This window comes from Scleropages formosus, chromosome 20 (genome assembly GCF_900964775.1).
Source record: "Scleropages formosus chromosome 20, fSclFor1.1, whole genome shotgun sequence".
NCBI lineage: Eukaryota > Metazoa > Chordata > Actinopteri > Osteoglossiformes > Osteoglossidae > Scleropages > Scleropages formosus.
The window spans coordinates 13,689,401-13,932,903 of record NC_041825.1 but is presented as its reverse complement, the minus strand read 5'-3'; the positions used below and the strand labels follow the sequence as shown (position 1 = coordinate 13,932,903).

Below are 243,503 nucleotides of genomic sequence, written 5' to 3'. Positions count from 1 at the left end.
TTTCCTCTCCACTGTTGTAAGCTGTCTTATCCAAATGGTAATCTATTTCTGTCACCTTAACTGGATATACGTGTTGCACCATTTCCATCTCTGTTACACCACTTGAACTATGTTCAGCACCCTGCATCACTCTGGTGAGAAGACCCATCTGTGAAAATGAATTGAATTCCAGCATGAGACATTCTCACCCAGTCAACCAAACCAGGGATGATCAGATCCCTGCTTTTGCCCAAGCAGCGCTACCTTGAGTGCACAGCTCACGTCTCCTGATCCACAGCCTCAGGAACTACTTTTATGGCCCTCATCCCTCCTCTGGCTGCCTGTGACACCCAACATGCTACAAGCCCTTTACAAAGACTTCCCTACAAAGCCCCAGCAGCTTGCGTTGATAAGCACAGACCTTGCTTAAAATAGTCATGTGCACATTTACAATGCGTAGCAATACGTCAGTGTTCAAACTTAAAAATGTGTAGGCTTGCATGCAAAAAGAATAACGGTGTAAACAGAATCCACTAATTAAATTTATTCTAAAAGTATATGCATAGAAAACAATCATCACTATTCTCTTTTTTGGAGTGAAAATGCATAAATATTGCCAAGTGATTTAAATATGTGTCAAATTCCTGCTTTGTAGTGCAATGTAGCAATTCTTTTTACAAGCCGATCACTGAACAAGTGAAAGAAATTGCATTTTGTTTTGAAATATCAAGTGGTGTGGTGGTTCAAAGGTTGCAAATTCCAGTCTTATCCTAGGTTGTCTGGTTTGTGTAACAATTAGTAATATGATCGTTATTGTCCTTAAGCTATTGTAGACCATAAATGCTTGATCACTGGGGATAACAATTCACTAAAATGAGTGTCACAAAATGTCAAATGATTTATTTAATATAGGCACTGAGTATTTAAACATGAGGTTAAGTCAAGAAGGAATCTGTAATAAATCTTTTAATTTTGTTATATTTATTCCCAATACTTTTTTGCTTAGCCTCATATATATATTTAAGCATATTGCTATTTTGATGGTGTAAAGTGAAATTACAGACTTATTGCTCTTTTGTCAGTTGGTTATCAACAAAAGTAATTATAGAAACTAGGGTGGCCTGCAAATAGTGATGCTGTTTTCCAACACTTGGGCTTCTTGGGCACAAGTCTAAACCCAGCCCAGTCTGTGTTGAGTTTGCATATTCTTAGCCTGTTCATGGGTTTCCTCCTACTATCCGAAGACATGCACTTCAGGTGAATTTGGGCAGCATGGTGTCACAGCGAGTAGCGCTTCTGTCTCACAGTATTTGGCTGGTGCAAGAGGATGTGGGTTTCCTCCCACAGTGTGAAGACATGCTGTTCAGATTCACCCATAGTGTGTGAGTGACAGAGAGAGTTTGTGTGTTCCACTGATGTATGGATGAGTGACCCAGTGTAAGTAGTGTATCTAGCAGTGTAAGTCACCTCGGTGAATAAGGTGTGTGGGCTGATAACACTACATACAGTTCATTGGAAGTCATTTTGGAGAAAAGCGTCTGCTAAATAAATAAATGTAAATCTGTGATTTTAAAGTGCCTGTAGTATTCTGTGTGTGACTACCCTGCAGTGGATTGGCATCCTGATTGGAATTGGCTCCACACTACTACAACCCTGACATGGGCAAGCAGTTATTGACAGTGAGCGGTACAAATTCAACAAGACTCACGTTTCTAAGTGTTTAAACACCGGATTTACAGTATTTTGGAAGATATTTACTACTGCTTGATCACTTAATTCAGGAATCATTCTCACGAGTAGGCTACACAATCTGTTGCTCTTGAATGATTTGGGTTCAAATTCAGCTCCTACTGTAATATCCTTGATTAAGGTAGTTACCATGAATTGATACAGTAAAAATCACTCAGCTGTATAAATGGGTTAAGTATATAAACGGTATAATGAGCTTGCTTAGTATACAAATATTGAAAGTTGTCTTGTGCAAAAGTGTCAGCTGAATAATCATTGGTAAAGTATTTTAAATTGTCTAACAATCTTCTGTTTGCTTCGTTTTTGTTTAGTGTCTGCTAATAAAACTGAAGCAATAAGACTTTTTGGGTGTATAAAATTTCCTTTAACCCCTTTTGGGTGTGTGTCATTTTACTGAAAAAAGGCTAATTTTCAGGGTCAGGATATGTGTGTAATATTCTTCATAGCTTTTCCTTTCATGGAGCATTGATTCCCTTGTACGTATTATGAACTATGTCTGTAATATATACATATTAAAATAACTGGTGTTCTAAATTCTTTGGTAAGGCTTCTGTGAATAAAAGGATCAGAAAAAAAAAAAAAAAACTACAAACTGGTTAGTTTGGGAGGCCAGTGAACTACTCTTGCTGTGACGTTGGATGTACCAATGTCTGTGGCGTAACATCTTGTCAGGTATTGTTGGGACCAACAAACAACTGTACTCAATGGAATTATGAAAAAATACCAGGGAGCACTTTAGGCTTGTTTGAATATACCTGTGTTATGCCTACTGCATATATCATTCTGCGAAAAGCAGGCTACAGGGTTGTAAGTCAATGGTGACGACACCGATAAGGTTCTGTCATCTGCTTTGTAGGCATCACATGATCTTCACCCAGAGCCACACTTTAGTCTTTCACCAAAATAAGATTCAACTGGGTTGCTGATTTTTGTCATTAGAAGACCAGTGGCATGTTTTCAAAGGTGTGTTGCACCACTGCAGAGTTGGAGAACAGGCTGTGACTTTGAAATATTAAGCAAAGCAGCTGCCTCACAGCCCTGGGGCTGTGCGATCGGACCTCCGTTCGATCCCCAATCAGCCTGCGTGCAGTCTGCACGTTCTCCGTGTTCATGTGGGTTTCTTCTGGGTGCTCCAGCTTCCTCCCAGTGTCCAGAGACATGTGCTTCAGGTGAACAGGTTGAACTTTTCAATGTACTACATAAACAGGTGATCGATTGCAACTAGTTTTGTATATTGAGGGAAGTCTTCTTGGAAAAAGGCATCAGCTAAATACTAGTTAACAGAACAGCGATTACTGTATGTGAGATCTGAGAGAGGCCTGGAAGGTGTACTTGGACCTGAGGAGCCTCAGCCAGCTCTGTGAAGTTGCCCTGCCTACAAACAGCACAAATGAAGAAAACCTTATGATTCGTTAGTGCTACATTTGTGCCGTAAAAATTAGAATTTGTGCCGTTGCACTTTTTGAGATATTAACATTTATTTATTTTGGAAGTGACGTCACTCCAGCCCCCCTACAATGCTGCAGAAACTCAAACTCGGGCTTATTCGTTTGTGCTACATTTGTGCCGATTTGTGCCATTCAAACCACACTTCTACTATATCTTTTGTTTTGGAGGTATTAAAGTTTGTTTACATGGCACGTGACGTCACTAGCCCCCCTACAACGCTGCGCACACTCGAATTGGGACTCATTCATTAGTGCTACATTTGTGCTGTTTAAACCGCGGTCCAATCTCTTTTACTTCTTTAAAAAAGGATAGTATTTCACGTGACGTCACCTGGGACCGTGAAGTTGCCCCCCCCACAAACGCACAAAGAAATACATTATTTGTTAGTGCGACGTAACATTTGTGCCAAGCCGTTTGCGGTCCTATCTTTTTAACTTTTTCATATATGAAGGATAATATTTCACATATCATCACCCGCATCCATCAAGTTGTCCCCCCCCCACCTACCTCTTTTACTTTTGGAGACAATGGAGGTTGTTTACGCTGGAAGTGACGTCACCAACCCCCCTACAATGCTCCAGACGCTCGAATTCAAGCTCATTCATTAGTGCTACGTTTGTGCCAATTTCTGCCATTCAAACTGCGGTTCCATCTCTTTTAAATTTTACTTTTTTTTGAACGGCACAAACGTAGCACTAAAGAAAAACATATATTTCTTTATTTGTGCCATTTCTAGGGAGGGGGGCAGCGTTACGGTTCTGAGTGACGTCACACGAAATACTATCCTTTACATCTGAAAAAGTAAGAGATATAGGGTGGCGGTTCGAACGGCAAAAATCGGCACGAAAAATATGCATTTCTTTTGTGCCGTTTGTTGGCGGGCCAACTTCACTGTTTCGAGTGACGTCACATTAAATATTATCCTTTATATTTAAAAAAGTAAAAGAGATAGAACCGCGGTTTAAACGGCACAAATATAGCACTAATCAATCAATGAGCCCCAATTTAAGTGTCTGCGGCGTTGTAGGGGGGCTGGAGTGACGTCACTTCCTAAAAAATAAACGTTAATATCTCAAAAACTGTAACTGCACAAATTCTAATTTTTACAGCACAAAACGGCACAAATTTAGCACTAACGAATCATAAGGTTTTCTTCATTTGTGCTGTTTGCAGGGGGGCCAATTTCACGGAACTGCCACAGCCATGATGTAATAAACTACGATTCAGCTAAACAAAGAAATTAAATAGTCTCAGACATATAAGTATAATATTTTTTCAGTAAGGAACTTTAAGGTTGAATAATGGAATAAAGAACATTTTGTTTGTTTGTTTAAAAAAAATCTAAGATATGGGGATCTTCTATATTTCGCAAATTTCCTTTCCAATGTGCTCACACTCCGATCTCGCCCGAGCGCGTCGACAAGAACAATGTTACGTGTAGTGCAACACTTCACTGTCAGGCCTCCCTGATTGGTGTCTTTTATTGTGACGTTCTCTCCCCTCGCGTTTCCCATGATGCCTCGCTCCGGCTACCAGCTGACTAGTGCTTGTTCTTGAAGTGCTGCTCGCGCTCCGGCAACGCAGAGAGTCCGTTGAGAGAAGGAGAAAAAAAAAAAAAAAAAAAAAGAAGTGCGGCGTTTTCGCTTCCTCCTCCGAGTCCCTGGCGCGAGCGAAGCGCTCCGCGCGCACCCGGGTCTCGTCGCGTGGGCTGCCAGGAACGTGCGGGATCTCAAACGAAATGCGGGGGGGCGCCGGTTCCCGTTTAAATTCTACGTTTTAGAGCCCACCCCCCCTCCTTCTCCACCCTTGTCATTTCGGTAAGTTTCCAGCCCGTGCGATGCACTCACTCTACTGCTTCTTTTGTTTCAGCCGAGAAAGGCCTAGCGTGCGGGATCCGCGAGCGGGGCAGGCGGCTGACGAGGCGTGGAGGAGGGGGGGGGTGGAGAGCACAGCCGTTTGATCTGTCAGCTCACCTTCCGCCGCGTGGGGTGATTCCCCTTCCCTGTGTTCCGTATCGGCACCGTGGGTCAGAACCGGTCCCATGATTGAGCTGCTGGGGAACGTAGCGCTTCAGACGAGTGTCAGAGCCGTAGCCATTTGTCAGCAGCAGCAGCAGTCAAGTGAGGAGGAACACGACTCTGCGCAGCGGACTAAAAACGCCCCGAATGACTGCGTGACCATGCCGTGGTTACACTGGACGCTCGTTGGGGGCTCCGGCTTTACGCAAACAATGGGAATTGAAAGTAAATAACACGCCAATTGAAGTGAACAAATGGAGGTTGGCTGCGTATTCTATTCGGCAGGCTGTTGTTCTGTGTGTTTCAAACACAGGCTGTTGAATTTATTATTCCCTCTGGTTTTCCCACCGCTACTGTAACCTACCGTCCTACGACCTTCTGTGTGTAACTTATTACTGTACCGCGCTGGATAAACTAGCGAAAATCCAAGTAAATCCGCGCATTCCGGGGGAAAAAAAGTGACTCGCGAGCCGGTGGAATGATGAAGGGGAGCCGGAGCGCGCGCGGCGGCGCCGTCGTCGGGCGTGCAGTTCAGGAAGAGCTGCTTTCCTCCTGTGCTCCTCCGACCCTTCAGTGCAGCGCTTTGTCTCTCTCTCGCTGCTCTTTAGTTTATTTCATTTGCTACATCTGTTGTCGTTCAGGTGATAAACTAACGTAGTTACTCTTTAACCGCGCTGGGTAATAAAGCAGGACTCACTTAGGAAATAATCATCATGATCATGTCCGTTTGTATCCTTCACAGCTGAGCTAGCAAGATATACATAACCGCGGAAATTCTTCGGGTTTGTAAATAATTTAGTAAATATGAAATTCGAGTGAGCCGCAATGTGCTAGTCTAATAGTTAACCCTTTGTGTCTATAGCTCGCTGCGTTCTCTCTGTATCTTGCTTAAACTTGTTGCGCAATAGAACAAAAAAAGTGACGTAAAATGACTTCGTGAAGTCTGGCCGTCACCCACGCGCTGCGTTTAATATGCGTGTGTGTGTCGGAGTACACGGACGGATTTCGCTGCATAATACTTTTGGGACATTTTAGGTTTAGGAGGATCAGGCCAACCATATCAGCCAAACCTGTAGAACTTGCCCTCAAAAATGTTGGATGTCTGGTTCAATAAAAGGCTGCTTCCTACATTCGTGCTAGAAAGTGTGTGTGATGGTGATGCTCAGTACAGTAGTGTGCGGGTTTCAAGTGGCACACAGAGGTGTGTTTTTGCCAACCGGGTAAGTGGTAAGGGGCTGTGCCCCCCCCCCCCATGTAGTCTATTGTAGCTGAAAGCTCCTGTACAAGGACTGAAGTCCTGATATTTACACTTTTTTGCAGATTTGGGTGCAGTTGGTGAATTTGTACAGTATACAACTGAATACTGCTATAATAACCATGATCAAATGTATAAATCATTCTTAGTCATTTTGGGTGAAAGTGTCAGCCAACTAACAATCAGATTGTTGGATGTGGTGAGTGAATGACACATTTTGCTACAATACTAAATGTCTTTGAATGCATGAATCAACAAGGACCACAGTAGAGGTAATGCATACATAAATGTTAAGTAAACGTTTCAGTATTTCATTTTTATCACTCAATTACAACACTTGGACCACATTTCCCATCAGTAAGGACCTAAACATGGAAATGTGACGATTGTTGTTTGTATGCTATATACTTGGTCATTATCAATTAACTTTAACAGATCGGTCAGCTTTTTTTAATCCAAATGATCTGTTTGTTTACATTTATTCATTTGTCAGAGGCTTTTCTCCAAAGTAGGGGTTGCACAGACTAGTCAATTTGTCAACTTTACTACTCCGTGATGACGTTTTAAGCTTGACGTTGACTAGTCACTGATCACGTGATTGACAGTAACAACATGGACACTTCAGAGAAGACAACAGGTGAGGAGCCTGGTGGGTCACTGCAGTAAACTAGCAGCGGTTCGTCAAGTGTGTGGAAATACTTCATTAAAGATGAAGCCTGTGCTACCGTCACTTGCCAAATATGCAGGTCCGTCCTGAAGTACAACAAAAGTACAAGTGCAATGCACACTCATCTAAAAAGGCATCCTCTAACACTAGCAAGGAACTGCCACAGCCATGATGTAATAAACTACGATGTATGTAGTTTATTGTAAAGGAACGATCCAAATCGGTCCGTGTATGTTGCATTCATTCGTTTGAGTTGAAATTGAAAAACAAAATGCGAATTGCAATGCCTTCATTCATTTTTTGATTCTAAATTGAAAAACAAATTATGAATTAACTAGCAGAAAAATGAGGAAAAACAGCTTTTTATTGCTTCTGAGCACACACAGAAAAGAAAAGTACTTATTCATTTTTCTCTTTCTGTTTAATCATACAGAGTGTAGAAATCAAAATCTCACAATACCAAAAATGATCAATGCCATAAAGTGTGCAATATTTCCAATCTGGTGGCACAGCAAATAACACTGGTCTCAGCACCTGGGTGGTGTCAGAGGACGTGGGTTCGATCCACACTCAGTTTGTGTGGACTTTGCGTGTTCTCCCTGTGTCTGTGTGTTTCTCCTCCCACAGTTCAAAGACATACTGTTCAGGTTCACCCATATTGTGTGAGTGACAGTGAGTGTGTGTGTCCCACTGATGTGTGGATGAGTGACCCATTGTAAGTAGTGTATCTAGCAGTGTAAGTCACCTTGGTGAATAAGGTGTGTGGGCTGCGAACACTATATAGAGTTCCCTGGAAGTCGCTTTGGAGAAAAGCACCTGAAAAAAAAAAAAAGTAAACGTCTAACAAGTAGCCTAACGTGGACGTAAGTGAGCTTCATTGGCGGTCTTTCCTTTGGAAAAAATGTCCACTCTGAGGCCATTTGTGCAAATGATAAATAATAATACAGACTAGAGCAACATATTCAAAGATCAGACAATCTAGTACAACATGGTGCTGCGTGGGGTTGTTCTACAATGAGTGTCTGAAGATTTTGTGTGCGACGCAACATTGTAAGACGACACTCTTGCTGCTTTTGAAAAGCACCTAGTGATCCATGTTAACTTATGATCAATAACTCAGTGCAAAGCCACTGATGGATTATGCATGGTTTCAGTTAGTTTACATGCGGGTTGTTCAAGAATACCACAAAAGGAAGTAACTCAGTCAAAAAAAACAGCAAGAAACTATAAATGAAGCATATTTTAAATATTTTACATTTTGAGCAAAAATTGGTTTTTAAATGGTTATTTCATGATTTTTTTTTTTCATTTTTAAAACAAAAAATGAAAAACTGCATTTTTTTAAAACCCGGCTGCGATGTCCCATCTTATATATACTTAGCCTATGAGCTATCTGTTATCAGCATATGCATTCAGTTTGAGAATACAGATTGTCGGTTGTCACAAAGCATTCCCTTCCCGTCTTTTTATTCATGATGTCATCAGTGATTAGTCAACGTTGACTCGACTTTCATCGCATAACTTTAGACTTTAGATTTTTTTTTTTTTTTTTTTTTTTTTTTTTTTTTAAGTCGTACAACCCCTCCTCCAAAGTGATGTACATCTCAGTGAAAAATACAATGCTGAATATTATTAAAGGTATTCTTTGGAAGTATCAGAATTCCAGTGAAAGTAGGCAGCAGGCAGCATGGTTAGAACTGATACCTTCAAACTTATAGGTTCCATGTTTGAATTCTGCCTTTTGCTGTAGTGCCCTTGATTGAATATCATGAATTAAAAAAGGTAAAAAAAAATTACACAGCTCTTTAAAAATGAGAATATCAATGTAAGTAGCTTAACGTTGTAAGTTGCTTTGGAGAAAATCATCAGCTTATTTGTAAATGGGTGATTTAAAAAGTGAGGTGCTCTGAAGGATGGAGGGACTTTAGAAGTCTGGCAAGAAATGCAGTGTGCTTTGAGATTTAGCAATGTAGTATGTCAGGACCAGGTGTTCAGAATATATACAGGCTTTAGGTGGTAACAAAAGTTTTTAAAAACTCATCAGATTTAAAAACAAAAAAAACCCTCATATCGAAGGGGTGCACTGCTCTAGTCCTTGAGGGCCATGTGCCGTTTTCTTTTTTTGTTTAGCCTCAGCTCTTAATTCATTTTTTGTTACCTGCCATTTGAGGTGTTTAAATTAAAATTTAAAACCTGCAGGATTCTGACTGTCAGGAACACGAGTTATGTGATATTAACGATCACACTGGCACTATAGATTTGCGAGGTTCATGAGGATATGAAGGAATATTCATGCATTTTGAGCAGTGAAAGATGGATACTGTCATGACGCGTTGCAGAGTCATCTGGTCAAGCGGCTACCGTGTTTCTCACTGTAGGCATTACAAACTGCTTGAATATGACTTCACAGTGGCTGTTTGATTCCTGAATGACTCAGTTTCCAGCTTTATTCTTAGAGCAGCACACTAGTGAGGCACTAAATACAATAAATAATTCTGAAGGTGTGTTTGAGAATAGCATAATCAGTGGATAACCAAATAATTACAATAACCAAGAGAATGTGTTTTAGAAGACTGTCATCAGTAAGTCATGGCTTTTTTAAAATCTAAATATCCAATATTTAAATAACTTCAGTATTTTTAATACCCTCCCAGATTATTATGGTACAGCCACTGAGGAACTATACATTAGTCTACATGAATTACAGTAGGCATCATTCAGGTAGTCAGTACTGTCAAAAGCTGTGGTTAAAAGAATGCAAAAATTTGAGAATTATTGACGGTGTGTTTAGAACAATCTGATACTTTCTTGCTCATACTTCTGTGTCAGTTATGTTTTTTTAGTCTTTCTTTGATTTAATGAAAAATGTTACATCAGATTTTCTCCTGAGTAATACAGATACCTTGCAATGCACTGGCATCTGGTCTAGAATGTTCCAGAAATTCAGATTATTTTATTATTAATTAGCAATTATCTTTAGCTATTTCTCAACTTGGACTTGACCTGAAGAGCATTAGGTAGCAGATGGTCACACGTGGTACAGCAGACCTGACTGTATTTACTGTCTCCTGCTCAGTAGCTCTGTCTGAGGTTGGTAAATGTGGCTGCATTTTAAGTAAGCACCAGTCAAGTTAAATAAGAAGGCTAACTGCATCATCTTAACCTTTTTTAAACATGTTAGTTGCTGAAAACTTTTTTGTAGTAAACTGTTTTGATTATGATTCTGCAAAGAATTCAGTACCAAACTTATTTTACTTTTCATAATTCATATTTGTTAGTTGTGCTTTTACATGGAGAATTAAAAAAGTATAACCAATAAGTCAAGTTTTTATAGTTTTTGTTAAAAGTAAAGTTGAATAGGAGAGTGCCGAATATACTGGAATTGATCTTTTCATGACAAAAAGTTTTTCCTTTTCAAAGTATAAAATACCTGGACGAAAAGCCATCGTACTCCACTTGCATATCAGTTTTTCCTCCTTGACAAAAATGTGGCTTGATGGCATCTAAACTTTTCTTTGTGAATTTTTTTTCATATCTTGGCACAGTCACAGTGAAATTTTTCATTGCCAATGTGGAAGTATAACTACATTTCAAGGCTGTTACTGGGTATTAATAAGGCGCCTTTATTTTTTCAGACATATTTTTTGTGTATTTCACAGTTGATATGGAACCTCTATCTCCCAGTAAGTCAGATGGTTTACTGCCTCAAGACCTTTCCAAGAGCAGCCTCCCCTCTGCATTGAACCTGACAAGGAAGAGTGACGACATCCTGCTGAAAAGCAACTCCATGGAGGCCCTGCGCATGGTGAAGACGCCCAGCTGGTACAGCATTGGTCCTGGGAGCAGCAAGGGCCTTGGCTTTCCAGAGAGCGACTCTGATCACATGCCTCAATCCAGTCAGCAGGTGCAACCAGACAATGCCTTTTCCAATGCCACTGTCACCCTTTCCTATGTTAGCAGGTCTCGAGTCTTCTCGTCCCATAACCCCTCTATCTGTGGGCTTCCGTCCATACATAGAAAATTATCCCGGCACTCTCCTACGCATGAAGCAGATATGTTAGCCAATGAAGCGGGACAAGGGGCACTTCATGTGGACATTGACCAATGCATCTTGCAGCATGCTGCTAAGCCTGTTGGGTTGACGTCACAGTCTGAGCTGTTTGAGACAAGTACACAGGCGCACTTAATGGAGAGCATAGCAGGGACCTGTTTTGTGCAGCAGGCTCTTGAGATGAATGGGAACAAAGATGGCCATCCACTGGGGGTGGAAAAACTTGAACCTAAACTTGGAGACAATGCCTCAGAATGCACGCATTCTCAGGAAAGTGATGGAAGTGGCTGCCAACATAATTGTACTGGCAACAGCTTCTCAGAAGTCAAGGAAATATCCACAAAAAGCCTCCTTACCAACACAGGGGGAGAGGGGAAAAAGTGTGATTCTGAAGTGTTTTTCTTTATTTCCCGAACTGAGGAGCCAGTGATTTTTCTGGATAATGTTGATTCTCGGAACTTGTGTAATTCTTTAAATGGGGAATATATTAGTCCTTTAGAAGACCCCTTATCCCCTCCTGCTACCTCATTGGATGAAACGGAAGTTGTTTTCGTTCTGCCACAAACACTAAGCTCTCCTACTGGAGATAATTCTATAGACGATGTTTCTAATGTCACAGGACAGGAGGAACCAGTAGATCTTTCTGTTACGGAGCCTCAAGCAGCACCTCCGGAAGTAGGATATTCTCTTGAGAGCAGCCTTGGCAGTAACATTGTGGAAGTGCCCATCGTCAGCAATGGATTACGGAAACTGCCAGCTGATATACCGGAAACTTGCCGGCCGCCATCGCGGTCTAGCAATGACCTGTTGGACAGCAAGGGCATATCGCCTGAGGGCCAAAAAGCAAAGTCTCCAGTATACGATGATCCCATTCTCAATGGGAGCATACTTGCGCACAAGAGAGCTTTTCAAAGAAAGAAGCTTCCTCCTCGCTCCAGGAGGGGGAAAAGGTTGGAGGCCATCGTCCAGAATATCTCACCTTCCAGATCTAAGTCAAGTAATGTCCATTCCATAAATAAATGCACCAGTCCTAAATCTCAGACCAACTTCTCCCACCCTGTAAGAGAAGTCCTCCAGTGCCAAGATTCACTAGAGGATGCATCTGGTCCTGAAAGGGAGTCCAGTTTAAAGACAACACTCTTACAGAAGGTAAATGCTGATAACACTGACACGGAAAGTCACAGAAGCAAAAACTCTACCTCAGATTGTGAATACATAAGCACCTTCAAGTCTTCATACAGCAACGCATCTCCAGAACCATTAACCCCCAAGAAAACAACAGAAAATGGGCAACTTGGCAGTTCTCTTAAACGTTCTCCAAGGGTTAGGGGAAAGAGAACATCACTGCTGCCAAAAGCCTGTCAAAAAAGTCCCACAAAGCAGCACACTACTTCGGGGGCCAGCAAGGCTATGCCTACATCAAAGAAAGCCCACATTACAAAAAGAAAGCGAAAAAAGCGCAAAGCTGGTCAATCCTCCCTGTTTTCTCCACAGGAGCCTGAAATCAAGCTTAAGTATGTGAATTACAAGGAGGAGAAAAGGGATATGAAAGCAGACACCTTTTCCCCATTCATCCGTATGGAGGTTAAGGAGTACTCTACCTGCACGGTTGTCAACTATGCTGAAGAGGAAAATACACGGTTAAAGAAAGGACAGCAGCAGGCACCCTCTGGGTTTGTGTCTGGCATTATTCCTACAACCTCCTGTCTGCAGCTGGGTCGTGTCAGCACAGAAAGTAAGTGCCAGAATTCTCTTGTCTGCTGCTTATGCAGCAGGTCAGCTAATGCTGTTGACTTGGGGGATCTACACGGACCTTACTATCCCGAGGGCTACAAACCTGCCGCTAAAGCCCAGAGGAGTAAGCAGGGTCTGAAGGAGGAGGAATATAGTGACTCGGACTCATCGTTCAGCGCACGGAGCAGGAGGCGTGCCCAAGCGCACACCAGCTGGCCTCCAAGACCTGCTCACAGATTGAAGCGGGAAGATGTCCTGGGCTCTAGCCACACATTGGCCACTGACAGCGAAGGCCTTGAAAGCCCTTCATCCAAGAGGCCCCGAACAGAGCTGATAACTGACGACTGGTACAGTCCCCCTGTGGTGCCCTTGGACACCAATGAATACTGGGTCCATGAGGACTGTGGCATCTGGTCAGCAGGTGTCTTTCTGGTCAAAGGAAAGCTGTACGGGCTGGAAGAGGCTGTCAGGCTGGCACAAGAGACGGTAAGGTTTAACTTAGATTTTTTTCCCTGCTGGAATCATGGTGCCTGTTTGAAGATTTCACTAATTTGTTGCGCTGTTTGTTTTGCACATTTAATCAGCTGGGCAGCCGTTTGCAAAATTATATCTTCTGTGGGGAAAAGTTTTAGGCAAGAAGTGGTGAATTCTATGATATGCAGGCAAACACATGACATGTTGCCAGGCTTTTTTCCTCTCCTCATTTTCAAAACTCTGTCCTTCTGTTCGTCTCAAGCATAGTCTTTGGTGACACCTTTATCAAACCAGTTTTTTTCTTCAATAGTATTTGAGTAACATTGGTAATCCCCCCCCCCAACTTTCCCCTTGTTTGGTTAGTTATTTGTTTTGAGATATACAGTATATGACACACACACACACACACACACACACACACACACACACACCAACACATATACGGGTAACCTGAATGTTAGAGTTCTAGATGTTTGACACTAAGTCCACCTTGTCGCAGTTACCCATTACCAACATGAATCTCAAAAATACAATGAGTGTATTACATCAACAGAGAGAGAGACTTGGGTGCAGGCATGTGATTCTATAAAATATATGTATAGTTATAAATATTTGTATAATATAGGTATAAATATATACAATTAATAGTATTTAAATATATACATAAATGTGCAGTGAAAGTTGACAGGGTTTAACCCTTGTCATGAGTGGTCCTATGTTATATTGGGTCTATAGTGTAACTGCCTGTATCAACATTGTACAAGCTGGCATTTCAGGTGCCCCCCAGATCTTGCTCCAGTATCCAGATTTTATGTATTTATCTTAATATAATTACTTCCTATAAGTAAATTCAAATTTCTTCATTACATGCTGAAAAGGTCATGTTGCCGAAGTGTTATGAACACTATGCTGTGTCTCTTGGTGACGACTTTGGCCTCGGCCTGTTTCAGGTCTGCTCCACATGCAACAGGGTGGGCGCTACACTGGGATGTTTCTTCAAAGGGTGCCCCAATAAGTACCACTATCCATGCGCCATGCAGTCAGGTAATTTGCAATTTGCAGGCATTTCTTCTCTGGGGCTGGCTTCAGCAGGTATCCTCAGAGGAATGCTGGAAGGTTCACGTTTCCATGGTAAAAGAATGTGTGTTGACACTTTATGTGGTGGATGTCTTGGAACAGCTTTTTGAACTGTTGCCCCTTATACTCATTTCAAGTGGCTGACATGTTTGAGCTTGACACCAGCAGCACACATACAAACATGCCCAGATTATGAGGCTGATACCATAGTGTGGAGTGGTGACTTGTACATTATAGTACTGAGCTAGACTGTACTTCAAGTAGTGTCTCTTTGTTAGCACACTTGAACTGCTTGTCCTGTTAGCGCTGTGCCAAATGTGTGATGTTTGAAGACCCACTGTATTTAGCAGACTTGTTCTGTATGTGGAAGTTAGTCTTGCTGTGCCTGCTGCAGATGGCAGCCAGTGCTCAAACTGCTGCCTGAGTCACTACAGTCCCATCAATTCATAAAATGTTCTTTTTCAGATTGTGTGCTCAATGAAGACAACTTCTCAATGAAATGTACAAAGCACAAGGTAGGTAGCCTCATTTTGACACATCAAGCTATTGGACTACATGTATCTGAAGCGGTGAAAGAGTGGAAATTTATTTATAAAAGATGTTTATAAATATTTGGTTTGTTCATCTCAGTTCTTCTACTCTTACGTATTTAATCAAAAACTAATTTGTATGGTCTTTGTCAATGGCCTTTTCTATATCCCCCTTTTAACATTCCAGAATAAGTCATTCAAAGGATTTTCTGCAAACAGACAGGAAACCAGGTGACGCAGAGAAGAGAAAAGATGCTATGCAAGGTTTGTCTTCAGCTGCGTGTGTATGTTGGGCACTGATGGATTCTTCCTTTATCACACAAATTAAATTAAGCCACAAGACAGATCTTTGCTATTCTGGGTTTCACAAAAGTCACCAATATTGAACCTGACAAAGGCAACATACTGTTTAAAAAAAAAAAAAACTTACTGTTTTTTTTTTTCTTCCCCCCAGCTTTTTTGCATGATTTTTATCTTTTTGTCTGTTCTAGTAGTATATGAATGAAGCCTGAGAGAAAGACACCAGTATGGATTTATGTAATTTCCTTGGGGTAGAAGATAATGAAATGTGAAATCGTAGGTGTTGAAAATACCTTTAATCAGCATAGTTAAGGGGTCAATTAGTGAGCTCTCTGAATCCTATCAGCCCTGGTTTGGGACAGTGCTGTTCAATATAAATTTCAACTACTTAAATACAAATATCAGTTGCCAGTTTTGATAGATGCATTGATTTGCCACGCTAAAAGGAAATTTCTGAAGGCCTATGGCAAAGTTTCTGAAACCTCACTCTAGACAGGGTTACAGTCATTTCTAAGGCTCTGAACCTAAATCAAACCATGGTCAGAGCTTTAACTATGAAATAGAGAAAGTTTTTAATAGTGGTGAATCTGCCTAGGAGAGGCTGTCCTGCCAAACTTGTTCCACACTCCACAAGCGAGGGATAGAAAACTAATAAACTCACAAAGAACCCTGAAGCAACATTCAGGGAACTGCCAGTCTCCTTTGTATCCCTTTTCTTACACTATATTATTATGGTGTAATGTATACTGACATGAGCTGAGGCAAGAGAGGCTTGCAAGTGTAAATCACTTTTTTTACAAAAAAAAAAAAGGCGTCACCAACTTGATGAATCAAAAGTAGAATTTTTGAATGACATGGGCATTGCATAAGGAAAAAAAATGAAATGCAGCTTTTCAGAGTGAAAACCTTCAGTCAGGCATGGTAGTAGCAGTGTGAAGCTCCAGGGATGTTTTATTGGCACAGGCACTGGTCACCTTATTATCACTGAAGGAATTATAGGTCCTCTTTGTATCAAAAAATTCTACAGGAGAATGTCAAACCATTAGTCCATGACTTGAAGTGCAGATAGATAATACAGCAAGACAATGATTCCAAACATACAAGCATGTCAGCTTTAAAATGGTTTTTAAAAAAATATGGAATGGCCAAGTCAAAAGTCCTTACCTGAATTTGAATGTGACAAAACCTGAAATAAGCTGTTTATACTAAGCAAAAGCTGTTCTGTATGGAGGAGTGGGCCACAATTCCTTCACAGAAATGCAAAATCTTGAACAGCTACAGGAATGACTTTAGTTGCAGTGATTGCAGCTAATAGTGGTACAACCAGCTTTTGACTGTTTTCACCCTTATGGTTATGCATTTTGTTATCCTCCATACCAAGGACATTTAAAAAAAAAAAAAAAAAAAAAAAATCTAATGTCAAAAAGCTGGAAAGGGAGCATATATTTTTGCCACAATACTGTCAGTATCAAATTTGATTAAAAAAAAAAAATGGTGTCAAAGAATGTTCCAGTGGCAAAACTTTTCACTGTGATTACATTACCTGACACACTCATGAAGAGTCACTCATGTTGTCATTGGTTTATTTGGATGGATGGGACCTCAATTAAAGAAGTTAAAATATTAAATATAAAAACCTGTAAGCTGAACATGGTTGACAGGCTGCTGCTTTTCTTTCCTGCAGATTGCAGATCTTTCCCTCTCACTTATTTCATCTCTGGCAGTCTGCGGATCTTCTGTTGTGAGTCCAGGAACCTTGATGATACTGGAAAAGAATCAGCAAGAATGTTTTGGTAGCAAGGCTTCAGTTGAATGCAAGCACCAACAAACCTTAATTGTGTGTGTGGGTTTCTTTTTTTAACTGGTTATGTAAAAAGCTTAACAACTGGTTCACCAATGGCACTTTTTACAGTTTTTTGTAGTCAGGGGTACATTGTTTGCTTTTTGGCCCTTCAGCCTTTGGCTGGTAACACCTTTGGTTGGGGATTAGAACTTTGACAGTGGGGTCCACTTTGCTGCTCAAAAGCCCTACAGCAAATGATGTGAATTTTGAGCCCTGATCCAATCAGTTGATGACACCTTAAATATAGACTACAGTTAATGCCATATTAATTTCAACACAACCAGTAAGTGTTGGTGATTGAAGAACAAGTGACTATAGAAGAGAACTTCCCACAATATCACACAGTCCACATTTGTCTCAGCTTGAGAAATATTTTTTACAGTTTTATAAGTGCAGTTTGCAGGGGATTATTTATATTTTTGGCTTCTTTGATCCTCTACTGATTTGTGATTGACCTGATGTTGATCGACCTGTTGCTGTGTGTGGGTGTGCGTGTGTATGATTATTTAAGGAAAGTGAAAACGGCAATATTACCACAGACAACTCTTAAAAAGGAAATGCGTACAAGTTTATTGGGCCTTATTGTCACTCCCTCATTCAGCTTTTTGAGCCTGCAAGACAGCCTATGTTAAAACATTATTGTCCTTTAAAGTTTGTATGAACAGCCTGTTTTAACCTTTCGTCCTCGATCCAAGCACATTTTTGCCACTGTGGTGCGTGTTTAGTGTTCATGTGTTCACCACTCATTTACATTTATTTATTTAGCAGACGCTTTTCTCCAAAGCAACTTCCGATGAACTCTATATAGTGTTATCAGCCCACACACCTTTTTCACCAAAATATACTCCCTGTCCTCACTGCTCATTTGTGATGTTGAAAGGTGGGGAAGGGTGGCTGGAAGCACTTTTAAGAAGCACTTAAAGCATTGATTACAGTATGCGTGTAAATCTCTGCACAGGCTGAAAAACCCTGAACAGATCCCAAGCATTGCCATGGTAGTCTGTAGTTCCCCTTTTCTGATCCCTGTGGTTTTCCAGACTTACAGGACATGCTGCTTCCAGCTTTCACATGTTCTATTCTAATATTTCTTGGTATAAAATCTTAACTTTTTGAGTTTAAGGATATGAAATTGAGAAAAGCATTAAAGCTTTTTGGCCCATGTTAGCCTTTGTTCTGTGTAATATAATGCAAGGCTTAATATTAATATATGCCTGGGGCAACTTATTGACGTTAACATTGGTCCACATGAAATTTACAGTAGTAAAGCAGAATGTTTGCACAAGAAAATATGTAAAACTTTCATTTTTGCTTAAAGTCCATCTTTCCTCATTTTTGTTTTAATACAACTGATGTGGAAATTGAACTGCCTTGGTGATGTTAAGGTGAATGATCTAACTAGTGGAGAAAATAAGGTGTTTCTCAGTCGGCTTCTAAAAATTCTCAATCTGAGAACAAAAGTTTAAACTTTGTCATCTGAAGGGAAAGAGAGAGGAAATACACTATCAAACTGTCTTCAACAGTATAAATGAATCTTCCAAGGTTTTTCCCAGGTAAAGCTACACCTTTAGGTGAGGGGAACAGACAACTGGGTAAATGTTGAGCCTTGCTAAGAATTTTTAAAATGATTGGTAAAACACAACTGAAGTGCAAACGTTGCCCTGCTGGTTTATAGACATAATCTGACATTTATGCTCTTGTTCTGCTATTGAAATTTTCATCTAAGTTTGGATATTTTTCCGGTGTCACCCCATCCCATTTTTTCCACCTGCTTTTAAAATAAAATGTTGAGACAAGGATTCTTATGACCTGTAGTATTATTGTCCAGCTTGCCATGAGGTATTCATCAATGCGTAGGTATATTTATGTATATTTACCTATTTAAGACTTTCTTGTGTATCTAGGATAATACCAAAAAGAGTGTGTGTTATTCCTGAATGAAGTAGAAGTTGAGTTTCAATCTTTAATGTTGTGTTCCTCAAAGGTAAGAGGATAAGTTGCTCATTTTTGTAAAAGGGGTCTGGAGGGGGAAAACACTGCACATGTATATATGTTGCATGATAGTCCTGCCAGGGGGTGATATATCCACAACAAAAAAAATAGGAGGAAAGAGGTTTTCCTTTGATCTTCATTTTCCTAACCATCATTGATTCCCCCCCAAAAAATGCCCCCCCACCTTTTTTTTCCCCCCTTCCCTGTGCTGTTCATTTGGGTTTGTAGCTGCTGTGATGAGAGGTGATGCCAAGGGCAAAAAAAAAAGTTGGCCAAAAGATACATGGGGTAGCAGTTCTGGTGAGTTCCTGTCCAAAAAAGCTTTTAGTTAACAAACTTTACACTTTTTTCCACTTTTTTTTAATCCAGAAAGGTTCCAGTATCAAGGGCTATTATTCTTGCCCAGTTGTCTTTGTTTAGTCTGACCAAAAATAAAATGAATAATTAAGTTATTTGTATTCATTTGTGTGACATTCAATTTTGTTGTTAGTTTTCTATAAAGATGCTTTTGATGTTACTGCCTTTCATAGCCCTCAAAATGTTTGGGGAAATCTACTCTTTACCTTGATATTGCTAAATTGTGCAATTTTTCTTTGCGATGAATAAAGTTTCTAACTATAGTTAGTCCTTGACTTACGACAATCCAGATTTACAATGGCTGACCCATTAACCTTATTTTTGAGTTTTGAATGTTCGGTCATAGTCTGAGAACTGCTGCATATGATGTGTGATAACATTGGTCGGCTGACAAGACACCCATATTATTGACAGTGTTTGTAAGCAACTTTTATTTACAAAAATGGTGTAAATGTTTCTGTAATGGTTAATTTTTATGTAAAATCGCTAGGAAGTGAAAACATGAGCATTTGGTGATGCGGAAAGGAAAAACTGAAAAGAGATTTAGGAATCAAAAGTGAAAAGTGCAGCATACAAGTATACTGTACTGTATATTCTAAATTAGCATTTTGACATGAATAATGTATGAAATTAAATAAAGCCCCGTTAGAAAATGCTGCATTCATGCATGTTGATGTTTATGGATGATATAATGCAGTATAAGGGGTTTGGTGACTTATGACGAAGCTGACCTACAACAAGGTCACTGAACCAGAAATCTGTTGTAAATCAAGGACTCTGTACGGAAAAAGGATCCTTAATGCTCATTGTCATACCCCGTTTGTGTATCTGGTAAATTCTGCATATTACTGTAGAATGGCTACTGGTTAGAATTTAAAAACAATGGAACTCTTCAGGTTTGTTGTGCCCTGACAAAGGGCAGGATGTTTTTATTTTACATTCTATTTGCCCCTTTTATCACCTCTTTAAAGACTTTCCTGCTCAGTAAAACATACTGTTCTGTAATACATTGAAGGATTTCAGGTTTCTTGTAAAAGCTACACATATTACACATTTACATTTAGCAATAGCTGCATCTCCAGCATTGAAAGGTGTTCAGTTACAGGTTTGTTCCATGCAAAAACTGGAAAATCAGAATTCCAGTTTTTTGACAAAGTATAGCAGTATTAAATGTCAAAAGAGATGAGCTGCAAATAGATTGTCAAGTGGTAGATGTGTGAAAAATGAGCTTGGCTCAGCAGCAGTTTTTATTTATCAAATGAAACATTTTTCCCATGCTTTTGTCTTGTCATGTTGTTTTCCTCCCCCTTGAAGTTTGTCACCGTGTTTCATAAACTTTGCCACATAAGTAAAAATGTCCTTAATCTTAACTAGCTAGACAAATGAATTAATTTAGATTTGTCTGCTTTCCGAGATCTTTATTTCCCATGTTGAAGTGGTTTTTGTGCTGTCAGTTGCTTTATCGTAGTCGTAGAGTACACATTCCTAAAATTGTCACCATGATTCTTAATTTGCATACTGTATATGTATATGCTACCGAGCATGGAAGATGTTATTCTAGGACAGGAGAGTTAGTGTTCATGAAAGGTGACAAACTTGCATTTGCATTGTACTGCTGAGAATGTGTGCAAGACAAAAATTGTTTCAATTGTACCCAAAATCAATTTAACAACCCTGCTGGGTACTGAAGTTACTGAGCTGATACCTTTACCTAGAGCTGCTGCATCAAAAGAAAACGGGCTTTACAGTACACACACATACACATTTTCAGAACCGCTTGTCCCATACGGGGTTGCGGGGAACCGGAGCCTACCCGGCAACGCAGGGCGTAAGGCCGGAAGGGGAGGGGACACACCCAGGACGGGACGCCAGTCCGTCGCAAGGCACCCCAAGCGAGACTCGAACCCAAGACCCACCGGAGAGCAGGACTGTGGCACAACCCACTGCACCCCTGGCTTTACAGTAACAAATTTCAATTTGGAATGAGCCCTAGATGCCTTGACCACACCACCAACCCAGCAGTGCATGTGCGCATCCACAAAAAGTAACACTCCCGATAACTCAAGCTAGTTGGCTGAGATGCTGGGAATCCAAAGGAAGGCAAAACCCCACACACACTATTCTAACGCATGCTGTCCTCCTGAAGAAACTGAGGAGCTTTGCAGGGTTTGTCACGTTGTATGAATTAACTTTACACTGACTTGAACTACAGCAAAGTAAAGCCTGCTAAATGTTGTCTAACAGCCCTTTAAGTAAGAGGTTGTCAGCTACACAACAGCAGAAGTTTACTGTTTTCTTTTACAGTAAATGTGAAGTTTGGATACTCGGGAGTTAGGGTTTTGGCAGACAGATGGCAACACACGTAAAGCGTAGCTGGATGTGTAGCCTGCAAAATTGTTTTTTTTTTTTTTTTTTTTTTTTGGTACATTTTCCATCCATGGAAAGGGACAGTGAAAATGACTGGTCTCTCTGTGTACAGAGAACTCTTTATGGTATGTTATATTACTCATATGTTTGGTTATGCATTAATAAAAATGATTCAACAAGAGTACATAATTCTTTTTTCAGAGAGTTGTACTCACGTAAAAGTTAAAAATCAACAACGGTAAAACAAACGCAGCTCTGAATACAAGGAATTGACTGTATGTCTGCAGAACGTCAGCTATAAGTATATTATTTAAAATAACGTGAGTCGCAGGCCCGCACTGGTCTCGTGGCGCTTTCCTGTTCGTAAAGAAGCAGTTTTGTATTTGCACAGCAAGTTTTCTCAGTTTGTAAACCTCTCTGGAAAGTAGAGGTACCACAGGGAAAAACTGGTGTGAACAGATGATCCGGAGAACAACCACGCGAGCAAAATATAAACTGGCGAACTTACCTGAACGTAAGTAAGCGCCGCGCTCGCGCCTTTCCCGCCTTCTCGCCTTTCCCGCCTTGCCGCTCGCGCTCCCAGCATATCGATTGTGGTGGGGACTAGCAGTAGATCCTTTCAATTATCTGTAAGAGGTCCACCTCACACATTTTTTTGGGTTCCCGATGTTTTTGGTGCTCGGCATACTTCGTTTAAAATAGCTTCATAAATGTCTGTGGAGACATCTAGCGTTGGAGCTCTGCATTGCCTCTGAAAGGCTCCTTTGTGCTCTCTATCACTCATTTTCTTTCTTATGTATTTACTATGAAACATGTAGTTAGTACACCATTTTTTTTCACCGTTTCAGTGTAAATGTACAGCAGCTACTGTGGCTGTTAGTACTGCTCTAGTTCCCTGCGCACAAGGGCAAGAGTGCCCGGTGACCAGTGTCACACACCAACAAGCAACATTTCTTTTCAGACCACATGATGAGGATGAAACAGCAGTTGCATGAAAGCTATACCTGACTAGCTTTACTGCGATTTACCTTGTTTTCATCATAAAAATATTTTGCTGCTTTGCAATGCCTGTATAAATATTTTATACTTCTATTTTTATTATTTTATTGCTCATAGTTTGCTTTCCAGTTGTGGTGGATTCCTGAAAGGAATAATGAAATTCTCTTAAAAAGCCTAAAAGGGTGTTCTTCATGTGTCCTTGAGTTTCCCAGTTTCAGCATCGTCCTTTGTGCGACACACATTTTGGATGAAGAATAAAACAAGTAAAACTTCTTCCCTGATCACAGCTTTGAAATAGTGTATGCACATAGAACTGCTAATAACTGAGGCCTAGTGTTGTAAATTTTATTTTAATGATCTTGTGAAAAGTATATGAGCGTTAAGACTTGCATTTATTGTACTGTTTGTTACATGGATTTGCTACACTCAACAGGCCTCTTGTGTGTCTCTTTTCCTGGTAGTACAAGTATAACCTGTATTTGTATACTTCACACATGCAGTACAGTAAAATGACTAAACCTTACCATTTATAAATCGATGTCCCCATAAAGGCTTTTTAGAGTGCTTTTAAATCAGTGGTAAAATATAGGTAGAGTATTTAAAGTGAACACTTCCACTAGGGGCAATTATGTCTTGTTTTTGTTTTGAAGTATGAAGTTCCTGCGGGAGCAAAGCTTTTGGTTATTGATCTCTTGTCTTATTTAAGTCAGGCCAGTTCTTTAATGCTGTCGTGTCAGTTCCGATGCCCTGCTGTGATAGCGCAGCTCCCTGGTCTACTTTAGTCGGGAGATTAAAAGAGGCAGGAAGATGAACGCCCTCATTTGTCTCGTCGGACTGAACGCCTTCAACTCGCAACCTGCTTTCCTTGTTTCCATGCAGACGGCATGTTGTGTGCATCTATTCATCTATTGTGCTGCCGTCTCATTTGTTGCCCTTCCACCACATTTTTTTGTTTTTTTCCGGCATTCACAACTCATCAGGAGCTTAGCAAATAAAATTGGATCTTTCTGTTAAATAACACTTGAAGCCAATGATAAATATGAGAGCAGGTGTCATAGTGGTAATATTGAAATGTAGATGGTGTAAGATTATATTTCAGAAGAAAAACGTATTGCCTGAATTCTTTCATTAAATAACCAGCCTAATAAAGGGATGCGTTCCGGAAGTTTAGGCAAAGGGCTTCAAATAAAGGCTTTGGATTAGTGAAAAAATATGCAACGATAGTTAGAAGCATGCTATAGCATGTGTGGCCTTTAACATAATTGCACAAATGCATCAACATATATATTTTTGTTATATGCAAATGGGGTGTGTGAACATTTCAGTATGTAGATTTCCAGAGAACTAAGCATTAGAAAATGAGGATGTCATGTCTCATTTAACCTCAGGTTATAGAAGAGGAGATTTTCAAAAGGGGGAGAAATGTGGAAAAGTGTTTCCTGGGCAATCCTCGATGTGAACCTATACCTCACTCAGGGCCACAAATGTGAGATGACAGCCTTTTATTCTCGATTAAATCTACACCGTTAAAATGGCTGTCGAGCAAATGCCTTTTGTGTCTGACGTGAGCCATCCCAGAATGCAGCAGGGCATTCGGAGGGGGATTTCTGGAATTGTCTTTCCTCTCATCAGTGCAAACATACTGTACGCGCGCGCGCACACATACACAGGGCCGGGAGTGCCTGCAGTTTTACGGCATTGTGCATGTTCAACCATCAAAGGCGCTCATTAATAAATGAAAAATTCATAAGTCCAGGGAAAACAATTTTGAAGCAAATCAGATGGCCAGAGTCTGGTGTACTTGAGTGCTGCCAGTGCTGCTGTTCAATTCATGCAGTGTCCTGCAGCTTCTCTCACGCGCACACACACGCACGCACACACACACACGCAGGTACTTACCCACTTTCTGTGATGCAGCGTGACCTTGTTCGGTTCTTACGCTCATCGCCGACACACACTGTGTTCCGAGGTGTGTTCAAGGTGACCTTTGAAGAATACATGTGGACGGTTACACGACAAAGACGCACCGAGGGGCAGCGGGTGTCGTAGGGGTTGAAACCGTCACCTCGCAATCCAAAGGACGCAGGTCTAAATACCTCTCTTCCTGTAACACTTATCCTAAACTACTCCGGTCAACAATTACCCAGCCATATAAAGGGGTAAATAAAGGTAAGGAACTTTGGAGAACGGCATCAGCTGAATAGCGTTTCACTTCTTAGATCATGTTCTTCCCCCTCGTGACCCCTGTGAGGTGCACACGCTGGCTGGGGATGCGTGGCCTTTTGGCCGTCATTACGCGTGTGAAATGGAGGATTTGCTGCCTTCGCTTTCGCTCCCTGGATCAGGGGCCGTAATTAAGGACAAGTGTGTCTGGCAGCTGCGCCTCTTCTTGCTCTTCGTTGGGACTGTGAACGGAGTCGCTCGGGCTGGATGTGGGGGTTGGGGTGAGAGTTCTGGTCCACCGCGCCCCCCCCCCTCCCCCAGCAGCTTCTTTGTCCTTTTGTTAACTGATTTGGGAGAGCGAAGGCCCTTCGTTTGAATGTTCGCACTTAGGATTAAGAATAACGCATGAAAGCAAAAAAGTTCATCCTCATATCCTCTGCACTGAAGTCACACTCAAGTGCCAAAGACAGGATCTCTGGTGCTGAGAAAGTAGTTTTTCAACACATGCTCAAGTGCTTATGGGCAGATCTGAATGCGCTCGCTACGGTCCAATATGACGTCATTGCTGCAAACGCGGCGCCGCAGTCGACACCTCTCCCGTGCCTCTCGCGCCTCCACAGAGTGGACACCGGCAACGGCGTGAGTTTCAATTTCATTTTATTTTTGATTAAATCAGAGGGAACAAACAGGAAGACAATTGTATTGCAATGACAGAATTGGACACAAGTTCTAGCGTTGGGTTTGTCTACTAGCTAAAACTCCACTGAAAACATGGTGCATCAAAAAAAAAAAAAAGTCACTTTTACAGGTAGACAAGGGATATTTTCACATTACTGGCAACACTTTACATAATGACAGTTTGCTGAAGTCTGTGTCCAATACATTTATTTATTTATTTTCAGTCAACAACTAGTGAAACTGAGCAACCCGACAGGTGAAGTTGTTTTGCATCAGGAACCTACAGCTGCTGTTAAAAGTTGAAAGTCGGAGCGCCGAGGTCAGTAGTGAACGCGGGCGTCGCAAGGTGCAGTATTCCTCCACCTGAATGCCGTGCAAGCATTTTCTCCTGCTATTCAGTGTGTGACACATGGAGACAGAGGCCCTTTTCACCGAGTGTACAGTAGTCCACAGTGTAGATGGACGCACAGCCACATTTCACACTTGCAGTAGCTGATGTTCAAAGTGCCAGGGAAAAGAATACCACGGCTTGGAACAGCAAAAACATGGTTTTTTTTTCTTTTTTTTTTTTTTTTTGCACAATGTATCCTTAAAACAATTGTAAATCCATGCAGATATGTCTGAAAAATACCAACACATAAATTTCTATCCCAAATTGTCTTTTTTTTTCCTTTTATGTTTTTTTTCTTGCTTTTATAAATGTGACGTACATACTCGCAGCAGCAAATTCGTTCAGTTTTTTTCACTGACGTGAAAAATTGCTTGCTTCAGCTACTCCACCTACATATTCAGCTCTTGGTTATTTGGACTTTTGTCCTAGATGTTAAGTTCCATCAAAAACAAATTGTTAGAAAAACAACATCTTTTTCAACAGTACAACAAAGTTCCTCTGTCTAATGGCCACCCTCAGTCAGCAGCTACTTTCTCCGTGTTCTCCTTCAATTTGGTTTGACAGAAACACAAGAACAACCGCATACAAACACAGCACAGTGAGTAAAAACCAACAGTTAATGTTTTTGTCTTTTTTTTCTTTTTTTTTTTTTTTTCTTTTTTTTTTTAGCCCTAGGTTATTTCAGTAAGTCATGATGGTCATCTCCATTCTGAACACTATGCAAGAAATTGTGCTACAGCAAAAATTTCACAACACTATCCGCATATCTTTTATAAACACAATTAAATTTTCATCGAGATATGCTTTTGTCATAGTGTCTTCATGCAGTTTTCAAAATAAGCTGTCATACATCTTCAATGAGCTTTAATCAAAATGTAGAAAATTATAACTGGCAACAGTGCTTCAATAACCAGCATCACTGTCCTAAAATTAAACAAAAACAATTAAACTAAACAAGAGAACAAGTAAAAAAAAAATGCATTTTTCCTCACAACTTACTTTAAACTTATACTTGTCACCAGACTAGAAAATAAACTGCTGCTGTGTATTTTCACAAAAGGAAAAAAGCATTAACTCTTCAAAAATGTCAGAGTTCTTTGTCAGATGACTGACAACAAGTTTCAGACTAATATGTGAAGATGGGTCTGCTGTTTGGTCTTGGATGAACTGTGCATTATGCTTCTATGAGGACTTCCCACACTTCAGAAATCTCCACATTGCAATAAATGTTATTGCTTTGCGTTCTGCACCAGTGCTTTTCAGTGCTGTGCAAAGATCTTCTTTTAGACAACCTAGAAAGCCTGGTGAACACCGATGTTTCAGCTGAAGATCAGTGTAAGGAGCATGTAGTGAGTATTTTTGGAGGACTTAAAGGTCACAGAAATTAAACGTATCCCCCAAATATTTAGTGCATGACTCAGCGTTAAATGTGTCTTTCTTAAACATCATCTCCAGATAGCCAGGCCACTTTCCTCATTCCCTCCATCCCATCTAAAAATGAAAAATTCTCTGAAATGTATCAGACCAATTTGTGACATACAGTAAGAAAAGGAGCAACAAGGTAACCAGTTATTAATTTTTACACTATTAATCAATCCATATTTAAACTTAAAACTTTATACAACTCAACTGTACTTCAATGCAGCAGATTTTTTTTTTAAATTAATAAGCCTAAAAAAGAGAGCTCGATCTAATAAAAATAGTAATTCTAAAAGTTGCCCTTGGATTTGTGTAAAAGCAACACCCCTGCAGATTTCATAGCATGTACTTAGGGGAACATAGCTGAGAATAACAAGTCAACAGAATCTAATAACATAAACTGACAACTGCACGGAAAAGCTTTCGTTCTTTTTGAAACGTATTATCGACTTGAGATTTAAAAAATAAGAAACCAAAAGAAATGAAAATCATACTTTCATTTTCACACAACTTTTTTTTTTCACAAATTGTGTTCATACAACACAATTTTTCCAGCAGTGAAAAAACAGCTTCTCTGACAAGAACAGAATAAAGTATAAAACTAAGGTGATCTATAAAGACAACATGTAACAGCCCTTAACAACCACAGAACAGAAATGTGTGTGACCAGAGAGTCATGTTCATTTTGATTGTATGCATTTGATTTTCTCCAAATCTGAGGATCAGTTTGACTGTGAGAATGTCAGCTGATGTGAGGATGAAGCTCCTGTCCTCCAGCCCCTGTGAGGGTTACACATTTCGGATACTTACACATTCAGTCGTGTCAGCAGAACTCGCACGCTAACCTGGACACGTCTGGCTGCCAGTGTGTGTGTCTGTCTGCTCACACATCACAGAGGGGACTGGTGATCAGACACACACTTGCACAACAGCACATCAAACCGCTTCTGAGCAGTTGACAGCGGAGGTTAAGTGAGAACAATATCACAATATTTCTAGTGAGACTGAAGGTCCTTCAGAACAACCCCACTGGTTCTGAAAGCATACTACAACTTATAACACAACATAAACATATTTGAGACTCGTCTGTGGGAAGTTGAATCGACAGCAGAGGCTAATATTCAAAGACACACCGCCCTCAGGAGCCACGTTCGCTAATGCACAATGGGCAGGATGGAAATATCCAAAATGTCATGTGCTACAAGGGAAGAAAAACAGAGGCTTGGTGCTGTAGGATGGCTGCACAGCGTTGACTTCTTTTGGCATTGAGGCATTAGCAAACGTACGTATTAAAATAAGTCAAATAAGTCAACATCTAAAGCTACCTTACAAAATCAATAGAAAAAATAGATTTCTGAAAATTTAGGAATCAAATAAATAATGTAAACCCAAAGGCAAGAAAACTTGCTGACCTACCTTGGAAAAAATGTAAAATCTGTAAGTACGGGATATATGGATTTGCACACACACGCACATACACGCACACATGCACGCGCGCACACAAACATTCGCACTTAGTACCACAAATCACATTGCAATTTACAGTAACGGTCACAAATCATGTTTTTTCGTCTTCAAGAAACATTCTACAATGATTTAAGGTGCTGCATCTCCAACAGCTTCCAAAAATGCAAATTAAATAAATTGTTCTGTGAATTCCTTCTGGCATCATCTTATTCTACCCAAAATGATCAAACTCATCTCTCCTAATTCAGATTTCTTTCAGATGCTTTTTCAAGCTTTAATTTTACTCATCTTACTCAGATTGTTTAGCAGGAAAACAATAAATATATTGCTTTAAGAGGTAAAGTTTTGGTCAAGTCCTTCAAAGTAACAATACCAGTGTTTCACCTCACTCAAGGTCCTTCCTCCTCTGTGTGTCCCTGCAGTTTCATCAAAGTCCTTCCTTTGTTCGCTTGTGTTTTCTTCTGTTTTGACCATGTGGTGAAATGCCTGCGGACTGCGACACACCAGCGGGTAGGGTTTTCTCCCCAGAAGAAGCGTGTGTGTCAAGGGTCCCGTGCATCTTCAGGAATGTTCACATGAAGCCCACAGATGACTCCTCCACAAGGCTGCTTCCCCCCCCCCCCATCTTCCGTGGATCAAAACAACAGGCACGGGTTTATTGTTTTACGTTTTCCTAACTCCCACAGAAAGATCCTAAAATTCATACGATTTTTTTCAAGAATATTTGTAAGGTGTTTAAAGGATCGCTGTAGTGTGCGAGACTGAAGGAACAGGCAGCCAGGCAGCCCCACACACAGCCCCTACACGCAGATCTCAATGGGCGTGGCCACCAGGATGCGCCCGCCGGCGGCGTTGTCGCGGGAGACGCGCTCGTAGCTGCTGGGGGAGGACAGGGAACTGTTGGTGGAGACGGAGGAGAAGTGGTGGGCGGTGGGCTCCACAACGACGGCGCTCTTGGGCACGCTGCACACCGGCGACAGCGTCTGCTGCTTCATGCGGTCCACCAGCAGATCCTCTTCGGAGGAGGATGAGGAGCTCACCTGGGAGAGGTTCCCGCTGCCGCCCTCGCTGTCCAGCATCCAGCAGTGGCCGAAGTAGCCAAACACCTCCTTGACAGAGCAGCGACGCTCCTGCTCGACGGAGAGCAGCTTGCGGAACATGCGCAGGGCCTCGTCCGTGAACCGGCGCCACTGCGAGGGTACGGTGCCTGTCCGCCGCCGCTGCCACCGCACGAACTCCTCGTAGAAGGCGTCTGATGGCAGAGCCTTCTCCCAGGGGAAGTTCCCCGTCAGCATGCAGAAGAGGAGCACGCCGAAGGCCCACACGTCGGTGCTGTAGTCCACGCAGAAACCCTCGTGCCGGGAGGTGTCGCACAGCTCCGGTGCCGTGTAGGGGATGGTCCCGCTGACGCGCTTCACCGGGGAGCCCGCGCGCCGCGTCATGCCGAAGTCCGACAGCTTCACTTTGCGGCACTCTTTGTCAAAGATGAGGATGTTCTCCGGTTTGATGTCCCGGTGCACCAGCTTCTTGCAATGCAGGTAATCCAGAGCGATGGCCACCTGGTGCACGCAGCGCTTGGCCACGGCCTCTGGCAGACCCACCTTTCGGGCAGCGGCAGGACATATTTATGGGAGAAATTTATTTTGAACACAGCACAAGGTTACGCAGCTTGATGCAAAAGGAAAATGTAACATTTGGGAATATGTTAAATTATGAGGAAAAAATATAACATGATATCCAACAGTTAATTTTTACATGTATTGTTACTATGTCAACATTTCCAGGTTTTTCAGAAAAAAAATCCAGTGTGAAGTCAACAGACAGTGAGTTACTACAACAGTGTCCCTCTTATGGCCATTTATTAGAAACACTCTTGAGTGTTCAGAAAGGCGGCCAAGAGCAGGACACTGTGTTTATTAGGAAAGACACTAAATTTGAAGCCATTCCCACGGTTCCATCAAAAACAAGAAGTCCAGCACAAAGCAAAATACAACTTTAAATCTGAAGAAAATTAAATTTCTACACATTTTTGTCAGTAGTTTTAAAGGTGTGAGCGGTAGGTCACGTGGAAAAAAGGTCAAAATGCCATCGTAATGGCTGAAACTCACACGATGAGGAAACAATATAGAACTACGTTACCCAGAAGCAAACAGAAGAATATTTTATGCTCGTTTAAAAGCAGGAAACCTTTCCATTCCTTGGGGAATCTCCGACGGCGGTCGAACGCTCTTACCTGGGGGGGGATGATGTCGAAGAGGTCCCCTGCCAGGGCGTACTCCTGGGCGAACACGTAGTACTCGTCTGTCTCGAAGGCGATGCCAAACATGTTGATGATGAAGGGACAGGGGGACAGGTACAGAGAGATGCTGTACTCCCTCAGGAAGCTCTTCAGCTTGGTCGTTTTCTTTCTGAGGAACTTTAGAGCCATCTTTGTGCCTGAATGGGAATGTTTCAGAAAGGATATGTGCAATTTAACACACACACACACACACACACACACACACACACACACACACACACAGAGCGAGGTTTAAAGGGTGAGGTGTGATATGCACGAATGTGTTCCTGTTTTTCAACCAGGTGAATGGCTACACGTCTGTGACCGGCAAAGAACAGCAGACGTCCTTCAGGACTCCTCTTTGTGTGTTTTCTCAAATATGCCTTGTAACGATGCTTATTGCCTACGTTGATCAGCTAATTATGAAAAACGTATTTTTACATTAGAAAAATCTTTGGTTATAATTCAGTTTTCAATTTATCCAGCACCCCAGATGAAAATGGAAATGCATAGGGATTTAATACATGCTAAATAAATGTGTCATGAATATTAAACCAAAAATTAAAATAATTCTCATTTTACATTCATAGTGGCGGTTAAAGCTGCAATTCTCAGTTACAGTCCGGGGTTTGCAAACATTGCACTGTACTCCATCGCGCCGGCAAAGCACCCCACATGTAGCACTTGCAGTGAGACCGAAAACCGCGTCCCATGGCTGCGCTCTGGCCTGCGCTGCTGCGGCACGCAGGCACAAATCAGCGCGAGGCACTTCCGCTCGGACAGCTCACCGCTGTGTTTCCACTGGGTGACTGCGCTACTGTATGTACACGACTGTGAAGGCGGAGGCTGACTAATGCCTGAGAAAGGAAACGTGCAGCTGGGCTACGAGCGAGTCTGCTGAACCCCAGCACTGCAGCCTGCCTAATGGCAGTAAGTGAATTTCGTGTTTCGCTGCGTGACTCTTTGAAGGCGGAGGCTGACTAACAGCTGGGAAAGGCACAAACCCAGCGCTACAGCCTGCCTGATGGCAGTAACTGGGTTAACGGTTTCACTGCTTCCCTGACTGCATTAGTGCAATCAGTGATTTATCACTTCAACATACGAAAACATTTTATTGAATATACTACTTGGGTATTTCATTAAATACACAACATGGTTCACCTTATTCATTTTCTTTACCGGGGCAGTGATCTCCTCCTCCGTGAGTAACTACAGACCATCTGGCTTCCCTTCAAATTCACGTCCCACAGATGAACTTAACGGTCTCAGTCTGCTTTTCAGCCAGTACTTCTCCTGAACACAACCAAAGGTTACTTCTTCTAGCTCAACTGTCTTTAAATGTGGGTCTGAATCTAGCTCACTCAGCGTGAAGTTAACATGTTCTCCCCATGTCTGTGCAGGTTTCCTCCCACAGTCCAAAGTCACATGTTTCTGATCACTCTAAATTATCTGTAGTATGCGGGAATATTGTGTGTGTGAGTTCACTGTGATGGACTGGCATCCCACTGAGAGTGTACCCTGCCTTATGCTCTATGCTTCCAGGATAGACTCCAGACCACTGTGATCCTGCACTAGGACAAGTGGTTATGGATAATGACTGAATATGCCACCAAAATCTATTATAAAAATCCAACAAGCAATATTTAACAGGCATCCAGTTTCTTTTTACGTTTTCATATCTGTCATTTGCCTACCTCTGATCTTATGGATCACGAGGTCCACCTTGCCATAGGTCCCCTTGCCCAGCTCTCGTATGACCTCATAATACTTGTTGACTTCCAGCTTCTCCAGGTTCTGGGCTGCAATGAGCTGCAGCTCCTCCAGGATGTCGACAGACGCCCGGGACATCAGGGGAGAGGAGGAGCTCATATTTCCGGAGGGATGGATTACAATCGCAGGACGATGATCTTACACGCAAAGTTACTAGAAAGGAAGAAAGAAGAACAGTGTTCTAGGAAATCTGTGGCAGTGAAAAACATTTTTGATAAACAGAAGTTCAATGTCATATTTCAAGTTTTTTTAAATGTAAAAAGTTCCATTATTTAGGTTTTCAAACAACATATAATATAAGGTAAAGTCTCCTGTGATCTAGAAATGTCAAGGCAGAACTGACAAAAGCATTGAGATAACATCAAACCTATTCTGTAAACAAACCAGAAAAATGCATTTTCTTCTGTAAAAAAATGAAAATTACGAACTCTCTGTTAGGGGCACTGTATAAACACCATATGTCTTATTCCACTGCTGCAGTTTGATTATTTTTATCCTGGGAATAAAATGTGTTATTTGCAGAGAGATTCTTGCCTGCCCTTAAGTACTGACCTACTCATCCATCTTGCTGTGAGCTTCTGCTTTCTGTGCAGACAGAAGGTGTTACATAATTTAAAGTGGTGAAAAAGTCGGATGGTTCATCTCAATTTAAGCACTGACTTTGATTGATTTCGTCTATAGAGAGGTAGTTCTTTTAATTATGGATCATTATGGCATCTCTTAATTACAAAGAAAGAAGTTTAAGATTTGGATTAAAGGGCTTCCATAAATACATTTAGAAATCTGAAACGGTAAAATAATCAATAAATCACAGTTTGAAAATAAAAGCCATCATGTTAGTAACTAATCTGAAAAGATTTCCAGTTTTTCATTTTTTGCCTTTAATTTCAACACCTGTGATTGGTATGTGTTACTCATAACCTCTCATTAAGCTTGTCTAAGATGAAGACAGTTAAACACAAAAGACTAAATCAATATCCATTTTTCCCTTATTAAAAATAGCATTTAATTAAGGCCTGAAGAAAATATCATGTAGGCATTAATTGTCACGAAACGTCTCAATCAAACCTAACAAAAACGCCGTTCATTTCAAATTTAACTCTTTACAGCTAAAGTCAGAAAACCTTTACATATATATTATAAAATGTACTAGGCAGCTACTCCACTAATACTAGCAACAAATTCATGTCCATATGTTTTTTTAGCAAGATTGTATCACCAGGACCTATTGCAGCGTGTCCTCGTGTTGCAAACATCTGAGATATGAATTTTCCAAGATATAAAAAATTTTTTTAGCTAATTATATTGTCTTCAGTCGACTGAAATTTCGTTGCTGAAGAGCTGGAACATCCTGCATTTTCACTTCCAGCTGTTAGTTGACAGTAAAACACATCCAAAGTCGGAATGTTGAACCAGATTAATTCAACTTGTTTCCACAGTGTTTACAGCTCTTGCCTCGAGTTCCTGAATGTTGGAGATCAGTGACAAAATGACAAATACTCTACGTATTCATAGGATAGACCAGTCAGCTATCAGCGCTAAGTTTGTGAAGATATATTTTTGTTTTCAGATATTTTAAATTGTCATTTCAATGTAGCTTGAGGATAATGAAAAGTGCTTTTTAATTATAGCTATACCTGAAACTTCTACAGAACGTACAGTACCTACTGAATAAATTCTGGCACATCTCTATTATTCCGCTTTTGTAGACTGTACGGGTAATAAAGCACAACTGAAGTGGTCAGACGCTGACAAATGTTTCATCCTTATGTGATCAGTTGGTCAACAACAGGCATAGAATAAGAGGTTACCATCACCAAGTCGATATGCAGCTACTTCTGTAATATATGCTGGTTAAACTGTGATCCTGAACAAACTGACTGTATTGCTCCATGTCTACATCTGTATCGCTCCATCTGCTGATGAAATGCACTTTTGTTTTCACTAATTTGTATGTTGCTTTGGTGAAAAATGCCTGCTTAAAAAATACATGTAAACACTTTGCTCAAAGATATTGTAACAAAGAACAGAACTGACCTGTAACCTCTAAGTCTAGAGGAGGCATCTCAAATCACTACACTACCTGCTGCCTCTGTTATTTTCAGTAGCTTTAAAGGAAATTTAATCTTAACATTTCAAGTGATAAAGAAAATAAAAGACTGATATCCCATCCATGGTGTACCATGCATCATGCCCTATACTCCCGGATAGGCCTCGGAACACAGAGACCCTGCATAGGACATGCGTTAGACAAAAATGTAATAAATAAAATAAAACAAAAGAAAATAAAATCTTACAATACTTTTATTAAAAAATTCATTATAGGGTGACCTGAATTTTTCACAAAACCAAACCTGTGAATAAAGTGAGGAACATCTGTATTCTTAAGCTTTTACTGATAATGACACAGTGGTAGGATTTACAAACAAATCAAAGTTACAAACAGACTTCCTTTCCCATCTGTATCAGTAAGTTGAGGACCCAATATAAACTAAGTGATTTTCTTTTTGCAAACAAAATTTTCAATACAATTAACAAAAAATCCACTGTCTTTTTCAGTGATGGTGAAAAACGCTGCCGTCAAGAGAACACTTTTGGAGCTCGAATTTGAGGCGGGTATTAACTAGGCTATATTATTTAAATAATTGTTTATCTTTTCTGTCAGTATAAAATAGCAAGAAAAGCAACCGCAAGATGCACGTAATTTCACCTTTTCTTTCAAATGAAGTTTACCTTTCAGCTGTCTTTTCGGTTGAATTTCGTTTTTCTTTTTTTTGTGTGTTTTTAGGCTTCTATAAATAGCAAATTAAAATATAAAAGTATAAAGTATAACAATTAGTTCTGCTTAAAAATAGCTGGGACGTACTGTCTCCTCTGTCAGTCAGGACTGACAAAAGCAGATAGTCTTCAGCGTCTTCATTGTACTGGCTGCAGAACATTTAAATCTCAAAAAGAATCTCAAGTCAAAGGGACCAGGAGGCCCCTACAGAGGATCACAAACTCCAAAGACCAGGAACCTCTGCTAAGGCTTAAAACAGTATAAATTGTGGAACGTCAAAACCTTTACAATACGTTCCATCGAAATGCCAGTACTACTGCCTACAGCTGAAAAAGAAACGCATTAATATGCAAAACAAACAAGTAAACTGTAGTTAAACTATCTCCATCTTGACATTAATAAATGGAGGCAATTTATTTATATATTTGTCTTCCCTTATGGCAAGGTTGTTCTACTGCTGTCTCAAAAATAAAACTGCAGCTGAGACTTTTCACCCGAACGGCAGACTCGAGAAATCTTGCACATGGAATATGAGCCTAACTTCCGTCAAACATTCAAGCAACAAGCAAACAATAGCCACTGTGTTCCAGTGTTATATACTATTTTATTTTAGACCAGATGTGCTGTTGGCGCTGAAACGTTAACATGAGACACCACTGGAGTTACAGCAACGGCACCAAGACCTGCATTTACAGACCGATTATCGCCGAAACCCGAAAAATGAGCTCTGTGGGTGGACCGAATCCGCTTAGTCATTGTTTACATAATCTGTGCTTCTCGACTGCAGAAGTAACCTGTTCAGCAGCGTCCACTTGCAGGAAAGTCCGAAAGCCCACAAAGATTAGCGTCTCCAGTCCCCGAGAGCACCTACCGCAGACCATCCTGGCCTGCCGCTCTTACGTAAGTGTGTGTTTATACACCTGGCAATCGCGAAACGCGAGCTTGCTCAAACAAGGCGCAGCTACGCCCGCAGGGCCGCGTCGAGGAGAGCCGTGCGGTAGCAGGAAACGGATGGCGAGCGCAGACGGCTCCGCGCCGGGAACGCCGCTGCTGAGGTAAACACGAGAAACGATTTGTTCCTGCCAAGGATCACAAGGCCTCCGCCGGCAGCACGGGTTACGACGCACGACAGCCACGTTGCTGCCGAGCGGAATCGTCCCGTCTTCGGTTGGAGCGCGTCTCGCTGATGCTCGTGCACGAAATTGATTTTTCTTTTCCCTAAAACACGAAAATAAAAAGAGAGAAAGGGAGGGCTGCGAGAGAAGGCAACAGAGAACGAGAGAGAGAGAGAGAGAGAGAGAGAGAGAGAGAGAGAGAGAGAGGAAAACATACGCAGTTTTCAGCTGGAACATAACAATCCAATAACCTGGAGGTGGATTTATTAAACAGACTTCAAACTGTGTTGGCAGCCATTTCCAACGCTTACAGCTGCTTTCTCTGTGCGAGCGGGCACACGCGCGAGCCCGTAAAAAACAGATGCTTTAAAAACAAATGGCTCATGTGGTCAGGGCTAATCCCAACTCCTGCGCTCGCTGCAGAAGATGCGTGGCACAGAAACACACCCCTGCACACAGTGCCACAAGAGCAGTTTAATTACCTTCGCGAACACGTTTCAAAGGCTCTTCGCCCTCTTGCGTCCCGCTCAGATCACGCGCATCAGGAAACCCTTTCGCTTGCACGTATATTTCAGTCTCATTTGAAAACATATTCATATTATGGGCAGCATCGTGGTGCAGCGGTAGCGCAGGTGCCTTGCTACGCTTCGGCTGCGCAGCTGGATGTGGGTTTGTATCCACGTGCGTCCGTGTGGGGTTGGCAGGTTCTCCCTTTGGTCATGTGATTTTCTTCCAAGTGCAAAACCATGTGTCATAGTTGAACCGGTCACTCTACGTTGCCTGTTGCAAGTGAGTATGTGTGCAGCTTCACAGGGGAGCCCACCTTTGTGGGTTTTATACGATGCGAGAACTTGCTGCGTAACCTTTCGGCAGCAGGAAGGATTCGGAAATGCGTTCTCGGTGTAAATTAAGGTGAAATGCGTGTATCCCATTCATCCTTGTCATCCGGCAACACTTGCAGCAATGCGAAATATCCTTCACCGAGCAACAAGAGCAGACAGATTTCTCAACAAATAAATAGATCATTAACAGCTCTGATGGCTTTATAATTATCATTAATGCAAATTCTCATTAGGGAATGAAAAAAAACAAGTCGAACGAGACAGGAAGTGTGTGACGAATCCCATCTGTTGGTGATTTTTGTCGATGACGATCGCTGAAGGCGCAGGGAGCCGCTAACGTGGCCCGAGGCCTGGTTTCAAGCCCCGTGCCACCCTGCTGAACCAGCTGAGCATGACAAGCACCTCCAAGTAAGACGCTGCGAGGGAGACGCATCCATCGCTCAGCTCCATCAGCATTGCCTCTCACAAGAACGTGGACCTTGGAAGAGGGACATAATCAAAGAATGCAAGGTAATTAACAAGTGGTTCTTCGCTGCACATGCAGCCACATGGGCAGATGGCTTTGTCACTAGAATATTCATGCCAGCGCAGCGGCAGTAGGACTTCTGAGAATACCGAGCCGCGCTCATTATAGACAGAAGCAGCGAACGCATTTGCATCGCAGCTCTGGCAGCGCTCTCGTTATCCATGTGCCTGCACGACCCCACGTGTTTGCAGAACGGAGGCAAATTTACTGGCACAAAGCACATTTCACAGACCTTGCTAAGTGTGCCCCGCTGCGTCCGACCCCGTGCCGCTCCGGGTCATTCCGGAAGCCCTACGCACAAGAGCACGGAGCATGACACAGAGCCCTGCCTTTGCTGAAATCCCACAGGGGACACAAATGAGAAGGCTTCCAGCGTCCCACTCCAGCTGCCTTTAAAGTAATGCCAGCCATGAAGTCTGCAATTCTTTCGGCATACACAGCCACACACTTCTGCCTTTTCATGAAGTCTGTTCCAAGACTTCACATTATATAGAATTCACATTTCAATTTCACTATTATTATTTATATTATTATTATTAACAGTATCTAGAGGGCGTGGTGACGCAGCTGGTTTAGCCGACGCCCACTGTGTGGTGGGTCTGGGGTTCGAGTCCCGCTTGGGGCGTCTTGTGACGGACTGGCGTCCCGTCCTGGGTGTGTCCCCTCCCCCTCCAACCTTGCACCTTATGTTTTGCCGTGTTAGGCTCCGGCTCGCAACCCCCCTCGGAACAAGCGGTGGTCGATGATGAATGGATGGATGGATGGATGGATGGATGGATGGATGGATGGATATTTTTAGCAGCTGATAGTGTAGTGGTTACAGGTAATAATAATAATAATAATAATAATAAACCTTTCAATCCAAAGGTTGCCAGATAAAATTATTATTGCTGTAATAACCCTACTAACCCTAAACTGTTCCATGAAAATTACCCTGCTATATAACTAGGTAAGTAGTTGTCAATAGCTTAACATTGTAAGTTGCTTTAGAGAACAGCATCAGCTAAATTAATAAATGTATTACTATTATTATTATTATTATTATTATTATTATTATTACTACTACAACACTACTGAAACTAAAAGGGGTCCTACAGCCAAATGGCAATCTGGATAATCTTAAATATAATTTATATACCCTTACCAAGAAATTTTCTTGACCTTTTATGCTACATCTTGGCTTTACAGAACATTTTTCAGATTCACCATGTTGCAATTTCATAGGCTTTTTGATGCCATATTGATTTATGTCAGTGCATAATTTAGATATCCATCATGGTCTATTCCTTGTAACAGTTTTATGAAAGCTCTGTGCAGCCGTAATGGTCGAAGAAAGGTCAACAGAGTAAGTCCTCATCTTGACAAGGAATGAAAATCTGTCTGTAAATCAATCTGTTTATAAGTCAGTTTTTTTCTTATAATCTAAAATGCATTAAATGTGTGAGATAATTCAATTCATGTACAAAATAATGAAAAAAAACTGCAGTTTTATAACCCCGTTCAACTTATTATTTCTACTTTCTACAGTTTTCTCTTTAACTGCTCCATGTGTCTTTTCTTATCAGCGCTATCAGCGGTTTTCAGACATAGTGTATTGGGTTAGTAAATACAAAACAGCACAAAAGAAATATGCTGCAGTGATATGACTGCCAAATCAAAACGACGACAGCAGAGCCTTGGCTGGGACCACTCAGAACGCTAGCAGACACAGTTACGCCCGGGACAGTCGTTCAGCGGAGGACACTGGACATACACCCAGGGTGCTTTTATATCACTGCAGGTTCATAACTACTGTATTGCAGAATTTTCCAGCAATTCTGCTGTGTAAGCACTGCTGCTTTCATATAACATTTTACTTGCATGGTGACAGACGTGACAAGGCGTCGACTGAATATTTCCAAGATGGTCACAATTCTACTCCATATTCATGAAAGTGACAACCATGGTTTTAAATAAATAATGATAAAGAATAAAAATGACTCATTCTTATTTATTGATTTAACTGACACTTTTCTTTAAAGCAACTTCATTATTTACATACAGGTGAGCAAGTTCACAGGAGAAATTTCAGGGTAAGCACTTTGCTCAAGAGTACTGGAGCTGGGATTGAAACCTGCAACCACTGAGCCCAAAGGCAGCTACTCTAATCACTACACTACCAGCTGCCTCTACTTTTCCTGCAACATATTGGACATAAATACGGAAATGAAAAACATAACAAGCAAAAATACATTTTACAAAAACGGTCGGTCCACTTTCAATGATCTAGACTGATCATTCTGTTTTTGTCTCTTCCTTTATAATCAGCACAACGCACAGAAAATGTAGTATTACTTCCATGTCAAACAGCTGAAAAGAAAAAAAATCCATGGGTAACTGCAAGTGACTTGACCACGCTTGCAAAGAACCAAAAACTACAGTTTGCTTAATACGCTTCCAGCAGAAAAGGCTGTCTGAGAAGCGGAAAGACTTGCTAGTAAAATTTCAGGATCTGAATATTTGTATGATTTTTTTCAGAAGGTCAAAATATAAAGTATCTAAGGTTAACATAGAAATGTTCCCTTTGCAGTTTAGTTAGAGCAGATGTCACCATGTCAACAAATGTGTGGTAGAGCTGTAAATCAGCCAACAATACTAACTGAATATTTTAATTCTGTGGCTGAACTAGAACTCATATTTCCTACCCCAGAATTAGAGTTCGATCCAAGAACAATTCAATCTATATCATGTGTTGCCTGCACTTATGATTACGAGTTTGATTTTCAAAACTTCAAAATGGCAGAAAATTGGTAGGCTTTTGCAGTCCTTGAGGAGCAGCTATTGTTACAGAACTCCATAAACTGCACAAAAAAAAAAAAAACCCGAAATTATTTTCATTTGTGGTAAGAAAGCTGCGCATGTAAAAATACAACAACTAAATCCATCGTAACACTTTTTCTGTGCTGCCGTGTGTCACCCTGTGATGGACCGGTGTCCTGCCCAGGGTGTTCCTCCCTCAGCCTTGTGCCCAACGCTTCTGGTATAGGCTCCGGTTCACCGGGACTCTGCTTAGGACAAGCTGTTATTGACATTGGAACGATGGATGCCATATATCGCACTCCTTTATAATTCTGCTATTTCACAAAAAATGGGAGAGGTTATGCTTAGCAGTGACAACAACAAAAATAATAAAGAGCATTTACTGTATACGGCACAGGACTATTTCACATTGGGGTGGCAGTGGCGCAGTGGGTTTGGCCTGTGCCTGTTCTCTGGTGGGTCTGGGGTTCGAGTCCTGCTTGGGGTGCCCTGTGGTGGACTGGCGTCCCGTCCTAGGTGTGCCCCCTCCAGCCTTGCGTCCCGCCTCTGTTGCCGGGTTAGGCTCCGGTGTGCTGCGACCCTGCTTGGGACTAGCGCTTTCAGACTCCCCGTGTATGTATGTGTCTTTTTCATTACAGGAGAAAGCATACTGACACTGTACAGCATCTTAGATGTAAACATGAGACTTTAAGCTGTTCTTCAACATATTAAAGCACAATCAATGCACTGCATCGATCCAGAGAAGCAGCGATTGCAAAAGTGGTCAGGAGAGCACCCACGTTCCGTATTTAGTGCTGCTGAAAGCTGCATTAATGTGTTGCATCATGAACACTTAATGATGCAGAATGGCGGTGTGCTTTAACGGTTCCTGTGAGCACTGCAGGAAAAGGCTGAGCGGGGCTGTTCGCCGTCTTGGCCTCCCTCCCTCCCTCTCTGTGAGACGGGTTTAGGACACTCTTCACATTTAATTAAACCCTAATTAGGGATGCTGGAGAGGTGCCGTTGTGACCGAGCAGGAAAACAAGGCTAAGGATGAAACTGCTGAGCTCCAGCAGCCTGTTTCCTGTTTGTTCACAGCCAACTGTGGCCTCCTGACTCGCTCTCCAGCTCATCTCCCAGCTCCCCCAGCTCCTCGAGCCCCTCAGCCACTCCACCCGCCACCAGCCCTCCCTAGCACAAGAAGCATCACCTGAGGCAGCCCAGAAAGTGCACACAGTATTATGAAACCAAGGATGCGCCAAGCAGAACATACAGTATCTCTGCCATACCACATAAGAGGTACTGTATCACCACATGAAAAAACACATCGTTAATAAATCTAATCTGCCTATGGCAGACCCACAAACACTTTTTTGATACACCCATCCACCGTCATTAACGTGTTGCCCGATTCAGGGTCTAGGTGGTGCGGGACCGACAGGGTGCGGGGCAGGGTACACGCTACATAGGATGCCAGCCCACAGCAGGGCGAGTACACACACACACACACACACTATTGGCAATTGAGAGTCATCAATACACCTAAAACACAGGTCTTTGGACCTTTGGAAGGGAACCAGAAGAAACCCACGTGAACATGGGGAGAACATTCAAACGCCACAAAGACTGAGCATCTTCTAGATGCATCTGAACCCACAGCCAGCACTACCCACAGCACCATCACGTCACCCCTTGTTGGGGAAGGTCAATCAAATTATTCACACAAACAGCCATTTTATACCGAGTGCCATTTATATACAGGAAATGATCTTGTACTGCTCATTGTGTTTCAGCTTTCTAGGGTGTTAATCAACAATGTTCAATCATTTTTAATGACATTAGTGTCTTTAGTGTATTTAGGCTTCACACTTATGAACCAAGGTTCTTCTCAAGGGATAATTCAACTTGCTGCACCCAACAAACAGCTCGAAGAGATGATTCCCCGGACCAAGCAGACATGTTATAAATACTGTGCCTGAGCGGAAACTCTGTGCCCGGTGAACAGAAGCCTGTCACTCAACTGCAGCCACGGGAGTTTCTCCTCAGCCACAGATTATAGCCTTCACCAGTGTCATAGTGACACTCTCCCAGCGGCAGCGACCTTGACGAAACAGCTACAGCCTAACAGCACGACATGGCCGCACAACTTGTCAAGAGTGCTGGTTTTAACACAGCACTTTACACACAGTGATCAACACCTTGAATATTGGCATTGTACATATTTAATCGATATTTAATTTTAGCTTCGTGGTTGTGCACATACAACTTAGAAGTACTTTCTACATGTTTTACACAGACCGTGTCGACACGCACGGGTGGCGCAGTGGGTTTAGCCGAGTCCTGCTCTGGGGTTCGAGTCCTGCTCGGGGTGCCTTGCGGTGGACTGGCATCCCATCTGGGGTGTGTCCCCTCCCCCTCCAGCCTTGCGCCCTGTGCTGTTGAGTAAGGCTCCGGTTCGCCGCGACCCCGCTTGGGGCAAGCGGTTTCAGACTGCGTGTGTGTGTAAGACATGATGCTGAAGACTCCTTTTCATTTCCTGCTGCACTGTAAACTGAATCACAAAGCAGATGACAGGCTGAGTTTAGTTTAGAAGATATCCTTACATTGTGTACCATTAAACCGTGAGAGCAGAAGGCAAGGTTCAGGACAGTTAGGGACAGCTGATGAAAGAAGCAGAGAGGAGAGCAGTTTCTAGAGAAACCCCTATACCTCCTGTGATGTTCCTACTGCCATCTTGAGAAAGATGTCACTGCTGTATCTCCATTTTCCAGACACACCAGCCATGTCCACTGTCTAGAATTACTATTTCATTGCACAGTCTGTGTTTTATTTTTAACGAAAGCCACTTACATCCATACTCATTGACATGGCTGGATATTTCACATGAGTAAATGAGCCTTTTTTATTCTAGTATTTCACTTACATTTATTCATCTAGCAGGTGTGTTCCTCCAAAGCAACTCACAATAATTTACCCATTTACACGAGTGGGAAATTTCACTGGAGCAATTTAGGGTAAGTACCTTGCTCAAGGGTATTACAGCTGGAGGTGGGATTGAAAGCTGCAACCTTTGGGCCAAAGGCAGCAGCTCTAACCACTATGAATACCAGCTGTTCTGTCTGGACAGAAGTTTTACTTGGACCCCTCTGGCTGAAAAACTCTTGTATTGGTCAGCATTAAACCTTGAAAAGAGTGCAAATGAGCAAAGGTTAATGAGTGTATTTTGCACACGATCACTTGTCGCCTCTCCCATTGCTCCCTTAAGCAGTCGAGAAAATGGCTTCTGAAGTGGACCCTTAGGGACGCTCTGGAAGTATGTATCCAAGCAGCGGTCGTGAATGAAGTCAGAAGTGAGTACACATTTCTTGTTAGGCAACCACCCTCGACCCAGCACTCAGAACGCAACAGCAAGTCTCACAGAGACTTAGCCACTTCCTCATTTGAAAGACAAAAAAAAAAAAAAAAAAAAAAATCCCCCACCCTGTTACATAATTCCAATTTATTACAGGATTTTAAGCATTTACTACTTAAAAGTACAGACCATTTGGCAAATTACAATTTCTGAAGTGGCTTTCACCCTTAGTGAAAAATTATATAAGACTGCATTAGCGATCACACCTTATCGGTGCGTTTAAGCTCATGTACTGTATTGAGAGAAGAAACCATCGTCTCTCCAAACCTACGGTGTGACCACAGAGGTGGGAAAAGGAACATCAAAAAAATGCACTGTCAGCTCTACTGTCAGTTGTTGTGATATGCAAAGCCCATTTTGCTTTTATGGCTTTAGTTATACTGTGAGCGTGTATCAAGGTGTGTAAAAGCATTTGGCTGGATGAACCGTCCCATCACTCTGCTGCTCTGTTTTTTTGGTCTGTGACCTTCCTCTCACTGCAGGCATAGGCCTGAGACTGGTGGTGACAAGTTTTCAAATGCAAACTTACAGCCCACCATTGCAAAGCTGTTACCATCAAAGCAAACAAAAGATTAAAATCAATGTTGATAAAAATCACACACACACAGTCTGAAACTGCTTGTCCCAAGTGGGCTCGCAGTGAGCCGGAGCCTAACCCAGAAACACAGGGCGTAGAGCTGGAGGGGGAGGGGACACACCCAGGGCGGGACGCCAGTCCATCACAAGGCACCCCAAGCAGGACTTGAACCCCAGACCCACCAGAGAGCAGGACCCAGTCAAGCCCGCTGAAATAAATTACAGAACTGTGGAACATCTTGCATCTCAAATGACTCATATAAAAGCTTCTAAAATACCGATTAAGTGAATCAACTATGAGACCGGTTTTTGAAAACGGATGGATGGATATTTAGTGTTTTCTTTCAACTGGATGGCAGATGGACTCTTTATAAGTCATGTAACAATGGTATATTGGTAAGCACTATAATTCCACAGTGATAAAGGGGACTAAGAAATACAGAGGATGGAGGAATCAATGATTTTCTAATGGCACAAAAATCCATGGAGCTTTTTGACTTACACTTAAAACATTTTCAACGTAGTTCTGCACATGCGGACAGAAATCACATAATGGTCTGTGCTTGGATCCTTGATCTGGTTAGTCTGCAAAAATAATGAGGAAGACATAAGCTTTTCCAAGGCTCCACAGCAACACTTCCACTGCACAATGGGTCTTTGTTTTACTGCATGCTAATGATGTGAAGCCTACACGGACAGTGCAAAGAGGCTTCAGATCTCACTGAATGCAATTCCCGCTAACCACATTCTCTCTCCTGCTTTCGTCAAAATGCTCATATACTGGTGAGTAACTGGGAAAGGGAACGCATTTCCAAAGGACAACACCAATTCTTTTGACAATGTACAGCTCAACTCGTGTCCATTCTAGCTCATTACCGTACGTGCCATAATTCCCTGTCATCAGACTGGTAATCTCACAGCTTTAGATTGCCTGGTCTTTTGTGGCTGCTTCTGAAGAAGTAGTCTAATTGCAAATTGGAAAAAAGTGCCCTCCCAGTGCCTTCGGAAAATGCTTTCCCCTGCCAGACAAGACAGAAAGAGTGAAAGCATTTGTTTAAGAAAATGCTGTGTGGTGGAAAAAAAAACACTCCACCTGAACAAATACTCCTCACCTTACAAACACAACCTGGACATTAAGTCTGCATTATAAGTATGCATTAGCTAGATGTGTAAATACAATGTGACTTTTACCACTAATTCACAGTAAACAAAATCTTGATCCTACACAAGATGCCACAATTCAATCACTTGTTAGGTTCTACAAAAACCACCATACTGTACAACAAATTTTTTTTTTTAAAAAAAAGATTTTTTTTATACTATTTTTGTCAACTTCAAACACCAGTACACACACACACACACACACACACTTTCTGAACCGCTTGTCCCATACGGGGTCACGGGGAACCGGAGCCTAGCTGGGAACTCAGGGCGTAGGGCCGGAGGGGGAGGGGACACACCCAGGACGGGACGCCAGTCCGCCGCAAGGCACCCCAAGCGGGACTCGAACCCCAGACCCACCGGAGAGGAGGACCCCGGTCCAACCCACCGCACCCCCTAACACCAGCACAATTAAAACTAATTTAAAATGACTGAAACAAAAAACACATAATCCCCCACAACAAACTAGACTGCTGATTGAAACATATCCAACATTGCTCAGTTTCTGACAACTTTCAGCTTTCTTTATCCACACACACAGTCTGAAACTGCCTGCTGCGAGCAGGGTCCTGGCAGCACAGGGTGCAAGGCTGGAGGGGGAGGGGACACACTCAGGACGGAACGCCAGTCCGTTGCAAGGCACCCCAAGCGGGACTCGAACCTCAGACCCACTAGAAAGCAGGATCCGGTCACACCCGCTGCGCCACCGCACCCCCCGCCTTTCTTTATCCACTCAAAATCTAAATCTTAATGATAATTAAGATTTATAATTAATAATTAATCCATCTGTTATCTGCTATTTTCCGGTAAGGTTCTGTAAAATGTAAACGCATAAATGTAAAAGTCTTGGATAAGATTTTGAAGACTTGTAAATATTATCATAAATTTAAAGATAAACTAAAATTTGTCTTAATTTTAAATGCCTGAAATAAAAAAACTGCTTTTTTTCCCCCCCACAAAATCCGAATCCGTCCTGATTGTTGTGCGATTCATCTCAAAAGCACATGCAACATTTCTCATCTTGTTATTGATCACCAACACTCAGGGTTAGCAGACACAAGCTATAAACACTGAAAGCGAGTTGAATCCAGTTCTCACACGAACACTGTTTGGGTGTTTTTCATTGCCATCTAACATCTGGGTGTAGAAACATACGCATATGGCATTCGCAGACACAAACTTTAGAAAATAAAATTAAAAACAAACAAGCAAACTTGAAAATGTACCAGTGTTCAAAGGTTTATAGCTTGAACACTCATAACGTGATGAATGAGTGTTTTGTGCTGTCTCATACAGCCTTTCAGCGAGCCCGTGGGAAGACACTGTGACCCTTAAGTTCTGCTTAATTCTTCCCTCTAACAACAAATTCTTTCCTGCTTCAGTGCAGTTTCATTGCATATGGTTTTAGTACAACCTCAATAGTAGTAATTCTTAGTCATTTACAGTAAAACCATCTGTGGTTCTCCATTTTTGCAATACTGTATATTTACATGTAAGTGCTACACATAACTACATTTACGTACTGTACGCGTACCAGTGTTGGGATTCTTGTACTAAGCAACACACACCGCCATCTCTAATTCTGTGGACTATTTTCAGCAAGTCTTAAGTTTAAAAAATAAATAACAGAAGTAAGTAGTTCAAACAAGTTGGCACACTAAATTAATGTCTTTCTTGCATGCTTTAATCATGTTTAGGATAAAGTGCGCTCATAGTCCTAAACACCAGCAGGGATCCTAGCGCTTCTATACAGTTTAAAGGCTGCACTTTAGTTAGCATATTTCGTTACTGTGCAGAACGCTGCTGCAATGTTTCCATGTGACGACCTTTAAAAAAAAAAAGAGATGCTTCAACTAGAAGGCAGTAGAAACCACAAGTTTTGCCTAGTCCTTATAATTATGCATTTCAAAGATTTAACCTCAGCATTCCCAAACACATATACATCATGCACTTTACTTTGCAATACTCAGATATCCTTCATTTAATTTACTGTACATATGAATAATCCAGTGCTCCTACTGTACTTATATGCTATTAGCCTGAAAATTGCTTTCGATTAAAGATTCTACTGCACAAATAAATGTCTACCTTCATCTAAGATCACAGTCTGTCTGGACATAGTAAATACCTGCCTTTTCCAGCCTTCTTTGAGATTTCAAATTTCCTACATTATTAGCTTATTATATTGCCTTGAGCAACAGAAACTGTGTCGACCACAGCTGCAAAGTTCATCTCCAACACAATCAACTGAGTCCATGTGAAAACAGCATATTACAATGCGGCGGGATTTCACAGCCTTTCAGTAGATGTTACAGGCTTCTGCAGCTAACCCCTGGTGTTTCTATGGATTCATGTGTCAGGTGCACTGTATTCCGACACCACTACTCTTTGAATTCTGGACCACATAGGTGGTTTAGGCTTGGATATGTTTCCTTTGCGTTGCACCAGAGCACCAACCTGTGGAAATTTCTGCTCTGCTTGCTTTGGGTACCTTTTTTGAAAATATGTAAGATGGATTAGGCCAAGTCAGTAAAACAAAGCCTTCTGTAAAAATACCTCCCTTTATTCTTATAAATCCAATGCATTTAACCCATTATTGATTTCAAATTAATGAAAATTTAGCAACTGTTTTCACCATGTGCCTTCGCTTTAGTGAATGCAAAAAGTAAACAACATACCGCAAATTTAAATGTCAAGCTTTGGTTCTCATGTTCTTTTATACACCTGCCTTGTAATGATCCTGTTTCCTGGTGCCTGTCATGAAACATGCCCAGGAATGAAATCACGCTACCAGGCAGCATCTGCATCCAGTGTTAATTGGACCGGTTAATGCACTGCGCTGCAGGCCTCTGTCCACTAGAGGAGTCCAATCCTCAGTGGAAGCGACAGGAGCACAAAGCCCTCAGCCTGAGGCTCCGCTCTGCACTTTCTGCCCCTATTTACTGTAGCAGAGCCCACTACGCCTCCCAACATGCAACCCTGGGGTCATGTGGTACATGACCTCTGTACCCTGGCGCGCACCTCTCTCCTGGAAGATGAAGTCACCTGAGCGAGAGGGGCGTGTCTGCAGCGTCAGTCCACAGGGTATCGAGCAGAGTATCACCACAAACGCCAAGACAGTCACTGATTAGGTTGTGCTGAGCATTCAAACAAAAGTGAGAGATCACACAAACACACAGTCAGTAGAAAGTGTGTGCATCAGTAGATGACATGGTGAGTCTACAGGTAAACACATTTGTGTGTGTGTGTGAAACCAAAGGTCTGAGTGGATGTGTGTTCATACAGTACATACGTATTATAATATACATTTGTGAATTCCATTGCAGGAACTATTAAATTACCACCCTTTCCTACCCTATATATATGTGTCTGTGCCTGTCCATATATCTAAGGAACAGGCAGCAATACGGAAAAGGAAAGAGCTGAGCACCTAATAATCTAGTAGACCGGTGGAGGCATTTGTTTGTACATATGGTGTAATGATTGGCTCAGCACCACTTACTATTCATACTATGATGCATTTTTATGGAAATTATGTAGGACGTGTGCATCTCTGCCCACATAAAAAAATGAGGAAAACAAACGAAAGTAAAACGCTCTTGCAGACAACAATACACAACTTTCTTTGCAAATAAGCCCATTCATCCATTGTTCTCACCAGGCAGGACTGGCACTGCTTCCTCTAACCTCATACGGAACGAACGGGCAGCGCAAGAGAGGAGAGGAGAGCAGAGCAGGCTGCTGCGCGTGCAGGTGGAAAAAGAAACGCGCTCCACACACACTGGCCGGCATCAATCCTCAAGTCATCTTTCCGAATGACACTGACAGCGCGTTCGTGTGAAAGCAGCCCGCTGTACGCACACCGACGCGGATGCGGAACGCTGACGGACCCACGAGAAATACGACTAGTCTAGTCTAATGAAATCGCGATTAACGACGCACTGCGATGTTACATTATTTATTATGTAAGTAAGGTGATGCGGGGTACATTCATTCATTGTATTCAATGAAAATTTACAAGTGACACGAAAGAAGGGACCCGATCGCCAACGCAACGACGTGCAAGTGCACGATGTGTCAAAACAACCCCCATGTCCGCGGTTATTTACCAGGCAGGCACTCACCATTCAATCCGACACGCATATGATAGAGGTTTCCACTAATGGTACTAATTCTCCAGGAAATGCATAATACATGAATACAAGTAACGGGAGAGTGCAAGATCAAGGTGTGGTGTTTTGCAGATGTCGCTCCTCCGCGTACCGTACTGTCCAAGCTGGGTGTGAATGGAGGCAGCCGAGCTCCGCTGTGCCTGGCCGCTGTGAGCCGCTGCCGGTCCGGCGTCTCTGCTCCCCTATTGTCTCCGCATCGCTCCCGGACGGACAGGCGAACGAGCGCCGAGACGTCGCCAAAGGTCCCGCCCACCGTAACCGCCGACCAATGGCTCGCGCGCCCAGGAGCGCGCTTCTGTCTCCGTACAGATTACCGAGAGCAGAGCACCCTCTCACGTGCGCGTAACATTTACAGCTTCCGCAAGAAGGGTAGCGACGCCAAGCCTTGTCAACACTACTGAAAACTCGATCTTTATTGCATCTGTAAAAATGCATTTTAAAAGAACGATTTGATAAGGTGTACTGTCGTTATTTGTTGCTTTGGTGGCGCGTTGATAATATCTACTCGATAATTAAATACAGCAGGTAGTCTTTACTTAACTGACGCATGATTATTTCTCTGAAGCAAAGCGATTTACACTGTCTGATATATTGTACCAGGCTACTTACAACGATCTCCCTATCACTTCAGCTAGATAGTTGATGCTGTATGTATTCAGAGTAAGTACCACAGCAGGAGGCGGGATTCCAAAGGGTGACTTTCAGGTTAGCAGAGTCCATGTGAGCTGCCATTGCCCTTAGCGGAGTGAAGGGCTGTCAGTCATTGAACAAGACCACCGCTTTGCCGAGATTGGAGGATCCAGCGAAATTTCCGCACAGGCACCATCAGTCATCATTTGTCCTGTGAAGCGGAGGGCAAACGGCATTCGTTTGTTCCCCAGATGCAGCCTGACAGCCAGGGCTGGTGTGTAAATCGAGCAGAAGACAAGTGATTCCTGACCCCACATGTAATCACCGTGAGCGCATTTTCCGCGCCGCATCCGAAGGCCTCCATGTTCAGCCTGAAGGGCACACTGTATACACACTCACATACCCTTTGTGGAACCGTTAGGGCTCATTTGTGATCGTTATTACAGCCGGGTTTCATCACACTCATCTTCGGCTCCTTGTTGAATGTGTGACCTGCAGCTGTTCCCCCTTCCTCTGTGTGTGTGTGTGTGTGTGTATGTGTGCACACGCACCCGTTGGTGTTCACAGTGACACTACTGGCGCTGTACACACTTACCACTGAGCCTTGCTCTTTCAAGCCATTTACTGTGGCCCACTTGAACACAGCGAATAATCTCGTTCAGCATGAAGTAAAATATTCACTAGTGCACATCCGCACCGTTTTCCTTCAGACACAGTGAGCAGCACAGTACTGCTTCAACACTACTGTTTATTCTGTCATACTTTGAACAGTAACTGAGAATATTATCATACTACTGTAATATTGAAAGGGACTGATTATTCATTTATTTCATACTTTAATCCAAGGCCACTTACAGTGATTTTCACATTTACAAAGCAGGGTATTCTTACTGTATAAATTGAGGGTAAGTACAACACTGAAGGATGGGAATTTGAACTGAAAACCTCTCCTCTGCAAGGTGACAGATCTAACCACTATACCACCTGCTTCTCAAGGTTCATTGATTACAAATAGTTAAGAGGTACACTACAGGTACACTTTAAGTACATTTAATAAAAATGAGAGAAAAGTTAAAATACTGTCAGATACAGCACTGCACGAGTCAAAGTATTTCAATAAAATACCTAAGGAAACGATGCATGGCACTGTGAGTAGCTACTGCGGAAGCCTCAAAAGCATAGGTATGGATCAGGTTCATGGAGTTTGGAGTTTGAATGCTCTCCTTGTGGTTGTAACTCAAAGAGATGAGTGGAAGAAGGAAATGGTAAACAACTTCTGCACCCTCACTTACCATGAAAACTATGAGTGTGGTCAGCATCACTTGAATTTGACTAGACAGCACTGACCCCATCTTAATTACAGCAATTTTATCATTTGCCATTACATAGCCCATACCTTTGTCGAATGTAACTTACAATGTTATCTGTACACTAAGCTATTTACTCATTTACACAACCGAGTAAACCTTACTGGAACAATCTGGGGTAAGTTTCTTCCTCAAGGGCACCACGAGTTCAAACCCAGGTGGCAAATGTAAACCCTACGCTGCCTATTGGCTATATATTGAAAAGTTAGCTCACCAAACATAACCCTATAAAACACCAGTGGTGAAGCAGGTGTGTTAGCAGTAACTGTCTGGAACCTTCCTCCACCTGGGGAAAGATAGAGTCCACAACTGATAAACACTGTGAAAGAACAGGGGATAGTCCAACTTCTGTTTTCTTCCACATGCATGCGTAGGCAAAGAGATTCTGCTTTATTTTTGTTGCTGATCTACATGGAGTGAATACTTCATTTCTATTGTTTACAGACATTCACACCAACATACTAATAGGCTTTTTGTCTGTCACAATATCAGTGTTTACTCCGTCAATTTTGTGTGCCATCATTTCACAGCATTTTGAATGAGCATGTCTTGAGTTGATGGGTCCTATACAACATTTTTTGTTCACTAGCTGACAAGAGCGGGGGATGGAGGGGCACAGAGATGCAAAACATGAGAGAAGATTCTTGCTACAAGGGAGTACACTGGTACAGCGGGTAGTGCTGGTGCCTCACAGCTCCTTGTCAGCAGGTTCACATCTGTGTGTATTTGAATCCAGTTCAGTTTGTGCAGTCTGCATTGTCTCTGGATTAATGAAAGTTTCTTCTGGGTGTTCTGGATCCCTCCCACAGCCGAAAAAGTGTTTTACTTAAAACCGGTGATTAAACCACCCCTTAGTGCCTTTAGGTTTGTAAGTGTGATTGCTCTGTAAAAGACTGGTATCCTGTCCAGGGCATACCTTGCTTTGTCTTTTATGTCTATAAACCACTATGACTGCACAATACTCAATCAGTTATTGATAATGGATACAAGGATTCCTCCTACTCCCATTTCATTGGACAGACAATCACATTATCCATCTGCTTCCACAGAAAAACAGTGGATAAGACAGTAGGAGATGCAGTGTGGTTAATGTCACAGATGTCTTACGTTTGGCAGCTCAAGTCTGAGGAGGGAACCTGCTGCTGCACCTGGTACTTTACCCATTCCAGTAAAATATCAAGCTCTATAAAATATAGTAAGTTGGTTAGATGATTGAGTTAGAAAAGCAATGCAACAGTAGCAACTAAATTTTGCTGATGAGCATTTATGCCAAAATAATTGCACAAGAATCCAGACCTGCTGAGATTGCTTCTGGCTGCTATTGCTCACAATCACTAGTGACCGCTAGCAGTTGATGCTATTGATCATATTGTGAGCAGCATTTTCAAAACTGTGCAAGGCTTGGGAACAATTACTTGAAGTCATTGTAATTATCTACTACTGATGCTACACACCAATCATTTTGAAAGCAGAGCTGTATACCAGGAACACTTGGCTCCCTGGTACATACATATACATTGCTCCAGGAGTGAGTGGCAGCGATCTTCTAGGTATCACCCCAGGTGTATCTACATTTGTTAAAAACACATTAAGATCCTTTATACTGAGTGTTTAACTGCATTGCACTGCTGTAAGTGCACAGAGTGCTTCCTGGGGAAAAAAATACCATAGCAACACCCAGACACTGATTTAGTCAAACCAGCATGACAGTTGTCCTTAGCTGAACATCTACTTTCTCAGTATTTTCTGTTTGATTCAATGCCCAAAAATGTGCTGGGTAAACGCTCTGCAGCCCATGACAACACTTCCAGCCTGGCCACTGATGTTTGTGTAACATCTGTGATCACTGAAATCGAATTCAGTCTGAACTGGGACTGTTATTGCTGTGGTTCCAAAGAAAAGGGCATTTCTTCATATAAATACACACACACACACACATTTTCAGAACCGCTTGTCCCATACGGGGTCACGGGGAACCGGAGCCTACCCGGTAACACAGGGCGTAAGGCCGAAAGGGGAGGGGGACACACCCAGGACGGGACGCCAGTCCGCCACAAGGCACCCCAAGCGGGACTCGAACCCCAGACCCACCAGAAAGCAGGACTGTGGTCCAACCCACTGCACCACCGCGCCCCCTTTCATATAAATAGTATAACATTAAATTAGTAGAAAATAATTTGTCTTAGAATGGAAAAAGTAACCCAATTAACCCAACAGCGGCAATAAGAAATATTTGTAGAAAGTAGTACATATATACATTCTGCTTTACAAAGTTTTATAATAAAAAAAAATGTTTATGAGGTACCAAATTCTTAGAATCTCCCACTGCAAATATATTCTGTGTCTGTGCATGGTGTGATGTAATTTTGCTACAGTTATTTTATTAGCTACAGTATTTAGTACACACTAAGATGTGTGGAGTTTGCATGTTCTCCCTGTGTCTGCGTGGGTTTCTTCCGGGTGCTCCGGTTTCCTCCCACAGTTCAAAGACATTCTGTTTAGGTTCCCCCATCATGTGTGAGTGACAGAGAATGTGTTCCACTGATGTATGGATGAGTGACCCATTGTAAGTAATGTATCTAGTAGTGTAAGTCATCTTGGTAAATAAGGTGTGTGGGCTGATAACACTAGACAGAGTTCATTGGAAGTCACTTTGGACAAAAGTGTTTGCTAAATAAATAAATGTAAATGTAAGATGACGAAAGGCTATTGTATTAGCTTGTGATAATGAATGTTTGTGTGATCATGAATTCACAGCAGACTGCTTTGCAACAAGGTTGTGTTTCCTACAGTTTACAATTTGCCTCATCAATCTTGTTTTTCAGTACAAGTTGAAAGACGTTAAGCAATGAAGCAGAGACCAATGTAAAACCTAATATTTACAGTTTTCAGATGAAAAACATACATGATGAAAACAACTCCTGCATATAGTACACAGAACAGGAACCTCAGGAGGACAGAAAAAATGGGTCAGATAGTTAAAAAGTATGAATATTCAGTAAGAATATTAACATGTAAGAGTATTACTTCCTTAGGTACTAAATATTGTGCTTGGTTACTAACCAAATATTGTTACCTTTTTGCTGAACAACTTAGTTTAATCTTTCTCACAGTGAGACTTATATTTACCCTAAATAAGGAATAATGCACCTCAGTATTGCTCTGTAAGACTGTAAAACTATTTTGGCTCTGAATGCTGAATGCTATTTCAATTACAAGCAATATTACGCTGGTTGAACTCTGTCTATGATTATTTCAGCTATGCGAGTTATCTGTGTTATCGGTGAAAAAGACTTTGTCACAGTTTGACGTCATGTTACATACAATGCTCATTTTATTCGTTATTATGAGCAAAGAGTGCAAACATAGAATTTGTTAAAATTTACTGTAAGTCTAGCCACTATGACCCCACACTTGGCCATTCCTTGAACTGGACTTGTCCTAGTGTGTCACATGGTTATCTTTATAGTGGTGCTTGTATTTCAATTAACTGTGGTCAGAAAGTTCATTTAGAAGAAACACAAGTGCACACACTGCTGCTCATGCCCAATTCCCAGACTAGACATGCTCTTGCATGTTTCAACTACATGTTTTCCAGAGAAAATTCTATCAAGTTACTAATGTATAACAAGGTTATTATGTAAAAATATACTTCAATACACTTCATGCTGGTAAGTTATCTTTTGCAAATAGTCATTCTTATCTGAACATAAAAAAAGTTATTTTAAAAAATGGCATCTGTTAAAACAGTATGTCATCCCTGTACCAAAATGTTACTGTTGCAACAGTACTTGCTTTGTCATACATGAAGTGTTAACCATGTGTTAACCACACTATACCTGTGTGATTAAGTGCCAAAAACATTTCAATAGGCTTTGGTAGATATTCATAGACAAATCAACTGAGAAAATTATTGCATATCTTGTTTCAGATTTTAATCCCATTTGCTTTCAAACATGCAGCACTTGGCTCAACTGCAGTATAACACAAGCTGTGGGCAATGGTGAATCTATTGTTCAACAAAACTGATATCCTTTTTCAAATTTAAATTGACAGAAATAATCATGACTTTCACATGCCAATCAAAATAACTCAAGACTTTTTAAGAGAAGATCTTTCTGAGGAAAAAAGGCAGAATGGACTACATTCCTTGAAAACATTCCTAAATATTCCAGTGTGCCTTAAAATGTCCCATTAAAATTTCTTTTAAATTACTGGAAACAATAATTCTATCAAGAACCTGGCTCTGTGTGTGTGTGCGTACTTCTTGGATTCTTCTAAATGCTACATTGGACAAGACTTCTAAATGCATATCAAATACAACTGGCATTTTATTTACTAAGGATGTATATAAAATAAACAAGTTTTATTAACCACACTATTTATGTAGATTGCTAAGCAATGCTACACAAAATGTTCAGGCTGTGATTTCAGGTTTTAGCTGCATTGTTCACTGATTGTCACTTGGAGTGGCACAGTAGTTGAACATTTTCCAGAGGGAGGGGGAGAGATTAAATTAACAAGAGTAACATGGCTGAGCACTGGACATATGTACCTAGTATATACCTATCCAGGGCCTGTGGGATACCAGTTACCAGAGATACCAGATTCCTGATGGATTTAGCAATGGCAAATGGTAGAATTCAATATTGAGGGAGCCTGATGGGCATAGATTTTTAGTAGTAAAAAGAACTATAAATAAGATGATCTGTATTACATATCACAGGAAGTATATTTATGACATTTCATAATTTTAAAGGATGATTTTAATTAGTTGTTTTTTACAGAACAAAACCCGAACAGTAATTTGAAAACAGTACAAAACTCATTTTGGTGTTTATACGTGGAATGCATAGTTATTAACTATTAACATAAAACACTGGTAAGGTAAACACAGTGCAGTGCTTTTCATTTTTCAGCTATAATGTAGAGAACAGAAATAATGATTCAGACCTTGCTCCATTACTGGGAACCTGCAGATTTTAGGTGTCATTCAAATATATACTGAACAGACTATTGGAAGCATAGTTTGCGGATGATGGGCTGCACACTTCCAACTCCTGGTCTTTATGCCCTGAGTTTGCAAGTCCTTCACAGGTTTTTGTGGGCTGCCTCAGCATTTCTGATGGATTTTCATGTAGTAGACCTTTTACCGTTAGACTTTCAAACAAAAATTAAGGAAGATGCACTGACATGGAATAATCTAAAATATTTTTACATGAAATCTATATAATGCAGCAACATAACCAAAATGCTATCCTATACATGACACTCAGATTTGGAGAGATACTCTACCTACCCATTAATCTCCACTAATATTTTCTTTTTTCTTATGTTTAATCTCTTACAATCCTTATTCCTCATGCAACTTCCATGCAACTATTTCTCACATTACATTTTCAGTGCCCCAACTATTCTTTTTTATTTAACTCACTCGTACGCACTTTAAAATCGGAATATCAATGGTAATACATAAAGAGTAAATTAATAAATGTAAATATAAGAGTGAAACTACAGTGGCTTGTCCAGGATTAAGGCAAAAATTATGTGTACAAAGATAGTTTTTGATGACAATATCATAGGATGTTTCGGTCATGATTGCACATCCATCCTCGTATGTCATTTTGAAGTATGAGACAGCGTGTTTAAATAAAGAAATCCATGCTGGCAGAAAACAAGTGGCTTGGGCTCAAACTGTCCTTAATCTCCACTGTGGCAATGACACTCAGAACTATACTAATTATATCTGTTGTACCTGAAGTGGACTCATCTGCCTCTCATTGCCTCTGCCACAGTCACAAACAGCCACTTCTCTCCAACACTTCAAGATTAAGCGAGTGGAATACTTAATTTCTGTCCCTAGTTCTACATACATAGGGCAGCAGGTAGTGTAAAACAATCATCATGTCAGAAGACGAACTTAAAATGGCATTTACCCAACATGTTACAAAACAAAACAAAAAACCCAGACATGTCTCTTTACCTTACTGACAGCGAGTTAATTAAAATGCCTGATTACATTCTGTTACGCTGGACCAGTGTGTGACGAGAGCTACACTTAGCTGCGTTACGCCACACTAACTGTTCACACAGGCGGTGTGTGTGTGTGTCATGACTCAGCCTCCGGACCCCGCTGCAGCCCCCGCCGTCGCTGCACGTTCGGACGATTGACGGCTGACGTGAGTGACGCACGGAGCCGGCGGCGCTCGAGCGCGTCTCAGTCTGCGGAACGTTGCGTGAGGCGGCGCGCACGAGCCACCACCGTTATTACATGCAATATTTTATGTGGCGCCTGCCCTGCGCACGTTAACATACACACGATAAATGTTGTGAATCAGTGACTATGTTTGGCCAGTCGAGTATGACTACTGCTACCGAAAGGAATGAAAACCTGTTGGGCGGCAGTTCAGTGAAGCTCGCGTTACTTAACGGCCGTTGCATTCGAGCATCCTCCGCTCCGGGACGGGAACGTGAGGCAACTTTTAATTGCTCCCGGGACGACGTCCAGTACAACACGTTTTCAAAACGACTGGCTAAACGATTAAATACTCACAATGACTGTGCTCAGATGCTTCCAAAGCAGTTCATGGTGATGCGCTTCGTGTGTTTCTGCGGTTCAAGTGGCGTTCTGAAGCCGAAGCCCTCGCTGTCCTTCGAACGGCTCGCAGACGCAGTGCGTGCGTCACTGCAGCGCGTTCGTATTCTGCTACTAAGGGCGCGCGGCTCCGCCGCTTCCCGGGACACGTCGCGAACAGCGCGGTGTGCGGCGGCACGCGCAGTCCTCGGTCCTCGGCTCGCGCTTCACATGATTGAAACCGGGAACACGTTCATCCCTCACGTTTTTTCACTCTTGTCACAATACAATGGTCGATGTGAACAACTGAAAAACGAATCAACAGCCACTCATTTTGTGCATTATCAAATATTTAATGAAGAGTCATGACAACAATACAATACATCACCGTGGGAAGAGATTTTGTAATGACGGTGAGACTGCTATTAGGATTTCATTTGTTCATAAGCATCTTCCATATATATATGTATTAAAAAAACTGGCCTAAAATACTTCTGCATTTTCTTATGGTCTTTAGTTGTTCACTGTGCATTAGACACTACATGAAGTAAAATACCTTTAGCTACAACTCTAACAAGGTAAAATCAAACATTCTTCTTATATAAAACAAGTACACTGAAAAACAGGAAATAAAAAATATGAAAGAAAACATTTGGTCCTGCAGTAATTCACTGACAATTTTGAAAAGAACATGTCTACTTAACAATTTCATAACTTCTGAGAGAACCTTTAGAAGTTTGTTTTAAAAAGCTTTCACTTAAACTCCGAATTGTAAAAACAATGCTATGGCGCAATACACTAAACATTTCTACACAAAGAGATAGAGCTCCAGCTCTTTGGAATGCAGATGTTGAGCCAGGTTTTTTATGCGACAAAGACGGACTCTCTCGCAGTTGCCAGCATTATAGACTCGATATATGTGGTACTTCTCCTTTTCCCTCAGGGCCAGGTCCAGCTCGTTCGCGGAAAGATGAATGAAATGCTTCTCCGACCTGATGGTGGACTTGACTTCAACAAAGACCTCGTATTCACCAGCCTCCTCTGTGGCGAATATGACCTTAAAGTCGAATGGTTGCCCACCCTCACCATCACAGTTGTACCAAACAATGTCCCTGGGGGCATCAGGGCCCCCAGTGTCTTTCCAGTGCATGAGGAAGGCGTTGACCAACTGCTCGCCCCACTGCCCGATCTGCACAGTGTCCCCATTGTCCTCGGTGAAAACCACAGTGTTGGGCCGCAAGCAGTCCAACACCAGGTCTTCCATAACGGCATGTGGAGGCAATTCCTTTGACCAGACTGGGCTGTCCAGTGCCATAGGAGCACGCTGAACACTTCCATTCCCCTGGAATGGCCTGGAGAATTGTCTTTGCTCTGCTTGTGACACACCTTTGGACACATTTCTGGGAATAGAGGACAACAGTTAGATGGGAATATTCAGTAAATGCACATATCTGTAGTGTGAGGCTATTCCATGAGGCTAGGTTGTAATGGCAACCCTACAAAAACACTTTAGACTTTTCATTTGTAAATTTCTGAAATACAGAAATGAGAGCAGCACGCAAGATGACTTGGCTTAAGGACTGTTAGAATTTCTTACTCGGAAGAGTGAGGTGTCTCCGTGTCTGGAGCAGCAGTGTCCTGGGTGGGTTTGTTGGACTCAGGGTTTTCCACTTTGGGCTTTGTGTCCACATTGCATCTTGTACTGTCTTCCTCTGACTGACTGTTAGCGGACTGGCCCATTTTTACTCCAGACTCATGACTTTTGTCTAAGGAAAAAGAAAAAACAATGACAAATTCTTCTTTTATACATATTATTCCTGAAGATGCATGTTTTTACAGAAATTAAGGAAATCAATGAATTGCTCAAATTAAAGTCGTTTCAAAAAAAGTAAAACAGTTGGCTCACAGCACCCACGCTGTGCATTTCGATATCATCTTGAATCTAGTTCAAATTGCTCACAGTGTGTATGTGTAACTTAGTTTATTACATTGCTCCACTGTATAGATGGGTGAATGATTGTAGGGAGTTTAATGTATCTAACTTTGTCAGTCACCTTAGATAAAGGTATTAGCTAAATACTAGCCAATCAATGTATTTAGTTTTGGAGAAAAGCACCTGCTGGATGAATACATGTAAGCATTATGTTAAAATACAGTTGTTTGGATTAACCTTAATTTAAAAATGCTGTCTTTTTAGAAGTGCACCTGGCCATACCTGCAGAGTGTGGGGTGTCCAATTTAAACATCTGGTGTTGCTGACTTTGCTCTCTTTGTAAAGGAGGTTCATCTCTGTGGTCTCGGTTTCTGTGGCCCAGTGAGCCATCTCCATCCGTAGAGGGTGGCGGGCCTGGTGGGGGCCACATCTTCATCACCGCCTCTATCACTGGCCCTGTGTCTAGAGGCACACACATACCAACAGGTTTATCAACTCCATACTCCCCCTTTATGCTTTTTATTCAACCCATTTGAACTTCACTATCTGAAGTACAGCTGCTATAATGTTCTGAATCTCTGAATTGCATTATTTAATCTGAAAACTGTCAAATGTCAACCTAGAAGTAATTTCAGCAATGTTGTTTTAACGTTTAATAAATATTCCCCCTACATATCAGCAACACGAGTCAGAAACTCCTTAATAGTACTGAAAACGTGCTCAAGTGGAAAACATATGGTTGAAGTCTGAGGATGTAACTGGGTACATTAAATGCACTGTACATATCAATATTCAGATAAACCTAAAATGTCAGATATATCACATTCACGCAGTAACATGCATTTAAATTATTTTTAGTATACAAAAGTAATTATTAGTTGGAAACAATCCGAGTGTTAGCCGTTGTAAGGTTAGTTACATAATTATGGTAGCTAAGTAACAATTTCCTAGCTAGCTGTACACCTCTACACTAGAAATGTTGTGTGACCATTGCCTAGCAACAAATGCACATTTAAAAGAAAATCACGGTTATTTTATAATCTCCTGAATTCATGTAGCTTGTGATGACTGAAAGAGTTTATAAAGAATCAGATACTGAAGGATTAGTACTAACCTGGATACAGCTCATCAGGCAAAATACTTAATAATCAACAAAACATAGCCCCAAGGGTCTTCCTGCTTTAAGAAATTAATTTTATTAAGTGGTTTTAATATTGTCATCCGTGCTTACGTTACAAAAAGGTGTACGAGGAAAAATGACAACACAAAGAATTACATTTGACTATTTATTTTGCCTCCCCCTCCGGCCTTACGCCCTGTGTTGCCGGGTAGGCTCCGGTTCCCCGCGACCCTGTATGGGACAAGCGGTTCTGACAATGTGTGTGTGTGTGTTTATTTTGCACACACTTTTCTCTAGAGCAAAGTACAGAATAAACAAAAGTGCATTTTGTTTTGGTAGGCAATTACCAGTTCTCAGTTTTGGCTCCAATGTGGAGTCTCTATTCTATAGGCAGTTACTCGCGTAATTTGCGCATACAAGAACGGTGGTATTGGGCAAACTGTGTTTTCATGACTGTGTGTCTGTGGTTTAATATTAACTTTTGTTTACAGAGCAGTTTGTCAGTTTGGAGAAAAGCGTCAGATAAACACACACAGTCTGAAACTGCTCGTCCCAAGCGGGGCATGGTGAACCAGAGCCCAACCCGGCAACAGAGGGTGCAAGGCTGGAGGGGGAGGGGACACACCCAGGACGGGACGCCAGTCCATCGCAAGGCACCCCAAGCATGACTCAAACCCCAGACCCGCCAGAGAGCGGGACCCGGCCAAGCCCGCCGCACCACTGCGCCCTCCGGTCAGATAAATGAATATAAATTAACAAATGAAAGAGTCTATCAGTCTGAAGTCTTACTTTAAATACACAATGCCATCACCACCAAAACAGGGAAATTATCTTTGAATTTAGCCTTGCAGCAGTCATGAACTGCTTCATACTAAGAAGACCGAAATAATTCATTAGAAAATCTTTTGCTAGTTTCACCAGGAATGAGTTTCAGTTCCTTGTGCCTATCCCTGATGTAAAATCCTGTGACGTTACCTGAGCGTGATCCTGGGTTGTTGTAAAGGGAAGCTCTAGGAGGCCAACACTGAAGGGTGCTCTCTCCATTTTCTTGCCCAGCTTTACGTTCCTCCTCCACAACACTGGGTACGCGGCTGAACTTGGGGTCATTAAACACTTTTTGGGGGACAAGCACCAGGAAATAACAGTATCATTATTATTGTTGCAAGTCTGAATGGAGTGCATTGAATTACAGGCTGGAGAGTATACGATTATGCTAGTATTTTGCATATTAGCCAAAAGTGGAATTACACAGAGTTTAAATTGAGGATCTTTCAATCAGGAAAGCCTTGTTCATAAGCATTACATATAATTTCTTCCTGTATTAAACTACCTGGTAGTTCAGGTTTAATCTCCATGGGTTCTGGAACCTCCCATTTCTCCTCCTCAGCAGGCAGCTCTTTAATGTCCTCTCTGTTCAGAAATCTCTTCAAGGAAGCAGCATCCTGTTTACAAAGCACAAGACCTTCCATGGAACTGTTATGGCAATTTCTCGATAAAGGCTCCTTGTTTTTCCCTTTAGCCAAAATGTACCATGTTTCATTTAGAAACAGTCTCTGCAGTCGAGTGACAGCCCGTATCACTGAACTGCAATGATACTTTTATAAAATAAATGTAATTTCTATGTATAATCTCTGATTTACCCGCTACGTGCAGCCAAATTAATTCAACTACGAGAGGCGAGCAACACACTATGGGATGTAAGACACACAACAAATACTTCAGGGCCACTTTGAAAACAAATACTCTAACAATGAGGTGTAATAAAAAGCAAATCTTCTCAAGTTAAAGGACATTTCATTTAATTACAGTGCCACTGGCCTCATTTCCATTCTCTGTTTGAATGCACTGCTTGATCAATTCCTTTGAAAATAAAATAATGAGGTCCCAAGGTTCCTCTCCGAAAGCAAGCAAAGTGGCACAGGAGCAACAGCAGGAGCTGCACGCTTGTGCTTCCCATAAACACTCTTGTGCACCACCACTCCGCCAGCTGCTCGTAGCGGCAACCATCCGTTCAGCATTCAAGTGTGCAGCTCACTGCTCTCCCTTTCACAGGTAAGGAAGACTTTGAAAATCACCAAGATCACTCTGCTGTTCGCTCTCAGCTCCACAGAATCAAAAAAAGCTTTAGTGAAATTGATTATAAGAGATACAGTATAATTCCTATATATACAATATACATTTATTTTACATGCAGACCCCGATGCAGTGGGTAGCGCCAGTGCCTCACAGCTCTTGGGCTGTGCATTCGGATGTGGGCTTGAATCTGGCTCAGGTTCAGTGGAGTCTGCGTGTTCTCCTCGCGTTTGTGTGGGTTTCCTTCCACAGTCCAAAGACGTGTTTCAGGTGAATTGGTCACTGCAGTGTGTGACTGTGTGTCAGTGTGTGGGCCACCTTGCTTCGTTACGTGGACTTGTAAATACTCATAAGCAGCTTAGTACTACAGGGTGCTTAGCGTTCTAAATCATCTTGAAAAAAGGCACCAGTAAAACACAAATAATTAACAACAACCTCAAAGTCAAGTGAATAACAATAAATGATGCAGAATCTCTTTGGTCCAAGGAAGACAGACTGTAAAGAGTAAACAAACATGTTTTTTGTAATATGAAGTCATGGCTGTGCACAGGGCTACATGCAGTAAGTGCAGTTGTCTTTTCCTACCTACGTTAGCAAATGAGGAATTACACGATGGGTTAAAATACAGCATTCGTCAAATATGATTCATTTCAGCTGTACTTCTTTGATGCATCCTGATTTCCACCGTTTCATGACTAATAAACCCATTCAGAGTTTCACCATGTTCACACATGTAATACAGCCTTACAGGTCAGATTCAATCTCAGTCTGAAATACCCCATAAATATAAATGTCGAATATATTAAATGTTAAAAATATTGCTTCAGTATAGAGGGAACTGAAAAAGCTGACATGTTACATCATTCCCATCAAAGCGGTAATAAGTTCCAAGTTGAAACACCCAGTGAGATGGCACACTAATATGAAATTCCAGTCTTATCGGAGAAGTGGGTTCTGTGTAAGACCTGCCCTCAGTTCAGAGCTTGTAGTGGACTGAATCTCAGAGGACCGCTGCACAGAGCAGACCACCACGTGCAAACACCACGATATGATGTGGACAGAACAAACAGAAGTTAAGCAAGAGAGCTGCTCAGAATGTACAGATTGCTCAAGTACTTTTTTCCACTCAAGTACTGCCAAGGTGATAAATACAGTGGATCAAATAAAACAACTTTTTCCCATGTTATCGACTTATTTTGCTATTCAAAGGGTTTTTTTTTTTTTTTTTTTTTTTAAAGAAAATAAAAGATGGACTCTGTTCCAAAGGTGTGACAAAGGTGAACACTCACATCCAGACAGGAGATGAGGCTACGCAGGAAGCGCTCCAGGTCTTTAGAAGCAGTGTTGTTGGTGCTGAAGAGCTTTTCCAGCTCCCTGTAAGCAAGGGCAGTGGTGTCAGACAGGGCACAGCGTTTGCACTACTTCCTAACACTGTCAACAGACATCATTTCACAAACTTGTACAAGAGATCAAGGACTAATCGACGACAATATGAAGAACAGAATTACATTGTAGGCACCTAAAAGGATCTGAAAAGTATCTTCAAAATCAAGGGTAGCACATGTAGTTTACATGATGCTCCCGAACATTAAACTTTCTTCTTGTTAAATGTGCATAATTGTAACTCATCATTTCCAAATTTCCATTAGATATCGGAAAAAAAGGCAAAGTAAGAAACACTCCCAAAGAATTCTGAGGTGTGAATGTAATTCTTTCACAGCTATGCAATTCTACGTAAATCTACGCTGCACCATACATACGAGATGGAATTTCCTTGTTTTGTTTCCTAATGTTTTATTGATACGCTTCTCTCAATGCACTCTCAAATCACGTATACCATAAGCCTGACAGCGTGATGAAAGCCTTCCTGGTCTTTGTTTCCATTTGTTATTCAAATTACATCTTCTTTCTAGCTACTGCACTTAAAACGAAGGATTAATCAGTTACAGCCCCTACCGTCGCTAAAATATGAAAATCTAACACTACATTGAGCATTAAAATATTTGATTGTACAACAATGCTCAGGCCTGATGATAAAAACTAGTGGGGAAAAAAAGGTTCATTTAACAGTGTCAATTTCTGACACTTAAAGCAACAGTTGACACTTAAATGGATGCTGAACTTGTTGGCTTGGAATGATGCTCTGACTGCAGTTCACCACTAAGGCTCTGTTGTCTTGACACCTACAACCTGAATGCTTGCGACTGTATGTGACAGGCACCATTCTGTCAAGGTGCTAGTGACAAGGCTGGTCAGGATATCTTGCCTGGCCTTGCAGTTTTCACCCCTAGCCTTTACACCCTTTCCAAAGGTAAAAACATGTCGAGAGGCTATGATTCTGGTAGGGCACAGTGCGCTAAATCTGTATTTGCATGTGACTGATAAATTCACCTAGATTCTATGGAAGCATGAAGAATGATAATTATCATATTAAAAGAAAGGCCCCAAGGGGAATGTACCCACACATAATGCAGCTCAAACCAAGAAACACTATTATAATCTTTGTTTTCTATTTTCTATTGACTAATCTGTGCTTTGAAAATGTTAGTCATCTGGGAACTAAGCTTGAGTAAAAAAGGAAAATCATAGTTTACAGTGATAGTGGGATCAAAAATTATATACAAAGGATTTGTAAGTGATCAGAAGAGTCAAATACCCATCTTTTCAGAAATGATAAAATATTTAAAAAGTTTTAAATTGTGATTATGACAGAATAAAGTACAATCGAGCTACTCCTTGCAACCCACTGAAGAGGTTGCCACTTTAGCAAAACCCTGAGAGGACGTATTGTACCGTCCTACCTGCAGACCTCGAGTTTATCTGACAGGTGGTCCTTCTGGATGTACAGCTCCCGCCGATCTTTCAGAAGACAGAAGACATCTTCTTTTTCAAAAACGGGATCCTGGTCCGGCAGGTTGAGCTGGTATTGGATGTAGAGTTTTCCAACCTGTTTGGATAAAGGGAAGAAAAAGAAAGAAAAACACGCTGGGGTTTTCATAAATAAATGCTTCCATATTATTAAAAACACTTTATTATTAACCATTATTTAGACGACATCTGTGTCCAAGGCTAAGTACAATGTGGGCTTTGTATACTACGCTACCAACAGTGATTTATTCATTTATACAGCGGCGTATTCTTACTGTATGAATTCAAAATTCACCTAACGGTAGGTGTGGGCATCTTGTACCCTCCGCAAGAAAACTTCCCGTTGTCCCCAGACACACATTACTGCACACATTTTCAATCAACTCTCCCTCTGTCAGCTAGAACGCTGCTACCAACTTTCATGCATGCAAGCGTCCTCTGGAAGGGATGACGCAGGGAACTGTGTGCTGTGTCCACACGGGCTCTTTTATGCACCGGCTGCTGTCACACCCTGATCTCGCGGCTCCAATCTCGGGGCCACAGCGTTTCCACATTTGTACAAGTTCAACCAATTTGAAAGTCAAACTGGGTACATCGGTAGCCTTGTGTAGCCTGGCAGGGCTCTACACAGAACAAACCTTATAGAAAAAGCTGCCAAGTTAAAGGAAGACAATGTTACCTTTCCTTAACCACCCTGCTCCTCTGATTCTTTGCCCAAACTGTCCGGCAGGGAGATGTTTTCTCACGTTTTGTTAAAATACGATTAGGTACTGTTCCTCGTTCAAAGGCCGATTCCAACCGACTCCCAATACTTTGTGTAATTTATATCTTACTTTATTCACCTGCTATATCTGCAAAGACATACCACTTTCAGGAGCTGCATACAACCCAGATGTCAACCAACCTGGATTGCACAACAGAATCGATATTGCATATAAAACCAAATTTGAGCTGAAACAAGGAGCATTTATAGAAGCAGGACCAATAATACTTTTTAGCAGTATTTTCTCAGCTGTCATTAATAGTCTGTACTGTGAACCATTCCTTATTATTCATGGTTAACCACAGAGAGATGAATCACACATATTTCTGACCCGTCCACAGACGCGTGGGATCAGGAGGCTGAAGACATGCTGGACAATGCGCTGGACCGCTGCCCTTCAGCGCCAGGGCCCTGGAGCCCCCTCCTCCGAAACATCAAACGCATGGATAAAAACAAGGCAATTTCACTGAGATTAACACACAGTGTACCCGCGGGCTCGCATCTGATCAGCGTCCGGGGGACAGGGCACTGCAAAAAACAGAAAACTCAGCAAATGTCGCCACAAGGCTTTTCAAGCTGCCAGCACGCCAGCCTGAGCACTAAAAACACCTGGCGCAAGGCCAGTCCACACAGACAGCGCTACCGGTTCCTCTCTGCTTAGACGGAGTGCTAGTTAGAGTTCATGAAGACTGTGACCAACTCCCAGGCGAACGGGAACAATCGGGGAGCCTGGAACACCCGTCTGCTGCTCGCATCTCTGCTCGCTCGCGTCTCCCACCTCGTGTCTAGTCCATTCGCTTGGCTTTCAGTTTGATCCAACAGCAAACTGTTGCCATGATAATTAGCGAGGGGCAGTTGTACAGTTATGCAACTCATGGGAAAAAAAAAAGGAAATTAGTAAAGTCTGTGCATTTATTGACTTTAATAAAACCACTTAATCACTCAAATATAATAACCAAATGCTGAAAAAACAAAGTTCAGTACAATCACTTTGTGCTCCAGTCTGTTCTGTTTTTTTCTGGCAGCTGCAACATCTCCTCAATGTATGAGCACAAATGGCAGCTGAAGTCTGTTCGTAACTCGGCTTGTTTGTAATCCCAAAGTTACTTTCAACACTATTTCGCAATCAAAAAAGCGAAATAATATAGGCATCTCTCGATTTAATGAAACCCCAGATAAAGCAAGGATAAATTTAAGAAAGAGTTGATCCACCTACACAATCAAGCTAAAAGCTAAATGATGCAGATGCCTTCCGAGTTATTAATGCTAATAATAGCTATAATAAAGACGCTCGGCAAGACTTGTCGTTCTCTCCACAAACTTGTATTTAATACCAATTGTTGACCGATTCATCTCTTAAATATGCAATGTTGGTTACTTGCTGCTGATCACCAGCACTCAGGAACATCAAACAGAAGCTATAAACACTGTGGAAGTGAGTTGAATGAAAGCAGTGTTGCACTGATATTCTCTCAGAGTATGTTTTACTGACCTCTACATGTTGGATGCAGAACTACAGTTGGCTTTCACTTCTCATCAGACATTTCAACAATTTTCACAGCTGTCATTGGAACTCAAGCTCTTTCCAAGCACTACTATTCACAGAGGAAAACCTTCTGTACTCTTGAATCATTGTATCCTTACCTGTAGGTTCACTCCTGTTCCGACTGAAATTAACATCCGCACGTTAGAGCTGAAGCTGCATGTTTTGTGAATTTGTTGTTTCAGTCTGTTTCAGAACATGAATCCGAGTGCTTGTGCTAAACTAACAGAAAAGTGGCTCTCTGGCATACCTGTCCAAATGAGAGGCCTTTCACCAGCTGGGAAATGCTGCTGTCCTGCAGCTCCATATAGGTGCTGGGCTCGTGGTAATACAGGAACCTCTGGATGTAGGGGATGAGGCGCCGCACCTGCGCCTGCATGGGGGGGCAGGGCCGGTAGTTCTCAGTCTGGGCCTCGGCGGTGACGCACTGCGAGAGCTTCTTCACCCCGCAGATCTCCAGGAACAGGGCCCTGTCCGTCTCGCTGAACTTCACCGGCCTGTGATGAACTAATGACGAAAGAAACATTCGACTTTCGCTGAGCGCAAGCGAGCGATTCAGAAAACAGAATATAACCAGTCTAACATTCTCGGATGAAAACACTCCAGTCATCTCCAATCTGGGGGAATCAGCCAAGATCAGACAGAACATTACCATGCCCTATTTACTACATCTTCAGAAAAACTAGAGATGGCATCTCCCTGTAAATGGCTCATTATGGGATTACAGCTGCCTGAACTGAGACATACAAACCGACGGGGATAAAGAACGATGGCAGAGATAAAGAGTGATGACAGAGGACTGGGCCATATACAGATACCTTAACTAATTCCTGAGCTAATCCACATCTGGCACAACAGCTAGACCCCCCCAGAATTAGACAAAAGACAACTGCCAGTCGGTCCGGTCTCATCAATGGTACCCATTTAACCAAAGACCCTGGTGTCTGACAGTACCTTGGCTAGCGCTGGTCTTGGAAAGGGGCTTCTTGTCAGCAGCGGGCAGGTTGAGCAGACACACCTGCTCGTGAGATTCAAACACTTTCTCCAGATTCTTAATGTCAGGGATCAGGGGCCCCTGCGCCAATTTAACCCAGCCATTTCGCTTCGTTGGGAACACCTTCTTGTCAGCCAGCATTTCTGAAAATGTTCAACAACGGACTGAATGAAACAGCTGGTTAGCTACACTGACAACTGTACCTTTATTAAAATATTAAGATGTGCAAATAAAACACCAGCTGGTAGCATAGTGGTTACAGCTGCTGCCTTTGGACCCAAAGGTCGCAGGTTCGAGTCTCACCTCCAGCTGTAGTACCCTTGAGCAAAGTACTTACCCTAAATTAATCCAGTAAAAATTACCCAGCTGTATAAATGAGTAAATAAGCGTAAGAACCTCTGGAGAAAAGCATCAGATAAATGAAGTAATGTAATGTAAATAGACCCAGCACCAGGAGACAGTTTTTAAAATTTTCTAGAATACCCGTGATTTATAAACAGATGTTAATTTTACAATGTTCTTATACACGACTATATAAAAACATTCACATACTCAGACTGTGGGTGTGACAAAGCTCAAAACACACACTGCCTAGTATTCTGCTTTATATGCTTTTGTGAAAACACCTTCAAAGAAAGACTGCTTTTTACTAATTATAAGATGATTGTAGTGAGAAAAAGGCAGATACCAAAAGCACAGCATGTTTACTGTATGCTCAAAGATTATGTCCCTGTTTCATAACAGTAAGTGTGAAAATTTATTACTATTCATAACCAAATTCTCACAAACTTCTAATTCTACTGTTTCCTTGATGTTTAGTAATCTTCTTTCTATATACACTACATTTACATTATACCACACACACACACACACACACACGCAGAAGCTCACTATATGTACCCTTAAACCACCTCAGAACTCAAATCTCTAACCTAAAAGCCCAGGATTAAAGCTGGAACAAGAGGTTTAGTTCAGATTTATTTCAGATCGCTCCCTGACTACTCACCCTTTAGGGGTTTGGTGTAATTGTGGTCCACCTGGCGGTCATGTTCCTGCTCTCCACATTGTTGTATTCTGCATTTGTCAGCTAAAAGATCATTTAAAGGACAGATGAATGAGGTCAATGCACAACTGACTCACAGGCTGTTCAACATCGGTTAGCTGAGCACAGGGGTGAGAAGAGCAATACGGGGTGGGGGATGAATGACCGGAGAACACAAGACCCACCTAACTTAGCAAAAATGACGAAGACATCCTGCAGAAGCTCCCCGGTGGGTAACCCTGAGCTACACATGAGTTCAAGAAGGTCCACATACTGCTTCATAGAAGGGTTTGGATCCACATTCAAGGACTGTGAAGCACACATGCATTGGTGTTAGCCACGGTACTGATGATGGGATGCTCCATGCATTTTCATTTCTGTTTTCAGCCTTCCGGTGCAGTCTCCAAAAAATGCTAAGCAAAGTATTTCTTGGCGGGTCTACAACAATCTCCACTGAAAACAATGAAAAATAAGAGTACAGGATGGTGTAGAACATCAACTGCAGATTTAGATGCACCTGATGGAAGAATTCTCTCATGGAGTTTAAGCTGCCGTAGAAGGGGGCCAGCATCTTTGGCTCGGCTTGCTGCGTCTGACGGAGCTGGTCCCTGTACCTCCGGAACATCCCTGTGGGGTCATTCCAGCATACCTCTTTCAACAGGTAGAACTTCCCTGAGCACAATTCATCCATCCTGAGGGAACAACAATGGAAAAAAGATTTTACTTAGGACACCCACAGCTCCTGTAAATGGTTAACACTGATAGAACAATAGAGTGACAACCAGAGATCAAGAATTCAGGTAGTGTTCCCCATGACGCTCCCCACGTGGGTGTTGCATACCGCTTGTACTCAATGAAGACCGCTGGCATCTCCTGGAACAACTTCTTCAGATGGATCCCATTGAGGTGGTCAGACAGGTAAGTGTATACACTGTGCACATGCTCCACCGTGGTCGTGAATTCTGCACCCTCATCCTCTTCACAGTTGTTGTCAGGGCTCCTCATGCACCACTTCTTCAGATGGGAAATGAGATCTTCCACGGACACTGTATGCTTCATACCTACCATTGCAATGGGAACCGTTAAAAAATGTTCAAATTGGGATTTGCATGAATCCATATCTTGTCACAGCTTTCACAACTGTTATGTATTCTACTACCCTTAGCTTGCAGATGACTATTAAATGATTTTCGTTTTGGCTTTCTGAGCCTTTTAATAAGCTGCCATGACCCAGATCTGCTGTATGACTTGTGAAAATATTGCCTACCAACTGAAATGGTGAATTCGCTGGGGCTCACATCGGGTACATAAGTGACATGGTGTCCCAAGAGCCTATACAGGTCATCAGAGTATAGGTGGACAGAACTTGGACACAAGTAGTTTATAGATGGCCCATCAGCCCCCCCTGGGTGATTCTGGAAGGCAGGCACCCAAGGGAGCTGCGTGAGGTAATGGAAGAAGGAGGAATGGGCCTCTCTCAGTTGCTGGCCCTGGCTGTCTACCACCCGTGCTTTTAGGTACTGAGAGTAATTTTCCCTGCAGAAAGAGAGGAAATATCATATAAGAACATGATGTATGTAATTATTAATTAGTTACTCAGATTTATATCAATTACTTTAACAATTTTTATGGGTAAGTGCTTTGATCATGGACACTACAGAGGTAGTGGAAGCTGGGCTTGAATCAGCAACCTTGACGTTACATGTTCATGACTTTAATTGATCACATACATCCCTTTTTTGGTGTGCTACTGCAATAGAAAATTAACAATTATATCCAAAGGCTACTGCATGAAATTATGTACAATAGGAGAATATCAGTGTCAGCGTTCAAACTACTTCCTTAAAAATTAGTTGTTTTGGTGGGAGAAACACTTCATGATATGTGGAGGCTAAGATGTGCACATTGAAAACAGAATGAAATATGTTCAGAAATTGAATTTACATATATATATATATACAGTATGTGTGTGTGTGTATATATATATATATATATATATATAAATAATTATATGTGATTTTGATGAAACTCTACTGTTAACTGAGATCAGTGGTGTTTTCTGAATGCAGAATGTACTTCCAGAGTGGACTATAAGGGCAATAATGCAAATCACAGTTCTGAATCTGTCAGGTCAGTCTGATACACAGATCGGAGCATCTTTTTTTTTTTTTAAACAGTGTCCTTTGAAGGAAAAGCAAAAAGAAAAAAGAAAGGCATGAATGACTAATATGCACTTAGAGATAAGGCGTCCCTTTAAACATGCAAGATTCAGTTGAGATAAGGCTTTAAAATTTGCCTTGGACATGAATGCAAATGTAGCTCATACGAAAGTAGTCCTTGAAGCAATACACTGGTTAGAGGACAAAATCTCTGGATGTGCACATCTCTTTTGAAAATACAAAAATACCAAATGCTAGAATTTTTAATTATGTTTAGTATTTTAAATTGTGATCATATACATAGAGGCAAAATACTGAAAAACGCAACTCAAGGAAATAAACCACTTTGTCTAGTGACTGAACAGAACAAGTTTTATGAGGGTATTTGCACAATGACAGGTGATTTTAGTGTATAATAAATGGATAATAGGGTATCTGTACAGGTGAAGTAGTGTTTAGAATCACTGCCTTATGGTCGCGGGACCCGGGTTTGAAATTCACTCTTATTATAATACAACTGATAAATGTACTTACCCTGGATTAAAGCAGTAAAAATTATCCAGGTGTGAAAATGGGTAAATCATTGTTAGAATGGTAATGTAATATGGTAAGTGGCCTTGGAGGAAGGCATCAGTTAGATTATTAACGTGTATGTGGCAAATAAAACTTGAACTTGAAAAAAGGCTCTGTAAATAATATACTGATGACTAAGAAACTAAATTTGAAGTCAGCTGTTTCATCATTACAGATGATTATGTTGAGTACAATAAAATCCAAGGCAATGCAATGCTGCAGTACATAAATACTTGCGTACCAAGAATGAAAAGTATTTTTAAGCCAGTGATAATACTTCCAAGAAAGTTATATGGTGCATACATTCTGTGCCATAAAAGCTGACAATTTCTCTCTTTTCTTGTACTTATTTTAGAAATCCTATTATCTTTTATATCTGGATATCTGCAACACCCTCACTCCTGCATGTATTAAGAAGCAGGCAGAGCAGAAGGGTGTGTACCTCCAATTCACGCTGCAGTCAAACAATGGATGCGCGTCCCACTGGTGTGCAGAACTGACCACCTGGAAAGTAGCAGGTGCCAAACAAGTCCCTAGGAGCCACTTCCAAGGCATGAGTGGAGGAATTTGTGCTAAGAGAAAAGAGTTACTTCCTACCGCTGCTCAAGTCCTACTTCACAATGTGTAACTGACGTGTGTTGGGCTTTAATCTTGATCCTGAACATTGGACTCAGACTGAGGTTGGAAGGCTGTGCCCCTTAAAAAACAGCTTTTTAAGAAAAGTGGGTTTCAGCAGTTTCGGCTGACACGTGGATGTACGGCAAAATTTGCTCATACACAGAACGACACGAGCGAGCGACAGGCACGCGGACTGATGGCAGCATAAATGGATTTCCGCACCAGCCCGTGGAGTAGGGATTAAAGCCCTGGCTTGTCAGAGGACACGGGTGTTCTTCCCTTTGTGTTCAATTGAAAACGCACGCATTTTCAGTGCAGTCGCCCCACAGGGCTGGTGCTGGGTTAGCATCACGATCTCCGGTGCGAAGCCATCACATGTGAACAACTGACAGCTACTGCCTCTGTGCTTGAACGGCTCTCCCTTATGAACCCACGAGCCCATCATGCTTTTAGAAAGGGCAGCAGCATCATTATAAACTGGTCCCAAGGACAAAGCACAGGTTGGCAAACACCAACCAAGAGTAATGTGTCCTTCTGACCTCTGAGTTTGTTTCACTGGGACTTGAATGGGATTCATCAAAGTCCGTTTGGACTGAAACTGTTTGCTCAGTGTAAATTGAAGACACTGAGATGTAGTGCTATATTTCTCCATGCATAACAGCACTGTTCTTTCCTCCCCAAAAATCAAAGAGACATCTAAAAAGCCAGGACATCACTATTCTGGGTATTTTAAAGCAACCTACCCGGTCACCCAGTTGCTGTTCAACAAGTTCAGCAGCTGCTTCCTCTGCCCCAGTTTCTGCTGCTCGGAGAGCTGGTCAGTCATGAGGAGGGAGCGGAGCTCCTCGCACTGGTAATCCTCTATGACGTAGACGCCACCCCCTTGCTGGGGCCACAGCTTGCTCTCCTGGGCCCATAGGCTGGAGGACTGGAATAGAGACCAGGGAAACGGACAAAATGAGCAAAGCACGGTAGAGCACACCGCTGTAAAGGAATACAGAGGACCCTCACACAATGAATCCTTTCACTGAGGATCACCAAGCTTATGCAGCATTCGTTGTTGTTGGCATGGAGACATATCTTCACGTACAAGTCCATATTCATGTACAGTGAAGCTTGAAAGTATGGGAACCCCTTGCGACCCTTAGTCTTACTACAAAATGGTTATTTAATGAGAATCAGTGTTTCTCATCTGGCATAATAGGTGTGTAATGACCAGTTCCATATGTTGCTTTAGAGGAAATGTGTGCAGCAGAAACATGCAAACAGAGCAGGTGCAAAAACAAGTGAACCCCAAGTTGCATTCATTAAACCAGATAAATAGAAAGAGGTGTGTTAATCACAATAGTTTACTCACGTTAAGTTCATTTTAAGATTTAAGAACTACATTTTATAAGTGTATTTTTAACATTTTATACAACAGTAATGACCATCCCTACAGGGTTCACATACTTTCAAGCAGCAATAAGTGTACTGAGTATGTATAGATGGTGGGCATCTACTGTGACTGTCTTCAAACAGTGCACAGACTGTATTTCAATGTGAATCTAATGATTCTAGTCATTTCTCAGATGTTTTCAGCTGACTAGGATGGGGACAGTAATGCGAAAACAGATTAACAGATTTCAAATCCATTTTCTGATTTTTTTTTTTTCTTCTCCTCCCTCTAGAAAAACCACGCAATCATTTGCAAAACATACCCAGTCGACTAAGCGGTATTTCTGATACACTCTTTTGCCCACTGTTGCTCTGCAGTGAATACTTTTATCAGCTTAGTCTTATCCAGGCTGACAGCACCTCCAAGATGGATCGCTCCCGGTGACATTTAACCAGATTCCGCGACCCGCATCGCTGCAGCGCTTCAGAAACGTGCGCCAGAGCACCAAGTACATCTCTCCTAAAGCCTCAGAGGTTCCCCCTGCCTCCAGAGGAGGAACAGCCTGCGGCGCTCATACAGAGAGCCAGACGACTGCCAAGCGAAGCGCGGATCCCACACACTGGTCACGTACAGTGCACACGGTGTCCTGTTTGCTGCCGCTTTGGTCACACTCTGCAATGCTCTTAGTGTCACGATTTACCGTTTCTATTTGTTCGCTGTGAAAAAAATAGATGTAAAAGGGCTGTATATTTATTATTGCCAAGCAAACGTTCCTGTTCCAACAGCGATATCACTGTTACTGCTGCGTTTGGCAATGACTGAATGAAGAAGTCCGTGCAATATTTTACACTGCACAGCCTTCGTGTTCCTTGCACTCCGTGCTTTATTCAATAGCTGACCTCTATTTCCAAAATGTTAAACAAAAGCGTATGGTTACTCAGTTTTGCTAAGGATTTAAGATGCAATAAAATGTTAATTTTCCACAGGGTTTCCCCCCTGGCCCCAGTGATTTTTGACCATAAGAAGGCTGAAAACATAAAACAGGCGCAGCAAATAACGGCATATTTGCTCTTAAATATTAAATTTCACTCACGAGAACCAATTTTGCCAACTACCACCCTACTGTAGAGATGCCAAAAAAACCATTTATGCATGTGAACAGAAAGGGCCTTCTTACTTCATTGGCCCATATCCCTCTGAATGCTGCATTTGTGAGCAGGGATATGCAGGAGAGGAGGCAAATATCCCCCCTCCAGGCCCCTAGAATAAAAGAAGTTCAGCAAGAGAACTGCCAAGCGTTTGCATGCTTAATTAAGCTGGCAAATTATTCGCAGGGAACAGCACGTGTTTGCATGCTTAATTAAGCAGACACGTTGGCGGCGAGGAGAAGCCCCTTGGCTTGCCGAGCTGACCTGTGGACAGTCTGGGAACACTCTCTACCAGTCTGGTGCGATGCCATCCGTTTATTCTGAACACCAATCTGCTCACCGTTTTGCTCACTTCCCTGGGACTGGGCATCTTAGCCTCCATCTGCTGAGAAATGCATGAGTGGGAGAAGGGGAGCGCGTGTCGCCCTGACTCACCAGATCTTTTGTAGACATTGAAAGCTTCTCCTTTTTGAAGATGAGCAGGTCGCGCACACCCAAGATGCTGAAAAACTCCCTCCAGCCACTGACATCTCTGTCGGACATCAGGTAGCAGGTGTGCAGCATGACCCAATCCACACCTAGAAGAGTGGTGGCAAGTTGAGGACGGCCTGTTCTGCCCTCTGTGCCGAAATGTCATCCAAAGCACACAAGATCTGAGGAGTGAGCACTCTGTCCTGGAGTACCCAGAGCACTTAAGTAGCATCTCATTTAAAAAAAAAAAAAAATACAAATAACCATGGTTGAATTTAGAGACCTTCTTTAAATGTAACTCCAAATTTTAATGGCTGAAATGTTTTGAGATACAAATGTTTCCAAGGCTCTTTTTGTTTCACCAATCGATTTTCTAAAATTTCAGCCTCGAGCAGAACAAACAAGATCCTTATTTACCCAACAAGGACAGAGATGGCAGTAAAATGTACTCAGACAGAACAAGAATGGGTGACGGGATTTAACACCCATCTGGTGTTTCAACTTCAAGTTCATTTTTATTGTCATTCCTCTCGATAGCTTGTATACGGTGAAACGAAATGTCGTTTGTCCGACGACCATGGTGCAACACAGAACAAGAGTATAAGACAATAAATAAATACACAGGACATGGGCTGTGAATTAATTTATTGTCTTGTGGTTTCTTAGTGTCAGCGATCAATGATGACAAATGCTGAGGCAAAGAACGGGAGTCTGCGGGACTTTTATTTTCATCCATCCACTTTCAATAACCGCTTGTCCTGAGAATGGTCGCAGCGAATCGGAGTCACTTTAAATTATTCTAATTTTCATGTAGCTTAAAGTTAATCAAAACAAGAACATCTTCATGTTTATTTATTACAGCTATGTCAAATGTTTTTACAGAAACTAACGTGATTAAATTGGAGGACATCGTCTTTCAAACTATTTCTGACCCTGACTTAGGGGTAAAGTGACTGTGGTGTTACAAACAAAGAAGTTATGTTGCTAAGTTGAGCAGCCAGAGTATATTTTGTGTGACACATGTTGCCAGAGCGGAATAAACTCTATATTTGTTGTCTGATTCATCGGAAGTGTGGGTGGCCGCACTACATAACTATAGAGGGAATATAAATCAATGCACTATAAGCTCATTTCGGGAAAATCTTTTACCGTATCAACATTTGCTTTTTCGAATGCTTGTTTCTCTCTGTGTATCGGCACCTTGTCCTGTTTGCGGCAGCTACGGCACTGAACAAAATGAGCCACATGGACACAGCAGTGGACTGGAGTCCCGTGCAAACAAAGGGAGGGCAGTGTGGCTTGTTTTTTTTTTTTTTTATTACCAGGAAGCTGGGTGCAGAGGTCGATGTTGTCGTATTCCATGGAGAACTGCACCTTGCTCTCCTTAGGGTACAGAAAGCCCTTGTTGGTCATTACAGGAATCATGCCATCCAAGGTCCTGTAGTCCTGGTCTTGGGAATGCTGCTTGATGAACACTATGTAGCTAATGACAATGTCGTCGTGTTTTCTCTGAGGGCAACACATGAAATATGCGGTTCAGGTTTGTTTCTGAAGGCTTCTGCAGGATGATGCAAACAAGCTTGATCAAAGCAGTAATTATACAGTTACGTGTCTTAGCAGAGAATCATATTTCAACATTTTACTGAATAACATTAAAAGCAGACGACCAAAATGGTCACCCAAGTTGTTGTGAGCTCAAGCCCAGTGATTCAACCACTGCTTCATACAAAATCTCCTACATCTGTGGGACAACATAAGAGTGCAGGCAGGGTGTCAGGGTGTGATCCGTTAGTCTCACCTTCCAACCTCCGCTCCGCAGGATGGGGTAGATGTGCTCATTCAGCACTTTCTGAGGCTCAAGCTCATGCACGTCCAGCCTCTTCAGCAGTTCCAAGACCCGCGAGTTCCCCAAGGGGTCCAAGCACTCGAGCAGGCGTGGGGACACGGTGGACAGGTCTTTGCAAAGAGCTTCCAGGCCTGCATGGGGTGCAACTGCCTTACTGTTTTATTTATGACGCTGGTTTAGTTGAGTTTATGCAACATGACAGGGGGTCAAAGGCGAGCTTAAAGGTCACTGTTTGTGAGTGTCCAGTGTTGTTTCCTTTCCCATGTGGTTTGTGCTTGTTGCAATTTTTAGCTGAATGGATCTACTTCAACACAAACATCTACTGAAACATCTACCTGATACCACCCATTGCAGGAGGAGTTTGTGTTTTACTGAAATACAGACAAGCTTTGTTCATACATGTACTGCAGTTTGAACAAGGTGGCTAATTATCAAATGAAAAATTCAGAGAGGAGACTGGCTGGAGAAAAAGAACATTTTCAGTCAAGGACAGAGATTTTTAATTATGAGGACTGGAGATAAACAGCAGACCTACCAGAGTGGGCGTTCTTTTCATCCATGAGGGGGAAAAAGACGCCCTCGCTGTTCAAGGCCACCAAGCGACCATCAGCCAGTGGGATTATGGGAATGTCTCTGAGTGCCTGAAGCACAGCATCTGCCTCATCATAATCTTGCTCCAGGGCACGGAAATTACACACCAAGAGGCTGGCAACTCTCTTCAGGCTGGACTCTGGAGAACAGTTATGTACCTTGTGGAAAACGCATTTCTGAGATAACTTTCAAAGTGCACTGCATTGTAAAGAGCGGGGTTTGTTACCTGACCAGGTGCCGTTTTCCTGGACAAGTTCCTTAGCCATGGCACGTGTGATTGTGGATATGTCAGACCCCTTCAGGCGATGCACACCCAGGGCAGACACCAAAGAGGGGGGCAGGGAAGACTGCACGGTAGGGTGCAGGTAGGACAGATTCAGGTGTCTGTGCAGCAGATCGTCCCTGATCACCTCCTGGATGAGCGGGTCCGGAGAGATGGCGATCTGTGAGGGCAGCTTGAATTCCACCAGGCCGTCTGCAGAGAGGCATGCATGAGCCGTGGACAGCCAGGAGTTGACAGCTTATATAATCATCAGTTCTTCTGTGAAGTGCAGGCGGCAGTGAGAAGAATTGGATCTGACAGGCTCACCTTTGCGCTCCCTGGTCGGCAGACAGGCTTTCCCTTTCAGCAGCTGTATGATCTGACTCGCCACCGGATTAAAGAAATCCAGGATCTCACTGGGAAGAGGGATGAACTGCAGGAAATGACAGAGGCCCTGCAGACCGCTGAATTCTGGGTGCTCCTGAAAGACATTTTATACATTTCTTTGAAAGTAACGCATAAGACCTTGGTGATTTTAACATATTGTGAACACTGCAAAACAACTGAGACAAAACAGCCCAGCATTATTAAATATCTGTCAAAACATGAAAAGCTGACTGTACCAAAAACTTTAAAATGCATCCCAGTTAAAAGAACGTCAGCTGTCCAGACAGAAAATCTGATTTACTTCGCACCATATTTAAATTTCTTCTTTGTTTTGAGAATTATTGTAAATGTCACGGTTGTAGTTATAGCCATGCTAGCCATGGATTTAAAGGTACTTTAACAAGTGCCAAAAGCCTTCGTTAGAGGTTGGTGTATTACCCCGGCGGCTACATCAATGTAGTTTCTACATATGTACTTATTAAAAGCTTATAACAAAACTGAAAGAAAAAACACTAAAGCTGTTAGAAAAGTATGCCTGATGACAAAGCTCTTTTTTTTTTTTTTTTTTCCCTTTTCTTGCTTTCCCACCTGAAATACATCCATGGCGTGAAGGAAGAGCTGAGGGATTTCTGAGCGCAGCCATTGGTTCCAGTGACTGTCGCGGTCCACGTCCTCCCTGGAGGACGGGATGTCGAAGTCCCCTGCAGTGTGGAAACCACATTCATCAGGTCTACATTTCAACCACCTCTCCTGCCCTGTCTTAGATCTCCACCGGGACAAGGAGGCAACACGTAGAGGGTAAGGTATCACTTGTCAAAAAAGGTGAAGACAGGTTTGCCTAACATAGCGTGACACTTCTGATGCCCGGTATGCAAGCAGTGAGGCAGGCACACAGGTGACCACTGGTTACAGGGCAAGGAGGGGAGAGTGTGACCTTTGGGAAGGTACATTGCCATGCCGTCTGTTTGCTCGTTCCCCTCGTCTGTGGCCACCTGCCTGCACCTCCTGTGTTTTGTATACATTTCCAGGCAATGTGTAAAAACAAAGCTCCTGCTATGACGATGGTGGTGGAGGATGCCCTGACCTTGGATGATGAAGCGGAAGCCAAAGCTGCGCAGGGGCAGGAAGGCAAAGACGGGCTGCTTCTCGGGCTGGAACACCCCCTCACAGGCCTCATTGAGTCGGAATGCCAGCGCTAGCTCTGTGGACTCCACTCCGTCTTTGGCCTGCGGATCAACCACTGGTCACCAGTCACATCATCGCTTCTTTTTAACATGGTAGTTTACTCGATTTACAATAATTATAATGCCAGACAACAGCCAGTACAAAACCTTCACAGAAATTAACACTTGTGATGACTGAAGAAGCAGCAGTCTGAACCTCCATACACTGACCATAAATAACCGCTTGTGCAATTCAGGGTGACGGTGGTCTGGAGTCTATCCCCGAAGCATGTGGTCTGAGGCAGGGTACACCGCTAATGACATCACAGTCCATTGTAGGGTAATCATACAAACACTCATTTACTCACACATACACACACTACAGACAATTTAGAGTAACCAGCTGACCTGAAGAACATGTCTTTAGATTGTGGGAGGAAACCAGAGCACCCAGAGAACAACCACATAAACATGGAGCGAACACACAAACACCAGGCAGACTGAACCTGACTTCTTCCCATGTCTGAAAGCCACAGAGCGGGAACTGTGAGGCACCGGCACTATCTGCTGTACCGCCGTGCTGCTGTTTCTCCCCAGTCTAAACATCCTCCTATGAATCTCCAAACCAACTATATTTGAGCAGCACTGCCAAAGACGCACACCAAATGGCTTATCTGGTGTCCCTTTCTGCAATATAATGTGCCTCTTGTGCAAGAGCTGTCAATAACCGGACTCAGCTCTTCCATCTCCCTTGGGTAGGTCTGGTGGAAGACTCTGAACATGTGAAAATGAGAAGAGCAAGGAGTGTTTACTGCTACAGTGACTCCGTTGCCCTGTGTGTAATAGCAGCGCCTGCGTTAGCCCTAAGCGGAGGAAATTAATTCTTCGCACCCTTTTTTAACGAAGCCGCTCCCATGTAGTTTAAATGAGTCTGACGTCAAAAGTGCCTTTGTTCTAATGGGAACAAGCAACCGAAAACTTACATAACACAGACGACGGTCCACAAAAAATACGTAACCATCCGTTTTGAATAAAATATGCACATTCTATATGGATGAATGCACATCCATTTAGAAGACAGGAAGCCTTGGGAGGGAAGAGAGAGTGTTTGCGAAGTGACTCAGAGCACACTTATTACCATGCCTGTTCAAATGAATAATAATAATTAATAATAATTGCTTTGCTGATAGAGAGCGCGGTGGTGCAGTGGGTCGGACCGGGTCCTGCTCTCCGGTGGGTCTGGGGTTCGAGTCCCGCTTGGGGTGCCTTGCGACGGGCTGGCATCCCGTCCCGGGTGTGTCCCCTCCCCCTCCGGCCTTACGCCATGTGTTGTCGGGTTAGGCTCCGGCTCCCCGTGACCTCGTATGGGACAAGCGGTTCAGAAAGTGTGTGCGCTTTGCTGATCACTTGCATGTCCTCAGACAGAATTTGAGGTGAACAGCAGCAATAGGCTTGCGATGGAGATTCTAACTGTCCTGATTTTATGATCCACTACTCAGTACACTGCAAGAAGAAACGCTTCGAAGTGCTCCTCCGCTCAGGTCTCTGTACAGGCACCCCATTGCCGAGTTCCACTGTCATCCCCACCTACCCACTTCAGCTCTGTCTGTGGCCGCACCCTCTCTGTGCCCCTCTGCCCAGATGCACTAAAAGGATTACTCATTCACAAAGCAACAACACCCCCCCCCCCCCCCCCGCAAGCTCTGGAGTGAGCTTCCTCTCAGATTCAGATCTGCAGTCTGTCTTCCAACCTTCTGGCGCCACCTGAAGTCCCAGCTCTTCTCACAGCTCTCTGGAACTGCTTAACATCTGCTCTATTGCATCACTCAGCAGTCTTTACCCAACATGTCTTTCTCACGCATGATAAAAAGTTTTAATTTAAATTAAGTTTGGATGATTTTGCAAAGACTGATTTTGTGCCAATTGTTTCATTTGATCATGTTCAGTAGGTGAAGTTTGTATTAACTACTTCATCATGTGGTTACTACCATGTCCTTTCAAAAATAATATGTGTATTGTTACCAGCCCTGCCATAAGGAGGCATGGCAATTAAACAAAGAATGACAATGAAGGGTGACAGAACAGGCAAGTTTATCTGCGGAAGCATAACCTTTTGACAGCTCACATTCAACTCATCTTTCAAGGGTTTCCTGCAAGATGGAAAACAACTCAGTGCAATGAGGTGGGGCTCTGAATGGTAAAAAGTGTAAGTGAAAAGTGTTTTGCAATTGTGCTGTTTGTTCTGTGGGAAAAAGACGGGTCACTAAGTAATTAAACATGACCATTTGTTGTAATGCACTGTGTACACAAGTAATGGCTAAAAGTAACGTGAAATAATTTAAGACAATGCAGGAGGGCTTTCCCTCAGAAATCCTCTTGTCCTGGTAATAGAGGAGCTTTTCACTGGCAACCCAGTAGTTGACCCTTTTAAATGATGTAACTACAATGACATATTTTACTGGCTTTGTTCGATTTATTTTCCCTCTTTATTTGAAGGTTAACTGCAAGTGTCTTTCACTTTTTTCGTCTGTTGGCCTGATGGAATAATTTTCAGGTTTGGCGAACCATCTGACCTATACAAAGTGTATACCCACACACACACACACACACACACACACACACACACACACACACACACACACACACACACACACTTGCTGAGGCTGCGTGTCCCAAGCGGGGTCGTGGCAAGCCAGAGCCTAACCCGGCAACACAGGGCGCAGAGCTAGAGGGGGAAGGGGAGGGTTCACACCCAGGATGGGACGTCAGTCCACCACAAGGCACCCCAAGCAGGACCTGAACCCCAGACCCACCAGAGAGCAGGACCCGGCCAAACCCGCTGAGCCACTGCTCCCCCAGCGTATACCATATCAGTTTATTTGTCCATATTAAAATTGTTTCCCATCAAGATTTGATCTGAATGAATGACCGAATAATGGCTTATCACTCAATTTTATGGAATCCAGGAGGCCTAACCTCGTATGACTAACGTGTGTAGCCCATGTGTGTAATTTGCTCTCAGGACACCGTTCGGTTCTTGCAATACAATTTGATGTAACACTCCGCTAGGAAGTAAAAGCTGTAAATTCACTTCAAAATGGAAACAATGTATCAACACAGGCTGTGAAATTATGTAAAAAAAAAATGGATTCCAGCAACAGAGCAGAGAGTAGACACTCACCTTCTTTGGGAAGAGCCTCCGCCTGACCACCAGCCAGCGCTCGACACCGTTCGTGTGCCGAACCTCCAACACGTTGTGGCTCAGGTCTCTACGAGCCATTGACACCAAGCGGCCCTCCATCTGGTGTGCCATGTTTCCAGGGAGTGGACACAGAAGGAAAGAAAATGGTCACTATCTAGCAGACTCTACTCCAGTGGCAAAAGGTGTCAGAGGGGATTCTGGTTACCTGGTTAAAAATGGTAATGGAGCGCAGTCGGTGCAGAAACAGCAACAGGGACGGGTCGACATCATGGAAGAGGTTCTTTGCCTGGTAGCTCTCTGACCGAAGAGGCAGGAATATTTTCGTTGTCCAGCTAGATGTAATCAAGAAAGCAAAATATTCACTTCTGCTGATCTTGCTCTGTACGAGTCCATGCAGAAAATTTCTCCTGGCAATCCGACTGTATTGTGCCAACCGGAAGAACATCTGAAACGCCGCAGCTAAATCCCACATGCTTCAAAAGGCTCCAAGGTCACCTCTGTTTCCGCAGCTCTGCCACGTTGGTGTCCAGTGGCTTCTCCTCGTCAACCCAGTGAGGTAAGATGTAACCCATGGGACTGCTGTTTTTATCAAAGCGGATGTGGAAGCCGTTGGAATGAATCTCGGGACAGTCAGTCACCTTGAACACGGACTTGAAACCAATGCCCTTTTGACCTACAGAGAGGAAAAATCGTTTAGATTCCCGGAGTTTCGTTCCGATGGCACAGTGATTTCTACTATCAACACCATGACTTGAACATGTGCAACATAACAGAGTGGCGAGATGAAGATGTGTGAAACAATCATCGATATCAAGGACCACAATCTGTACATTGGGGTAATACCGAGTTAGGAAAGGTGATAGACTCCTAGAAGCAGTATTTATGCACTAGGGCTTAGTACTGAAGTACGGAGGACAGCGCAGACATGCAACAAAGGGATTCGTACCTATATAGCCATACTTGTGCTTCCCCTTGGTGCTGCGGCCCACGTCACAGATAGCACGGATGTTTTTCTCCTCAAAGCCTCTCTCATTGTTGAGAATAGTGATACAGTCCTTTTCCACCACAAATGTCAGGGCCGGCTGGACATCTCCACCAGGGTAACTGTTGTCATCTGCGTTCTGAACTCATCATGGAGACAGCATAGGCTATCAAGAGGTCTACCGTTTCTCTCTGCACACTAAATTGGCTCCAATTAACAACATGTTCAAGAATAAAATGACCCCTTCCAGTGTTGTGCATGGTTAGTCAATCAGCACTGCTTACCTGTATAAGCTCTAACACAAAGTGCGTGTCCTTGCTGTAGAGCTCTGCAGACAGGCGGTCCAAACTGCGGCCCAGCCGTTCCTGGTGGACCTTCATGAGCTGCTGAACCTCTTCATTCAGCTCCACGCCAATGCCAAACTCACTTTTCCTACATAAGCAAGGATGCCAAAAGCAGGAGAATAAAAAAATTACTGAAGTTGACTTGCCAGAAACTCAAGAGTCCTATTGAACACAATGCTAACTGTATTTGACAGGGTTGGTATGGCATGATTTGAATGACTTTTGCATATATCAAGAATAATTATTAACCTTTATTTAACTGACATCTTTGTCCAAACTAATTTATAATGTGAGAGAGGAAACTTTGTAATGATTCATACACCTAGGTATTCTTACTGTATTGATTCAGGGTAAGTACTGTCATCAAGAGTATTACAGCAGGATGGGTTTCTAACTGTGAACCTTCAGACTACAAGGCATCGGTGCTGACAACTTTGCTATGTGCTGCTCCACATAATGCACTGGTTGGACAGCATGGACTTGCCAGCTGCACACTGTAAATAAAAAAGATCCCTGGGTTCATTTCTCACAAACGCTGAAGTGCTGGTCTGAACTGTTCCATTATTCCCTGAGAACATCATTACAGCAGCACTGCAAGCACTGTGTACCACAACTTCTTCAGTACTGGGGCTATGAAATTTTTATCATTGCATCAAATCCCTGAGGACACTGGGTGCCCTATAAATTTAGATGAAACGACGACAAAAAACCCGCTCACGTTGCATCAGCTTCCAGCAAAATGTCAACATCTGCCAGTGTCTTGATGTGAATAGCTGTAAAATCCATTGTCTAAAGCTTGGCGATATTTTCTTATTTGCAATTCTTTTGGAGAATATCTGATTTATGATGGAACTTATACGCAAAAATATAATACTCCCATTCTTGAGCAGACGGGGTTAGCTGGTTCTCAGAAATCATCCAATTAGGTGAATTCCTGCTGTGAGGGGGATCAATTATCATTATTTATTCTGGGAAAAAAAAGACTGGTTCCCAAATGAAAACTATCGGAATTAAAATTAAATAAAAAAATTAAAATAAAAGGTATTTGAAAGAATGACAATGATAAAAATCAATATATTTTATATTTGTAACAAAACAGATCACTTCATGGGTATCGTTTAATGTTATATTTTTAGCATTCATTTATATCAATGACTGCCTCTCCAATGCACGCAGGACATGCTGAGGAAGGCCTGTTTCTGGCAATGGCCAGTACTGGATATTATTCACTGATGTGCTAAGATCAAGGTTGTTTCAGGTAATTAATTAGCTGATTGATAAACAAATAAATGCACACACTGTTACTACCAACCAAAGGAAAGGAAAAAATGTAGGACAATTAAAAACAGATGACATGCAAGAGGAGACAATGTACCTAATGCTTTCAATGACAGCCTTGTACTGGCACAGTTTGCTCTCCTCTTTGTCTTCTGCTGGGTCCGTGCTGTCTTGCCTATTCATCGCTGACTCTTCTGTGTCCACCCCGTGGTCAGTGTCCTCAAGGTTTTCGCTGGAAGAATGTGTCTTTCCGCTGTGCGCAGACGCTAGCTCAAATTTCTCTTCAGTGTCCTCTGTACAATCGTTCAACAGCAAAGCAAAGCATTCCTAAGTCCTGTGTAAAATCTACTGAACAATCCCTTGTCTTCAGAGAGGACCATTTTAAATATGTCCCAGGGACAGAGAGCAATAACAAGAATTTGTGGAGAAGTTAAGCTTGCTTAGATAAATGATGAACAAAAACATGGTCCAAAGATGCAACGACCGAAACTTGTGGTGAAAGTGTAGTAACGGAATCTGAAGCTCACCGTCCTCATCGGATGGGCTCATGGATGAAGACTGGGAAAGAGATTCCAGCTCTTGCCCCGCATCTGGCAGTAACTCGTCATCTTCATTGAAGCTGACAGACGATGACCTGCTGCTCACGGATATGGAGTCAGCCGCTCTGAGCTACGGAAAGGAGACGACCATTATACATTTTTCTTTCTGAAACAGAACGCAACGCACTTAAACACCTGTTTTATGCTGATTATGAAAGTAATTACACATTCCATATTTGATATTCACATGCCTCTGAATAAAGTAATAACCTTTGAAAGAGCAGAAAAAATACCAGTGATCTGCATTAACCCTCAGGGTTCCCCAGTGTCAGAACAAAAGTTAAACTTCAGAAGGCAGTGTGTCCTTTAGGATCAACCGAGGAAATCCAAGAAATTCATGACAATACGTCTTGTGCTCTGAGAAAGTAGCGGAGACGGATCGGTCAAGTTTTTAAAATGGACAAGAGGAGCCCCAAGCACTGATTCCATTTTGAACAGCAGGAGTTGCTGTGCGTCCCTGAGGAGTCAAAGGAGTGACCAGATTTCGGCAGCATTGAACGCAGACCTTCTTGATGAGCGAAGGGATGGGCCGCAGCTGCGGCAGGCTCATCCTGCCATGGAAATCTTTCTGCCATTCAGTCACCCCCAGCAGAAGGCCCACGTGATGGAGCCGGTTCTGATACCGCAGGTCCGACTTGGCTGCTTGCAGAAGAGCAGCCTTGGACTTGGCCTGGCCCAGCACCCTCGCAAGGGGCTCCAAGAACACCTGGGGGAAGAAAAAAGGTAACAACTCTCAATATGAATGTAAAACCAGGCTTCTCGCAATAAAGTGCACTTTTCATAAGAAACTTCTAAACAAAATGCAGCAGGTGACCTCTACTGAGGTCATCAGGGCTTCACATTGCCTTTCTTCAACATGATCAAATTATACATTAAATACAAGTTAATAATTAAAAAAGGTCGTGTTCTTTGCAGCACTGACCTACTAAAAGTAAAAGATTTCTTTCTTAAATAATAGATGTTTGATATACTCCAGTCATAGCGCGAAGACGAACCGCCTGAGTTTACAGGCTTTTTTTTTTTATAAAGCTCTTAGAGATTTATGTAATAACTGGAACTCAAGATTTCAGCACTTTCACAGATCCTCACTAGTCCCCATTGTTCATTCCCGGACATGGTGGGTACTGACACCGAAATGACTTGATAATTTTGCTTTCTGTGTATGAAAAATGTTACCTTCCAACCTGCCGTTGTGAGACAGAAATACTCGTTTTGATTTATCTGTAACTACAATTTAAACATTATCATGTCTCCGTGAAACACCACAGCACTTTACAGAACCACATGATGTTCTTTGGGCCACAGCAGTAGTAGTCACTGTTTCACACCAAACCACAGCGAATCAACACTCATCCATTCATCAAGCATGGGCTGTATGGTAAGGTACACCCTGGATGGGACACCAGTCTATTGCAGGGCAATTCCAGACACTCAATCCTTCTCATTTACACACAGTATGGTAAATTTAGAACCACCAATCACCTGAAACACGTCTTTGGACTGTGGACAGAAACCGAACAAACATATAAAACCTACTGCTCAGGACCTGTGAGGCACCAGTGCTACTCACTGTGTTGCCCTGCAAGCCAACACACAACCTATGAAACAGCTGAGGACATAAACCTGCGCCATATACCTGAGGCAAAAGGGCTTTGCCAATTCTCGTCGGTATTCGCAACATACAGTCAAGGACAAACTTCGCAACGGTCTGGAATGAGTCAGTATCTTCTGCCTGCAGAACACCTAAAAAGGGAGGCAGCCACTTCAGCCTTCTTCTACAAACATATTTCATCAAAGAAAAAACAGTGAAGAAAATTATGCAGTTCAGGGACAGCCTTATATACAAATTACTGACACAGAAAGATATGAATAGTGCAATTAATTCCCTTAGCCACAGTATTAAGTCCATTAAAAGAGCTGTTCATACAGATATGCTAAAACAGACTGTGTACTGCTTTATAAATGATGACTGAAAGTAGAGAATACTGCAACGATGATGAGATGATGAGGATCGGTGCCTGTGTGATTCATTACAAACACACAGATTCCAGCAACAGCTGACCAGGAGCAAGCGCTCTTTAAGGACGGAGGCCACCGGCTTTCCCACCTTCCTGTGTGACGGCCGCAGCCAGAGAGCTCTCCATGTGATTGGCCAGCAGGGCCACGGGGGAGTTGGTTATGCCATCCGCCACCGCAATGGAGACCAGGTGCCCCGCGGTGCTCACGGGGTCCAAGGCTGCGGCGGCCTCTGCAAAGAAGCGGTCACCAGTGGAAGGGGTGATCCTCAGCAACACACCAGGTCTCACCTCCAGTGCTGCTAGCTCCATGTGTGTGGCTGTGATGTGGATTTAAAAAAAAAAAAAAAAAAAAAAAAAAACACAGTCACTCATAGAGGAAAATATTCAGTTGATAAAACCTAATGGGAAGCCAGGACAAATGGACCAAGGTGTTTTCACATACAGCACATAAAAATGGTCATTAAACATGAAAGACCTGCTTTGGAAAAATCATGGTAGATAAACAACAGCCTTAGGCAGAGCAATTATGAAAATCCTCCAAATGAAAGAGCAGGGTAATTATCGAGGATTGTGACACAGCAAACACGCTGAAGCATTTTATTGCCTCTGAAAGATCTGTATACAGACCATTGGGTGCAGCAACTGTGAAGGAAACAAAACATAAGCAGGTGCAAGAAACCCCTGTCCACTCCCTCTGGTTCCAACTCAAGAGCAGAGACTTCCCTTCTCGCCAAAAAAGAGGGCGTTCCTACCAGATTGCTTCTCAATGAAGTGCTTTAGGAGGCCGTGCTGTTCCTGGAAAACCAGCTCCCACTGGGACCACTCTGCCAGGTCCTCCAGCAGGGGTGCCGACAGCAGGCTGGACACGGCCTGCTCCACAGTGACCTGTCCTAGGAGCCCAACTGCTTCCACCAAACCAGCCCTGGACAAAAACAAGAACACATGCTCTGCAACATTGGTCCTATCCTCGCAATATCAGGTAGTGCACAGTTCTTTTTCTGTTATTATTTTTTATTTTCCTTACAAACAGGTTACAGCGAACAATTAAGAAATCATATAAGTGATTCCTTCAAACAAGCCCCTTCCCCATAGGTAGTGGACAGTTCTGATTATAGGGCGGCTATTGAACCTTCAAGGGAACATGTAGTGCAAATCAAGAAAAACACCCAATGGTCCAGTTTAGTTCGATAGAGTATTGGGGCTGCAATTCAATCTGTGTTCACAGCTTTAACTAAAAGCCTGTGCTAAGCACCAAAATGTCACTGCAGAATACACACAGCTTAAATAACTGTGCCAGAACCTGGGTCAGGACTTTTATGAGAGACACGCTTTAACCGGTGTTTATATGGGCCGCTCTGGGCACAGGTTGTCCCTCACTTGGAGTCTCTGACGAAGAGAGCAGACTCGTAGCGGACTGGGCTCCAGTCAGCGTTGTTGCTCAGCCCCTTCTGCCATCGGACCTTGTCGACGAGAGCAGACAGCTGCCCATATCCCAGCTCCCGACTGTCCTGGATCTTGTAGTGACTCCTCAGAGCTTGTTCAACGGACTGGATCTACAAATTCATCAGCATGCGATTTAAGAATCCTTCTCTCATAGATAATGAATTCATAACACTGCAAGAACAAAAATACCTAACAAATATACACTGGCTCCTGATCTTGTGATGACAACTGGGACGAGAAGTTCATAACGTGTTTTGTTTGTAAAATCCAAAGTCACTTTTTCAACTAAATCAGAATCAGTAAAAGCTTAACAATACAGGTATACCTACATTTATTTACGAGCTAGGATTGGTAATAATCTTGAAAACAGCCTATGTGGAGGGCTGGGACTTGGTCACACCCAGTAACCACCCACCCTGGCAGCACGTGAAGTCAACTCATCAAGTCAAAATGAGCACCAGGCATGACCAGTTAAACAAGTGACCAGTTAAACCAACAGACTATTTAAAAGTGAGGGTCCAGAAGAAGCGGGGAGGCTGGAGGTCTGGGGTAGATGGTATGTTACAGCTTGACTTTGTGATCTCCTGAAGACAAGCCCTGTGATTTCAGAAAGGTTTTGAGAGAGTTGGCTTGAATTCGGCTCTGTTGGTCACTGTGCTTCACTTGTGCATTTTTATTCATTCTTGGGAGTTATGGATCTTTTCTTATTTATTGAGTCAAGAGGTTCTTTTTTGATTTCATTTACCATTTGTTTGAGTGACAGCTTTGTTTGATATATTTTTCCCCTCATGATTACAACGTAAAGCATTTGCACAAATCCACTCCCAACCATTCTCCACCTGGTCACTCCCTGAACCCAGCATACCCTTGTGTGTCATAAGCTATAAATCAGTAAAAGTACCTTGTTGGAACTTTTTAAATCTAGGTTTTTTTTTTTTTTTTTTTTGGTCAGCCATGGTCAAAAGTAATTTAGACTGACTGAAAATAAATACTTTCAGTAATAACTGTTGACTGATTTATCCCATAAACATGTAAATCTTGTTACCAATCACTGATGCCTATGAACATTAGACTCAAGCTGTAATCACAATGGAAGGGAGTTGAAATCTATTTACTGCTATTCTATTTACTACAACTGTCTGAGTACATTTTACTGACATCTACTGTGGAGGTGTGTAAACACACATTGCATTCATTCCACAAGAGACAGATAGATTAGAAATAGGTGAAGAAAATGAAATAAGAAAAAAGACAAAATTTCTGTAATTTAAAAAATTTGTAAGACAAGGAGCCAACGTACACAGTACTTATTACAGACACTTAAGGTCAGTGTAACTGATTCAGTTTTGGAATGTGACCCTCGGCTTTGAGAAGAACTGGTATGAAAGGGCTGATGTAATGGCCCTTATTTACCACTCACCCTGTCTTGGTCCTCTGAACCGCACTGTTTGATGAACTCAAATATATCCTGCCTGCTGGGTCTGAAGCCACATGCTGCATTTTCCTGACTGCTGAGGGCAATGCTCCTCCCACCAGCTTCCTGCAAAATCTGTGGATGGAGGATGACGGCTGAGGACACTTACTCCACGCACTTAAGACAACAAACACAGTGAAATACATTTACTAATGTGCTGCCTCCTCAGAGTAGATTCTTTTCACACCAGATACTTTCTTGCAATAACTAACTGCAACTCAGAAAGTATAGAAAGGGCACCATTCAAATAAATCATGAAATTACAGTGAGAATAATTAATGAATAAAAATAAGAACAAAGCATGAATTTGAGATCTTGCCTGATTGTGCTTCACAAGGAACTCTAGGAAGGTACCCTGTTTCATCTGCGTGAACTCTTTGACCTGGAAGTTGTCCACCAGTTTCTTCTCCAGTTTGGACATGATGGGCAAGGTGAGCCCACCAGAGGATGTCTCTAACCTTTCCTGGAAGTACTGCTTTATAGCAGCTACAATAGGAATGAAGCAGGGTAAACAGAAACATACGAGATGAAACACAGCATGGGGGAGGGGAAAGAAAACTGGGACACCTCAACCTTTTCTACATAATTATACCAGTGATTTCAGAATAATTAAATAAACAATGATGCAAAGTAGGGTACTTTTAAATTCTGAATCTACGAGGCATAACTGGAGGGAAACAAACATGAACTCCCTTCACTACCTGTACATACCTTCACTAGGGGGCAGTATGGAGTGTTCCTCCTCGTTCTTTGCCTGCTTTGATGGCTTACAAGGCTTTTCCTTTGCCACCAGGTCCTGGGGGACCTCCAGGGACCCGCAGCAGATGGCCAGCTGGAAAAGGGCTGTAGCTAGCCGGTCACCTGACACCCGCAGAAGGAAATCCTTAACGTGCTAATGATGGAGGTAAAAGGGAAAGAGTCCTTTACTTGTTTAGTGCATCACATTAACACCTAAACTTACAGAGTAGAGAAGACGTTTGCATTAAAGTTGAATAACTGTGAAATACACTGAGAGGGCCAACAAGAACTAATAGGGCAGTCTTGTTAAGCTTTGTCTGATATCAAAAAATATGATGTGTAAAATGTTGCGTTGACGGAAAATGTGGAATATTATTATTCTGTATGTGGAATATATTATTATTTTGCCTACTTTGAAATGGTCACCCTTTTGTTATTCGAGGGCAAGCTTTGCGATTTTTAAAATATGATAAAAAACAGTGCCAGTTACAAACAGTGCAAGGAGAAAAGCAGCACATCTGTGAACATCAATCCTCCGGAGAATTACGAGTACACAAGGGTACCTTTTCCAAAGGGCAGAGAACATAAAGAGAAACTAAAAGGACAACAAAGAACAGATAAGGGAATGTTCCACAATTCTGGTTAATTTTAAACCTCAGCTCCTTTGGGGCTAAACACGGTACCTTGGTCATCCTGGCGTTGAACACTCCCTCGGCGTTGTTGAAGACTGCCAGCACGGCTTCAGCGGCTGTTTGGGAGACGTACTTCTTCCTGAGTTCCAGGCTGCCGGCTGAGGAGAACGGAACGGCAGCGTATGTAGGGTCAAGGAGGGTCTTCTTGATCTTCTTCATTCTGTCCGCAACCTCCTCCTCAATCTCCTTCTGTATGGTGGCTCTGGCTTTGTCCATCATCGAATGCTCAGTGTTTATTGCTTTCTGCAGAGTCTGGGTGGATAAAAAGCAGAAACTGAGCAAGTGAAAAAACAAAATCTGCTGAATGCAGGCACTTCAGATGGGCAGAACTGACATCCTCTACCTTTAAGGTCAGAAAATACAGGGCAACGTGATGCTGCCAGCTAAGCACTCTTTACATACTGAAATGGGAAGTCCGAGGCCCTGGATCCTGATCCCAAGCTCATAGGGCGACTCGCAGTTGTACTGGTCTGCCAGGTATTTCAAGAACTCCGCCAGATCCACTTTTTGTCTTGAGAATCGTTTCCTGAAAACTCTCAGGCTCTGCCAAAAAAGTACTCCAAGTCAGTGAGCCTGCTTAAAGGCTAAGCACCAAGCGGATGTTCGTAGTCTGAGGAGAGTACACTCCTTACCCTTAATATGTCCACGGTCTCGATGGTGCGTATGTCTTCATCCCTCATGGAGCTGTCCACTTTGAACATCCTGTGGATGCGTGGGATTTTGCAGAGTGGGCCGAGGTTGAGCTCCTCGAATCGTTTCTTGTTCTTGAGCCCCGCCAGGGCCAGGCCAAGCTCATAGAGGGTGCAAACGGCGCTCACTGCCTCAAAGGCCTACCACGGTACAGAAGCTTTAACACACACTTGTACACCTCCACGCACAGACACCAATTTGCAAGTCTTCATTACATTTACATTTATTCATTTAGCTGATGCTTTTCTCCAAAGCAACATACAATGTTAAGGTTACAGTGATAAGCTTACAATTATTTGCCCATTTATACAGCTGGGTAATTTTACTGGAGCAGCTTTAGGATAAGTACCTTGCTCAATGGTACTACAGCCAGAGGTGGGAATCGAAACAGCAACCTTTTGATCCAAAGGCAGCAACTCTAACCACTGCGCTACCAGCTGTCCCTTCATCCAACAGTCCCTAAATTCTAGAGCAAGTCTACAGGAGAAACTCTAGAGAAAGACTCAGCTTTTCTTTTTTTTAATTCATTCTATGTGTTTGGATTCAATGTGTTAACCTGTCATGCAACATAAACGCTTTGGGATGAAGTGGAAGCAAGAGTACTCACCGCTAGGAACATGTTGACTTCTCGCATCAAACGCAAAAAATCACTTAAAGCGGGTAGATCCTGCCGCTCATCAATGGGGTTTAGGGACTGAACTTGGTAAAATTCACACAGTTTGGATATTACCTAAGGAGAACAAGACATTTGCCTTTCAAAAACAACTGCAAAAAACATTCAGGTTGGGGCAGCATGGTGGCACAAGTGCCTCACAGCTCCTATGCCGCGAGTTTGGAATTACGTATGAACCCAGTTCGGTGTCTGAGGAATTCGCATCTTATTCCCATAACTGTGCCGGTTTCCTCCCGCAGTAAAAAGACATGCGTTTCGAGTGAATTGTTGACACTGAATTGTCCGTGGCGTAGGCGCAAATGAACGTGTGTGCTTGCGACGTGATGGGATGGTGTCTCTTCCAAGATTTACCCTGCTTCACACCCTGTACTTCTGAATGACGCACCTTTTCACGAGTGACGTGTTCTCCCTGGGCTGCAATGTGCCGGATGAACTCCTCTGCGCGGCTGTTCACCTCCATTACATCGGGCAGCCCCCTCTTCCTCCTGACCCTGTCCTCCCGTGCCTCCACGGCTCGCACATTGGCCGAGTGCACTTCCCTCAGCTGGGCATGGTAGGCGTCCTTAAACACTACACAACTCCTCTCCTCCTTCTGTTTCTTGTTGTCGGCCACCGAAGGCCTCTGTCCCAGATCTGCGTTGACAGAAAACACAAAGTGCCATTATTGTAGCCACTTACTTTGATAACTGACAATTATACTTTGAATGAATACAGAAATATTCCAAATACAAATCAAAGCAGAAGGGCAATAAGTGCAGGCAGCACTTGAAGTTTGCTCAAAAAACACTGCAGAGAGAGCAGGTGACTGGAATTGACATTTACATTTACATTTATTCATTTAGCAGACGCTTTTCTCCAAAGCGACGTACATCTCGGCGAGAATACAATTTGCATTTCATTAGGAGAAAGTGAGACATAGTTGCAGACATGTGATTAAGTAAACCTAGTTTGTTTCTTTCCACACAATCCTCACAATTTAGTGAGCAGGAGGCCCCTTTCTGGCCTGTGACAGTTCCCCATTGACACCTGTGTTCTGTTTCAGTGCAGCTGCGATAAACTGGGCACAATCAAGTGGCCAAAACTGGCAGCTGCAGGTGGCACTCGACTCAGGTAACAGTCACCTCGTATGAAATTGGTAAGAAGTGTCCTGAACTCTCACAGACGCATGACTGATATGTCATCGGAACTTCCTGCAAAACCCACACCTAACCTGATTGCAGGTTGGAAGCCCCCGGGGATTCCGCCGGAGCAGCAATGGTGCCAGCCGCTTGTCCAGTGGCTGCAGGCACTGCCAAAGGATGTCTGACATACAGAGGCACAAGTGGCTGCAGCAGAGGCTGACCCAAAAAGTGGAGGGGAATGGTTTTAAATGAACCTATAGGCATGGAGGTTGGGGCTATATTGGGACAAGTCAATGGAGGGGGTGGGGTGTTACTCAAACATTGCTCCTGCTGGACAGAGGATGATGGGTGGCATACGGGTGACGCCAAGCCAGCACCTGCTCCATCCTTGTTAGCGGACACCCCTTGGACTGGGTGGGTCTTGCACGCCTTGTGAAAGACAACCTCCTTCTGCACATGCAGCTCGTCCTGGAGGGACAGAACGAAACTGGCCATAGAACGAAAGCCAAGGTCCGAGACAGAGAGGTTCCTCTTGTATTTCTTGTTGTAGGCCGCTGCCAGAGCTTTCAGTGGGATGCCGTCTGGACACTCCTTCAAGAGGTCTATAACCTCAGAGCGCACCTTCTCCATCCCTGCGACAAAAGCATAAGCAACATCAAACGACATGGTCGCTCGTCATTTTATCAATGTATCAGCATGAATCAAGCAGGAAAGTTATGCGAGTGAAAAATGTCCCTATCATTGTCACGTTATTGAAGTGCATATGTGACGTAGCTGAACACCGGATACGTGTCACACATTTCCAGTATCTGAATAACAAGATATGGAACCTGCTATCTCTCAGTGATTAGTCCTCGGACTTCATAGGCATCATTAAAGATAGATATTTGTATGTCAGGTTTCACCATACCATCCTGCACATAGTAAAATATAATTGTAACCAAGTAAACATGGTAACTAAATCACAGAGAAACCAGTTTTACAACCCTGTGGGACATTAACAGTGAACACATCACTTTCAATCTTCAAAAATGTTAGTGTTTTCTTTTTAACTATTTTATTAAAGAGCAGAAGGGAGCATGGTGGTTAAGAACAGAATTAAAAGCTTCCAGTAGAAAAGTCCACATGGGATAAACATGTTAGCTTCTAAGTCACCAAACAAACAAAAGCAACAGTAAAGTGTTATATATATATATATATATATATATATATATATATATATCCACTTATCCTTTTGATGGCAGAGAGTGATTGTGCTATAAATGTCTAAAATGCACTGTGCAACCGAAAACAAAAAGAAGCCAACACTAGGTAATTATTCTATTAACTGGAGAAAAAAATTACTCATTACTGAGAACAATAAGACAGACAAAGGCATTCCTGGGACAATAACATACAGTTCCTGGAACATGGAAAAATGGCAGGATCGTAAACTGTACTACAAACTTTTACATAATACCAGCACAAAATAAATAAGTTCAAAAATGTATTTTTTCCAACTTAATTATCAGTTGACTTCTTTTTTTCTCTGACTCCTCTCAGTATTATAACAGCCAATGGCTTTCTTCTTTTTCATCTGTGATTTTTACCAAGACAAATTAAAGTGCCACAGAACATGCAAGAACAAATGAAGCAGGTGAGCAGCTTTCAGCTCATCATTGTAAAACACCTTCTCCAAACGTCTACTGGAATCACAACATTTTACATGTTTACATTTACTTATTTCGCAGACACTTTCCTCCAAAGCAACATCCAACAGATACTACATAGTGTTACCAGCCAACATACCTTAGTCACCACGGTGACTTACACTGCTAGATACACTACTTACAATGGATCACTCATCCATACATCAGTGGAACACACTCTCTCTGTCACTCACACACTGTGGGGGAACCTGAACAGCATGTCTTTGACACGTTTTATTAAAGCCAATAACCAAGACAACACTCTCAGAAATAACAACTGAAATACATGAAAAGAGATATATTAATTGTATCATAACTTACCAACAATATATTAAAATTAGTAATGCAACTGCTAAATAAAAATTAATATCTTTCTTACCAAAGTTCAGCGTTGTCTGTGAAAATAAGTATCTTCCCGATAATAAGTGGCTCTCAGTCCCAAAACTAGACAAGTCTCTAGTAACACACAACCTGCTGTCATTGTATTGAAGAGCTCGACCGGCAATGACTTTCTTTCTCCGCCCCTTTCCTCCACCACCACAGCAGCTGCTGCAACACAAAGCAGAGCACGCGACAGAACAGAAACTGAAAGCGGCCAGCCTAGCTCTCCTTTTCTTCTCCAGCGCTTCGGCGCCCTGTCAAGGGAACTGGACAGAACAAGGCAGACCGGGACTTAACCCTTCGACGGACATACTAGGCCACAGAGTGCACATACTAACAAAAGGTAACCCTCTACCCTGTCAAGTGATGTCGCTCAAAAATTCTTAGGAAACAAAAGTGAAACCAGAAAGGGTTTGGAGACAGTGACATTCACTTGCATGCTGAAAGGCTTTAAGTTTCCTTTTCCCGGGAGCTGGGTGCTCATCAGCTGACTTCATCTGGCTGGTCCAGGATATTTATTAGTCATCTGCCTGCACAGAACCACAAGAGAGTGCCTTCCTCTCTCATTTGGCAATTTGACCAAAGTCCTGTGCATTACATGATAATACCACAGTTCTTCCCCTCTGTTCTACATGGAAAGAATTAGTATATGAACGAGAATGTGTTGCAACTAGTATCAGCATCATGACTCAATATTATTGCACAAAGTTGTTCTAAGTACGTTGCAGCAGTCCCACTCAGTTTTCTTTGGGATTCATAACATTCTCGTCGATCCCACCATCTATCACTCTCCTTCCACCATCCGTTCATTCGCTATCAACAACTCTCTGTCCAATGCAAGCTCACTGTGGTCCAGAGCCTATCCTTGAAGCATAGGCATGAGGCAGGGTACACACACTAAAGGCAATTAAGAGTCACCAGTTCACCCGAAACATCTCTTTGCACAGTGGGATGAAACCAGAGCATCTAGAGGAAACACATGCAAACATGGTGAGAACCATGCACACAATACAGACTGAGCTGGACTTGACCCCATGCCCAAACCCCAGCTCAGCTGTGAAGCACCAGTACTGCCTGCTGCACCACTGTGCCAGCCTTCCTAAACCAAGAAACTAAACCCTAATGAGCCTCATAAAATGGTGAAGCAAGTGCACTTATCCCCCCGCCGAAGTCCGGAGAAAAACAGACAGTACAATTACATATCTTGTCGGTCCTTCTCATGCTATAGTCTGAAGATGGGTTACCTGTATGCTGCCAGTTTCCCTGGTTGGTCACTTTCACCATGTTCTTGTTGTCGACATGCTCCACATACACCAAGTCCCCCAGCGCCTCCAGCAGCTCCTGCAGGCCTTTCAGGCCATATTTAGGAAGGTTTAGCGAGTGGCCATACAGCGCTTTGTACTTTTTGCGCAACTTCCCCAGCTCCAAGCCCTCCGGGTAAGTGCGCAGCATGGCCAGCAGCTCTCCACGCAGCAGCAGCAGCAATGGGGCACCTGTGGATGTGCAGCCGACAGGCCAGACAAAGAAAGAGCACTGGTCGGTAAGGTTCACTACACCCCACTGGTGTTGCTCACAGACTTGACAGCCATCGCAAACAAACTGTGCATCTAAATGCCCTACTGTGTGGGATTAAAGAAAGTGTTTCAGAAAGCAACGACAGTTCATATCCAAAAAACTCTCATCCATAAACGCCAAAAATATGACGGGCTATGCATATATCTGACTGGGCAGAGCGCCGAGCCTTTGAAACTGGAAGAGTTATATAGATTACGGGCGATACTTTAATTTTTAAGACACCTGCCAGAGACCTGGATAAGACCAGCTTCATTCAGAACTGACAGCAGGTGTCACAGTGGTTAAGGAACTGAACCTGGGACTGCGAATGCAGGCTGGAGAGGAAACTGTTAACGAAGCTTTAAAAAAATAAAATAAATAAACTGAAAATGCCTGCCAGTTTGAAGGGTAATAAAGTCTGATGTTATTCTTTTTTCCTCAACTCTCAACTGTTTGGAGTAATTATTTCCACTTTATATGGAGTTCCAGAAGTACAAAGATTAGACTGAATATCACTAAGTAAACTTGCAGGTTCTTTGACCCTAAGTAAATAGAGTATTGTACACTTGATGTACCGCAGTACTGCCAAGTGAAGAGCTTTTAACAGTTCATTAAAAAAAAAAAAAAAACTGGTCATAATTTTAGGATGATTTGTATGGATTAATATTTACAGAATAATGATACCCAAACCTGATAAATTTTGCCTAGATTTCATGTCAGACAAATCTAATACAGGAATAAAAACTTCAATGTAGAAAGACAAGTTCTAAAAATACCGTAAACAAAAACAATAAAGCTCCTGCAGCCATGTGGATTCCAGCATTTGTTATATAGACATTATTGCATTTACTTTTGACACTGCAGACAATACAGTGCCTTAAAAGTCCAGAAATTGACCATGCAATGTCACATTTACTATCTGACTTTTGCATTACCTTTTTCTCCTGGGGAACCTTTGCCCAGAGTGTTTGCAGGGCCAGAGTCAGATGATACATCTGATGAACCTTGTGGTTTCACAGTTTTGATGGGTTTTGCAGTAAAGGCTGTATTCGTGAACTCGTGCGGCATGTTTCTGGACAATCCTGCCACCTCGGGCAGCTCAGTGGGGAACGAGCTCCGGGTTATGTGCGATATTCCACCCCGACAAGCAGCGGTAGCTTAAAGAACTTGCTACGTATGTCTCAGAATGTTCCTCTTCAGCTTCTCCGTGTTCCCTTCCTAGAGAGAAAGGAGAGGAAAAGAAACGAAAGGGAAAGTGATTTACTGTCTACTGTTTCTCGCGAACCGACTATCAGCAAGGCCATGTTTGTAGAATTCCAGAGTGAAACTGTACGGGTACCTCTGAGCACCATTTATTAGCCAAAATGCAGTGAACGGATGAACGGATAATGGATCGCAGAGGTTTTAAACACCAAAACGAGGCGGTGAGGACTATATAAGTTCAATTAGTTTCAGAATTAACAGTAAACACACCATCCATCCTCAGGTCACACACAGAAAGGCAGCCGACATACGCGACTATTTGGTAAGGGCAGAAATGATTGAAAACCCAGAGCTTCTCCATTCAGTGCACCCCTGGGCAATTTGAATGAATGAATGAATGAATGAATGAATGAATTAATTAAACGTTTTTAGTCCGAGGGAAATCCCACTCTGTCGCAGCAGCATGCAATATACAACACACACACGCACAACTTGCATACACAGATACATACAGTGACAAAGCAAAGATAATTACACACACACACACACACACACAGTATCTACAACCGCTTGTCCCAAGTGGGGTCGCGGCAAACCGGAGCCTAACCTGGCAACACAGGGCGAAAGGCTGGAGAGGGAGCGGACAGACCCCAGATGGGACGCCAGTCCGCCGCAAAGCGCCCCAAGCGGGACTCGAACCCCAGACCCACCACACAGCAGGCCCTGGCCAAACCCGCTGCCCCCTCCCCCCCCAAAGATAATTAGATAAATTAAAAAGAAAACAAAAACTAATAAAGCATATTTATACACAAGAGCAGGGTGAAGTGAGCTGCTGGAAAGTGTAGCGAGGAAGCACAGAGCTGCTCAGTACCACCGAGGCATTATCTGCTCGTCTACATGGGGCTCATCGCGCAGTAATGCGTGTTTTCCGCGACGGACCGCGTTTTGTCCAGCGTATGTTTGTGTGTGAGCTCCTGAGACGGGGGTAGCCCAGCGGGTGATGCTACTGCCCCAAACCTCCACTAGAAAAATGTACAACTGTCTAACCTGTGTTGCAATGCTGTGGTGAAAGGAGATACCTAAAGACAAACTCCCTTCAACTGGACTCTCTCCCGGCCAAACACTGAATCGCCTCTCTAGTTCATCTGTTTTTGTGTTCCTCTAGTCTCTACTAGAGTAGGTGGGTGGGAAAAACAAAATGCGTAGTACAAACTTAGGGTTCAAAAACATAAATGTGCCATTAGAAACAAAGACACATAATGCTGTTACAAAGCACTGCAATCATTTTAGGGCACAATGTGGGTTCCTTACATACAATAATCAAATACAGGAGAGCGGTGGTGATAGAGACTAGACACCGAGCTGTTCGGGAAGAGTGGTATATTGTTGACATGTTAAATGTGATAGTCGCTTCTGAAGTGAATAGGGATGCTTCATAAATGTTTCTATAATTAGTACGTTATTTTTTTTTCCTGTCTATTGTTTTTGAATTCAACTATTATGTCTTGTGTGTACTTCCGTCTCTTCATTCGATTTGTGCGGCAATCATGGTGCCATATTGGCACAGGAGTACTCTATTGTACAGCTGACACGGACCAATCGTGTCTCCGGATGATACCTCTTGTCCAATCACGTGTTTTAATGTATAATGATTCCTGCCCAATTATGTTTTTCCTGATATGTGAGGTCACTGAAGTCTCGTAACGCTGTTGTTGCTTATATATTTGCACGTTTGCGTTCAACGAAGCTAAGACTGCTAGATGTGGTCGTGTTATGAATGCCGTCTCTGAGAGCGTCAGTCCACCTATTGTACTCGGAAGCCAACGGCTGCTAATTCAACTCACGGTTACAGGAAGAGGAAGTATCCCAAATTCTACATATTACATAACGCGCGTTTTTGTATAACGTGACGCTAACAGTACGCCGGTACGGACACCCGATACGCTTCACATAGCACTCGTTTCACGGCACACAATCTTGTTTCTCCACAAACCATGCTTAGGACAACACAGCGTAGTTCGCGCACGTTTCATTCAAACACACGACACGTGGGCGGACGGCTCTGCCCCCCCCTCGCTACAGCGATTTGCACAAGAGCGGGCGGGCGGGCGCGCGCACGTCCGAACCGGTCGGCACTTCCCCGGTTTGCTACAGTGCGTGCGCCGCAAACAACACAATAAACTCGTAATAACGGATGGATTAGCCCTAAAGTAACAACACGACAACAGTTCTTTACCTGCCTCCCTCAGAATCGCTCCATTTACTTCGCGGTGCGTGGCGGAAACTCTAGCGCCCCCTGCTGCACCGGAGAGTAACGACGCAAAGATGGAGGAGGGCGCGTTTCATCTTCAGACAAACGTCTCGAGACGCCCGAACTATCATTATACGCTAATGTTGTAATGTTACGGTATTCGGCACACATAAGCTACAGGGACAGAACAGCAGGGACTTATTTTATTTTTTAATATCATATCTAATACCAAATCATGTTCACATCTGCTTGTAGCGGTATAAAATCATCCTGTCAGAATGCCAAGTGATGGACAGAGACATTAATTGAAATGACATATAATGCATGTCCTCCAAAGTGCTTCAGCAGGACTGAAAGAGATGTGAACGCGTACAGCTTTCCTGTGGCATTTCACCTGAACGCACCGTGGAAGAGCCCTCATTTATGCAACTGCTCGTGTGATGTGCACTGCTTCATATGGTGGAATGTGACAAATTAACTGCTCCAGAGTCATGTGTCTGCATCCAAGTCTTGCCTTCTGTTGGCTTAGTTGGTGTAACACCCTTTGTGTTGTTCTCTGAGATGTGCTCGCTTGGGGGAAAAGCATCTGCTAAATGAATAAACGTAAGCTGCCAGTCTGGGTGTGTGACGGCTCAGGATTCCATCCCTTCCCCTATCGCAGGGCCTGGAGAAGTGCGTGTCTGCTTACTCGCTGACTTCAGCTACAGACACCATATAGATACAAAGAAAGCACCACAGACACGCTGTCTGAAACTGCTTGTCCCGAGCAGGGTCGCGGTGAGCAGGAGCCTAACCCAGCGACACAGGGCGTAGGGCTGGAGGGGGAGGGGTCACACCCAGGACGGCATGCCAGTCCATCAGAGGGCACCCCAAATGGGACTTGAACCCAGGACCCACCAGAGAGCAGGACCCAGCAAACCCACTGTGCCACCGTACCCCCCCGAATGCCACTCATTTACATTTATTTGGGTAGCAGATGCTTTTCTCTAAAGCGACTCCCAGCAAACACCATGTAGTAGTGTCAGCCCACCCCTTTTCACCCAAGGTGGTTCACAGTGCTAGATAAACTACTGTCCTCTACATGCTGAAAGTCACTTATTTACAAACCAGTCTATGGGGGTGCGGTGGTGCAGCAGGTTTGGCTGGGTTCCGCTCTCTGGCGGGTCTGGGGTTTGAGTCCTGCTTGGGGTGCCTTGCGATGGACTGGCGTCCCGTCCTGGGTGTGTCCCTTGCGCCCTGTGTTGGGTTAGGCTCCGGTTCACTGCGACCCCACTTGGGACAAGCGGTTTCAGACTGTGTGTGAAACACACTTCTCAAGCTATTTAAAGTTATTGATTCACTTGAAAGCATATGTTTGGACTCTGCGAGGAAATCCACAAAAACTCCCTACACACTGAGTTGGGATTGAACCCCTGTTCTCTTGCACCACCCAGGGACTATGAGACAGCAGTACTACTACCTGCACCATACAGACATTGTTTACATGCCATTCAGACACTACCCTGTCTGACCTTCTGCAAACATCACATTTCACTACAATCTTTTAAAGCAAATAGTATGGTCATGCTGCACATTGAACTCAAAATTGGATTGTAACTGGTATATTGAGGACTGCACTGAAGATTTAAATGTATAGGTTAAGAATATTGGCAATTCTGTTTTCATTTGAAGAAATCCATTGTTACCGGCAAGGCCACTTAGTGTCTGTGGCCTGAACCAAGTCACTCACCTTCATTTGTGTCCACAAAATCAAAGAGAAATGCATTCTTACTATACAAACCATTAGTTAATATGTGAAAATTTGAAATAGAAATGATAGTACTTTGTCATGTTAGTACTAAACCCCTCGAAACACAAGTGCTTTGAATCTACAATACCTGAGTATTAGTTTAATGATATGTAAAATAACTTGTCCCAATCGGATACAAACAGCAACGTGTAGCATGATGTCTCATGAATGAAATAAAACTCCAGTGCACACAACAGACAGTGGGGAAGAGTTTATTCATAAGGCGATGAGAAGTGTTCCTGTTACACTACATGCACACTGCATAAGTTAAATAAGGAAAAAAAATATTGAAAATTTTTATTGCAAAGGCACACAGAGTTATCCAGTTATTCTGCTGTAACATGAATTTTCCATGTAACACACACACACAAACTTGTAAATATAATTGCTTTTGCCAACACCTGGTTGACTAACACTGTTCAACTGGAAGCAACAGAATGTTACATTTTACCACACAAATCTTGCCTTTACACTGTTGATAACATTGGACGATTCTTTAGTATAAGCATTTTATCTACTAAGATTTATTTGTCAAGAGAAATATGAAGAGTATGAAGCTTTATTTCACACTGAAACATCATGTAATATTGAAAGGACTTATGGTGGACTGTAAAATAAGTTATGAACAAGTGGGGAACAAACAGGCTGAAAGTGTGCGAATGACTGTGTTCCACTGATGTAGGGATGAATTACCCAGTGTAAGTAGTGTATCTAGCAGTGTAAATCACCTTGGTGAATAAGGTGTGTGGGCTAGTAACACTACATACTATCCATTGTAAGTCGCTTTGGAGAAAAGCATCTGCTAAGTGAATAAATGTAAATGTAAGTGAGACCTAAATCCAGAAGGAAGATGTAACAATTACTTTTTAGTGGAACAGCATATTAACTTTGTAGAATTTTACAACAGTTATCACAGTATCATTGCCCATTAAAATAATAGAAATTTGCCCAAGGTAATAGAAAACTAGTTGCATTAATCTCTCCAATTTGGTATTCAGCTAGATGACTTATAAAGTGAGTTTGAGGTGACTGTAGTTAACACACTGGAAGTGGGGGGGGGACTAAAAGTAATGGTTTATGTACTGTGAACTAAATTTGGTTTTTAAAAATTGTCTGAAGATTTATTTGACAATTTAAAGCTGTAGGTCTTCCAAGCTTCAGCATCACCTTCTCCATATGGCTGTTGCAACATGGTGTCTACAACTTGGGGCTGATCAGCCAGGATGTTACAGAATACACATAATGGTGCAGAACTGAAGGGGGGGGGGGGGGCAGCAGTGCTAACACACCCCTTACAGCTCCACAAGACTCTTTCAGGGTATCACTTCAGCCAACAAGGTTGGGCCAATGACACCCAATGGCTGGAAGACGGGATGCGTGGAGCCCAGCAGACTGTCTTACGTTCTGATGCGATTGCCTTCATTTTCTATGGAACTGTAGAGAATATACAAAAACAGAAACCCTTGATAGAAATATTTTTGATTGCAAGAGTGTTGGGAACAGTCTGTGTATAAGATGAATTTATAAAATGGAATCTGAGGACAAATTACAGGAATTAGCATCTTAGTTCTGTGTCATTTCAGTTATCTTAGGTTCCTGCTGTCTATTGAAAAGAAAGTAAAGCTTATATACTTTTTTTTTTTTTTTTTTTTTTTTTACAAATATATACTTTTTTAATAATGGTACACCGGAAATTAGACACAAATATTTTCAAAACTTGTTCATTTAAGGGAAACGAGTGACACAATCACAGAAGCATTTTCCCATTTCAGTCTCTGTCATTCAGTTTATTGCACAGTTCTCTGCATTTGCAATAATTTTCTCTCCACTCACTAGTTACCAAAGGAGTACTGTGGGTCAGTTTGGATTTTGTTTGATGACCCTTCCATCCAGAGAAGTGAATGTGGAAAAATGGTGAACACTTCTACACAGATGAGAAACCCAGGTGTCCTCGCACCATTCGCTCCAGGTGCATCTTGGATTTGCCGTAACAATGAAGCGTGCTGCTCATCATAGGGTCAAGTAAACCACTCTCTGTTCATAAAGATCGTTCTCCATCGGTAGCTCTGGAATTATTTTAATCTGAGGACGTACTCCTCAGGCTTTTGTCACTCCAGTCTGAGTTACAGCGGTCTCTAATCACGTTCTTCTGCAGGGTGGCTAGCTGCAAAGCAACCACGCCGACACTCAACTTAGCGTTTATTAAGCCAGCTCTTGCACGCCAGCTCTGACTTCGCCACCAGCAGCCGCAGCTCGTCTCCCGATGTCCGAATGAGATCCCGACCACTGCCAAAGAAAGCAAGCTCTCAGTGGATTTTGCGAAATACACTCAGCCCTCATAATGGGGTCCTGCGCAACCACTACAACTACTTATGAAAATGGATACCCTCTTTTCATAGAAGAGGGTTATTATTTTGTACAATGGCATTTTTGCCTGTTAGGCTGTCATTGTATTTCCACAGCAGGTATTTTATTCTGTATAACTAGTACTGAGAAGCTTTGGAACAGAGAATCACTTGGATCCTCAAACCCAAAAGGTTTTTTTTTTTTTTTTTTTTTTTTTTTTTTTTTTTTTTTTTACACACCCCTCAGTGGTGTCAATCTTGCCATTTCCCACCTAAATAGTATACTAATCTCTACATAGACCTGGAAACAATGATCGCTAATGTACCGGCAGAGTTCAAATATTGATGGTTGGGCTTTATTCCTAATATAGTCAATTAATGGAGACATATTTCTTCAAGCAGTTTGGTAGCAGTCGCGCCTAATTTGCAGTAACAGTTTAAGTGCAGACTGACACGTTTGTGTCCATCCAGTGCACAAGGGATGGTTCTCACTGAAGTAGAGCGATAAAGGAGCTTTTACCTGTTGTAGTCCATTCCCACTAGGCTCACTCCATTCACGGCCAGGATGCGGTCTCCTTGACTCAGCTTCTCACACCACGCAGCAGGTGAGTCCTCAACCACCGACTTGATATAAATCCCTTTCATTTTCAGTGCCGTTTTCTACCCACAGAGTAAGAAAAGGGATTGCATGAGTATTGTACATGCGACAAAATACCATGCTCCGCACAGCATGTTAGCCTAAAGCAAACAGTTCCCATAATACAAAAATCAACAATACTAAGTGAACAGTAGAGAATTTGGGTGAACAGGCAAAAGGTGGCGCTCTTGGGCCTACATTTCCACCAACAGGACTGAAAATAAAGAGCTCCAAGACCACTGGATCACACAAAGGCTGAGTATCTCTGATCTTGGATGAAGGCAGGCAGAGCTGAACGGGAGCAAATGTATTGTGCTCTCATATGGCATTTAACCAGTTTACCGTAGCAAAACAGGAAAGGAAACACATGGCAAGGAAAGTGATTACGAGCGCAGGCTCAAGATGTATGGGTGCAGAGGCTGGGAGAGGCTCTAGGAATGACCATCCCAGTGGAACAGCATGTAATGAAAGGCTGAAAGGGTTATAATCTTTTCCATTCTGCCATTTAGCTCACAGCCCTTGAACTCTTGGGTTTACATCCCAGAGCCAGAGTGGTTTCAGTAACAATAGAGGCATAATTTGTAATTTCATGGCATTGTACAACTTTTAAATGACATCACGCAGTCCAGGATAAACACACAGAGTCTCCGGAACATGCCGAGTCTCACGCATTGGGTTTCTCTTCTGGAGCCTGCAGCTGAGCCCAACCAGGGCTTTGTCTCAGGAGAGGAAAAGCCGTGGCAGCGGAAAGGTCACTCGGTCACAGGGATCGTTCCGTACGTCCTAAATGACGCCGCATCCTCCCGATTTGTGCACAAGTGCCCGCGTGCCCTTCCAAGTAAAATAATTACACGTGCAGCTCGGCTTCTAGAAACTTCAATTGAACCGGGCTACTGTTTTTTCGTAACAGCTAACTGAACTGCCATCGTAGCGTTTTGTAACGCTCTTCTAAAGATGATGTTCTCTCACACACACACACACACACACACACACACACACACACACACACACACACACTCCAGCCATTTCCAGTTACTTCTGAGCTCCCTGACCGCACGGCCACATGAGCAACGCGGCTTGTTCGGCTCACGGACCAAGCGGACGCACCGGTGACGTCATGCTGCCCGGCAGGCACTCACAAAAGACCAAGGACTAGTTAATCACACCTCTTGAACAGTGATTCAGCAAAGCCTCAAATAAAATCTACCAGCTCACCACATTGTAGTAATGCCACCCTGAAGTGCTCTTTCCACAGTGCTGCTGCCCTGGGAAAAAGGCCCATTCGAAGACACCTGCTCCCCTACACCAGTTCCAAGATGTACCCCATTCTGACAGATCAGCTTGTTTCTCCTCTGCCATGGTTCATCATTTGCTCTCACACACACACTCACACAAGAGAGAGACAGAGCTCATTTCTGTGTCACTACCATAAGCGAGATGAGGGGGAAGTGCAGATTTTTACACCGCAAGTTCCCTTCCCTTGCAAACACACCCTTGTGACAAAGCCTACTAGAGCCTTTCTCATGACAAAAGAGATAAGACCGATGTGTTGTGGGATGTCTTACCGCACGCAGACATAACATTTTTGGGGCGAGTAGTGTGAGAAGTCCAGTGGCCGACCGACCACTCGCTCTGCAAGGATGTTTGGCAGAAAGTCTCGGCCTGCTAAACTGGGACGGAGCTCCACCCGGGAGAAAACCCATTGTGGACAAGGACATATGTACATGTGGGCAGTTTGCATTTTCATGTCTCATAACCATGCATTACCATAAAATGGATCTGGCTATGTGTATGCGGGACTGCAGGATCGCCAGATTGGTGGATCTCTGGCAAAGGCAGCATTTCTATGCTTGAGGAGGATAGGAGGAGTTCTGGATTGTAGTTAACCAAAGTGAGCTGGCCGTGGCCCTGGGCACACCCCTCGCGGCACCATGGGCTCCGGCCCCTTTTGGCTGGCCCACTCGAGCCTTGGGAGAGCAGACAACGGAGGCCCGACCGGACCGCTAATCCGCTGCTCAGGTCAGACTGATGCAGGGAAGGCAGACAACAAATGCCTTGTGTACTCAAGAACAAGCTGTGCCCACGGGTGACTTTCCGAATCCCTCTGGCCCAATTCAAGAGCGGGCTATATATGGGCTCAGGGTACATCCCCACACCTGTGCACTCAGGTCTGAGACCATCTTCTGAAGGAAATCTGTGCCAGCAGCTCAAATTAAAAAAAAAAAAAAAAAAAAAAAAAAAACACCTTTCTCCGCACAGTGGTTTTATGCCATTTGTTCGCAGATGGAGGTGCAAGAGAAGCTCTCACTCACCATTCCGTCCACCAGAGACAGACCGAGCCCACTGGGTCCCTTCTGCAGCTCCACAGTAAACACCTCTTCATCTCCACCTGCTTCTTCTTCCTCGGCGGCACAGCTCTCACCTGTAGACCGCATCAACAGCATACGTATTCATTGACTGTACCCTACGTCGTCTACTTCTCAAGTGTCACTGAGAATCACATTACATCGATCACTTTGTCATATATACACACACACACACACACACACACACACACACACATCGCTGTCTTTTACTAATTAAGTGATCATCAATACAGCTAGATGAACAAAACTAGCAAAATGACATTTAACTAATACATCTGGCACATCTAACCGCGCACAAAACTGCATCTAGGCATTTCTGTGCATGTTCATCTTTGCAACATGTCCAAGCACTCCCAGCCTCGACAGGGGTAAGCAGAGGGTCATTCTTACATGCCCTCACAGCTCACACCACACCGAGCCCCTTCAGCCTCCGAAACCTTTCACTCCGGCTCCTCCTTTCAGAGGACACTTTATGCAGGGCACCACAATGGTAATGTCTGTTCCTTATCCTGTCTGGGGTTCTGCTGCAATCCCCAGCATGGTATGAATACAAAAGGTGGGAAGCTAAGGATGTACCATCTCTATTGTTCACACTGGCTGTTTTTACTTTGGAAGAAAAAAAACTTCTTGTCATTAGCATCTGTCTCGGTGGTGAAAGATGAAATGTTTCCTTGGACTTTGTTAGTATTTTCACAGCACAGTTATCCTTTTGCCCTCTACGGATTACCCATCACAGCTCATGGTATGAATGCCTTTGTAACAAGGCGGACATGTTTTTTCATGCAAAAAAAAAAAAAAATGTTTAGACAAGTGGCATCACACACACTGTTGTACTCAGAGCACTGCATTGTAGTTTAACTTCAATGTGGAAAACACATGCCTCTGTTACCACAACAGCAAACCTTAAATAGCATGTCTGAATTACTGAAGCGCAAGCAAACGTTTCTGGAAACATCTGCTTTATAGAGGAAGCCATACAGACAGCTGGCCAATCTCTTCTGTTACCTTTGGTCTGGAGACGTGCATCTTCCTGGGAGCTGGTTGTGATGCAACAGAGAGTGTCCTCCTTCTGGCCAGACTCCAGCTCAGCCGACTCCTGGGGCGTGTGGGGCGGCGTAAGGAGGCAAGTCGGGTCCAGGGCCGAACGCTTGCGGAATTTCAAGTCCACATCTCTGGGCAGGGCAGCCTGGAGCTCCAAGCTCTTCAGCTTGTGGGTCAGAACCGTCTCGTGGGAGCTCAGGCTACAGGTGGGTGACTCCCTGATGCCAGGACCGGCTGCTGAGTCAAGATTAATTTCCTCTCTGTCCCGTGGGGTGTACAAAGGGGTTTCTGAGTCCTGGTGTGGAGCAACACATGCAGGAGGTGCCACCTGCTCTTCTTTCTCTGGCTTTGATAGCAGACTCTGAACAGTGGGATGGCCCAGTGAATAAAAACGAGAGGACATTCAGTATATTATCTGCACCGTCAAGGGGGTGAACCTCAAACAACAACAAACAGGGCCTCTTCCGTTTATTACTGGGAGGCATGCAGTGGGTTACCTGCAGGAGCTGCTTGGGGCTGGCAGGAGGACCTCTGGGAGAAGAATCCAGGAGTGAGCCTTGTAGTCTGGCCAGCTGCTCACACAGCCTGGCATCACGGATCAGCTTCCCCAGCTCCAAGTGAAAGCCATCAGTAGGCAGAACAAGAGGTGGGTGGTTGTCAAAGCTCTCCAGGATAGCAGCTGCAGAATTCAGACAGTCGAAAAGTCAACGAATGACAGAAGAAGTGGCTTGATTTGAGAAGCAAACACTCAAGATCTGGAATTCGGAAGTAATGAATACATTATTTAAGTTTAGATAAAAGTGTCTGTTAAACACAGACACAGTTAAAATAAAACTTGTGGCTAAGGAGAATACAAGCACCACTAAGAAAACCATGCCCCTGGGTTTCCAGCAGATAAGCCGAGCCATGGTTACATCCTGGTTACAGAAAGAATGTGGGTCAGAGCCTCTGAGGGTGGAGAGGAAAGCAAACCCCACCAAGAGGGTCAGTGCCGTGGACAGGGCAGGAGCAGGCTCACCGGGCACTGACACCTCCTCTTTACACTGGGGCTACACTGATTTGTAATTGAGCCAAGATGAGACACCTAGAGATGTTTCATCACACACACATCATAATACTGCGAAGAACTCTCAACCAGTGCTCATAGGGGTCTTTCGTAATTGCGTTCTTATTCTGGACACAACATGATTGTGTTGGCTGGGTTGTTTCAGGCAGTGGAGCTATAAGTCCCACTGTTTCAGGAAATGTGTTGAGTGGGTGTGGAGAGCATGGTAAACATCACCTTGCTTAGGGCACCAACAATATGAGGTTCAGCCCTGGGTGCAGCAATACCCACCGGTACTTAGAGCCGCCTCTGCTTCCTGTGGCGTGGGACTCCAGTGGGCGGGACGGGTGCGACCCGGGTCGTACTCCCGCAGCATGTGGTGCAGCTGGGCCGGGTTCAGGTGCGAAAACTCCCCCCGTAGAGAAGGCCAGGAAGCCTGGGGAGGCCAGAGAAACACCAGCAATGGGCACAGTGCGGAAGCACGTGGAAAGGTATGACAAATGTGCTCTGTGGCCATCAACATGTGGGAAGGCGGAACACAGCGAGAGGATCGATGTGGTTCGAACCTCAAAGCAAGCAGTTGCATTGAAGAGGGCTCCCTATGGGCTCTGTATGCTTTAACAGACAACATCTTAAGTGAAACTTGTCTGGTATCCGAGCTGAGTTTGCAGAGATGAAAAGCGCTAGTATTAACCGTTTCCTGCTACTGGGGGCACAGACAGGTTGAGATCATTACAGTAACAGGCGGCACCCTGCGGCGTACATCTGGGTCTGTTGTGCGTCACTATGAAGATATAAAGGATGGGGGGGGAGCACGTAAGTAAAGAGTGATGAGAGACAGGAAGCATCTCATCGCAGCGCTGTCACCCCTGTAAAAGGGACAAAAGGTACAACTTACCTCCTTAATAATGTAGTGTGTGAGTGACAAAGAGTGTGTTCCACTGATGTATGGATGAGTGACCCATTGTAAGTAGTATCTAGCAGTGTAAGTCACCTTGGTGAATACGGTGTGTGGGCTCGTAACACTACGTAGAGTTCATTGGAAGTCACTTTAGAGAAGAGTGTCTGCTAAGTGAATAAATGTAAATGTAATAACCACATGAATTCAAAGATACAGCAGGATCGTAAAAAAAAAAAAAAAAAAAAGATTTTAGGTACACTTGGTAATGAATGTGTGTGCCGAAGGAAACCGTCTTTTACATTTGGATTTTTATTAAGAACTATGACACGGTGGCAGTGTAGCTGTCAACTTGCAATAGGAGGAGTCCGGTCCAAACTCTACCCCCTCTGTAGTACCCTTTACCGTAAGTAGCCGAACACAGCACGTTGCCTTCAACAAAAGCATGAAATGAACGAATGACTGTTTTCTAGAACATCCCCCGTCCATATTGCGCAGGGTGCAGCGTACATTTGCCCCGACACTTCGGGGCAATAAACACGAACACATGTAACAGGTAGACAGGTGACATAACAATGGAAAAAATGAAAGGCTGTTAACTTGCTGGGTGTGTACAACAGTCAACAAAAGACCAAAAAATGTTGAAGAAGCGGTGTACAAAGAACGCACGAGGGCGTCTGCTCAAAGGATAATGTAAATGCACGAATTCACTCACATAGCAACGATTCCACACCAACGTTGTGTTTCGTACCGTATCTGAGAATTACTTTACTCCATGGTGGAAGAGATAGCAGAGCAGTTCGTTAGCCTACATTTGCCCATCGATAGGGGGTGGTGTTCCTGTTTCTCATGAACACAAATAATGGTCCCGCTGCTGGAAACGGTTGTGTTCTCTAAATATTTCAGCACTTCATATGTGACACAGTCCGCCACGAAATTTTCATAAGGAGCGGAATTCTGTATAAACCATACGAATTAAGTACACAAGTTTCTCAATTAAACCAAGATACAGTTCACACAATTTTTGTGTGTCAAAGTGTTCAGACTTAAGTGGAGGACAGAAAACCTTTAAAAATCAACACTAACTTATTACTTTCATAAATTGTAAAATAAGCACGTGTCTGGAACTATAAAGAGCTATCTATCCATATGAGCTATAACGTGATGCGTTAAAGTGCTACGTATGCAGTGATTTACCACAACACAAAGGCCTCTGGTTTTATTCACTGCCCAAATATGTTTGTGCTGCCGGATTTAATCATTTTTTCAAAATCATTTTCATATTTTCTAAAGGGGAAATTAACCTAGTAGACCGTGTTTCGAAATGACCTTCATTAGTTCCTCATCTCGCTTTGGCATAACTTCTGCATTAGATCACGATTTGCCAACACTGAGGTCACACTTTTTTTTTTTTTAGTACTTTCCTTTATTCACACAATAAAGGCTGGGGTGTGAACCAGGCCACGTGTCACAAGGAATCGTTAACAGGTTCACAGAGTCTGAAATACAGCTTATTAAAATCATGAGCACCAGACCAGTTACGCCATCATCTCTTCTCTCTATTAAAACAAAAAAAGGCTGAACTTAGAGTCCCAAAAATTAAAATTAAAAAAAAAAAAAAAAACACCAGCATTTAAACTGCTTTTTGCTGTACTTAAGGTGTTAATATGTTACAGCTTTGTATTTTAAGAACAAAACAATTCCTGTTAAAGGAAAATGGGTCAGCTCCACACTTCCTTAATTTCGGACCGTAGGAAATAGCACAAGGGGATATGTTTGAAAAAAAAGCAAAATCAGGCAGAATTTCTTCTATATTCAAATACTTAGCAATACAGCTTGACCCCAACAGAACGTAAACTCAGTGCAGTTCACATCTTTTGACTTCATATAACTTTTTCTTTATAAGCGGCACTTTGTTGCATTATATTTTAAAAGGTATGTTCACTTTGCACTGTAAAGTAGTAATGATTACAGGGAAATGGATTCTTTTCAATATATTTTTCAAGGATAATATCTTGCAGGGGGGCGCGGTGGCGCAGTAGGTTTGACCGGGTCCTGCTCTCCAGTGGGTCCGAGGTTCGAGTCCCGCTTCGGGTGCCTTGCGATGGACTGGCGTCCCGTCCTGGGTGTGTCCCCTCCCCCTCCAACCCTGTGCCCTGTGTTAGGCTCCGGTTCCCCGCGACCCCGTATGGGACAAGCGGTTCCGAAAATGTGTGTGTGTGATAATATCTTGCCAGTATCACACATCATTTTAATAAAATTTCGGATGACGCGAGTTTTTTTTTTTACATATCATCCAAAAGACTCAATTACCAGCAAAGTGTCAATAGCACCATAACATGCTTCAAAACCTGGCCATCAGAACTAATTCCATCATTAGATTACTTGCACTGATGATTCTGGGGCTAGCTAATTATTCCACATAGAACAAGAGGCACCTCGGAATTGCAGTACTACAATGTGCAAGGGTGTAAAATACACACTGCTCTATCTGCTGACACAAAGCCAGCATCAGGTAAGAACCCAGAGAACAGGGACACAATATACTTGTATTAAACACCACAAAGAATGTGAATCTTATGTGGTTTCTGAGGACCTGGTGGAAGTTTGAGTGATTGTATTCATATTTATTTAAATGAGAACAGATGTGGAAGGGAGAAAAGGTAGCATGTAACATCTCTGACCTGCAGCAGGTTCTCCTTAGGTGTCGCCAAAAGGTTAACGGCAGCGGAGAGCTTCTGGAAGAAGTCTACTGCCAGGTGGCCCAGTTCGGCACCCTGCGCCCAGTCCATCAGGAGGTCCAGATTAGCATGGATCTGAACCCCTTTGGACCACTTGTAAAATCCACCTCCGGAACCTTGAAATGACATAGGGATATTATGAACACCTTCCGAAAGCCACACATTCAGGATTTAAGTTAACCCTGTCTGGCACATGCTTCATTGATGAAAATTCCACAATGAGGAAATCCAGCTCAAACTGGACTCTCACCTCTCTCCATCAGCGTGTTGAAGAGGGAGGCGTTGATGAAGAAAAAGAGGTATGCGAACAGCTGGGTGGTGATGTCCCAGTGCACCTGGAAAGAGCACAGTAGCTCTAGGGTGCTCTTGAGCACAGCGAGGACACCGCCGACACCTTCGGGCACCCGCAGTCCTTCATGGTCCGAAAAGGGGTTGCTGTCCAACACGGCGGGCAGTGCCGCATACAGTGCCTGGTGGGGACAGGGAAGCATCTTGAACGCAGGACCAGAACACGCAGAATACATCATGCTTTCACACATCTGCATCTTCATTTGTTGGCAGACGCCTTTCCAAACACTGTATTGATCAATAGAGGAGGGGGGCAGGGGGAAATGTAGTATAGAGGAAGGTAGATTCCCTTACTCTGAAAAGAAAACTCCAGTTCCCCATTTCTTACAGGTTTGTGTGCAAATTAATTTTCACAAGGTTGCAAAGTGTCCTCATTGACAGTATGCAGACAATATTTTAAACAATGACAGTATGCAAAGAGATATTATATCACTGCTCATACCACTCTCTTGGTTATATCACTGGAGAATTAGTGTATGGGTATATCACACATTTTCAACCAAATCTACTCTCCACGCTTCTAACAACAACAACTGGCATACAAAACAAATTGCTGAGCCATTTATACTTTAAGGCATAGTTTCAGTAACATATGTATAACATATTGTAACAACCCGCATAAGCAAGAGTTTGGGCGGGAAACGGGTCTATTGTAAACAGATGGATTATGGGTAATTGTAAATTAAGTGTTCAACCACTGTGGGGAATTCCAGGGGAATATAACGGGGTGACTGTGTTTGGGAGTGTGTGGAGAAAAAGTCTAGGAGTGCTAAGCAGGCTGGGAAGGCTGGCTTGAGGTGCAGGTCCTTGAGGAAACGGGGTCCTCGGACCGAAAGCATTATTTTCCTGCGTGCTGGTGATCTAATAAAATGTTTGTTATGAACACTGCCTATGCATCCTTCTTTGCCCCATCTGAACCCAGAGCATCGTGCGCCACAATATATCTTTTAAAGAGATGGCAGCATGGAAAGCAATAAGCCCACCTGAGCAGGACCACATTTAAGTATTCTATATAGGACAACCTTATGGAAATCCAAATCAGAATATCCAAATCACTTGACATAGGAGACTAATGGATCCACAAGAGGCCATCTAGTAGCCATGACATGTCTGGGCAAACTGAGGAGAGCCAATAAGCATCTTGTGCTTTCAGCAGATCCAAGGACAAAGACCCCGTTCATAAAGTTCTCCAGTGGAGCTCAGCCATTCTGCTGATGGTTTACAACCCCAGTTTTAGTCCGGCTCTAAGTACTTCACATCTCCTTTTTTCTGGTGAGCAAACATGCAAGAAATCAACTTTTTCCGACACAATTCCACACACATTTGAATTTCCATTATTACTCCTATTAAGCATGGAACCCCACTGCTAGTTTGTTGCTCCCAAAGTTGCTGTTTAGACACTAACCGTTTCCCGAGACTTCGATCTCGCTCATTGCGGCAATAAAACGTACAGCACCATGACCCGAATGCATTTTCCACTTAGAGAACATGCAAACTCTGCAAAGACAGAGCCGGGACGAGATTCAAACCACAACCCAGGAATTCTGCACTCTTTTTTTAAATATGCACATAAAACATTAGGTGAATTACTAGACCTTAAAGTAACAATTATTCTTTATTACTTCCTACTGTGTGAGGTATTGCTATAAATCTCAAGCACATATAATGCCGGGAGTGAACATTCAGAGCCTCGGCTCCCTTCCATTCAAGTAAGCACCTGAATGAGGTTGAGCAAACCGGAGGGGAAAAATTTTTTGCCAAATCCAGCCAGCAGCATTCATCACGATCCGGGAGCGAGTACATCTCTTTGTACAGGAACTCCAGCTCCAAAAACACGCCTTTGTTTTCTGAGCAACACCAGCAGCTGTTTCCTCCCCCATCAGATGGAATTGCATTAAATGCCCCCGAAAGTAAACATGCACTTTTAATCTCTGTTATTTTAGGTCCGCAGAGTCAGTTAGCCTTATTCACTTCTCTGTTTGCTTTTGATATAAATTTGCTGCAGAAAAAGCCCAGGCAGGCAGCTTTGAAAGAGAACAGAACTCGCGCAGGCACCACGGAGCGACCGCGTCCAGCACAGGCCCACAAATATGCTCAAATATGGGAAAGCAGAGCCGGCAGATGGAAAGAGAGAAAAGGAGCAATCCTCAACCGCTCTCCTCCTCTGGTTACAATCACAAGGCAAGCAGTAACCTAAAGAATTTTCTGGAAGATATGGCGCCTGACAAATTATGAATTCTACATCTGAATACAAATGAATCGCCAACTGCGGTTAGAAAAGATGCCGAAAGCGACGCGGAGGAGGTCAAGCAGGACAGCGATTCGAACCCGAAGAGAAAGAAGGAGCAGCTCTCGTGTGATATTTATATACAGCTGCAGCTGAAGCTCAGCGGCGCTCCTACTTCGAATCCTTAGCATGTGGTACAATGGGCCCTGTGTCAAGTCCACCAGTGGTGGGGGGGGGGGGGGGGGGGGGGGGAGAGAAGTCATATTTCTACCACTAGAATTAATGACATTTAAAATAAGAACTGCTGTTACTATGTGAGTGTAGCCATTGTGGGCCTCATCTGTGAAATCACAGCCCTTCACTGGCACTGTCAGTAATAAGCTTCATTCAGCTGGAGGCCTTCATGAAACAACTTTTGTTCTGCACTAAACTTTTATATTCATTTTCTGAAGTCCCTTATCCAGTTAGCTTCATGCTGATCCAGAGCTGGTCCTGGGAGACAGGGGGAAGAGTATGGAGTAAACCCTGGACAAGAGTATGGTCAGTCCAACACACCAGCCAATCTTATAAACACAGGCGAAAGTAGTGGTGTTTATTTGGAAACACAGAAACAGGCTAGAGTCACCATTTCCCCTCAGATGGTAAACTATGAGCTTTTTTTTTTTTTTTTTTTTTTTTAAAATTAATCTATGTCACTTCTTCAGACAGCTAAACAAATAATGTGCAAAAGCAAATTGGCAGTACCAGACAAACATGCTATGCTCTAACAGTGTTTGTACCTAAACACTAGATATGTTGCTTGGGAAACAAGTATCTATCAAATGTGTAAATGTAATTATGTTTTCTTCAACAGCCAGCTGTTACAAAACAGGATAATAAATTGTAATTACAGGTGTAAAGCCTTTAAAATATGTGACATTTACAGTACATAGATTTATAGCCTGTAATGTTATAAACACAGACAATTCCGTATTAGTGTCGTTTTAAAGTGATACAGTTCTGTACGGTACCAGTCTAAAGACCAAGTACGGCTGAGCAGTCCGGGCAGCACCTGCACGGGATAAACTGCGCAGAAGAGCGCACGCAAGCAAACCCGCAGCGGTCCTGAATCTCTGGGAATTGCTGCAGAAGAGCTAAGAGGACCACGAGCTCATTTCTTGCTCAAACACGTTAACCAAAAGGGGAACACAGTTTGCAGCACGCATCTTCACGCCTTGCGTCCGTACCGCATCCGAAACGTATGCCAAAAAGCAACGTATTCTTAAGTTTTTGCTTTCCCGCAACGGTAGTGTTTTCAGAGTGTTTATTTAACCTCACCAGCAGTGTCAAGAGAGTGTTTGAGACTATGAGTGTTTATGTTGCATTTCCCTGTGAGTAATGGAGCGTCTACAAACGCTTTCACGGAAGCGGAGGAGCAGCATCATCGTGTAGCAGAACCCTTCAGCGGTAGCGGCCGCAGAAAAGCACGTCGGATGTCACGCGGTGCCGGTGACAAGTTATTCGCCGCGTGGTTCCCGAAACCTCCGGAGTTCACCAACACAATGTGCAGCCCAGCGGTGGATTGTAAGCCAACAGGGACTCGCTGGTGATTTACAAAAAGATCGAGAGGCTCACAAAAGCAAAGGAACAGATCTAATCGTGACTTTGGATCTGCTTTGTAGGGATGGAGAGTCGAAATTTACAAAGAACTGTACAACAGTATTTTTTTAAAAAAAAAAAAAAAAAAAAAGTCAAAATGCCTGTCACAACAAATCTCCAAGAAAAGAATACCACTACAAGGCAAGTAAGAAAGCAGGCAACATCTTCCCAGCAGTTTTTTTTGCCTAGAAAGAGCTGAATGCAGCATTTGTGTCTCACTTTGCCAATCAACATAATCTCGTGCTGTAACTGTAGTGGCCAACATTAATACATCTCTGCTGACACAACCAAAATGAAGTACAAAACATAACAGCTGAAATTATTATTATAAAAATATATTGCATAAAATGATTAAAAATAAATAACTTACTGCATAAAAAAAAGGACTAACATTCCAATAAATCTCTCATTTTAAGATCACATCTCACAACAATAGTTCAAAGATCAATAATCAACAATTACTATATGAAATTTCAGCATGTACAGGGCATTTTCTATGATTAATTATCCCCATATCATTCAAATACTATTTGCATTTTACAGTCAGCATGACACAGCTGGCACTGCTTGAAATGCCCCTCTGAGCATTATCATTTCTTTTGGTACCATCGCTATAATTTGAATGTTTGATATTCAAGTGGCCAGTGAGTTTTTAAAAGCAGTACTGAAAAGCTATGGAACATTTAAAAAAAAAAAAAAAATCACAGTGCAATGTGGGCAGCAAATTGCATAGTTGTTAGAGCTGCTGCCTCACACTCAACAGTCCCTGGTCTGAAACCTACATCCTGCTGTAGTACCCTTGATAAAGATATCTACCCCAAACTGCTCCAGTAAAAATAACACAGCTGTATAAACACAATAATTCTAATTAGGTTAATGCTGCAAGTCAGTTTGGAGAAAAGTGTGCGCTCAATAAGCGAATATAACGTAGAGTTTAGTGTAGACTTAAGGTAAATTCTTGGTGGCCATCTGGCACGCTTTGGCATGACTGGTGCTAACAGCAGAACTTGCTCCATGTGACCCTGAGATCTACCTGACGATCTGCTCTATGACACAGTGTCCACCACACCACGCTGCCAACTGCCCCTGTCCTCGGCCCTCCGGAGCCTCGACCGCAGCGCCTCGCTTCCTGCCCGCTTCCTGCGCAGGAAACAGACAGTGAGGATGCGGTGCCTCCCTCCGGCCTGCGCTTCTTCACTCCAGCTGCTTCCTGATAGGCTGCAGTGATTACAGATGCTCTCCTCTCAGCACGGTATCAGCTAACCTCTCCGTCTCCTCCATGTCGGTGGGAACGTGTTGTATCTGTCCCACACGGCGCTCTCGTCAACAGACGACGCAAAAGGGGGAGGAAAAAAAAGCTGAAAAGGAAGCGCTGTCATTCCCACATCAATGACTGTGTGAACAATCTGTTCCAACGCTTTTCCAACCTTCGTCCCCCAAGGTTACGGAAACGCTGACTGCACCTACAAGATGTTAATGGGAATGATGTGGCTTTTGCGCAAGAATTGCGACAAACATTTTTAGTAGGGATGAACCTGAAAAGTTCAGATGTCTTAAAAAAAGTTCCATCCATAACACACCTGCAGACAGGGGGGAAGAGGAAAAAAAAAAAAAATGGAGCGGTAAAAACTGTTACAAAGACAAAATTCAAAATGTTTATTTTTCCTACATTAAACTCTTGAGTCAGTATGCAATGGCAGCAAGAAGCACAGTAGTTACAGCTATCACCTTATAATTGAAATAGCCAGGTCAAAATCCTCCTGCTCATAGCAATACCTTTGACCAAGGTACTGACACAGTAAATATTACAATTCTGGATAAATAGATAAATAAGTAAATAGCTTATTATGATAGGTTGATAAGGTATAGTATACCTATATTGTACCTTGGAAGTGTGAGCCAAGGGGATAAATTGTTGATTGCAATGATTTTAAGATCTTTGAGACACACAACTGACTATCGCTTTGAAGGCTGTGGTGAACTTGGCGCCACCCATCTGTCCATCCGTCCAACTTCAATAACCGCTTGTCCCGAGTAGGATTGCAGTAAGCCGGCGACTATCCCGGAAGCATTGGGCACAAAGGCGAAAGGGGGTACACCACTGGATGGAATGCCGGTCTATCTAAACTCAGCACCACAATTAGTAAATTATATGTAAAATACACTGGTAGGAGTACATTGTTAAATTTTTTAAAAAAAGCTAACCAACTATAGCAAAGTATTTGACAAAAATTCACTCTTCCCTTTGTATTTTCATTGCTTGAACTTCACAGGCAAGTTTTGAACACAACGCATCAAACAGCATGGTTTCGCATTCAACTGTTCCTCTAATTCCTTCCTTCGGTGCAGTTTGTTTCTCGGCATTGGCACCATCACAATGATTCTCAAAACCCATAAAGAGCAACGACGAAAGACAGTATTAAATAAATAAATAAAGCCGCGAAGCACCACAACACATCTGAGGTCCGCAGCTTGAACTCGGTGTTGCCGAAATTGGGCCGTCAGCCAAAGCCTGTGTGGTAACAGGCCTAAACAATGGCCCTGTTGTCTGCTATCGGCACACCAGTGGGCATTATGTGGCCATAATAATACACTGTTTATGCCAGCATGTTACTCTGGAGTCTTTCTGTCACTCTTTGTTGAAAGTGCGAGCCTGCGGCTGGTGATTGTGGATTCGAGTCTGGTCTCAACTGACATTCCACTGTAAGCATGAGTGGCTCAGCAGCGCAGAAGGGCCTAAGGCTGTAACGATCGTCCATGTACCATGGCAACGCCGCAAAATAATTTTTGTTGCAGAGGCACGACTTTAAAACACCCTAGGTGTACTGTTGCATGGAAGACACCGCCTACCCATTTCCCCATGTGACACATTACAATGGGCGACTAACGCTTGAAACAGATCCTTTAGGTCTGTAAGCAGCAACTCGCTGCATCTTTGGCTTGCGTCCTTAAAAACACATCTCCGATGTCAACAACTCTGGCACAGCGCCAGACAAAGGCAGGGTGTGGAACTGCCGGGGGTGTAGCGAGGGAAAGCGGCTCAACTGCTGTTTCGTTCATTTAAAAACCATATATATTCCAGCAGCATAATTTCCTGATTGCGCTAATATGAGAAATATTTAAATCAGTCAAAAATAAGGTTTTTTTTTTGTTTAAAAAAAAAAAAAAAAGCACTCATCTCTATTTCATCTTTGAGCGCCACTCCGGCTACTTCCAGCTACTCAGGGTGTACTTTCATTACCCTAAAGCGTAGTAGCAACACTTGGGTCTGAATTAAAAATAATTTGCTTTGTGGAAATGACATGTTCTTTGTGCTCCTTCCCACATTTCGAAATAAACCTCAAAGAGAACTAAACGATTAGATGAAAAACAATATAGCATTGTTAAGTAGCTATAAGAACCACTTCCCAAGCTCCAACACTTCAGATGTATTAATATCAATGGCACTTACACCAATTCCAGTAACCTATATACTGTTCTTGTAAAAGTCACATTGGCATGTTTTTGACAACTGTTAACAAGTGTTGGACTCTACATAGGTAGAAGGATAACTGACTGATGCATTCATTTTTTTATTTTTTGAATATACAAAGATTGTCAAAAAGTTTCTACAATGTCTTCATCTGAATACAGATTGTTAGAAAACATTTGTACACCAGTTTTAAAAAAAAAAAAAAAAACACAGAAAATAAATACAGCAATAAAAACACTTCTGTTCACTGCGCCCATCTCCCACCCCCAACAGTTTGAAATGTCACGCTGCTTTCTCTTAATATCGATCAAGCATTAAAAATTGAGCACTGATCAGCCTTATAAGGGTGTACTCTCGAGAACTACGAGAGCTTCTTTTCTTGACCGCCCTCAGAAAGGATTTTGACTGTGTGCCACTGAAAAAGCCAAACTCTGGAAAATGTTGCTTCCTTACTTGTATAGAAGTCCACTTCTTTTTCTATACAAATTACGACCAAATCCTTTATTTGATGAGGTTTTCCTGTGGGCCTGCTTCATGTGAAAATACAATTCTTTCCAATCCAAACAACTCAAGCGAGAGAGGAGTTTATGAACTTCCACCAAACAACTGACCAAGAGTCAGAAAGCGAATGTTTGATTTGATTTAGACACCCTCCACAATTAAACAGCACAAAAAGGCAAGATGAAAACCTCTACCGTTCACACAACGAAAGCTTAGTTTTTCATTTAAATAAAGGTGTGCTCTAACCTTTGTCACTTTTAATGTAAAATAAAAATTATACTAAACCAAAAACCACCTACCCCCCCCCAACTACCACCCCACATTGCCTTGAAATGTTCACAGGGTTATCGCTTTTGAATCCTGCTGGTCCCATTCAGCCTGCCAGCAGCTTCCTTCGCTAAGAGAGACGCAGCACTCGGTCAGCCGGGACTCAAGAGGGAACTCCTCCCCCTCCAGATGGGCCTGACCTACTGGACGGCCCCAGAGATCTCCTGAGCAAACGGGAACCACCCTTCTACCAAAACAACTGTAAGGCAGGGACTGGCGACTAGTACAGCAGAAAATCCTTAGAATAATCATAATTAAATTATTTAAAAGTACTTTTGGCTAATAAATCCGAGCAAGACATGGATCTGGTTGACATTTCTTTCCATGTTCCATTCAGTGCCGGTGATTTCAGAAAAGATCCTTGGAAAAAGGAAAACGACCCAGAGCATGGACCACAAAGCCACAAGACAGGGTGGTCCTGAAGACACATGAGCCATAGTCTGGCACAGAATGAAGGGCATTTGAGCCATATTGGGTCAACAGCAGCATCAGGGAGGGGGGGATAAGGAATGGATCTGGGGGCCAGGTGTGGATTGTGTGTTAGGCAAGACGAAGATGCATCATTAAACTGTATCATTTCAACAGTGCAGTGAACTTCTCTACATCTTGATCAAATCATTTCTCCAGATGGTTTTTATTTGGCAGATCTACCCCCCCCCCCCTCACCCAAGAAGAAAACTGAAGTTATGTTGACTGTTTTATTTTCTGTAAAAAGATCCAGCTAAATTGTGACTCTCATAAGCATATAGAATGCGTAGAAGGGTTTCATTTAGGAGTATTTCTAGACCTCTGCAGCACCTACACGACCTTGGCTGACAGTTTTACATTTACATTTATTTATTTAGTGGATGCTTTTCTCCAAAGCGACATACATCTTAGAGAAATACAATTAGTGCATTACACTGGGAGAAAGGGAGACATAGTTGTAGATGTGTGATTCTGATTAAGTAAAGTTAGTTTGTTTCTTTTCACTATATTCACCGATGTTCATCACAGGAGTAGGTGCATAAAACTCAGAACACGAGATTCCTGATCACCTTCCTACAATTTTTTTTTTTTTAAATGCACACAAACATTTATGTACAATACAGGAGTAGCGGCTGTGTAAAGGCTTATCTGGGCATGACCATAAAGTTATGGTGCATGAACATTCACACCATACATGAGCTTGAGAGCTCATGGGCAAAATTAGTCTGGAAAAGCTGAGTTTTCAGACCCTTCTTAAATGTGGACAGAGTTTCAGCAGTTCTGAGTGAGTTTTAAATATTCTAAGAGGGTAAGGAGAAGGGCACTCACTTTGGTGAGGTAGTAGACAGACTGCTGAAACGTAAACATGATGACCTCCTCCAAAACAGTGGTTGCTTCCTCCAAGGCGGACTGTGACAAATCAGAGTTAAGCAGCTCTGAAACAATAGAGACAATAATACAGTCAAAGGCCTGTACTTCCCCATTTCAAGAACAATTTTAAAATGTGCCACGTAAGTGGGAGTTTACTGTTGGAATAATAATACAGTGTCACTGCCTTTTATAATTATTTTCATTATTTACAGGTAAGGGGGTGCGGTGGCACAGTGGGCTTGACTAGGTCCTGCTCTCTGGTGGGTCTGGGGTTCGAGTCCCGCTCGGGGTGCCTTGTGACAGACTGGCGTCCCGTCCTGGGTGTGTCCCCTTCCCCTCCGGCCTTGTGCCCCGTGCTACCGGGTTAGGCTCCGGCTCCCCGCGACCCCGCCTGGGACAAGCGGTTTCAGATGGTGTGTGCATGCGTGTGTGTTTACAGGTACTTCCACTGCTCTCTAAAGTAATACTACAAATTGTACTGCACCTCATCAGTCCAGAAAGCCATTTTGTGCTAGCCAGAGCATTTCTTATTTCTAGAGAGGACCTTGTGCCTTGTAGGAAATGTGCCTTGAATGAATAACATTGGGTGTGCAATGCTGACATAGCTGACATATTGAAACAATACATCTGACATCAGAATCATGTGCAACAAGCCCTCTCATTTGTCACAAGAGCTTTACAGTCCTTTACAATCCTGATGGGAGGCTTTGATGTCGTCGTCAAAAACCCTCCTGTATAAAACTGTATAAACCTGAGAAGCAGGGAAAGCCGGTATTTTAACCACGGTCATTTCAGAACCACAACCTGTTTTTTCTGAAACGGCAAAGATTTCTAGGAGAGGCGGGTCCTCATTGTTGTAAATGAGCTATAACCAAAAGACTGACTGGAATGTCGGGAAATGAATGACACTGCAGGAAACAGCCCTTTCATTGAAATTATGCTAGTCAGAACCATTCTTGTAACTGTAGACTACCACCACTTGTGTATATATATACATATTATATATACACACACACACATATATACACACACACACATATACATATTATATATACACACACACACATATATACACACACACACATATACATATTATATATACACACACACACATATACATATTATATATACACACACACACATATATACACACACACACATATATACACACACACACACATATATATACACACACACACATATATATACACACACACACATATATATACACACACACACATATATATACACACACACACACACATATATACACACACACACACACACATATATATACACACACACACACACATATATATACACACACACACACACACACACACACACACACACACACACACACTGCATACGCTGTATATACATAGGAACACATGGTCCACAACACTAATCTCATTGCATACCCTCACGACTCAAGGGAAACAGCTTGGGCACTTCTTGCTGGATGAAGTGCAACAGCTCTATGGAGTTCTCCATCCACAGCACCAGCGGACGTAGGCCTGGGAGCAGCTCCTCTATAGTAAGAGGGGGCACTTCGTCTGTGTCCTGCTGCAGCTCCTCCGTTCTCCTGTGGTAGACAGGTCTCAAGTGATCCATCAAGATATTTGGAGCACCAAAATCCCACTTCCCATACACACATACCTTTCGTTCACTTAGCACTCAAGCTCCCACGTGATGAACGCAGTGGAAAAAAAATACACTGCGCTCAGCACAGGACAAAGATACTTCAATAAAGTATGGAGTCTGTTATTGCCCGTTTATATTATTGTAACGCCAAGTTAGAAAAATATGACTATTCCAAGTTCCAACTTCAAAATGTTCAGTTTTTCTTTCACTAAATGGTAATCAAAAACAGCTGATTGGGGGATATCTGACAGTATAATCATTAAGAATGCGAAGATAAACTCACATTTCTGGCTGTATTGCTGCAAGCTCCTTGGTCCTCTCCTAGGAGAAGCACAGAAGCATTACTGAACAAACCACTAAATAATACAGGCATTTGTTTATGTACTACGGTAACCGAACAGGCATGGACAGAAAGACTGGTGAGGTTCACTGACCCACATAGTCATCTGTACTTGGCTGGCAATGCGAAGCAGAAGACAACGCATGTCTGACATCTCAAAGTGCATGGCCGAGTGTTGAATGCACAAGCAGAGCAGGAAAGCTGGAGTCAGCTTGGGATCTGCTCCATGAGGATCCACCAAGCCGAGAATGTCTTTCAGGACTCGATCCTCCTGCTCCAGTTCATAAAACAGAACAAGATCCTGACCATCAGGGCCCCTCAGGAGGGGTGCAACAGTTTCTGCAGGGGGGAGGCTGTCTTTGGTTTCTGCATTGGAGGAACCACACATTCCACACAGAGTCAGCTCTGAGTGGGTTCCGGAAAGCCTGCTCAGCCAGGGCGGCAGACAGGAAGCAGCCTCGGAGGTGGGGTCCTTGAACATGAACATGTAGTGCTCCCCCAGCCTGACTAGGTCACCTGGGTGGAGCTCAGTCTCAGCCTTCAGCGGGATGCCGTTGTGTACCACCAGGGCATGGCCCAAGGGTCTCAGCAGCGTCAAGGTTTTTCCACCAGCGCCCCCGCCGGGTGTCTCCACCCGCCTCACGCAGCAGTGCTGGGGTAAGACGTCCGGTGCCGCCAGAGGGACATCCACGTTCAGCCTCTCCACGTCCTCCCCCGTCGAGTGCTCACTGCAGCGCCCAAAGATTGTGCTCGGCCCAGTCATCAGGTAGATTACAAAGTCCTGGAAGAAAGGTGTCGGCTTACCAAGGTACTCAAAGGACCGAGATGATATTTACAGAAAACTGAAGCAAGTGAAGTCCTCTAACATCGCAGCCTGAACAAAGAAAGAAGCTGAAGGTACAAGCAGTGCCTCCGAGTTATACTGTCAGGAACTAGGAGTTTCACCAGGTCATTATTTAACTAAAATCAGTAAGCAGACCGCAGGGGGGGGGGAACTGGGGAAAAGGTCTTGGATTTTATATTGAATAAGACTATATACATTTGGATTCAGGCTACCAAGAGATTTACGCTCAAGTAGTGCCAATCACTGCATGATCCTATTCAACCATTCAAAACCAGGTTAAATCCCCTTTAGGCATAACTCATCTAACTTGGTCAAAACTAGGTTAACTGATCCAAATCTGCCAATCTAAATCAGAACGATACATCCCTTTCAGCCAATCACAGTCAAGATCACTTATGCCATTAACCAATCACAACCTAGCTAAATGGCATACAAGTTAAAAAAAAAAAAAAAAATCCCTTTTAACCAATCACAACCAGACTGAGGAAAACCATTCTGCTAAATATAGCTGGGTTCAAAGATCCCTTTTAGAAAAGCATTTCAGACAGGCAAATTACTACCAACCTTTCATAATGCCAATCTTAATTTTCTTCTTTGAATGAATGCTTTCTTTATTTTTTTCATGCTTTGTTTTATGTAGTTTCAAGCAACCACTCATTCTTATGCGCAGAATGTAATAAAGTACCATATTAAATTCTGCCTTTCCCCCCCATCCTGAGTCTTACTACTGAAAGTTTTCTATTTATCTCCCTGCATCTGGAAAATGAGTCATGAAGTCCAGTGAATATAGAACACAGAGTTGCTAGTCTCAAGGTCCACTATCGGTAATTCTGTCAAGGTACTGTACATCTCCCATCAAGACATCACTGGAGGACAGACCTCTTTATACCAAGTATATTCAATTGAACCAAACCTCAGGTTGACTTGTACTTATTTTGAAAGGAAAAAGTTAAGCAACAAAACTTTCCACTTTTCATGAGAATTATTAAAAACATCCTTTGACAAGACTGTATGACTTAAATACATCTGAGGTCCATTCTTGTACAACAAAATTTAAGTAGTAAATGTCCTTATGAAGCAATGTTCTTAACACATAATTAGAGTCAAGGCTGTCAATTAACACTTGGATCCCAGGACCAAGTCCTGGTTGTATCAAGACATACAACGTACTGATGTCCAAGACTAGGGTTCCTGATTTTAACATTTGTATACAATTTAGCATTCATATCTACAGGAAACTATTACTAATATCTGCCTAAAAGGAGTTAAACAACATTTCTGTCACTACACTCACATCCAATGCTAATCTTGGCCAAAAGAGCTGCACAGCTTCAACGTGATTCACTCCAATGGCTTCAGCTGTAAAGGCAGAAATGCTTAAGATCCAGATTATAAGATGGGCTGAACATGACTGCTCTGAACATGTCAATCATCAAGGCAGGAAAGACAGTCATTGCAGTTTATTAAAAGCCCAACGATTTTGTCATTAGTCATCTGACCCATGATAAAAGCCTCGGTTACAAGGTTGGGACTGTACAATATGCTGGGAAATGGAGGGTTAGTCAGACTGCTCCCTTAGGGCAATCCTCTTCCTGTCGATAGGTTGACGTCAGCAATTTGAGGAGAGATACATTTCCATAGGTAATTTGGATAATGCAGGTTTTCTGTGTAAAATTCTTAACTGTCATATTTCCTGGACACCAGAAGAGATCACGGTAAACCCGACAGATCGGAACAAACTGAGCAGGGAACTACAATACATATTCCAGCCTGTTGCCTTGTTTTACAGTGTTGTAAAGGGAGAAAATATTAAATGTGATTGTTACCATTTGTGCTAAGATTACTAAGTTATGGAGAGCAAGTTCCGTTACCCATTTTGACAGCTGGGGTATTTTCACGACAGCAATTTTATGCTATGCACTTTGCTCTATGGTACTATCCAGCATTAGGTGGGATTTGAACCCGAGTCTTTCCACCAGAAGGTGGCTGCTCTCAGTAAATCGCTTTGGGTAAAAGTGTCAATGAAAGAACAACAATAAAAAAAATGTTTTGAGACCGTAAAGAAAGAACAGTATTCCGACTGAACATTCCCACCCAACTTGTTCACTGTCAAGGCACATACGTGTGTGTGTGTCATTGTATGGGAGTTACTGACTCTCGAAGAGAGCCTCTTCAACAGGAGAACTGGTGTCCTGCATGCATGTCAGCTGCCCCATCAGCAGAAACCAATCAGTCATCCAGGAAACTCCACAAGACTTTTAACATTCCCATAATTACCACACAGTGACTACGGGACACCCGGTAACGCAGCGGTTCGAGCTGTTGTCTTTGGACCCAAAGGCGGCAGGTTTGAATCGCACCTCCAGCCGTAGTACCCTTGAGCAAGGTATTTACCCTAAATTGCTTCAGTAAAATTACCCAGCTGTACACATGGGTAAATAACTGTAGGTAGATTAAGACCAAGTTGCCTTGGAGAAAAGTGTCAGCTAAATGTCCAGACATTCATTTATTCACTTTACCCCAGGTAACAGTGTGTTCCTGCAGGATTTAAGTCTCCTGTGTATTTCCTACAAATTTTCTTTGGACTCATCCCAAAATACACAGTACCCCACAATATTTGGATGGTTTATCTCAATCTTGCGCACCGCTTTGCATTTTCCATTTTCTCAGAGGAGAGAGCCACGTTAACCCAAATAATAAACTGACCTAGTCCACACTAATCCAGTCAGGAGAATTTCAATCCATTACATTGAACAAATAAGAGTACAGGAGTAGATATAGACACGACCACTGTAAAACTTCCTCGTAAGTCACTAACCCGAGGGGGGGGGGGGGGGAGAAGGAGAGAAGAAGAAAAACTTCTGGTTCTCCTTTTTTTCCCCAGTTTATATGTAACTGACATCATGGGACTGTGGAAACTGACACGCCCTTAGTCTGGCTGCATCGGAACAACCTTACTGCAAAGCTCTCTTTCACTGGTGCCGCATCTCTGGAATCTTCTACTGCCGAGCCGCTCACATAGACATTTATATTTATTCACGCTGCTGATGATTTTCTCCACAGCCACTTAAAATGTTAAGCAACGTTAAGCTACTTAGTTCTTTTGAAAGCGCGAAAACTTTCAAAACCGAATTCTGAATTGCTTGTTAAAATTAAAAACGGCCACCGCTAAACCGCCCAGGAAGCACACCAGATATAAAATGGCTCTCAGAACAGAGTCAGCTCTGTACAACTGTTTCACATATGGATGAATAGCCACTGTCAGGGGGGGTGTTTGATAAAATCTCTCACTGCACAAACCCCTGTCAAACAGCTGCACTACTGTGAGCGAGCGAGAGAGCGAGCGAGGAGGAAGGGAGCGGAGGGACGGGGGCATCGTGGGCGTCTGCCCTACCTGTCTGTAACTGTAGCCCTGCAGCAGCAGGAAGTAGGGGAAGTCGAAGGGTGGGTGAATGGAGTACTGTGTGGCGTTATCGTCGCTGCTTTCCGTCTCCTCCTTCTCCGTGCTGGGACTGTAGGCCTCTTTATTGGCTCTGGGTTCTGGTGCATTGCACGATGGTGCCTCGTGGGCCCAGCTGTCCTGACCTTGAGCGGGGAGGTCCATTTCGCTCAGACTCCTCCACAGGCCTGGACTGCTGCCCGCCTCAGTGGCGCTGGCGTTATCCACAAAGACGGTGGACACTCGAGATCGGATCTTCTGCAGCTTTCGGGCCTGGGCATTTATGCCTGAAGAAATGGGTAGCGAGAGAGCGATGGACCATTGGAAGTGAAGTTTCAACAGTAAAACCTTACGCTCAATTTTTTAGACGTATGTCAGTCAAGAACATAACATTGGATAGCCCAACAAAGGGAATGCCGGAAAAAAAAATCCAAAAAAGAAATTTAAGGCCAGATTTGTCACTTCATTTTCTCAGTAAATGCTCCACGGCAAAAGTCTATTCTGATTTAATTTGTCACAAGCATCAGTATTATTGCTTTTTGACAGAAAACCATTCTGCTCATTTCCTATTTTCCCCAATTAAATTCCACCTTCGTTAAGGATGACCACGCCCACCTTAAAGGACATTATCAGCTGAAGGAATAGGGTTTTCCACATTTGCTCAGCCAAAATCATTACAGCATATTGCATCGGCAGGTCAGCTCCCTTGTGGAGGGGAGATAAACAGTAGAGGTATTCCAAAGTCAGCAGAAGTAAGCTCCGATGGAAAGAAAAACACAGCACTGGCAAGCCTGCGCAGAGCCCTGGCCCAGGTGACGGGCCCAACCTCAGCGCAGGGCATTCAGGGAAACGCAGGCACTGCCCAGGGGGTCTGACATGTCAAAGGCTCACGGAAACTTTGGCTGCTTTCCTGTCAGTCTTTGTATCTTTTGCACAGCTGCTAGTGGATACGATGGAAGGATACAAGAGGTTTAGTGCCGAACAAATACTGACTAAACTATTCTGACATTATATAATCCAACACATTTTATATCGCACAGATTTGCATTTTTTCCCATTTAAAAGACACTTGCCTCCAAAGCAATGCCTAATGATGATGTGGTATTTAGCTGACACCTTTAACCAAGGCGACTTACAATGCTAGATACTCTGCACGACACCACCTACAATCATCCGCTTATCTGTCCAGTGAGACAAAACCAGCGCACTGGAGGAAACCCATGACAACACGGAAAGAACCTGTGGAATCTACACAGACCGAGCAGGGATTTAATTTGCAACATCTGTCCCTATGGATTTACATTTATTCATTTAGTTGATGCTTTTCTCCAAAGCAACTTACGACTAAGATATTTCCAATCATTTACCCATTTATACACCTGGGTAACTCTGCTAGAGCAATTTAGGGTAAGTACCTTGCTCAAGGGTACTACAGCTGAAGGTGAGAATTGAACCTGTGACCTTTGGGTCCAAATACAACAGCTCTAACCACTATGCTAACAGCTGTCTCCACACTGAAATAATACCGTAGCGTGCAGCTCTGGGTTTGACACTCATGGGACTCAACGTCTTCCCTGCTGAAAAAACTTCAATGAAAAGAAAAAAAAAATCTGGCTGTTCAATACAGCCTCAAGATAATTTTGCCATCTCTTCTGCAGAGGTTCAGGGTGAAAAGTACAAAAATTCAACAGAAGTGTCATTTGTCTCAACCAATGTCCTGTTTTCTGTCAATATACCTGCAGTGACAGTGTCCTGCTCCCTTGCATTCCTCTCTTCCACACTGGCCCGCCTCTGGATCTCGAAGCGGCGAGAATACCCCTCCTTGGGTTTCCACAGCGACTGCAGTAAGAGCGGCTTCTCATTGTCGCCCACCACCCGCGAGCCCTCCGTCTTCCACTGGCGGTCTTCCCCAATGACGCCAATCACGTCACACAGCACATAGGCGCTGGCTTCAGCTTTGTCCAGACAGTACCTGAGTAAAAGCAGCAGTGGAAAATAAGTTGCTGGGAAACACATTACTCTGTAGTTGCAATAAAAGGTCTTTTACTTAGTGATATGGTTCAACTCATCACCTTCGTCACAGCAGATTAATGCAAATCGAATCTCCAAATAGGCTGTTCTCATCAAGGCAAGCATAGAGTTTTGTGCCATGGAACTGCAGAAGGAATTCAACCTCAAAGCTCTAAATTTATCTGTGTCAACATAGCTATAAATAATACTTTTTCAGCTAAAGACGCAGTACTTCTTTCGGGTGTAGTCAGATATTGTTATAACGTTCTAGATACAGCTTTAATATGGTAAACAGCAATTACATTTTCAAAAGATGAACAAAAATGAAAACTAAAGCAAAGACGGAAGAGCGCGCAACTGCATGCAAAAATATTTCTCGTAAGGCGATGGACGCGCTAACGTGACGGATGCATCGAGCATGCTGATGAAGGCACAACCGCCAAAACACGTCTGTCACGCTACAATAAAACGAAACTGTTTTGGTGGCGTTTGTGTGCGTGTTCCATCTTTGAATTAGTTTTCACATATACCAGGGGGTTTTGAGCACCGAAGCCCTTAACTGGATTCTCACAACAAGTTGAGTGCATCTTCTGTTTCTCAAACGCATGAACAAAAAAAAGGCAGCCATGACTTCCAAGTCAAGGTTTCACTTTATTTAAACAGATCTGTCTTACAACTGGGGTCTTCCTAACATTTTGCAAGTATAAACACACTGTTTGCATCTGATGGATAACAAACCACACAGATTTCAACCGTAAGATAAACAGCAAGTGTTTGCTGAACTAACTACAGTATGCAGACTTTTGTATGTTGTATCATGGATGGATGACAGTTGGATAGATTTTGTACAGTATCTAAACAAAGCATCTACATCCAGACCCCGCACAGCCAACGTGTTTTTCTGTGTTTTGGAATATCACTTACACAGCTGTCAGAAAAGTGCTTCAAGAGAAAACATTCATCTGTTTTAACTGGACTTCTATGTCTTGCTGCAAGAAGAGCTCAGTGCCTAACAGGTAGATGACACCACTGAACGAGCCTCTAGGCAACATGCGAATACACAGACGTAGTCACCCTCCTACCTCTCTACGGCTTCTTTCACCAGCTCCTTTGCACTGGAGCGACTGGTGGCCAGCACGCTCTTGTAGTTGGCCCCTTGGCAGATGTCATTGCCAAAAACCTTCAGGATGCCTGGGGTGGATATGTGATTGGACAGCTCAGAGGGGTCATCTTCCACTGACCCATCATCGCCCACCACAGCGGCATACCCCTGGCCACCGTCCCACAGGAAAGGGCCCCGGTTGAACACCGTGGAAAGTCGGTTGTTGTGCCGCCGGATCTTGTTCTTGGCGGGTTGCCTCACGCTCGTGCTCACGCTGTCTGCTGATTTGGTGGTGAGACAAGAAGAGCTGGACCTGTAGAGAGATTTCAAAGGGTATCTGCATCACTCCGAAACTACAGCTAGCAGGCACACCGGCAAATGGCGAGTAACACCTTCCTTTTTCAACAGACTTCATGTCTTCATAGCATGTACCCCAGCTACACAAAAAAAAAAAAAAAAAAATTCTGAAAAGTATGAATAGTTAATTATTCCAACATTACATCAAACAATGATACAAATACACTGGCTCTTCAGCTTACCAACACAACTGGGACTGGAAAAATATCTGTAATTTAGTTTGAGACAATATTCACAACCACTTTTACTAGTTAAGTCACAATGAATAAAAGATCAATAACACAGATGTCTACATTTATGAGTTAGGCACTATGTTATGTACTCTCTCTCTCTCTCACACACACACACTTTCTGAACCGCTTGTCCCATACGGGGTCACGGGGAACCGGAGCCTACCCAGCAACACAGGGCGTAAGGCCGGAGGGGGAGGGGACACACCCAGAACGGGACGCCAGTCCGTCGCAAGGAACCCTAAGTGGGACACGAACCCCAGACCCACCGGAGAGCAGGACCCGGTCCAACCCACTGCACCACCGCGCCCCCCTTTATGTTATGTACTCTTTAAAACATATTTTAATATACTTCATGGACAACAGGTCAGGTATTGGTAAGAGCTGTTGCAATATAAATAAAAAAAAAAAAAAAAAAAAAACTGAGGATAAGATCAGGGATGACAGTAAAATTACCCATTTACATTGCTAGGTAATTTAAGTGTAGGTATCAAAAAATAGAAACCTCATAGTCAAAGGCAAGAAGTGGTTAAAATTCTGTTTTGCTAGTATTAAATCAACTTGAGCCAGCACAAAAATGGAAAACTAATGCAAAAATCACACACACACGCACGCACACACGCACGCACACACAGAAACCACTCATCCCAAGCAAGCAGGGTCGTGGCGAGCCGGAGCCTAACCCGGCAACACAGGGTGCAGGACTGGAGGGGGAGGGGGACACACCCAGGATGGGACGCCAGTCCATCACAAAGCACCCCAAGTGGGACTCGAATCCCAGACCCGCCAGAGGGCAGGACTTGGCCAAGCCCACCGCACCCCCTCCTAATGCAAAATGACAAAATAAAATGCATTGTCTCCACAAACTCCTCCTAAAAAAAGAGCATTAGACCTAGAGGCAGAAAGACACAGATGTGATGTTTCTGCATTAGGCTCCAGATCACTGTGACCCTGACTTGGACAAGAAGCTAATGATAGTGAGTGAGTACTTAAGTGAAGAAAATGCCATTAAAAACAAGCTGGACAATGGCTTTAAAAAATTCAGACCTCTGTTTATGGAAAAAGAGAAGGAGTTTAGGAGGGTGTGGTGGTGCAGTGGTTTTGACTGGGTCCTGCTCTCCGGTGCACCAATTTCTCGCTACTCACAAGTGCCCAGGCACATCTTTCATATTTCATCCCACACCACGTGCCAGTTCTCCAATTGCCCTCTGCATCCTGTCATGTCAGAGCCTCGATGTCCTCTTTGCAAATAAAAAACAATAAAAAACAGATTATGAAGATACGTACATGCTCCTGGTATCTGGCTGCACTTTCATTTTTGTTCAAGAAAGCAAACTGACCAAGAAATCCAATAATCTCTTTAGTGATGCAGAACAATAGCTGTTCTCTTCAAACTCAGGTTTTTTTTAAATGTTGGATTAGAAAAGGTTTTGGGATTACAATGTCTATGAAGGTTGCATGAAAATAAACGAGGCTTCCTCACAGCAGAATTAAAATACAATTCAGGTACCACTTGATAGCAATGTAAAATAATGTCACTTAGCTTCAGAAAACTAATTAAAGGAAAATTTAAAATAAGTCTTCCAGTCACCAGGAACACCTCTCAAATATCAGTCTTTGAGAACAACAAGCATCGGAATTTAGCATCCCTACACTTGGGCTTGCGAGAAGGGGGGGGGGGGGGGGGAATTTGCGTTCCCGGAAGGAGTACATGTGGTTGCCTTGTGTAAAATTCATCTACATAGTTTCAGTAAACACATGCAGCTGTATGCTGTATAAATGGGTGGCTCCTTGTCCCATCTGACATCTAATTTAAGTATTTCTGTTCAAATATAATCACTGGCTAAAAAAAAAAAAAAAAAAAAAAAAGAAAGAAACCCTTCCCACACGCAAGGACAGTGCGGTACACTAAATAAGTGGTACCTATCAGGCAAGTAACAAGAAGCAACCAAATCAGTCATGTTTGTCAGAACACTAATAGTAATAATATTCCCCAGCAACATTAATACAGTGACAGCTTTCAAATGTCTGGTCTTTTTCATTCTGAGCTTAATGAAGTGGCATAATTCAGATAATGGTGATTTATTGAATATGTTCAATCCATGTTCGCGGGCCCACTATCGACCTGTTACTACTGTTCCACGTGCAGATTAGATGTGCCATACAGGTCATTTTGGCTCCAGGTGGCTTTAAGCAGGTGCCACAAATGCGTGATCAGAGGGGCACATCAGCACACGGCAGTGCACCAACGGTATCGGATATCTACATTTCTCCCATTAGTCTACTAGTACATTTTCACGTTCTTACTCAATATGTAAATACAGAAATTCAAAAGAATGCCAATTTTAGCCATTTCCCTATTCCGATACACTTAAGTTGGCATCACTAATATACCATAGTATGTTAAGTCAAAAGGTTACAACATATCACAGATGTGATCATGTAGCAACTTCTAATAATTTCCATAAGGCTGTACAGACATTCCGGAATTCCACAGAGGTTTCATGCAAATCAACTGTCAATTTTTCCAGTGGAAGAAATTTAAACGCTTCAGTCATCGAGATATTTAGAGGGAACTTCTAGGGTGGACCACAACATTAAAATACATTTGTTTGCCAAGTAAGAAAGAGTAGGCAGCCTACAAACTAATATCAAAAGAAAATTTTGGGCTGTGGTATAAGAATAAAACAGATTGTGACAAATCAAACTTTTTGTCAAGGTTTTTTTCTTCTTTTTTTTTTTTTTTAAAATTTTATTTTAAATGGTTTTGTGAACCCCTTTCCAGTAGGCTTGTATCTTCCCACACTCCCCAAATAAATGCTATCAAAGAGGCTTTGCATTTGAAACATGGCTGAGATGTCTCTGGGAACATCCTGTGAAGGTGCAATGGAATCAGGTAGATTCTGTGAAGTTCTTGTGCCCACAGCCCCATCATTGCATCTTAAGAGCCAGGACTGACACTGGGGAAAACAAGGTATAAATGCGGCGATCAAGGCCTTGGAATAGTTCGGCGTAATGAGCCATTTCTCGACGTTCATTAATTCAGTCTGTAGCCTATTCTCTTTTTCTAGGGATGCAATAAAGTGTCAGCTGCAGGAGACCGTAAAGACAGTCAGTTCGGGATCCCCAGGTGTCTTAACATCTCTCCAAATTGGAAGAGTGTTGAACATGACAAAATTTTTGAATAGAGATGGGATCTTACGAAATTTCCAAATGAAAGGCAGAGACCTTGACAGTCTTGGACAGCATGAAGCAGACTCCGCATCAATTCAGAGAGAATTCAGTCTAGCCCGGAACCACTGTCATTTGTTTAATTTGTGCTGTCAGAGTAAAATCTCATATTTGGTGCAGAAGCCCCACCCTGGCCTTTTAGACAAAAAAAAAAATTGTGGAGAGCTTAATTCTGAATGTTTGTTGTTCCAGATAAATCTAAAAACTGTGGTGTCTAATTCTTCCATTTAAAAAAATTAATAAATCATCTGACACACAGCAAGATATATTTTGGAATAGCTAGAAAAGATGAGGTAAAACATTCATTTGGACAACATTTATGCTACTTAACGTTGGAACAGGCAGAGAGGTAAATGAGCCCAGATTCTCTTATCTTCTGAATCAGTGGTTAATAGTTGGTGTCAAGAAGATTCTCAAGATCAGGAGTAAGAAAAACTCCTAGGTATCTAAAAACCAGAATTTAACCCTGCCCAAGAGTAAAGTGGAACCACCAACTGGAATTAGGAGTATGCAGCTGCATAGGTAAAGATTTAGAGAGACATTTTATAACCTGAAAGTTTACAATATCAGATTTAAAATTTCTGGGACTGATGTTTCAGGATTATTCAGATGCAGCATCACATCACTATCATACTGAGAAATACAATTGGTTCTCCTCTAATCTTACACCAGATATCTTCCCATTGCTCTTAACCATTTTTGCCAAAGGTTCAGTCATAAATGTGAAGAGTAGAGGGGAAAGTAGTCAGCCTTGCCAACACCCTCTTCCAAAAGAGAAACTCTCCTACAGAAAGCCATGTGTGTTAACCCATGCTGAAAGATTTCAACACACCATAATTTGGTTAATTTAAATACTACCCATCTTAAGTCCCTCCATGATTGCAAGAAAGAAGCAGCATTCCACTCTATCAAATTCTCCATCGGTAGATGTAACCTAAGCAATGAAGTTCATAATATTTAAGGCACTGTTTACAGTACCTGGATCCAAACCCAGCTTTAATGGATACAGTCTGATCAGGTTTTATGATTTTTGGGAGGACAGTCTCCAGCCTACATGCCAAAGTTTGGGTTACAAGTGTAAAATCCAAATTCAGCAAACAAATGGAGCAGCATTCTAGTGGATTTTAGCATTTTGTTAAAATTCCACTAATTGAGGCCATATTCCAAGGGTCGGGGATATGGCCACCTTAAAGCATGTTGTTATTTACCGGCATTAGTGAGGAGCATAGTTCAGGGCAGAACTTACAGAATTCCATGGGTCTTAAGGCTTCAGTGAGTCATTTAATACCAATGTCTTAAGAGCTTTGGTGTTATCCAGTACCAGTAGCAGTGTGTTACAGAGCCTCAGTGCGTTATCTGGTTCTCAGTATGATAAAGCATGAATGTAATGTAGCGTACCATTGTGGTACAGAGTATCACTCACTGTATTATAGTGTACCACTGTGATATGGAGCATGACTCAGTGTGTTGTAGCGTACCATTCTGATACAAAGCATCACTCTGTGATATAGCGTACCATTGTGACAGAGCATTGCTGTCTTAGTGTACCACTCTGTGATACTCAGTATCAGTGTGTTGTAGTGTACAGTTATGATAGAGTTTTACTCACTGTTATAAGTGTACAGAGCATCTGTGTGTTGTAGTGTACCACTGAGACACAGAGAATCACTGTATTATATTTATAATAGTGCACCATTTGTGATGCAGAGCATCAGTGTGTTATACCGCACCATTGTGATACAAAGTATCAGTAGAATGTATCATTACGATACAGGGTATCGGTGTGTCCTAGTGTATCATTAAGATACAGGGTTGTTGTAGTCCTGTTGCTGTACCACTCTGATACAGAGTATCAGTGCTGCGGTGTACCAGCGGCGCGTCTCCGAGTTTCAGAGTGACAGAGAGAGTAGTGTACTTACTGCAGGGACCCGCTGCTCGGCTTCCTGCCAAGCTTGGCCAGGCGTCGTTTAGGCGAACTGATGATCATGCCCACGGGGAAGGTGAGGACCTGCTTGGATATCAGACTGTTCCTTTCCTCGGAAATCATTGCTTTTCACTGATCTCCGAGCTCCTGCTCCACACAGCGGACGGTGCGAAGGAGCTCGCGGCGCAGCAGTGCTGAGTTAGTGAGTGAGAGTGTGTGAGTGCCCTGTCTCAGTCTGCCTGGCCGGACGCCGCGTGCGGGGTGCACGCGCTGCGTACTCGCGGAAAACGCGGGGTGTCCTCTCCGGGAGGGAGGGGTGGGCGACCATCGGTCCGCACAGACCCTCGCCGCGCTCTTGTCTTTGTGCCCCAGACAGCGGGACCGCGCCTGTGCGCGCGTCTCCAGCGCGAAGGACTTTCTCTCAACACTGCGACGGAAGGCAGTGCGCGAGCGCAAAACGGGCACCGCACGAGATCCCGCACATGCTGATGATCGCCGCGAGCCCGCGTCACCCGTGCACCGCACGAGCGGCACAGCAGTACCGCGCGAAAAAAAAAAAAGCGCGCAAACTCGTACTTTAACTAACTTGACCGGAGACCGCACGAGGCGTCCAGACCTGCTGCTCCACCGTTACTTTCGGGCAGTTAACCGGAGGCACGAAAAGTTGTCAGAAAAGTAAAACGTTCAAGTCCTACTTTAGTTTCCAGGAAATTGTACAGCCTAAAAACACACCGTACTCAGAAGTTATCGGTATCTTCTCAAAAAGGAGTTCACGGACATGAGAGCACTCGTTCGCAAAGTGCTGCGCTGCTAACGCCACTCAGCGCAGGAGTGCGTACAGGGTTGTATGAGGACTGACCCAAACCTGTGCTGATGCCTAAGCCTTACGTCATCGCGCATTGTGAGCTTGCGGTGCTTCCTATGTGGGCGGGGACGAGCACGAGGAGCCGTCCCTATTGGACGGCAGGGTGCGTACTTTGAAATGAATGAAAGAGGGACGGAGCCGGTGGCTCGAGAGCGTCTTACGGCGGGACACGCAGTTTTCCCTAATTAGAAACGATGGAAAGCATCGTTCACGTGGGCAGTGTTGCTCCCGCACGAGAAATATCATCTACAATTAATTATCTGTACAGCAATGAAAGGTGAATTATACGGGCAATGGTAACAATAACATATTTTGCAACATTTCTAGCTTGCCTTCCTTTATATTCGTCATTGTTAATAATACATTCTGTATAAATACGTGTTTTATGGCCTTGACGAATCAACGGGGAAAATGCTGTCTTTTTAAAGTCTCGTACTACATTTTATCTTACTTACATCACATTGTGTTTTGAAAGCTGTTTTAACTTATACCTGAACAGGTGTGGAGTGCAGCATGTTTGATCTGCTTTTTAAACTTCCACTTTTATTCATTTTAAATGAGAGTTTGGGGGGGGGGGCGTTACAAAAAAGACAAAGAAAATGCGCGATTTGTGAACTAAACAGTATTGCGAACACACGAAAGGAAACCCTAAGCACTGAAGGAAGTCTCTTCCCTGTTTTCTCAGACTGGACACTTGTTATGTTTTAACTTTTATTTTAATCAAGCTGTTCCCTTACGCTACAGTAGCGGCACTGCACTGACTGGGACTGAATTGTTCCCTTTCACTGTGGCAGAATCAACAGAGAAAAGGCTACCGGCGTTCTTCTTATATTCACTTTCTCCATCCGCTGTGCAAGTCAAATAACCCATAACGGGCAAAAATGCCTCGAATAAGCCCGTTGTGTTGAAAATAACTATACTTTCATATGCAGTTGAGGCGATTTTGCTGCATGGCCCGGAACCCGTCGTATATATAATGAGGGCTGCGCCTATTTGTTATGGGGAAATGTGGTTGATTGATAAAAATTCTTGCTTTGTTCTGGAAACCTACAAATATTGATCTTATCCTCTTTCCTTATAGCCATTCTAAGAGGATTTAGCTGACAGATTTAGTCTTTTCCTCATTTTACACACCAGTTCTTTGCCTTAGGAACGCTGTTGAGACCGGAAGCCTGTTTGTAAGTCAAAAGCTAATTCAAAAGGTACTTTTACTACTAAATTAATAATCAATAGCTATACAGTACTGTATAATAATCAATATATATAATAGATCTCTGAAATTTTCCATGGATTAGGTTCCATAAAACTAAACAAACTATCAAATACAAAGACTTAATTTTTATTAACCCTCAAACTATATTAAAAGTCATTTTAAATGACTGAAAATAGAAATTACATTGTTTCCACAAGATCTTTTCAAGCCCGACCGCTGATTTGCGCTTTACTGCCAACTACCGGTTGGATGTGTAACTACAGGCTGCTTGCGCTCTGCAAAAGGCAGCAACTTTGAGCGATAGAAAATGTAGCGAAAAAATAAAAAGGCGGGAAATGCGTGAAGATGGCGCGATGGTTCAGCAGGGGTTCGGGCACCAACTTTGGTAACATCAGGAGCCAATGATCCCTTACACAAGGGTGTGTCTCGGTAGCTACATACATTATGGGTTACTAGGTTACGGTAACTACAACTATTTTTCTGGAGCTGTATATAAACATTAGCATGCACAAGCAACGTTCTTTACAAACATCTATTGAAACATTACTCGGGATGTGCCACGGGGATCTTCAACTCTAGCCAACCTTCCCACTTTCCTTAGCTGCTCCCTACCAAACACAGTGACCCCTTTATTGTCTCCTAAAGTCCCCCTAGTGGTTGAAGACTTAGTTACATTTTTCCCATAATCCAACTATTTACAATAAACATTTTCCCGCTCAAACATACAACGTGAGTCATTGCAATTTAGAGTACATGTATTATTCTTGCATTTCATAACAATTTACAAAATTTGAACATGTGTTTGTAGAATAAGCAGGTTTCCTTTCTTTTGCAAGGTTATATGTTTATTATTGAATTGCTTAGCTATGCAGAACGGGGGGTGCGGTGGCACAGTGGGTTGGACTGGGTCCTGCTCTCCAGTGGGTCTGGGGTTTGAGTCCCGCTTGGGGTGCCTTACAACAGAGTGGCGTCCTTTCCTGGGTGTGTCCCCTCCCTCTCCAGCTTTACGCCCCGTGTTGCCGGGTTAGGCTCTGAACGGGGCAAGCGGTTCAGACAACGTGTGTGTGAGCTATACAGATCTTTGTTTGTCTTACCCTCTGAAATGCCTGTTTTTCGACACAGAGGCCTACTCTAATTCAGCTATGCAGTATATTGAAATTCTGAAAGTTATTTCTTCAAGGGAGGACCATCCGTAACAGTCATGTTCTCACTGCTCAGTCACAATTAAGAAGTCAAATTTATCAGTTGACTGTTAAATACACATGGTATTCTTTAAGTTTTTTTTTCCTTGTGATGATAAAATAATAAATGTACTGTATTGTTGGGGCAATAGCATTTTCTTTCCAAAAAAGGGAAAACTCAATGTTAGTAGCTTTAATATGGTGTGAATTATGAAAACATTTTCTGTAAATGCAGTGAACTAACATTTTACAGTTGACAGTGACTTTACAGACTGCACTCGTCCAACAATGACGCTCTTTATGTTTTGTTGGAAGTACGAGCAGTTACTTTTCCAAATTAAAATGTTGCTGAAATCTTAACAATAGTCATGCAAACATTTTTTCACACTGTTGGTTGTATAAACAGATTGACTGGGGAAAAAAAAAAAAAAAACCTGCTCACTTTTTGTTGCACATAATAATTTAAAACTGAAAAGGGGAAAGGGAAAGGGAAGGGGTGGGAAGCAGAGGATTTCCCCGCGCTGTGCTTCAGCTTGGTACGAAAAAGAGGAGCTCAGCTCGGCTACCAGCTGCTGGCTTTACTCTTTTTTCAGACCTCGTTTTACCTCCTTCCTTCATATGTGCGCGGCGCGCCACCTAGTGGCCAGGGATATTCACAGGGTACTTCAAGCACTAGCTGACACTTTCAGATAAAAGCACCGAGTGCCTCATGCTATCGAATATTTACGACATTCTTCCAGATAAACAACCCACCCATGTATATATATATACATCCAACCATTATCAGTAACCATCTGTCCGACACAGGGTCCCAGTGGTCCGGAGCCTATCCCAGAAGCACATCGTGTTAGACAGGGTACAGCGTGGACGAGGCGCCAGTTCATCACAAAACAACGGTCCACGCGGCCAAACTCCACACAGAGACTGAGCCGGATTGAACCCCGCGTCTGAACCTGCTGCGCCATCGTGCTCCCCCAGACAATCCGTCAACATCACTAAAGCAGGTAGCTTCATGTGTTGCTGTGTGTTGTGATTTTGATGTATATTTCTCACCAAGTCAGTAACTGCTTTTATGTCTTAGCATTACAGTGAAATATTTTAATACTGACCTGAAAATGATGGGGGGTGTCTATACAGACAAATGTAAGAATAGCCCCTATGTTCAAGAACAGGCTGTTATGCGTGACATTTAAATGACACATTAGAACAGTAAAGCTCCCTTACAGTATACTGTAGTAAGTGTGTGCTGTGAAAAACTGCGAGTTAAGAAGAGGCTACCGGAAGTGTGTGGAGACGCTTCTCAACCGCACTGTTTAGTCTGCGTCGCTCGAGCGGCTCCGCTCCGTTTTTCACTCTCGTTCTCCTCCTGTATTTTCACACGTCCGCCAACAGGGGGCTCCGTGCGACCGAGAGCGCAGTTCGCAGCGTGACTCGGACCCCTCCAAACTGTACCCCCCCATCCCTCCCACACACACGCACACACACACGCACACACACGCACACACACACGCACACACACGCACACACACACGCACACACGCACACACACACGCACACACACACACACCGGTGTCATGTGATCCATTCCATCTGTAGTTTAGATAACTAATGATTAAACAATAACGATACCAACAACAACAACAACAGTAATAATAATAATAATAATAATTTCAGCTATGGCACATATTTAAATTCACCAACTGAGTTAAATCTAATTATGCCTTAATTAACCCCTTTCTATTATATTCTCTGTGACATCGGTTGGACTGGGTCCTTGTGTCCAGCCTTCTAAGATACGCATGGAGTGTAACATCTTGTCCTGTGTATTTTGAATGAATATTCCTGCTTCAAAAAAAGGGGGGCACAGTGGTGCAGTGGGTTGGACCAAGTCCTACTTTCCAGTGGGTTTGGAGTTCGAGTCCTACTTGGGGTGCCTTGCGACGGAGTGGCGTCCCGTCCTGGGTGTGTCCCTTCCCCCTCCGGCCTTACGCCCTGTGTTGCCGGGTTGGGCTCCGGTTCCCCGTGACCCCGTATGGGACAAGCGGTTCAGAAAGTGTGTGTGTGTGTGTGTGTGTGTTCCTGCTTCTTTCAAAAATAGGCTATATACTTTGTGACAACCTGAACTGTAAACACACACATTTTCTGAACTGCTTGTCCCATACGGGGTCGCGGGGAACCGGAGCCCAACCCGGCAACACAGGGCGTAAGGCCGGAGGGGGAGGGGACACACCCAGGACGGTACGCCACGAACTGTAAACATTTTCATTTAATTTACTTTTAGGCAGTGGTCATTTATACAGCATTAGCATTTTCCGGAGTAATATTTTACATGACAGTTTCATCATTTCATTGTCCCCAAGAACAACCATGAAATGAATACATTTATTGTAGAGTACTACTCAGTCTACATTTTCCCGCTTAGTGAAAATGAACAGTGAAAATGGAAGGTCAAAAAAATATGTATCTAGAATACAACATTCAACATCAACATTGATGATAGTATTTAGTAATTATTAGTCATTAGTAATAGTAATTGATAGAAGGAATAACATTTATGCAATTCTGCCCTTTGGAGAAGAAAATATTATTTTATTATTATTACACAGCATTAAGAACAGATCGCTACACTTGCTGTAAGAGTGAACTTCTTTCTGCAGAAAATTCATACTCTCTTGGGAAAAATTTTAAGGACTAGTGAAATGTTCAGGGTGGCAGGGTGGCCCCACTGTTCCTGAGCTGTTTGGTTGTAGGTTCAAATCCAGCTCAGTCTGTGCGGGGTTTGCATATAGTCCCTTAGTCCAAAAACATGCAGTTTAGGTGGATTGGTGACTAAACTGCCTGGAGTATTTGAGTAAGAGAGTGTGTGTGTGTGTGTCAGTGTCACTACCTTGTGATGGCCTGGTGTACCCTCATCACCTTTGGGCCTAATGCTTCTGGAAAAGGCTTGGCGCTGGGGTGACCATGAGCAGCACAAGCTGTTAGCAAGAATGAGTGACTAATACTTTCCTTATTACTCTAGTGTCTTCCTGTTTCGACAGATAAAAGAGGTTTTCTTTCTCCATCAGCATCCAAACCACACTTTTCTCACACTCTGGTTGTTTTCAGTATGAGTCGCCTACACCAGTGTGTATGCAGCTTTTTTATATATCAACTAATAGCTTCATCAATACTTTCATCATGGCAGTCGTGAGACCTTACACCAAAAATCTATGACAACTGAGGCTGAAGAACTTTTGCTTAGCTAAAAATATATTAAGATGATCTGTTGGGCAAATTGAAAGAGACAGATTTAGAACTTGATGAGGAGAGTGAAGCAGCACCCACGCTCTTCGCAGCCCGTGCGGAGATTCTTTTTCATCCCTGTGGATCATGACCTGGTTTAACGTTTCCTTCAATAGGCTTCCTTCAGGACTGTGCACTACATTAAAGTACAGCTGGCTACACCGTGTCTCAAAGCATCGCGATTTTTCTTTCGTAGCAGCGGCATTTTATCTCGAACTTCTAGGCCAGGACTAGAAAGATTGTTGTTGCAACTCGGATGTCGTATTAATTAACCAATTCAGAATATAATAGTCTGTTTAATGACGCATGATCGGAGCATAGCGGCTGGGGAGAAGGACTTTTAACTTGAAGGTTGTCGGTTCAAATCCCACTCCTGCTGTAGTGCATTATTAACTACCCTGGACTGTTCCAGCAAAAAAACATCTTTTTGTACAAACTGGTAAAATGTTTACGTTAATCTGGATGAAAGTGTCAGTCAGGCAAGCGACAGTGATTGTGAGTTATAAGAACATTTATTATTTCCAGCACCAGTATTAAAAAGATGTAAAGACATCATAGGCTCTTCTTACTTTGCCGGTAAACCAAAAAAAAAAAAAACACAGTTTGCCGGCAATTTACTTCCGCTCAAGGCGGGGCTCCGATCGCGAGCCGCTTAGTGGGCGGTTACTTGCGGTCCAATTTCCAGTTCGCAGAAAGCAGGGGGAGGTCCCCGCTCTCGCAAGATCCAATGAGCACCGTATGATGGGCGGGCCCTGTCGACATAGCCTCCAATCAGCATTGAGCAATGGGTGGTCTCTACAGTTACAGCCTCCAGTCAGCATCGAGCAGTGGGCGGTCCTTGGCGCTACAGCCGACAGTTGTCGGCGGGTTGCTAACAGCGAACTACGACAGCAGACGGCAGAAATAAGGAGGAGAGGAGAGGAGGAAGGAGAGCGTTACTCTGCCTTTGGGGTAGCGAATTCCAGGGGGCTCCGCGGGTGGTGTGTGTTCCTTTCTATGTTGCATGAACAAACGAAAGAGACGTTTGCGCGTGATTTCCAGAAACGGCGGAGCACCAGTTTTGAGGCACGATGATGGATTTTTTTTGTGAACCAATCTACAACCTCTCACAATTTTGGGTAAGGAAGAGCCCAACTGTGCTGTAACTCGTGTCTGTGACAGTCAGTGTAGCGTTTTTCGCGCCGAGGCGGTAACGATGCGTTACTTTGTTACTGATGTCGACTGAAAGAGAAAGAGGCAGCGCTCTTTGCGGAGATGCTACGAATGAAAACTGCACTTGTCTGACAGCCACCGGCATCTGCGGTGGGGTGAAAAATAGTAAACGGACACACAGTTTGTGTGGTGTAAAGTATCCGGACGCACGTGTTTTTGTGCGATCGTGTGCGGGGCCGAAATGTACGATTGAATGGAAATTAATCAGACAGAAGAACAAGGTAACGCCGGGGGGGGGGGGGGGGGGGGGGGGGGGGGGGGCGTGCGCTGTGTGTGAGACGGAACACACACAGTGACAGTGTGTTTCCCAATCGTGAGGAAGTCGCGTCATCGACGCCCATAAAGTTTTCAGCGCTCACATAAACGCGCCGCCCAAGTGCGCATCATCCTCGTGTCTTGATGCTCCGAAGCTCTCATGCGCTTTTTCTCAGCTCTCTTTGTTACTTTTGAGCTGTGTGCCTGTGACAGCTTTCATATACCGTTATTGTAACTGGAGAAATCGTCTTATAGTTTCGTTTTAGTACAAAGATTTGTCTTTAGTTCTGTTCCAGGTATACATATTATAGCTGGAGAATTAAATGCGGCTCTTCTCCTTCAGAAAAGATGTGGGGCTGCGGTTATGTTTTTGCACACATGATTTCGGAAAATATACATATGGGACAGTTGGTAGTGTAGTAGTTAACGTTTCTGCCTTTGGATCCGAAGGTCGTAGGTTCGATCCCCGGTACTACCCTTGAGAAAGGTACTTACCCTACGTTTATTGATCCAGTAAAAGTTACCCAGCTGTAAATGGGTCAGTTATTGTAAGATGCTTTGGAGAAATGAATCCATTTTCATAGTTAGTCAATGTCTGAGAAAACAAAGGAATTATAGCCCCATTTTTTTTTCTTTTTAAATAAAACTTGATTTCACCTTTTGATTTCTCCAGCTATCTGGAGCGGTATTATTTTATCATGTAATAAATTTTTGATAGGAGCACGGTGTGCAGTGGGTAGTGCTGCCACCTCACAGTGCCTAGAAAGTTTGGGTGCAAATTCGAATCCAGCTCTGTCTGTGTGGAGTTTGCATGTTTACATGGGATCCCTCCCATGGCCCAAAGTTGGGATGTGTGGGGGTTGGGGGGGGGGGCTACAGTGTTATAGACTGGTGTCCTGTCCATGGTATACCCTGGTTAGCTTTGTGCCCTGTGTTCCTGGGATGGGCTTGGGTCAAGAGGAACCACGTTTACATGTTTTTATTTAGCAGATGCTTTTCTCCTAAGACACTTCCAATGAACTCTATGTAGTGTTATCGACTCACACACCTTATTCACCAAGGTGACTTGCACTGCTAGATACACTACTTACACTGGGTCACTCATCCATACACCAGTGGAACACACTATAACAACGATGGCCCCGTATCTCTACTAAAAGAGAACAGTAACATTTGATTTCTCTAGCTATATATTACATTTACTCATGTAGCTGATGCTTTTCTCCAAAGAAACTTACAAGGTTAAGGTTACAGGCTTACAATTGTTTACCCATTTATATAGCTGGGTATTTTACTGGATCAATTTTAGGGTAAGTACCTTGCTTAAGTGTACTGTGGCTGGAGGTAGGGTTCAAACCTGCAACCTTTGTCTCTAAAGGCAGCAGGTTTAACTTCTACGCTACCAGCTGTCCCGTTTTTTTTGTTTACTTAAACATTTAATATGAGAAATACTGCTCCAAGGATATAGCTCGATATGTAACTACTTAATGGAGGCCAGATGATGCTGTATGTAGGGCACACAGTAGGTTAGCTTTGATCTGTGGTGAAAGAAAGGTGCCCCGCACTGCGGTTTCTGTGGGTACGGTCACCCAATCGCATCAGACAAGAACTGGTTTTTAAACAGAATCTAGTTCATTAGTCTGGTGCTGTTGTGGTTGCACAAATACTTCGCGGCTGTGACTGTTACCGGCTGTGTGGTAAGAACAGGGATTTCAAGTACTTCACAGCTGCATATACAGTACATCCTGTGTTTAGTTTTTTTTTTTTTTTTTTTTTCCTCACCTCGCTCTCCTGGTTCATTGCTGAGGCCTGCATAATAACATCACTCACATCATTTACATTTATTAATTTAGCTGATGCTTCTCTCCAACGCGATTTACAATGATTTACCCATTTATGCAGCTGGGTGAGTACCTTGCTCAAGGGTCCTACGTTCAGATATTTGGGTAGGTATACATTCTGGTTAGTTAAGTTTGAGGTCATGCTGCAGCTGGGGCGCCCGTGTTTTTGTGTCGCATCCAGCAATGTCAAAATGTAAGAAAATGTGTAATAAGTTTAACGGAACAACTGGAGGCACAGCTGTGGTGTGAGGATCAAGTCTGCTTGGTGTTGTCTGTGCTCCTAATGTAGGTTTGTGATTTGTACCAACTTATTTGTCCTTGGTGCTAAGATGGAAGCGCACAGTGCTCTTTTCTTTTCAGAATGAAATAAGATCCTAAAGTACATAAATTATATTTACTGATGTAGTGTTGAAAATTTCTTAGTTTAAAGGGGGAAGAGAAAGGCTGTGATATTGAGCTGAAAATCCAAAAAAAAAAATGTACTTGGTTACCAAGAAGAAATAATTGTTTAAACATGAAATACCCAGACGTAAAAACAATGTCATACTCAATACAAAGCGGAAGTATGAACTGAATGCTTCTCCTTAAAGTGCTGAAGTCATGGTTCTTGGACTGGATGTTAATGGCTCTTTTTTTTTTTTTTTTTTTTTGCCCCCTCTCATTGAGATAGGAGCACAAGTATGGGTCATACAAGGTAATGTCCAAATTTCCAGGCAGAAAATGTGAAGGAGACTGCTTGAGACCCTGGTGTTGTTTACTGCAATTTGTGTAAACCCATGAAACTTCCAGAACGCGGCTTGTTTTAGCGTTTTACGAAAAGCTCTTCTCCACCTTTCCTGCTTTCAAAATGCAGCAGACGTCACTCATATTCAAATAAAACATACAAGCTTACTGGGTGTGGTTATTTTTTATTCTTTTTTTTTTTTCTTTTTTTTTTTTAAAAAAGAAAAAGCAAGCTAGGATTTTTTTAAAGTAGTGACAGCCTCTAGCCTAATGGTTAGAACACCTGCTTTTGGCTCCCAAGGTTGCAGGTTCAAGCCTCATTGTTGGCTGTGGTACCCTTGAGTAAGGTACTTGCCCTCAATTGCTCCAGTAGAATTACCCAGCTGTATAAAGAGGTAAATAATTGTAACCTTGACAGTGTAAGTTGCTTTGGAGAAAAGTGTCAGCTGAATTAATTAATCAAGTATGTAGTTTTATGGATAATGGTAATCTGACTTGATATTTTATTATTGCTTGTCTTTGTTCTCATTTAGAAGGTGGTGATGGTGAGGAACAACCAAAGAACACATAAATTATACATTAACTATAATGTCATTTAAAAGTCCAGCTTTTCATTGAGTGCGTTAACTTTTAAAATAGTAATTGCACAGCGATGCACAGACATGCTTCATTCATTGTGTGTAAGCTGGAGAAACCTGAGGTCTCGCTCTTCCTTCCGGGCCTTTAAGGTGTGTGATTATTTTGAAACGGGGCTTTAAAGTAATAAACGGCGTATCATTTGTTTACGTTGAACTGGGAGGCTTAACAACATGAAGTTGTTCTGCTTTGCTCTGAAAAAAATGTCAGGTTTGTGTTGTGCAAAGTTTGGATAAATTAATATTTTTCTCGTCATGCATCTCTCTTTTAACCAGTTGTATCAAAGCATTTTCCCCATGTAAATATTTTGTCTTATCTTTGTTGTGAAATTCTTGTTTTCTCTTCGCTGTTCCATAAAATGTAGGGGGTGCAGTGGTACGGTGGGTTGGACTGGGTCCTGCTTTCTGGTGGGTGTAGGGTTTGAGTCCCGCTTGGGGTGTGGGGTTCGAGTCCTGCTTGGGGTGCCTTGCGATGGACTGGTGTCCCGTCCCGTCCCGTCCTGAGCGTGTCCCCTTATGCCCTGAGTTCCTGGGTTAGGCTCTGGTTCCCTGCGACCCTGTATGGGACAAGCGGTTCAGAAAGTGTGTGTTCCATAAAGCAACACATCTCTTCTGTCTTTCTGGCATTAATCATTGATGCTTGTGTCAGTGTTCTAGAAAATATAACACCCTAAAAATAATGTTGTGTTATGGCCAGTGGTGATTTAGATCCTACAGATGATGAAAGTGTTGGCACAAATGGATATGCCTGGTGGACACACTGTTACCATAAAATAACTGTGGTCAAGTATAAGCAACAGTGGCATTATGAGCCAGCATGAATTCTTTTATTGCTCATCTAGAAAGTATATACTTTTCTGCTAGTGACAAAGTATGACCACTGTTACACTATAGAGATTATATACTGTGGAAGCTTTCAGATTCTTGTAAAGTGTAATTAATTACAGCAGAGAATTGATTTTTGTAAACATTTCTTATAAAGTGGCTTCCACGATAGGCTCCGCGCAGCTGTGACCCTGCCTCAGACAGCCGGTTATCGATCGATCGATCGTGAGCGACACGTTCCAACTTTTATGCTTTTATGTTCGCAATAAACTGATAATGTTCTGAAACAGGGGGGAGTGCGGTGGCGCAGTGGGTTGGACTGCGGTCCTGCTCTCCGGTGGGTCTGGGGTTCAAGTCCTGCTTGGGGTGCCTTGCGGCGGACTGGCGTCCCGTCCTGGGTGTGTCCCCTTCCCCCTCCGGCCTTACGCCCTGTGTTACCGGGTAGGCTCCGGTTCCCCGTGACCCCGTAAGGGACGAGCGGTTCAGAAAATGTGTGTGTGTGTGTGTGTGTTCTGAAACAGACTTTTTTTTTTTTCTCTCTCTCTCTCTCTCTCTCTCTCTCTCTCTTCTCCAAAATTCTCCCCGAACTGGATCTATCTTTCAAATGTCTCATCATAATGAGTGTTAAAGTTTCAAATAATTTGAGACAATTTAATGTGGTTGGGGAGGGGGGGTGCGGTGGCGGAGTGGCGCAGTGGGTTGGACCACAGTCCTGCTCTCCGGTGGGTCTGGGGTTCGAGTCCCGCTTGGGGTGCCTTGCGATGGACTGGTGTCCTGTCCTGGGTGTGTCCCCTCTGGCCTTATGCCCTATGTTACCGGGTAAGCTCTGGTTCCCCAGAACCCCATATAGGACACGCTCTCCTGAAAGTGTGTGTGTTGGGTGGGTGTGTGTATATAATTTGGTCAGTGCTAGTGTATGTATGCCCCCCCCCCCCCCCCCCCCCCCCAAGTGAGTAGGAATAACTTATGAATGAATGAAGATCAATAAATGGCCACAGCAGTAAGTGTACTGCAAAATATCCCGGTTAGAAATAGGTGTCTGCGGAACCGTATGTTAGAAGGTGCCCGTGAAGGGTGGGAACCCCTGGATCAGTCCGGTACAATAGTCTGCCGCCTAATAAGTGTGCCAGTGAGATCAGCTGGAATTAGCGGTGGCAGTGCCCTAATTTGCAGTCAATGCAAAGAGGCCTTATGTACTTTAGGTAAAAAGGATTACAACAGTCATAACAAAATTTCATTGTCATTAAAGCTTTAGTGTATTCGAAGTAGACTGTGGAAGGAGATTTAACTACCTCATGATTTGTAGGCAGAAACCAGTTCAGCTGGAGGCCAGCAGGTGGAGAGTGAAGTGATGACTGTGCCGTGACTCAGCGTTTCACCCGTGGTTGCGAAGGGCAGCGCCGGGGGTCCCGGAAGGCGCCTGATGACTGGGAGGATGAGCTCTTCGTGTTTGACAAGTTCTGCTGGGGGTGGGGCGCTGTGTGGGACGTGCGGAGAGCTTTTCACCGTGAGACAGATGCGCCAGCGCCGCTGATGCTGCCTTTGTGTACCTTGGCGGTTCCATCCTTTCTCTTCAGGTGTTGCGTCACCTGCGGCGCTCAGCGAACAAGTAGCAAACAGTGCTGCAGTGACACAGCGTTGTTTAACTTTCTTTCTTTCATTAAATCCTCTGTTTGTTCCGGCATCCTGTGACATTTCCTCCTCTCGTTATGTTTGCTCAGTGCACCTCTGGCTGCGCTGAGCCAACATCACACTGCCGCGTGATAACCTTTACCGCTTTTGTGTAACGTACGAGTAATTTGTCATTGCCGATTACGGGTTGAATGTTTAATTACGCGAGAAAAAAGTTATAAATCTCGATGCGACTCCTTTCGTTGGCTTTACGGCTTCAACAGCACTTACAGATGTAGTCAGTAGACGGGAAATTTTGGATAAATTGAATGTGGAAAAGGGGGGGGGGGGGTGTGTGGTGGTGCGGTGACACAGTGGGTTGGACCGGGTCCTGCTCTCCGGTGGGTCTGGGGTTCGAGTCCCAGTTGGAGTGCCTTGTGATGGATTGGCGTCCCGTCCTGGGTGTGTCCCCTCCCCCTCCAGCCTTATGCCCTGTGTTGCTGGGTTAGGCTCCGGCTCCCTGCGACCCCGTGTGGGACAAGTGGTTCAGACACTGTGTGTGTGTGTGTGTGTGTGTGTGTGTGTGTGTGTGTGAGTGAGTGAATGTGGAAACTGGTTCGAGCGGAAATCTCTTTTCTCAGTACGTGTTTGAAAGACTCACAAGCATTTCTCAGTGTTTCATTACAGCACTGATTTATTATCTTACTGCCCTTGAGTAAATTGCGAATCGGAGGAGGGAGATGCTTGCAGATGCTGTGGTTGAACTCTCAGTGTGTAAAAGGGAACAGAATAAACTACTCGAATAGAGTTTGGTACCGAAGTTGCAGGCAGCGCACAAGTGCTGAGCTGTATTGATGTCGCAAGGGTCTGTTTAAATGGTTCCTGCAAGAAACTAAAGCATATATAGATTCCCTTATATAGTCAACAGGAATGTTCTTATCAATAATGTCGTGGTTTATGTGCAGTTTCAGATTTCATCAGGTTTTATTTTACTGCCTCAGTTTGTGTTTTACAACATACATACATTTTTAATTTTTTTTTTTTTTTTTTTTTGAGTCAAGTTTGTTAAAATACTCAATTGTATGGGGGGAGGGGGGCACAATGGTTCAGCGGGTAGCACTGCTGCCTCTGCTCCAAGGCTGTGGGTTTGAATCCAGCTCAGTGTGTTTGGAGCTTGCATGTTCTCGCTGTGTTTGTGTGGGTTTGCATTGGGTGCTCTGGTTTTCTCTCACTCTCCAAAGATGTTTTTCAAGAGGTTGGTTAAAAAAAAAAAAAAAAAAACTTCAGCACATATACCGCAGATGGTTGTCGGTGCTCTTGGCGCACACACTGCTTCTGTTAGCTAGTGAGAACTGTCTTAACGTCAGTTCTCACAAGCTAACACAATAATAATCTTTATGTGTACCGACAGGGCATTAAAGCCCACGCAAAAAGCCTGCACCCTGCCACGATAAGATTAGATGGCGAATTCCCTTCCACTCCTTAGCAAACATGCTTTGTGTGAATTCAGTGGATTCACATTTCACTGCCGCACACCGTAAAACCTGTGTGTGTGTGTGTGTGTGTGTGTGTGTGTGTGTGTGTGTGTGTGTGTTAGTACCGCACAGCTGATGCCACTTTCTAGCCGTGGTTCAGTATGTAAGGTGCTTTGAATGGGTGTAGTTTCTTAAGTAGCGATGTCTTGTTCAACGAGTACTTCTACATTCCCGGCGAAGCATAGCTGGATCCGGTCTTGCTTTCTCATACCAGCGTGTGGTTTTGCTACCTTGAAGAATTCTGGAGATTGTAAAATAAAATTTGAGTGTGTTCCTGCAGCTGTTTTTTCTGTTATTATTTTTCGGTTAAGCAGGTTGTCACTGATGCCTGCCTGATAAAATGATGTTATTTACAACAGGAAGCAAGCGCCCTCAGAGGGCTCTTGCTCTCACGGCAAGGGATGGATATGATGGACTGTGCCTTCGAGCACCGTGCCGACTCATCTTAGCATCGCACATTGTGGATGTGTCTGCTCAAAGAGGAGATTACACTGAAGTTCAAGAAGCAACAGATTTTTTTTTTTTTTTTTTTTAAGGATCCTGGCTTTGGCATTGATTCCCCCCCCACATTAATACTTTGGCTAAAGGCCAATCATTTAGTTTTCCTTCTGCAAAGATACAGTCTACACTTCTGGCTGTCATGTACTTCATATTTGTTCTCCTCAAGCGTTTTTTGTTCAAATTTTCCATGCACTTAAAACATGGTGTGGAACTTAATTATTTTAAAAAATAACTTTGTATACAAATTTAAAGAAGAGACCTGATGGAAGAACATATTTGGACTTATGTAAATGTAGATGCTTCGCAGCACCTGGCTTGTCTGGGTATAGGTTCAGATCCAACCTAGTCTGTGTGGAGTTTGCATGTCCTTGTGACTCTATGGGTTTTCTTCTGGGTGCTCTGGTTTCCTCCCACAGTGCAAAACATGTGGGTCAGGTTGATTGGTGACTCTAAATTGCCCTTAGTGTGTGGGTGTGGCTACCCTATGATGGCCTGGCATCCTGTTCTGCTCCCCCCTTGCCTTGCGCCTAGCGATTCTGCGATAGGCTCCAGACTCCCGTGGCCCTGACAAAGATAAGCAGTTAAGTGAATGAGTTCAGATGTTATTTTCAGTGTGTTCCCAAAAGTCCATTTATGGCACCATCAGCAGTGATACGAAGAAAAAAAGTACACTACAATGGGAGGATTCTGGAATCTTCATAACAATACAGACCTTTTCTTCATGAAGGTCTCTAGGGTTATATTTATCATAGATATTTATTAAAGCATTTAAATCTGCAGGTTTTCATACTAGCAATGGAACAAAATTTTAATGGGTGGCTTAAAATTTGTTGTGTTGTGTTAATAAATCAAGCTTGAGACAAGCGGTTGTAGACATTGCATTGCTGTTGTTTCTGTGAAGTAGTGCTTTGCCAAGTTGACTTTTTCCCCTCAAAAGGAAATTGCACTGTTTGTACTAATCATCACGTATTGTATAATACTTATGCACAGATTTGGATACTTAACGTCACTCCATGTGTGCATAGCGGCTGTTCTAAGGCAGTCTGGAGGGAATAAAAAAAAAAAATAAACTGTCATGAGAGGCTGCTCTTCAGTTTACCTGTTGAGGTTAGTAACCAGTCTGGAGTTGTGAACAAGACTGTTTGGTTTCACATGGACTTGTTGCAACAAAGATTCTGCATGGGGTAAAAAAGTAAGAAATGGCATATAGCAAAACTGCATGTGCATATGTCAAAACTAGCCTACGGTTTGTACATCTGATTTTTCTTTCTTTATTTATTTATTTATTTAAATTTTATAGCTCTTAAGTTCTTAGAAAAGGAAATTTGAATCCATTTCTGGAATGTACTTCAATAAAAAATGTACCGACTGCTAATTACTGTTTATTTACCTGACATCTTTGGCCAAGGACACCTGCAACGTTAGATAAGCCATGTTACATTGTTTTACTGTTTATACAGCGTGGTATTTTTGCTGAATCATTTCAGGCCAAGTTCCTTAATCAAGGGCAGTGAAACAGGAAGAACCTGAGGTTATACTGGGCAGTCATCCTGACCAACTGCTACCGGACCCACTGTTTAAGTTTAACTTTAACTTACTTTGCGTGTAAATTAAATAATGTGTTTAATGAACCGGGCTCCCTGGCCACAGTCTGACGCGCAAGTGCGTGATCTCGGAAGCGATTCTTCTTCAGCCTTCGGCACAGTCATTGATGATTCCTGATCGCCTTCCTTCTAAAAAATTTTTATTTTTTTTTTTCCCCCTGCCGTGTACCGTACCGTAACCTTGACCTTGTAGCCGCTGAACCCGGACCATAGGGACATGTTATCAGAAAGTCTCCAGATTACTTTGTTTACTTTGTTTTCTTTAGCCTTTTTCCCCCAGTCGAGGCTTGACGTTTGTGTTCTGATGCAGCTACAAGTCGATATCCTCGCCTCGGAATCGTCTTCGGTTTCGTTGCCCCGCGCGACCTCCGTAATCGCCGCGATGCTCGTTTTTGTTCACCTCCCCCCCCCGACCCTTTCTTTTTTTTCTTGTGACCCCTGTGTGAGTGAAAACAGTCCTGCCAGAAGCAGTTGTGACTCTTGTTACTCCACGCTTGCGTCGAGGGCCTGCAAAATTAATAGCGGTGTTTCCGTCGTCAGTCCCGAGTCTTCGCTTCCTCTCTCGGGTCTGCGTACACCGGAGCACTTATGCAGCATTTATACATGCGTACGGAAACGAGACTTTGTTTGCAGAAAGAAGCGTTTGCTCTCATGCAGTTATTTTTTTGGGAAGGTTGTGTTTGGCTTGGCTGCAAATGAAACACTAGGGCTCTTTGCATTCCTCTGTACGCTCTGCTTTGCACAAGTATCTCTGTGCTCATTTTCGCACCTACGTCTTGTTTGGCTGTGTTGCCCAACGGTCTGAAAGGCTTGTTAACGTGGCTCGTCTGCACGGCACGATTCCTCGAGCAATTTGTCGGCTTGTTTTGACGGCGATGGCGTTGGGGTCGCTTAAAAATGTGACGCTTGCTTAAAAAAAACTCGGCTTTACGAAAGAAGATTGGAAATGCATGGAGGGTACGTGCATTTTCCTGTGTTGCTTTAGCATGTGGAAGAACACTTTAGTAGTTTATAACGTATGCATGTGGTTAATTGCATTTATTTGATGATTTTCTCCAAAGCGGCGGAGCGTGTTTAGGCTGCCTACAACTATTTATACGGCCGGGTAACTTTTACTCGAGCAATTTTGGGCAAATACCGCGTTCAAGGGTGCCACAACGGCATGTGGGATTTGAACCCGCGACCTTCGGACCTTTGGCAGCGCCTCTAACCCCATCAGCTGCCTCGAGACCCTAAGTGAGAGCGCCTCCGTCCACGGAGCTTCTGAAGTCAACGGCGACACATTTGCTGAGTAGCAAAATTACGAAAACGGTGCACAGAATACTCGCTTCCAACTAATGTGGTGCGTGCTGTAAGCCGATAGTCAGCGTTAAAAAAGGAAAAACTGCTGAGGAAACAGATTAAGCTGTCACGCTAGCGCTCGCTGTGGTAAGATGGTACCATCTTATCTGATGGTGAAAAAAGCAGGCCCTAGATGAGGATCACAGCAGTACAAAATGTGTCAACTTAGTTCGATCATGATTAAATGCACTATTTTGTTGATCAGTTAATGTTTAAACATCTTCATAAGAGTACAGAATGTTCCGGTACTGTGACCCGTAGGTGTGACGTGGGGCCTGTTCCGTACACGAGTAGCGCGGGCTGTTATGGATATCGAATGAGTTGCGGAGCGTGGCGTAGAGTCGCCGCTTCGCGATCGAAAGAGCCGCATTTGAATCCGCACCCAGTCCCGGTGCCCGTGAGCGGGGCGCCTGTACCTTGAATCGACGCAGTAAAAGTTATCCAGCGACATAAATGGGTAAATAATTGTAAGTAGCTGGATGTACAAAATTAACATCGTAAGTCACTTTGGAGGAAAGCGCCAACTGAGCAAATATCTCGAGAAACATGAAGCCGGAGAGCATTTGCGGTTTAAAAAAAGTGGATTTTGGTGAAGCGTTCAGTGGTTTTTTTTTTTTTTTTCCAACTTCATCAGCATTTTCTCAAAAGTGGTATCGATAACTCGCATCAGATTGCGTTTCGCTGACTGCCTCGTCACGCTTTGAAATAAGGCCGCGCTCTTGCGAATGGATCCAGTGTTTATGTCCGTCGAAATGTTGCTGTGTACACATAAGAAATTTTAAATATTGGTTGTAGTTATATTTTGCCTTACCATTATAGGCTTCTGTATCCCGCAGGCCTTTTATTTTAATAGCCCTGATGCTGGTCAGTCCGGTGGTGGGTCACCGTGTGCTATTTCCGTGTCAGTGTTTCACTTGCTGGCTGCCTGTTACATTTATATTGTTGATTCTCTTTTAGGCTTGTGTACAACAATATGGTAAATCATGGGTAGTCGGTGGTAAGTTACTTAAAACATGGTAAGTCATGGTTACAGTGGAGTTTTCAGTCTGCGGCCTCTTCGTAGTTCTGCCGTCCAGGCGGTAACGGAATCCTGTAGCCGAAAGGTGAAATAAAGAACGCTTTACTTTTTGAATAAGCTGCAGACTAATAAGGTCAGTACTGTAAATAAGGTAAATAAAGATCTGGTTCTAATCGGATGGCGCCAGTAGCGTCCTGTTCTCCTTGAGGGGGGTGGGACGTGGTGTGCTGAAGAGACCTGGGATGGGGACGGCTGGTACCCACAGTGAGGGTTACTCGCTGCAAGTTCATACAGTGCTTGCGTTTCGTTCTTTGTATATGCCCAAACTCCTCAAGCTGTGCGAACTGAGAAAATGAATCTTTTGAAACATTCCCGCAAGCTTATGGGATCCGTTGTCTGCTTTTGGATAAAAGCTCACCTAATTGTTGTTTCATCGCTAACTGCTGAAAACAGGCGCCGTTACTTATTGCTTTTTAGACGTGCTCGGCAGCACTGTTAATTGCGCTACAGTGCCGCCCTCTCTGTATTCATCTGAAGTTAACATTTATTCATTTGGATGATGCTTTGCTACGGTGCGGCTTAAAGCGTCAGATTTGTGTTCTAAACTTAATGTACAGTGGTTCGCTTTTTATATATCTGGGAAGCTTTTACTCAGTTTACGGTAGGTAACTTTGTATCTCTCACTCAAGGGAGGTGTAAGGGTCCCGGGGACTTGAAGCTGGGGTCTCTTGACAGCTCTAAATACTATGCCACCTGCAAACTAACTTAGCGTCAGCTAAATGAGTAAAAGTTTTTCTGCGAAGCAGCTCGGAATCGTTTACCCATCCGTAGGGCGGGGTAATTTTACTGGTCCGATTTAGGGCGAGTACCTCCTTCGAGGGTACGACAGCTGGAAGCGGGATTTGATCCTGCGACCTTTGGGTCTGAAGGCTGTAGTTTTAACCAATACTCTACCAGCTGCCCCTACAGTGGGAGTGCTGACAGCGTGCACGAGAGAACAGCGGATGTGCTCGTGCGACTTTGAGGAGGAGCCCTTTCGCCCGGGCAGTTAAGCGTGGCCCGGTAACGCTACCACGTTAGTGCTCTCGCTAATTGACTCTGGCAGTAGAGGTGCGAAAGTGTCCTTGCGCCTGTGTAATGCGTCTTAATCCGTTGTCCCCACAGCTGCCTACACAGTTTACACTGAGCCCACTTCCCGGTCTGTCTCTCTCTCTCTCTCTGAGACACACACACACACACACACACACACACACAGAGAGAGAGAGAGAGAGGAGTGCGTCAAGGCTTTCCTGTCAGCAGTCTTCATTCAGTCTGTTGTCGTCCCACCCCCCAGGGGGGCTGCTCACCTTCTCTGTGCACACGTTGCTGTTTTTGTCGCTCACTCTAGTGTTGTCATGCCTCTGTGCCCAAGCCGCTTATGGGAGCACTCCTAATCTGCTTTAAAGTCGTCTGAGATGTGGAGGCCGTGCTTCGTGCCGGACTCCTCGTGCGAATGTGTGCCACCTTGTGGCTCCGCGCGCTGAAAATTCCACGAAAATTGCATTAATTCAAATGTCGGTTTTGTAATAAATGGGGAAAGGGTAAACCAAATAACATGCAGTACTTGTGGTATGCAGTCTCCACTGAAAAAAAATGTTTGTAGGAGTTATGTTTGATGTTCGTGATTAATTTTTTATTTTTTTATTTTTTTTTTTGTGGGGTAGGTCAAGGTCCTGACTATTAATTTCCTGGAATTTTTCGTTGGGTCAGCGCTGTTTAAGAGGTAGTGCGTAATTGAACATCTTCTTCAAGATTTGTGCTGCTCCTTGCAGCTGGAAGAGGCAGTGATGGCATTTTAATTTGACTGAGTTTTTTTGTAATTACTTTAGAATTGCTGTGCATGCGCTCGCGCACACACACACACACACACACACACACACACACACACATATTGGCTGAAGCTGCTTGTCCCATGCGGGGTCATGGCGAGGCAGAGCCTAACCCGGGGAGGGGACACGCCCAGGACGGGATGCCAGTCCATCACAAGGCGCCCCAAGCGGGACTCAAACCCCGGACCCGGCCGAGCCCGCTGCGCCACCGCGCCCCCGCAATTGCTGTGTATCAAATGTTAAAACACTTAAACTGTGCAGCAAAAGCATGAATTTGTTTCGGGTCCGTCGAGTGTTCCGGTTTTGCAGGTGTCCTGATCTTGGGAAGTTGAACCCTGAGAGAAACTGCGGTGAACTGAAAGGATTATGGTATCCATTGTTCAGACTTGTGTTCTTGTGTGAAATAAACTCGTACCTGGGAGCGGGCCAAGGCTGATGTGCTTTCCTCTCTAATGCAGCAGAACAGATTAGCCCTTCAACCTGCACACCAGACCTCTGCACTCTGGCATTCCTGAGCTTCACTGCAGCGTAATGCTCTGTGTGTGTGTTTAAAAAAAAAAAATATATATATATATATATATATATATTATAGTAGAGCATCAGCAATTCAGCTGGTAGACTTTTTTTTTTTTTTTTTTGCATTAACAAATTGGCTTTTCATTGGAAGAGCGAAAATATAAAGGAGGCTTAATAAATTTAAGCATCTGGCTCTCACATGATTCAACCTGCCTGATGCATCTAAGCAAATAATTTCAAGGATTTGCATCTATACGATTGTACGTCTGCTTTTGCATGAGTGTGTATGTGTGTGTTTAAAAAAAAAAAAAAAAAAAAAACAAATTGCAAATTGTCTGCACTGCAGTCTGAGATGTATAAACCCCAAACAGCTATCCTGATAGTTTTGTGTATTGCCTGTGATGCTCCTATCCCTTTACGGCAAGTACGATCAATCAAAGAGAAAAGCACATAGAAAGGGCTCGTATAAGACAGAGTTTTACAGTCGAGAGAACAATTTTTATGAGAGCACACAAGACGGGGCAGAAAATCAGCTTAAAAGAACAGTAGGAGTCATGATCCCAGGTCTTCCTCAACCTGGAGTGACTCTTGCTCTCTTCTTGCGCTCTTCTTGGCTCCTTAAAGTTTAATGTAAATGTCTTTTTCCCAGTCCCGTCAAAATGTGCTTGTACAGTAACTGCCCTTGTTGCCCAGATAAGAGATGCTTGCTGGTGTCCTCCTTCGGCTTCATTTACACATCCACGTGTCCTCGCACTCGTACACACTTGTGCAACAAACACATTTTCACTTGGTTTTTTTTTTTTCTTTGCTTGTGCCGTTTTGTGACATTGAAAACATGCATATTTAGAAGTCTAAAAAACGAAGCTAGAACAAGGGCAACTGGACTTGCATGAGTTTGCTTGAAAATGTTTCACCACGCATCCAAGTGGCTTCTGAAAATGTTTTCAAGCAAACTCATGCAAGTCCAGTTGCCCTTGTTTTAGCTTCGTTTTTTAGATATACCATGACCTGGGTGATTGAGAATCTTCACAGACATATTTAGAAGCTTTTTTTTTTTTTTCTTTTTTTTTTTTTTTTTTTTTTAAAATGCGGAAGAAGGAAATGATTTCCACAGAAAGTGCTTTCTGTGTCAGTTCTGGGGTGTGGCAGTCTGCTTTAAATGATCTTAAACTTAATGTTGGTCCTCCCAAAAAGTAAAATAATTGTAATATATACATACAGTATCATATAAAATATGTTTTTTGCAAAATGTAGTGAACCTGTAATGGTGCTGCAATGTGTCGGGCATGTGAGCATGACAAGTTTTTTTTTTTTTTTTTTTTCTCTCTTTTTTTTGTGGGCGGGTTGTTGAATTGTCTGTATCCTGGACCGTTTGCACCCATCTAGCTCCACTCTGTCATGTTATAAGGCTTTATTGTCTTCTAACACTCTCTCTTGCACATTAAGTTGGATCCATCCATTAACTTCGTGTTTTTGCCTTTATTTACTACATTTAATAAACGCCACTGTTATTTACTTCGCTGCAGCTCTTCATGACCTCCACCTGTTCTCATGGGTTTCCTGTGGGTGCTCTAGTTTTACTCTCATTCCAAAGATGCTTGTCAGGATAGCTGGTGACTCCAAAATGCCTCTTGATTGTGTGTGTGTGTGTGTGTGTGTGTGTGTGTGTGTGTGTGTGTGTGTGTGTGTGTGTATGTGAGAGTGCATGAGTGCTTCCCTGTGATTTCCCTGTAATGGACTGGCATCCCATGTACATTCCACCCCATCCCTACATTCGACAGGGGTTCTTGATAGTCAACGGGTGGTTCTCGTACGTAAATATGTGGGATGCGTGGACGTAAGACCCAGCTGCCCTGATGAAATTTGTGTAACGGAACAGGTTTCTTTGCATGTATGAGGACTGAATGTGGATTTTGCATGCCTCCCCACGGCTGAGCAGCGCAAGAGTTTTACATTTATTTATTTATAGATGCTTTTCTCCAATGCCGTGCACAGTAATTAACTACTATTTAGCTGACACCTTTATCCAAGGTATCTTACAGTGCTGGATACACTGCACTGAAGTATATGCAGTCATTTACCCATGTGTACACCAGAGCAATGTAAAACACACATGCCTAAGCGATGTCCTGTACGTGCATCAGACCAAATACAGAATGTTTGCTGAATGATCATGAGTGAAACTAATTCCCAACAATATAAATAGTCTTTTGTATTTATATTGTTTGGAATTCTTGTAATACCCTTTGTAACACAGAATTTCATAACTAAAACTTGTAATTTCCACTGCTTTCACTGGTAAAAATTGAGATGGTCACGCATTCCTGAGCCCTAAAAATTACACCCATTTACGCTGTAATGTCACCTTTAAAATGGACACAATAACAGTTATCGTAACACAACAATGCAGGTTCCTGTATGTACATATTACTGTATGGCTGTCTACCTGTGTTTTTGCACCTCTTTCATATTTATATGCATGAAAATGTATTTATAAATTTGTTTAAAGACATTTGTTTTTACTTGAGTATACACTTTTTTTTTTTTTTTTTTTAAATTTTTTTTGGATCCAAAAGTTGTCTTAGTTCTTCAAACCAAAATTGGGAATTGTTTCAACTGTGTGGGAACAGGGACTATTACAGTATTGATGTATTTGTGTACAAGATTCCAGGACCCAGCATTAACTCTTCCTTCTCCATCTGCCCATAGGACCCCAATCTGACCTTGTACACAGACAGCCCTGACCTCACAGAATGTTTCCAGATGTCCTTATTGTCATGGTTCCCCTCTATATACCTGTGGATTGCCTTCCCTCTGTACTTCCTGTATTTGAAGAGGAGCAACAGAGGCTACATTATGATGTCGCTATTAAACAGAGTTAAAACGGTAAAATTGCTGTACGGATGCTATCCCCTTTCTTCTCTATGTGCATGCACATTTTTATTAGTTTCACATATTTAAACAACTCTAAAGAAATGTCTTATATGAATCGTTGAGTACTTTTAAGGAACTTAGGCCCTCTGCAGATCGAATGTTCACAGTGGATGTCATAGTCTACTAGTTGGTAGGCATACAGAGCACCTTGTGTGTCAAAACTGTAACTTATTATGCCAGATATATGCAGGGGAAAAGAGCTGACGCTCTTCTTCATTTGTGTGTCCATGTGTTTGCATACGTGTGTTCCTTCTTGGTGCAGGTTGTTGGCGTGATCTTATGGATAGTATGCTGGACAGATCTTTTTTCCTCATTCCATGAGTTGCAGCAGGGCACCGTCCTCTCACCCCTATTCTTTGTCACACCTCTGGTGGTGGGCATCACTATGGTGAGTACCCAGGAATGTAGCTGTCGGCCAACTGCAGTGTCTTGTGTCTTCATAACATTGCCTTCTTACTTATCACCCTACTCTTAATGACAGTCAATTCTCAAAACTATGCTTGTGTTTTGCGGTACTAAATAATATCGATACAACATTTAGTCTGGTAATCTGTATCGAGATATGACATTGCTGCGAGTCCCTATACACTAATATACCTCAGTACTCATGATATTAATTTTGTACTCGTGGTGGCGCTGTTGAAGGTGACAAATGAATCAAAACGTACCTTTAGTCCGTGAGAAGGTAACAATGGGGACGGCGAGTGAAAATCGCAAAGACGTAGAGGATTTGCCAGCTCGGTTATGCTGCAAGTTAATGGTATGGCAATATTTTGACTCCCCTACTCGAGATGAAAATGACAAATTGTTGACAAAGAGAACACAGTCTGCAAACTGTAAGACTCTGCACTCCAAGACAAGCAGCAATACAGTAAACGTGATCACGCCTCTGCCTGGTATCGTTGATGACGATGTAGCTAAACAAGCAGCTATGACAGCGAGGAGACCGATACGACTCGGACGATCACTTTTCTGCAGTATTTTTCCAACAAACCCCTGTTTTTAAATACCTGATCCCTGGGAGGATTGCGGTTACCCCAAGTGAATTGCGTCATCGGGCAAGTTCGGCGAATTAAGAGGCAAACGCCCCCTCCCGCCCCCGTTGAAGCACCACTGCATTGGCTGTCTAAACATCAAACCATCATTTTAGTGAGGTGGAATTGTTCAGCGCTGGGTGTCATACTGTTCTCAATAATAGCCCTCTTGACTGGTGGAAAGACAGCGCATTCACATTCCAGGGCTTGCTCCTCTGGCCGAATCATACCGGTGTGTCCCTGCCATATCCATAGCCTCAGGGACAGTGTGACAGCACAGAGATTTCTCTTACTTCTTGACAGCATACTGGAAACATGACCATTGCTCCTGCACTTTTTTTTTTTTGCTGATTTGGAAAAAAAGCAATAAGTGTAGTTTAAGTTTAGAAACAAGAACTGTTCAGGTTTGCGTTTTGACAATTATTTGAGATTGCATTAATTGATAATATTTACAGGGAAGGAATATTTTGGGAAGTTACATCGTGAAGCCTGTATCAAGATCCGAATTGTATCGTGGCGCGAGTGTATCATCTCATGCCTACTTAATAATCTTTTCTGATTATAGACCATCATGAGTCTGATGGAAAATACAGCCTCTAAAAGCTAAAACATTAGCAAACAAGACAAGACATTGTCATAGTCAAGTGTTCTGCAGACAGATTCATATATGGACTTCTCTTTACCTTGAACAAAGGCAGACATTAAATTTGCGGTTTTCTTAATTCAGGAACCATGGAAATATGCAGTTCATGTAAGCGCTTAAGGATAGGTCCAGATTTAAATGTCTAAATTCAATGCTGTGTGTGCTAAATTTTAAACCCTCCAAGTTAAAAGTTGGTAGCAATAAATCACCTTATTGAATCTAAGCATCAGCACTGTGATTTCTTTTTTTTTTCTAGTTTAAAGACAGGTAGTTACAATTAAATCAGCTTTTAAGCTTGTGAAAACAGTAAAGTGAAGCAGCTAAAGACATGGTCAGCTGCTTTTATTAATAATTACATCTGTGTCCGATCAGCACAGGAATGGAAGTTATCTCGATGTTTCTGTACGAGCCTCCGTGGTGGCAGCGTATAGAGTGCCAGATCCGAATGCAGTGGAACCTCGTAATCATTTACAGGCTGTCCCTGACTTATGATGGGGTTACGTTCCGATAAACCCATCATAAGTCGAAAATATCCTAAGTCGAAAATGCATTTAATACTCCTAACCTACCGAACATCATAGCCTAGCATAGGTGCAATGGCCATTACAGGCTTTCCACCTTCATGCTGGGTAATTATCTTGAGTTTCTCTTCAACAGTAATTTCCCTCCTCTTCTTCTTCTTCTTCCCACCAGTAGCAGGAGACACAGATGGGCATTTCGTAGACATGATGGATGCACAAAACACAACGTAGATATGAAGGTGTGGCTATCCAAAAAAAGGCTGGCAATGCAGAACACTGTAGAGTATCGGTTGTATACACTAATGACCATGTGGCAGATTGGGAGATGCGGATCGCTGCCGCTGCCCAGCATCACGAGAGAGTATCGTGCCGCATATCGCTTGCCTGGGAAAAAAAAATCAAAATTCTAAGTACAGTTTCTACTGAATGCGTATCGCTATCACACCATCGTAAAGTCGATAAATCGTAAGTCGGACCATTGTAACTCGGGGACTGTCGGTAGAGTCATTTATCTGAATTTTGTATGTGTGAAAACTGCTTAAGCGCGGGTCCTGAAATGCCATGGCTGACCTGTCTTCGTATGACAAGAAGGATATCATTGAGAACCCCAGGAGACACGCTTTCAGTGGAAACCAGAATGAGTTAAATTTAAATATACAGTTAGGTTCCTGCTTTTGCTTGAAAACGGCAGAAATGAGTGAGCGCTTGAAAGCTGTCTGTAAATGGTTCATAGCGCATACATGTTTGTTACCTTGTTCTCGTGTATAAATGGTGTAACGATTGTAGGGAGTTGATTGTAGGAAACTGGCACTGTAAGTCACCTTGGGCAGAAGTTTCAGCTAAATAATACTCGGTGCACATCACTTTGTTGAAAAATTAATAAAAGTCTGAGAGTCCAAGACGATGCCTGACAATATGTGTATTATAATATGAATTGTCACTATGTGAATTTATAAACAATTCAGTAGGTATAGTATATTTTTCATTAGGTAGTAGACTTTGTTTTACAGATTGTTTTCGATTTCCTGTTTAACTAAGCCCTAAAATGGCGAAAGCTTTGTATTTGTTTACGTTTCTGACTTGTGTGCATTATTGTTTTTAGTATGTGGTCCCTCATTGTTGATTTCAGTGCCTTTATGAGCTTTATTCCTATGCTGATCACAGTGAAGTATTTACTGAAATGGCCATATGGGAAACACTTTTATTGAGAGAGAAATTTTTATGGCTGAAAATTCTCTCTAACATAAAAAAAAAAAAAAAAAAAAAAAACAGAAGAGGACAAACAGAACTCCTGTTGCATGCAATAAAACAAGGTGCATCAGAGTTTGACAGCTATCAACTTGAACAGTTTGAACTTTTTCATATCTCGGGTGGTTTACTCACGCAATCAGTTTTACATTTGTCTTCGGGGTAATGCTGCAGGGTGTATCTGCTTAGAAAGCAGTCAGGATTATCAGATGAATATCTGCTCTAGGTACACAGAACCTTTAGGACCCTTTGGGTAAATATTTGCTGGTCCTTTTTATAAATATTTAGACTAGTTTGTTGCCCAACATCTGTCATGACTCCCAGGCATTCAATAACATTCAGGAAAAATTGCATAGTTGTAAGTGCACACATATCTGTACAGCCAATAGTGTAGGGCTTAGAGCTGCAGCCTTTGGATCCAAAGGTTGCTGGTTTGAATCTCCTCTACTGCTATAATAATCTTAAGCAAGGTGGTTACCCTAAAGTGCTCCAGTAAAAAATTGCCCCAGTCTACAAATGAATAAATAGTTGTAGGCAGTTTAATGTTCTGAGTCACTTTGGAGAAAAGTGTCAACTAAATGAATAAATGTAAATATCTGTTCTAAAGTGGGTATTCTAATGAATCAAAACTTTTGGACTGGGGGAATAATAGACATGTTGTCTAAATAGTAGCAAAATACTGAAACCTCTGTGTCCTACTCTGGAATGGTGGAAACATATTCAGTCTAAGCATGATCACTATAATAAGGTTATGTTGCTCATTTGGGCCTTCAGGTTTTCTGTCATTGTGACCAAAATGATCAAGAAGACATTTGTGAACCCACTGGCATGCTGTCCAGATCATGGTGTGGCCTACTGTCTTGTTCCAGCTGCTGGCCACATTCCTGATACAGTATGAGCGCCTGCGAGGGGTCCAGTCATCTGGGGTCCTGTTCGTGTTCTGGTTGCTGTCGGTCTTGTGCGCCATTGTGCGTTTTCGCTCCAAGATCCTCAAGGTGAGCCTTCTCTGTGATCCCTCCCCTTCTGTCCTCTTATTTCTCCTAGCTTGTCTCCCCCTTATGAGTTCACCCTTCATGTCACGCTACCTCTTGCTCTGCCCTATTTTTTAACCCATCGCTTATTCTTTTCCTGTCCTGCTGTGCCCTCTGGTCTATCTTCCTCCCTCTCCTTCTCTCTCCTTCTGTATGTTTATCTGTGCCACCCCCCACCCTTACTGGGTAAAGAGCTTAGGTTGGGTGGAGTTTGTGTGAGGACATGGCTGTTTTGCGGGAGAATAGTGGTGCTGTTGTTCCCAAGACCTGCCTGGAGCTAGCGTGTCTAACTCGGAGAGTGTCAAGGCTGCTCAGGCACCGAGCCTACCGAGGGTCTTGCTGGCCACTTGGGCCCCCCAGCTGCTTTCTTGGTGCTGGGGATAAGAACGGTCAATATTAGTAGCTATAATAAAGAATACACTTCTAAAGCCCTTGGGTGTCTTTAAACCCCTGGGCATTTTTAAACAAGATCCATGATCCATGTATAACATTCAAAGGAAGCAAGTCAAGTCCCTAAAGTAATTCAGAATTTCAGCAGCCTGTTAGTAAAAGGCTTGTGTTCATTTTGATTGATTTTTTTTTTTTTTTTTTTTTTTTTTTTTATTATTGGTTCATATGTTGACAGTGCTGTGTAAACATTGTTCTCTGTGTGTGCACAGTGCTTTTGTTAAATTTCAGGAGCTATGAAAACAGTTTGTTCCTCGATGGAAAATCTGTCTTTTCTGTCCCTCCTTTCTCTTCAGGGTGGGATAACGGACAAGCTGCGATTCACCACATTCTGCATCTCTTTTGCTCTCATTGTGATAGAGCTTCTCCTGTCCTGTTTCAACGAGAAGGCCCCCCTTTTTTCTAGCGTCGACACTGATCCTGTGAGCGCCGCCCACATCCGACTTGGAAGCCTTCATTTCAGTGCTGTGCTGACCCGATATGGAGCAGTCTGTGTTTGGCAACTGCTCGATAGTGGGCTATTGTTCCAACACTGCCCATATAATCAGAAATATAAGCATATAAATATAAAATGAAATATAGAAATATTTGCCACTCAGACATCACTTGATGGCAATATTGTTATACTGAGATTTTTTCATGTATGCCATTACCCTTGTATAAAGATCCTGGTGTATGAGAATTTGCTTGTACGTGAAAGGGAAATTTGAACACTAGTATGTGTTTATGAACTACTTACTAAGTTACAAGCAATGCCTTATAAGAAAAAATTATCTTGAAAATCATGCTCTGTAACACAGAGGCACACTGGAAGACTGCAAGTGATATCAAAGCCGCCACATTAGCAGCCTTCTCTCACTAAAAAAGACATTTAGTTTGTGTCTTTAACAAAATAAGGATTTAATTTTTCATTAAATACTCATTTGCATATTGGTGGACGCATGTGTTTTATTAATGTTCGTAGTGGTCATCATTCAAATTCTAGGAAATGGCTTTAAAATGTCAGGTTATAAACCTTACAAAGTGCTGAGTGAAGGAAACTGCTGGTTTTGGTTGTTTTATGATACACTTTATCGAATTAAATTTGACCTTGTTTATGTAATCAGGTTGGAATGTTTTTGTAAAATTAACCAGTTTGGATCAAGAGCACATTATGATTTTCTCATTAACGTATGTCCATATTTAAGAGAATTTAACTGATGACCAGTTCTCAGGAGGGTTTGAGCATGCACATTGGGGTGGGTTTATATTGCTATATTATATTACATACGGTCTTTTATATTAATGTTCATCACTGTTAAGATGCTTAAATGTACAGATGCTCATGAAACCTAGAAATTGCTTAGGACCTCTTCAGAAGTAAAACCTGAATTTTATGAATTTGGACTATCGATTTTTTCCCTGTCTGTTTGCTTCTATGATGCCATCATCTCGTTTTCATTTCCTTTCTTTTTGTTAGAACCCGTGTCCTGAGCCTTCTGCAGGATTCCTCTCAACCATAACCTTTTGGTGGTTCACAAGGTGATTTTTTTTTTTTTTCTTTCTCTTCTCTCTGAAAATGAAAAGCTGAGGTTACATGAAAACAAGAATCAAGTATGGAATGCTCAAGCCACTGTTAATCTTCAGCACTGATTTAAATAAACATTTAAACCCCATTTTACAGCAACTAGGAACACTTTGTACATCTTCACTGTCTTTGAGGGTCAATTCCTTCAGATTTATGGTTGACTCACAAATTTGATTTTATAGACGGACCTCACTGTTGTGTACAAGTGTGGGATCTACCCTGAACTGCTTATTGGGCAGGTAAAATTAACTGAATTTATATGTGTTGTTCCACCATAATTCCTTCTAGCATGGCTATTAAAGGCTACAAAAACCCTTTGGAGTCCAAAGACCTGTGGTCCCTGAACAAACGGGACACATCAGATGTCATCGTGCCCAACTTACTGAAGGAATGGGAGAGGGAAAAGGCCAAAGTTGAAAGGTGAGATACAGCAGAAATTTTTAAACATTCCTGAGGCTCTTGAATGCTGTTGTTCAGAAAAGTTTCCTAGCTGTGTTTTTCTTCAAACGTATTTTAAATGGATTCTAACTTAAATAGGCTAACTTAAACCACCAACAGCCACTTGCAAGCCTCCTGTGCTTCATTTATGCACAGTGTGTCAGGGTGCACAAAATTCATGAGTTGTCTAAGTATATTCGTAGGCCTGTGGTGCAATTCTGCAGACTTTCTCACTCTTGTGTGTTTCTGAAACCCCTCGTCTAGGATCTCGCGAGCACTTTCATTCCTGCGAAACCAAAAAAAATTCTGTTGCTTTAACGGAGAGGGAGCTATGTGGATAAACAAAGAGTACAGGGCGTAGTCTGTGGAGGCCCTGCGTCTCTGAAGGGCTTATCTGAGTTCTCTGTGTGTGATTCTTGGCTCTTGGTTCATTCCAGTGAACCTGTAGCACAGTAACACACACACACACACACACATCTCTTAGACACAAGTGCTTCCATAGTCCTTGTCAAGGAAAACTTCTGTATAAATGTCAGTAGCTGGTGCGTCTCAAATGTCTCATTCTTCTTCTCAGCCTCCATCTTTGTCTTTTATTACCGTGTTGTCCCAAGCCATTTTGGCAATGGTTATGTGCAAGTAAAATTGAGCACAAACGTGTTCAGCAAGATATTCTTGCCAAAGCTTGGAAGTACCTGGAAGATGAAATATTTTAAAATGTCATGAATGAGCTTTAGACAATCCCTGGTTTCACACTTGTTTTCTTTTCCTGGTTAGTTGTGGTAACTGTGGCTTTGCCTTCTGCGCTCTGCGTTGCAAAACAGGAACACTCAGGCCACGTATTCCAAGTCACCATCAGCGGCAGAGGCAAACCACGTCGATGGAGCCCCAGAGGAGGCAGAAGTGCTGTTGTCAGAGCAGCCCAAGGCCAAGCAGCCCTCTTTCCTGCGTGCCCTGTTGCGGAGCTTTGGGCCCTACTTTCTCATCGGTTCCGCCTACAAGCTACTGCAGGACCTCATCACCTTTGTCAACCCCGTGCTGCTGAGGTGAGTGATGGAGTCAAGGTGCTACAGGCTGGAGATGTGTAGTCTTGCAATTGTACTTGGATGTAACTATTTTAAAACAGAAGTCAGAAATGAGTATATTTAATAGGGCACTGAGCATGCCATGTTACAGAAATTAATTGTAAGAGGAACTAGCCACACATTAGATCTGATAGTATGCATTACAACAAGTTACAATTGTCCTATGCAATGCTGACAGTTAAAGTAATTACAAGAAATACAAAAAGGCTTAGTACAAGGGGTAAGATAAGCAATAAAATGGGAAATGAGACCTTCCTTTATATTTTAAACTCAGTTTAATAGGTTAAAAACATTGCACCAATACTACAGATGTCATCAAGGGTGTGCGTACGGTCACACGTGGAGGGGTAAGTCAAGGTAGTTTTCATGTCTTAGTGTGATCCAGTTAAAGGCACAGTGAGAGAGACCTACTTAAGGATGACGTCTCAGGTAAGTTTTGAGGATGAGCAGCAGTGCAATGTGGCTGTGCTGTGAAAAGATCCCTGCCAGCCTTTACCCCTGTAGGGCTTTGGCAGGAGCCCTCTAGGCAGAGGCCACACTCTGGGCAGTGTCGGAGGTGTCACTTGGTGTTTGGGAATGGCCTGCCTCATCTAGAGAAGCCAGTTTAGCCCCTGCTCATCCATCCTACTCAGACATTTGCTCACATTTTGACACCTTTTGGTTCAGCAGTGAACGGATCCTGGTTCCTAACCAGCATGAGACCTAAAATGGATTGCTCACCGTACCTGGTAACAAAAGGTATACAGATAATACTGCTACAGGAACACAAATCCCTTTGTACATGTGACATGACAACTAAATATGTGATATAATTATTTTTATTTTTTATTTTTTAAAGCAAGAAAAGTGATTAAAGTGCAGACCTCGACATTGTCCACTCTATCTGGTTGTCCTGAAACAAAGTGACAGAAGGAGGGCACGGCGTAACTTTGCATGTCTGTTTGTTTTACATTAGTCTTTCTCGATAGCACTGTCCATAAAGGTATATTTGTATGCAATGCAAAATACAGATGTAAAATCACAAGACTTGACAATGGTCATCTGTGTGTATCTCTGGGCAAAAATGATGTAATTTAAATGATGGTGTTGCCTAAATATGAGCTTATCTAGTCTGTGGTTAACCATATTTCCATGTGGCCTCTATCTATGTTGACAACACATCCCTTTATTATTTTTTCAATAGTGAAAATGTGCTTCAAGCCAGAATGCTGACCAGTGAGGCCTCACTGACATCATTGTTTTCACAGAATGCTGATCTCCTTCACAAAGCAGAAGGGCGTCCCAACATGGTGGGGGTTCGCACTCTCCTTCTTGATGTTCTCTTGCGCTGTCCTGCAGACCCTCATCCTTCACCAGCACTTTCAGTATTGCTTTGTCACCGGGATGAATCTACGCACGGGCATCACTGGTGCCATCTATCGAAAGGTAAATGGAAAGCCCAGAGGGGCTGGCAGGGAAAAGAAGCTGGGCCCATATTTGGAAAGTGCAGCTTGAAGTTTTCCAGTCTTTCTAACTGAATGCCTTTGGAAAATATTTCAAACACCCACTGAAATTAATTCAAGTGCAGAACACAGTGGTACTTAATTCAGGATACAAAGATAGAATAATAGTTGGCAAAACAAGGTTTGGGAAAGGGTGTTGGTTATGCCAACTGATAATGAACTTGTGGGAGGAAGTGGGCCAGGTAGGTGAAAGACAGGACCTGGGTTGGTGGAAGTCTGCAAGGTGTGGTTTGTACTGGAGCCAATAGTAACAAGCACTAGTGAAACACAACTGTGTCACTGGGAGTGAATAGCTCCATTGTCTTGTACTGGAATTATAGATCTTCTCCAGCATATAAAAGTACAATATACACACACACACACACACATTTTCAGAACCGCTCGTCCCATACGGGGTCACAGGGAACCGGAGCCTACCCGGTAACACAGGGCGCAAGGCCAGAGGGGGAGGGGACACACCCAGGACGGGACGCCAGTCCGTCGCAAGGCACCTCAAGTGGGACTCGAACCCTAGACCCACCGGAGAGGAGGACTGTGGTCCAACCCACTGCGCCACCGCACCCCCCCAAGTACAATATATTTTTTTTACAAATGTTAGTGAGACAAGAACTATATGGGGATATGTTAGAATGGATTCAAAAGTTTATTTTTATTCATATAGCTATGAGTGCAAATTAAAACACTCATAGCAATGGAAAAAGTAAGAGGGGGAAAAGGGTCTTCTAATGTCCTGTCAGTGTTGATCTAGGTTCTGTAACACTTTCAGGCATTTCTGTCATTTTTCAAATGAGAGGAAGAAGACCAAATTTCCTTTGCTCACAGGGGAGGAGAAGAGGGACAACATTGAGTTACATCGTTAATCTTGGTGTGAATGTAGAAGACAAACTGAGCTTATCGTATTGTTACAACTCTTGTTCACACCCTGTAAACTGAGGGGGATACCTGCATAGTAACACTGGGGTGTGAACCTCAAAACTCATGAAGCATTGTTACAAATCTTTGGGGAAAAATGAGCTTATTCACCTCCAGGAAGTTATACCTTGTTGATATGGTACATAATAAGCCACAGTCTGAAATTCAAATAAGGATACAACTGTGGAAGAATTAACACAAACAACATACTGATGGGAGCAGGCAGACAGCATGCAATGCAAAATTCTCTGAAAATTCCCCCATGAGGCTCCTCTTCCTTTTGTAGTGTAGCAGGAAAGTAGCTAGACCCTGTACTACTATATGTGACTAGATTTTTTTTTTTTTTTTCCTGCCCTGTTACTTTTGAAAGAAGAAAACAGAGCCCTCCCATCCTTGTTTAATGTCTAATAGCTGTGTTAAGCTTCTTGCGTAGTTAGAAAGAAGAGCATAGTCTGGTCCATGGTTTTATTTGCAATTTAGCCCATAAGTAGAGAGATACACAGTGACAACATTTATGTCTAGGCAGACAGAAGAGTAAAACTTCAATTTCCCACACAGCCAGAGTGAAGAAGTTGGAAGGAGAGAGAGAGAGAGGTGTTAGCAGATGGATAGCTAAAAATTTTATTGACCTGTTCTTCAGGATAATGAGCTCATACTGGTAATATAAAAGATAAGTTAATAGACAGCTGTCAGCCGTTAGTAGTGTGGTCTAAGCTGATAGTGTGGAAGCAATTCTTTAATACCCTGAAGAAAAGAAGAAAAAAAAACTTATAGGCTGTAGTGGTTACAGTTGTTCTCATTCAAGGATATGTAGTTCTTCCATGCATCCAATTCCGAAGAGGTAGATATGGCTTACTGAATCCTGATGCTTCGGTTGGAAGTTATAGTCAGAAACATACTGAATTTCCAAACCACCCTCAGTAAGTATTGAAAACATTCCCTATATACACACATTTGCAGGAAGAGTGCTCTCTGGAATACAGAACTCTATAGGCTAGAGAATGTTTGAAGAGTAAGAAATGTAACAGTATTGTTCTTAGCACAGGCATTAACTGAAGTCAACTGTTCCCACTCCAGTCTCTGGTCATCACAAATGCGGCCAAGCGGTCTTCAACCGTGGGGGAGATTGTCAACCTGATGTCTGTGGATGCCCAGCGCTTCCAGGATCTCACAACCTTCCTGAACATGCTGTGGTCGGCCCCCCTGCAAATCATTCTGGCTCTCTACTTCCTTTGGCAGGTGCGCTGGTTCTTGTCCACTCCATGGTACAGTCAACAGCTGCAGAAACAACAGAAACCCACTGATCCAGTCGTCTTATTTACCCTTCCAGCAGTCACATGCATTGGTTGCTATGTGACCTTATGCTTGGTGTGAGAATGAAGCAGCAACAGCTTCAACGCGTAATGATCAATTATTTACATTCAGCAAATATCAATTATTTACCAGAAAGCTGCTTATACCTTTTTTGCTTGGATATTATGCCCGGTGTATGCCACAAGGCACTGCCATGGTCTTTTCTTCTTTGTTCTGCTGAATAGAATTTAGGCCCCTCTGTTCTGGCTGGGGTGGCTGTGATGGTGCTGCTGATCCCCCTTAATGCAGCCATTGTCATGAAGACCAGAGCATTCCAGGTAGCTGCTTATTTCCATTTGTTTTGTTGTTGAAATATTTCAATATTTTTTTAAATTTTAAAAGTGATATATTGCTGTGTTTCAGAAATTAAAATTTATATAATACATTTTTTTAATGTGTTTTTATATTTATATTTTAATGCTTTCAACTTGTTTGGAGAGTGCTTCTTTATGTGATAAAAATATTTCTAAAAAATGCTTATAGCAATTTATAGAACATATTAAACAATCTGTATTTTCAGCTCTACAGTTAAAATATTTTGCAATGAATATGGTCCAAAAGGACATGAATGAGTTAACTGAATTTTATTCCATGATCATACACATCACAGGTGGAGCAAATGCAGTACAAAGACTCCCGCATTAAGCTGATGAACGAAATTCTGAATGGCATCAAGGTGCTGAAGCTGTATGCCTGGGAGAACTCCTTCAAAGACAAGGTTCTGGAAATTCGTCAGAAAGAGCTCAACGTGCTACGCAAGATGGCGTACCTGGGTGCCTTGTCTACTGTGGCCTGGACCAGTGCTCCATTCTTGGTACAGTCCATCCATCTTTAGCTACTGTTCTTCATAGCATTTGTTGACAGGGATAATGGCAACAACCTGTCGCATGTCTGCCTGTTATCAGTAGTAACACTTTCAACCTGTCACCTGCGTGTTTGATACAAATGCTAACTGCTACTTCCTGTCACCTACTACGTGTTTGATACAAATGCTAAGTGCTACTTCCTGTCACCTGCATGTTTGATACAAATGCTAACTGCTACTTCCTGTCACCTACTACGTGTTTGATACAAATGCTAACTGCTACTGCCTGTCACCTACTACGTGTTTGATACAAATGCTAAGTGCTACTTCCTGTCACCGGCGTGTTTGATACAAATCCTAACTGCTACTTCCTGTCACCTGCATGTTTGATACAAATGCTAACTGCTACTTCCTGTCACCTACTACGTGTTTGATACAAATTCTAACTGCTACTTCCTGTCACCCGTATGTTTGATACAAATGCTAACTGCTACTTCCTGTCACCGGCGTGTTTGATACAGATGCTAACTGCTACTTCTTGTCACCTGCGTGTTTGATAGACTGTGTTTGGAAGACTACTAGCAGAAGAAACTGCTAACTAGGACAAGAATAGGATGCAAAACTGTATCAGCTTTTTTTTTTTTCTTTCCTCTTATTGAGAAGTATAAAATTATGACAAATGCATTCAGAGAGGAACGATAACCTGTGTTGTGTGACTATAACACATGGGATGTCCTCCTATAAAAACTACAGTTACATGGTTTACATGTTGTGAATAAGTTTCACTTTACACATATGTCAAATATAGTACTACCTGTTTTGAGTATTTGTCCTCTGAGATAAAAATGCTTTAACATGATTTATGTTTCTTACAAAGGCTGGCATTTTACTACTGACATAATTTACATAATTCCATCATATTTTATGTTAACATTAGATTTGAATTATTTGGTATGTAAGTTAAGGCAAATTTATATTGACTGTTCCTGACAAAATTCTGTGTTCTGACAGAATTTCATTTCACACTAAATACTATAGTGTTCATGGTGAAAAGTAGTTCTATCTTTCTAGGGTTTATAGTTCTTATCAACAGTGGAAAGTTTTCCTGGTTTGCATTTTTCTTTTCACAGAAAAACAATGTAAAAAAAGGAATATGAAGTATAAAACTATACTTTTGGTTTTTCTGTTTTTATAATGGCTTGCATCTCTTTGTGAGCATTCTCATTTCATGAAGTTTTGCAGCTTATTGTGGTCTTGAACAGCAGTCAGGCAGGAGAAGATAGACATCCAGTGTTTATTAAGATACTTTGTTCGTAGCGAAATTAAATCAGCATTTTTTGTAGTTAACAAAATAGTCTACTTTTGTCCTTCAGGTGGCCTTGACATCGTTTGCTGTATATGTGATGGTGGACGAAAACAATGTTCTCGATGCAGAGAAGGCCTTCGTTTCTCTGTCCCTGTTCAACATCCTGCGGTTCCCCCTCAACATGCTGCCTCAGGTCATCAGCAGTGTTGCGCAGGTACCAGGTCTCTGCTCTGTGCTGTTCCTTCTGTTTTCATGTCTCAGGGGAATTGCGTATTCTTACCATGGAGAGCAGTGCTTGGTATAATGTTTGCACCTTTGCGTCGCCAAGGAGAAGAGACAAGTTACATAAACAGTGGCAGGTTTCTCCTTAGGAAAGGGTTCCCAGGTTCCAGCAGGGGCACACGTGATGTTTTCACAACTTGTGATGCACACTTCAGCTGTTAGCATTTCATTAAAATGCAATCACGAGTTTTCAAAATGGAACAATGGTTGAATGTGATATGTTTTCTATAACAGTATAACAGCAAGCATCTTTTTAGGTAGAAATTTTAAACATCCTGATCCAGTTGGAAAAAAACTTCTGTTATGTATTTCTTACTTTATCACTAATACTTTTACATTTCCAATCTATATCAGTTTGATTTATCTTTGATTCACTGTTAGTCAGGTTCAGGATAGCCTGTGACAGATATTGACAGATATACACAATACTCAGTATCCAGCCTCTTAAATACAACTAAGCATCATAAGCATGACATTCCAACCAACTTTGTGTTACAAATGTGTTACAAGCAGGAGAGTAGCATGTTTTCATGTATTTGAGGGGTCACAGCATATTAGCAATGCTGTTCTATGGAGTTTAACACTAGGGCTTGCTTCAGCACTGAGGAGTCACCCCACCCCCCCAAACCAAATGTTAACCTGTGACTGTAAGTGAAAGAAATGGTAGTTACATAAGGCTCCATATGGATTACCCATAAAAGAAAAATGATTATTTGTGGGATAAATGTTTTTTTCTTTTTAAAAAAAAATCACTTTAACTAGCACTGTGAAACTTTGTTATACAATCAATTGACAACTAGTTTTTGTGCTTCAAATTTTACGAAAACTAGCGGTATAATTTACTTTACTAACCTCAGGTGCCTTCTTAATAGTCGGATAACTTACTGACTTGGATGCCTGAGAGCTCTGTCTTGTTGACTGTGTTCTTAAGCTTGTCTATGATATAGTCAGTTGACATGTAGTTTTAGAGTTGACCCACATGTAGTAGTGGTCTACCAGTCGACAGAGCGGTCTGTGTTGTAAAGACATGTCTGACTTATGACAACGTGAGTGTGCAGAAAATTGGCTGAAAAATGCAGAATTGTGTATTTGGAAAGAATCCAAGTTGCTGCAGAAGTTCTGTAAGTGCTGGATTAATTGACTGAAGTCAACTTCTAAGTATTCATGACCCCAAGGGGAAAAAATCGCCTTGGCTATGTGGGTGTGATAACAGATTAACTTGCTCTATCTCATTTCCGTTTGTGTTAATTTTATTGGATTCATGCTCTGCGTACCTTCATAGAACTGTGTATTAACCCAAGTGTTCAGCCCGATGTCTTCCACTCTTTGGCAGGCCAGTGTCTCTCTAAAACGTATCCAGCAGTTCCTGAGTCACGATGAGCTGGACCCCGACGTTGTAGACAGGAAAAACACAGCCGCGGGTCAGTAGGATGCCTGAGAGCACTTTATTTTACTTACATTAATCCTGTGACTGTTGAAAACTGGTTTGGATGTTTTTTGTCTTACTGTGCTGAGAAGGTTCAGGTGAATTTTTTAGGAAATTGTTTCTGAATGTCTTTACTGACATTCTTTGAAGAAACTATTTCACTCAAGTGCTGTATTCTGCGCAGTATAAATGTGTGTACAAGCATTCATGTGCAATAAGTGGCCAGTTTATTAGGTAAACATCCTCTTTTCCTGAACTCGACTGCTCAGCTCCAGGCCATATGACAAGGTATTTTCATAATCTTCTCACAAAGGCTTCCTTAACTGCTGCTTGGAATTCTGGAAATGGAGTTTTAACATACATACTTTTGCTAGGCTGCAGAATAACAGTTTACCTTTATAATTTGTGAATATTAACAACATTTATAACCTGCTTTTAGGTACTTCTCATTTACAAATGTTTTAAATTATTTTACACAAAGAGAAGTATGGCAGTGGTTATCTTCACTTTGGTTATATTACTGTTCAATGCAATTTTTGGCCTATACCTCTCAATACTGATGAAACAACTGAGATACCATACCTATATAATGACATCCTATGTAATAATGCAGCTAGTCAAAAAGAACTCTCTAGTTTTACTGTATTCAATCTGAAGTTCAGTTTCTAGTAACTCTGGAGCAACTCTTTCAGCAAAGTGAAACTGAAATGTTATTCATCAGCCACAGTCAAGCGTTATTCTTACATGTCATTTTGACTGAATCAGACATGCCACAGTTTCAGTTCAAGATCTCACTTTAGGCAGTTAGAGCCTAATGCTTTTCTAATCATCACCATCCCCATTGACACCAGTCGGTCTAATATGCAAATTTAAATAAAACCTTGTTTATACTGGTTCAGTGTGAGAAATTGCTTGTCTTTTTTTCATAGTACAGAGAAAGAAAAATATTTAATAACATTAGCAGTCTCTGGTTGACAGAGAGTAATGAAATAATATCCATTTTCAGATTTTGCTGTGACTGTTACAAATGGAAAATTCTCTTGGGCAAAGAAAGATCCTGCAACCCTTCACAAGTAGGTAGATTTACAACAGAGGTCAGTGCTTCTTTTCAAAACATTTTGAGGAAAATATGCCATGACGATCGGATGCACGGAAGTTTTGAACTGTGTGCAAACAGCCCTCTGCCTTCAGTTATATTATGATGACTCTGGCTTCCTCTGAGTTTTGTGAGAGTGTAAATTGAAATGGAGCCTTACTAATGTGTCCCACTGGAATTTCTTTGTGCCAGCATCAACCTGATGGTCCCACAAGGCTCCCTGTTGGCTGTGGTGGGTCATGTAGGCTGTGGGAAATCCTCCCTGGTGTGTGCTCTCCTGGGAGAGATGGAGAAGTTGGAGGGTGAGATCTCCATACTGGTAAGTAGCCTTTCAATGGTCCACTGCTTTGACATTGGTCAAAAAAATTCTGGAAGCATGTTTCATACATTCTGTAGAAAATGGAGAAGATGCCTGATTATAGGTGCTTTTGTCCCCCTACGCATACCAGGGCTCTGTGGCCTATGTGCCCCAGCAAGCCTGGATTCAGAATGCCACGCTAAGGGACAACATTCTGTTTGGCCAGCCGTACAATGAGTGCAAGTACCGCGCTGTCCTGGATGCTTGCGCACTCACCCCAGACCTGGATGTGCTTCCGGGGGGTGACATGACTGAAATTGGGGAGAAGGTAGAGTGTAACTGCTGGGTTTGGGCACTAACTATGTGGTGCTTAAGTACCTTGAACTGAATTACCCTGAAAGGTTTACGCTGCTTCTCAATGCAGGGCATCAACCTCTCTGGGGGCCAGCGGCAGCGTGTCAGCCTGGCACGAGCTCTGTATAATGACGCTGATGTATACCTGCTGGATGACCCTCTATCTGCTGTAGATGCCCACGTGGCCAAACACATCTTTGACAAAGTCATTGGACCTGAGGGGAAACTTGCGGGCAAGGTGACAGCTGCCTTCTCTTTTTTTTTTTTTTTTTTTTTTTTTAAATTATGTTTTCATCACTTTATAGTGCTTGTTGGGGGAAAAATAGTTGACTTTTCCAGACAGGTTTCACAGTTGTTTCCAACAGTGTATTTTAGTTTAAACACTGATTAAATTAGTTCAAAAATATTGTGTATACTTTCTGTAGTGCTAATTTGAGTGCACACAATTCTACACTTTTTCACTGTTAAGTCTACTTATGTATTGTTGTCACTCAATGAATTGTACTAGGCTGAATAATTGCAAGCACAGCCTGCCTGAATGAGATTACTTGCCTTGTTCTGTGTCTTTCTTGTGCTTTTCCCTTGTAGACAAGGATACTGGTGACACATGGCATCAGCTTCCTGCCCCAGGTCAATAACATCCTGGTGATGGTGGAGGGCAGCGTCTCCGAGATGGGCTCCTACCAAGACCTGCTGAAGCAGAATGGAGCCTTTGCTGAATTTCTTAGGAACTATGCACTGGAAGATATCACTGAGGAAGATGAAGCTCTAGGTGTCTTTTTTTTTTTTCTTTTTTTTTTTGGTGCCAAAATCCATTTAACTGATAAAATGTGTTCAAATCCGAACTCTCTTTTGCAGTAAAAAACATACTTCGATTTAAAGTTGGCTTAAAAATAGTTCATAGTTTAGAAAATAGTTTGCTGTTGGGTTTTTTTTTTTTTTTTTTGTAGTGACGTACCCTTTAAAAAGGTTGGTGTTTTGTGAAAGGTTTGATCACAACATGTACAAAGTAACTGGTTAGCTGAATTTTTTTTTTTTTTAAGTAAATTCTCCTAATACTTTGAGATGAGGTATTATCTATAGCTTGACATGCATGTCATTCCCTTTAGCTTGCTATCTGATGCTAACAATAGATTTGGCTTGATTCAGTGGCTATGATCGAGGAGGAGGAGCCCTTCCCTGAGGACGCTCTGAGCAATCACATCGACATGGTGGATAACGAACCTTCAGTCAATGAAGCAAGACGACAATTCATAAGGTTCAAGGCGCTCATCATACCTCTTTAAATTACATGCTTTCGTTATAGGTATAGGTATAGGTATTTATCCTTTAGTACTGAATAAAGCTGAATGGACGCAATGAGGATTGTGCTTCAAAATGTAATATTAATTTCAGATCATGGGCATGATTCTCTTCCGATTTATTCTCCTTTTCTCCCTCACTGCCCTAACCCACAGGCAGATCAGTGTTATATCTGCTGACTCTGAGAACCCCAGGAAGATGTCAGTTCGGATGCGGCGATGCAGCGAGAGGAAGCATGTTGAGCTGCCGCCAGAAAAGAAGCGGGATCAGGGGGAGAAGCTCATTCAGGCAGAGAAGGCTGAGACGGGCAGGGTGAGCGCTGTACCTTGAGACTGTTACGCCTCACTGATAAAATCACAGCAGTGCTGTTTAAAAGTCGAGCTCCACAATTTTCTTTATCTTTACCAAGCTAGCCGCACAGCTATTTTGAAAATAGAGAAAGCCTTTTTCTTGCTGGAGGAAAGACGTATTGATTAAAAGAACAACAGGGATTTGTGGATGAGAACCAACAATTGACGAGAGAAAACAACCAGGAAGACCTGTGACATGTATCAAATTTAAATCAAATGTATGATTTATTGCACTCCTATGAAGTAATACCTTTTTAACTAGTGTCTGACCCACAAGGTGCGGAGCACTGACTCCTCCAGCCTTCATTCTCCTGTCTGACAGGTGAAGCTTAAGGTGTTCTGGGAGTACACACGGGCAGTGGGGCCTCTACTTTCCATCTTCATCTGCTTCCTGTATGGCTGCCAGAATGCAGCATCCATTGGAGCCAACATTTGGCTCAGCCAGTGGACCAACGATGCCCTGGACAATCGCACAGAGGAGAACAAACATATGAGGGTGGGGGTGTACGCATCACTGGGCATCTTGCAAGGTAAGCAAACAGGCTTGTGCATCCCCCTGGACTCAGTCATGCAGCTGTAGTAGGTTTTGTGACATGTGCCTTAATCCAGGTTTAATTGTCGATCCTGTATGTATGTTCTACAAAGGTATTAAAATTCATGTGCTTCAACATCTTCTGATGACATAATCACCTTGAAACATTAATTTCTCCTTTTATAGAATTGTAATGGTTTTCTCAATTTTGAAGAAATTGTGATTATATCCTAAAGATTTTTCACAAACGTTTTCTTAGGTTCTGATCATTGGTCACTTTTGCATGTCAGTTTTATCATGCATGTTACATTCACTGTAACATGTGGATGTGTTAGAATTCCTCCACTGGCCTCTCCCTCTTTCATCGATTTGTACTCATGGCTATCTCCCTTGTGGTCTCTCTAACACAGGCATCCTGGTTTTGATTTGCTCCTTTACTCTGAACCTGGGCGGAATTGCTGCGGCCAGGAAACTGCACTCTGGCCTGCTAGAGAACAAATTTCACACGCCCCAGTCTTTCTATGACACCACTCCCATAGGCCGCATTATCAATCGCTTCTCGAAGGACATATATGTGATTGACGAAGTGCTTCCATCCACCGTCCTCATGTTCCTGGGAACCTTCTTTTCCTCCATGTCCACCATGATAGTAATCATTTCCAGCACACCAATTTTTGCTGTGGTCATAGCCCCCCTGGCACTGATATACTTCTTTGTACAGGTATTCTTCAAGTAAAGGAGTTAATGTAGCATGTCTCTCTGTGGCAGCAGGCAAGCAGTTATAAATAACACACATAAGAATGCTAAGCCAGCTTTCTGTCCTGCCCTGCCCCTGGCCTGGTTGGGGACCTTTCCTGGCTTTCATGTTCTTCTTTTTGCTGGTTTCTTCCCACCCATCTGTTAACAGTGGATTCATTTCCCTTATTCTCACTCAGCTGCTTGCAGACTTCCTGCTCTTTCCATTGATTTATTTTTCACACGTACACACACACACACACACACGCACACACACACAATAGCATGCTGGCTATAAACCTGGAAACTGGTGAGGCACTGACATGAAGGCCAGGGGTCTTTGTGTCCAGCCAGGAGTTTGTTTTTGTGTTTATATGAGTGCATCTCTTTGAGTGTGTGTTTTATCATCTGTCTACTTTGGAACTTGATCTGTGCCTGACACTGTGATCAACAAGGAGTGCTACTCTTTCCTCTCACTTTCAAGTTTTAAATGGTTTAACAGAGGGAAAAAAAAAAAAAAAAAGCTTTCATGCCAGTTGTAGTAATCAAAGATGATGACAAATGGAATATATTCTAACACATTTTCAGAATTGTTTTCTTCAGTCCTTTCACTCCAGAATATGGTTAGTCTGGTTCTGTGATGCTGGTACCGATTAGTCTGGTACTAATAACACGTAGTAAAATCAGTGGAATCGGTAGGGCTGGAACGACTGAAACACTGCAGCCTGTGTTCTACTTTCGTGTGCCCAGTTTTGAGTGATAGACCTCAGTGAAAAGCAGCTTGTATTAGTGCACTACATTCTTGTAATAGGGAAGTAGGGTTGTGTCTGGGTTTTACTGACCCCTGTAGGTGGTCATGCTTTTCATCATAACCTAAGATGACCTTTTTCAGAGCGGAATAAAGACAAAAGACAATGGCTGACTGTGTAGTTGCCGTCTCACAAAATTTTAGAAATTTTCTGTAGTTTTATTCCAGAAATTAGGTTAAACTGATGTGATGGCAGCTTTATTGGGTCTGGGTTTAACCATGTCATTGCAGTGATGGTAAAATTCTTTTTCTTGCGTGTATTTCAGCTTGGCCAGCTGTATTTCCTTGCTGCGTATATGCAAAAGTAAAACTGAGTGGTTCTTTCAGTAAATGCAGTCCGTTGTAGACATGATCGCCAATGCCAGATTTTTAATGAAATAGTGTCGGCAAAGTGCTTAGTGCTTATAAAATTTTAGGGCCTATGAAGGAGGGGAAAAATGTAAAAAGCAGAAAAAATAAGGATAAAAGTTTGTACAGTTTGTAAAATCTAATGCAACCAAATTTTACAGTTACATTTCAAAATCCTAATTTCGAAATTTCTACGCATTTCCTAAGAGCTTCTTTCTTCAGATTCTGAATTAGTCATATGGGTTAGCATTACAATCATTTAAAGTGCGTCATGTCAGTTCATGTAATTCCGTTGGCATTTACCCTTTTTTGCACATTTTGAAGTGAATGTGACTAATAATGCCTATGAACTCCAAAATCTGTCTGTAATAGTAGTCTTTTCATAGGAAAGTGGAGAGGTCTGTAATGAAAAGTCATCTCTTCTCCCCCCCCCCCCCTTAATGTGTCAATGTATTGATTTGGAAAAATTTTCAGAATTTCCGTTCTGTTTTTGTACCAGTAGGTATTCTATGTGCAAAGGACCACAGTGAAGCCATGCGGAACCTCTAGAACTACCTTCTTGCCTTTCACATTTGTACTCTCATGGCTCAAAATGAAGAGGAAGCAGCACAACCACATTTCTTGACAACCAGTTAATCACACTTTATATTGTGCAGCTCCCTTAGCCAGGAAAGCAAGGTATTCAGCTGGGCACACTGCTCTGAGTCTTTCAGAGCCCTTAGCGTCAGGTGGATAGAAGCAAACCCGAAATGATTGCACATCCGGCGGCAACTTGTACTGTGTGGGGAGTTCAGCACGTTCCTGTACTGAAGAATTAACACCCCCGTTTTGTTGTCATTGTGCCCACCACACAGGTGTGCTACTTCTGTGCCTCTGTGTCCTCTCCCGGGCCTACAGCATGCTGAGGGCGGCCCGCGTCATCCACTACAACATGCTCCACGCCACCCTGAAAGCCCCTCAGGCCTTTTTCCAGGCTACTCCCTCAGGGAGAATCTTGAACCGCTTCAGCAAAGATATGGATACAATAGACTATCACATTCCTGAAAATATTGAAATTTGGATGCGCACTTTCTGGTACACAGTAAATGTGCTGCTCATATGCTCTGCCCTCACCCCTATCTTCCTCATAGTCATAGTGCCGTTAATGATGTTCTATTGGTGGGTCCAGGTAAATAGGAACAAGTCGGCTAACTCATTAATACAGCATGCCACGTGTTGTGTTGTAGTAGTTTATTGCTGCTGTCCTAGTGTTGTAGTTTCATTGTGGTTTGGTCATTTAGGGGACACATGGTTAAGTCTCAGCACACGGTGAGACTTAACTGATTACTTATTTGGAGCTGTTCTTTGACAGAAGCACCACCTGAGTTGGTGTAAACAGAGGCAAGATTTGAGACTATGCTTGATTAAAGTGTCCTGTAAAAATACATTGATTTGAAACAAAGTTCAGTTGCTGAGCATAATCTGTTTTTTCATGGCGCAAAATCTGATTGACTATCTCCAAAAGTAGATTATACATAGTTCTTAAAATTTGTTTTCATAACGTATCTTGGAAAAATGTCGAGAAAAAAAGGCACAAACAGGTGGACGGTGAAGAACAGCAATACCTTCGCGCTAGTGAATAGTGTGTGTAGGATTGAGGTCTTTCTGTGCCTCATGGTTAGCTGCTCATGCTCTTGACCTTCTTGATTTTTAGAATTCATTCATTTCATTGCGTAGCATCTGCATTTCTTTGTAATTCGTAAAATGGGATTTTGGGAAACACTAACAATACACTCCAAGTATAACAAGTATTTTTCTCAAACTGTTAATAAATCTCCATTGCCTTTGACCATTTACGGTAGCACATCAACTTATTTACTTGACTAACCAATCATTAATGTGCAGTCCTTCGGAGCAGTAGAGATTCAGTCTCTTCAGTCTTTGGTCGAATGACGTTTCCATCTCCAAATACGTATGAAAGTTTAATTTACAGTCAGTACCTGGTTTCCTCATTCCTGGGAACTTGTGCAGCTCTTGCTGGATTACTGATTAAAAGCTCAGGCATTTTCACAGGGTTAATTGCCTGGTGAATTGCTGAATGTCATCTTGATTTGAGTGTTGGGAGTGTGAGAAAGTGGGTATTAAGGGCTCCATTGTCTCCATATACCTTTTTTGTGACTAATCTGGAATCTCATTTGTTGGGGATAACAATGACACAACATTGTTAACCCTATAACCTTTTTATTTGATCTGCTTTAACCCTTTAAGCTTATTCTTTGCATGATTGCTTAAAATACGATCTCTGGCTTTTTCTCCCCTTGTAGTAAAGGACAGCATTCTCATTTGGTTTTTACCATGTCAGATGTTTGTTTTGAAAATGGTTAATGATAAATTAATTACCCATTGCAGTCGTTAAGTAGTAGTTGTATATATTGTGTATGATGAAACAGTACATTGTTTACGCATTCAGTTTCAAAGCCAAACCATACACTACAACATTAAGATAGAATGAAGCAATTGCAATGTTTGATGATTTTAGTCCATCATAGTATTAATCAAGTAAGTAGCAGTTGAAAACATCTGAAAATTTTGTTTTGGTCAGAAACAGAAAACATCTGCAGGGCTTCTATCGCTGCAGTATATTCCACAAAGGCTGCGCAAATGTAATATTACAAAATCTGCTCTAGATCATTTACTCGTTATTCTTAACTGCTTCTCCAAGTGAGGGTCACGGTCGTTCGGAGCCTATCCTGGAAACGCAGGCAGCAAGGCTAGTCACAGTACTCCCTGGATGAGATGCCTTAATTTTAACATACTTCAAATTGACATTCGTTTTGTACCTGCAGTTATTTTCTGAATCTGTATTATTTGTGCTCTTCTACTGTTCATATACAACTTAATTATAATATTTGTATTTTCCCTCCATAGAGATTTTATGTGGCAACATCCCGCCAACTAAAGCGCCTGGAGTCCGTCAGTAGGTCTCCTATATACTCTCACTTTTCCGAAACCATCACGGGCACTAGTGTGATCCGTGCATTTGGGAGGCACAATGCCTTCGTACTGCTAAGCGATCTCAAAGTGGATGAGAACCAAAAGAGTTGCTACCCTGGTATTGTTTCCAACAGGTGGGTGCAGAATTACGGTCAGTGACGACAGTGTGATTAATAAGAGGCCCTAATAATATGCCTAGCCTGCTGTGGGTATAGGAATCTTCCTCGAGAACCTTTCAAAATATGTACATGTATATCCATTTAAACATTTCCATCAAACAGGAGACATTTGTGTTGTATGTGTATGATTTTAATAGTGAAAATCAGCGTTTTGTCTGTGAGTAAGATGTTGTCGATACCTGCAGGTGGCTGGGGGTGCGCATTGAGTTTATCGGAAACTGCATTGTGCTGTTTGCCGCCCTGTTTGCTGTCATTGGGAAGGACAGTCTAAGCCCCGGGCTTGTAGGACTCTCCGTCTCGTATGCGCTGCAGGTGGGTACAAAGTATAACTGTCCGCGATTTTCCCAGAAATGGAGAGTCATAGCGAAGCACACGGTGTCCTGGTTTTCATGTTCAGTTGCACAGCTTGTGCTGATCACTCATACTGATTTTAAGTCTATCGTGTCCGGTGTGAGCAGGCCCAGCAAAGTGAAATAGCATGATTATTTACTGGCCTGTTGGCGGTTGACAGGTCACCATGTCCTTGAACTGGATGGTTCGGATGACCTCTGACTTGGAGAGCAACATTGTGGCTGTGGAGAGGGTGAAGGAGTATTCAGAGACTGAGACTGAGGTGGGCCAGTCTGCTACAACCCGTTTTCCCCGTCAGAACGCATTTGGGAATGTTTTTTTTATAGTCTTATCCATGGCAACCTCCTAAACGAATGAACAGAAGAACTGTGTGAAACTGGATGTGCGTAAGCCCTCCTCGCCCACTTTGTGACGGTGAGGACTGAGGTCCAGCGGAACCTGTGTGTAATACAGGTGTGGGTGTGTGTTCTTTGCTCTACCTGTGTAGGCACCCTGGGACGTGGAGGATAAAAAGCCGCCTCCAGAATGGCCCCAGACAGGGAAAGTGGAGTTCCTCAACTACAGTGTGAGGTACCGGGAAGGGCTGGACTTGGTGCTGAAGAACCTCACCCTCAGCATTAAGGGTGGAGAGAAGGTGGGCTCTGAATTGTCACTGAAGCTTAAGTGGTACTCCTAGAATGGTTGGCGATTTACATTTGTAAAAGGCATAAATAATGTCCTTACGCTGTCATCCTTAAACCCCCTCAAGAACATTTGGGCTGATTCAATGTCCTTGTGTCAGAATCTGAAGTGCTGTACCCTGACAGCCACAGCGGCATGCCACTGATTTAACTCTCCCATGAACTTTTATCCCCACAGATTGGCATCGTAGGAAGAACGGGGGCAGGGAAGTCATCGATGACCCTCTGCCTGTTTCGCTTGTTAGAAGCTGCCAGTGGAGAGATAACTGTTGATGGGGTGAAGATCTCTGAAATAGGACTGCATGACCTTCGCTCCAAGCTCACCATTATTCCTCAGGTGTGCCAGTCTTCTCAGACCATGTCATTTTTTTAGTATTTCCGAGCAATCAAAACCTGTCTTATTTTTTCTACATTTTTCAAATTACATTAGTGTTGAACAATCACATGGCAATATCTAGAGGTGTGGTTCAAAATTCAAAATGTAGACTTCAGCTTGCTTCGCATGAATATGTAAGTAAAAGTAAAAACATAAGATGGTAATCAGAAGAAACAGGCTTTCAGTGGTACAACAGAAGGGCTCCTCCTACAGCTGGGACTTAAGTTAGCTGTTCATACTAATTGGTGCAGTTTGGTTCACGGTGATTGGGCTGCAGGAACCTGTGCTCTTCTCTGGAGACCTGCGCATGAACCTCGACCCGTTTGAAAAATACAGCGATGATGAAGTGTGGAGAGCCCTAGAACTGTCTCACTTAAAGAAGTTTGTGGCCAACCACCCTTCAAAACTCAACCTCGAATGCACAGAAGGTGGAGAAAATCTGAGGTAAAGCCCGAAATAAGAGACCCAGAAAAATGTTCTATCTAATGTTGATCTATTTTTAAGCGGTCTTTCAGAATGAAAGTGGTGAAATAACTGTCTCGCCTGGGTTTGCCAGCGTGGGCCAGAGGCAGCTTGTGTGTTTGGCTCGCGCCCTGCTGAGGAAGACCCGCATCCTCATCCTAGATGAGGCCACAGCAGCTATCGACCTGGAAACGGATGATCTGATCCAGTCCACCATCCGCACACAATTTGAGGACTGCACAGTCTTCACAATTGCTCACAGACTCAACACAATCATGGACTACACAAGGTTCGTACCCTTTTCCAATTCTTCGGTAGGCTTGAGACTCATTGTCTATTGTGGTCATTTTTCCAGTATACACTGGCTCCTAAGTTTACAAACGTATTTGGAACCTAAGGTCTATTCATAAACTGATTTGTTCATAACTCCAGAGCTGTAGTTAAACTTAATACAGATCTCTATCCTTTTGTATAGGGGTTAGGTTCTGTAAAAGTCCAAGATATAACTAAAAAAACCTTTGTAATGTTATTTAAATATTTTTATTAATGTCAAGCTAGACTATAATTAAACTTTCCAGTGAAAACAATGCGTTGACTCCATAAACTCCAGTTCTCCGCAAACAGTTGACTGATTCAGTCTGTTAACATGTGCAGCGTTCATCTTTTTATTAGTCAGAGAAACTCTCACCACAGTGGAGCTGTAAATACTTGAAAGCCAATTGCATTAAGGTGGTCCCACACGCCTATTTCTTGTTGTACCGACAGGTGCAGGGCTCATAAACACAGGCCGCGTTTACTTGACAACAAACACATTTTGGAAAACTGATCAGTGAATAAAATACAATTAACAGACCTGCATTTCAGCTTTCAAACTTAATTGGGGCTGGAAATCAGTTTATAAATCTAAATCTACCTACTAGGTCATAATCGATGGAATCTTACGGATTGTTTAATCCTGCAATTCATGCACGGGTTAGACTGTTAAAAGTCACATGAAGCTAAAACACGATGAAAAACTGAGTGTCCCTCTTATACTGGGAAACATCAAGGGTGAGACAGGATACACGGTGGATGGGACACCAGTTTTACTGCCTTTTACATGAAGAAACATTAAAGTTGTTTTAAAATGTATGGAAAAGAAAAACATCTCCACAAACATTCAGTGCTGTGTTCCTTTATCCAATGAAAGGGCAGTTAACTGCAGGTTAATCCCATGAGAGAAGTAATTAAAAAGTTTAATAAAGTAACTGTTCATTTGCTGGGTAGTTTTTCAGATAGCAAAAAATTAATATTAAATCAAATTAATAAGACTGGGACCCCTGCCACCATTTGTTTCATCTGCACATTTTGCTTCCCTAGTGGGACATGGGGAAATTCCAGAGTAGCTGGAACAAAAATGTTTCCGTATTTATTAATGTACGTAAGGCTCTTCTCCAAAGCAACTTACATCGTTAAGGTACTTTTGTCAATTTATACAGCAGGGTAACTTTATTGGAGCAATTTTTTTAGAGTAAATAGCTGGCAGTGGGATTCAAACCTGTGACCTTTGTGTATGAAAGTAGCAGCTGTCCTTAGCTGCCTTTAAAAATAACAAATATTTCCAAGTTTGTCAGATGGTCGTAATTGGAGCTACAAGTGTAATCTGGAAAATATTACTTTACCCTGTGACACAAGGAGCCTGTGTAATTATTTTGTATATAGTTTCATTGTCAATATCAGCTGTAGTGAGAAATTGATAAGGCTAATGGAATAATGCATTCTGCCATAGCACTGACCTCTTTCCTGACATTTCAAGGTATGGCTGAAACATTTCTTGTATGTTTGGTCCTAGAAACTCATTCCAAGCCTTTTTGTAACTTTACTTACCTTCATTTTGCAGAGTTCTTGTACTGGACAAGGGACGAATAGCAGAATTTGATACACCAGCAAACCTTATAGCTCAGAAAGGAATATTTTATGGTATGGCCAAAGATGCAGGACTGGCATCGTAGTGCGCTGTACTCTTTCCTAATCCAAGTGTGCCTTTATAGCATAGAAAAACCAGTGAATGTATCATTTTATACTACGCAAGAAGCTACAGACCTTTTCCCCCAATTGTGCCACTATTTTTAATAAGCACCAAGTTCATGAGCTGAATTTTTAAGTTACTTTTTAAAGTTCTTTAGGGAAGATCACTGTTCAGAAAGTGTGATTAATTTGTGAACCAAATCTGTAAAAAAACTTGAATTTTTACCACCAAAATCTGAATGTTAAGTCTTTATTAAAAATTAATGACTGCAACACTTAATTTGTATACATTTACTTTCTATTTAGCAAATGCTTTTCTCCGAAGTGACTTCCACTGAACTCTATGTACTACTATCAGCCCACGCACCGTATTCACCCAGGTGACTTACAATGGGTCACTCATCCATACATCAGTGGAACACACACTGTCACACACTACAGGTGAACATGAACAGCATGTCTTTGTACACAGGGCAAAACATCCAAGCTCCACCCAGGCTGAGCAGGGATCAAACCCACATTCACACAACCCATATGCTGTGCTGCCATTTTATTAAGCTAGATTCAATATTAAAAAAACCACATGAGGAAGGATGCATTTTATGCTTTTTAATTCATGACACAAAAATATACAGGTTCCTTTATCAGAACAAAAAATTAAAAATGAACTCATTAAAGCTAGACGTGATATCAAATCTTTCAATACACTTTACACAAAGGGGGGGGAGAAATTAATGTGAAATTTAGGAAAACATTTGTTTCAGATCAGAACACAACAATTGCTTCAAACTGATATGCCAAGAAAGTATAACCTGAAGTTAAAAATACAACTAGTTTGGTTGACAGACCTGAAAAGATTTACTGTGTAATGGTGACTCTGGTATTATGGAAAAAAAAAAATAGCCCTTTGTAAAACGGGCTAAAGTAATATCTATTTTACATTAGTCATTTCTTGATTTTTTCTAGGTCATTACAGCTCTGGTTCACCTTGTTTTTAAGCAGCAGAATTGCAGGTTCAGGACAGGCATCTTCCATCTTCCTCTCAGACATCCCCTGATGTGTACAAATGTTCAGAAAACACCCAGTTAGAATATCGCTGTTCTTCATCACGATGCTCATCAAGGCTGATACAGCATTCTTCTACATGACCCTGGCCCCGTTCACACCATTCACTAACTTTATGCATCTATATCCTTGCATGAACCAAAAAGAGGTTCCCTGGTCCCATTTACAATGATAGTTAACTATTTCAACACTTCACCTCTACTTCAGCTACTAAAAAAAATAAGGGACATAACAGCCTTTTTAATGCTGTTCTGGATTTCTCCAAGGGCACAACAGCTTGGAGCAAAATGTTTCCAGATGACTTTTTCTACAGTAACTTACATTCTAAATTAAGGTGTGAAATGATATGAAGAGGTTCTCAGTTTATTTGAACCAAAATGTGGCTTTAATGTTCTACAGAAACATTTACAAAAACAGCAATTCACGTAAAGTGCAAAGCACTTTGGCTTAAGTCATTTAAGCCACTGTTCCTTGGACTCTGATAAATTAGGGGTGTAATGAACTAAATGCATTGCCTTAATATATTGAAATGTACAGCCAAACCACTTTGAACTTGACCTAAATCGCGTAAGTACACAGAAAAGAAAATTAAACAAGTCTATCAAACAATATACACAACAGCAAGCTCTTAAAAGGTTTACAGACAACAGCATTCAAAACATTGATGTGGGTAGAGAAAGGAGTACCTGGGATGAGTACCTGCACAGTTTGACAGTATCCTTGATTTTTAATTTGGCTTTTCATGGGTCGCTCACAACACCAACGCTGTGTGAGGTATGGAAGTCAGCTGGAATAATTCATTAACCCTACACTTCCACCATCCCAATGCTATTGGATCTCAACTCTCAGAAAAAGCTGCATTAGGATGCAAGGCAATGAAGCAGAAAACGGCAAACAACCTTGTAACTGGAAAAAGATTGACTGGCATTCACAAACAAAACAAAAAGGAGCCCCTTGTGCCTCAAACATCGAGAAGTGAAAAAAGTTCAATGAAACCTAAAAAACGTTAGTGTAAGATGTAAATGGTTTATGAACTATATATAAAATGGAAACAAAGTGGGAGGGAGAAGTGCTGTGCTCCAACATGAATTTCACCTTCAGTACAAGAGGCACAACTTGAATGATTTAAATTTTGTAATGTAGTTTGGTTTCAAGTAACTTACACGAATATATGTTATATATATAGCTAATACAAAACGAAGTACCTCCAGCATGTTTTGCAGAACTACACTGGGTTTTTCCTCTGGGTTTGTGTTTGTTTCTACTGTCTTCTTATTCATCTGTCTAGCGCCATCTTCTTCCATGCATACTTACGCTGCACTGTGGGAAATGGGACAAATCAAATAGCTAAAAAGAAAGGATAAGTGGGGGGGACCCAGACCAGGGGGGAGAGTACACTTACCTGGGCCTGATCTGAGGTCCTATCAGATCAGTTTTAATTGGACTGAGTGTCACCTTCAGAATGTACGTCTTCAAGGGTGCCGTTCAGCTCGGCCTTGGGAGCCTCCACTTCCATTGGCTCAGCCTTGGCTGGTTCACTGGCCTTTTCCTCGCCGCTTCGTTTCTTGCCGCTTTTCTCGTCCCCATCCTTACGATCTGCAAAGAGCAGCAAGTTACCGTAAACAGAAACACTTGATTTACGAGTTTTAAGAAGTACAATTAAATAAGATTCAGAGTATCAAAAGCAAACATCAGTTGAGACCAACAAAACAGTATGACAAGGAAGAGGAGCACAAGTGTCCCTGGGTTGCAACTCTTCTGGACATCTGTCACCTTTGTCCCTGGAGCTCCTCTCCCGTTCTTTGCTGTGACTCCTGTGCTTGTGCGACTTCCGCTCCGTGCTGCGGGACCGCCGCCTCTCCCGACTGCGTGAGCGATGCTTCTTGTCGGAACGGTCCCGGCTACGGCGCCTGTCCCTATCCCGGCTCCTAACAACAGGAAAAGCAACAACTTCAGTCAGCAATTTATACAGCTAAAGCACTTGTGCCCAACAACATAATTTAAAAAAAAAAAAAAAAACACACAACTCTACATGTTCCAGTGATGAAGTTGGACTGATAGCTCAATACGCTCCTGTACCTGCTGCGCCTTCTGTCCCGGTCCTTGCTCCTGGACCTCTTGTGCTCTCTAGACCGGCTCCTCCTTCGGTCTGATGTTCTGCTGGAATGCCGACTGTGGGAATGGCTGTGTCTGCTATGCCTGTCCCGGTCCCGTTCTCTTTCCCGTTCTTTCTCTCTTTCTCTCTCTCTTTCCTTCTCTCTCTCCCGCTCTCGTTCCCGTTCTCTTTCCCGTTCCCTCTCTTCTTCCTCCTTCCGTCGTCTTTTCTCCCTCTCCTCTCTCTCACGCTCGCGCTCCTCTCTCTCCCTTCGCCCCCTCTCTTCTCTCTCAGAGTCTTCTGGACGCCGGTGCAGTTTCTCCTAATGAACAAAGAAATGCAGATGGGCTTTGTGCAAACCAAAGACACTAATCACAGCACCTATAAAAGATATCCACTTAATCCCTCCAGTTAAACTATTTCCACTAGCAGAGAATGGAAGAGAATGCTTACTTTCAACTCCTCCACAGTAGTCTTGATTTTGGCATATCCCATATGCTGCTTTCCCATCAGGTGATCATCCACTCTACTTTGGGCATCTCCCACAATCAAGAAAGCCCCACACACCTCGCAGACCTCCATCTGCTTCTCCTGAGCTGCAAAGTTCTCAATTGTCTGTAATGTTTCACAAGGATTTCTGTAAACCAGGTGCTCAAGACAATACAACACAGTAACCCTCAAGTAAGTTGCTCAATTACATACAAATAATCAAGTGGTAAAGTGAGCATTTCAGCCAACTCGTATTCTCAAAGGCACAAAGCTGAAACAGCAGGTTATGAATACAGAGGAATCTGCTTACCGAAGTGGTGGAGCTAAGTAGCTCTCTCTCATCTTTAAGCTGCTCGACAAGCTTCATCATTCCCTGGGCCTCTTCTACTTTCCCCTCAGAGCCGAGCTCCTCGATCTGCAGACACAAACCGATGGCAAGACACACATTTTGAAGGATGCTATACACTAAGCAGCAGAATGAGCAAAGAGTAACATCAAACCATTACAAATAACAGTACCTGAACAACAAGCTCCTCTATTTTTTCAGTCAGAACTTGGATTTTCTCCTCATTCTTTCCTGATGGCCCTGGAGCCTAAAAAAATTCACAAAATAATCCATATACACATTTAACACCAACATTACGCAATATATCACAATTTTGATTAGTTGCTTTGATGTCAAAAACCTTAAAAGTAGCACAAATATTCAAGACAATCACAACACATTTTCACTTTGATATGAAAATATATGTCAAAACATGATCAACTTTAAACCTTCAGGAAAATACCAGCAAATAAGCTGGGACAAGAAACTACTTAAACCAGGGATCTTCAATTCAATTTTTGAACATTAACAGTGTCTTCTTCAAAACTGACACCAATATTCTGAATCCTACAAATATGCCTTGTTTCAATCATTTTAATTTAAATTATACAACCTGAACTAATTTCTATCAGGATCAGCATTTAGACTGATCATACAGTATTTATAAAGACATGTAACAAAGAAGATTAGGTTAAGCTGTAATAGATAACTTCCTCCATCTCAAAGGGAACAGGCTAAAGCACCATACCCAATCAAATTTTAGGGATTGTGTTATTCCTTTTGACAAAATCATTCACATTATTTATAATAATTTTTATTATTGTTCAAGTGAAGCTATAATCAAAACTATAAATTGGATTGTCAGACTGGATTGAAAAACTGAATTGTTATAAGTTTATAATAAGCAAACAATGTCATTTCTAAACTGCTTCCAACTAATAAGAATGGATTCCTCCCCAAACTTGTATGTAAACCACTGAACAGAGATGACATCATTGTTTATGCAAACTAGAGGTCTTCCCTCCAAACACAGCCATGAAAGTCACTCACCCCTGAGTTCTGCTGGGCCTGTGACAGTGCAAGCCTTGCATGACCCCTGCGGATTCTACGCTCCACCTCAGCCAACAAGCTCTGCAGGTACCGTAGGAAGTCTCGTTCATAGCCCTCCTTCATGTAACGTGAGCTTTTCTCATATCTGTAATCATAGCAGCAATGCAAATCAGCATATATCAAGAGGTAGCTCATGTAAATTTCTCAAAACAATCCCAATATCTGCTTACTGTTTTCTCAGGTTCTCATCATGAATTTTTTCACATGGACCTGTAACGAGGAGAAGAGAAAAAAAAAAAAAAAAAAATTTACCATTTAGGTAAAGTGATTTCAGAATCACAATAACCAGCGATTAAATGTTTTTTTTTTAAAAAAAAAAGTGGCTGCTGACTAATTTGTTTGGGCAATATTCCATTGTGGACCATCAGGTGTTCCAGTTGTTAAATACTTGTTATTACTTCAAAATTGCTGGAAGGAAACAGCAACTTTACCCATGAGTAAAGCAATCGAAACTGTTTAAGTCAGTTTCACTTAACATAGATTCAGAACTGTGTGTGATCCAGTAGGTCCTCTATAACTGGACTTCAAAACAGAGTCGGCTCAACGGAAAAAGCTCCAAGTAACCATTTGTTTCAGATATCATAAAGGAACCTACAACAGCACCAAATTTATATTCACTTACCTAAATCAGAACGTGTATTTGTAAATAATTCCGCAGGACAAAATCCACACAGATAATATTTGCAGACCTGTCAAAAAAATGAGACATTATTCATATTATGAATGCCACTGACATATATAAAACAAGGTCAATATATTGCATTATTATTAGGAGCCAAAATATAGCATACATATATAGAGCCACTAGACTGCAATTTATATGTTCCTGGTTCAAATCATATTCCTGCTGCAGTACCCCTGATCAAGGCACTGTTTCTTGGGTGGTGATACTGAGAGCACCGTTTTTCTACTAGATGTACATGTTATCTTGTACTGTAAAGGGAAACTACTGCACATACTGCATGCAAGATTCTCTAGAAATTATTCTATTGTTAACCTTATGTACAACACTTTTCTCAGATGCAGTGTTATCACAATGATTTACCCTTTATTATGTATCAATGTGTGACACACTGCATGTGGACAGCCTTTGTCCCTCATCATACTGGCAAAACACCAGTACACACACTACCCCTCTGAAACCCCGCATTTCCATTACCTAATGTTTAACACTTTATAGACCAGAGCGGTCAGAGTAGCGGGCTCGGTTATCAGGCGCGTGGCAACCAAAGAAGGCACGAGCCCACGGAAAAAACTCGTGGCCGCGAGGAGCCGCAGCCGCGCGGTGACGGAGAAGGAGAAGCAGAAGGAGTGCGCACGCGGCTCAGCAGCTCCACGTACACGCGCTCTCCGGGCAAAAATAAAATGCGAGCGATTCGAACAAACAAACTTGTTACAAAGCAGATATATGCCCAAAAAATGCGCCTCGCCGTTTCAAATTGCAATACATGCAAATAATTTACACCAACACACAGGCAGTGGAATACCACAGTCGTTACCGTAACTTACGCGCCTGACATACTTGTGGCGCGAAGACGGAAGAAGAGTCTCCATGGCTCGGGCCTGCACAACTCAACGCGGCTTTACCAAATAAAACCCGCTTACTCATCGTCTATCTAGAGATCTCTGATCACTCTATATACAGAGAGTATTTCGCCCAATGATAACGTTGAACATTTCTTTTATTTTGTGGCGCACGGTTTCGTTTTCTGCTCACGACAGTCGAGGCCACCTCAGCTATCTTAGCACGCGGCCTGTCTTAGACGCAAAACTCACACTTTCGTGATCCCAGTGAACGTTACTCCGTTTTTCGTCGGGCGCCAAGTTTCTGTCTCGGCCCATTAATTCGTCGAGTAACTGTGCTGCGGAAATCATGTTTACGTCCTTGACACCTTTACGTAAAACCTATATTTCTTCACACCGCTAGTAAACTGTTCCTTTGTAATACTGCAACCCACTGACTGCAGTTAACAAAATGGCGGCTAGTACACAAGTATTCCAGAGAAACCCCCCCTCGCAGGCGCGTTTTAATTGGCCGACAGGATACGTCTCCTCTGCCTCAATTGGCCCATCCTGCGTTGAGGAGGGATTTAATGCATCTCCGGAGACCGGGGACGCGGTCAGAGCGGTTGTGAAACTTGCCTAATATCTTATACAACACATTTTTCAGTATAATTTAGTTACTATAAATCCAAAGTGTATAATACTGTGGTATAATTTTGTTTTCTAATGCCCCTATATAATTATTATATTTAGAAAGAAGTTCCACATGAAGCATGTGTAAACTGCAGTAACGTTATACAACAACATTACACATAAAATCTATTGGTAATATATACCATGGCGTATTACTTTGTAAGATATTGGGGATCAAAAAATATTATCAGCAAGAATACGCAATTCAGTTACACACAATTCCGTACTGGGGGCAAATTAGGTTTGCACGCCTCCTGTTTACGCTTGTAAATATATAATATTTGGAGATAACTGTCTATTACCTTTATGGCTATATATGAAACATTAATACATGATCGTTAGCATTAATACACGTAGCCCACTCCAGTTTGAAATAAAACTATTGTAACAGCGCTGGGGAGAACTTATTTAGCTCAGTGTAAATAGTTGATTTATGTCTATTTCTGTACATAGTTCGGTGCTCCGTGTTAATTGGTTGTCTTGTTGTTCATGCACAGTTCGTCCCGAGGGGAATTCTGGGGAGTTCTAGGGGTGGCCCCTTAACCGTTGGGCGCGGTAGGGGGGCTGTGAGTGACTTAGGGGCTCTAGCATTCATGAGTGAAGTAGTTTTATTAGGACTGCTGTTATAAGCGATGTAATAAAACGCACGTTCTTTTTTGTCGTAACTCTTGAGCCTGTTTCCAGTAGTTCTGTGGGGGTCACGACATGTGCAATGCCTTGTATACGTTATACAGGACCCTCATGTTTAAGAAACGTCTAGAACCTGAGTATTGGGTGTGATATATTTTTGTGTATAATCATGGAAAAATCATATGGCACTGACTTGATCGTTTTTGTGTATTTTAATAAGCAACGTGTTAATATGTATAGCTTCACAATGATGACATACAGGTTTACATTCCTAAATATCCTTTGTAAATTATCGCTACTCAGAAGTGATCCTTATGACCATGGTGTGACCTGAAAACCTGGGAAGATATTAATTAAAATACCAATTATGAAATTATTGTATATGAAGAAAAAGATTCCATCCATCCATCTATCCATCCGAGTGCAGGGGGCACTATTTCCTAGACGTCGGCGTTTAATGCAAACACCGGAAGTTCGAGGTAGGAACTAAGCAAGTTGTTCGCGGTTGTTACACTCAATCCAGTCCCTCCTGGGAGGAGTAACTGAGCGAACAGCGCTATTTCTTAGCATGTTAGCTCTCAGTCGGGCGTTGTGTAACGTTCAAGCTGTCGGCAGCGCAAACATTTCTACAGTCCGTAGGAGGCATGTAACAGGCGCGACTTTGAGAATGATCGACTGTATCTTAGGTGAACTTTGAACGCGCGGATGTCAAAGCTGGAATATATCAGACGTAGTCACTAGCTTTCTTATAATATAAATAGCGTAACTCGTCTTTGAAAGAAAAAAAAAAAAAAAAACTAAACAGTGCCTCCTCTCTCTGCTTGAGGAACTTAGCTGCTATTACATTGTTTTGCTAAAGGGAAGGTTGTCACTTCTGCTCGCCTCCGTAGACAAAACGCAAAGCATTCCGAGCTGTTGCTTATGAGTTCACTTATCAACAGACATGTCCACGCTGTCTCTGGATAAGGAGCTGCAGGAGCGCTTGCGGGAAGCCGCGGCGCTCGGAGACCTCGACGAGGTGCGGACTTTGGTGGACAGCGGAGTGAACGTCAATTCGCAGAATGAGATCAACGGCTGGTACGTGGACGCTCACGTCACCTGCACGTCGTCGTCGTCGTCGCTCGCGCCACCTGCGCCCTCCTCTCACGTGCAGAGCGGCGGCCGGCCGACACCCCGTAGATCATCATCTGTGTGCAGCCGGTGGTGTCGCAGCTTGTCCCGTATTAGTTGTGGGACCAAAAATATTCAGCGTCGTACTGGAATAAGTTCTAACTTCTATGCTATAAATTATACTGGCTGGGGTGGGGGGTCTCGTTAGGCTTTCCTCCTGCCCCTTAGTTAAGATGTCACGCAAGTGTGAGAGCCACAGGTAGTACCTATGAAGAGTGCCAGTGCCACTGACACACTGTGGGTCTCGGAAGCTGCTGGAGGCGACGTGGAGTTGAGACACTGGAATATTCTTTTGACATTTTGCCTGGACTTGATTTTCCTCTTTCCCGGATGTGGCTGCGTCTGGTGAATCCGTAGCTGCACTCGCACTTTTGTTCCCTGGTGTTGTGTGCGTGTGTGTGCTGAGTAACCTGAAGCTTCCCGTTGAATCGCACACTTCTGCAAATGATGTAACGCAGCAGTGTCATTTCAGTGACTCTTAACCTTTGTTGCCAGTGTACCCCCAACGTCATTCAAGTTAAACTTGGGGACAGCCGGTATCGTAGGGGTTAGAGCTGCTGCCTTTGGATCCAAAGGTCGCGGGTTCAAAGGTCGTTGGATCCCCACCTCCAGCTGTAGTACCCTTGAGCAAGGCGCTTACCGGAAATTGCTCCAGTTAAATAACTGTAGTAATTGTAGCCTTAACATTGTAAGTAGTTTTGGACAAAAGCATCAGCTAAATGAATGAATGTAAATGGCACCTAAATGCAGTGTTAAGCATCAGATAGTTTGGTATCAACAATGGTCAGCTTGTCGGTTTGAAGAGTGCTACGTCTGGTTGAGGTCATTCTCTGCTTTTATTCAATGTCTTTCAGTTTTTTCCCCAAACATGCTGCTGCAGCAGTCTTGCTTGACAGTAAAACTGTAATGGGGCTTTAATAGCAGGTTTTTTTCCCTCTTAGAAATTGTAGTTTATATGTAACTATACTTGATTGTCATCAAGCCTGACATAAGGTGCAAATAGGAACATTCTGGACACAATGTTTTTGTAGTTACAAAGAGATGACATTGAGTTGATGGTGCAATAACAACAAACTGCATTGTCAAATTTTGTATTGTCAGAAAAAAATGTCTCTTGGAAATGTATACCTTGTAATTTCAAATACAAAAAAAAACATTGTTTTGTCACGTAGGACTTGTCTGCACTGGGCATGCAAGAGAAACCACAAAGCAGTGGTGGCCTTCCTGCTGAACTCTGGAGCAGACAAAGGCATTCTCACATCCAAAGGAGAGTTAGCTGTTCAGCTTACATCAAAGCCTGACATCAGAAGACTTCTGGGAGGTTTGCAGAAATCTGTGTATCATGTTTGTTTTTCTGCTCTATAGTCAAAATCAGAAGCAAATTTTCATTTATGAAATTTATAGTTCATTGCTTTGAATGTTTGTTGATGTCTATTTTTTTCCCTCTTAATTTGTGTGTTTGTTTTGTCTGAATCCCAGAAAATGTTTTTTTTTTTTTTTGAAAGAAAGCCTTAGGCCACTGCAGAAAAACTTGAAGATTTATTGTATAACTAGTACTGTAGAGTCTTAGGCTTCAGCTGTGACTGACTGTAACTGGTTATATGAATAAACTTAGTAAAACTGAATCATAATATGCAGAACAAAATAGCAGAGGTGGAAGGGAAAGAGATATTAAGGCAAGCTGCGGAATTAATGTCTACTTTATATCAAATTTGGTTATGCTCAGTACTAGCACCTTTGGGTTTAAATCATAAACCTTTGTGATGACTTTGTTTCAGGGAATAAGTAGACTTTGTGACAATAGTATTGCTATATATCCCTGAGCTCCCCTGCAGACTGTGACTTGGTGACATTTGGCAGATGAATTAAGAAGGAAATTGGTTAAAGCAGTTGAATTGGATGCTGTTACTTAGAGGTTACAGACTGAAATTCTGGGATCAGGTAGATGTTCCTTTACGCTACTGTGCATGGTTGTGAAGTTCTTAAAATTTATTTAGTCAATGTTAAATATAGATGTTTAAGGATATTATGTGTAAGTAGCCCCTATGAAAATGTGTTTGGCATATAACTATTGCTAATGTTTCATGTTGTAGACATTTTGCTTTCAACATGCATAAAATAGAAAACGGCAATATACAAATAAGCTCAAGGAAATAACTTTTTTTTTCTCTTTTTCACAGTGGAGGAAGATGTTCCTGAAGTGAAAGAACCAGAATTGCCAATCATCCCAAATTATCTGTCAAACCCACAGTTCCCATATGGTAAAACGGATACAGATGACCTCATCCTAGCATCCCACCTATTCCAAAATGGCACAGCCAATCAGGAGCCTTACTGTGAGCCTGCTGCCTCGTCTCCTTCGCAACCAGGCCCTTCCCCAGCCGCCTTACTGGCTTGTGAACAAGAGCACAACTTGTTTGCCAGTACGGAGGTTCCAAAAGAGGGCGCCCGTGTTCCGGCTGTTGAGCAAAATGGCCTGATGCTGGACCCTCAGGGAGCTGTCAACGGAACACTCTCAGAGGTGCTCCTCTCCAGGAATGGCGAGTGTGCCCATGGGGTGTCTCCAAAGGAACCCGTGTGCAGTGTGCCCGCCAGCTCACAGTCTGCCCACCCCTCAGTCAGCAGACAGCAGTCCATTCCTCAGCAACTTAACTGCCCTCAGCCTGGGGTCTCAGTGCCTGCATTCCAACCCTTCTTTTTCACCAGTACCTTTCCAGTTAACGTGCAAGGTGAGGCGCTTGCTTTTTTCATGCCGTTTTCTGAGCCCCTCTGCAACTTTGATTCTTGCTGGTAGTTTCCATTATTGCTGTTAAAATTATAGTTGAGCTTTAGAGTTCTGACAAAATCAAAAAAGTAAACATGCTAGGAATTAGGCCGTTCACATTTTTAGGACATTTCTGTACCTTAGCAGAAGATACATTGGTCACTAACATATTTAAAGATATGAATCAAGTTAGCTACTTTGGTTACTGTGCAATACACACACGCTGTCTGAAACCGCTTGTCCCGAGTGGGGTCGCGGCGAGCCGGAGCCTTACCTGGCAACACAGGATGCAAGGCTGGAGGGGGAGGGGACACACCCAGCATAAGACACCAGTCCGCCACAAGGCACCCCAAGCAGGACTCGAACCCCAGACCCACCAGAGAGCAGGGCCCGGCCAAACCCACTGCGTCACCGCGCCCCCCCCCCTTTTTACTGTGCAATAGTATTTTTCAAATGCTGTATAAAACACCCCTCATTAAATAAATAGTGTTCACTCCTCGGTGACATGTCCCCTCCATGTCCTTTTCAGAGCTTGTTTTGAAAGTGCGGATTCAGAACCTTAATGCAAGAGAGAATGACTTCATTGAGGTGGAGTTGGACCGACAGGAGCTGACATACCGCTCTCTTCTGCGGGTTTGCTGCCGCGAACTGGGCATCAGTGCTGATCACGTAGAGAAGATCCGCAAACTGCCCAACACCATGCTTCGGAAGGCAAGTGCCCCTGAGCACCACCTCACTGTACCCAAAGAGCTGAATCTATTATGTAGCCGAGAACCAGTATACATACATGTGCACGCACAGTATATATGTATGTTTACACATATACAAAAAGCATGGAACATTCACGCTTACTAATAAGGTAAAAATTGTCATACTGAAACATAATATTGCCTTTCGGGGAAAATGCCAAATTGTTCTGATATTTGTCCCTTTTCTGTGGCGTGCTGTTTTCCCTTGGCATCCTCAGGATAAAGACGTGGCCAGGCTTCAGGACTTCCAGGAGCTGGAGGTTGTGCTGGAGAGGATGGAGGGCCTGTCTCTGCTCTCAGGGGTGGGACACGGCAGCTTGACCGACAGGCCGTGCTACAACATGAAAGCCTCTAAGTTGACGTATTAATCGGAATTGAGGGTGATTCTAGAGCACGCTGACTGGCTGTGCATATGGGTTCATGGTTTATTTTGGCTGAAACTATATATTTTTATTTCCTTTGCTCAATTTTTACTTTGCATACATCCCCTAAATTCTAAGCCTGAGAGGTGTGATTTAAAAAAAAAAAATTGGAATTCATTTAGTACCAGCTTGAATGAACAATTTGGTGTTGCTGATGTATGGCTAGATGTAATACAGTAAATAAATCACAGGAGAAAAAGATGCATAGAGGCTTAAACTTTTGTAGTTATTTTCCACTCATTTTATTGAAAAATATCTTTTCTGCATCTAACTCACTGGGCAGATAACCTTACAGAGAAATTTGTAGCTGCTTATGTTACGAGTACTTGTGGTACTATGTAAACTGGATGGATTTGTTTCATGGGAAAATTTTTAAGCTCAGTATAAGAGGGTATTGTTTAGTTTTATCGGTACTTATTTTGTTACGGATGGCTGTTGCATATTTTTTAAAATTCAGTAATTTTTTTGTAATTTAAGAACAGAAATTCACAGTCAAGTTTATTTAGGTGCTGCTATAAAGATCTCTGTAGTTAGTTAATAAGCCTATCACATTGATAACTGATACCGTTCAGTATTACCAGGATTACACACTTAAACTGGCCACTTTCAAGTGTATGTTTTTCCCAAGGCGTTCTGTACAGGTGGTCCATGGTTTACGTTGGGGTCATGTTTCCCGAAACCCATCAAAAGTCAAAAATATTCTAAGTTTAAAATTCATTTAATAGAGTATGGCTCCACGTATCGCTTCCCCTGTAAAAATCAAAATTCAAAATTCAAACTACGGTTTCTAATGAATGTCTCTTGCCAAATCGGGGACCACCTGTATTCTCTTGTTGTTCATGTTTTTAAAACACTAAAAATTTTAATACATATGTAAGAACTTTTTCCTTGGTAAATGTCTCGCTTCTGTGTTGTGTAGGCATCTAGTCCCATTCCACCCCAAAGATTTATTCATGGTTGTATTCCATACAGCTTACATAAACTTCCAAATACTCCAGTGGTGGTGGTGGTGGTGGTGGTGGTGGTGGTGATTAACAGTATTCAGATTCTTTATAGTTAAAGTTTGTGCCTAGTTTGACATTTGATTTCAGGTTTCTCTTCTGCTTTACTACCTGTAGAGACCTTAAGAGGTGTTTAGGGCTAGGAGGAATATGACAAGAGCAATGTTCTCCCATGCCTTGTATTCCCAAAATCAATCAATTCTGTTAACACCTTGATTTATATAAGAAGCTACTCAGCAAGAAATACTATAAGTGAATGATGTAGCAGCAAAGCCATTGTGAAAGTTGGACAACTAAAAAGTAAGACTTTCTTTTTTTATATGTATGTTCATTCTTTTCTTTGCAGTTTACCTTTCTAATTTATACTCAACCTTATAGTTTTTAATAAATTGGGGGTAAAGCACAAGTGATTTTCAAACTAACTACAGTGGTTTCACCTCTGTTACATATATACTGTAGGGTTGTGTTTTGGTTCTCAGTTTTAATACAGTGTATCTGTTTCCTATTTATATTTTTAAAGGCTTGGGGAGTTTTCTATAGAATTTATTTATATGATACCTGTGACCTTTAGGATAAAATGCCTTTGTTTGAGCATACATATGGAGTACCATAACCATACACTACCCAGGAAAGTAGAGGAATGAAAATTTGTTTTGAAGAACAGACTAGATGGTCATATAGTTATATCATTGACTGTAGCCATTCATTATCTCCTCCCTGTTAATACTTGTAGACATCATGTGAGCAGTGGTGTTAAATGCGCGTTTTCAATACTGAAATGAAACAAGCATGTGTTGAAGTTTGCACAGATGGCAAGATTGAGTTGCACTGTCTGGCTTTAATATCCATAGTTTTGTTTTTGATTTGTCTTCCATCTCCTTTGATACCCCTGAGATGAATAAAGCAAGGAAAAATGGGAATGAAAGAATTATGGAGGTTTTATTGTAAAAAAAAAAAAAAAAAAAAAAAATGATGGACATCATAAGAGGATTATCAAAACAGTGAGGGGGAAAAGATGCCAAGTATTTGGACTTTTTTCATGGATTGTGAAATTAGACTGTTCAGTGGGGATTTTTGGGATATGTATTTGATGTGGTCTCATCTCATTGACTACAGGGAAGTGTGAATATGTAAGTGCGGCAATCGTTAGTGAGGAATCTCACGCTGGTGTCCTGGTTGTATGTGTTGAGTCAGAGTGTTGTGGTGCTTCAATAATCTGACTGGTTTAGTAGGAATGGTTAACACTGTATTTACTAATTGTTAATTTCTTAGTAAAAGAAAAAAATGGACTTAACCTATGCATTCAGAGTCTGATATTTTTATATGTCTAATTTGATAAAAATCCTAGACACTTTTTAACCTGTGTTGAATAATGAGGACCTGTAGCTGTTCATTAATAAAGCATGGGAAATATGTCTCACTGACCTCTTATGTTTCATTTATATGAATTCATTTTCTAAAGTGCTGACATGGGATGTTTTCCTTAAGGAATCCTGTAATGAATTAATCAGGGCAATAAATATTTTAATGATGAATTTTTCAGTTGCGAACCACAAGAGGGGGCATTTTATTCACAGTAGATTTCTCCTTCACTATCTTGTGTAGTATGCTTTGTTCAGTCTTGACATTTTAGGCTACTCATCTGAATTTTTGTCCATGATGCAAGTAATCTGGCAATAAATAAACAATGGCATACAGTGCCATCTATGTTGAAAGTAGTCCGTTTTATTTCCAGAGATATAGAAATCGATATATAATAAATGTGCAGAGTACTTTAAAATGACCTCATTTGAAAATACCTCTACTGAATTGTGCAGAAGAATCCCTAACACAAAACTAATTAAATTTTCAATGAGATGTACTGAGCTGTTTTCACCAGCCGTGTCAACAGCAATTGGTTTGGTCTTGATATGCTGCCTGGTGTTAAGTTTAATAAATGGTTGGATTTGTAAACCTTTGTCAAGTCATTCGCGGAAATTCATGAACACTGGTTCATTCGTGGAAATTCACTCGCAACAAGATGCTTCATGCTCTGCGGTCAGACTTTGAGGAAGTCTCCTCATCTGTCATTCTTTGTGTTGTTTTCCTCCCATGACTGCGATGTTCTATGGCCGCCTGCTCCTCTGACAGGTGATGTCTGAAACGAGGAAGGGGGTAAGTTCATGGTGCCAGGATGGTAAGTAATGTTTTTTGCCTGAAGGTGAGCTGCGTGAAAGATGGCCAAGTTTGGCTTCCTTTGCTTTTAGATCATTTGAGGCTGCAGGTGTGAACCAGAAAAAGCAACTGCTCAAAGTAGTGACAAAGCAAGAACTTAATTTTGATTCACACATTGTCAACTTTGTTATTCTGGTCCATCAATGTCGGCTCATGAGATAGCTGCTGCTATACACATCTTTCAAGTTTTAAGTATGCTTATTGGCACTTAGAGTGTTTTCAGCATCTTATGATCCAAGAATTTGTATTTAATTATTTTAGTCAAGACTATGAGAGAGAAGCTCTTGACATGGCAATGTTTTCCTAGTAAAGTTAGAAATAGGCTGCTTCTATTCAGCAGCAAATGAACCATTAAGAGAAGATTGTCTGAACAAGAAGATAGATACTTGTTAGATGTATTATGATTCATTTATGTTTGGTAAATGATCTAGGATTTTGACAAATCTTTAGATTGAAACTACAAATCCATTATCAAAACTGCTTACTCAATGCAGGGTCACAGAGCCTATCCTGGAAGCATAGAGTGTGGGATGGGAAACTCTGGATGAGATGTCACTCCATTTCAGGGCAGCCTCACACACACTAAGGACAATTTAGAGCCACCAATTCACCTGAAACACATGCGAATATGGTGATAACAAGCAAACTCCTCAAAGACTGAACGCGAATCAAACCGTTGCCCGGGTTTTAACTTCCGATTAAAACTACTATTCCTAAAAACCTCCATGCTGTGTCCCCTGTGTATCGATGGGCCTTGGATTTTACAGAAGAGATTCTTTGTACTGCAGTGGTTGTGGTAGTAGAGAAATGTCGTTCAAGGTTCTTGGCTCTTGTTATTCATTGCTAAAACGAAAAGAATTTAGGTATTTATCTTCCCTACCTCATTACATTGTATGATTAAAAGAAATAACAGTTAAAAATATAACTGTACAATTATGTTCAAATTATGGGGAAAGGACACAACAAACTAACATTAATTAGAGAAATGTGTTAAGATTTCTCTGTCTTGAAAAAACTCATTGTTTCTGCTACCAAGATTTGTTTAAATGCTACAATGGAAAATACTTTGGAGGTGAAAATGCCAGCAAAGGAATGTATTCCATGGGTTGATGAAGGTCAGGTGGAGAAGGCAACTGTAGAATAACTGATTTTACAGTTTGAACAAGTTCAGCGTTTGCTGTTAGGGAGACTGTTGTTTATCCTACAAAGAGGCAGTCTGTTATATCCGTATATTCTCTGGGTCCCCTAACAGTCATCTGCTCCATAGGACACTAAAGATCACAAATAACATCCTTTTGGCTGTCTTTCCTACAATCTGTCATCTCAAGCTTTAGGTAGGATGTGCTTTGTGGATGTTTTTACCAGTGCGGGTACAAAATGTGAAAGATCTTTAGGGAACAAAACGGGAAGCTTTCAGAATGCCTGAGCTATTTTCTTCTTTGCCCCGCATAGCCCCAAGTATCATCTTATCTTCACTTTATCTGAGGCATTTGACAAGAGTTTATTAATTTCTGCTCCAATTTAGACAAGTTATTCCGTAAAGACGTATCAGGTGTCGTCCTCAATGGGGCAATTGAGGTAAACCGTCTCCAGTGTAATAGACATGAAAGAACACATTATGTTATAGCTTTCCTGCAGTGATCAATCACATTCCGAGATGTTTTTTATTGCACTGGTTTCTTAGTGTGCCAGAACTTTGAACTGGCCTCCTTGCCTTAGAAATGACAAATGGGCTTGAGCAGCGCTCAAGGCTATGCTAACCTAAATATGAATGTACAGCCATGTGTAGGTTCGTTGATTACTACAATTATCCAGTCTTTTAAAGTATTCTTCCAAGTGGAGGAATGAAGCTGTAGGCTGAGAAATGTCTTTGCCTATGTGCTATAATTTGCATACTGTAGAACTTCTTGGAAAAATAAGAAATGCAAAACTGCTACCTGAGTCTGGATTTTTTTCCATTCCAAGTTTACATTTAAAATATGCTTACATGGTTATTATTATGTAAGATGATTTATGCTGAGGATGACCTTAAGCACTTTAAATTGCACAATATGAAATGTTTTTGTTAGTTTTTTTTGTTCACACTAAAGAAGGTAATTGCACTGCTTAGGAACATAACATTTAGATTCCCCATTTATGTTCAAATTATAGCGGAAGAAAAGAAGCACAGAGAATAGCAGTACACATTCTCAGGACTCTGAACCCACACTCAAATACAGGGCACTGTCTGGGATCCTGGGCTCACAGCTTTTCAGAACCTGTCCTCATGCAAGTTCAAGTTGTAATACCGAGAAGCGGCTGCGATATCAGCCAGGTGGCGTGCCGAAATTGAAGTGTATCCAGTTTCCCCGCTGGGCTATATCCTGTCTCTGGTGCCTCTGTAGAAGCCTAGAGGACAGGATCAGTCTCCACAGAATCCCTCAGCGAGGCCTCGCGTTTCCCTCCCCTTCCCCCACGGGTACCTCTGGGTGGTCCCTCATCCAAGCAACCAGCCACAGCTTATCCCTGGGAGGTGATGAACAGCATTTTTTGCTGTCATCTGCTCCCTTAACATTCTGCCGGCCGTCTTTTCCCTTTTTCAGCCAAAATTTCACTTCCATTGCTCTTTGTTAAAGAAGTACTGAAAGGTGCTGCAAAACTTTACAGCATTTGAGATGAAGGCCTCCTGGTAAGAAATTAATTATCTGAAATCCCTTTTTCATTCTTGACCAGCTCTATAGCTTTCAACGTAGCTTTGGAGACTGGTGGAGAGGCACCCACTTAGCTATGTCAGGTCCTTCCCTTGTGGCCCACTAAGCTTATCAGACCTTAACTATCGCATTTTTGGACTTCTCAGCAGAGCAAACGCGCCTGTTTCCCCCAACAGTGGGAAAAATTTGCTGCTAAGCTGTCCAAGCACAGAATAGTTATAACATCTTGTTATGATAAAAGCAGTCAGAAATTCAACATGTTGCTGTACGACAGCCTCAATAGGGAAAAACATATTTTATTGAAAGAAGACATTATATTTAAGAAACCGCAACATTTCTCATTAAACCAGTTGCACATCTGTGTATCCTGGTGACTGATTTGTCAGTGTCACTCCTTTTTCCACTGTGTCACTTAAAAGCCTGTCCAGTGCTGTCACTGAATAAGAAGTTATTTTTCCTGATCTGTAAAAAAAGAAAAAAAAAATCAGGGCTTCTCACTGGTGTGTTTGTCCTAAGTCTGGCAATCAAGAAAGCCAGAGGATAAAACATTGTTCCTTGGGCACTGGTGCCATAGTCACATCGAGTAATAAGCTTACAGAAAATAATAACAGTTTCTTTGTTTTTTTATCCTGATTTCAAAATAAAACTGGCGAATGAAACCATTCAATGTGTGAGAACATTTGAGAGCAAAGACTTTCCCATCTCCTGTGCTGTGGACACTCATACGAACCTGCGTTGCTCCACATTATGACTCTACCATGATCTGGGCAACTGAGCAATGATGCAGTTCAGCTGTGTGGACAGGGTTACTCTGCAGTGCTGTGTATGTTGCAAAACATGTTTTATTAAAAAAACAAGTATATTTCTACAATGTATAAATTCCCTTGCCTTTATTAAACATATCACACTGAAGATTTATAAAAGATAACCTCAGTAGTCTTTCGTAGGGCAAAAGCTCTTTTTAGGAGGAAAGTTGGAACATTTTAACTGGCTCTATTTCTCCAGGCTGCCGGGATGCAACACAACCATGAGATTATGAGGTCCAGTCCACATAAATGTGTAAAGATATGCAATATCTAAAGCATTCATTGTTTGCTGTCACATTAGTTCTGTTACAGCGTTTTATTAAATTCTTTAAAAGTAGCTACTAATACCAACTGGTATTAAGTAATGGAGGGTCCCAGATCAGCATAAAAACTTTGTCCTGTGCAGACGATTTTACATTTGTGTTATTGTGTGTTTACAATATACACTGATTTCTTCCTCATTCCTAAATTTTAAACCAGGTATTCTTAACCTTTTTACCCTCACAGCTCAGCTGAAAGGCAACATAATGTTTAAATCTCTTGTTATTGTCAACATTAATCAATTAAACAATGAAGACATAATTAAGATAGAAATTTTATTTTTAGCCATTTCCTTACTTATAAAAAAAATATTAAAGCAAAAAAGTTCTTTAGGACCACCCTAATGAGATGATGAGACATGGGATGTGTGTGAAGACTGTAATGAGCGAATGATATGCATTTGTTGAGGTATGTAGGCATGTTTAATTGATAATAACATTAATAATTATTTAATATTAATGATTTACATTCATAACATGAATGATAAAGAATTATAAACTAGATTTTTATCCAATAAGAATGCAGTTGCAATAAATTTTCTGGGATTCACCTCACATCTCCCCTGTATCTCCTTTGCACCTGCCCTAGAGAGGCACACCCAATGCACTAAAAACCTCTGTTTTAGAGCTATGAAGAATAAACAAAAATTGTATCTGGAATTCCCTTCTTTTTTTCAAAACAAAGCATAGAGCATTGATGTTTTTTACATTTATTTAATTCTTTTTTTTTAATCAAAACAATTAATTCCAAGCGTACATTTTGTGGCAAGACTACAAAAAGCAATCATTATCAAATTCTTGCCATGTAGTTACAGTATGTCGTAAGGTGAATCATGAAATTAATAACTTCAGTCATGCTATTAATAACTACTTTACGTCATAAGGTTTATGTATACCCAGGTTCCCAAAGAACACATTTAAAGTAGTTACACAGAGTGTATAATTATATATAGCTAGTTTCTGGGGGGGGGCGCAGCGGCTTTGGCCGAGTCCCAAGTCCTGCTTGGGGTGCCTTGCAATGGTCCCGTTCTGGGTGTGTCCCCTCCCCTCCAGCCTTATACCCTGTGTTGCCGGGTTAGGTTCCGGTTCGCCTCGACCCCGCTTGGGAGAACAGGTTTCAGCCAGTGTGTGTGTGTAGGTTCTTGAGCTGAAGCTCAGTTCCGTAGTTTCCTGATTAACTGGCCACACTTGATGTGGTAAGCATGAAACAAGACTATTGCCTCATTATTAGTTTTTCAGAGAAAAGACTAAGGTAAAGTCCAGCCCATTAGGTTCACACACACACACACACAGAGTCTGAAACTGCTTGTCCCAAGCGGGGTCGTGGCGAAAAGGGGCCTAAGCCGGAAACACAGGGCACAAGGCTAGAGGGGGAGGGGACACACCCACGACGAGATACCAGTCCGTCGTAAGGCACACCAAGCAGAACTTGAACCCCAGACCGACCAGAGAGCAGGACTCAGTCAAACCCACTGCGCCACCGCATCCCCCTCTCCCTTAAGTTCAATTCAGTTAAATTCAATTCAATTATAGAAATATAGAAAAACACAGGCATAGAGCAAAAAACAAATACATCAGGCAAGGAACCAAAGAAACTAGAGAACTAGCATAATACACATCATCTGAACCGCTTGTCCCATACGGGGTTGCGGGGAGCCGGAGCCTAACCCAGCAACACAGGGCGTAGGGCTGGAGGGAGAGGGGACACACCCAGGACGGGATGCCAGTCCATCGCAGGGCACCCCAAGTGGGACTTGAACCCCAGACCCACCGGAGAGCAGGACCTGGTCTAACCCACCGCACCGCCGCGCCCCCCCCGCAGCATAATACATTATCAATGCTTTTATAAAGCTATAAAGCGAGGGTCGGTTGATCTTCGTTCATCATCTGAGGAAGCGTTCGGGAACCGGATTCTAGATGACAGAAGCAAAAGGTCAAGGAACCAGGAGAGTCGTAACCAAGGGCAGGGGAGGTGGGAGGAAGAGCACAAAGGAGCACACAGAGAGATCGCACAGAGTTGCGGTTGCTCAGACGAGGTTCCACAGTTTGGGGTTGTCTGGATAGCCTCTTTATACCCGGTGTGGTGGTTGGGCACGCAGTTGGGGGCATGACAGTAACAACGGCATTGTTGCTGTATGGTAGCTTGATTTCCCAGTTCAGTATGGTATGTCTCGTCCATCACGGTGATTGGTCATCATCTTTAGTCAGCATGAGGTGCTATAAGAAGAAATTGCTAGTAATTTATCATTTAAAGAAGTAAATTTAATACATTTTGATACAGAGGTGGGAAAAACTAGGAAAAACTGAAACACAGCCCAGTGGAATTAAACTGAGTGAACAAGTCCTTCAATCAACCTGCTTTAGTGGACTCAACCAAAACAGTTCCACTTATGATAATATGCTGGACAACTGCTGACAACTGTGCAGGTGATACCAGCTATCTCTTTTGCCCCTTGGTGTCTAGTACTCATTTATGCCCATTTACTTGCTCTGAGCTAATGCTGTCTTTGTTGGTCTTGATCTCATACCTGATACGTATAGCAGGAAGCCAATGTAGAATATTTACAGAATATGTCGATGTTGACTGTCTATGATAACTACTCCGGATACTCTGGATCGATCGGTCCATCAACTGTTGTTTAGACAGTGACGATCACAACACGCTCTCCATCCGTCCGTTCTCCTTGCTTTTCTCCTTCACAGACAGCCTTCCCATCTGACAAGATCATCTTCCCATTCCTTGGAGGTCGTCCAGGTGGTTGTTTTTGTTCTCTTGGGTACCATTCAGCTATGAGTGTCGTCCTGCGGTTGTCCACTATCGGCGCCATGTGTCCTGCCCATGTCATTTTATTCCACCTGTATTCTGCCACAATGTCCTTCACGCCACTGCTTTCCCTCAGCGCTTTGTTGGTTACGTGGTCTAAGCGTGTCACTTCAACCATTCTATGATAATTAGAGGGAATAAAAGGTGAATTTCTTGCCCCATGTATCTGCACTGTGAAGAAATAATTGATGCACAGGATACAGTAATTCATTCAGAACATTTCTCTGGAATAGCTTGTTTAATGGGTAAAGTCTTATCTACTTCCAGAGATAGATTCTTCCTTTGGTCTTGGAGAAATCCATTGAAAAATATTTTTTGTTACATGATGAACTGTTTATCTTATCTCACACCAGACTTTTTATATGCTTTCCAACCACAGGAGGCTAATGGAGTCTACAAACAACTGCCTTTAATTTTTTTCTCTTAAAATCTAGTGTTAAATATCATAAATGGAACTGGAGTTGGCAAAAGATTCTTTGTCGATCTTGGTTAGGGGCTTCATGGGACTAATTGAAAACATCTACAGCTTTCATCCAATAACAAGGTTACAGCGTGGGGATGTCTCAAAATACACACAGGCATTTATTAATGAACAGCACCATCATCAGTGCTTTTGTAGTGTTTATGCTCATTCCTACACAATTCTTTGACTCATCCAAGTATGTTAGCACCAAAGGTGAGTAGTAAGTTAAATTCAGAGTCGGTTTTGGCATCAGTACACAAACACACACACACATTTTCTGAACCGCTTGTCCCATACGGTGTCGCGGGGAACCGGAGCCTAACCCGGCAACACAGGGCGTAAGGCCGGAGAGGGAGGGGACACACTTAGGACGGGACGCCAGTCTGTCGCAAGGCACCCCAAGTGGGACTCGAACCCCAGACCCACCAGAGAGCAAGACCCGGTCCAACCCACTGCGCCTCTGCGCCCCCCGGCATCAGTACATTTACTTTTAAAATATACTATTTCTCCATTACATTTCTGTCACCCTTTCCTCCTTGGTTTTGAGTTTGTCATATTTAAGTTATAATTTTCCAAGAAACTAATTGTCACGTTTACTGCAAGACTGCTGCTTAATAAGACAAAAAACAATGTTAATCTACAAAGCTAATAATTCTAGAAAACCGCAAAGTTTTCAGTTTTTATTAACCACACCTGGTACTCGTCTCATCCTCGGAGGGCTGACTTTCTTTGAGCTACACCAAAAAATTACCCAACAGACTGTAGTCCTTTACTCATTTTGTATTTATTTGATTAGCCTAATCAACAACTGAATTGACACAACAGGCTTAATTTATCAAAAGGCTATGTAGATTTATGTTTTCATGAGAATAACTGTATATAAACTGTATATGTAAACTGTATATTTCAACTTCAAACACTGATAGTAATTAAGAACACCACAAAGTTTAATTTGAATCAAAGTATCTTGAGTACTTCAGTTTTTTAACCTAATACTTTTTTACTCTTACTCAAGTAAAATTTTGGGAAAGAGCTTTTACTTGAGTATCGTTTCTGGCTACTCTACCAATCTCAGGAAAGCACTAAAAAGGACATGGGAATACATTTTAGACCTAGTTAAAAAAGGCACCTTTCGCAAAAGCTTTGGACCCCATGCCAGAACACTTGCCTAAAAATATTTTATTAGTTGGATGGAGATATTGTCATTAGGCAACAATTTTGTCAACAGGTACAATGGACCAAGAGATTTATGCCTTTCTTTTACGGAGACTTGTGTGATACTGTGAGATTATAGTTAACCAAACCTTGGTAGGATTAGATTCCTAGGACAAAACAAACCTTGTGACATTGATTACAGACCTGTGAGACAGATTAGATTCTTGCCCCCTCACGTCAGCACAGAAAGATTCTAAGTCTATAAAGTATTTACCAGTATGTGTGGGTGACAGGCAGAAACAATGCTCACGGAAAATAATCTTACTAAAGCCTCTTTTTCCAAAATAGTAAATTAGGTTATTCTTCAGTTCAGTTTCACCCAAGACGCACATTTCTGCACATATCATAAGAATGCGGTGTGTGAATTCAAGGTCCATCTGTTTAGCATTTTGGGTAGAAATAGATAAATGTCATGACATGATCTACAACTTAGTCTTCTTCTTTTAATGTTCAGATCCTGTCCCATGTCATTTAATATTTCTAATCACTTTTGAAAATTGAGACACACACATCAGATGTGCATATTTTCTGTTACTCTATAGCTATTCAGTTTTTCTTTAGCTTCTTTATCAAGTAATGATTTTTTAAAAATTTGTTTCAACCATTATTCCATGATGTTTCATTCTTTTAACCTTAATTATATAATACCTGTTTTTAGTTGTAAGCAATATCGTTAACAAGAGGGCACAGTGGCACAGCGGGTTTGGCCCGGTCCTGCTGTCTGGTGGGTCTGGGGTTTGAGTCCCACATGGGGTGCTTCGTGACGGACTGGCGTCCCGCCTGGGGTATGTCCCCTCCCCCTCCAGCCCCATGCCCTGTGTTGCTGGGTTAGGCTCCGGTTTGCCGTGACCCTGGCTGGTACGAGCGGTTTCAGACAGCGTGTGTGTGCATGCACGCAATATCATTAGTTATGCTAAACGTCAGAATAACAAAGCACAAACCATCGCAGATTGAGCTGTGCTTTCAAAACACCAAATCATAGTTCTCTCTGATTGCTCTTTTTTGATAAAAAGTAAAAATCCAGCACTCTTTAAATTAGGAAAAGGAAAAAGATTATAAGAAGAAGAAAAACCTCATTTTAAATGAAATACCTTGGCAAGTTACCTCTCTTTTTTTTTTTTTACTTTTTTCAGTAGAGAAATTATCATTGGCCTGCTTTCATTCTTTTCAACATAATTAATTTTACAGTGCATAAGATGAAATATGCTGTTTTAAAGAAAATGGAAAGTACCTATAGAGCCAATTCTTGTAAATATTCCCTGTTCTCCAAACCCAAATAAATAACATTTTTAAAAGAATTTGATTCTTTTTATTTCTTTAACTTTTGGGATTTTGAATACTGAGGTTAGCTTAAATGATAATACTACTTCAATGAAACACTAAAAGAATGATAAACATCGACGTTAGCCAAGGTTATTTACTTCACTGAAATGTTGAGACTCAATACATTTAAAATGGGCCTTAATAATTCACGAGTCTGTTTTAGTTGAGTAAAGAAGTGGAAACAGTTACACCCAATCATTCTGGATCAAGTTTGACACTGCAAATCATATGAAGAAAAGATGATCCTTTCCAAAGTTAACACAGAGATTATTTTGTGAGAAGATTGGGTCTTACCATTTAACAAATACATAAAATCGTTTTTTTTTCAAATATTTTTCTGATCATCTTTCATTGCTAGGGAAGAAAAGAAACACATTATGGAATCTCAGAAGCAAGTGACCTTAAAGGATTTTTTGGTGTTTTCTGGAACAAGTTCAAAAAGGCTGCAAGTGATCAAAGAGGGTCAAAGTCAAGGTCTGTTTGCAGGCAATACATGTGTTAAAGTTGAGCTTTCTGTCAGCATGCACGACAGGGGACCTGCATAGGTCTGTTATTCGAGTTCTGACATCCATTCACTCTAACATGTCCGCGCTATGCAGAGAATGTGAGGTCCCAGCTTCCCGGTGGTGAGAGGGGAGCACTGGGGCCGTTGTTAACTGAAACTAAATAGCTAACAGGATGCTGGATACCCAGGAAGAGGGCGGCTGAATGTTTTTGCGATAATAAGGTACAGGCTCGTTAATTTTGGTGGAGTCCTGCTGTGCGTGAGATGAGCGAATATGGAGTCTGGCAGGTGGGTGGGCCTGCGGAACATGCAGAGAAACAATCAAACAGTGCGGAGAGCTGGGGAACACACAGGGGAGCAGGGAGAAACACAGAAGATCAGGGGTACACACAGGGGAGCAAGACTCAGACAGAGGAGCTCTGCTATACATGGAGGAAATGAGGAATACACAGAGGGAAACAGCTTGGAAGAACTGGAAAGCAGGGGAGCAGAAAACCTGGGCAGATCACAAAGGAGCTAATATGCAGGAGCATCAAGAAAGACAGAAGAAGAGGTCTCAGGCAGATGGTGGTCACAGAGGGATGCAATGCTCATATAGGTAGCATGGGGGACAGGTAGTTTGCTCCGGCAGTGTGGGCAGGGCTGACAGCCATTCTCTGAAAGGAGAGGACTGAAGAACTTTGTGGCCCAGCAGGAGTCAAGACAGCAGGCTGATTTACATGTCTCAAGAAGCACCGGAGCAAAGCAGCCCAGCAAATAGAATAACAATCAGTGTGCATCATGCTGTTGGACTTTCTCCCATACATTCCTTCAGGTTGCGGTTGTTTGTTGTCTGGCCTCCAATTTTAATCGTAGCAGTTCATTTATAAACTTTGATTGTAAGTGTCAGATGCAGAACAACAAGTATAGGCACCTTTAGCTGTCCTTAATGGAACTCCACATGACACAGTATCTGTCTACATTTTGCTTCACGCTGAAATGCTTTTCTTTTTTCCACAGTACAAATGTTAGAAGATCATGTATATCCCGAACGTAGTTGGAACTTGGAGAAGGACTTTTTTTCCCGTAATTCAGCTGGAAATGGCTCCCTGTGTGGAGTGAGCGCCCACAAGCAGCACAAGGCGCTCCATCTCGTGTCAATGCAGGCCCCTGACAGACACTCTTAGTACAATAGCCCCCAGCTCTGTGCTCCTGGCTTTGGAAAAACACTCTCTGTCATAAGCAGTCAGGTGTCTGCTCATCACAGTCTTGCCCCATCAGGATGTTGTTTTAGGGGCTTTTACGGGATGTTATAAATGACAAGAGGTAATTAATTTATCACATTCCAAGACCGAAGGAAATTCTTTTTCTTCCTGTCTTATTTTTCAACAAGTACTAGGACAGAAGACTTTTGATTTTTCATCTGGAACCATGAATATGTTTGACAGGTGTATTGTTATCAGTAAAATTTTAAACTCTGACTCAACAAACTTCACATTTTGTATTTCCATTTTCATAGGCATACATCTGAGATAGTTGTATGGATTAAAAAAAAAAATCTCAGATCTTCTGCTTAAGTGAAGGAGTCACAAGAAAAAGTTTGTTCAGGCTTAACGTCCTTGGTAGAACCAGTCTCCAGTTAAACTGGTCTCACAGGCAGCTACTATTTCAACTGTAGCAACTGTAAATGATGTACATATATACTGTATGTGCATACATAAATGTACATTGGCTAATTCTCAGTGCGAAACAACACCAGAATTACATTAGCTACTACGCCGGTGTGCTGCAGGTGGTGTAATGGTTAGCGCTGCTGCACTGCACTCTAAGAACCAAACCCAAGGTATAAACCACACGTCTCGCTGTAGTACCTGAGCAATATAAAATACCTTGAATTGCTCCAGTAAAAAACACTCTGCTGTAAAAACAGTCATATAATAGTAAGCAGCTTAAAAAAAAAGCTGTAAGTCGCTTTGGAGAAATTAATTAACAACTAACATTATTTCCTGCCACGTGATGAATACATGAAAATTGCAGATATGAGGAAACACTGTATAGCTTATTCTTCGTGTCACCAACGAATTATCAGAACAGAAATAGAGATAAACAAATATAATACGTTTGAAATCGTAGCAGTAAAGCAAACGATATATTCCAGTAAACATTTTATTAACGGTTTTCGGTTAACCCTGATTAGTTAGTTTTCATTGCTTCTTCTTGTTCTTCTGTTGAAACATCGCGGTCCGTTGCGGGATTTAACTGATGAGTCTGACATTTTGCCCTCTCATCAAGCGTAAATTTTTGAACTCAGATTGGACACCGGCTAATTTGCACATTAAAAGTTAAACGCAATTCGGAGACAACTGTTTCTGTTTGAGGTGCCATCTGGAGCGCGGTACTCGACTCGCGCGCCGGGCGCGCGCTGCCCCCAGTCTCGCGTTCGGCGCGGAAACGGTTAAAGCGAGGCTCCGGCGCGCGCCGACAGAGGCAGGTGTCCTGCCAGCCCCAGCCCAGTTCCAGCGTGATGTTTTCGACTCCCCCAAAACTTAAAAGTACTTCGAAGCAATTCATAACTGTCAGTGGCACGCAAGGGCGAGTTCTGTGGTCGGTGGAATAGCCCGTGTAAGTTGCAAAGCGCAACTTTGGAGCAAAGTAAACGGTATAAATACCGCCACTCATCTTACCGGACCGGAGTCTCCGGAGACTGGCTTCTTGGAGAGGGAAGAGGAGCTCTGAGAGAGGACCGCCTTTTTATCCGAGCTTCCTCTTTTTTTCACCTTTTTGTGATTTTGTGCGTTAAACGAAACGACGTTTTTACATATTTTATTTTCTTACGTATAAAAAAAATCTTGAAACAGCTGAAAAAGGAGGCGAAAGGGAACAGCGCGAGGAGCCTCTACTACGCCTACGGTACCCCGTTCGTCTTGCCCCTGCCCTGAAGCGCCGCTGGAGATGTGGTGGATGCTCTTCCCCCGCTGGATGTGGCTGTGCGCGGGACAGCTCCTCGTGCTGCTGCCGGAGCGCGGCGCCAGGGCCATGTCCGTGCAGAGGGTGGTGTACTCCCACGCCGGCATCTGCCCCAACGACATGAACCCTAACCTGTGGGTGGACGCCATGAGCACCTGCATGCGGGAGTGCGAGTCCGACCAGGTGAGTTGCTGCCGTCCCATGCATGATGATCCCGGGTCTTTAAAGTTTACTGCCTGGCAGGAGGAACAGCAGGTGCAGATGCATGCGAAGTGTGATGTCAGTGACATCATTTTCCTGGAACAGAAGCAGGGAAGTTTGAACGTAAAAATGTGTCTCCTTTCCCTCCCTTGCATTTAGGAATGTGAAACTTTCGAGAAGTGTTGTCCCAATGTCTGTGGAAACAAGAGTTGCGTGGCAGCACGCTACATGGACATCAAGGGGAAAAAAGGACCCGTGGGAATGCCAAAGGAAGCGACGTGCGACAAGTTCATGTGCACTCAGCAGGGGTCTGAGTGCGACATATGGGACGGGCAACCGGTGTGCAAGTGCCGAGACCGTTGCGAGCGGGAACCGAACTTCACCTGTGCCTCCGATGGCATGACCTACTATAACAGGTGCTACATGGATGCGGAAGCCTGCTCCAAAGGCATCTCTTTGTCTGTGGTAACTTGTAGATACCACCTCACTTGGCCAAATACCAGTCCACTTCCCATGGAGACGACTCTCCGCCCTACCACAGCCCTCCTGGAGACCACTCCGATCGATGTGCATCCACCAGTCATGACTGGCAACCCAGCGCATCAGTCAGTGTTTGTTGGTGAAACAGCTAGTTTCATGTGCGAGGTGACGGGACGACCCAAGCCAGATGTAACGTGGGAGAAACAAGTGGAGGGGAAGGAAAATGTTGTCATGAAACCCAACCATGTGCGCGGGAACGTGGTTGTCACCAACATTGGCCAGCTTGTTATCTACAATGCGCAGATCCATGATGCCGGAATCTACACTTGCACAGCCAAGAATGCTGGGGGTTCCATACAAGCCCACTTCCCCTTGTCTGTGGTTCACAAGGACCTCTTCAAGAAAGAAGACCTGAAGAATGCCACAAATTTTCCTGCTGATGAGTGCTTGAAAATGCCAGACCAAGAGGACTGTGGAGAAGAGCGGATGAGCTGGTACTATGATGCCAAAAAGAACAATTGCTTTACATTCACTTATGGAAACTGCAACAACAATATGAACCACTTTGACACATACGAGTCCTGCATGCTGTTCTGTGGTGCAGAGCTGGCCCACCCTTGTGGTCTGCCCAGCCTTCAGGGGCCCTGCAAAGCCTATGAGCCTCGTTGGGCTTACAGTAACTTGCTAAAGCAGTGTCAGTCCTTCATATATGGTGGCTGTGGTGGCAACGAGAACAACTTTGAGAGTAAAGAGGCCTGCGAGGAAGTCTGTCCTTTTCCAAAAAACCAGAACTGCAAACTGTGCAAACCCCGGCAGAAGATGGTGACCAGCTTCTGCAAGAGTGATTTTGTCATCCTGGGTCGCATGACAGAGCTGACAGAGGACCAAGACTCAGGCCATGCCCTCATCATGGTGGAGGAGATCCTGAAGGATGAAAAGATGGGGCTCAAGTTCTTTGGCAAGGAGCCCCTGGAGGTCACACTACTGAACATGGACTGGAACTGCCCATGTCCCAACATCACCACTGCAGATGGCCAGGTGATCATCATGGGGGACGTGCACAACGGCATGGCTGTCCTGCAGCCGGACAGCTTTGTGGGTGCCTCCAGTCCTCGGCGCGTGCGTAAGCTCCGTGAAGTCGTCAACAAGAAGACTTGTGACCTTTTGAAAGAGTTCCCCAGCATCCAGTAGGACAAATCCACATCTTGTAAAGACATACTGCACGCACCATGGCTCCAAAACCCTTAAACTCAAGGAATTTTAAAATAAAATTTCTTTGAAAGAGTTTTCTGAAAGGGTGAGTCAATTTGAGAAACAAGCTGAATTAAAGTGTCAAAAGTTTTTTCATATCATACTTTTCTTTCCTGTTGACGTGTATTATCTGTTGATCCCTTTATTTATTTTGAATATGCAGCCAGTATATACTATAGCTTTTGATAACGCTCACCAAGTGCAACTCATGAAAATCCCTGCCCAGCTGACATTCTTCAAGTTAGAGGTAAAATTTAAACACACTTTAAAACTGCACTTTATTTTTCATACCATGTGCAATGCAATTGGAAAACATCCGTGTCTACAAATAAACTAAGCTGTAACGCATGACCAGCATGTCTTTCACTGTGTTGCTTTGACTTCATGTTTTGCGACAATGTCTTTGTGTTGGTTATGGAAACATCTTGGTCATTTCAGGAGGAGGAGGTTAAAAGCCAGATGTTATTGGAATCACAGTTCTTATTATCTCTCCCCTGTGCTGTGTTATTATAGTTTTTTTTTGTTAAGTTGCACATATTGGGCTCCACTTAAGCACTTACTGAGAGAAATGCCTTAACCTACATTTATATAGTTATAAAAATTTAGCTTTTGAGTTATGTATTCATTTCATACTCTTTTTTTGTGATTTAAATGACCTAATGCCTTTCAGGACATATAGCAAATCCTCTGTTGTGTATTAACATTTGAGCTTGTAATATTACAGTTTTTAAAGGGTAATGGTGGTCACCTGAGAGCAATCGTTCAGTAAACCTTTTGTAATATACTCACAATCAGATTTTACGCCATGCACTTGAACAAGTTGTAATATATTTTCTTCAAGGTCGGTTACTATAGATCCCAGGAATCAGAGCTTTTATATTTGCAATATAGCACCTTGCAATTCAGTTAGAATATGAATGTACATGTATTTTTGTGCTCAGTATTACATTTGTTTTTCTATTTATTTTGTGTCAAATCATTATACATCCTTTTCCTTAAGCACTTAATTGCTTCAGCTTTTATTTGAAATATTTTCTTTTTCTAACTATTTTGTATAATACCTAGCCCTTTCAAGATGCAATAATAAAAGGTGATCTGAGACAAAACTATGAGTTTTTTCTTCACCCTTTTCTTTAACATTGTCTATAACCTGTACTATAAATTTTTGCTATATTATGTATTTTATATAGGCACACAATACACAGAATAAAGTACATAGAGTCTGTGTCTTGTGATGTCTCAGTTGTGGCAATATGTGTACATTTTCAACTTGATGTATTGTACATTTTCTAGAACACTTCTGGAAAATGTACGTTTACACAAATGTACAAATTGTACATTTTCTAACCACGATAACTGCACATTAGCAGAGGTTGTTTTTTATAGGGGCAGCCACACCCCCACACCCTCGCATAGATGCCATATTAATTAGGAAGCAGGTCACATTCTTGCACTTATGTAGAGAAATGGTGGGCCTGGGAGGACACAGTCTCGTTAGACAGCCCGCTCAGTCTGCTTTTGACATTCTGCTTGATACTGATCTTTTCATGAGTGTGGTGTTTGGTGGGACCTCACCACTGGTCCCGGCACAGGGATCACCTCGGCCCCCTCCTATTCCATCACAATTGGCCGACTTGAGCCGCCCATTGACCCCCCTCTCAGTAGGCTAGCTTGTGGAGAGGGGGTGGGCACTGATAAATAAAGCAAGGCTTTAATACAGGATTTGAACTTTTGACTTTTACAACCCAGGATGCAGGCTTCAGCCTTTGAAAACAGGGGCTAACACATGGTTTCCCAGAGGTTTTCTGTGGTGGGTTTGAGACGGCAGCTACCTCAGGGTAAGTGCAAAGCAAACCCTTGACCTTGTGAGCTGGAAAGAAAAAAAAACAGAATTCAAAAGAGAAAAAAACCAATGCTTCATTCAAAGGCTGCCAAGTGTCAAGTACAGCAATCAGATTCTGTTGCCTTAGGGTCACCCAGGGGACCCTGGCAAGCACTTCCGTCCTAACCCTAGTCTAGACCACTTCCAGATCCGTTAGACAAACTAAATTGTATCCCTGCGGTAACGGCATTAAATATTAAAATCTCACCTCAGAGTGTAATAAATGTGGTAATATATGTGGATCTCGAAGCAGTGTGTTGGGTATAATTTATCACTTGCTTTTTGTGCCTTCCTACGGCACACACACTAGTATGGTGTTCACCACCACCACCCGTAACTCAGCATAAGTCAGAGAGTATGAAGTCGTGAGAGCCTACTCTGGGTTTTAGATCACCTTTTCGGGAATGACGAGAACTGGGAGTACTATTCCAGGCTGCCTTTGAAGCCGTCTTCGGGCTGTGTTTGAGGCCTCTGAATCTTTCTTCAGTTCATACATTGGCCTCCACTCGTATCATACGCAGCCCTGATATTTCATTTCCTAGAATGCATTAATGTCTCATTATACTTAAGTGGCCCTTGTGGCATTGTAAAATTTTACTTGCCTTTGTTTTGTTGCTCCAAACTCTCAGCAGCAGGAGAAAGATGTGTACTGCAAACCGCAAGTATATTTCAGCAAAGCCTCAGTTTCCTCACATCATTTGCCAAGGGTTTTCAAGCAGTTCTGTACAAATGTGGGTCTAGGGAGCTGACGGGGTGGCTTCGGGCTTTTGGCCGCCAGCTCTGTTATTTCCATCTGGCCCTGCTAGGAGCCAGTAGCGCCCCTGAAATGATGATCTACAGCTGGGGTGGGGAACCCTGGTCCACTGGGGCTCAGAGTGTCTGCAGGCTTCTGAGGTGCATTTCAATTAGCAATTGATTTACACTGGAATGCCAGGCAAGGTCACTTCCTCTTTAAGTAATTAAAAAAATATGATATTAAGGCCAAATGAAAAGCAGAACACCACATAATCTGCGGAGCGCCGGAGGTCCTCGCCTCTCATCATCAACAGCCTTTGTAGCCTTCAGATAAAGCCCATCACAGGATAAAATGTGAGATATGCATGAGACATGGTTATATATCTGCCACACACCGAATTATCACGCACTGGCGCCTGTCAGTGGCTGTACAGACATTGTGTGACTTAATGCCCAGGTACAATTTCCAGTTCTGCTAGAATTCTGGAATGCTGAAATCTTGGCAAGACTTCTGTTTTTGGTGAAAGAATGAGAAAGAGGATGAAACCTGAAAAGCCCAGCAATAAGAATGTTTGAAACTGTTTATGAATTTGTTGCATTTGTTACGTGCCACTCTAGTGTACTTTTTTTATGTGAGTACTGGACAAAGCGAAAAAAAAAACAGTTGGTCACTTTTGGCCACAGTGCTGTTTTTGAAAATATACTTACGGAAACTTTCAAATAAACACAAATCAGTTATCTTACTATTTTTATGCAAAGGCAATGATTCCACATTTAAGAAGAGAAATGTTCTAGCATAAACAGAAGTACCTTGTTTGTAGTTACTGTACAGCCTAAGAAAAGCTCACTGGATGCTTAAAATCTATTGCTGCATCATCACATGTGAACCAGACTTCAGTTTTTGTCTCTGGCGGGATTAATTGGTCCGTAGTTATTTCAGGTTATGTGCATGGAATTTAGAAGTATTACATCTTCCACTGTATCATTTATGTATATATGTATCAGAATGTGAGCTAATTTTTGTGTTTCATGTCATGAAACTGAATTGTGATTTTGGAAACTGGTGTTTGTTTTGATCTGTTATGTAAGTATATCTCATAAAGCCAGTATCATACTAACACTGAAATACTGGTGTTTTCCACTAATTACACTTCAAACTTGTTTACGGTGCTTCAGCAATGTCAACTTAAGTGCTGCTGCTTGTCTTTTTGCTTGTTACAGAAAAGATGGTGGCATCGTAATTCGAGGTATAAACATTATACAAAAAAATAAAAAAATTTCAGTGAACACTTGTTAATTCTAAACAACATGAGATTATTACTGTTTTTTAAGTGGTTCTGGTAGAGAAGCAGTTGTTGGCTGATCATTGCGCTACTTGAGTATGTAGTTGGAGAAAGTGGATCGAGTTTATGCCAAGAAATCACAAGTTATGCTGCCTTTTGGCAAATGAAAATAAAAGTTATGTGGAAAAATTCCCTAACTATGTGTAAAGACCACAAAAATTGTTTTTATATTTCTGTAATTCCCTTACCCAATCACACCAATCAATGTGTAGCTGTAAATGTAAAATTTTAAAAAATGTTCCTACTTGGACATTCATATAACATTTTTCTTTGCTTCCTACTAGAAGAAATTGTTTTGGCCAAAGAAAAAAATAAAATTTTGTCTTAAACTGAGGAGTAACTACAGTTATTACTATTTTGTTGTCTTTTGAATACAGGGTCTAGTTTCAAAAAGTTGGCTAGGAGAACGCTTTTGAAAAATATAGAATAGAATTTTGAGCAAAAAATACGGGAACCCTCATGTAGTTTCTAAAAAGTTTGAATGAAAAGGTTTCAACTGAAATGGTGGCAATTTAATATATATTAATCTCTGTAATTAATAAATTACATACATAGGTCTACATAAATATGACATTGTTTGGTATTATCTAAAAAGTGTATTATAAAATAATAAATATACAAACATCCATTCATTATCAATAACTTCTTGCTTGGTGTCAGTAGTCTGGCACCAATCTTGGAAGCATAGGAGAAGATGGCACACCAGTCCATCACAAGTAATTACACAGTATGGGCAAATCAGAGTCACCATTTCACATGAAACACATGGCTTTGTGTTGTGGTGTAGAAGGCAACCAGAGTGGCCAGAGGAAACCAACGTGAACACAGCGAGAACATACAAACTTCACACAGACTGAGGCAGATTTGATCATCAAACCCACAGTCCAGATAGATGTGGTGGCACGGCAGGTTCCGCCACAGCCTGCTGTGTGATGGGTCTGAGGTTTGAGCCCTGCTTGGGGTGCCTTGTGATGGACTGGCATCCCAACCTGGGTATGTTCCCTTTCGAAGTTGTGTCCTACGTTGCCGGGTAAGGCTCTGGCTTGCAGGGACAAGTGGTTGTTGACAATGGATGGATGGCCCTACAGTCCATGATTTACGAGGCACCAGTACTTCCTGCTGAGACACCAAATGCACTCATCTTCATTTTTCTGTCTTGGAATATCTGTTTTGTTTTTTGTTTTTTTTTTAATTTATCCAGTCTGCAATTATTAATATAAATAGAAAAAAACAGTCTGGATTTGCATTTATCCAGTCTGAAACATGGAGTCTTGCCCAATGACACTCAGTCCAGGAGGATAAACCGAGAACACATTTGAAAATTGCGCCAAGCGGCTGTGTGAGAGAGACTCTGAGACATTGTGGGAACTGCACACCCATGCCGTCAGATGCTGGTACTCTACGGTCCTTCTTTTCATTATTGTTAAAAATCATAATTTTTGAAAAAAATTATTTCCTATGTACTGAGCCCTTGATGAATGAAATTTCTACAAAAAATTACCCATTAGACCCAGCAATCCCTAAAAAAGCTATTATAAAATAAATATTTAATACATTTCCGCATTTACTTACAATTTAAAGAAGAAGAAGGACCAAACACACACACACACACACACACTATCCGAACCGCTTGTCCCATATGGGGTCGCAGGGAACCGGAGCCTACCCGGCAACACAGGGTGTAAGGCCGGAGGGGGAGGGGACACACCCAGGACGAGACATCAGTCCATCGCAAGGCACCCCAAGCAGGACTCGAACCCCAGACCCACCAGAAAGCAGGACCCAGTCCAACCCACTGCACCACCGCACCCCCCAAGGACCAAACATAAATGTTAAATATAATGACATAAGAAAACTAATTGTTCTTGCCTCAACTGCAAATGTAGACTAAAAGAAAAACTCCCATGTAGAGTGTTTACAAAGTTTCTTTATATGCTGGCCTGTGCAACTGAATAAAAATGATTTTTTAAATGATTTTATGCGAACAAGCCACAAAAGAGTCAAAATGCTTTGCTGTTATTATTTAACTTAATACGTTACAGTAGTTTTTATCTTATGTTAGGCATCACCTAGGGCAATTTTGACCAGCAACTGGGTTTGAAATAAATTATGTTCTTCATAAGCAATAATAGAATAAGGAGTTTGATTATTTGGTTTTTTGAAATATGTTCAGTTTTCAGAAGTAAATTAGGATCCTTAATGGTGGATACATACATATTAACAGATTAGGCAATGTTTGCAGCAAACCCTGGAGATCTTGGCAATCCAAAATATTTTTTAAAATAATTTATGAGAAATATTTAATTTACATAATTTTAACCAGTCCCAACCATCCCAAACTCTTTTTCACTGTGTGAACTTCTGTAAAGTCTGCGGCATGAAATTTCAGCTACTACTAACACAAAAATAGGAGACTTTTGAAATGTACTTCTTATGGAGAGAAAACAACCATTGTATAAGATTATGTGACAGTGTATTTTCTCAGCTATATCAGTGTCCTTAAACCTGGCCTGCAGTTATATCACTATTGTATGAAAAGGACAGAAAATATTGATTTAGAAGAAGTTCAAAAGGTTCAAGTCCAAAATGTTTTTACGTAACATTATGAGTGCTGTTTGAAGTGACAACAAGTACAGCGTGTGAAACATGTTTTATTAGCTGGGTTCGAATGGAACATGTGAGTATCGGTTTCTTGACTGTGAAGCACTCCTGGCCCCGGTTCACCAATCCGTCTGATCTCACCAGCTGTTTATTGGTGTAAACGTCTCCCTCAAGCCGCCGTCTCACATTTTCAAGCAGGATAGAAGCAGTCGGATTTTTTTCACAGAAAAATGACGCAGATGTGTGTAAAAGTGCCGGCAGGGTTCCTGGGAAGAAACTCCTGAGTGCAGGATGGACACCACAGAGCTTGTGATTGAAACGCAGGGAAGTACAATCAGTTCAAAAACTGCACACTCAAGACAGGTTACTTGCTAAAGATCCATAGGTGGATTTGTTTTCGCAGCTGTAAATTCTATCCCGACTCAATGCTTTTGCATACCATCCCCTCAAGACCTCATCCGCTCTCTCAAGATTTATGAAACCCAAGGTTGCTGTTTAGCTCATCAGACTCTCATTCAATTCAAATGGAACATAAAAATTGATCAGTTCTTCTCCAGTTAATGAAGAAGGAAACTGGCACTTTTGCCATATGGAATATGATACCATTCTTCACTGTAGCATGCAACGAAGGAGATCAGAAAGATAGAAGCTGATAACCGACATGCATTATACACATAGTGTTGGGTAAAATGTGAACATTTTTATTTTCAGTACCTAAACCTGGCTATGAAAAGCAATAATTTGAAAATTCCTACAAAAGTTCACTTTTAGTTTACTTTCATTTTAGTTTAAACCATAACTTCCCGCTTTAAAAATCTTAAGTTTGAATTTTTAAAAAAATGAAAATTAGTTATGGGGGCATGGTGGCGCAGTGGGTTGGACCACAGTCCTGCTCTCCGGTGGGTCTGGGGTTTGAGTCCCGCTTGGGGTGCCTTGCGGCGGACTGGCGTCTCGTCCTGGGTGTGTCCCCTCCCCCTCCGGCCTTACGCCCTGTGTTACCGGGTTGGCTCCGGTTCCCTGTGACCCCGTATGGGACAAGCGGTTCTGAAACTGTGAAAATTAGTTACTGCATGATGTGATGTTTTTGGAGATCATGCAAAACAGCACTTGAGATGTAATATGAACAAAGTATACCACATACAAGTAAGGATGCTGAATGATTCCTATTGTACTGCCAGTATATTAGTTGCTCTATTAGAAATGTTCAGGCTACAAATTTCCAAAGATAAAAACATTTTTCCAGTTTATTTTTAATTTTTATGAAAAATAATGCATTAATTAAAATCTGTTCCATTTACAAATTTGATCTGCCCTTCAAGTGTGAAACATACCAAATAGCACAGGAGCATTATACAGTCTTGATTCATTTCTTGAGTGCTTACAGTTTGTGTCTGTGTTCAGAAGCATTGGTGATCAGTAACAAGAAAGAAACTCATTAAATTCATGGGAAGAATTAGTCAATCAGCACTGAACAGAAATTTGTTTTTTTTTTTCTCTACTTTGTCTTTCTGTAATGATTCTCAATTTTAATTAATCTTGAAGTTAATGAAAAGCAGCAAGAGATACACTGCAATGGGATACCTTCCCCTTCAGAGGGTACCTTGCCTTGAACTGCTATTTCTTGAGGAGACTCTGAACTGCCCTCTTCCTACATTAAACTACCAGTTATTGGTAATGAATGTATTGAAGCATTAGTATATTTAAAGATTTTTTTTAGAACCTTACTAATAACTAAACTGCACAGCTTTTGAGTAGTAAGAATGACTAGAGTTACAAAAAAACTTCCATTTATGTTCCTAAGTTGAGGAATCAAGTCATTATTGCCAGCTACTCTGTACAGATACCAGAACTATTCAACTTGGTCACAGAACACTAACTCCAGAAGGTTTTGATTTCAGCTAGGTACACTACTGTGGCTCTCCTGACAACTTACTGACATAGCCAAATCCTTTTCATGCCTATAGAGGTCACATACTGGGAAGTGTCACTTGTCCATAGGCTTGCTGTCTATACTACTGCACCACTCCTCACCCACTCAGTACTCCACAGGTGACCATTCCCCTGGCTCTCACTTTTGAATAATCCCTTGCTGGTCCTGATTGACCACAGCTGGTGCTTGTTTCTCTCTAACACGCTATCTTCAGGTAGACCACAAATCTGAACAGGGAGCTGACATAACTGAACACATTGCCGCAATCAGGCTCTTTACTTGTGCTTCCTGTCACCTCACTAGAATTCTGCTACCCCACAAGTCCTCTGTCTTAGAATTTCACACAGCTCTTCTGCTAAGCTCTTTTCGCTGCCATCTTGTCAGTGCTGCAGCTCCTTACATAGGTGCTCCTCACTACCTTCTTACATTTACTCATTTAGCTTGTGCTTTTAGCCAACAACAACTTACAATTATTTTGCCTTTTCATACAGCTGGGTAATTTTATTAGAGCAATTTAGGGTAAGTATCTTGCTCAAGGACATGATAGCTTGAGGTGAGATTTGAAATGGGAACCTTCAGATCCAAAAAAGCAGCAGGTCTAACCACTACGGTATTACTCATTACCCTTCTTTAGTGAAACTTCCATTGAGGTCCTGCTTTCTCAACCTTGTTTCTCCAAGTGCACTAAAAAGATTTCTCTTTCACAATCCACTCTATTAAACCTGGCTATCAATAGCCTTTACATAACAGGTTTGTGTCGTTTTTGTTCATAGGTTGATTATGTATTAACTGTAGACTGAGAGTGGTATTACATGTTTTTGTGTTTGTGTAGTCTTGCACATGTTAATGTGACATTTTTCCTGATGCTGTAAGTCACCTGCAATGATGTGAAGTAGAAGGTACACCCTCCTACAGTTTTACAAATGGATTTGTATATAGCAAAATCTTTTATTTGTCACGTGAGGTTAGATTTATCTACTGCCAGGATTTGGTGAATACTAGATGAGGGTTGGTTATATCCTAATATGTAAAGCCGTACAACTGAAAGAGGGTGACTTTAACGATTAAGTATTATTTAACTGCTATCTTTGTCCAAGGCAACTTACAGTGCTAGATAAACTAAACTAAACTAAGCTACTTAGTTATTTATCCAGTAATGCAGCTGGGTAATTTGTGCTGAAGTATTTCAGGCAAAGTGCCTTGATCAATTGCTTTACAGTAAAAGTAAGGATTAGAATCCAGGACCTTTCATTACAGGGCAACAGTTCTAACTGCTACTCACTGCTATCCTGTATGTACATGTACACATAAATATATACATTTAAAAAGTATTGTTCTTAACAAGCGTTGCTTTGTAAGCATCTGGAATGTAAGGCAATTATAAATTATTAGAAAAAAAAGTAGGTGATGTATATATGATTTGTCAGCATATAATCAATTGATGGGGGCGTGGTGACGCAGTGGGTTGGACCTGGTCCTGCTCTCCGGTGGGTCTGGGGTTCGAGTCCTGATTGTGGTGCCTTGCAGCGGACTGGCGTCCTGTCTTGGGTGTGTCCTCTCCCCCTCCGGCCTTACGCCCTGTGTTACCAGGTAGGCTCTGGTTCCCTGCGACCCTGTATGGGACAAGCGGTTCTGAAAGTGTGTGTGTGTGTGTGTGTGTGTAATCAATTGACCTAGAGAACATGATCGTGGGTAGAAGACGATGATGAATACATAAATGATGCAAATGCTTGAAATAAATGTCTCGCAGTCTAGAACTGTTCCTTGAGCAGTATTTGTAAAAACAAAATATGCAGCACTTGAGTGCCCACTGGTGTCCGTTATATATGTGTGGGTCTTCATGATGCCTGAACCAAGGCACTTCCTGGTGGTCACTTCAGAAAGAAACCAAAGTGACCAATTAAAATCTACATGGAATCTCTGGAAGCTCCATTCCTGTTTTTATGAAGTGTCTATCATTTAGGCTACTAGTTCACTGAACTTTTATAGCCAGGTCACATGGCAACAAGAGCAGTGAGCCTTTTTGCTATTTTTAAAACTCAACTAGATTGTCTAACTCATACTGTAAATACTGGCAAAACCTATAAATCTGATCTGTGTTAACATAGACTTATTGTACCAAGATAAACTTAACAAGCTACATGAAAGTCAGAGACCTCTGTATGCTGTGTATAGATACATGTTCCACAGTTAAAGCAGAACTGCCAGGCAAAGTGTTTCTTCAGGAAGCCAGGGGATAAGAGGTGAAACCAGGTAACAAGTTTGGCCAACTGGTCAGCCTTGTACATAGTGGTGTCGGGTTGCGGTTAGATTATAGTTACTGTGCAGGAAGTAATGTGCTCCCTGAAAACACCCCTCTGTCAGAGATGAGCACCTAGCTATCACGAGCTGACATGGGCATTTCTTTTTACCCTATGCTCGTGGTGAATTTTTTTTCCTCCCATCCCGCAGTCTGCATCTCTCTGAGCAGACGGACGCGAAACGGATGCAACGCTCGCACAAAAGTATCATAGGCCACATCGGGCCATAACACTGGCAGTGCATACAGACTCCGGGGTACATCCGTACATGTTAATAATAACCATTGGGCATATCTGATGTGTTATAGTGCTTTAAGTTACTTTAATAATAACTGTGAGCTCTACATTTGCAGAGGAGCATATCGAAGCAATAATCTGACATGAATTCCGTCACAGGGCGTTCACACATTCACTCATGTGGTTGCACAGAAAGGACAGTACTAAGTCACTCCTTCACCTAAGCCAGGAAATGAAGAAAGCCAAGGTGAACAAGAAGAGGACATTTTTGTTATATATTTAACTTAACATATGGCTTGGCATCCCATGCCCTTGGGCCCTCAGCCTCCAGGATGGGCTCTAGACTGCCATGACTCTGACTTGGACAAGCGGTTAGCGAAAGTCAGCGAGTGAGAGTAAGATATGAACAGACAGTGCTTATGACAGATACAAAAGCTGACACTTGTGACATGATGACTCTGTCTCTCAAGAAAACACTGCACTTTAGTATCGCACTTCTTGAGATGCACCTGAACACATCATCAGTGATGCATGTTAGGGTCAATAGGTTCCAGGTCTTTCAACGTCAGACATGTCACAGGTGTCTGTAGGAGAGCTGGTTTGGTGTGTGTGTGTGTGTGTGTGTGTGTGTGTGTGTGTGTGTGTGTGTGTGCAGTATGGAGCACAGTTACTCTAAGAGTACTGCATCCTCCACTGGGGGTCAGCATAGTATTGCAGTATTTTTTACAGTTTGCGTTGCATAACCACTTGCTGCAATCTTTTCACTGAAACTATCACATTTCCTCTTACTGTCCGTTGCAATTTACTCGTACTGCTTTACTACAGTATGTGATTTCTGTTATCTCCCGGGCAATAACCTTATCTGAACTGTAATAAGTTATTCCCGTTTTACAACTGGTTCTTATAAATAAAACAAAATATTTCAACATTTTAATGCAAATTTCTACATACTAGCAAATGTTATGGCTTGAATGTGGGACAAATTTATGCTACTTTAATGGCTTTAAACAAGAACAAAGTTAAGTCCTATTATGTTGTTCATTTTAGAGTTGCTTTTTTTAAATTAAAAACATAATAATGAAGACTACATACACAAATGCTCTATGAGACTAACTGGACTAGTATCCTTATGTTAACCACAAGACCGACTGTTCCTCAAATATTTCCTGCTAGATTTTCTATACAAATGGGTTGTGTGCCTCAATAATCTGTTATCTTTAGATTTCAGACATCTCAGTAAATGAAATAGAAAAATCTGTGGGTAGGTACTGACTCTTGCAATCCATTTGTACAAAAGGCAACAGCAGGCAGCATAATGGCAAATATCGCTCTCAAAGGCTGTTCTTCTGAATGAGAAGGCATTTCCCAGAGAGTGGCACTCCAAAAGCGATAACGCAATCAAAAAGGTTAACTGTTTCAACATTAAAGCACGTTTGCGATGCAGTTTGACCTCAGCAGTCCCCTTCATGCTTCGCCGAGATGCGCATTATCACGAGATCCATTTGGCTAACCCGGGGTACGTCCTTGCAGTACAACCAGGAGGTAAGGACCTGGAAGATGTCCAATGGAGAGAATGTGCTGCGAGCTCATGAGCCTCCTGACCGCAAGGAAGGTGAGGTGCCACACAAGTCGGAATCTCAGAAAAATGGACAAAACTGTCTACTTTTCGCCACTCCTCTTGATCACATATGTGCTTGTTACAGGCATGAGGGCCTCACAGGTCTGGAATAAATTTAGCTTTAGTGTCCATTGTCAGGCAACCTCTCAAGCATCATGCGTTTTACATATTTGTCTCCCGAAGAAGGATTTAATTCACACATGGTACTCGTAGAGTAAAAATGAACAAACTTCAGGAAGTCACTGCTACAGTTTTTGTAATTATCAGCAGTGAGAAACTCATTTGCTTGCTCGTTCACTGCTTGTCCTTGTTAGGGTCACAGTGGTCCAGAGCCAATTTCTGAGAGCACAGGGCACTAGAGTGGTACACCCTGAATAAGATGCCAATCCATCACAGAGAAGCAACGCACTCATTTACTCACATATTTGGAATCACCAATTTAACTGTAACAACGCTTTGGGCTGCGAGAGGAAACCAGTGTGAACATGGAGAGAACATGCAAACTGTACACAGACCGAGCTGGATCCAAACTACATCCAAACAGCCCAGGCTCTGAGAGGAAACGGTACTATTCAATGCCCACTGTTCCAAGCCACAAAAAAAGTTTCCCGTACACGTGGTCCCCAACTTGCGATGGGGTTACGTTCTGTAAAACCCATCGTAAGTCAAATATCATAAGTCGAAAATGCATTTAATATTATTAACTTACCGAAAATCATAGCCTAGCATAGGTGCGATGGCCATTACAGGCTTTCCACCTTCATGCTGGGTAATTATTTTGAGTTTCTCTTCAACAGTAATTGCCCTCCTTTTCTTCCCACCAGTAGCAGGGGACACAGATGGACGTTTCTGTGACATTATGGGTACACAAAACACAACCACTTGGCAGATTGGGAGATACGGATCGCTGCCACTGCCCAGCATCGTGAGTGAGTATTGCACCGCATATCGTTTGCCTGGGAAGAAAAAATCAAAATTCGAAGTATGGTTTCTACTGAATGTCTGTTGTCAACTCACCATCGTAAAGTCGAAAAATCATAAATCGAGGGCCGTCCGTATTTGAAAATGTATTTTACTGAGTTATCATATGGTGACTATGATGACTGTTGAATATACATTAGTTACCATGTTAATATTATGTCTTAAATGTTAGTGTTAAAATTTTCGATTAGATTTGTTGTTATACTAAGTGCAATCTTCAGTCATTAAAGCACAATTAATCCTAATTACTAGTGAATACAGCTTTTATATAATCTAAATATCACCAGCATATTTTCTTAGTGACAGTCCTGAGATGTCATAATGTAATTATGGGTAGTTGACAGTGAGTGGAGGGGGCGCGGTGGCGTAGTGGCGTAGTGGGTTGGACCAGGTCCCACTTTCCAGTGAGTCTGGGGTTTGAGTCCCGCTTGGGGTGCCTTGCGACGGACTGGCGTCCCGTCCTGGGTGTGTCCCCTCCCCCTCTGGCCTCACGCCCTGTGCTGCCGGGTTAGGCTCCGTGACCCCGTATGGGACAAGCGGTTCAGAAGATGTGAGTGGGACCATGTTAACCCTTTGAATCTGTAGTAGCTGTACTTTTTGTGCCTGCAAAATTTGTGCAAATTAACTAAAAGAACATAATTATTTCATAATCAGTTATTTTATAGTGTTATTATCTTGCAGTGAAAGAGTCAACATAGAACAGTCTTGTTTCTGTGAATCTCGGTATCTCATAAACAAGTCATAAATGGGTCACATGAAACGAGGTGGGAACCAGCAGCCGACAGCTAGTTTCCATCTTCAACATGATCATTTTCAAGCTGGACATGACCCTGTCTTATTATTGCATTTCAGGGTTGTGTTAGCTGTCAGCTGGAGATCTTCCCTTGGCCTCTCCCCAGACTTCATGAGGCCCACCCACCGTAAAACTCTGCCATGTCCTCTGCTCAATTCTGTAATAATAATAATAATAATAATAGTAATACTAACAAAATCGACTAGAACCTGAACTCGTGTTAAACAAAACTTACAGCGACATTTCAACGGTCCATTGACCTTGTGTTCCATTCCTAATTTGCCATTCAACTTTCACATTTGTTTCCATAGTTCCAGCAGCTTTATGGGATTACAGACAGCGACTTTTATAGCCGATCACATGGCAGTAATTGGCGGACATTTGCATTTGTTTCAGCACTCGGTCAGTGCAGATTTAGAGGTCAACTGTGTGCTATCATTTGAGGTGCCGCTCATGACAGCGGTGTTGGGCAGCCAGCTGCCTCCTGCGCTGTGGGGGCAGTCCTCTACGAGTGTAACACAATCCCCACAGACGCCACATCACAAGGGTGAGAGCTTTGCCTTTGACGTCAACAAAAGCTGCGCGTTCGCTCCTTAATAGCTTTTATTTTCAGGGCCGAGCACTCGGAGGGCAAGAATAGTGCATGGCCAAGCAGAACAAATGGGCTTGTGTAACTGCGGACCAGCAGACCCTCCAGACAGACCTGGGTTAATCTTTTCCTCTCCCCAGAGCCGGAACCCATCCATATGAAATTCTTCTGAGTGTCTCGTCTAATCACTCACATGGGCTCCCTGCTACGCGACCTGAATTCATCCCTGCATGGGACTTATGTAATTCCTCCATCAGAGAAACACAGCAACAGAAAGCTGCTCTAAATATCCACTGCCCCTGTTCCATGAGTTATGCAATGAGCTTTGAAGTTCGCAAAGGGTGGTGACATGCAAGACAAAAGACTGACAGGCTTGGAAAAAAAAAAAAAAAAAAATCAATAAACGGCAACCAACAGAGGGCCAGCCAGGGAGATTCTTTCCCATTCGGAAGCTATAGCATGTAGAGCACTGAAATTTATTCTGACCTTATGAAAACCTCTGTATTTTCGAAGTATTTTAAAGTATGTGCCCTTAAAATACGTACATTTTTTTGTTTGTGCCTTTAATGTTTCCTACAATTAAAATGATTTTAAAAGTTTAATTGAATTTAATTTTTTTACTATTTTTTTTAATTTAAGTTAATTGAATTTAAATTGCATATTACATTTCTATGTAAACCCTGCGATGGACTGGTGTCCTGTCCAGGATGTACCCCCCTTAGCCTTGCACTATGTGCTTTTGACTCCAGACTTGAAAAATGGTTAACAAAATTGAGTGAATGAATGAGTGAGTGAGTGAGTGATTTGTTTACTAGGAATATTTTACTAAAATGTCTACTAAATAGGGGCAGTACTGTGGCACAGCAGCCAGTCCTGCTGTCTCACGGCACCTGGGCTATTTGGGTGCAAAGTGCAGGTTGGAATCAAGCTCAGTCTGTTTTGAGTTTGCAAGTTCTCCCTGTATCTATGTTTCTTCCAGGTGCTCTGGTTTCTTCCCACAGTCCAAAGAAACACGTGTCAGTGAATTGGGGACTGTAACCGTAGTGTGTGAACATGCCTGTGTGGCTACCCTCTGATGGACAGCTGTCCTGTCCACAGCGTAGCCCTCCTAGCCTAATGCCCAGTGACTCTATAACAGGCTCTGGACTGTGGCAACCGTGACAAGGACAAGTGGTTAATGAAAATGAATGAGTGAGTCTATTACAACATTAATTTACACATATTGATTTCTCTGATGCTTTTCTCCAAAGCAACTGATAATGTTACAGTTATTTATACCATTGTGTAATTTTACTGGAGCAATTTAAGGTAAGTACCTTGCTCAAGGGTACTACGGCTGGGGATCAAACCTGTGACCTTGGGGTCCAAAGGCAGTAGCTCTAACCCCTCTGCTGCTAGCTGCCCTGTTTATTGGTATTGTCCCAATTTACTACTTCACGAGGTAAAAGGTTTGACTGTAAAGACACTTGATTGTTAATCTCAGACCCATTCTGCTGAATATTACATACTTTGAAATGGGCAGTCAGTTGAACTAGCCTAAATATTTTGACAGCAGGTGTTTGTAAGGCTGCTGTGCCGGTATCCTAATATGAAACCCAGGCTTACAGCATGCATGTATTGTCACGTTAGCCATTATGGAAATACTAACCATGAAGAAAGCCTTTTCAGGGATTGCCCTTTCGGGGGGGCTCCAGTATTTGTGCTAACCCAAAGGGCAAACCCAGTATAACCTCCACATAGAAGTACAGAAAGGTTGAGATTAAAAGCTTAGCAGTGCAGTGAGCCCTTAACACCCACTT

At 42.4% G+C, this 243,503-nt stretch overlaps 8 protein-coding genes across 19 annotated transcripts; 4 read left to right on the top strand and 4 right to left on the bottom strand.

The window, feature by feature from the left end:
* Positions 1–4,679: 4,679 nt before the first annotated feature.
* LOC108940020 (retinoic acid-induced protein 1) lies at positions 4,680–19,561 on the top strand. 2 transcript variants are annotated; one of them, XM_018761773.2, is made up of 6 exons: positions 4,680–4,994; positions 10,777–13,388; positions 14,327–14,420; positions 14,919–14,968; positions 15,171–15,247; positions 16,968–19,561. In XM_018761773.2, exons 2-5 carry the CDS (start codon positions 10,782–10,784, stop codon positions 15,216–15,218), a joined length of 2,799 nt encoding a protein of 932 aa, XP_018617289.1. In that variant the 5' UTR covers positions 4,680–4,994; positions 10,777–10,781; the 3' UTR covers positions 15,219–15,247; positions 16,968–19,561. The 2 variants fall into 2 exon arrangements, with proteins under 2 accessions (XP_018617289.1, XP_018617288.1); XM_018761772.2 differs by lacking the exons at positions 15,171–15,247; positions 16,968–19,561 and having other exon boundaries at positions 14,919–15,150.
* Positions 19,562–28,057: 8,496 nt separating this feature from the next.
* Positions 28,058–59,066, bottom strand: bsk146 (brain specific kinase 146). 4 transcript variants are annotated; one of them, XM_018761774.2, is made up of 4 exons: positions 58,916–59,066; positions 32,929–33,157; positions 31,190–31,392; positions 28,058–30,557 (listed from the first exon to the last, which is right to left on the bottom strand). In XM_018761774.2, exons 2-4 carry the CDS (start codon positions 33,101–33,103, stop codon positions 29,757–29,759), a joined length of 1,179 nt encoding a protein of 392 aa, XP_018617290.1. In that variant the 5' UTR covers positions 33,104–33,157; positions 58,916–59,066; the 3' UTR covers positions 28,058–29,756. The 4 variants fall into 4 exon arrangements, with proteins under 4 accessions (XP_018617290.1, XP_018617291.1, XP_018617293.1 ...); XM_018761775.2 differs by lacking the exon at positions 58,916–59,066 and adding an exon at positions 50,457–50,555; XM_018761777.2 differs by lacking the exon at positions 58,916–59,066 and adding an exon at positions 50,318–50,438.
* A 186-nt stretch (positions 59,067–59,252) lies between these two features.
* On the bottom strand, positions 59,253–104,242 carry LOC108939853 (uncharacterized). 3 transcript variants are annotated; one of them, XM_029246586.1, is made up of 47 exons: positions 104,185–104,242; positions 101,681–101,963; positions 100,436–100,684; positions 97,212–97,754; positions 96,387–96,634; positions 95,936–96,058; positions 95,271–95,468; positions 95,041–95,181; positions 94,630–94,890; positions 93,920–94,100; positions 93,528–93,694; positions 93,155–93,283; positions 91,669–91,844; positions 91,044–91,213; positions 90,381–90,608; positions 89,910–90,016; positions 88,779–88,979; positions 88,202–88,343; positions 87,772–87,967; positions 86,337–86,484; positions 86,017–86,191; positions 85,566–85,743; positions 85,276–85,402; positions 85,050–85,169; positions 81,790–81,931; positions 81,294–81,406; positions 80,646–80,799; positions 80,283–80,531; positions 80,001–80,195; positions 79,418–79,596; positions 78,942–79,128; positions 77,584–77,726; positions 75,366–75,550; positions 72,540–72,808; positions 72,114–72,333; positions 71,790–71,964; positions 71,458–71,581; positions 71,237–71,317; positions 70,191–70,373; positions 69,487–69,743; positions 66,864–67,009; positions 65,352–65,436; positions 63,320–63,431; positions 62,965–63,102; positions 61,152–61,331; positions 60,534–60,702; positions 59,253–60,336 (listed from the first exon to the last, which is right to left on the bottom strand). In XM_029246586.1, the coding sequence occupies exons 2-47, from the start codon at positions 101,811–101,813 to the stop codon at positions 59,745–59,747; spliced, it is 8,619 nt and encodes a 2,872-aa protein (XP_029102419.1). In that variant the 5' UTR covers positions 101,814–101,963; positions 104,185–104,242; the 3' UTR covers positions 59,253–59,744. The 3 variants fall into 3 exon arrangements, with proteins under 3 accessions (XP_029102419.1, XP_029102421.1, XP_029102420.1); XM_029246588.1 differs by having other exon boundaries at positions 97,500–97,754; XM_029246587.1 differs by lacking the exon at positions 104,185–104,242 and adding an exon at positions 102,556–102,591.
* A 3,439-nt stretch (positions 104,243–107,681) lies between these two features.
* radil2b (Ras association and DIL domains 2b) lies at positions 107,682–142,859 on the bottom strand. The gene is made up of 16 exons (XM_018762148.2): positions 142,029–142,859; positions 136,272–136,604; positions 134,916–135,151; positions 133,135–133,466; positions 128,991–129,677; positions 128,840–128,877; positions 128,334–128,497; positions 126,871–126,977; positions 117,312–117,531; positions 117,005–117,177; positions 113,714–113,858; positions 112,875–113,056; positions 112,342–112,738; positions 111,283–111,392; positions 108,854–108,993; positions 107,682–108,274 (listed from the first exon to the last, which is right to left on the bottom strand). The coding sequence occupies exons 1-16, from the start codon at positions 142,154–142,156 to the stop codon at positions 108,181–108,183; spliced, it is 3,486 nt and encodes a 1,161-aa protein (XP_018617664.2). The 5' UTR covers positions 142,157–142,859; the 3' UTR covers positions 107,682–108,180.
* A 6,575-nt stretch (positions 142,860–149,434) lies between these two features.
* On the top strand, positions 149,435–195,707 carry abcc3 (ATP-binding cassette, sub-family C (CFTR/MRP), member 3). 4 transcript variants are annotated; one of them, XM_018761846.1, is made up of 31 exons: positions 149,437–149,692; positions 166,769–166,945; positions 167,256–167,381; positions 171,309–171,434; positions 172,214–172,339; positions 173,377–173,438; positions 173,773–173,904; positions 174,744–174,965; positions 176,252–176,429; positions 178,496–178,657; positions 178,957–179,049; positions 179,382–179,585; positions 180,950–181,096; positions 182,498–182,585; positions 183,597–183,663; positions 183,879–184,005; positions 184,136–184,312; positions 184,409–184,576; positions 184,927–185,110; positions 185,488–185,596; positions 185,796–185,952; positions 186,313–186,520; positions 189,268–189,581; positions 191,321–191,520; positions 191,751–191,877; positions 192,077–192,178; positions 192,404–192,550; positions 192,775–192,933; positions 193,250–193,416; positions 193,529–193,723; positions 195,314–195,707. In XM_018761846.1, exons 1-31 carry the CDS (start codon positions 149,645–149,647, stop codon positions 195,423–195,425), a joined length of 4,611 nt encoding a protein of 1,536 aa, XP_018617362.1. In that variant the 5' UTR covers positions 149,437–149,644; the 3' UTR covers positions 195,426–195,707. The 4 variants fall into 4 exon arrangements, with proteins under 4 accessions (XP_018617365.1, XP_018617366.1, XP_018617362.1 ...); XM_018761848.1 differs by lacking the exon at positions 189,268–189,581 and adding an exon at positions 186,933–187,243 and having other exon boundaries at positions 149,438–149,692; XM_018761849.1 differs by lacking the exons at positions 191,751–191,877; positions 192,077–192,178; positions 192,404–192,550; ... (2 more) ...; positions 193,529–193,723; positions 195,314–195,707 and having other exon boundaries at positions 149,435–149,692; positions 189,268–189,487; positions 191,321–191,384.
* Positions 195,708–196,035: 328 nt separating this feature from the next.
* luc7l3 (LUC7-like 3 pre-mRNA splicing factor) lies at positions 196,036–202,516 on the bottom strand. 3 transcript variants are annotated; one of them, XM_018761340.1, is made up of 11 exons: positions 202,302–202,516; positions 201,148–201,214; positions 200,696–200,735; positions 200,466–200,610; positions 199,609–199,683; positions 199,401–199,505; positions 199,055–199,216; positions 198,586–198,923; positions 198,280–198,434; positions 197,909–198,102; positions 196,036–197,826 (listed from the first exon to the last, which is right to left on the bottom strand). In XM_018761340.1, the coding sequence occupies exons 1-10, from the start codon at positions 202,398–202,400 to the stop codon at positions 197,942–197,944; spliced, it is 1,347 nt and encodes a 448-aa protein (XP_018616856.1). In that variant the 5' UTR covers positions 202,401–202,516; the 3' UTR covers positions 196,036–197,826; positions 197,909–197,941. The 3 variants fall into 3 exon arrangements, with proteins under 3 accessions (XP_018616856.1, XP_018616857.1, XP_018616855.1); XM_018761341.1 differs by having other exon boundaries at positions 196,036–196,494; XM_018761339.1 differs by having other exon boundaries at positions 197,765–198,102; positions 202,302–202,515.
* Positions 202,517–203,881: 1,365 nt separating this feature from the next.
* On the top strand, positions 203,882–210,377 carry ankrd40 (ankyrin repeat domain 40). Its single transcript, XM_018761468.2, has 5 exons — positions 203,882–204,428; positions 205,694–205,842; positions 206,702–207,250; positions 207,815–207,996; positions 208,253–210,377. Exons 1-5 carry the CDS (start codon positions 204,295–204,297, stop codon positions 208,400–208,402), a joined length of 1,164 nt encoding a protein of 387 aa, XP_018616984.1. The 5' UTR covers positions 203,882–204,294; the 3' UTR covers positions 208,403–210,377.
* Positions 210,378–224,194: 13,817 nt separating this feature from the next.
* On the top strand, positions 224,195–227,705 carry wfikkn2b (WAP, follistatin/kazal, immunoglobulin, kunitz and netrin domain containing 2b). The gene is made up of 2 exons (XM_018761622.2): positions 224,195–224,946; positions 225,124–227,705. Exons 1-2 carry the CDS (start codon positions 224,749–224,751, stop codon positions 226,633–226,635), a joined length of 1,710 nt encoding a protein of 569 aa, XP_018617138.1. The 5' UTR covers positions 224,195–224,748; the 3' UTR covers positions 226,636–227,705.
* Positions 227,706–243,503: the final 15,798 nt, after the last annotated feature.

Bases quoted from the DNA above. Each gene is read 5' to 3' on its own strand.
- LOC108940020 (XM_018761772.2), top strand. From the start codon at position 10,782: ATGGAACCTCTATCTCCCAGTAAGTCAGATGGTTTACTGCCTCAAGAC. The intron at 13,389-14,326 runs GTAAGGTTTAAC...GGCCTGTTTCAG, and splicing joins TCAGGCTGGCACAAGAGACG to GTCTGCTCCACATGCAACAG. The intron at 14,421-14,918 runs GTAATTTGCAAT...GTTCTTTTTCAG, and splicing joins TCCATGCGCCATGCAGTCAG to ATTGTGTGCTCAATGAAGAC.
- bsk146 (XM_018761774.2), bottom strand. From the start codon at position 33,103: ATGAGCTCCTCCTCTCCCCTGATGTCCCGGGCGTCTGTCGACATCCTG. The intron at 31,393-32,928 runs GTAGGCAAATGA...ATTCCCATTCAG, and splicing joins CGTGATCCATAAGATCAGAG to GCACAAAGATGGCTCTAAAG. The intron at 30,558-31,189 runs GTAAGAGCGTTC...GCTGCCCGAAAG, and splicing joins TCGACATCATCCCCCCCCAG to GTGGGTCTGCCAGAGGCCGT.
- LOC108939853 (XM_029246586.1), bottom strand. From the start codon at position 101,813: ATGCCGCACGAGTTCACGAATACAGCCTTTACTGCAAAACCCATCAAA. The intron at 80,532-80,645 runs GTGAGCCTGTCA...GCCTCTCTGCAG, and splicing joins GCCGACCAGGGAGCGCAAAG to ACGGCCTGGTGGAATTCAAG. The intron at 71,318-71,457 runs GTGGGTCTTGTG...ATGATCTTTTAG, and splicing joins CGTCATTTTTGCTAAGTTAG to CTGACAAATGCAGAATACAA.
- radil2b (XM_018762148.2), bottom strand. From the start codon at position 142,156: ATGATTTCCGAGGAAAGGAACAGTCTGATATCCAAGCAGGTCCTCACC. The intron at 126,978-128,333 runs GTATGCAATGAG...CTATTGTTTCAG, and splicing joins GTTTCCCTTGAGTCGTGAGG to AGCTGCTTAACTCTGATTTG. The intron at 108,275-108,853 runs GTAAAAGCTCCT...TTTCTTTGGCAG, and splicing joins GTGGGAATGGACTACAACAG to TGGTCGGGATCTCATTCGGA.
- abcc3 (XM_018761846.1), top strand. From the start codon at position 149,645: ATGATGGATTTTTTTTGTGAACCAATCTACAACCTCTCACAATTTTGG. The intron at 184,006-184,135 runs GTAAGTAGCCTT...TACGCATACCAG, and splicing joins AGGGTGAGATCTCCATACTG to GGCTCTGTGGCCTATGTGCC. The intron at 193,417-193,528 runs GTAAAGCCCGAA...TGGGTTTGCCAG, and splicing joins GAAGGTGGAGAAAATCTGAG to CGTGGGCCAGAGGCAGCTTG.
- luc7l3 (XM_018761340.1), bottom strand. From the start codon at position 202,400: ATGATTTCCGCAGCACAGTTACTCGACGAATTAATGGGCCGAGACAGA. The intron at 200,736-201,147 runs GTAAGTGAATAT...TCCTCGTTACAG, and splicing joins AAATACACGTTCTGATTTAG to GTCCATGTGAAAAAATTCAT. The intron at 199,684-200,465 runs GTGAGTGACTTT...GAATTTTTTTAG, and splicing joins AGGCCCAGCAGAACTCAGGG to GCTCCAGGGCCATCAGGAAA.
- ankrd40 (XM_018761468.2), top strand. From the start codon at position 204,295: ATGTCCACGCTGTCTCTGGATAAGGAGCTGCAGGAGCGCTTGCGGGAA. The intron at 204,429-205,693 runs GTACGTGGACGC...TTTGTCACGTAG, and splicing joins CAGAATGAGATCAACGGCTG to GACTTGTCTGCACTGGGCAT. The intron at 207,251-207,814 runs GTGAGGCGCTTG...TGTCCTTTTCAG, and splicing joins CTTTCCAGTTAACGTGCAAG to AGCTTGTTTTGAAAGTGCGG.
- wfikkn2b (XM_018761622.2), top strand. From the start codon at position 224,749: ATGTGGTGGATGCTCTTCCCCCGCTGGATGTGGCTGTGCGCGGGACAG. The intron at 224,947-225,123 runs GTGAGTTGCTGC...CCTTGCATTTAG, and splicing joins GGGAGTGCGAGTCCGACCAG to GAATGTGAAACTTTCGAGAA.